Raw genomic sequence first — 288,358 nt, forward strand, 5'->3', positions numbered from 1 at the left:
AAATCTTGTGGCTTTCAAACATCTGACATTTATTCTATGTGGCTCTTTCATTAAGCAAGTCTGGCCTCCCCTGGACTACAGAGCGACAGGCAAAGCCTCCTGCGCAAAGAGAAGGACAGCTGTGCTGGCCAACCAGCTGAGCAGCTGGCGATGGTACTGAGCTGGGCTGGACTGAAGGGGTTGCCAACCATGCCGTGCCGCAGGAGGGGATGTTTCTGCTGGTGGGTGGCTGCCTGCCCACACGGGCAACGAAGAATTAACATTCTGGAGCGATGCAGCAGGGCAAGTGACCATACGAGAGTTCTGCATCTGGGTTTGTGCAGGGGCTGTCGTTCTGCCCACACACCTTGGAGGTGGGTCCCCCCCATCTTGTTGACTGCTTTGGGGCTGGTCGTGATTGGCTGAGGGCAGTGCAGACCAATGTCACTCTAAGCCAGGCAGCCAAACTGGCTTGGGAGCCACAAGTGGCTTTCACATATATTGTGTGGCTCTTGAAGCCCCTACTGCCCCTCGGCCGCTTGGAGAAGGCATTTCTCTCTCTAAATCCACTTCTCCAAGCCAAGCCAGCTGGCAGCTTGGAGAATGCATTTAAAGTTAAAGTTGCTTTCTTTATACCTCTCCCATTTATTTGATTTCCTCCCTCCCTGCCCCTCTGCCTTCCTGTTTTGCGGCTCTCAACATACGATGTCCATGCCTTGCAGCTCTTAGACATCTGACATTCATGTCTTGTGGCTTTCAGACATCTGAGGTTCATGTCTTGTGGCTCTCAGACATCTGGCATTTATTCTATGTGGCTCTTACTTTAAGCAAGTTTGGCCACTCCTGCTCTAAGCTGTGGAATCTTGTGAGCAAAAATTCCACTTCGCGAGCTACTGGCATTAAAGTTGTGAGCTACTGTATCAATTAGTTTTGCTAAGGTCATTTTTTCCTGAGCCGAGACAAAAAGGTGTGAGTGGGCGGCTAAAAAAATTGTGAGCTAGCTCACGCTAACTCAGCTTAGAGGGAACTCTGGTGCAGACCCAAGGGGCACTCTGCTTCTTGTGGAAAAGAGCGATGTGTGAGAGGCACTTCCGTTCATCTCTTGTGCTGTGCGTCTGTGGGCTACACCAGGGTTCTCAAGTCATAACTACATGCCAGCGTCAGGGCAATTAATTGTGGCCACTTTAACTGAATTTATTTCTACCTCATTTTCCCCTATAACAAGGACCCAAACTGGAGAGCCAGTTTGGTGTAGAGGTTAAACCCTGCATAAATGTATCAACTGGCCTTCAGACAGGGCAAATCTAAACCTAAATCTGAGATTTTGCAACCATCATCTTTAGATGGTCTTCAAATTCAATGTAAGAGGTTTTGCTTCTTTGGCAGCATTAGGCTGGTGGGAAGAACGTAATAAAGCAGCCGGCAGAGATTTCTATTTTTCTGCACACCTGGGGACTCCATCTATGGATCTTATGTCACTTTACTCCACCCTGTAAAAAGCTGGATTTTGTGTAAGGTAGAAGAAGAAGAAGAAGAAGAAGAAGAAGAAGAAGAAGAGAAGAAGAAGAAGAAGAAGAAGAAGAAGAAGAAGAAGAAGAAGAAGAAGAAGAAGAAGAAGAAGAAGAAGAAGAAGAAGAAGAGAAGAAGAAGAAGAAGAAGCAAGAAGAAGAAGAAGAAGAGAAGAAGAAGAAGAAGAAGAAGAAGAAGAAGAAGAAGAAGAAGAAGAAGAAGAAGAAGAAGAAGAAGAAGAAGAAGAAGAAGAAGAAGAAGAAGAAGAAGAAGAAGAAGAAGAAGAAGAAGAAGAAGAAGAAGAAGAAGAAGAAGAAGAAGAAGAAGAAGAAGAAGAAGAAGAAGAAGAAGAAGAAGAAGAGAAGAAGAAGAAGAAATTGGATTTATATCCTGCCCTCCACTCCGAAGAGTCTCAGAGCGGCTCACAATCTCCTTTACCTTCCTCCCCCACAAGAGACACCCTGTGAGGTAGATGAAGATATTGGATTTATATCCCGCCCTCCACTCCGAAGAGTCTCAGAGCGGCTCACAATCTCCTTTACCTTCCTCCCCCACAACAGACACCCTGTGAGGTGGGTGGGGCTGGAGAGGGCTCTCACAGCAGCTGCCCTTTCAAGGACAACCTCTGCCAGAGCTATGGCTGACCCAAGGCCATTCCAGCAGGTGCAAGTGGAGGAGTGGGGAATCAAACCTGGTTCTCCCAGATAAGAGTCCGCACACTTAACCACTACACCAAACTAGCTCTACACCAAACTAACAATCACGAATATTTTATTCGTTGATTGTTAGTTACAGCAGGCAGTTATAGAGAAGTTTGAAGTGCTACGAAGATAACATGGGTTCGAATCCACTGCTGCAACACATTAGGTAGTTTTTGGCAAGCTATTATCATCTTTGGCCCCTATATGCCATCTGGGAATAATGCTGGCATACCTTAACAGGACTATTGTAAGGATTATTATAATATATTGGAAGGGCGGGGCATAGAAATTATTCTGTGATTGTGTCAATTAGGGCAAACATGCATTTTTCTGCATTGCAAGGGCTCAAATGTTGGAATTAAAACTTGAGCACAGATTGGCAGAAAGCTGCATTCTGTTCCAAACAAGGCAATGTTTTAACTGGTGTGGAATTGCAATGCACCCTCTCACCATTTTTGAACTCCTTCTGGCATGCTGTCGCTAGACAGAATGCCTGTCCATCTCAAGCCCACACCAGTCGCAATCCACAAAGCCAGAAATGTTCAGTGAACTGCTTCCAATTCTGCCCTCCAGATAGAGAGTGAACTCATTCCAGGACAGCTGTGGAAGATCGCTGCAACCCAGAGAGAGCCAGTTTGGTGTAGTGGCTAAGAGGGGCAGTATCTGGGAAACCGGGTTTGAGTCCGCCCTCCTCTACATGTACCTGCTGATGTGACAGTGAGTCAGTCACAAGTTCTCACAGAGCTGTTCTGCTCAAGAACCGTTTCCGTCAGAGCTCTCTCAGCTCCACCTACCTTGCATGGTGTCTCTTGTGGGAAGGAAAGGAGATGGTAAGCCCCTTGGAAACTCCTTTGGGTAGTAAAGGGCAGGGTATAAATCCAATATTTTCTTCAAATAAATAACTGCCATATCTCTCTCTCTCTCTCTCGGCTTGACTTCGCGAACGAAGATTTAAGAAGGGTGCAGTAGTCCACTGCCATATATCGCCCCCCTAAAGAATTAGATTTTAGAGAGAGCCAGTTTGGTGTAGTGGTTGAGTGTGCGAACTCTTATCTGGGAGAACCAGGTTTGATTCCCCACTCCTCCACTTGCACCTGCTGGAATGGCCTTGGGTTAGCCACAGCTCTCGCAAGAGTTGTCCTTGAAAGGGCAGCTGCTGTGAGAGCCCTCTCAGCCCCACCCACCTCACAGGGTGTCTGTTGTGGGGGAGGAAGATAAAGGAGATTGTGAGCAGTTCTGAGACTCTGAGATTTGGAGTGGAGGGTGGGATATAAATCCAATATCGTAAGATTTCATGGTACTTCATTGGCCCCATTCTTATTCAACTGTGGAGGAGTGGGGAATCAAACCCGGTTCTCCCAGATAAGAGTCCACGCAGTTAACGCAAACTGGGTTTTGTGGTCTCAGCACCTGCCTGCCACTGCTGGTCTTCCTGCAGACTTTCTCAGTTTGGCGCAGCATCTGCTTTGTTGCAGTGGCAAGACTTGAGTCCCTTAAGCCAACTTCTGGGTGGCTTCTGCTGTCTTCAGTCCAGACTGTTTTGGGTAGCTGAAACTGCACGTCCCTCAAAGAATGACGGTTGTCTGTTGATCATTGCGGTTCTCTCCATTAGCCAGAGTTGCCAGCTCTCCTGCTGGCAACTTGGGCTGGGTGTGTGTGTGTGTGTGTGTGTGTGCAGAAAAGTTGCTTGATGTCACACCGCTCCAGGATTCAGCTGAAACTAGAATAAAATTGAGAGCGGCCATAGAGCTTGGGTTGCACAGAGCGTCCGCTCCAAATTGCTAGAAAGTCCCTGCACACAACCGTAGAGTTTCCAGCAAATTCCTAGAGCATCCCGTACAATGTGCCCAGCGTGATGCGTCACTTCTGGGTGATGTCATTGTGCCGTGCAGTGATGGGCGGGGATCACCCTGGAGGCCTCCTTCCCCCACCCCTGGCAGGAACTTGGGAGCCCTAGTCCCTGCTCGTGTTGGTGATGTTCCAGTTGTGCTTGTTTAGTCATTTGTCGGGGTCGACCCCTGTGCAAAGGAATAAACAAGCCCAACTGGAACATTTAAGATCACAGTATCAGTGCCGGATTAAACCCTGTGGAAGCTCCTAGGCAGTTCAAATCTTGGGGGGCCCTTTGCAAATGATCTCCAAAGAGTGGGAGTGCCAGCTCCACCACTCATGGCACCCCGCTGCAGCCTGCAGGCCCCTTCTCAAAAGCCCCTTTGACAAAGCTGTGGAGGAGAGGCAGAGAGAGGCAAACTTCGTGGGGACGCCAGTAGCAGGCAAGTCAGGCAAAGGGCAGCTCAGTTGCTGGCTGAGCGTGCAGGCTGGGAGGGCTGCAAGCACCAGTCGTTTCCGACTCTGGGGTGACGCTGCTTTCACAATGTTTTCACGGCAGACTTTTTACAGGGCAGTTTGCCATTGCCTTCACCTGTCATCTACACTTTCCCCCCAGCAAGCTGGGGACTCATTTGACCGAACTCGGAAGGCTGAGTCAACCTCGAGCCAGCTACCTGAAAACCCAGCTTCCGCTGGGGATTGAACTCAAGTCGTGAGCAGAGCTTAGGACTGCAGTACTGCAGCTTTACCACTCTGCGCCATGGGGCTCTTAAGGAGGAGAAGCAGCAGCTAAAAGCAGGCCTCCTTCACAAAGCAGTTAATGGAAGAGGCTTCTTTGTTTAGTCACGATGGGCAACCCCTCTCCCTTGACTCTCCTCGGGCAGGCCGTCCTGGCTCTTGCTTCTCCCTTGAGCTGCCTTGGGTGAACTGTGCCGGGCACCACCTCCAATATGACCATTGAAGAAAATTACTGCGGCTGTGGCGAGGCATACGGTACCTTGAAGAGGGAGTAGGTTATGGATAAGGAACAACAGGATTTAAGGGAGGAGAACGAACAACCAGGCAGGGCCGGGGCGTGGGAGTAGGTGACCTAGGCAATTGCCTAGGGTGCCAGCTCCCAAGAGGGGCGCAGGGCTGGCGCCCCCTCCCTGCTCGAGCCTCCGACTGGGCGCTGAGGGGTCGGAGGAACTCCCCCGCCCCTCAGCGCCCAAGAACAACTGAGGTCATCACGCCACGCACGCGCTGTGTGTGTGTGTGAATATTTACCCCCGTGGGAGGGGGGTGGGCACGTGTCAGGGTTCTGCCTCAGGCAGCAGAACCCCATGTGCTGGCCCTGCGACCAGGGGTTGGCAGCCAGGAAGCGAGAGAGAGAGAGAGATGACCAGAGAGAACTGAAAAGAGCAAACACGGAACTCTGAGGAAGAAGCAGTGGTTGACAGTCCGGAGACTAAGAGCCAGGAAAGCTCAAAGGACAAAGACACTAAAGTCTTCCAGGATGGTGTGTCTGGGCACACTATGGGGGTCAAGACCTAAACTTCTTCACACTAGTGTATCTGAGCCAATATTCAACACATTCTGCAATACATGACCCCTTGTGTCAGTCGCTGGACTTAGCAGGGCTTCAGGCCTTTTGCTTCACCTTTCTTTGGCTTTCAGAGGGCAACTTGGGATCATGTGTCCATAACGGTCAATCGCGCCACAGCATCAACGGCTGCTTGTTGAAGCAGACAACATGATTAAAAGACCCACTGTTTGTCAGCTGTCATTAGTGGAATACTGAAATGGCAAGAAGCCTAATGCTTGACCAGCAAAACCCCCTTTTGATTGGCCATCCGCATCCCATCTGTATGGATGGGTGATGATCAAGAGGAGGAGAATGGCAAGTTTGCAGAACCAAAGAGCTTAGAGGAAATTGGAAAGCACTTTTGGTAAGCTTGTACAAGATCCCATCCTCAGCTCTCTTGAAGAGGAGTAAACTGTCAGCTACGGAACGATATGAGACCGATCTCGCGCTAACTTCGCTCCGTGGTCGGTTTCCCTTTTTCTACAGAGCAAGCTTAACGATTTCGCAAAAGCTGCTCTGCGCTGCCATTTTTCATCACGGCAACCTCCAATTTAATGCACAGCAAGGTTAGTGTGAAATTGGCCCAAGAGTCAGATGCTGACGGTGTCTAACGAGGAGCATTTTCCATTTTAAAAAATGTGTTTGGCCAGTAGATGGCACTGCAGGATTACTTTTTAACATTTTTAAAATCCGAGCGTGGTGACTTATAATTCAGACCTGCACAATTTGGGTTAGGTTGAAAAATCTGCTTTAAAATCTTACTCCAAAAATGCAGTATTTTCAGCATTTGTTTGTGGGGAAGATCCTTTGCTCAAAATCTACATCTGGGTGCCTTACAGTTCCCAACTCCCAGATCTTTATTAGTTCATGCCTTATTAATGAATTCAGCCAATGAACCCTGAGGAATATTTAGAAGTTCTGAATCCCCCAAAAAGGTTTGGACAACCATAAATCATGAACCTCCACATTCAGGGGACTCTTTCCCTTTCAGGGGACATACGGTGCACACTGTATGCTGAAATTAAGATTAGGACCAGGAAACGCCGTATGTCTTGTCGAAAGGGAGAGTCCCCTGAAAGCATGACATGTGGCAGTCTAAACCTTATTTTGGGGGTGCAGAGGATAAGCAGTTTTTCCAGTTCCTTATTCAAATCTGCTTTGAAATTCAGGCCTCTTGGTGGCAATCCAAAGAGAAGCTTGTGGTGCCAGAACCAATGTTTGGACCACGCGCCATTGTATGTCTTCTTTAGACCAGGAGAGTCCCCTGAATGCAGTACTGCAGTCCAAACTCTGCTCACGACCCGAGTTCGATCCCAGCAGAAACTGGGTTCAGGTAGCCGGCTCATGGTTGACTCAGCCTTTCATCCTTCCGAGGTCGGTAAAATGAGTCCCCAGCTTGCTGGGGGGAAAGTGTAGATGACTGGGGAAGGAAATGGCAAACCACCCCGTAAAAACATCGTGAGGTGATGTCACCCCAGAGTCGGAAACAACTGGTGCTTGCACAGGGGACTACCTTTACCTTTATGATTGATGGCGGTCCAACCCTTATATTAGGGTTCAGAGCTTTTAAACTCTCCTCAGTGTTTTTGGGTTGAATTCATGAATAAGTCACAGATCAGGAACTGGGAACCAACTGTGGCCTCCTCCATTTTCGCCACTTAAAACAACAACACTATGCAATCTAATTTTGAACATCAATCCCACATTCTCCTTCATACCTGCTTCTTCTGTCTCTCCTAAGGCTGATGGTTCTTGTGCCACACCTCCTTGCTCCAGTGCCTGCCTGACCGCTGGCCTGGTTTTGTTGTTTCCTCCTGTCAACCCTGTGGTGCAGCGTGTTAAAGCTGCAGCACTGCAGTCCTAAGCTCTGCTCATGACCTGAGTTCGATCCCCTGCAGAAGCTGGGTTTTCAGGTTGCTGGCTCAAGGTTGACTCAGCCTTCCATCCTTCTGAGGTCGGTAAAATGAGTCCCCAGCTTGCTGGGGGGAAAGTGGAGATGACTGGGGAAGGCAATGGCAAACCACCCCGTAAAAAGTATCCCATGAAAATGTTGTGAAAGCAACATCACCCCAGAGTTGGGAACGACTGGTACTTGCACAGGGGACCTTTCCTGTCAGCACACACCAGAGGATTCTGGCATTTTTTGGAAGGGTACCCCTGGGGGTAGCGTTGCCAAGTCCAATCCAAGAAATATCTGGGGACTTTGGGGGTGGAGCCAGGAGACACTGGGGGTGGAGCCAGGAGCAAGGTTGCGACAAGCATAACTGAACTCCAAAGGGAGTGCTGGCCATCACATTTCAAGGGACCACACACCTTTTAAATACCTTCCCTCCATAGGAAATCATGAAGGATAGGGGCACCTTCTTTTGGGGCTCATAGAATTGGATCCCCTGGTCCAATCCTTTTGAAACTTGGAGGGTGTTTTGGGGAGAGGCACTGGATGCTGTGCTGAAAATGTGGTAAGATGTGGTGCCTCTACCTCAGGGGTGGCCAATGGTAGTGCTCCAGATTTTTTTTTGCCTACAACTCCCATCAGCCCCAGCCAGCATGGCCAATGGCTGGGGCTGATGGGAGTTGTAGGCAAAAAGCATCTGGAGAGCTACCATTGGCCACCCCTGCTCTACCTCAAAAAACAGTCCCACAGAGCCCCAGATGGCTACAGATCAATTCTCCATTATACCCTATGGGAATTGGTCTCCACAGGGAATAATTGAGCACCCAGCATACGTTTCCCTCCCTCCCCTCCCCTGCTTTCTGATGACCCTGACGCGGGGGGGGGGGGGGGCTCAAAACCGGGGGATCCCCTGCGCCCACCTGGGGATTGGCAACCCTATCTGGGAGGGGGTGTCATACACATGTAGCTGGATCTGGTTGTCAGAGCATGTCTGGTGGGCACTGTGTCAACTCCACAAGTTGGGATTTCAGGGTGAAGAAGATATTGGATTTCTATCCCGCCCTCCACTCCGAAGAGTCTCAGAGTGGCTCACAATCTCCTTTCCCTTCCTCCTCTGCAACAGACACCCTGTGAGGTAGATGAAGATATTGGATTTATATCCCGCCCTCCACTCCGAAGTCTCAGAGCGGCTCACAATCTCCTTTCCCTTCCTCCCCCACAACAGACACCCTGTGAGGTAGATGAAGATATTGGATTTCTATCCCGCCCTCCACTCGGAAGAGTCTCAGAGTGGCTCACAATCTCCTTTCCCTTCCTCCTCTGCAACAGACACCCTGTGAGGTAGATGAAGATATTGGATTTATATCCTGCCCTCCACTCCGAAGTCTCAGAGCGGCTCACAATCTCCTTTATCTTCCTCCCCCACAACAGACACCCTGTGAGGTAGATGAAGATATTGGATTTATATCCCGCCCTCCACTCCGAAGAGTATCAGAGTGGCTCACAATCTCCTTTCCCTTCCTCCCCCACAACAGACACCCAGTGAGGTAAATGAAGATATTGGATTTATATCCCGCCCTCCACTCCGAAGAGTCTCAGAGCGGCTCACAATCTCCTTTCCCTTCTTCCCCCACAACAGACACCCTGTGAGGTAGATGAAGATATTGGATTTATATCCCGCCCTCCACTCTGAAAGGTCTCAGAGCAGCTCACAATCTCCTTTCCCTTCCTCCCTCACAACAGACACCCTGTGAGGTAAATGAAGATATTGGATTTGTATCCCGCCCTCCACTCCGAAGAGTCTCAGAGCGGCTCACAATCTCCTTTCCCTTCCTCCCCCACAACAGACACCCAGTGAGGTAAATGAAGATATTGGATTTGTATCCCGCCCTCCACTCCGAAGAGTCTCAGAGCGGCTCACAATCTCCTTTCCCTTCCTCCCCCACAACAGGCACCCTGTGAGGTAGATGGAGATATTGGATTTATATCCTGCCCTCCACTCCGAAGAGTCTCAGAGCGGCTCACAATCTCCTTTACCTTTCTCCCCCGCAAAAGACACCCTGTGAGGTAAATGAAGATATTGGATTTATATCCCGCCCTCCACTCCGAAGAGTCCCAGAGGGGCTCACAATCTCCTTTCCCTTCCTCCCCCACAGCAGACACCCTGTGAGGTAGATGAAGATATTGGATTTGTATCCCGCCCTCCACTCCGAAGAGTCTCAGAGCGGCTCACAATCTCCTTTCCCTTCCTCCCCCACAACAGACACCCTGTGAGGTAGATGGAGATATTGGATTTATATCCTGCCCTCCACTCCAAAAAGTCTCAGAGTGGTCACAATCTCCTTTCCCTTCCTCCCCCACAACAGACACCCTGTGAGGTGGGTGGGGCTGGAGAAGGCTCTCCCAGCAACTGCCCTTTTAAGGACAACCTCTGCCAGAGCTACGGCTGACCCAAGGCCATTCCAGCAGGTGCAAGTGGAGGAGTGGGGAATCGAACCCCATTCTCCCAGATAAGAGTCCGCACACTTCACCACTACACCAAACTGGCTCTCCCCAGGGTGGTGGAACCTGGGAATGGGATTTACCCTGGTGGGCTACGTTGCCACGGAGCCCACCCTCTGAAGCTGTTCTTCTCTCCAGGGAAACGGATCTCTGTACTCGACAGGTCTCCAGGTCCCACCTGGAGGTTGGCAACCATAGGGGGCCCCTAACGCAGACAGAGTTTCCAATTCCCGAGAATTTCCCAGCCCATCTGGGCAACCCTATGAGAACGCAAACAAAGAGAAAACTCTCTTAGCCTCTCTCGACACCCACAGCTATAACTGATTGAAAAATAAATACATCCCCCCAAAAGCCTCTCTAGGCTTAAGGAAGACGAGCACGACTGGGCGGCTGTAAAGTCCATAGGCCGCAAAGGGGTTACCTAGGCAACCCGAGGAACCCGGAAATCAGGCTGCGGCGCGTTCAGGGATGGGAGAGAGTCCCCGTATGGAGGGGGGTGGGGAATTCACCCAGCCGGGAAGATTGTGGATTGGTCGGCTGTCAGTTTCCCCTTTCATCGCTCATTGGCTGTTCTTCGCGATGGGAAGTGAGGGGCGGAGCGCAGCTTAGGCGGGAAGGGAAGTTCGAAGCTGAGGAGAGCCGGGTCGGTTTTCGCCTGGCTTCTGGCGGTAAGCGGGAGGGGAGGGATTGACTGCCGGTGTGGAAAATGCCTTCTCGCCTCATAGTTTCGGATACGAATCAATATCAGGGCTTTTTTTTTTTAAGCAGGTGCTCCTTTGCATATTAGGCCACCCCCCCCCCGATGCAGCCAATCCTCGAAGAGCTTACAGGGCCTATTGTAAACTCCAGGAGGATTGGCTGCATCGGAGGGGTGTGGCCTAATATGCAAAGGAGCTCCTGCTGCAAAAAAAGCCCTTGGAACCATTCCCCCCAGTCGATCCAGGTGGACAGCTGTGTTGGTGTGAAGCCGCAGAACAGATTCTGAGTCCGAGGGCTCCTTGAGGACCAACACAAGTTTATTCCTCTTCATCATGTGACATGCGAATTTGCTGTTCAGCTAGGGTTGCCAATCCCCAGGTGGGGGCAGGGGATCCCCCAGTTTGGAGGGCCCCCCCCCGCTTCAGGGTCGTCAGAAAGCGGGGGAAGGGGAGGGAAATATCTGCTGGGAACTCTGTTATTCCCTAGGGAGATTTATTCCCATAGAAAATAACGGAGAATTGATCTGGGGCTCTGGGGGGGGCTGTTTTTCGGGGTAGAGGCACCAAATGGTTAGTATAGCATCTAGTGCCTCTCCCCAAGATACCCCCCAAGTTTCAAAAGGATTGGACCAGGGGGTCCAATTCTATGACCCCAAAAGAAGGTGCCCCTATCCTTCATTATTTCCTATGGAAGGAAGGCATTTAAAAGGTGTGCTGTCCCTTTAAATGTGATGGCCAGAACTCCCTTTGGAGTTCAATTATGCTTGTCACGGCCTTGATCTTGGCTCCACCCCTAATGTCTCCTGGCTCCACCCCCAAAGTCCCCAGATATTTCTTGAATTGGACTTGGCAACCCTGTTCAGCCTCTGTTAATAAGTGTGACCTGTTACCTTCCGTTTCTGTGTCTCTGAGGAAGCGTGTGTGCACACGGGAGCTCATACCTTGAATTAAACTGTGTTGGTCTTAAAGGTACCCCTGGACTTAAATTTTGCCCCCCCCCCCGTAGGTTAAGGGAAGGAACATCTTCTCTTCTGCATTCTTCTCCTTAAGTGGAATTAAAACAGAAGAATCCTCTGTTGAGTTCTGCTGCGAGCATCCACCTGTCGCAAAACACTGACTGGAGAAGGTGTACACCAGGGGGGCCCAAACTTGCTTAACGTAAGAGCCGCATGGAATAAACATCAGATGTTTGAGAGCCGCAAGGAAGAAGGGAAGAAAATAGATGAGGAAGAGGTAGGAAGAAAGCAACTTTAACTTTAAATTAATTTTCCAAGCTGCCAGTTGGTTTGGCTTGAAGTGATTTAAAGAGAGAAATGCCTTCTCCAAGCTGGTCAACGGGGCGGTGGGGGCTTTGAAAGCCGCACAATATGTGTGAAAGAGCCACATGTGGCTCCCGAGCCGCAATTTGGCCACCCCTGGTGTACACTGTTCTGTTGCATCTGCTTGTTTCTGCACAGAGCACACCCAGAACCAATTTCCCAGCCACTGTCATGGAATAAGATAGGCAAAAACACCTCCCAACACAGGCTAATTACAGGAGAGGTGAAAAAGTCCTACCTTTTCCTTGTTCGTGTCTTTTTCATTACGTTACTGATGGAATACCTTCACTGACAACAGCATGCAAGATTTTGCGTTCCTCAGAAATCTTCCTTAGGCCTTGATGGCTCAAAATAAAAAAGAGGGGGTCATCATGACCTTAAAGACCCTCATACCAGCATTTGGTGGAACTTCTGACAGGCAGAGAAGATTGGATTTCATAACATGTAGAAGAAGGAAGCCATTGCCTCTTTGCTTAGCCTCTACTTATCAGGTTAGGAATGCCTGCTTAACGTCTTCACATCAGAACAGAGCGAAAAGAAAAGATAGCTTATTTGGGGTCTTGTATCTGAACCCTGATGTCTGTTACCTGTGCCATCTTGGTATCTACCCACAAGACACTGAGGAGTGATTTGGAATACAGTTTCTTACTTGCAGCTAGGTTGTTTCCATTTGTTTCTGTCTTATACTGGGTATGGTTCTTCTGTGGTTTCTGGTGTACAATGTGCATAGTTTAAAATAGTCTTCCTTTTTAAATTGCAGTTGGCAATCTGAATTCCAGAACGGGAGCGTGGTTATGGCTTCAACGGTATCTTCTGAATACACTATCGGGGGAGTGAAAATTCTCTTCCCTTGCAAGGCCTATCCTTCACAGCTGGCTATGATGAATGCAGTAAGTTGTGCTGAGAAACTAGATTTTGATTTTAAGTGATAGTCTCCGCTGTAATGTTTTTTGGGGAGCCAGTGTTTATTGCACAACCAATAATGGAGTACTGTAATGGAGTGTACCCATGCCCAGGTTCTTTTTTACTGATAAAAAATAAGCGTGTTTTTCTCCAAAGAAGTTTTGATGGAAGTGTGAGGATTTTTTGGCCATTTTGGAATAGAGAACAGCAGCAACGATAAATAAAAATAAAGTCTCCTTTGTGCATTCTATTCATTATAATTGTTTTCCCCTCTAGATTGTCAAGGGGCTGAACTCCAGGCAGCACTGCTTATTGGAGAGCCCTACAGGAAGTGGGAAAAGCTTGGCATTGCTTTGCTCAGCATTGTCGTGGCAACAGTCTTTGTACGGTAAGCCATTCTGTAGCATCATTTCCTGTTACAGTATCTGGTGACAGGTACCTGTGCCTTGAATTGGGAATTTCTGAATCTGGGATCTCACAGTGACTACTGTGGACTTTGTGCATTCAGGTCTCTGAATCCTCTTGAAATGCTGAAAGGGATGTGCAATGTTAGCCCAGGAATCCTTTGAGCTGGCCAGGACTGGTATAAGCAGGCCTCAGATTCAGAAGGAGCTCACAGGAGCACAGCTCCTGAACCTTTCTGAGAGTTCCCCCTCTTCCTCCCCACCTTGTCCATTGAATAGTAGGTGTAGCTGCATAACAATCCCTGGATTAGGAGAGCGTGCAGCCAGCCAGCCACCAGGGGCTTTGCCACGCCCCCAGACCCCAGCATTAACCCCTGGAGAAGCCCACACCACCCTTTCTCCACTTCTTATGGGATTTTGGGTGGCAGGCGGCGTGCTGGCCTTTTGACTGTGGGGGGGGGGGTGTGGTGGTGGCCCAGGAGAGCCCCAGCAGCATCCAGGGCTCTCCTTTCTTGCATTGGGTTGCTTTGGGCTGGTGCTAATGAGTTATGCTAATGAGCTCCACCACCTCTTTTTCTACAAAACGACCCCTGGGTATAAGCAATAAGAGCCTGGCTTTTTGCCCCTGCTAAGGCATTCGAGTGGAGTCATCTTTGGCTCCGGCTTTTCCAGCTCTTGCTAACGACCTCAGGAATCCTGTGATGGAAAACGCACATTCAGTCCAGGTCTAGATCTGAAAAATGTGCTCACAAATATGATTTTTATTTACGCATTTTATTTATTTCTAGCCTCAGTTCAGGGTTTTCAGAGCTGCTTGAAACCCCCCCCCCCCATTAAAACAATATCAGATGCAATTACAGTTGCTGCTGTCAAAATATAAATGGCAAATCTGCTTCCAAAGTAATAGAAGCAGTTTTTAAAAGTGAATAACAAAACAGAGGCTGCAAAATAATAATTTTGAACTTTCAACCATGTTAGGAAATGAATAGCAACAAGATGACCTGCTTAAACTATTGCATAGTTACATGCACAGCTGCCACAATTCAAAATGGTGTTAAATGGGTGACCAAACACAACAAATAAAATAAAATAAATAAACTTGAGCCTATATCGTAGAAGGAACACCGTCGCCGCTGAAAAACTGAATAATATAACATCTAGATCTTAGCACCAAATTAAATGCTGACTGTTAATTACGGAATGCATAATTTTATAGAATGTTTGATTTATAATACTGTTTTAACTATTGTAATGTTTTTATGCTGTGAGTCGCACTAAGGCTGCTTTGGATGGGAGGGTGGGATACAAATCAAATAAAAATAAAATAAACAAAAAAACCCCGGAAAATTTAAAACGGGAGCTAAAAGTTCCAGCTGAACACCTGTAGAGAGGATGTTTTACAACCAAGGCCTTACCTTTCATAGCTGTGGCTCTTAGATAGGCACAACCAGAACATGGATTCCAAAGATGGTACCGGGGATGACGCTTCGTGTTCTCTTAGTCTGTACTCTGATGCCTTTTGGTCAGTGGCATTCTGGGCAGGCAACAGTGAAGGCAGCAGTATGGTAGGCTATTTGAATGGTTGAACAAATACGAAGATAGCTGGACTTCTCTCCCTTTAATATTTGAGCAGCAGAGGCGTTTCAGTTGGTGTGGCTTTTTTCTCCTGTGTGTGACAAACCACAACTGTCAAAACTTTTTAATTAAAATAACAGGAATCCTTTCGTCTCTTGCATCTGGTCAGCCTGTTGGAAGGAAATGCTGTAGTTCTGCAGTACATTGAATTGGACTGTGTCGGAGTCCTTGAGGGGTTGTTGTCTGTAAATTATTCAAGTTGCTGTTGACTAGACAGAAAAGAATGCTGAGCTGAGTGAAAGAGACCCTACCTGCTACTGGGTCAAGTAAGATCACAGTGTTCACAGTGAAGCCACAGGCTGGTTCATGCATGTCCACTTTTCACTGGTCATCACCAGTGTTCTCTCTAAGCTGAGTCAGTGTGAGCTAACTCACAATTTTTTAGCTTCCAGCTCACGCATTTTTGTCTCAGCTCAGGAAAAACGGCCCTAGAGCAAACTAATTTCTGCAGCAGCTCACAACTTTAATGCCAGTAGCTCACAAAGTGGAATTTTTGCTCACAAGACTCCACAGCTTAGAGGGAGCATTGGTTGTCACTTGATATCTCGTGTGTGCTCACCACTTGATGACTCACAATTGTGAATGGACCATCATAAATCTTAACAGTGCTGACCAAACTTCTTGGTACCAGTGCGCAAAGTCAAGAGCCTGGGAGTGCTACTGGAATCCTCTTTATCAATGGAGGCCCAAGTAGCTGCCACTGCTAGATCCGCCTTCTTTCATCTTAGGAGAGCGAGGCAGTTGGCCCCCTTCCTGGAACGCACCGACCTAGCAACTGTGATCCACGCAACGGTCACTTCGAGATTAGACTACTGCAATGCCCTCTACATGGGGCTGCCCTTATACCGAACACGGAGGCTTCAGGTAGTCCAGAACGCGGCGGCCAGGCTGCTGGAGGGACTACCACGGTGGGAAACTGCACGGCCTGGGCTGCGGGATCTACATTGGCTGCCGGTTGTCTACCGTGTTCGCTATAAGGTGCTGGTTATCACCTTTAAAGCCCTATATGGCCGAGGACCTGCCTACCTAAAGGACCGCCTCTCCCCATATGTGCCCCAGAGAGCACTGAGATCCAGCTCACAGAACTTACTGACAATCCCTGGGCCAAGAGAAGCCAGGCTGAGGGCCACTAGGGAGCAGGCCTTCTCGGTGATAGCCGCTCGCTGGTGGAACGACCTTCCGGAGATGGTGCGAGCCCTGCGGGACTTGAACCAGTTCCGCAGGGCTTGCAAAACATGTCTCTTTCAGCTGGCCTTTGAGATGGAACCCGACTAATTTGATGAATGGACAACTAGTCATCTTGTGGATATCACGACTACAGCATTTAGCACCTATTTTATTATATATTTAACTTTTAAATAATTTTTACTGTAACTGATATTTAAAATTGTTTATGTTGTTTTATGATTCATGGGATTCCCATGCCTGTCAGCCGCCCTGAGCCCGCCTCGGCGGGGAGGGCGCGATATAAAAATAAAATATTATTATTATTATTATTATTATTATTATTATTATTATTATTATTATTATTATTATTATTATTATTATTATTTATCGCATCCTTTTCAGAGAAGTCATGCAGTGGAGGGGTAAAAAGTTACAGAACCACAGAGTTGGAAGGGGCTGTACAAGCCATCTAGTCCAACTCCCTGCTCGATGTAGGATCGGCCTAGAGCGTCCCTGACATCTGTTTGTTCAGCCGCTGCTTAAGGATTGCCAGTGAGGGAGAGGTCACCGCCTCCCTAGGTAGCGGATTCCACTGCTGAACAACTCTTACTGTTAAAAAGTTATTTTCTAGTATCCAGCCAGTACTTTCCCACCCTTAATTTAGACACATTATTATTTCCCACCCTTAATTTAGACACTATTCCTGCTGCCAACAGGAATAGCTCTCTGCCCTCCATTGACAGCACTTCAAATATTTCAAGAGAGGAATCATGTCCTCCCTCAACCTCCTCTTCTCCAGACGGAACATTCCCAAATTCCTCATCCTTTCCTCTTAGGGCTTGGTTGCACCAATTCCTTGAAGGGGATTGGGTGCTTTGTTAGGAAAAAGTGCAGAAGGCTGCAGCCCTGGTCGCTCATAATCTCATCATTCCTAGGATTTGGTTTGGCTCAGTTTTCCAGCCTCTGGCTCACACATTTTTCTCTTGGCTCGTGAAAAATGGTCCCAGAGCAAGCTAATTTATGCAGTAGCTCACAACTTTAATGCCAGTAGCTCATGAAATAGAATTTTTGCTCACAAGGCTCAACGGCTTAGAGGGAGTATTGCTCATAGGCTGTATCCATGCCCTCCCTCCAACTCCAAGAGACAGAATGGAGGTGGATAGCCCCTGCAGAGATATGAACTATATGTGTGTTGAGTTGTGGTGGTGCTATATACCCTACATTGATGACCGAGCTCATTGTGGAGAAGGAGAGCAGGAAGCCAGTGGCATGCAAAACTTCCCACCTCTATATCTGAGGTGTTCAGTGGGCAATGGAGGGGTTCAGGCAATCTTTCAGGCCACAGGCCTATCACTTGTGGGTTATTTTGTAATGAAATGAGCTGCGTTTTCAACATTTAACTTGATTTATTACAGTGCTGACAAAATGATGTTTGTAGCCCTTAAATTGCCAAAAAAGCTCTACTCTGCCCTGCAGTTCCTTTTTTTTAAAAAAAAAAAATGCAAACCATCTTCTGTTTGCTCTTCAGAAAAGCCATCGAGTGAATGGTCATGCTTAAAGGAATGCAAGAAGTCAGAGCCCTTGATGCGATGTGGCTGTAATTGCCATGCAGAACCCACAGCCCAGGACCAGAGTAGTGCAGGGTTGAACCAAGGCAGTTGCTCTTACTTCACTGACAACGAAACCAAGAGCCCTCTGAGCAGCGGAACCACGATGAGAAATGGAGGTAGTTTTACTTGAAAACTTCTTTTTGTATTTTCTTTCCCTCTTCTTTTTTTGCTGAGCAGCCCGTGTAAATGTCGTCTTCTTATTTGTTTGCCTGTGGTTGTCCTGCCCAGTTGCTTTAAAGATAGATAGATGGATGGATGCTGGTCCAGCCCAGGGAACCGAGGGAAGAGACAAAATCACCTTCTTATATTCAGCTTCTAATGGCACACAAAAGGCTTTAAAAAGTTCAAAATAAGATGTTTTATTTAACTTAGAGGTGAAAAGGTCAGATGGAATCAGGAGTAGGATTTATGAGGTGAAGCAATGTAAAACGGAGGTAACTTTGTGATCATACTAACTTCAGATAATTTGTTACTAACAAGTAAGTGTTTCTGCTAATCAAAAAGATCCTTTAAAACTTTGAGGAGAGTGACTTTCTCTTCAGTTTCTGCTTATACACTCAAGCACAGGATTCTGAGTTTCACTGAAGGCAGGAACATATAGCAAGTTCCCCAAATCCCACTATATATACAGATGAGGGAATCACTTCTCTTTTAAGAGCCATCTGCCTTTTCACTGGGCAGGGATTACTTCTTTTAACTTCTCTAGAAGCAATATTTCTTTTTGGCTTGAATAGGGATCCTCTCTGATCCTCTCACTTCTTTTGCTTCCTTCCCAGTCCACAGTCTCTTCTTCAACTGTCAGTTCCTAGCTGTAATTTTTTAACTGAATCTTGCCACAGAATTCTGTTTGAACAGCCTGTCACTCCAAGATTCTCATACTCTGTTAGGCATTGAGGCAGGCTTGTAAATACTACTTGCATGAGTGCATGTGGCAAATAAGATAGGCACCTAGCTTTAGTTGGTTTTTTTAAATTCAGGGGCATTTTGATCAGTGCATGTATAAAGTCAGTGTTAGCTAACATCCCTAGCCTGGAAGAGATAGGGCTATCCTGCCCATTTCCTTCCATTGGAGGAAGCAAATATGCAGAAACATCCCTTTGAGCTTCAGGTTCAGTCCAAAGCAACAACAGTTTAAAAAAATTATCTGAGGTAGCCAGCCTTTTTAAGGAAAGCTCTTGGTGACCTGCCTGTCAGAATAGACAGTCTTGTATAAATGGACCAATGGCGTGGTTTGTGGAGAAAATTAATGAACATTTTTTTCTCCTTTTTATTTTTCCAATAAAGAAATTAGAAACTTGGGGAAAGATTGGGGGGAAAGTTACATTAAATATTTATTTTTTTAATGAGCAAAATGTTTTTAAGATTTCCCCCCACTCAGGATGTATAGTATGAAGATTTTAATGTAAGACAAGCTACAGCATTAGGGAATGAAAAAAAATTAGTGTATAATATAGACCTGCACAAGATTTTCGAGGATCTATCGACTGCTTAAATGTGACTAAGTACAATTAATTCTCTGTACTATGTATATGAAACCCAGTCTCCAATGTGCTACTAGGTCTGTTGTGACTACATGAGACTGTTTCTGTCCAAATAACAAACTTTATTTTGACTGTTGTATATTTTGAATTTTCTATTTTTAACTATTCAATGGGGTTTACTCCTGGGAAAGTGTTCTCAGGATGGTACTGCAAGATATATATGTTAGTGCAGCTGTAGTTTGTAACTCTCTAGCATTAGCTGCATTTATGATTTATAGAAAACTAAAGCCCTTGAATTAAAAACTAAAGCATGAGCTAAGTCATAAGTGATAGATTTTAGGGTGCTAAAGTGGTAGGATAACCCTGGGGTTCGTAAGAAATATAAATACATATGTTTTAATTTCCCCCAGAAATTCCAAATTACACTTCCATTTGTAAATCACACTCCTCTCATGGGTTCAGAATTTCCAGAAATGTTAACATCTATAGCCTTCTGATAAAGCAACTTCATATATTTGGTTTTGCATTACAGAGGATGTTCTGGTTATCATAATTAGTAAGTTTCCAGCAAAACTTGCTTTCTCCTTCTCCATCTGCTTTCTCTATTTCTGTTATAGAAAACAGCTCAAAAATCACAATTTCTTCAAAACTGTCTGCAAAAAAACAAGCATCTTTTCATGAAAGCGAAGATGATTTTAAAGCAGATAGGAAAAGAATTCGTTCACTAGAAACGGAGGAGCAGGTAAGTACAGTTCTAAAAGTCACGCATGCCAGTTGTCCTAGTTGTCCACTGGCATTTCAGCTGAAAATGCACACCAACTTTTGCCATTTCTTCAAAAGAAGCCTACTGCTGCATTACATGCCCCAGAGACTGACCATTGGCACATATCAGTCAAACTTTCTATTAAGGCTTATTATGGCTTCCTTTTGATCAATTGCCTTTTAATCGTCTGTGACTACGTTTATATATATTGTCGGAATCCCAAAACCAATTGCCTTTTTGAAATAGTGACAAAAGTGTGAAATAAAAGAATAAACAAGATTTTCCAGTTATGGTCAGGCAAAGACCACCTTTAATTTTTTTTTTCATATCATGTAATAACATCTCAGAGCGCTCTTCATTGTAACCCTCTCCCCACTGAGTTCAGAAGTGTTGCAGATACAACTTTCTAAATAATTGCTCTAGGGGAGGAAGTTTGTTAACCACTTGATATAGGACAAGATGGTTTTTTGAAAAGCATTGAAGGTTTTGTCTCCTTTAGAAAATCTGAGATTTCAAATAGGCAACGGCAGTTGATTGATTTTGATGTTTATCTTTATAAATCACACTTGAATAGTAGATTTAATGCTATGGAAGATTTTTTTTTATAAGTTGGTTGCGTGGATAAAAGGTCCTGTAGTTTACCCTTTCAGGACCCTAAGCTTATTAATTGTCTCTCAATTTGAAGGAAAGGAAAGGTCCCCTGTGCAAGCACCAGTAGTTTCCGACTCTGGGGTGACGTTGCTTTCACAATGTTTTCATGGCAGACTTTTTACAGGGTGGTTTGCTATTGCCATTCCCCAGTCTTCTACACTTTCCCCCCAGCAAGCTGAAGACTCATTTTACCGACCTTGGAAGGAAGGAAGGCTGAGTCAACCTCGAGCTGGCTACCTGAAAACCCAGCTTCCACGGGGGATCGAACTCAGGTCGTGAGCAGAGTTTAGGATTGCAGTTCTGCAGCTTTAACACTCTGCGCCATGGGGCTCTCTCTCAATGAACATCAGTAATAATTGACAAGCTTCCCTGAAAAGCAGCTTGCCCACCACTACCAATCTTCCCTGTACTGGGCAACCATAAAGTGCCTTGAGTGCATTCTTAGTTCAGCAGGCCAGGCTAACGCTCTCTGTGTGTGCCCTAGAAAATGCCCCTGAATCTCCAGAACTTCATCAGCAGAGGAATCAGCACAGAATGCCCCCTGAAAGTAAGACAGTTAAAAAACATGATGTCCTAAAGTAGTCGGGTTCTACTTCTGAGTTTTCCCATCTACCAGGCTTGCAAGCGTGTGGTTTTTCCTACAGGCTAAGAAACGAAATCGACTAGCTAAAGGAGCACAGTTAGTTGATGCTTTAGAAGTTTATCAGCAGCAGAGAAATGGGGAATTGACTGTGTGCTCAAAGAAACCAGTTCCTTCCTCTCTCAAAATGGTAAGTACGCAACTCTGTGTTCAAAAGGGACCTTGTATTGTTGTACAAAAGCCCAGCACAAAAGCATGAACTGACTTCTGTATATCCATTGTTCATTATAATCTATGACAGGGGTGGCCAAACTGTGGCTCAGGAGCCATATGTAGCTCTTTCACACATACTGTGTGGCTCCCAGAGTTCGAGGAGGAACTTAATGCAAGCTTACTCTCAAATAAGCATGCTTACCATCTGGACCTCAGCCTGTGAGTGCTGACACATAGGTAGGTGACTAGTTCCACCATGTGTGAAGCGGGGAAGGAGGGGGGAAATAGACAGGCTTGCAAGCTCTTCTCCTCCACCACAGAGGTCACCCAGAGACCCAGAGTGGGGAAAAAGTGCAAGAGCCAAGGGAGTTTCATAGCTTTTGTAGGAGCTGTATTGACTAATCTTGGTGTCAAGAGAGATGTATAATGATGCAAACAGTGGCCAGTGATTTATATGGTACATATGTTTCTCCTTCTTTCACTGGTGCCATAAAATAATTCCCTAACCTTTCCCTGTGCTGGTCTTACGGGGACTGTTATTCTCAGCTTTTTTTTTTTTTTAAAGTCTCCTAACATGGTTGTGTTGTGAGGTGCATACATATGTATTTTATTTTTCTGCACAAAGAAAGTATTACGAGTTTTTTATAAAGATGTGTATGTAATATTTGTTCACGTCTTGGGGCTCTCAAACAACTTGACTTATTCTGTGTGGCTCTTAAGCAAGTTTGGCCACCCATGATCTATGACATTAGTTAAAGTGCTGTTAACCCACAATAAATCCTGATAAGCTTTATGGGGAAGGCATCTCAAGGTTAAAGGTTTCTGTCTCCCTTTCAACTTAGCTGTGCTTTCTCCATTCTTTATTTCTAAATAACCTCCATGATGAGGATGGACTGTTTCCCCACATTTCCTTTGACTGGTAGAGCTTTTCCATAATGGAACATTTTGGTTCGTTGAGTTCTGCTTGTTTAATCATTGAGAAGAACGAAATGGGTTAAGTTATTGGCCTTCAGCACATATTAAAGAGGCAGTGCTGGTTTCTGACATGACACGCTAGTCACTGTGCAACATGGAAATGTTAGATGCTTAAGGGTAAGTCTCGATTACATTCAAGGGATTTCTGCATATTTTAATCCATTAAACAATTGGGTCTGCAACTACAGTAAGTTCAAGGCTGGTGAGACTATTGCCTGAGAGTTAAAAAGTGGTTTAAATGAATTAAATTAAAACTACCTGCTTGAACGATCTCTTCCAAAGTATAGAAGTGTGCTTATGCTCGCACCTTTGAACACTTGGCCAGCAGCGGTGTTGTTAGGAACTTTTAATGGTTTTCTATACTCTAATAGATTCTGCAGATGTGATAGTAACCAAATTGACATCACAGATCATATTCTTTTGGATTGCCCTGAATTTTCAGGTTTGAGAGCTGCATTGAGTTTTTTTCCTTAGCTTAAGCAGGACTCTCTTTTTTTTAGAAGCGAAGTCTTCTTGGTCACTAAGAGATGAAGATAAACAAGTAACTTTGTGTATGGCTAGTTTTTTTGGTGACTGTAGTAAGATCATGTTGTAGTAAAGATCATGTTGTAGTAAAGATGTAGTAAGATCATGAGGTAGTAAACTTTAGGCTTTGCTTTTAGAGTGTGATGGCTCTCCGTTTAGTTGGGAAAACCGTAATTAAGAAGAGTTAAATGAGAGGAATTTGCCTGGAGGTGCTTGTGACTCCTGAAGCTTCAGACAAACGTGGACCAGATGGAGGAACACACAGAAACAAGCTAGCCTACTACTAGTGATCTGGGTGGGGGGAGCGCTGGTGGCCAACCCACCCTTTGGACTTGCATCACAGCAACAGCCCACTGAATTACAAAGGAAGGTTTCCCAGCCATCTCCTAAGTTGGGTGTCTTTGGCCTAGAATATTGCGGGTACCACCACTGCACCCCTGTATGGCTTTCTTCCTGTAGTTTTTCTCTGTTTCATTATCTCATGGGTTGCAGAGAGCCAGGCCCCGGATCCTGCTGCACTTTTCCATCTCTCTGTGAGGGATAGATTTATTCAGCTTTGTAAAATGGCTCCCTTTGCATCGTAATTGTTGAGGTATAGCTACCACGAGTGAAAAATAACTGCAGGGATAATAATATGTATGTTGGAATGATATTTTTGATACCTTGGACTTAAAGAAAAAAGAAGAAGAAACTAAATGCCTCACCAGACTTGGGGTCTTGCTAGTCAAGCATCTAACAGAAGTCTGCCAAAGACTTCTGCAAAACTCAGGAGTAGGGGATAGACACTCAACAAGTGATTATACATATTCTGTACCTGGTATACACAGTTATGGGAGAGGCTGTGGCTTAGTGGTAGAGCATCTGCTTGGTATGCAGAAGGTTGTAGGTTCAGTTGAAAGGATCTGGCAACAGGTTTTGTGAAAGACCTTGACCTGAGACCCTGGAGAGCCACTGGCACTCTGAGCAGACCATATTGACCTTGATGGACCAGCATTCTGACTCAGTATAAGGCAGCTTTGTGTGTCCATGTACATATTATCTCTGACCATGCTTTTGCATTGAACCATTAGTAGAGCTCTCCTCCATGAATTTGTCTAATCCCTTTTGTTAAGCCGACTGAGCCAGCGGCCACCACTGCATATTCTGGTGACTGGTTCTATGAGTTTATTGTGCACTGTGTGAAAAAGCGGTTTCTGTACCATCTTTTCAATCGTGTTGAATTTACTTAGTCTGCCTCTCTGCCTAGGCTGGTCCTGTTTATATATAGGAAGTCTAATCTAGGGAAGCTCACGCCATAATAAATCTGTTCATCTTTAAGGTGCAAGACTGATTTTTGCCATATTGGGACTATTATTGGCACGAGCGCAATGCACTTGCTTTCTGTGCTGTGGAGTTAATGACCTCAACTGTCACAGTGACTTAATAAGTTGGGAAACGTTTATTGATTTTGTGCTGTTTGCAAGCGTCTAACCGAAAATCAGAGACTGCACGATTAAGTTGTTTCTATAGTTAAAGTCCTTCAGCTACAGCTGAGTTGAGGGTTATGGGAAATCGATAAGGATTCCTTCAGCCAAATTGCTTTGCAAAGTAGTGACTGTTGGTGAACCCTGTCCCTTTGGACATCTCAACAGCCCAGTCTCTCATTCAGGCTTACAAATTCATTTTTAAAAATCTCTTCCCGGTGTCTGCTGGGTTTAGTTTTCTTGTATATCGATGTGAGGGGAAAATAAATTCCTAAAAGATGTTCTTGTCAGGGAGGGAACTCAGAATAGTTGGCTATTCAGAAAAAAAAAAACGAAACTTCAGGCTGGTTCACGTGAGTGTGCTCCATCACCCGTTGAGTGTATACCTATCCCCGCAAGGTGTGTTGTGCCAGCCAGGTCTGGAGCATAGGGGTCTACCAACCTATTGGTGCTAAGTGTGGGCATGGAGAGTAACCCTTGAACATATATGAACATATGAAGCTGCCTTGATCCATCAAAGTCAGTCTTGTCTACTCAGACTGGCAGCGGCTCTCCAGGGTCTCCAGCTGAGGTTTTTCACGCCTACTTACCTGGAGTCTTTTTAGTTGGAGATGCCGGGAATTGAACTTGGGACCTTCTGCTTACCAAACATATGCTCTACCACTGAGCCACCATCCCACACCTAAACCCTTGACAGGAGCTGAATCCTAGGTGTCAAGTGCTGGAGGCAAGGGTGTCATTAGTGTAGGCAAGAATAGGGGGCAGAGGCAAAGGCAAAGTCTAATTAGACTGGGATCAAGTCTGAGCTGCCAAACAGCACGTGAGAAAGGGAGCTAGGAATAGAGGGAATGCTTATTAAATTTGCAGATGATACTAAATTGGGAAGGGTTGCAAACACAGAAGAAGACAGAAACATGATACAGGATGACCTTGACAGGCTGGAAAACTGGGCTAAAACCAATAAACTGAATTTTAACTGGGATAAATGTAAAGTTCTGCATTTAGGTAGGAAAAATCCAATGCATGGTTATAGAATGGGGGAGACTTGTTTTAGCAGTAGTATGTGCGAAAAGGATCTAGGGGTCGTAGTGGATCATACGCTGAACATGAGTCAACAGTGTGATGTGGTGGCTAAAAAGGCAAATGCAATTTTGGGCTGTATTAACAGAAGTATAGTGTCCAGATCACATGATGTGATGGTATCGCTTTACTCTGCTCTGGTAAGACCTCATCTGGAGTATTGTGTTCAGTTTTGGGCAACACATTTTAAGAAGGATATAGACAAGCTGGAACAGGTCCAGAGGAGGGCGACAAAGATGGTGAGGGGTCTGGAGACCAAGTCCTATGAGGAAAGGTTGAAGGAGCTGGGGATGTTTAGCCTGGAGAGGAAGCGGCTGAGAGGTGATATGATCACCATCTTCAAGTACTTGAAGGGCTGTCATATAGAGGATGGTGTGGAATTGTTTTCTGTGGCCCCGGAAGGTAGGACCAGAACTAATGGGTTGAAATTAAAACAAAAGAGTTTCCAGCTCAACATTAGGAAGAACTTCCTGACTGTTATAGCGATTCCTCAGTGGAACAGGCTTCCTCGGGAGGTGGTGGGCTCTCCTTCCTTGGAGGTTTTTAAACAGAGGCTAGAGGGCCATCTGACAGCAATGAAGATCCTGTGAATTTAGGAGGAAGTGTTTGTGAGTTTCCTGCATTGTGCAGGGGGTTGGACTAGATAACCCTAGAGGTCCCTTCCAACTCTATGATTCTATGATTCTATCCTCATCCCAGAGATGAGTTGCATGAGCAAGCTGTGAGCCTGTGCCTTTTAAAAATTATTATTATTTATTACATTTGATGAATCGCCCTATCTCAGCTAGTGCCGGGCTCAGGACGATGTACATCATTAAAAAAAATACATATATACAAAATCAGTTACATTAAAAAATTACAAACCCTCATGGCATCTTTAAAGTGCTTTTATTCAGTCATTACATCACATCAGGAGTGGGGGGATACCCCCCCAAGAGGGAGTGGAGAGGAAAAAGGTGCCAGCACGGCAACCGTCACTATACAGAGACTTGGCGGAACATCTCTCTCTTATAGGCCCTGCAAAACTGTGAAAGATCCCTCGGGACCCTGATGTCTTCTTGCAGAGCGTTCCGCCAAGTCGGGGCTAGGACTGAAAAAAACCCTGGCCCTTGCTGAGGACAGCCGGACTTCTTTCAGGCCACGGATCACCAGCAGATTTCAACCAGTGGAGCATAACGCCCTTCCAGGGACATAGTGGAGGAGGCAGTCCCGTAGATACATTTTTAGGACTTGGTGGAAAGGCCCTGGAAATCCAGTGATCTGGCAGAGCTGATGGTGTGGCCTGCAGAGAGTCCTTGAAGCTGAGTTGCCTTGAAAGGGCAGCTGCTGGGAGAGCTTTCTCCAGCCCCACCCACCCACAGGGTGTCTGTTGTGGGGGAGGAAGGTAAAGGAGATTGTGAGCCGCTCTGAGACTCTTTGGAGTGGAGGGCGGGATAGAAATCCAATATCTTCATTTACCTCACAGGGTGTCTGTTGTGGGGGAGGAAGGGAAAGGAGATTGTGAGCCGCTCTGAGACTCTTCGGAGTGGAAGGCGGGATAGAAATCCAATATCTTCTTCTTCTTCTTGAGTTTGCAGGGCTTGCAGTGGGGTGGGGGTGGGGGGCCCCCAGTACGGCTCCTGCCCATAGTGCCTTAGAACGAGTGACTTCCATGTTCAGACTGGGCACTTTTCAGTGGAGACATTTCACAGATTTGACTCCCATTGTACTTTGAGTGATCGAGGGTCCGTTGCTGCATTTGCAAAGGCAGACGTTTGCCTTTAATGTAAAGAAAAACCACAGAAGGATTTCCCCCTCTTGACAATCTCGTGTTCTGCTCTTGCTGATTTCACTGGAATCTTGCAAGCTTTTAAAACCATTTAACAAAAAAAACTGCGTTAAGTGATTTATTACGCAGAGCTCAGAAGTGTTCGAGTGAAAGCTGTTTCTTTAAGCATGGGATTATTTTAAAATCCCCATTAAATGCAAATGGGTCAGGTTCTCTGCCAAGGTAGCTCCATTGATTTTTTTTTTCCTGCACTGAAAGCATGTCAGCAGAAAAATCTGGCCCTGTAAATCATTGTATAAACTTTTAATAATGTATGACACTCCCATTGAACTCTCACTTGGCGTAAATCTGTTTTGTTTAACACAATGTAGGTGCATTGATTGGAATACGGAGTATTCTGGGAATGCTGGAAATGCAAGGAGGAACGGTTGGCTCCCAAACTGTTTCTGCTCATTTTCCTTGTCTCCGGCTGTCTTTACTTGGGCAAGAAGATAGGAAAGCAGTGTAGGTTGGCAGCTGTGCCTTTTTACTTCTTCGGGGTAGTGCCACAGTCATTTAGAGAAGGCCTCTGGAAGAGTGCTTGCAACTGATGCAGCATCGTTGTTGTTGTTCAGTCACACAGTCTAGTCCGACTCTTTGCGACCCCCTGGACCAAGTCACGCCAGGCCCTCCTGTCTTCCACCATCCTCCGAAGTCTGCTCAAAATCATGTTAGTCACATCAGTAATGCTGTCTAGCCATCTCCTCTTTTGCAGTCCCCTTCTTCTTTTGCCTTCTGTCTTTCCCAGCATCAGGATCTTCTCCAGGGAGTGCTTCCTTCTCATTTGATGGCCAAAGTATTTGATGCTGCTTATACAAGGCTTTGTGTCTTCTGTGATTCTACGCAAGCAGGGCCTTTTCTTGTAGCAGGAACTCCTTTGCATATTAGGCCACAGAACCCTGATGTAGCCAATCCTCCTGGAGCTTACAGTAGGCCTTGTAAGAAGAGCCTTGTAAGCTCTTGGAGGATTGGCTACATCAGGGTGTGTGTCTTAATATGCAAAGGAGTTCTTCTACAAACCCCCCCTGTACACAAGCATAAGAAAATGAGAGAATTGTGGAATGAGAGAATTGTGGGGACACTCTGCTTCCGTTTTATAAAAAGAACAGTTTTCGAGCACCTGGGTGTTGGTGGTGTGTTGCAACTGTACCTGGAAATCACAGTGGAGCTGTGAACGTTGCATGCCATCAGGTCACTTCTGGTGACCCTATGAATCGGTGACCTCCAAAACATCCTAGTATTGACAGACTTTCTTAGGTTGAGGGCCTTGGCTTCCTTGATTGAGACAATCCGTCTCACGTTGGGTCTTGCTCTCTTCCCGCTGCCTTTGACTTTTCCTAGCATTGTCGTCTTTCCAGCGAGTCTCGTTTTCTCATAATGTGACCAAAGTGTGATAGCCTCAGTTTGGTCATTTTAGCTTCTGGAAAGAGATCAGGCTTGATTTGATTTAAAGGTAAAAAGGTAAAGGTCGTCCCCTGTGCGAGTACCAGTCGTTTCTGACTCTGGTCAGTGACGTCGCATCACGACATTTCCACGGCAGACTTTTTTGATGGGGTGGTTTGCCATTGTCTCCCCCAGTCACCTACACTTTCCCCCCAGCAAGCTGGGATTTGATTTAGAACCCATTAATTTGTCTTTTGGCAATCCACGGTACGTAAAACTCTCCTCCAAAACCGCATTTCATATTAATCAATTTTCTTCCTGTCAGCTTTCTTCACTGTCCAACTTTCACATCCCTGCATGGTAACGGGGAATCCTGTGGCACGATTTAACTTGATCTTGGCCGCCAACGACGCATCCTCACACTTGAGAATCTCTTCTGGCTCCTGAGTTCAGTTATGCATTCTGTCATGAAGCTCTCAGAATGATCTTGGGCCAGGACAGTCTGTCAGCCTAACCTACCTTACAGGGTGGTTGTGAGTATAAAATGGAGGAGGATAGAACTGTATACTTCAATGAGATTTTTGAAGAACGAGCAAGATTTTTAAAGTGTGATGGACAGGATACAAGCTTGTTTGTCTTCAGTACTGCATTATAAAAATGCTATATTTGCCCAGCCTTCACTGCAAAATTAAGTTATTTGGCAGCTCAGAAAAAAGGAAGGGAAAATCTGTTATCATTTTAAATTTACGGTATGGGCAGCTCAATATTACATTTTTTCAAATCCTACCTTTCCTCCAAAGAAGAAAAGGCAGCATACATAGTGATCTTCTGTTCCAAGAACCCTATGAAATAGGTCGGGTTGAGCATCTAGCTGAGTGAGATTTGAACTAGGGCCTGCTGTCTTAATCCCACCATTATACAACTCTCACTCAACTAAATGGATGGTTGTAACAAGAGCAAAATCTTCTTTTCCTTTTCAAATAATATGGATTTTGTTTCCTGAAACTCCTAGCAAATAAAACGGATATATTTAGTGCTGCAGAAGAGGACCTGTATTTTGGCTAGTTTAATGGGTTGTCAGTTTTGTTCATATTCAGAAAAGGGGTTGTAGAAAATTTTAGTCTCTCGTGCTCTGTACATTAATTTGGAGGCAGCAGGAGGTGCTGTTGGTTTTCAAATGCAATTTTGTTTTCAAACCACGCACAAACCAAGAGTCTTTGAGGCTTCCCAGAGCTTCCATGGTTAGCAACAATAAACCACAACTTGGTGATATTTATATGTACAGCAGTTTAGCCTGTAAACAAGCTCCTGAATTATAAAGCATACGGAAAAGAAACTCGTCCCCTGAGGCAATTAGTTGGTTCTGCTTTGAACTAGCAGTTTATTAGTACAGTTTCTTTTCATGAACCTGATTGTACCAATTATTAGTTAAATCGCCTTTTGAAATGGCAAACAAACTTCCAGAGAGCTGCATGTGTGGGTGGCTGTTTGCATTTTCCTGATAGAAATCATAGCTTTGAAAAATGAGAGTAAGGAAAAATATCCCTTGGAGCAGGCCTGAAGACAGCATTGTGCACTGAGCTTTTTTTTGTAGAAGAAACTCTTTTGCATATTAGGCCACACGCCCCTGATGTAGCCAATCCTCCAAGAGCTTACAGGGCTCATAGTACAGGGCCTACTGTAAGCGCCAGGAGGATTGGTTACATCAGGGGTGTGTGGCCTAATATGCAAAGGAGTTCCCGCTATTAAAAAAAGCCCTGATTGTGCACAAATAATGGAGAAGGAGACAGAGTGTGACACGGGCAGGAGCTCACTTACCAAGCAAGAAGCAACCATTTGTTTATGGGTGAACTTTTAGAAACTTTGTAGAGTGGATGTCGTGATGCAGCAGAAGAGAGCTCACTCAATGCACAGCAGCCAAGAAGGTCAGAGCGCCTGCTCCGGCTGCAACGCCACTGAGGATGTTCTCCGCAGCCGAGAACGAAACGTCTGGAAGAAAAACTTTCTCCAATAGAACACGGCACTTGAGCCCGAAAGATTCTACAAACCCTATTGATGTTACTAGCCGTGAAAACCTGAAATCTTTGACAGAGAGGAAAGTGTTCATTTCTTTCCATTATCGTCCATTTTTTTTACACTTCTTGTCCCACTCTTCTTAGCATCCACAACGATGATAATAATTGCAGAGCTGGTTGTGTTAGGGGCAGCTCTGTACAAATTTTCTCACTGCGCTCAAAGTTCTTATTGGCAGTCTTCCTTTCGAGAGTGGGGCGAATAAGCTTAGCAAATACAGGAGATGATTTTAGAGTTAATCATACTTTTGTTTTTTTGTGGTTAAGTAACTGGCACCTTTTCTTCAGGGCTCTCCCAAGTCCCGATCCTTGTGAGCCAGCCTGCCCCACTCAGCCAGAGAAACAGAGAGTGGAGCTTCAGGAGCTGTCTAGTGGGGGTCTGCAAGATGGAGGGAGGAATAGGTAGACCTTGGCACAACCTCACATGAGCGCTGGCGCTTAGAAGGGGGGTGGGGGGAAGCACTGAAGGCAACTATTCTTGTTTATTGCTTGTAGATCACCCCTCTGTTATTTAGTATTAAATGTATTTATTTATTTATTCAAATATATATTCCGCTAGTGGGCTCAGGGCAGATAACAACATTATATATATATATATAATCAGTATAAATAGCAATTGACGTCAATAAAACAATATAAATTCCTTTAAAACACAGGTTTTCCAGCAGGACTCAGTTGATCTCCATTGCATAAACTGGGCTGCATACAATAATAGGTGCCACTTCAGTAGTATCAACAATATCAGCAGGATGTGCTCACTTCGGCAGCACATATACTAAAATTGGAACAGTACAGAGATTAGCAATATCAGCAGTATCAGCATTTTTGGGGGCTAAGACCTTCCTGAACACCGAGTTGCCTTAGCCAAAGACCTGGTGGAACAGCTCTGTTTTACAGGCCCTGCAGGATGGCAATAAATCCTGCAGGGCCCTGATCTCTGCTGGGAACATGTTCCACCAGGTTGGGACCAAAGCCAAAATAGCCCTGGCCCTGGCTGAGGCTAGGAGGACATCCTTTGAACTGGGGACTATTGTTCCAGAGTGCAAGGCCCTCTGGGGCACATTCGGGGAGAGGTGGTCAAGTATGTCGATCCCAGCCACCATGGAATTCAAGGGGTCATTTACACTATTCCTGGCAAATCTCTCATCCAGGCACTTAATAGACCCAACTTTCAACAAGGTTGCTTTGTCAGGTGTCTTCTAGCTATCCCCAGAAGTGGAATTCTAGCAGGAGCTTCTTTGCATATTAGGCCACACCCCCCTGATGTAGCCAATCTGTCAAGCATGCATATTTCGGTGTGCCATGATGGTTCCTTAGACAAAGAGCAGGTCACCAGTCTCCACCAACCCCCCTCTCCTTTCAACCTTTGGGCAAGTAATAAATCCATCCAGTCCAAGGATGTTTATGCTGCAGCCTAGCTAGTAAAGCTGTGATGTGCCTCTCTCCCAGATTCACACAGACAGTCCTTATCTGGTCTCAGGCCTCCAAGCAACCAGCTGTCATCTGCTTCCTTCTCTCTACATCTTGCTTCCTTCTGCATAACAGCTCGCTTTGCAAGGCTTGCTCAATTGTACAGGAGCTACAGAGCAAAGCCTCTGTTTTCTCCATTGGCTGAGGGAGGAAGAGGGGGGGGAGTCAGAGCTTGTTTTTCCAGGCTCTCTCCATCGCACAGCAGAGCTACTGAGCCAAGCCTCTCTTCCTTCTATTGGCTGAGGCCCCCCCCCCCAGTCCCCTGCGGAAGGAAGGAAAGAGTCAGAACTTCCTTTGCCCAGTTCCCTGGATCCCATGAGAGAAATACAAATAATGCACCTTTAAGACCAATGAGTGCTAACGTTTTAAGCATGTTATAAGTTTTTAAAATATATATATTTGTGTTTACGTCCTTTATAAAGTTTATATCTCTGCTACCTAATCTGAAATAGGTACACACATGGCCTGGCCTGACATGGCCCGGCCTGACAAGTTATCATTTATGTCAGATCATTATGTCAGATGAGTTCAACGCCCCTGGGCTGGAGGCTACTCCACTTGATGAGCAGCTTGGTGTAGGGGATCTTTAAATGTTCTCATTTCAAGAATACCAAGTTTTTGCTCAGATAGAAAATTCTGAATGTTTCAGATGAAGCCGCAGAGACATAAAATACGCGTAGCCTTGAAAAACGATTTAATCCTTTCCTTTGTCCAACAAAAACTCTACAACTAAATGGCTCGAGCAGTATAACAATCTGAAATTTCATTTATAATCACTATTTAGTTCCCAAAAGAGAAAAGGGATAACTTTGTTTTGCAGCATCCAAGGTTATATTAAGATTTTTGTCTGAGAACCGGAAGGGGACCGCCCTGCTTGGATTAAAATTACTGACATTCACCAGCCACGGTAACATAAAATGGCATCTTAAATTAGAATATAGGGAGCATTCCTGTCAAATATGAGAGACTGAATCTGATTTATCAAAGGAGCAAGTGCAAATTCTATCAGAGTAAGGAAGATGCAAAAAGCAGCCTCTCGTAACCACTGTTGAATGGGCATTCATTCTAGCAACAAGAGCAAAAGCTCTGAATAGCTCAGATGAGGTCAGATGATATGTAAGAGGGAAGAGAGTCAGGGGGGAAGTATTAAAAAAAAAACTGTGAAGAACAGATTGGTCATGCACGAAGAAGAGAACTGTTGTAATCAATCAGCCTAATGAATTAAACAAATAAGCTATTGTAATCAATCTGCCTGAAACGGCTTAATGAAAACATCTTGTTTCTCCAGTTGTCCGCGTAACAGCTTCCAGCAAAAATGTAATTTTTTGAAAATCAATTTGGAAGTAAACAGCCTCAAGCAAGCCCATATTTATTCATGGTATACCTGCACAAATCATCATCATCATCACTGACTTGGTTGCCGTTATTATTTTATCACTCTGATGTTTGGTGCTGGAAGAGGGGGTGTTGAACATTGTCCTGAGTATTCTCACCCCATACACTGTTGTGGTGAACCTGAAGAGTGTGGCAGCGTTGTTTTCCCTTGCTAATGGGGTTGCAGGTCCGTGGCAAAGGATAGATTTGAATCAGGGTCTTCCCTGCTCCCATTCTTAGTCACTGTGCTATACTCATTCTCAATGTCAAGGGACACATGAGAAGTATTTATGGTGAAGGTGGAATGTTTGGTTTGCAGATTGTATCCAAGGTTGCGTGTGTACTGGTAATAGGTCAGAAAAAGCAGAGAGCATGGCACTTCTGATATTCTCTGTGTTTGTTTATTGGATTTTGTGAGCCAGTGTGGTATAATGGTTGATAGTGTTGACCTAGTATCCAGAAGACCCGGGTCTAGGGAGTGGAATTCTAGCAGGAGCTCCTTTGCATATTAGGCCACACACCCCTGATGTTGCCAATGCTCCAAGAGTTTACAAGGCTCTTTTTTGTAAGGTCTTGGAGGATTGGCTACGTCAGGTGAGTGTGGTCTAATATGCAAAGGAGCTCCTGCTAGAATTCCACCCCTGCCTGGGTCTGAATCCCCACTCGTGCCATGGAAGCTTGGTTGGTGACCCTGGGTCAGGTATCCTCTCTCAGCCTAACCTACCTCACAAGGTTGTTGTGAAGATAAAATGGAGGAGAGGTCGATGTAGAGATCTCCACCATTGGGGAGAATAGTGGGGCACAAATGAAATAAATAAATACATTTCTACCCCAGCTTTTGATCCAGGAAGAGGCCCAAATCAAGTAAAATACAGTTAAATAAGGGTTGCTTCTGTTTGTGGTGCCATACACCTTTGCTTTGGAGGCCCCCTCCCCCAGTCACAGATCATTTTAGATGGTCACAGATGTGCCCATCCTCTTAAATACTACCCCACTTCCTTCAGTGCTTAACCTTGGCTGGTGCGTCCTTGTGAATTGCTGCTGTGTTCACTATCTGAGAACCAAGCCAGGCATCTTTTGTGCTCAGGGCTTTTTTTTTTTGTAGCAGGAACTTCTTTGCATATTAGGCCACACCCCTCTTATGTAGCCAATCCTCCAAGAGCTTACAGGGCTTTTATTGCAGGGCTTACTTTAAGCTCTTGAAGGATTGGCTACATCAGGGGTGTATGGTCTAATATGCAAAGGAATTCCTGCTACAAAACAAGGCCTGTTTGTGCTTTAAAAGTAATTTTCTAGCCCTCATAACTAGGGGGAAAGGCTCAAAAGTGAAAAATGCCTGTGAAATCTCAAAAGCCAGATCTGTGGCTGAACAATATTTAATATTGTTGAGCCTGGGGCTGGAGTGGCCTCCATAAACCCTTGCCCCTCCTTGTGAGAGCAAACCCAGAATAGAGGATGAAAAATTAAATAATTACGCAACAGTTTCCTTGAACCTGTTTGTGGCCAGTTGTAAGGGGCATGATTAACTGCTCATTTCCGTTGTCTGTGTGAGCCCAGTTGTGGGGGGGGCGGGGTCTGCCTGCTCCATTAAAGGCGCTTGTTCTAATGTGCACACTTCACAAAGGTCAGGGCCAACATTCCTCTTTGTGGACACTGTACTTTAAGCAACCTGCAAGCAAAATATGCAACATAACAAGCTAGCCTTGTTACCTTTTCCAGACTTGAAAGATCACAAGACTCGGGTTTCAAAATCCGTTTAAAGTGATTGCGGACTAATGAAAAAGTTAATTATAACCTCGTTCTTACTCATCTCCTTCGATATAAAGGGCTTAATTATTTCAGGATGCTACTACAGGAGACATGAGAGCAAATAGATTGCACTTAATTAGGCCGATGATGTTTTGAAGATGAAGCCCCGCAATGAGCCGTCTAAAGTCGATAGCTTATGCAGGCCTGAAGATGGGGTGGTACAAGCTGTTTCTGGGCCTCTTGAACCCATAGACCAGCTTCTGAAATCAAAATAGTCTAGGGGGTTTTATGGACAGCCTAAGCCCTGTCACTTATATACTTGGCCCCCTTGCTTTTCAATATTGTGTTTGTTTGTGTACTTTGTTTACAGCCGGCCTTTCTTGATGAGACTTGAGGCAGATGACAGAATTAGAAAACAGTGCAATAAAAGGGTGGCATAACCTATGCAGCAAGCAGTGCAATGAAACTGGATTGCAGAATCGGAGAACAGTGGAATAAGAACAACATAATCTGCCCAATAAACAATACAGTGGGAGAAAAACCCTACATTTTTGAATGTTTAAACTACAGTCCTATTGCTTTTATAAGAAGAGCCCTTTTTGGGCAGTTCTGTTTCAGTCTCCATTTCAAACTTGATCTAAACTAGAAGAGGAATTAGAATTTGACAGTGTCAGTAGCATCCTTGAATCTCCTGGTCTGCCTGTGTTTAACCCTTTCCCTGCACCGCTTTCCCAATGCGGCGTTCTGTGGGACCTGTTTCTTTCCATTGCTAGGCAAGTGGTAGCTTCATAGGGAAAATCCCCTCTCCCCAGTCCTGTTGCTAATGGATGCTCCTCCCCCACAGTTTAAATCGTTAGAAAATATTTTTAAAATGAATGGTCGATTGGCAGGTTTCCTGCCAAAGAATCTTAGCCTGCCCAAGAAATTTAGAGGTTCGCTAAGGTTTTCCTTCTTCCCCATTATGGGGGTGAGTCTCTTAGCACAGGAGGGGAGAATGGCACTGGGGAAACCTTGCCTGTGAAGCAGTGTGTGTGTAAGAGGTAAGAAAGGGGCAAGGAAACAAAATAGGTGTTGCTTAACACAAGAGCCACATAGAATAAATGTCAGAGGATGGAGAGCCACAAGGAAGGAAGGAAGGAAGGAAGGAAGGAAAATAGATTGAGGGAGAGTAGAAAGAAAGGAACTTTAAATGTGTTCTCCAAACTGCCAGCTGGCTTGGCTTGGCAAAGTGATTTAAAGAGAGAAATGCCCTCTCCAAGCCAACCAATGGGGCAGTGGGGGCTTCAAGAGCCACAGAATGTGTGTGAAAGAGCCACATGTGGCTCCTGAGCCATAGCTTTGCCACCCCTGGAGTAGGTGTTTTCATATGAGCTTCTATCCTAAATGTATATTTTAAAAATTATATTAAAAAATTAAGCATGAAATAAGTCCAGTACAGGTGTATGAATTGTACTTTTGGCTGCAAGCCAGTATTGATTTTTTGGAAGACCTGAGTCAGTCCTTAGCTGCAGTATTTTGGGAGGAATCTCTCTCTCTCTCTCTCTCTGGCTTCTATGCTTTCTGCTTTGGTAAATAAACATCTGCAAAGGATGTTTATTGTCGATACTGGGCAAGGATCACACACACATATATATATAAAAATCCCTTTAAAAACTTTAGAGAGAGATATTGCGAACATTTCCTCTGGGCACTGATGCTAACCTCATTTTGTCCTTGAAATGAGCAGCTTCTGGGAAGAGAAATCTCAAGCACCCCTCGCAGCTTGAAAGAAGAGAGGAAGGCGAGCAGCTTGAGCGAATGCTTCCCTCTTGTTATATTTTGATTGCGCAGAGTAGCCGAGCCTTTTACCTGCGCAGTGTTTGTTGACAATGTGTCCCTTAATGGATTTTTTTTGTTTTCCTTATGCTAGCATTGTACTACAGAAACTGGAACCTTTTGAACGGACATGCAAACACACACACGGACATTATGTTTGTGCATATTGGTTTTAGAGATTGTATTTAGCTGAAGTCCACAATGAATGTATTTCCATCAGAACAACTGAAGATTGTTTACCGTAGACACTAAGCATTGCTTGGGTATGAAGGGGACAGAGGAAGGGATAGAGCAGGGAACCTGGAGATCTACATTTTTTTTAAAGGAATTGCATTTACATTTAACAGTAAAAGAACTGAACATTTTGCTTGAACCTGACCTTTTATCTTAAAAGGATGGCTGTTTTAAAGGGGGACCTATTGTGTGCAAGTAGTGATTGGCATTTCTGGGGAAGGCAAGACTTCAGCACAAGTTCAATAAAAATAGCACAGCCACACATACTTTGGCTGACTTTCAGAAAAGTTCAGAAGCTCCTAGCCTTCAGTGTGTTTTTTTTTCTACCAGCTCCAGTTGTCAATACGTACCTGTGTTTGTTGCTCATGGTACAACCATGGCCTGCAAAGGAAAACAGAAAGCTAGCTGTGATTCTTTCTAGTCAAAGGCAAGTAGTGCAGGGCTTTTTTTTGTAGCAGGAACTCCTTGCATATTAGGCCACAGACCCCTGATGTAGCCAATCCTCCAAGTTTACTGTAGGCTCTGTACAAAGAGCCCTGTAAGCGCCAGGAAGATTGGCTACATCGGGCGTGTGTGGCCTAATATGCAAACGAGTTCCTGCTACAAAAAAAAAAGCCCTGGATTTTGTACTATGTTTATGCGGACTTTCAGAATTTGTAGACCTTCATCGAAAGACCAACCATATAAGCCAGTTCTTGCGTACATTGACTGCTTTGTTGCCTTAGAGTTGCATTGCTTTCTAGCAGCTTTGAGTCTCTGATTCAGGGAGAAAGGCAGGGTATAAATCTGCAAATCGTCTTCTTCTAAATCATTTAAAATTCCCGAAGTGGCTTTTCAGAGTCGCATCCCTGCCTGCTCGAGCCTATCAGGAAGGCTCTACGGAGCGTTTTATTATTTCACAAAATGCACGAAACAGAAATGTTTGGGGGGGCACTTCTATAAAGGGGTCCGTCTGAGAGGCTGCTTCTATTGTATTGCGTTGCAGTGCTCATTACATGGTTCTTTACATTTTACTACAGTTCAACCAGTGTTTTTTACTAGTGCCCTTTTTCACTACAGTATGCAAAACCGTAGAGAGCTTTTTTGCCTTAGGCAGTTCTTGTGTGCATTGACTGCTTCGTTGCCTTAGAGTTGCATTGCTTTCTAGCTCTTCATTCCTAGCCCTGTATCCCGTCCTCCCCAAATGGGCTCAAGGTGACTAACAACAGTTAAAACAGCATAATTTTTTTTTAAAAAAAAAAGCCAGATATACAATAAAATCAAAATTCTGATCAAAATTTTATATTGTAATCCACCTTGAGTCACAGTGGGAAAGGTGAGCTATAAATAAAGGTGATGATGCTAATGAATTGCAGCCAAACTCTTTTTTTTTTATCATGTCCTGCATTTTTTTTTGCTACTTGCTTCTGTAATGTAATGAGCAGCCCCATGATGCAGAGTGACAAAGCTGCAGTACTGCAGTCTTAAACTCTGCTCACAACCTGAGTTCGATCCTGGCGGAAGATGGGTTCAGGTAGCCGGCTCCAGGTTAACTCAGCCTTCCATCCTTCCAAGGTTGGTAAAAAAAGTACCCAGCTTGCTGGGGGGGAGTGTAGATGACTGGGGAAGGCAGTGGCAGACCACCTTGTAAAAAGTCTGCTGTGAAAACATCGTGATGCGACATCACCCCAGAGACAGAAACAATTGGTGCTTGCACAGGGTGCTTGCACCTTTACCTTTCCCCCTGTAATTTCAGAATACTCTCAACCTCTTAATCATTTCTTGTTTTAACAATACAGAATGAAACTGATCTTTTGTTTTTTCACCTGTTACTCGAAGAAGAACCTTACTTAGGGGTGCACAAATCAATTCATTTGTACATGTTTATTAATTCAAGAGAGTGAAACTGCTGCATTAACAGTAAGAAAGCACTTCTGATCAGTCATTCAGTGGAGTACATAAGTCTATTCTCTGTTACTCTTCCCTGTTTGCTTTCTCCTCTTTCATTCTTTGCTCTCTATTCATCCCCTTTCTGTTTAGTATTTCTCACTGAGATTGGCAGCAATAGCAAACAGTTGCAAATTCCGCACTTGGGGAGTTTCAAGCAGAGGAGGCCATGTTGGGTGGTTGTTAAAATTAGGGCCAATTCTGTCATGCACCTCTGAATCCAGAGAGAAGAGGGGCAGCTCTGAACAAAATGTATTATCCTGTCCCCTTTGTTGATAAGCCTATGTGGACCACAGATGCTCCCACAAAGAGGGTGGGGATGTGCTGCAAACTCTAGACCAGGGGTGTCAAACATGTGGCCATGGGCCAAATCAGGCCCCCGGAGGGCTCCTATCAGCCCCTGAGCAACTGGCTCTTGGCTGCTTCCTTCTCCCTGTCTCTTGCTTCCTTCTGCATCTCAACTTGCTTTTCAAGGGTTGCTGAGTCGCACAGGAGTTACAGAACAAAACGTCTATTTTCTCCATTGGTTGAGGCTCCTCTCCCTCCTGGTCCCCTGGGGAGGGAGGGAAAGAGCCAGAGCTTCCTTTGCCCAGTTTCCTGGATCCCATGGGAAAAATGCAAAGAAAGCACGTTTAAGACCAACAAGTGCTAATGTGTTAAGCATGCTGTATTTTAAGGTGTTTTTAAAAAAAATCTTTAGTCGTGTCCTTTAAAAAGTTTATATCTCTGCTACCTAATATTAAATAGGTGCACACATGGCCTGATACGGCCTGGCCCAGCTCGACAAGGTCTCATTTATGTCAGATCCGGCCCTCATAACAAATGAGTTCGGCACCCCTGCTCTAGACATTTGGAATGCTCCAGAGGATTGTAAATCTGGGAACAGACCAGCATTGATCCTCAGGCCTCGTGGCATGCAGGTGTATCCTAACTATTCTGTATTGGCCTTTGTTCTTCGATGGGCAGTCCTCTTTGTACTTGATTCGTTATGACCGTGCTGTCAATGATAATATCATGCTCCATCTTTTCAGTTGTAGGGCTGATGGCAACATTTTCCTCCCCTGTTACACTCACAACAGCCTTGAGAGGCAGGCCACTTTCTTTTCCCCCTTACATAAGACCTTTTTTGTAGCAGGAACTTCTTTGCATATTAGGCCACACACCCCTGATGTAGCCATCTTCCAATAGCCTACAGCGCTCTTAGTACAGGGCCTACTGTAAGCTTTAGGAGGATGGGCTACATCAGGGGTGTGTGGCCTAATATGCAAAGGACTTCCTGCTACAAAAAGTCCTGCCTTACACATAGGGGTGATTGTGACCTGGAGAGGTGACGCTGGTGTGGGAAGCAGTAGGGTCATCCTTCTCATGAAGCCCCACCAGGTCCCAAGCAAAGACCTTAAATTAATTAAGTTACAGCTTAAAAAAAAACATTTGCATGTCCAGGCAAGGAGAGATTTGTGCATTTTCTGCCTGAAGCATTGCAGCCGTCTTCAGGTGGGCCTGCATGATCATTTCACTTACACAACCCTGCTTGGTATTTGAAGAATCTGAAGGTCTTCACTTGTTTTGTGTCTGTTGGTTGGTCTTAACAAAGAGTGTGGAGAAACACCATTTTAGGCCTCTGTTTGGGAGTGGTTGGAGGAGTCTCTCAAACTGGAAGCAGGCTTTGGCCTAGTCTCTTCCTCCTTCCCCCTCCCCTCCTGTCTGGAATCAGTTATTTGGGGGGGGGGAGCCTCCCAGAGAGACGGGAAGTCCTTGAGGCCTGTCTCCCAGAATGCTGCAGGAAGGTAGACCAGTTCCTGGGCAGGAACTGCGTTTGATATAGATTTTGGGCGGGAAACCCTCGGTTAAAAAGTGGGCAGGCAGTCAGTTGAGTTCAGTCTTGGAGTTAAAGCTGGCAGTCAGGCAGTATGGAAACAGTCTGAAGAAGGTATGGTCAGGCTTGCAACAGTCTAAGTAAGGTGTCTGCCCTGTTTGTCATATAGTTAGGGCAAGTATTATACTAGGGAGAGAAGAAGCGTTTTCCCTGCTATGATTTGTTTCTTCTGTTCACTTTTTAAAAAATGCCTGTAAATAGTTGTAAACTTTAAATAAATGTTCTGTTTGTTTAAAGTGGAGTCCCTCTGTGCCACATAGTTCCCCCAGCCACTTGGAATGCTAGGGGTGGGTTGGGAAATCCCTAGGGAGGAGAGAAGTGGCACAGTGGCTGGTTGCCAACTCTCCAGGGTAGCCCCAAAAATCCATGGGAAGGCCCGAGAAGGGTTCTTAGCACATTCAGAGGGAGGTTAGGAGGCTGCCACCCCTAACCAGAGCCCAGAGAGGGACAGTGGTGGCAGCAAATACCCTAAGGCAACAAAATGGAACAGCCCTTTCAGGCTAGCATACCGGGAAGGGCTAGGCAGGGCCAGCTAGCAGACACGGGACTGGTCCGCATGGCTCTTGTTTTTGGATTTTGCTTTGGACCAGTGTGGCTTCCAGTGGTCTCTTCCAGTTGTCACTGAAGAAATGTAGGATCAGTCTACACAGAACTAGCTGCTGTACTGACCCAGCAGTAGATGAATAGATCCTGAATCTATGTCAAAAGGGATATTTAAGAGGCGGCATTGGTTTTCCCCGTGACTGCTGGATCCGAGCCATTTAGAGCTTTAAAAGGTTAAACCAACTTGTAGAAACTAATCCCGCTTTTTTTTTGTTGTTTGCCTTGGCTGGCTGTAATTTTATCAATTTTGTTTTGTTTTACCTTTTTTTTTTTTTAAATGTTGAGGTTGGAACTCTAGATGCTTCCTGCTAGAGAACTGTTTTGAAGATGTGTTTTTTATTGCCCTGTTCTAAATTTTTTAAGGTGTCCCTGGAATCTTTAGATAGGAGTTTTGAATAACTATCTGGTTCTCCAGGAGGTCTTTTCACCACCGGCACAGCATGTTCTCTGCAGTTGACTCTGTCTCAAATCGAAGCATCTGTGTTCTGCACTAATGGCAGCTCCTGAGCTGTCGTCCAAGGACAGTTTCGCACAGAGCATGTTTTGGCCATCAAATTGAGGAGCTCCCAGACTCACAAGCTACTTGCCTGCTCCAGAGCAAAGAAAAAAAAAAGAAACTCAGGATCGAAAGACGGCTCATTTGTGATCCAAAAGCTTTCCCATCCTGAAGTATGGCAGTCAGCCAGACTGTGAATATGAGCAAAGCCCACTTTGACTCTTTCCGTGATACATTTTATTAGAACTGCAGCAGCATCAGACTTCCCAATCCCTCAGTCCTTCCTAGTGCCAACATACCCCTTTTGGAAGAAGAAGACTGCAGCTTTATACCCTGCCCTTCTCTCTGAATCAGAGACACAGAGCGGCTTACAATCACTTGTATCTTCTCTCCCCACAACAGACACCCTGTGAGGTGGGTGGGGCTGAGAGAGCTCTCACAGCAGCTGCCCCTTTCAAGGACAACTCCTATGAGAGCTATGGCTGACCCAAGGCCATTCCAGCAGGTGCAAGTGGAGGAGTGGGGAATCAAACCCGGTTCTGCCAGATAAGAGTCCGCACACTTAACCACTACACCCTACTGGCTCTTTGGAACCAGTACAGAGATTAAAAGCTAGTCTTCAAAATTGGAATTCTTGATGTATAATTTAGTTGTGTGTGGATAAGTATAGAGCAAGGCTGGGGAAAGGGGAGTTTGCTGTTTCCCTGATCAAATATTTGCAACCCCCCCCCCTTTTTAGGCTGCAATAGGGAAAAAGACAGGCACATTATGGATTATTATGTGTCTCTGTTTTCCCCCCTGCTGAAACTTAAACAACTGGGGAGGGGAGGGGGGCTGACGTAGCAAATGGGATTTTGAAGAGGGGGAGTTAAAAGCCATGCTTCCTCAGTGCTTTTTAAGGCCAAGTGACATGTTAGGCGTTCCAGTCCAAGAATTCCAGTGTTGCATGTTTCAACTTGAGCACATCTAATTGGACAGAATGTGACTCCCCCTCTGTTTATTCTCACCTCAGCCTGTTTCCTTTCTGATCTCCCATGTCTCAAAACTTTAGATTGTAAGCTCTTTGGGGCAGTGCCATGCTGTGTTGCACTGTGCAAAAGGCTCTCTTTTGCTGCTCTATAAACGAGGTATGTGCTCTCTCCTGAAACTTATTAGGTTTCTGTTCCCAGGGTTGAGCAGGCTATTAGAACCTTTCCAGTTTCCAGTCTCAGTACACAATGGGCCAGTTTGTAGCCATTTGTTCTTGTAACGACAGAGACTCCATAGACTTTTCCTCTCCTCTTTTCCTTAGAAATAATTTCCTGGACAGCACTTTTCTTCAAAGCAGTGTGATGGAGCCCCATCTCAAAAAGGGGTGTTGAACTCATTTGTGATGAGGGCCAGATTTGACATAAATGAGACCTTATCAGGTCGGGCCACGTTGAGCTGGGTCATGTGTGTTCTATTAAAGATTAGGTAGCAGAAACATAAACTTTATAAAGGACACAAAAACAATTAAACGGTTTTTTTTAAAAAAAATCTTAAAATAAAACATACTTCAACATTAGCACTTGTTGGTCTTAAAGGTGCTTTCTTTTTATTTCTCCCATAGGATTCAGCGTGGGCAATGGAAACGCTGGCTCTTTCCTGGCTCTTTCCTTCCTTCCCCAGGGGACTAGGAGGGGGAGGAGCCTCAGCTAATAGAAGGAAGAGAGAGGCTTGGCTCAGTAGCTCTGCTGTGCGATTGAGAGAGCCTAACAAAGCAAGCTCTGCCTCTCTCCCTCCCTCAAGGGAGGAGCCTCAGCCAATGGAGAAAATACAGGTTTTGCTCTGTAGCTCCTGTGCTATTGAGCAAGCCTGGCAAAGCAAGCTGTTATGCAGACGGAAACAAAAGAGAGGGAGAAGGAAGCAGATGACAGCCAGTTGCTTGGGGGCCTGATAGGAGCCCTCCAAGGGCCTGATTCGTCCCCTGAGCAGCATGTTTGACACCCCTGATTTATAGAATAAAGGCATTATCTGGGGGGTGGGGGGCATGCTATGTTCCTTTGGAAAAGATTTCTTTTGAGGTTTTAGAAGAAGCCCAGTATGGATAGCCTTCCTGGTCTCCCAGGTGAAATTTGTTGTGAAGTGAGGGAACTTCCAAACAGAGTTCTTGGCTTTGGTAGCCTCCGCTGATATTCTCCAGGAGTTCAGCTTCAGTAGAAACGCAGCCCCTCTGATGGGTAGCTGTGTGTTTTTGTGTTCTTCCGCAGATGCTACAGCTTACATTAAAACACTTGGGTTGTTCTCAGCATCCTCCTTCATCAGGGTTAGGGGAACAAGACCTCATTCGGAATTCCAGTACTGGTTTATAAAACGGAGGGAAGCGCTACCATTGAAGAAGAAGAAGAAGATATTGGATTTATATCCCGCCCTCCACTCCGAAGAGTCTCAGAGCGGCTCACAATCTCCTTTGCCTTCCTCCCCCACAACAGACACCCTGTGAGGTGGGTGGGGCTGGAGAGGGCTCTCACAGCAGCTGCCCTTTCAAGGACAACCTCTGCCAGGGCTATGGCTGACCCAAGGCCATTCCAGCAGCTGCAAGTGGAGGAGTGGGGAATCAAACCCGGTTCTCCCAGATAAGAGTCCGCACACTTAACCACTACACCAAACTGGCTCTCCAAACTGGCTCTGAGGTAGTCTCTTGATTAATTCTGCACCAAACTGGCTCTGAGGTAGTCTCTTGATTAATTCTGCTAAAGCACATACTTTTTCTTTTCTTTTTTTAAAAAGAAGTGGGGTAGCTGTGTTAAGGAATCCCCCACTTACACTAGGTAAAGAAAGTAAACAGTAAATGGAGAGTAGTGTAACAAACACTTGGAGTATCAAGGAACAGCTGTGAAAAGGATCTGTCTTAATGTGCGAGCCCACTGCAGTTTAACATATTGCTTACAACCTTCACAATAGGGTTTGAGTGACTTCAGTTACACATTCCAGGAGACTGGCGGTCTGTTACAATCAGAGTGTGGGCTCTCGGACAGGCTAACTTACCACCGATGGGATGAAGAAAGTTGCGGATTTGTATTACACCCTCTCACCTGACACCGTATCCGATCCCTTCCCTCGGCTGATTGACGTCCTGAATGAGCTCTTTGAAGCAAGCTCTAGCTTAATTAAAACGTTTGCTTGGTTAGCGGTGATCTGTGAAAGCCGGTGATAAATATTGAATCGGGTTCACCTGCTGGTGACTGTAAGTGGATAAACAGCTGCTTTGTGCAGTTTAATCAAGAAGCTGAAGACTACCGCCTTTTTTAAAGAAAGAAGGTTTGGTGAGGGGGGAGGAGATGCGGTGGAGGAAAGAAGAGTTGAAAAGTTTCAACAATGCCACTTCAGTTATCTTGGCAGGGTGCACTTGTGTGAGATTTCGCACAGTAGGCATTTGCCACCAAGCCGGCTTTGTTTCCAGTGATATGTAGATGGGGGATATCATGGGAGCTCTTATCGCGTCTTATGTCAAGGATCATAACCCTGCTGTTTGTTTAGCCTTATTTTGGATTCAATTTTGCTTTCCATTTCTGATGTTTCATTTCTGCGCCTTTATAATCGTTGACCTCCTAAACCAGCTTATCTCGGGCAACCCTGTGCTTTGGAACAGAGGCGGCTACAGTACTGCATCGACCATGAAATCTATCCACACTCAAATGTTTTCCTTCTGATCGCCCGTCAGCTGCTTGGGAGACTGCCGTTGCTGGCGGCGGGGAAGATCTCCATTTGGCAGCTCTAGTGTTGCACCACTATGGTTACATGAATGTTTCTCAAGATGGAATAAGATTGGGCAAAAATCCTGGCAATTTTATTTCCTCTCTGGGGGCATGGCCTTTAATTCTGTTCTTTGTTTTTCTTCTTCCTGCTAATGTCTTCTAATTTTTAGGGAACCTTTCAACGACTCATTCTATTAACTATCCTGGGAAGCAAAAGAGAGCAAGGCGTATAAGATGAGGAGACTCCTGCAGAATTCTTTGTATCTTTTTGGGAAACTTTGGACCACACTCTTACCCATCCTCAGACCTGGCCCGTCTCCACATCACTAATTGGCCAAAAGGGCAGCTTTGGTTCTCAGTTGTTGAACTTCCATATGGGAGTTGGGCCCCATAACTTTGTGACCCCACTAACTTCTGGTTCTGATGGTAGGAGTCATATGCTACAAAAACGGGGGTCACAAGCAGTGTTCCCTCTAAGCTGAGTGAGCATGAGCGAGCTCACAGATTTTTAGCCTCCAGCTCACGCATTTTTTGTCTCAGCTCAGGAAAAATGGCCCCAGAGCACAATAATTTATGCAGTAGCTCACAACTTTAATATCAGTAGCTCACAAAGTAGAATTTTTCCTCACAAGACTGCAGCTTAGAAGGAACATTGGTTACGAGAGAATGATAAGGAGAATTTTAGCCTGTTTTAAAATATCAAGGGTCTCTACATTCAGTATACTAACCAGACTGCAAATAAGTCGTAATTTGGTCAGCTATATTTCCATCCCATTTTTAAATGACAGTTCCACAGTGTGTGTGGGGGGGGCTTCTTCATGAATGTCACTCTTGCGGTTGGCATTGAGGATTAAACTTTGGCAGATCTATTTATTATTTTGTTTACTTGAATGCTGCCAAATTCAAGGCAGATAACAATAAATACAGCAAACTGCTCCTCGCACCCAAGACACTAAAACAACAAAGAGGATTGGATAAAATGTTATGGGATCAGATAACAAATCATAATAATCTTATACAAGAAACAGCTAGTTTTGGCCCCTCCCTCGTTTCCTGTAACAAGCAGCACTGACAGTAAATGGAAGGCTGGTTTCCTTTGGCCATGACACTAGCGAAGGGGCCCACCATCAAGCCTACAGAGGGGCATGTCCCCCTGGGGGATGTGAGGCGGAGCTCTGCCTGCATGTCAGCAGTGATCTCTGGCCAGTGAGAGGCCAAGATCAGAGCATCTGTGTCTGGGGAAAAAAGTTGAAAGAAGTCGTTTCCGACTCTGGGGTGACGTCACATCATAATGTTTTCACAGCAGACTTTTTACGGCGGGGTGGTTTGCCATTGCCTTCCCCAGTCATCTACACTCCCCCCCCCCCCAGCAAGCTGGGGACACATTTTACCAACCTTGGAAGGATGGAAGGCTGAGTCAACCTCGGCTACCTGAACCCAGCTTCCGCCGGGATCGAACTCAGGTCGTGAGCAGAGAGCTTGGACTGCGGTACTGCAGCTTTACCGCTCTGCGCCACGGGGCTTCTCTGTGTCTGGAAGGGTCTACTAAATCAGTCTACAGATAGACCCAAATAGTTGGGCAAAAATATGACTGGTGGCTCCCATGGTGGGAAAGATGTGGTAATAAACTTAACACTTTTCATGCCTTGTAATGGTATTCCAGAATGTGTTGCCTGTGGGGGGGGGGTGGTGACCTTACCCTGCTAACAGCAGGGCCAACCCTTGGGCTCCTGTCAGCCTTTTGGTGGTCCGCTAATAGCTTCTGCTGAGTTGGCAACAGCGTGGTCCCACGGGGGAAGAGGGGAGAACCTTACGGACAGATTGTTCTGAAACCACTCTTCTTGTTGGCCCCATACACTAACATCTTTCTTTTATTACAACACTAAAGTGGATGCATAAGCCAAGCACTTTGTAGGTGGCTTTTTTTTATTACCCAGACCAAAGTTAGAGCATGCCCTGAAACAATTCTGCATTAAATTTCCTAGGCAGCTTCATAAAGTTGTACTGGTTAACATGCTTGGGAAATGCTGGCTGTAAGCGTGTTTGTGTGTGTTTTGAAATTCTTGAAATAATATTTTATTTTTTTCCTTAGAAGTGAGTTGGTTCCTAAAGCTTCTTTAGTACTTGAATACTCAGTTTTTTTGGGAGATCTAGAAAAATAGTGTGTGGGGGTGGGTGAGAATTTTAAGTCAAAAGTAGAATTAAAGTTGCAACTTTTTGCTGTTTTGTCTTCACATACTGGGAAGCCAAGCATAACGCAAAAACTGCTCATAATTATCAGGTGTACTTAATTAAGCTGACTTGGACAAATTCACACAAAATTGATTTCAGTAGAGCTAAGAGACTGAGCTGATCAGAGACAGCAGTTATTATTTGCGTTAGCCTGAATTCATGAGGAATTGTGCATAGCCCTTTCCCTCCTCAACTATTCTGAATTATGTGAAATTATTCCACTCCCTAAATATGAGATTCTAAACCACATTGATTTTAACAATCTTGAATGTATCCAGGCACAGTCATTTGCACTTCGCTGTGAATCTTGTCTCTCCATCTCTCCCTCCCCACAATTATCTAATCCCAACCCTATCCCAGAAACCTGAAATGACTTCCCAGATAGGAGCAGTAGATAGGCTAAAATTGCCATGCACCGTCTTTCATTTAGCCGTTATACAGAAAGTTTGCAGCCGTTCACAGTGCAGCCGAATGGGCATTCCTTTCTGCAACACGTGCAGATCCCAGGATGGAGACCGGCTGCAATCGAGAGGCCTCGATTTTTAGCCTTGTTTTGCAATAGCCTTTAATTCTCCTCATTTACAGGATCTTCCTGCCCTACAAAAGACATTTTCTTCTTTCTGGTCTGAGGATTCAAATTCAACATTCCTACCCTCCAAAACTACTTTTTTTTTTTTTTGAGATTATGAGATTGTTAGAGCTGGGGAAAACTAAAATAATTGGGGGGGGGGGGTTGTTTTGCTTTTTTTTTTACTCTAGTTTACCCCGCACCACTTCTTAGAAGGGTAGAAAATACTTTTCTTCCTTTCTGTTTTCTTTACAGGAAGTCTCATCTCGGTTGTGTTTGTCTGTTTTATCCTGGCAAAGTGTGGATAGTCCATCAGTTCATTGCATCAGTAGGGCCGAAGGAAAATGTCAAGAGGTTTAATGCTGCCAAGTGCAATTGTGTATCTTGTAATATTGTTTTGCTTTAATTATTAAATACAGAGTTGGAAATTGCTAATGCCTAAAGCCCCAGTAATTCACAGGGCAATGAGGGAAGTGATAGTGAATCATAAGAAGTAAGTAAAAGACTCTTGTGGGTACATAGCCACATGGGAGTATACCCACAAGTCCTCCTTCTGGCCTTATTTTCTTCCAGTGAGCCTTCGTTGTAGGTATGCAATTCTACTGCTACTGCTGTTGGCTGTCTGTGAATCATTAACTCACTCCTGATTATAGAGAAACAGAAGACTTCAACTCTACGAACACTTAATGTTTTCAAGTGTCACAGCGAAGTATGTTACCAGTTTTAATTTAGGAAAGCAAAAGCATGTCTCAGACGTGTTTTTTAATCTACATAGCAGTTTCTGTTTTAAGAATTAGGACATTAACAAAACCTCCCAACAATATGAATTATTTTTCAGCAAGCTCATACTAATTGACTTCATTAGCTACTGCTCTTCACTGGCTAGAAAAACCCCGTTTTTCTAAATCTGTTGCTTAAGCTGGACACGGCAGTGCTCAAACAAAGGTGTTAGTCTGGCTTGCCAGAAAACGTGGGCAAACTCTGATTATAACCTTTCCACACATTATGGACACAAATCCCAAAGTACAAACTTTCCATTAAAAATTATGAATGGGAGGCAGCTCTGTGCTTCAGTTAATTTTTTTAATGTAATATGCTCTTTATTTTAGTGTACCTTAAAACGCATATAACTTTTGTCCTCAAAGGCTGTGTTTGTAAAAGACTGATTTCTGCAAGAAAAAAAAAGTTTAAAGGGAGAAATTCCTGCCTAATAACTTAAATAAAACAGACCTCAATTGCTAAAGTTATAATTGTAACTGTTTTTCATATATTTCTCTCTCTCCTACCCCAAGTTAGGCCCACACCTTCTTAAAGGTTTTAGTTTTTTGCTGGTGGCGTCTGTGGCTTTGAGAAATGTTATGACTACTGCAGAGCGGTTCTATACTATTTTACTGGTTACTATAAAATCAGCCCCAGTTTACTACTTTCCTTATGTTGGTTTTTTAGTAAAAGGTAACATTTTTAAAGCTGCAGTAGAGGGTGAAGTACTTATTAAAGGTAGTATTATACCAATTTCAAACCTTTTAAGAAAAACGTTTTAAGGCCACCTGTAAAATACTGTATTTTTAAAAAAAATGCTCAGCTTTTGCTCTCTCTATTTTATATTTTATATACCTTCCAGAAAGACAAGTTAATGCCAAATGGGTTTTAAAAAAGAATACTAAAATCTGGCTGTGGAGGACATTCATGTTCTTCATAGTGTAATAATTAAATTTTCTAAGGATTTTTACTGGATGATAGTTTCATGACCCGTAGTTTTGGTGTGGTTTATTTGTCTGATACAGGCGCAAACAACTTGAAGGCCCCAAGACAAATCTGGCTTGCCAAGGTGCATGTTGGTGCCAGCTCAGAGACAAGACCTGGGGCCATTCAGTTGCACTCCCGGAAACAAGAAAGGCATGCAGTGGAAGTGGTGCTAGATCTTTCTGATAGACCACTTTGAGGGAGGTCTACTCCACATCCACAAGTGATGCTACCGCCATATGCCACCCCACATGTGACGCTATTACAAAACTAGTTGGTCCATTTGATAATTGCCCTCCCGATACAACTGCCAGAATATTTTTATCAGTTGATATTCCCAAATCTAAGAAGAGTTTTTACTTTGGCAAGAATGAACACTCTTCCTTTGGCGGTTTTGGAGGGCAGATATAATAGCGTATCATACTCTAATGAACATGCAGATGCTTATATGATACAATCGAAACTATCAAGTGTATGATTATGGAGTGCCCTATATTCAATGAGTTGAGGGCTAATTTAGTCACCCCTTTACTTAAAAATACAGAATTGCTAAATGTGCGAGCCGAGGTGTCATGGCTACTATCAGATACAAATGATTATGTTGCCCTCTCATTGGCAAAATTCATAGATGCAATAATAAGATATAAGAGAAATAATACTGAGTAAGGTCTTTTAAAATAATTTTTTGTTCTCACTTTTGCTTAAGGTGGTGACTGTATGAGCAGTACTAGATAGTTCGATAGAACCAGTTGATGAGTAGCGCACGCTAATATTAGTTTTCTTTAGGCAAGATGCTATCACTGGTATGCTAAACTAATGATTTTGCATAATCTCTTGGAGAAAGACACCTGAATTAACATGGCATAAAACATACCACTTGTAAATTGGGAGTGCTGCTCAGTTTTTATCCGTTTGTTGCATTTTTATCCTGCCCTACATCCAAAGATAAAGTATATGCTGTTCTCCGTGTCTCCATTTTACCCTCACAATACCCCTAGAAGGTAGGTTAGGCTGAGAGATTATAGCTGGCCCTAGATCACTTATTGAGTTCCATAGCTGTGTCTTCCACATTACAGGTCCTCCCAGGTCAAGTCCCTTATTTTGATAAATGTTATCTTCACTGATTTTCTTTCCCACCCCCCTTTTTTCCTTTTCCAAAAGGCAAAATGGAGCATGGGCACAAATACCACGATATTATCCAAATTCCAGTTTTTTGCTGCGACTATAAACTGAGGCTGTTGTTGCTGCGTATGTAATGTACACCGCGCATCAGCTGTTTCCTGCTTTACCGCTGACAAAAGCTCCATTCATAACTCTTCCTTTTATCCTTTTGGTGAATAAGTAATTATTCAATATAGAAGGCAGGATATTTGCAACTGGCTATTTAATGTGGCAGCACACCGTAATGAAATCTGCTGTTACTGGCAACCTGAGAGAGGAATGTAACAATTCTAGTGCGGCTGGTAACTTTATCTCCTTTGACGGCCTGTTTATTTGGCACGTCATTGAACCTTTTATCCCAGTGAGTGACAGCTCTTGAAGGGTCGCATTTACTTCCATTCTATCATGTATTGTAATATTTAATGGTGGACAAGCTTGAGTGGGACCGAGGGTAACTTGAATCCGCTTTTCCACGGAGTGGAGGCCAAGAGACAGTTGATCCCTGGTATTGTGGCATAACACGCACAGTGACTTAGCGTTTGCTTATGCAGGATAATCTTACTGATTACAATTAAGAGGAGGGCTACACAAATATTCTTGAAGCTAACAAGAATACTGGCTTTGGATCCCTGTGTCGTCGTGCCATTATTTTAATGTAAAAAAAATTTGAGTGCTATTTTTTGCTGCAGTGCAGATTGGGAGCTGTTTTCACAGCTTTCCGATCCCCCTTTCCCTCTTAAATATCTGCTTTCTCCTAATTAAAATCTTATAGCAGGCTTCTACGTAAGTGTGCAAGTGTTGAGAGTTCCTTAGTGACAAAGTAATTAGAGCGGAACAAAGGAAGCCAAGTTATCCTGTTACTGCACAGCGAATTTTATCCAGGATTCGTTTTGTGTTAGTCAAATGTTGCAGAGCTGTTGGGAGGAAGACTGGGAAGGAGGAAGAGCAGAAAACAAGGGGGGATAGTCACCCCTCATAATTTTGTTAGACTTCAGGGTGCATTCTTTTGCTGATGTTGTGCAACAAACTAACACAGCTACCCTTCTAGAATCAGTACCACCTTATGGCATATATTTTTATAAAAACCAATCAAGTGTCCTTTAGTTTGTAGCATAAAGGAACCAGATCTCAAATGTCCATGTGCTTGTCTTTTAATGTATGATACATAAAATGCTTAACTGAACCCTTGGGATGGATTACAAGGAAACATTTTAGCAGGTGCTTCACTGTCATCAGGTGAGGAAAGTATTGTCAGCATCGCCTGTGTTCATCTTTGGTCAGATGAACTGCTTTCAGTTCAGAGCGCTGAGAGGTATCGGGCCTCTAACAAGAAGGAAAAGCTATAGCTCAGTCTTTTAAGGAGCCGAATAGGATATTACCCTTCCCTCTTTTTAGCCCTGGAATTGAAAAAAGGCAGGCACCCTCTCAAGTCTGGGATGGGAACAGGTTTGACTGACAACTATGTGGGGATGGAAGGGTTAAATGCCTTCTCCTCCTGCACTGGAGCCTGAATCAGGACCCCGTTGCATCTGCTGTTTGCCTTTTGAAATCGCTGGGAAGATCCATTCACAAATCTCCTAATTTCAGGTCTAGCTTGATGCGCAGTTCTTGGGTATTTCGGATGTAGTGCTGGCAAGCATTTTTCAGTGGAGGACTTGAATGTATTTGCTCACAACTTTTTTTACCTGATTTCCCTGCTGTAATATGTCTTGCTAACTGTTTTGTTTTGTTTATAAAAGAGTGAAGATTTAATATGGCATTGTGGTAGCACTTTAAATAAAAAATAAAGTGTTGGAACTTTTCTGGGTTCTGGCTGCTCTACAGAAGGTAGTTGATTTGTGTGCCGAACGTGATGGAAGTTATAAAAATTCCTTTGTTATATTCTGACTAGCATGTTTTCTCTGAGTTTTTGAAGGCTTTTATATCTGCCTTACCAACTCTCCCGTATCATAACTCATATCCTTTAATTTTAAAAATATTGATAAATGCTGTTTCACAGACAATTTTGACTGAGATCGTCTAAAGCTTATTTCTGAAGTGATACCCTTTTTGACGGCTGTGTAGTACTGAGTTTAAGTAGGGAAAGGAGACTCTGTCCTTTTAATCCTTTATTCTCTGAAAACATCAGTGATTTTTTCCCCTCTTTTGAAATTGAATGCTTGAATGAGATCTCCATTTTTTTAAAAAATTAAAGATTTGTGTTTGCGGGGGGGGGGGGGGGGACTTGTCTCAAGGAAAAAATAAATGGCTTTTTGTTTGTTTCTGTATCATTTGCTTTCTTTATGAATTCTCCCTACTTCAGTTACAGCCGTTCAGCTCCTGCACTCAGTGTTCATGTTCTACGGAGGAAAATGCCAAAGCTGGAGTTGAGGCAAAGAAAACAGAAAATGCTGGAAAGCCGTTTATCCCCAAGATATTTTTTGGAACACGAACACATAAGCAGATTGCTCAGATCACTAGAGAACTGAGGAGGACGGCATATTCCAGCACCCGTATGACAATTCTGTCCAGCAGAGACCATTCCTGTGTTCACCCAAAAGTATCTGGTTGTAGCAACAAGAATGAAAAATGCGTAGAGTTGCTAGAAGCAAAAGATGTGAGTAGTTTGCTTTTAAAAAACCAGCTACTTCATTGTCTTCTTGTTTCACAGAATGGATTAATGTTTTTATGTGATGTTTTGAAAAATGGGGCTGAACAAAACAAGAGACTTGTGCATGTCTGGAATGTTAGAAATACCTATACAAATATAGTTAGAATTTCCCGTAACACCCCTCCCCTGTCCCAAACAAAAAGGTTACTCTGTACATTAGGAATGGCATTCAGGTGATTGGCAAACGCTTTAAGTGACGTATCAGCATCTAAAAGGGCTTGCGTTTCTGAAGAAACCCATGAGCACAGGTGAGAGGTTCTGTGTGAACATCTATGAAGTTGCTTCATACCATTGGTCCTTCTAGCCAGTGTTGCCGCCTCCTGATTATCAGGAGCTCTTTAAGGCCACAAATAGAAAACAGGTCACTTTCCCCAACCCCCAGCTAAAGGTAAAGGTGCAAGCACCAGTCGTTTCCGACTCTGGGATGACGTCGCATCACAACGTTTTCACGGCAGACTTTTTACGGGGTGGTTTGCCATTGCCTTCCCCAGTCATCTACACTTTCCCCCCAACAAGCTGGGTACTCATTTTACTGACCTCGGAAGGATGAAAGGTTGAGTCAACCTGGAGCCAGCTACCTGAACCCAGCTTCTGCTGGGATCGAACTCAGGTCGTGAGCAGAGAGCTCAGACTGCAGTATTGCAGCTTTACCACTCTGCGCCATGGGGCTCTTACAGCCCCCAGCTACCTGAGTTCATTTTACTGGGGGTTGCATCTGGGACTGTAAGCCCTGCCTGCTATATGAAGCTGCTTTATGCAGAGTCAGACCACTGGTTTATGTAGTTCACGTTAGTCTGGCTTGCCAAGCAGTGGCTCTGCCAGCTCTCAGACAGAGAAAGGTCTTTTCCAACAACACCTGAGATTCTTTTAACGAGAGATGCCAGGGTTTGAACTGGGGACATATAGTGTGCAGAACAGATGCTCTTCCACCATGTGGAATGTGTCTACGTGCTGCTCTCTTGGACATCTTAACTTTCATTGTCCTGTGTAGCTGCTCCAAGCACAGGATGCCCGGACAGATTTTTACCACCGCTGCGATTCTTACCTAGTGTCAAATATGGCAAGGCAAACTACACTGGACAGAATGAAGCTGGAAGCCCAAGAATACTTGTAGACCTGGTGATTAGAGCCAAAAAAGTGCCAACTTGAACCATGAGGAAAGGTGTTTTAATAAACAAATAAATCTACCCAAACGTAAGAAATCTAGTTTAAATGGGCTGTAAACTGTGTGGTTACTCTTGGAAAGCAGGCGTGGAACTCTTAAGTTCCAGATCCTTAAACCTGGCCAAGTTTTCAAGGAAATATTTGACTCTGAAGAAAATATGGATATTACTAAGCAGATTCTACACAGATAGGAAATAACATATTAACATTTATGTAGCACTTTAAAGTGCTTTATTTGCAATATCTCCATTATCTTTACAACCACCTTGTCAGGTAAATCAGCATAATTATTCTCATTTTGCATATTTAGGAGGGGAGTGGCCAAGGCTGAGAGAACACTGGTTTGCTTGAGGCTGTTCAGTGAGTTCATGGCAGAGTTGAGTCTTGAACTTGACTCTCAGATCCAGCTGTTCTTCTTAGAGGTGGCCACATGCTCTCCCATTAATAGGAGAGGAGTGTTTTCCTTTGTTACATAAAGCACATGCTTTCAATTGTCCACCCTCCAGTTAACATCTGCCTCTCAAGTCCTGCCATTTGTGCCCTTGCATTCAGAGGTCAGGTAGGTAGCAACTAGAGACAGGGCATTTTCTGTGGTGGCACCTTGCTTTTTGAACAGCCTCCCTCTTGAGGCTTGCCTAACACATTTTACTTCCTGTTGGGTGCTAGGCCAAAACATATCTTTTTACACAGGCTTTAAAAAAAGGGTTTAGTGTCTATCAGTTTTACGATCTACTTCTGGTTTAATATCTGTTTTATGCTATTTTTATGTCTCATGGCTTTTTTAACAGCTTGTGGTCTTTATTATTGATAATTAATTACATTCTTGTAAACTGCCTCAAGCAGGATGGTGAAGAGATGACCTGGGAATCTTTTAAAACCTCCAGCCTTTTTGAACTCTTACACAGTATGATGGGGGCAACCACAAAATGGCTGCCTTTGGAGGCGGAGCTATTACTTTCAGTCACACAGTGAAGATCCTTGTGCAGTGTTGCCAGCTGTTTGCAAAGCAATTAAAAAAATACACTTGCACAGGCAATGAAATCTACAGTGGCCAATCAGAAGCCTTGTCAGGCAAACACCCCATCTGCCCCTTTCAAAAAAATGGTTGGGCACCAGAAGAAAAGAAGAGATTGGATTTATACCCTGGCCTTCACTCAAAGTCTCTAAGTGGCTTACAAGGTCACATCAGCAGCTGCATGTGGAGGAGTGGGGAATCAAACCTGGTTCTCCCAGATAAGAGTCCACGCACTTAACCATGCCAAACTGCCTTTCCAAACCACTACACCAAACTGGCCATGGATTTGGCTGAGAATGGTCTAGAGTTGCCCAATGACCTTCATGGCTGAGCATGGATCCAGACTCGGGTCTCCTTGGTTCAACTCTCATAGTGTATTCTCTGCAGTGTACCACATGAAAATGAAGTCCAAAGCCAGGTAGCAGCTAGTGATGTTTTCTGAGGAGTGCGCAGTTATTTTTGTGCTTAGTGGTTGCAAGCTGTGCCCCCCTCCCCCTTCGTTGCTTGCAAGTGACTTTGGTCCTTGTCAAATGTAAGCAAAGCATTCAGTCTTCACGCTCCCCTCAGAGCCCTGCGGGTGAGCTGCCGTGGTAATGAGGGCCAATTAACTCTGTCACTTTAGGTGTCTTTGTTTTACCCCCAAGACCATATTGCAGAAGTCAGTTGATAAACAGATAAATGACAACTTGCGAGCTAAGAGGCACCAAGTGTGATAACACTTCAACTGCCAACCTCCCCTTAGGGTAGTGTTACAAGCTTAACAGGGATGAACTTTCCCTGTCTGGTTATCATCCTCTGTGTATCCCTGAAACAGCTTCTAAAGGGTAGGATTTCATGGAACTCGCTCTGTTCTTTCTGCCTTTAGTTTGCGTTCAGGTCATCGTGGGAAATACAAAAGTCGTTTTATCATTAAAGTAGGGGGGACCTGCAGCTAAAATCTGATAAATAACAAAAAGGAGATTATTCCGTGAATGAGCAGCAACTTGTGAGCAACGGGAAATTATCCCGAGGGCTGATTTTCTCCACAGTTCATCCTGTTTTCCAGCGGTGAGAAGTCTTTCGAATTCCTAGGCACTGGCATTGTGTGTTGAGGAGCCGGCTCTACTCAGACACGCAACTGCATTTTGATTTACATGAGAGCAGCCTGGGAACACACAGACATTGTCTAAAAGGAAGGTCTCCCACGTATCACTGCTCGGGCACCGCATCGTGTTTGCAAAACAGAGCAAAAGGGCATGATTTCTAGCGGAGAAGTGAGAGGAGGACACTGATTCCTTTCCTTGCCCGCTAACCCCCAGCCACTTAAAAAAAAAAATTAAAAAAATTCATCCCAGTTTTCCACAATATAGTTTGTAATGCGGTTAGCGTGAAGGCATAAAATTAGTTTAATTTAATTTAATTTTTAGATTTATACCCTGCCCTATCCCACAATGGGGCTCAGGGCGGCTCACAACCATAAAACAACAGAGTTAAAACAATGCCATAAAAACAGGCATTACTGAACAGGAGCAGCTCAGTATAACAACCTTACAAACATAGGCAGTAACTGGCGTGCGGCTGATGGCTAGTAGCATAGCATAACACCATAATGGTGAAATGTTGGGGGAAGTGATGACTTTCAGAGGACGCCCGCTGGTTTAATGAAAAGCCTGGTGGAAGAGCTCCATCTTACAGGCCCCACAAAACCTTGATAAGTTCTGCAAGGCCCAGATCTCCAGCGGATAGATCCACCAGATAGGGGCCTGGACCAAAAAGTCCCTGGCCCTTGTTGAAGCCAGCTGGGCATCCTTAGGACCAGGGACTATGAGAAGATGTTGAGCAGCAGACCTCAGAGCCCGGGGGGGGGGGTCATATGGGGAGTTGAGAACTGCAAGGTCTAATGGGGGTAAGCAATAGAACACACGTGACTCAAATCTCCCTCTCCATAATAATACAATAAACTCAATCGCTCAAGCAGACCTGTGTCCTCCCCCCCCCTCCAATCACTTCCTCTTTTTCAGCTTTTAACCAATTCTCAGTTTCTCTTGGCATTCTGTGCCTTCTAGAGTACGCTGAGTTGTCATCAGGATTGGGGGTGGGAGGAGGTTATCATTTTTTTTTTGTAATATGAAAAGTTTTTTTTTAATAATCCCAGTACTCTTGGGAAGTCCACTTAACCTACAGAAATACCTACATTGGATGTGGTTAACTCACAAAGCTGCTTCATATTGAGTCAAACCTGGGGGCAGCCAAACATATCACGTGGGTCTTGAAGCCCCGTCAGCCGGCTAGTCTCTTTAAATCCCTTCACCAAGCCGAACCAACTGGCAGCCTGGAGAATGCATTTAAAGTTAAAGTTGCTTTCTTTCCACATTTCCCTCCTTCCCTTCCTTTTTTCCTTTCTCCCTCCCTCTCTCCAACATCTGATGTTCATGTCTTGGGGCTCTCAAACATCTGACATTTATTCTGTGTGGCTCTTATGTTTGGCCACTCCTGGTCAGGCGGTTGGTATGTCTGGTCAGTATTTGTCCACTCTGGCTGTCAGTGGCTCTCCAGGATCTCTCCAGCGGCTACCATCTGATTCTTTGAAATGGAGATGCCAAGGATTGAACCAGGGACCTTGTGCAGATGCTGTGCCGTTGAGCCTCCACAGCCCCTCTCCTGAGAAACAATCTCAGCATTTCCACCCCCCCACCCCCCCAAAAAAGGGCTGGGTGTGTCATGGAAATCACCACCTTACTATGTATGTGTTTATGTTGCATGCATTGGTAATAGGCTACGTGCTGCCCTGCTGCCTCAGGATACATGGAATATTTACAGCTTGGTAATTGTGTGAACACCTTGACCTGAGTGGCCCGAGCTAGATCAGTCTTGTCAGGTCTTGGAAGCTAAGCAGGGTTGGTCTTGGTTAGTATTTGGATGGGAGGCCACCAAGTCATTCCAAGGACACTATGCAGAGGCAGGCAATGGGAAACAACCTCTGTTCATCTCTTGCCTTGAAAACCTTTCCGAGTTGCCATGAGCTGGCTGTGACTTGGTGGTACTTTAATAGAATCATAGAGTGGGAAGGAGCCTCCAGGGTAATCTAGTCCAGCCTGTTGCACAATGTGGAAAATTCACAAATACCCCCCCCCCCCCCCCACACACACACCCAGTGACTGCACCATGCCCAGAAGATAACAAAAAACTGTCCAGGATCCCTGGCCAAACTGACCTGGAGAAAAATTGCTTCCTGACCCCAAAGTGGTGATGAGCATTTCCCTGGGCATGTAAGGAAGGGGCCACAAGAAGTAAACACTGATGTGACCCTTCCTGCACTCTCTCCCATGATCTGCCTAAGTTCACAGAATCAGCATTGCTGTCAGATGGCCATCTAGCCTCTGTTTGAAAACCTCCAAAGAAAGAGAGCACACCACCAATTGTGTGTACCAGCTGGGTACCAATACTTTGGGTGCATTGTAACCCTTCTAAATGCTTATAACAGAATACTTGTACAAAAATTAGAAAATAGATGCAAATTTGGTTAATTGGAATGATGATTTTAGTAGAGTTTGGGGATTGATGGGGGGAGGAGTTAACTTCAGAAACACAGCCCTTGTTATTGGAATGAGCCATGGTCTTGTTTTCTCCTCTAATTCTAGACAGAATTGAGTCCATTGGCTTAAAAAATGTTCATCATTTAACTGCATGCTGAATTTCCGTTGTCTTTTTTCAACTGGATTGATTCTCCCTGAAGCGTACTTTTGAAGAACATACTGTACTATGTGTTCATATCTTGAATTTGTCTCTTATGTATTTCCAGGGCAAATCTTGTTCTTTCTACCATGGAGTCCATAAGCTTACTGAACAGCACCGTATGAAATCTCAGGCTTGGGACATTGAAGATTTAGTGAGCATGGGGAAGAGGCTGCGTTCCTGTGCCTATTTCGCAGCTCGGGAGCTCATGGCGGAAGCTGAGATCGTGTTTTGCCCTTACAACTATCTTCTAGATTCACAAATAAGGGAGAGCGTAAGTGTGCTTCCAAATGTCCTTTCGTCCTTTAAAATGAAAGCAAGATGAAAAATTGGCTAGTGAAGACTGCATCCACAGAAAGCCCCACGTTCCGGTTTCTAGGCAACCAGTTTACACTTTAGGGGAAGAGATTAGTGCCAGATTTTTTCGGATTATTTTCCTAGTGAATGCTCAGATAATTTATTTCAATGGCTGGTTGTTGAATATGGGATTTATAGACGGTGGAGGACGTTTGTTTTCTCAGCGATCAGTGTGATCCCCCCCCCCCCGTGAAAGTGGGGGATATTCTTTTGTTGCTCCTTTGCCTGTTTGTCCCTCCATGGGGCTGATGGGTTCCATACCTGCTTACCTTCAGCATCAATTGTTCCCAGACCAAGCACTGAGTGGTGGGCTCCTGACCTCTCGGTAAAATGAAAAACGTCAGCTTCTCCACCTGTAGGTGGTTTAAAAAGAAACTTGCCATGGAATCTGGGCTAGAGATGGAAAGCTGCTGTTTGAAAAGGAAATCGGGGAGGGAAGGCACTGGTCCTGAAACACGTGATTAGGTTCCAATTCTCTAGATCAGGGGTGTCAAAAGTGTGACCCATGGGCTGCACCCACCTCACCCAGGGCTTTAAGGCCTGCTGCTCTTTTCTCCCCCCTTCCCCCTCCTGTTCTCACCCTTTGAAGCTTGGAGGCTGCCGAAGTTCCCAGCTCCTTCTGTCTTGTTTTTGCTGCCTTCAGCAAGAAGCTCTTCTGGGCTTGCAAAGCTGCAAAGAAAATGCTACTCCTCTGGGAGTAGTCTATTTGGGCCCAAAGACCTTAATGGAAAATTCATTCTGCATTTTCCTTGCAACTTTGTGCTGCAATGTATTTCAATGGAATGGAGCTCTTTTCGCTTTCCAGCATTTGCATGGTAAGTTGAAGCTGTTGCTTGTCTTGTTGCAAGTAAAGGCTTGATGCTTTGAGCCAGTTTGTCTCTGTTGAATGGACCTGAGAACCGGTGCCTAGTGAGTACTCTAACTGTCCCCAGCCAACTATCCCCCACAGCCAAAACGGGATATTACCCTGGAGAGCCATTGCCAATCTGAGTAGACCTGGGGGGTGGGGAGAGGTTTGCAATGTCCAGTCATTTCATGTTTTCCTAGGCCCAGAGCATTTTATATTTTTAGTTTCTGCTGGGATCCTTGTGCTTTTTCTTGATGTTTTATTTTAAAAATTGCATTGCCAAATCGCACCATCCCCCCACCTTTCCATTTCAAACAAGATGTCACAAGAGTTTTCAGCATGTTTGTATTTTAAGTAAAAAAAAAATCTTTAATTGTGTTTGTCTGTGTGCTTTATAAAGTTTATATCTCCGCTACCTGTCATTACATTATATGACATGCATAGCTCTGCCCTACAAAGTCCCATTTATGTCAGATCTACTAGCCCACGTAACAGATGAGTTTGACACCCCTGCTCTAGATTAAGGATGTCGAACTCATTAGTTATGGGGGCCAGATCTAACATAAATGAGACCTTGTTTGGCCGAGTCATGTGTGTACCTGTTTAAGAGTAAGTATCAGAGATATAAACTTTATAAAGGACACAGACAAACACAATTAAATATTTTTTTTAAAAAAAAAAACCCTTAAAACATGCTTAAAACGTTAGCACTCATTGGTCTCAAATGTGCTTTCTTTATATTTCTGCCATGGGATCCAGGGAACTGAGCAAAGGAAGCTTTGGCTCTTTCCTTCCTTCCCCAGGGAAGGGGGGAGCCTCAGCCAATAGAAGGGAGAGAGGCTTGGCTCAGTAGCCCTGCTGTGCGATTGAGAGAGCATGGAAAAACAAGCTCTGCCTTCCCCTCTTCCTCCTCAAGGGAGGAGCCTCAGCCCAATGGAGAAAATAGAGGTTTGGTTCTGTGCCTCCTGTGTGATTGAGCAAGCCTTGCCAAGCAAGCTGTTATGCAGAAGGAAGCAAGAGAGAGGGAGAAGGAAGCAGATGACAGCCAATTGCTCAGGGGCCTGATTTGGCCCCCAGGCCACATGTTTGACACCCTGCTCTAGATGGTTGCTAGTGTTGTGCCTAATGACCTGCCCTAATTCTGCTTTGCTGTTTCTGTGTCCGCAATAAGTTTTAGCACTACCACAAATGAGCAGTGGTTTCCCCTACAAGAATGAGGCAACAGAGGCATAGAAATACGCTAAATAAAGAAAGCAATGCAGATTATAACACAATGTTTTGAGGTGTGTGTGTGTGTTTTAATTGGTGGGGGCGTTGATCTTTTGTAGATGGAGATTGACTTAAAAGGCCAGGTGGTCATTTTAGATGAAGCTCATAATATTGAGGACTGTGCCCGGGAATCAGCCAGTGTCAGTGTGACAGAAGCTCAGCTTCGATTGGCTCGAGAAGAGATGGACGCCCTGGTGAACAGCAACATCCGGAGGAAGGACCACGAGCCCCTGCGGGCCGTGTGCTGCAGTCTGACCAAGTAAGAGGAAGCTCACCGTGCCGAGGTAGCTGTGGCATTTTATAAGGATGAGCTGCCCTTGCAGCCCTGGATAGGCCATTGTTCCCTCTAAGCTGAGTTAGTGCGAGTCAGCTCACAGATTTTTAGCCTCCACCTCACGCATTTTTGTCTCAGCTCAGGGAGGAGGGCGCCAGACAACACTAATTTATGCAGTAGCTCACAACTTTAATGCCAGCAGCTCACGACTTTAATACCAGTAGCTCACAAAGTTGAATTTTTGCTCACAAGATTTTGCAGCTTGCAGGGAACGTTGGCACCAGTGTTTTAAAGCAGCCAGATGAGTAAGCTCAAGGGCTCTTCATCGGATAAGTGTTAGAAAAATGAGGGTCAATCCAAAGGGAGCTGCGCCACTTCAGACAGGAGGTGATGCATGAAAGATGTAAAATTTCCCCCATTTAAATTAAAGCAGCCTTCCTGTGCCTTCGAAGCATATCAGTTTAGTATGTGCAGGGAGCATTTTTTCCGAGGGTTAAAGGGGGAGCATTTAAGAATCCTGTCTCTCATGTGCAGCCTGAAGTTGTATAGCAGATAATGGATTTATACCCTGCCCTTCACTCTGAATCTCAGTCTCAGAGCGGCTTACAATCTTCTTCACCTTCCTCCCGCACAACAGACACCCTGTGAGGTAGGTAGGGCTGAGAGCTCTCACAGAAGCTGCCCTTTCAAGGACAGCTCTGCGAGAGCTATAGCTGACCCAAGCCATATCAGCAGCTGCAAGTGGAGGACTGGGGAATCAAACCCGATGCTCCCAGATAGTCCACATCCTTAACCACTACATCAAACTGGCTCTTCTCTAGAGGGGAAAATATTTCTTAGGGCATTCCTATATTTCCCTGGGCATTCACATCTCCTCCTAGCACTGATTCTCAGAAGTTTGCTGCCTTTGAATGTGGAGGTTCCCTTTGTTCACCGTGGCTAGTAGCCATCCGTGGACCCATCCTCTAATCCCCTTTAATACCTATGCTGCACTCGTGGCCAACACTACCACCACTGGCAGTGAATCCCACAATTTTAATTACTTGTTGAGTAAAGAAGTAATTCCTTTTGTCTGCAATTTTCGGGTAGGATTAAGATCAGAACAATCAACTTTTCATTTTACTACCAGAGAGGGTTGCCAGTCCTTCTGGTAGGACCTGGAGAGCTCCTGGAATTATAGTTGATCTCCAGACAAAAAAAGTTCCATTCCCCTGGAGAAAACAGCTACTTTGGAGGCTGTTCTCTATGCTATTATATCCCACCAACGTCTCTCCCCTCTGCAAATTCCACCCTCTCCAAGTTTCAACCCCCCCTCTCCCCTTAATCTCTAGGAATTTCTCAACCTGGAGTTAGCAACTGTAGTGGGACTATAATGTCCAATTGATGCTTAAAGATGAGAAATAATTTGTGGAGGTATCAGAGTTCCAATGCTTTTTTATTTTAAGCCTTGGAAGGATTTTCCTGTTTGCTGACTCCTTTTCAGATTTCATATGCATTTTCTCTGCAGTTCTCATTGCAAGTCTGACAAAGGAGAGACATCCAACAGGCTTCTCTGAGTAAAAGCATGTAAAAGAGGCAGCTCCGTGGCTCTTTCAGATGTTTTTTTTTTAAAACCTTTTATAACAGATGAAAGGAACAGGGCAGAAGACTTGAATGCCTCTAGCCTTTTAACCTTATCAGGAAAACTCAGGTTGATTTCCTTGTCAAGTCTGCCAACATTAGTGAAAGCGCCAGGCGGAAAGCAGGAGATGAAATGTTAGACGACCGACAATTAAGGATCGGTTGATAAATAAAGTGGAGGGTCCATCAGTAATGCAAACAATGTTGAAATAATCCTGTGCTAGTTATTCTAACGCTTCCCCAAGTTTTTGCGCCTTCTTACTTGAGGAGTCTTCCCTAAGTTGAGTGTTATGTGTCCCACCTTGCAACAACTCTCAAAACCTTTGACAAGCTGCAGCATTTTGAGAATGTTGAGATCTAGAGAGGCAACTTAGAGGCGTCCGGTAGTGTTGTCAGCTTCCCCCCCCCCTTGGAAAAACAAACCTCTCTGTTCAATAACACTGTTTTCTTTCAAAAGCGGCCTTTCAAAAATGGCTTCCTATCTATGTTATGAGGCACCTGCTATTTGAGAGTGCCCCACCTCACCCTGGCTTGAACCTAGTTGTTCAGATCTTTGAATCCTGCCCCTTTTATGTCATTTTCATTGTCTGTCTTTCTGAAGCATTGCCTGTTTGTGCTAGCAGTCGATTGCATTGGGAATGGATGTAAGTATAAGGCGTGTGTTTCTGTTTTTGCTGTTAAGTCACAGCCAATTCATGGTGACCCGATAGGGTTTCCCAAGCAGGAGATGTGCAGAGATGGGTTGCCATTGCCTGAATCTGTGTAGTGACCATAGACATCCTTGATGGTCTCCCATCCAAATACCAACCAGGGCTAACCCTGTCTAGCTTCCAAGATCTTACGAGATTGGTGTAGTGTGGGCCAGGGGTGGCCAAACTTGCTCAACTAAGAGCCACATAGAATAAACGTCAGATGTTTGAGAGCCACAAGACGAGGGAGGGAGGGAGGGGATTATATGAGGGGGGGAAAGAGGAGGTAGAAAGAAAGCAACTTTAAATGCATTCTCCAAGCTGCCGGCTGCCTTGGCTTGGAGAAGTGATTTAAAGAGAGAAATGACTTATCCTGGCCAGCTGATGGTTGGGGGTGGGGGGGCGCTTTGAGAGCCACACCATATGTGTGAAAGAGCCACATGTGGCTCCCGAGCCACAGTTGGCCACTCCTGGTGTGGGCTATTTGGTCAGTGCAAGACACATTTTGTAGACAATAAAAAGAGTAGTTTGTTTTGCAGTCTTTTGTCCTCTGTTTCTCATGTGTGTGTGTTTTATTATTATTATTTACAGTTGGTTAAGGGAAACTTCTGGTCAGCTTGTAGAGAGAGGTTATGAAACTTCTAGTAAAGTCTGGAGTGGACAGCAGATGGTGGCGTTTTTGCATGATATGGGTATAACCAACGCTACGTTTCCCATATTACAGGTAGGAATTTGTGATTCTTAACAGAAAATACTGTCTAGGTGCTGGTTGACTGTGGTGTCCCAAACTTTTAAAAATCATATTTTATGACAATAGAAAGTTCGCGCTTTTTTCTCTATACAAACAATACCTAATAGCTTCCTAAAAGATAATTCATCAAAAACTATTCCAGTTTATTACTGATCTACAAAAACGGCTTCATGACGGTTGTTTTTGAGAATGCTACTCTTGAGTAACCATAATGTGGAGTTTTGCAAATTTTATATTTAAAATCTTAACTTGCCAATAAGGACAGATTCTGGATTTCTAGTTTTTCAAAAGGAAGCGTTTTGTTAATAGAAATCCACAGTTCAGCTACACTCATAATTCCCAGGTTGTAGGGGAATGCACCAAAAATACCCTGCATGAAAAAAAACAGGTACATATGATTGGCAAAGGCAGATTAGAATATAAAAATACCTCTTGCCAGCATGGTTATACAGTAGGGAAGTTCTATACCATTTATCTTCGCTGTTGCAGCAATGCCCACAGGTGTACGGATATGCCAGATTTCTGGGCTTTAGTCACATTCAGGGTTGCCACTTTCTGGAGAGTCAGGAAAATGGAAATTGGTCTGAAGTCAGGGAAAGTCATGGAAATTGTGATTAAAATATATTCAAGCAGTGGATTTTTGACCTGTTGCTGCAAAGGCATGATCTGTTCTTGTGACAACTGGAATAGAGAAGTAGCGGAATACAAGTTAAACTTAATGATTCCCTCTCCCAGCTCCACCTTTTTTCTCAACTTCACCCCCAGCAACCAGCTTAATGAGTTTGTTGAGCTCTGTCCCTGCATGATTTCCCAGGTCTGCCTGTAGCATTTGCAAAGCAAGGCTAGTTTAAACATTTAGCAATATACAAACTTTAAACATCTAACTGTTTTTATCCCTACCTGCTAGTACCGCATTTAACTTACATATAAAGATAAGCATGTTTTTGGGTCATGCTTGTGTATGGAATGGATGTTTTGTCTCCTGCTAAACCCAGCAGAGTTGCAAATGAGTTTTACTGCTGTTGGATTTCACGGACAACTAGCACTTTCTACTCCGCAGCATGCAAAATAAATTTTGCAAATGTGATTGCTTGTTTCTGCTGGAGTTTACAGAGTACCAGCTCTCTCGCCCTCTTTCCTGACTTCTCCCACGCATAAAGGTTGCAAATGAGAGTTGTCTGCTTCTCTAGATCGCAGAAACTCCACCTCCTTTCTTGCGGCTGATCTGCTCATTATACTTTCTGGAACCAGAAAATGAAAGTGAAACTTTCCCAGCTTTGGAAAGTTAGCATTCAGAGTTTATTTGAATTGAAGTTTGTATCTTGGTGTAATCATTGGTGCAATTGCAAAACAGATGTCACTGGAGTTAATGTCGAAAGAAGCTGCTATTAAATCTCTTACTTTGACAAATGTTTTTGCAGTTGAGACTTGTGTAGTTGTAGAGTGGAACATTTAATTAAGCCTTGCATTAATGCAACATGACCTATTCATATTTTAACGTGTGGTTATATTTGGTTCAGGGAAATTGACAAATGTTGGTAAGGGAAAGTCAGGGAAATTAAAAATAAAATTTTAGTGGCAACCCTGAAATTGAAATATGCATAGAATGTAACCCTTTACTCACTGTGTTTTGTTCTAACATTGCAAAGTGAAAATAGATTATTCATGCTTAAGTGTATGATGTAGTCGCTCTATGAACAGCAGTATCTTTTTATCCAGAATTCTATTATCCGATCTAAAACAATTACTTGGTTACTCTTTAATATTTTACAATTAGTCATAGCATTTATACTTCAGAGCAACTCTAGTGTTGCTACTAAAGCCCTATATGGCCGAGGACCTGCCTACCTTAGGGATCGCCTCTCCCCATATGTTCCCCAGAGAGCACTGAGATCTAGTTCTCAAAACCTTTTAAAAATCCCTGGGCCAAGAGAGGCTAGACTGAAAACAACGAGGGAGCAAGCCTTTTCAGCAATGGCCCCCCCGATGGTGGAATCAACTCCCAGAGGTGGTGCAAGCCCTGCGGGACTTGAATCAGTTCCGCAGGGCTTGCAAAACCATCCTCTTTCAGCTTGCTTTTAAGATAGAACCCGGCTAAATTGACTTGTAGCCACCTAGCCATCTTATACATGACTGTGAAACTGTAGCACCTTAACTATTAACTTTTAACTTATAACAGCTGTTTCATCTATTTTAATTTAATCTATAACGGTAACTTAATTGTATTTTAATCTGCCTTTGTCTTGATTGTATTTTATCGAAATCATGGTTGTCCCATGTCTGTGAGCCGCCCTGAGCCTGCCTTTGGCGGGGGAGGGCGGGATATAAAAATAAATTTGCTTACTTACTTACTTACTAATTGTTCTGAACACTGCACTTGGGCCTGGACTGAATTTTTTTGATGGACAGTGACATATAGCACTCCTGCATTGTTGAGTGCACAAACTGACCTGCATTTTTTTTTGGGGGGGGGGGTGTCTTGTACAGAAACATCTTGCAGCTATCCTCGAAAAGGAAGAAAAAATAACACTGTTTTCTGGGAAAGAAGAGGTGGTTTGCGTTCCAGTTATAAGTCCTTCAACTCAGATTGTGCTAAAAGGACTGTTCACGATCCTGTCTTACCTTTTTAAACAAAACCACAGGTCAGTGGAATTGCCTTTGTCTCCAGCGCTAATCTCCAAAACCTGAATTAAAACGTAACACTGCAGGGGCATCTCGTGCTCCTCAGCAGAAAATCGTTTTTGTGTTTGCTCGTTTGTTTAGGTATGCGGATGATTATAGAGTCGCCTTGCAGCAGACCTATGTTTGGCGACCTGAAGGTACAGCTGACCCTGAAGATACCAATGGCTTTTTCGCAAGAGGCAAAAGAAAAGCCCAACACAAAACAGCAGTACAGACGCTCAGCTTCTGGTGCTTGAATCCTGCTGTGGTAAGATTGCTGGGGCTATAAAACAGTCCTTCTGTTTGTTTGACTGCATGTTGGGTAGAGAGGTTAATTGACCAGTCAAATCATGTCAAATATTTTTCAAGCATTATCTCTGTTAGGATAAGAAAAAGTCATCTTATTGATCAAGGAGCTTGATAACTTATGCTAATTACAAAAGCAACTATTGTGGTCTACCCTCCAACTGTCCTACTTACTCGAGGCAATCCGGATATTCAGGTCCTCAACTCTGGTGAATCAGTGTCCCGATTTTTTGCCTTTTGAGGATGCCTTTTACTATCAAGAATTGCTCAAGTTTTCATCTTTGAAGGTTCAGTTATCTCTCTAGACTCTGAAAGTTAAGTCTCTGAGTGGGGAACTGATGAATTTTGTCTATAACACGTGGCCTTGTCAATGTATGTGCATGAACGCGAAGGCACCATGTAGTCTTGATAAGCGAGGAAAGCAGGATATAAATAATAATAACAATTAGGGTTTGTAGAATCTTTCGGGCTCAAGTGCCGTGTTCTACTGGAGAAAGTTTTCCTTCCAGACGTTTCGTTCTCAGCTGTGGAGGACATCCTCATTCAACAGCCAGTTTCCTTATCACTATCCTTCCAGGAAGCCCCACCAAACAATGGGCATATCCACAAACCAATTGCCCTTTCATCACACCCTCTCCAGCCTAGAAATAGCAGCTCTCCAGCAGCCCTGGCCCCACTCAATGCACAGCAGCGAAGAAGGTCAGAGCGCCTGCTCCGGCTGCAACGCCACTGAGGATGTTCTCCGCAGCTGAGAATGAAACGTCTGGAAGGAAAACTTTCTCCAGTAGAACATGGCACTTGAGCCCGCAAGATTCTACAAACCCTAATGATGTTACCAGCCGTGAAAACCTGAAATCTTTAATAATAACAATAATAATATCTAGCTTGATTCAAGCCCAGTAGCACCTTGGGGGAAAGTGCTGTGGATTCACAGCTGTCTTATTGTGACCCCATAAGGTTTTCAAGGCAAGAGACATTCAGAGGTAGTTCGCCATTGCATCATAAACCTGGACTTTCTTGGAGACTCCCTTTCAAATATTAGCCAGGGTCAACTCTGCTTGAAGAGCCCTGTGGTGCAGAGTGTTAAAGCTGCAGTACTGCAGTCCTAAGCTCTGGTCACGGCCTGAGTTTGATCCCAGCGGAAGCTGGTTCAGGTAGCCGGCTCAAGGTTGACTCAGCCTTCCATCCTTCTGAGGTCGGTCAAATGAGTCCCCAGTTTGCTGGGGGTGGGAAGTGTAGATGACTGGGGAAGGCAATGGCAAACCACCCCATAAAAAGTCTGCCGTGAAAACGTGAAAGCAACTTCACCCCAGAGTCGGATACGACTGGTGCTTGCACAGGGGACCTTTCCTTTCCAACTCTGCTTAGCTTCCAAGATCTAATGAGATCGGGCTAGCCTGGGCTATCCCAATCAGGGAGGTACGACTGACTAGTTACTTGATTAACATACCAACTCAATGTGACATGAAACTCTTCTTTGTTTTTGATGTGGTTGTTTTTAAACCTCAGAGTTGTTATTGAGACTGGAGGCTTTGCCTTATATTGTATTCGTGACCTAAATGACATCTTCCCTCCCCCATCTGGTATTTGCCACATGGCATAAACCCGTCTGGGCATCAGGGAGGTAGTGTTTGGAAGAGTTTCTTGCAGATTTAACCCAATCTATACAAGTGAGCAGAAATTTAGTGAGTGAAGCTTTTCCCCACATGGAGATGAAGTGAAGGAAAAAGCTTCCTCTATTACATTTCTATTTGCCATGCAGTTGTTAAAGGCATGGGTGTCTGTTAATGGCAAACAGGAAGGATGGCTGTGAAATACTCTGAAGAAAATAACTGGTTCTTCCTCCACTATGTAGGCAAACATTTGAGACTTATTAGAATGCTAGAAATAAGGGCCACTGTGGGGGAAAATACAACAGGCTCTAGAACGAGGTTCTGGGTGAGTGCCCCCCCCGCCGTTGCTGTCCTGGGGCTGGAGGGTGGGATTGCTCTTTGAGTGACATACAGCTCAGCCAAAGGGAGGTCGGTGAGTTGTCCCCAGTATGGCTAGGCTTTTATATATATACACCAGTTTCTGGATTTGTTTTTCTGAGGGAATCGTAATTTTTCGGATTTGTTCATTAGTTGTGTATTAACTGAAACATTCATATCCTGCCACCCATCTTAGTTCGAGGTGACTGACAATAATAGTTAAAACATACCCTCTAAAATTAAATATAAAATAATAAGCCCCAATTGCTTCACCCCCAAAAAGATGCCCACCATTCAAACCCCCTCAAAAGCCGTAGCAAACAGCCAAGCCTTGCAGTTCATACTGAAGATGTCCAAGGACAGGGCGGGGGAGGGCTCATCTCTTCAGGAAACCCATTCCACAGAACCGGAGCCAATTTTAAAAAGGCCCACGCTTTGGTCAGTGGCAGATGGGTTACCCTAAGCGGTGAGATAGCCAACTGATCTTTTTACACATAATAACTTCAGATCAATACATCTACCTACTTGACTGTAGCTGGCAGTTACTTCCTGTGCCCTCTCAGTGATCTGGATGGTCCTTCTCTTGTTCACTCCAAGGTGATCTTGTTCTTTAGACCAACCTTGTGCAGCAGGTTACCACAAGAAGTCCAGAGTTTTGTATACGATGGCCAAGCTGTTGGAAAGTGTTCTGATTTTAATGTGTTTTTGGTAGGGGTCGTTTTGTAGAAAAATAGGTGGTGGAGCTCATTGGCATAACTCACTAGTATGTGCCCCCCCCAGCCAACAGCAATCTGATGCTTGGGCTGACCTTGCTCACCTGGGGCTCTCCTTGGCCGCTGCCCCCCCAGTCAAAAGGCCAGCAATCCTCCTGCTTCCCAAAATCACATAAGAAGAGGAGAAAGGGTGTTGTGGGCTTCTCCAGGGGTTAATGAGGGCTGCTGACGATGTGGCAAAGCTCCTGGTGGCTGGCTGCTCTCCTAATCCAGGGATTGTTATGCAGCTGCACCTATTATTCAATGGACAAGGTAGGTGGGGAGGAGGAGACGGAACCCTTAGAAAGGTTCAGGAGCTGCACTCCTGTGAGCTCCTGCTGAATTTAAGGCCTGGTTTTTGGTATGATGTCAGCCCCCTCAAAACCTTGAAGAATGGCAGGACATGTATATTTTAATACTTCTTTTTCTTCGCAGGCATTCTCAGATGTGAGTGACAATGTCAGATCAATTGTTTTAACCTCTGGAACGCTTTCTCCAATGGACTCGTTTTCTTCCGAGCTTGGTGTGAAATTTTCCATTCAGCTTGAAGCGAACCACGTTATTCGGGACTCTCAGGTGTGGTTGTTGCATCCAGAGATGGATCTAACGTGTGTTAAATATGCTGTAGCGCAGGGATTCATCTGTAATGTAGCCTCTAAACAGAGTGCGACCAGGTCTGCATGTGCAATAGAATGAGATAGTAGGGTGAGCTGTACCACATCAGGGGAGAGCAGCTACTTTGGGATGCTCCCCCACATAAAACACTCCTTGCAAATAAAGGAGCACCACTTCGAGCGGAGATATGTGAACTGTGATGTTGGGTCTCAAATGGCCATTGGTTTTGGTATTGTCAGGAAATGCTGGAAGCAGTTAGGGGTTCCTTGGGAATCAGGATTGCTAGGAGAAGAGCCAAGCAGGACCGCTGTCTTGATCAGGAGAGAACAGGTCCTTGCAGTTCCGAAGGAAGCTTTGTATTTCCAGGTGCAATTTAAATTCAGTTTTGCACAAAGGAACCTTGGCATGGTAACATTCAGCTACGCACACATACAATAACCTTGTTTGCGCTTACGCTCAGGCTGTAAATGGAGGGGAAACACAGCGGATGTACTTTAATAGGGGTCTAGGGGGATCAGCGCTCCTGCCATTCGATGATCTAGTTATGTCATTCCTGAACGTTTTCTATTGTGACTCATGGCTTCTGTACATAAGAAGCGTCATCAGAAGGAAATAAGGTTGTGTAACAGCGTTTTAGCTGGCCCAGAGAAATTCTGTTTAAAGTTAGGCCCCGGTTAGATCAGAACAAATGGTCATCTTGCCCTGATTTATGTGGGCAGACACCCATGTTGCAAAATGTTTGAAAACCCTTGGATTCTCAGAGAAGCTGGTAAAAATGCTCAGAGCAGCTCTTTTACCACTGTGTGCAAAAAAAACCCAGGAAGAGATGTAATTTTTTATTTCAAAGAAAGTGCATGTTAAGAAACCATTGTCTGATGCAGTTCACTTTTGGGGGATATATATTTATAATACCGGACCAATAGTCAAAATGGATCTGTGCTTCAGCACTGCTGTCAAATAAGGGGAGGGGGAAAGATTGGCCAGGCTGCCCTCCTTCAAGCACCTGTATGTCAGAAGGGTGTCTGAGCAATGAGTCTTGACAGCCTACTCGCCGGAAAGGAATTGTTCCTTGCCCTAGGTAAGCCACTGTGTGCCTGACTGGCTGCTGCGCATCATAAATACCTTGACTTATTCCACCACCGGGTTTTTAAAAACAAACATTCCCAATAATGCAGCTTTCCCTGACAGTTTTCCTGAAAATCTTCTAACCCACGTTTCTCTAGCTCTCTGCATTCCTGTCATTTCCACATTGGATTTTTTTTAATAGTCCTGTATGTTACGCTACCCCCTACAGGTGTGGGTTGGTACTGTTGGAGCAGGCCCCAAAGGCCGGTCGCTGTGCGCTACTTTCCAGCAGGCGGAAACCTTTGAGTTCCAGGACGAAGTGGGGGCTCTCCTGCTCTCTGTCTGCGAAACGATCGGGCAAGGGGTGCTGTGCTTTCTGCCATCGTACAAGGTAAAGAAACACCAGCGGAGGCTCTGCAGACTTTTTCCCTTCAAGATGTTTAGGAGTGTGATTGACAGCGGTTGATTGATTGTCAGCCTTGCCCTTCTGCCCCTCAAGGGCATTCTGACTGGCTTGTCAGAGACGATCTCTGTCGCCTTTATCTCTTCATAGTCAAATAAGGTGTCCCTTATTGACTTGCAGGCTCATTTTCATGTCACAGTGAGCTGTTCTGGGTGTTTTCTTTTCTCCCCTTGCAACCCTTGGAGACCAGTTGGAAGAGCATTCTAAAAAAAACATACCGATCGCTTTAAAATGACAAAAAAAAGGAAGTTTGGGGCTAGTATTGAAAGTGCTGGTTCCACAGGTACATTTGTGGGAAAGCTTGCTTGCTTATTTCTTTAATTCATTTGTACCCCACCTTTCTCCGCAATGGGGACTTGATGTGGCTTACCTCATTCTCTCCTGCATTATATCCTCACAACAACCCTGTCAGGTAGGTTGGACCGAGGGTGCGATCGCACAAGGAATCTGGTGCAGCAGTATCCCAGCTTTGAAAGAGCCAATGTTCTTTGGGCATTCACATCTCCCACCCTGCTGCCTGGTGAGGCACTGGCCGCACACCTGCATGAGGAGCATGCAGACTGCTCACGTGCATGTGGGGCAAGTGCATCATGGGCCTGGCCATTCAGACAGCCGGGAAATGCGACCTCCGTATGCTTTAGAGCAGGGATGTTGAACTCATTTGTTTATGAGGGCCAGATCTGACATAAAGGAGACCTTGTCGGGCCAGGCCATGTGTGTACCTATTTAAGATTAGGCCGCAGAGATATAAACGTTATAATAATAATAATAATAATAATAATAATAATAATAATAAATTTTATTTATATCCCGCCCTCCCCGCCTAGGCAGGCTCAGGGCGGCTAACAGCAGTTCAATAAAATTATACAATACAAGATGATTAAAACAACATTTAAATTATACATTAATTTAAAACAACAACCTAAAACCAGTTCCAAATGTCTGGGTCATTCCATAGTTTAAACGGCGGTGATCTTCCTGATGTTATTCTGTACACTTATGTTCTGGCAGGGATCACTAGGTAAATCGTTGGTGAATTAAACAGCCATCCTCTCGACGTCTACAAAAGCCTGCTTGAAAAGGATGGTCTTACAGGCCCTGCGGAATTGGTCCAAATTCCGCAGGGCCCGTACCTCCTCCGGGAGTTGATTCCAAAGGCACGGGGCTATAACAGAGAAGGCCCTTGCCCGTGTATAAAGGACACAAACGCAATTAAAGATTTCTTTTTTAAAAAACCTTACAACATGCTTATAACATGAGCACTCATTGGCATTAAAGGTGCTTTCTTGGTATTTATTCTAGGGAACTGGGCAAAGGAAGCTGCAGCTCTTTCCTTCCTCCCCCAGAAACCAGGAGGGGGAGGAGCCTCAGCCAATAGAAGGAGGAGAGGCTTGAATGAATGAACTTTTTATTACGGTCATAGACCAATATAAAAATTATAACACATCATGTAAAACCCCTCCTAAAATACATAAGAGAGGCTTGGCTCAGTAGCTCTGCTGTGCAATTGAGAGAGCCTTGCAAAGCAAGCTCTGCTTCCCCCCTTTCCTCCCCAAGGGAGGAGCCTCAGCCAATGGAGAAAACAGAAGTTTTGCTCTGTAGCTCCTGTGCAATTGAGCAAGCTTTTCAAAGCAAGCCGTGATGTAGCAGGAAGCAAGAGAGAGGAAGCAGATGACAGCCAGTTGCTTGGGGGCATGATTTGCCCCCCGGGCCACTTGTTTGACACCCCTGCTTTAGAGATTTAATCTGGTCGCAGCCTGTCCTAATATTAGGTGAGGATGGGCAGGACTTGGCTGGCAGATGTGTGCGTGTGATCGTGCACATTAAATCCAGATGGGAGATGTGGCTAGGTCAAGCCAAATCTCTTGTGTGAGCGCAGCCTGAGAGTGTGAATGGCCCAAGGTCACCCAGCAGGCTTCCACGGTACGAGTGGAACCCGGGTCTCCCAGATACTGGTCTGACACTCCCAATCACCAGTATACAATTTTATACTCAGTGGCACCCTTGTACATGTATTGTGGCTTCCTGTTATCTGGCAGCACCTCTTGGGCAGAGGCCTATCTCAGTCATCAAAACGAGAAATCATGAAGTCGTTATTGTCTTTTTTCTGAAAAGTCTATAAGGGGTTTCCAATCTGTAATAAACTAGCTAACTCTCTGTTCTCTAACCAACGCACTAAGTTTAGGCATTGCTGCAAGGTCCAACATCTTCTTCAACCATTCTTTTATTGTATTGTTGGGAACTTTCATTTCTGTGTGTATAATATTCTCGCTGCCGTTGTCATATAAAGCTCCATGGCTTCTTTCCAAGTCCTACCAAGAGGGCCTGTGGTTTCAACTGTATATTAGTCTTTAAAATCTTTTGTATTAATGTTTGTATTTGTGTCCAAAAATGTTTTGGCTTTCTTACAAGTCCACCACGTGATAAAATGTGTCTTTGTGATGATTACATTTCCAACATAAACTAGAAGTACCTTGTACATACTAGGCAATTTCTCTGGAGACATATGCCAACAATACATAATCTTTTAGAAGTTCTCTTTGAGGTGAGAGCTTAAAGTAAATTTCAACCCCCCTGTCCATATACATTCCCATTGTTCAATATATATGTCCTGTCCAAAATTTTTAGCCCATTTTACCATACGTTCTGTAACTTGTTCAAATTTCAATAAAAGTTTATACACTTCAGCAATAACATTCATCATTTGTACATAATTCTATTTCAGACTGACTTTGACTGCTTTTTATCAGCTTTGCATAAACCAGGGGCAAGTATGGCTTTCAATTATTAAGTCTTCCCTAGGTTTAAATTTGTATTCAGCTTGTCACAATTCTGGCACATCACGATATGTTCATCATTTATGTGAAGCCATTATATATTTTCTAAAATGTGCTTCTTGTAGTGACAGCCACAAGGGTATTTTTGGACAGAACCTACATTTATACTTATTCCATACTCTCAAAAATGGCATGTCTATTTATTGAATTATACATTAACTTTAGCTTTGTCATACATCAAATATCCATGCCATCCAAATCTCAGATCGTGTCCTTCTAATGCTAATAATTATATATATATATATATATACATACACATACACAATCCAAGCCACCTCTTCCTTTTGCATCTTGTAATATATCTTATATTTAACTCTTGTTTTTTCCCCTTGCCATACAAATTTAGCTGTCTTTCTGCCATAGTTTAAATGATAAATCTCTTGTCAAAATCGGGATTGTCTAAAACAGGAATAACATTCCAGGTAAACATTCATCTTAAGTACAGATATTCTACCCAAAAGTGACAGTTGTACATTTTCCCATCTCAACACATCTTTTAAAATTTCATTCCAAGTTCTGACATAATTATTTTAACATAACCATCAGATCTTCTTTGTGGTTTTCTGTGCATTCACACCCATGGGATAGCGCGCCCGCACTGACCCTGATCGGTACTTAACAAGCCAAAGGATTTTCGCGCCCGGACTCCAGTGTGCGCGCAGAAGCCTCACCACGCATGCTCACCAGAGCGGGCACGGGCATCCTCCAGTTCTCTTTTGTCTGCCGCGCTGATCAGTCGATCTCCTCGCTCCGACCGGTACTTTTCGCTCCACCTTCTCCCCCTCTTCAAATATTCTCTTCTTATTTACATCTCAAAACAAAGGAAACCTTAAACAAACATAGAGTGGGAGGGGAAAGTGCAAGACTTTACTTTCCTCAGTCTCGGACCCCCCCCCCCTTTCGCTGCCTTTCCTTGAATGGAATGGCACTGGAGGGTGTTTTTGGGAGAGCAAATTCCTCTCCCGTCGGTCGCCTCTTCTGCTCTTCCTTTCTCAGGACGCCTTCAACGCAGATCTACTCCTGCATTGTGCTGAGTTGTTCCCACAGATGAAGGGAAACTTGAGCTACACGTCTGCCCGCAAAGCCCAAGTCGTCTCTCACACCGACTGGAAAGAGTGAAACGTCCTCGACCCGGATGATGCATGGCCCAACTTGCTGTGTTGGTGCCCGAGCCCTCTGAGAGCGGGGAAACTCTCATGCTCTTATCCCATTCCGACGCCAACTGCTCTCTCAAAGGAACAAACTCGGCATAAAAGTCGGAGTCCTCGCTACCTGTCAGAATTTGCGCTGCAGGGAGGATAAGGGATTACGGAGGAGGGCAAGCATGGCAAACATGACTACAGTTGTCATATGTCAGTCGCCTCCACGAGAGGATCTGTGTCAGAGTCGGAGGTCCTCCCCACCGACTGAGCTCCCCGACACTCAACTCGCTTCCGCCTTGGTAGTTCAGCTCTTGCAGCTTGTAGTGCAAATGCACTTGCAGCCTCCAAGCACCAGCAGTTCCCGCTCGGCTGCGGTCCTGTGGGCACCGGTGCCGGAACGTCCCTCCATACGGTTGTTCGACCTTGATAGTGGAGGCTCTTCATTCGCCGCCGCCCCCATCATCTGACCTCAACAGCGGATACTGATCGGCGGCGAGCACAGTGACACTTCCTACGTCTGTTGCCGCCACTGCCCTCACCCTTTATGTGGGTTAAGCGATGGGGGCAATATCTGTATGGGGCGCACCCCGTCCCAGGCACCTTTCTGTGTTTTCGGCTTCGAGAGCCTTTTGATTGAGTCCAGCATTTGAAGCCTCCCAGAAGCAGTAGGTGCTTTACCACCTGTTGTACTGGCTATTGGCAACAGTAACCAGACTGACCTGATACCGGATCAACACTGGAAAGTGTGCTCTCACTAATAATTCGAGTGAACTGACAAGGCTCTGTCATCAACACCAAATGTCGGTGGTGTTCCCCTTACGTTGACCTCTCTGTTGTAGAGCAAGCTTCAGCTGTTCTGCACTGGTTTGATTTGTCCGAACGTCACTGACTGTCCCTGCTTTCACCATTGAAAGGCATGGCACAGAGTGGTAAGCTGCAGTACTGCAGTCATCTCTGCTCACTACCTGAGTTTGATTCCAGCAGAAGCTCAGTTCAGGTGAAAACGTCGTGGTGCAATGTCACCCCAGAGTCGGAGGCGACTGCTGCTTGCACAGGGGACTATAACTTTACCTTTAATTTAACCTGTAAAGGATTCTTTATCCATGCTGATCCCTTCTCTAAGTCCCTCCCCCTGGCTGCATCTTACATGCAGGAACCTGGTGCTGAGCTTACGCTCAGTCACCAAAATCTAATCCAGGAGTCATTATTTTAGGGTCCGCAGTCTGCTGACCCCCCTTCCCCAACGAGGGAGGGAGAAACCAACACTCTGGGCAGACATTCTATGTGGCTGGTGCCCAGGCATTAAGACCTTCAACTATTCTATTGACATGAGCTAGTACCAGTATGTGTAGAGGGGAACAGCTTTCAGAAGCTTAGTTCCCCCCCTTCCCCCTCAACATTAGCCATTAGACCGCCAAATGCATCCAAAGGAAGCACATCTTTGCTCCGACTACAGCTCAGTCTATACAAACAGTGGGTCAACCTTGCAACCAAGATTGTTACCTCAGCTGTCACCTTCAGATGCCATATATGATTCTACTGCATCGCCCTTCAGCCGGGCACTAGGGCATATGCTGAGGTCCTCTTACTTACAGTATTAGCCCTGTACATGCAAGTACAGCTATCATTTTATGAGAGATGCTCAGGAGCATCATGATGCTGCAAGCTCTGGCCTCACCTCCAGATTCGACAACATCTAGAACAAATGCAGCCCCACTGTTAACCCTCTGAACTCTCATGAGGGCATAGTTCTACCTCAGCATCCACCATACCCTTTTACAACTAAGTTCCACTAACCTATTTGCCTGTACCCATTCTGACCAACTCAGGGGCTCATTATCTCTGTCAGGTGGGCTCTTCTTATCACAGCTGAGACACCTGTGGTACAATCCTTGTCAGCTACCTGCTGGGTGTAAGTGTATACCATCACTATTCTCAATCATTCCCCTGGAGGACACACAGCTACTCCTCACTAACTGAATCAGGGAGCAAGTTTCTTCCACCCTTCTGTGGTTCTGTTCTTCTGTTCCAAAGAAAGAAAGAAAGAAAGACGGGACCACTGTCCCTCATATACCTCACAACCCCGGCATGTCTGTCCTAAACAATATCCTCCTGCTGATTCAATAAGAGGATAGGACATTTCCAAATCTACATATGCCCTGATGCCAGGAATATCTAGATCTGCACTTGGGACACCATTTGGCATCCTGAAGGCTACACAGTCTCCACCAGAACCATGATGCTTTTTGCGGTCTACCAATACTTCTGGGGTATAACTATGTGCCTGCAACTAGCTATCCGGCTGTTTGCAAAATCCAAACAGACCCTCACATACTAAATTCAGTCCAATTTTGGATGCAGGGTGAATCTAACACCCCCCCCCCCAATTAATTAAAAGGAGGAAAAATCCCACCAAGGTCTAGTCTATAGGAGACCATGGAACCTAACTTTCAAGATTTCTCCCCTTCCTACAAAGGGCATTGGATGCTGCCCCCTTTTTGTACGTATGTTCCAAGCACGAAGACAAGGCACAGCTTTCTACACTCAATGCCTCTTCTGCCTCACGGCCTGACCACCTCAGTCGAGATGTCTACCGACCTTCCCATGCACTTCTTGTTTATCTGATGCCTCAGAACTCTTGGATCTTTCAAAGACCCCTCATGGTTCCGCCTCTCTCTATCAACCAGTGGCTCAGCCATGGGACTGGTGGACAATGAGGCTCTCTAGGCTTTTGGGAACACCTTTCCAACTCCATACTCTTACAATTATAATCTTTGCCAGTACCTTCCCTAGGGCCTGGAATGCGCACACGAATGGTCTTGTGTCAGGAACCCAAGACCTCACAACTAGGCCAACCACCTTATTACTTTCCCAGAACTGCTGATTGGGGAACATTCTCTATGCTTCTTTGAACTACTACTTGCAACAAAGGCTGTTTCCATGCTTACACAACTGCCACAGCCCTCATATACGTTACGGTCAAGGTGGACTGTTGCCGAACTCTCTATGCCCTTGCACTGGGAGTATGGGCAGATGGCATGGACCTCCATTTCTCTCCTGTAGGTTTCCCACTAACTTGGAGACTTGAATGGGCAGACAGATCCTTTGATCCGCAGGGCAGCAGCCCCTCATGAGTGAGGGATCACCTGAACATCTCTCTGACGGGCATTATGCCTTTGAAGTCCCCTCCAACTATTCCATTACCACTGTTCAAGATCAGAAATGTCAATATTCTGCCCCAAAACACTCTTGCCCTTGGGGGATGGCCTCCTGTTCCCAGGACTAGACTAGTCTCTCTACATGTTTCCATGTCTCCCTCAAATCACCAAGGAAGTCCATAAATTATTGAGGGACGGCCCTCAATGCTCTCTGCAGCGCCGTCATGGTCTAATAGTCGTTGCTTTCTCTTCTGCTTTGTCACTCTCCTGGGACATTTTTCTACCCTTCTCCTGTCTTGGATCTTCGCCTGATGCAGACATTGTGCCACAATGTGCTCCTTTTCTCACAGATGGGTTGGAAGGTCTTACTGTGCTCTACTCTTCCAGGAGGCACCCTGTGGTTGAGTAGTAGAAGTTCTCCCCTCTTTAATGGCACAATTATGAATAGTCCTGACTGCCCCCCCCCCCGGCAGCTTCCTTCATGGGGGGTGGGGACCTCCTGCCATCTATAACCTTACACTATAGTTAGTAGACTTTAGTCCTCAGCTCCTCTTCTATTAAGGTCAGCCGCCTGGCTGCCGCAGAACAGATGGGTACCTGCTATGCATTCTCATGCTATGTGGTTCCTAAAAGGCCTCCTCTGCATTTATCCCCCGGTTGAACCATCCACTCCACCATGGGGTCTGCCTTTCTCCTGTCTAACCTGATGGAGAAACCTCGTCCCTGGCCACCTGGCCTCTTTGTTCCTTTTTTAGTTAAGCAGTGTTATTGAGGGCCATCAACTCCGTCAGACTGATAGTTGGACTCAAACCTCTATGTCATGATGCCCTTCCACTCTTCATGACGCTGGTAAATTCCCTCTCTACAAAGGTGTCCTTCCTTTGAAATTAGGGTCTGAGTTCCCGCTTAACTCTGACACCTCTTTCCAACCTCCTTCTCCTTTGTCAGCACTTGGAGAGAGGTGCCATTTCTCAAAGGTCTCAAGGGTTTCCCCCCTTTGCTTTTCCCTTCAGAAGTTTAAAACCTATAGAAGTGATGCTAACTCATTCCTTCTCCCTACTTCTCCGAAGCTACACCACGATATCTCTTCTCAGAGATTCCCTTTAGTCCCAATGGAAGCTATTTAGTTGCACTGCAATTCAAGAGATTTGCAGAACTATGATCTAGGCGTTTTAGCATTCTGCTGTGCCTTCAATGTGTGTCTGCACCAGTGTTTTGGAGTGGGCAATGTAATCCTGCTGTCTGCTGTGTCTGAATGACCTCCAGCACCCTCCTCCAGACATAGGCCTAGCTTGCTAATCTCCCATGGGTGTGATGCACAGAGACCATGAAGAAGATGGACAGGTTGCTTACCTGGTCTTCTGTGCATTCACAGCACCCACCCTCCTTCCGCACTGCTGTTGGTCCTCTGGCTTTTTTTACAGCGGTCAGAAGGAAATGGAGGGATGTCCATGCCCGCTCTGGTGAGCATGCATGGTGGGGCTCCTGCGCACGCACACTGGAGTCTGGGCGCGAAAATCCTTTGGCTTGTTAAGTACCGATCGTGGTCAGCGCAGGCGCGCTATCCCATGGGTGTGACTGCACAGAAGACCACTCGAAGATCATCAGTTACAGGTAAGCATCCTGTTTCTCATATTAGTCAAAGCAATACCCAAATATTTTACCACCTTTTCTGTTTTAAAACCTGTTTTGTTTATCAGTTTTGATTGATCTTGTATTTTTATATTTTTTGTTATCTCGGTCTTCTGCTTATTAACTCTAAAGCCCACAACTGCTCCAGATTCTTTCAATTTTGTCATTAAGGTTTTGATTCGCTCTAGAGGATTTTCTGAGTCCAACATAAAGTCAGTCGTCTGCAGAAGCTCTCTTTTTGTGGCTTCCACCATTTCTCTTATTTTAATAGGTCCATTCATAATCTATCATTGTTGTTTTGTGATCTTGGGTAAATTTTGTTTTTTAATATAATCTATTTTTTTCCAATGAAGTATCATGACTCTTACATAAATATGATGATACTGGGAGAAAAAACTTTTTGTATGATAACAGAATCTGTATGATAACATAGATAACAGAATCTGTTATCTATGTCTCGTATATTCAGTATCATTTTCTTTTTTCTCTCTTTTAGCATTTTATATGCCAACTATTGCAAATTCAAAATTTCTTTGGTTCATATAATTCAGTTTTGTTTCGATTTCTCTTACCATTAGCATAGATAATTGTTGTTGTAGCATCTTAATTTGTTGAGAAACAATTCTATTCGCTGGTGGTTACCTTAACTCTTCCTCTTTTTATCTTATCCAAAATCTTTTGTACCTTCTCTTATTTCTTTCTCTTAAGTTGTGTGTTATATTGTATCAAATAACCTCTGATAAAAATCTTTACTTGCATTCCAGACCTGTACCCTTATTCATATTAATTTCAAATAATTCTTTCAGGTTTTTTTACAGTCTTTAACAATTGATTCATTCTGTAACAAAACCTCATCCATTCTCCGTCTATTAAGTTCCCCTTTGTAGACCACAGTCATGGGGTTATGATCTGAAAATGCCTTTGGTAGAATCTTTACTTAGTACCTAAATCTGTTGATGTCAAAATTATATCTATCCTTTAAAAGGATCTGTGTCTTTCTGAGAAATGTGTATATTCTCTGGAATTACCATTTTTCTGTCTACATAAATCAACCAACTCCAAATTGTCCATCAAATCAAAACATATTGTTGGTAGTTTCTCAGCAGTTCTGTCCTCAGCAGTTCTGTCCATGTGTGTGGAGATCGCACCATTCCAGTCTCTTACTAAACAACGTTCATATGGTAGGTTTGTTAAAGTCTTCATCACATTTTTAAAAAAGAATGTTTTATTTTCATTTGGGGCATATAATCTTACCACCATAGTCCTAACCCCTTGGAAGTTTATTTCAATGCCCACAAACATACTGTGGTCATCACTCAATAGCAATTCTGGTTTTAGATGAGATTTTATATATAATACAACTCCATTTTTCTTCTTAATATCTGCTGATATAAATTCTTCACCCAAGGTTTTATAAGTCCAATATTTCACATCTCTTTCCCTTATATGAGTCTCTTGTGAACAAATAACATATTGTTCTAATTTTTTAAAATAATGAAACCCCCCCTTCTCTTTGGGGGGCCATTTAATCCATTAACATTCCATAAAAAAACCCATTTGTAATCCATATTGTAATTATAAAACTTAAAACAATTTTTAAAAATGTAACTGGTACCCATGACATCTAACAGGGAATCTTCCTTGTTCACATCTTGGTCCCATTCTCCTACTGGAGTATCCATCTACATCTCCTCAAAATCTAATATGAATCTTTGTTGCTTAAAGGTAAAGATCACCCCCTCCAAAGTATCCCATCAATAGACAATCTTTTTCTGTCTTAGTTTTTCAGCCAAAAAGACATTGTCCTTACGTAGAAGCCTTTAACCTCGTTTTGGTTCAACATCTTGGGCTATGTGACTGCAACAGTTAGGGATGGTAGCATGTTTTCATGCTGTTCACCAGCTGCTGTACAAAAGTTGCACTATAGGTAGCTTCTATTTCAGAACTTTTTAAAAACTGATTTTAGAAGTAAAAGAAATAATCTTATAGAAGGGAAAGGGGAAGAAAGCCTGTATTCTTCAGGTGTTCCTGTATAATGCTGTACATGTCTTGCTTGTTCCAAGAGGCTACAAATTCCTTTTTTATCTGCTGTCTTCAGAAAACAAGTCGAAAGAGTTCTTGCAGTTACTGAAACTAACCATTAGGTGACCACATTAGACTGCAAATGCGGAACTGTTAGAAAAAGCCTGTGGGGGATGTACATCGTCCCTCATTAAAAATTGCCAAACACACACACAAGAATAATACCTTTCTTTGTGCTTAGGTTCTTTTTATGCCTCTGAAATAGAGACTTCTGCTCAATTTTGAATGTTTGCATTTGCACCAGCTGCTTTCAACCTGTAATAGTAATAATATTACATCTTGAATTAAAATACTTAATATTTGCATAGTGCTTTAGCGTGTTCAGCGTTCTGTTCTAATTGAGTGGTGAGAGTGATTGGTTTTTTCCCCTGATAGTTTCAGACAGTTAGCTATGTCAGTCTGCAGTAGAACAGTTAGATTTGAGTCCCTGAGCACCTTAGAGCCAGTTTGGTGTAGTGGTTAAGTGTGTGGACTTTTATATGGGAGAACCGGGTTTGATTCCCCACTCTCCCCCTTGCACCTGCTGGAATGGCCTTGGATCAGCCATAGCTATCACAGAGGTTGTCCTTGAAAGTGCAGCTGTTGTAAAAAGCTCTTTCAGCCCCACCCACCTCACAGGGTGTCTGTTGTGGGGAGAGAAGTTATAGGAGATTGTAAGCTGCTCTGAGTCTCTGTTTCAGTAAGAAAGGCGGGGTATAAATCTACAATTCTTCTTCTTAGAGTAGGGGTTTCGAACTCACTTGTTATGAGGGCAGGATCTGACATAAATGAGACCTTGTTGGGCCGGGCCATGTTGAGTTGGGCTGAGCCATGTCAGGGCGGGCCGTGTGTGTACCTACTTAAGATTAGGTAGCAGAGATGTAAACTTTATAAAGTATAGAAACAAACACAATTAAATATATATATATTTTTAAAATTAAAACATGTTTAAAACATTAGCACTTGTTGGACTTAAAGGTGCTTTCTTTGTATTACTCCCATGGGATCCAGGGAACTGGGCAAAGGAAGCTGTGGCTCTTTCCTTCCTTCCCCAGGGGACTGGGTGAAGGGGAAGAGCCTCAGCCAATAGAAGGAAGAGAGGCTTGGCTCAGTAGCTCTGCTGTATGATTGAGAGAGCTCTGCCTCCCCCCCTTCCTCCCCAAGGGAGGAGCCTCAGCCAATGGAGAAAATGGAGGTTTTGCTGTGTAGCTCCTGTGCAATTGAGCAAGTCTTGCAAAGCAAACTGTTATGCAGAAGGAAGCAAGATATAGGGAGAAGGAAGCAGATGACAGCCAGTTGCCTGGGGGCCTGATAGGAGCCCTCCGGGGGCCTGATTTGGCCCCTGGATTGCATGTTTGACACCCCTGCCTTAGAGTCCAACAAGATCTTTGAGGTGTGAGCTTTCACGAGAGTCAAAGCTCCCTTTATCAGATATGAGTAGGTATGAAGATCTCTGAGGCTTTTTTATCCCAGGGATGTTGTGCAGAATGTTTGGTAAACAATGCAAAGGTACAATACAGCAATACATTGTACCTTTGCATCCCTTACAAGCTTTCTGTACCACACCCTGCTCACCTTCTGACTGGGATAAAAAGATTCAGATCTCCATTCCTACTCGAGTCTGACGAAAGGAGCTCTTGGCTCTTGAAAGCTTAAACCCTGAAAGCCTTGTTGGTCTCCAAGGCACCACTGGACTTGAATGTGGTTCTTTCTTTCCTGAGGGTCTGTTCCCACAAGGCACTGTTGCATACTTCGTTGTGCTTGTAGACTATTGACTTGTCTCTTTCCTGTTCTACATTTATTCTTATGATCTATCAGTGGCTACTAGCCATAGCGTATTGTTGGCATTCTCTGTCCAGGGCAGTGATGCTCTGTATTATTGGTGCTTGGCGGGGGGGCACAGTGAGAGAGCTTCTAGTGTTCTGGCCGCACTGGTGGACCTCCTGATGGCACTTGGTTTTTTTTGGCCACTGTGTGTCCACAGAGTGTTGGACTGGACGGGCCATTGGCCTGATCCAACATGGCTTCTCTTATGTTATAATGAAGAACCTGTATTTTAGGCAGCTCTTCATGTAGGAGAATGTCAAAGAATTCCAAGGGAAGTTTGCATGTGAAAAATTTCCTGCTTTCTCTCCCCACCCCCAGTTTCTTTTTGCATAAGTGTAATCAATTGTACTTGGTCCCTACCAGTGTTCTAATATTCTGCTGAAGAGCTCTGTGTGTTTTAACGTGTTGAAATGATTCTCATAAAAGCTATGCTTTGTATTAAATTTCTTACTCCCATAGAAACTTGCCCAGCAGTTAAGTTTGTCAGAAGTGGGTCAGCTTTGTGTTTCAGAAATGGGTGGGATAAGGTAAGATACAAGGCCTTTCCAGTGGTAGCACCTTGTCTTTGGAATTCTGTCACCATAGGTGTTCATCTGGCATCAGTGCTGTCTAGGTTTAGGTGCCAAATGAAGAAATGCCCTTAACCCTAGAATCATACAGTTGGAAGGGACCTCCAGGATCACTTAACTTGACTCATTAGGGAAAGCTGGGTAAATGTGATCTATTCTGCTTGTTTGTAAACAGGGTAATATTGATCTATATGTTTGTTTGCTTAAGTCTTTTCTTTAAATATTGCTATATATATGCTTTGGAGCCTTTTGACTAGAAGGGAACAGAAATGCAACATGCCGCCTTCAGCAATGTACTGTTAATATTTAATAATAATTTGTTATTGGAACCTGCCTTGTTAATAGCAGTGCTGAGAGACAAGAGTATAAATAACTTAAATATTGGGCATTTGTTGTGGGTTGAGATTGGTTTTAAAAGAAGCTCTTATTCATAGTGTTTATGCCATTGCTTGCTTTTACTAACCTTCTGATAGCTGAGGTATGCTTTTTTCCAGAATTGGAGGCGTCCTTCACTCATGCAGTCAAAAAGGTTTAATTAGAATGAGTAAATACTGGGCTCTTTTTCTAGCAGGAGCTCCTCTGCTTATTAGGCCACGCCCCCCTGATGTAGCCAATCCTCTTGAGGCTTACAGTCGGCCCTGTACTAAGAGCCCTCTAAGCTCTTGAAGGATTGGCTACATCAGGGGGCCGTGGACTAATATGCAGAGGAGCTCCTGCTAGAAAAAATGTTTTCAACCTGTACAAGTGGAGGGTGCCTCCATTTAAAATTCTAAAAATATCCTCTTTTAAGTGTTTCCGCATGAATCGCTGATAAGGGTATGGTTTGTGGAGAGGAGTACAGAATGCATTTATTGGTCAGTAGCTTCTTTAAAATAGCAGTCCTGCTGCATTTCTGCATTGAGGCTGATTGAATGATCCAGTTGCAGCCTAATAGTGTGGCAACTAACCTGCCCCCCAGTGGAGATCAGGGCTTGAATTCAGCAGGAGCTCACAGGAGTGCAGCTCCTGAACCTCCGGCCAGGGTCTGCATGCAGTGGGGAGTTCTCTCCCGGCTGCACACAGATCCCGCGGCGTATGTAAATGAGATATGCTACTGGGCTCCTGCACCTTTTTTTCCTACAAAATGACCCCTGGTGGAGATTAATTGGAAGGAGGCCAGGCCAGAACAGTTAATCATGCAGAGACACGGTGGGTAGCCTCTTCACTTGGAGAGTGCTTACAGAACCCTTTTAATTATTTAATTGGAGTCAAGTTGCACCTTTAAGACCAACAAAGCTTATTCAGAACATAAGATTTTGTGTGCTAAAAGCACACATCTTCAGACGAGGGGATCAGGTACAGTGGGCTGAAATACCTGCAGTTGGTGGGTTAAGAGGGCAAAATGATCCAGAGCTGGGATCACATGGCGGAACAGTGTGACAATTTAGTAGGCCATTTGGTCTGGATAGCTGTAAAAGGCAATAAAAGTTGCCTGCCAATTGGTGTTTCTGCAAGTCTAGGTAAATTACAAAAAGACATGTATTTCCTTGTTCTTGTCCACCTAATTTACTTCTCAACATCAATCATTAATTGGTTTGATTTATTGTGGCATGACTGATTTAGCATTTTAAAAAATTGCATTTGTTGTTCTTTGTCGTTTCTACGTAGTCTGACATAGCCTATCCATGGTTCTGTGCAAAACCACCGGCTGAGACGCTGCAGAGGTCCAGCTGGGGAACTGGTGTTCTCACTCTCTCCTTGAAAGGAAGAGGGGTTTTTTTTCCCATTCTTGTTCTTCAAGCCAACTGCACGTTCCCTGAGGGATGGGGCAAGGTCCTTCCTGTTTATTCCTTCAGTGCCACAGTGGGTAAGCTATAAAAGCCTGCGAAGCATGAGAGATGCCAACAGCAGGAAAGGAGGTGGGCTCTGTGTCTGTGGAGACGACCGCTCAGAAAACATTCTGTTCAGAACATCCAGTCGCCCCTGTTATGGAGGTGATTTTATGGAAAGCGCACAAACCTTTGTGCGTGATTACTGTGTCATCAGATGCTGGCAAGCAACAACATGAGTTGTAGCTAAGCACTCTGTTTCTCCTCCTGCATAACCCCACGGTCGCCTTGTGATTTCTACTTGGAGAGATCTCAGTAGCTGCTAATTTCTCCGCACAAGAAACGAATGCTTATATTGCTGGGCAGGCTTTTTTCCCCCTCTGCTTTGAAGGCAGCTACATTTTGTTTTCCCCCAGGTGGTTTTTAAAAATTATTTTAAATCAATTTAGGCAGGTATAGAGGAAAGGCTGCGAGTCACTTGAACTGCAAGAAGATCAAATCAGTCAGTCTTAAGGGAAATCAACCCTGACTGTTCCCTGGAAGGTCAGATGCTGAAGCTCAAATACTTTGGCCACCCAATGAGAAGGGAGCATTCAGTGGAGAAGACTCTGATGCTGAGAAAGACAGAAGGCAAAAGAAGAAGGGGATGGCAAAAGAGGAGATGGCTGGACAGCGTTACTGATGTGACTAACACGAATTTGAGCAGACTTCGGAGGATGGTGGAAGACAGGGGAGCCTGGCGTGACTTGGTCCATGGGGTCACAAAGAGTCGGACTCGACTGTGCGGCTGAACAACAACAACAAAGGGGAAAGTGGCAGAATAGAAACCTGCTTTAATCCGCATGAGAGAATCTCACCGGGCATCGCAGCAATGACCTGGTACTGCCCTCTGAGAGGGGAGAAAGGCAATGGAAGCACTCAAGTGCAACTTTTGGCTGTTCCTGTCATGGCGCACAGGTGAATCAGCTGCTCTTTGCGGACCGTGGTATCAAAGGCTGTGGAGAGGTCGAAAAAAATCTACTAAGACGCCTGGCAATTATAATCATGTTGAACTCTCTGATTTTAAAGCCATTCCCCCGAAAGGGTAGAGGGTAACTGAACTTCTGACAAGCATCTTTGCAGGTTTCCTGTGGTACCTAATTCTTCTGTCCCTTAGAAGAAACAGAGTTAAATTTGATATCTAAGATTACTCTCCTGTGTGCTGAAATGCATTTGTTTGAGGCATCCCCCCCCCCCCCGCAAAACCCGCCACTCCAAGACAATATATTAAAACGCTTTTCTAGGTCGCTGTTGCAATATGACTTGCCGCATCTAGTTTTGCGCTTGCATAGCTGTGAACGAGTTCAGTAAAATGTCTGTCCAGTTGTAAGAACTGCTGAAGTCGAGAAACTTTGAAAGCTGGGACAGAGCTGGTATCTCTTTCCCCCTTTCTCTTACAGTCTGGTGGAAGCGCCAGTGATGATTTAACACACATGTGCCAGGCTAGGAGTTTTTGTTGGTGGTGATGATGATTTATACCTTTTCTGGACTACTTTGGCAAGGGCACCGTTGCATGGATTGGATTGTCAGGATGGATGGGCAGGGAGGATAGAGTAAGAAAGAGATTCTGGGGATTGGACCACGAACCGTATGGCTTGAAGCTGGGGTCGGTCAGGGGTCAGGTAGAGAATGGAGCAGATTGGATCTCTCTTGATCCAGAGGGCAGGACTAGAATTAATGGGTGGTAATGCCAAGGCAAGGAGCCCTGTGGCGCAGAGTAGTAAAGGTGCAGTACTGCAGTCCGATCCCTCTGCTCATAACCTGAGTTCGATCCCAGCAGAAGCTGGGTTCAGGTAGCTGGCTCAAGGTTGACTCAGCCTTCCGTCCTTCCGAGGTTGGTAAAAGGAGTACTCAGCTTGCTGGGGGGGAAGCGTAGATGACTGGGGAAGGCAATGGCAAACCACCCCGTAAAAAGTCTGCTGTGAAAACATTGTGATGCGACGTCACCCCAGAGTCAGAAATGACTGGTGCTTTCACAGGGGACTACCTTTACCTTTAATGCCAAGGCAGTAGATTTCAGGTAAATATTAAAAGGACCTTCCAAATGGGGTTGTTCTGCCATGGGATTGACAGCCTCAAGGGGGTGGGGGGTGGATTCTCCACTGAAGGCCTTTAAGCAGAGTCTGGAGATGCTATAGTGATATATTTCTGTGTTTGGCCAAGGGGGTTGGACTAGATAACCCTGCGTGGACTCTTATCTGGGAGAACCGAGTTTGATTCCCCACTCCTCTGCTTGCATCTGCTGGAATGGCCTTGGGTCAGCCAGAGCTCTGGCAGAGGTTGTCCTTGAAAGGGCAGCTGCTGTGAGAGTCCTCTTAGCCCCACCCACCTCACAGGGTGTTTGTTGTGGGGGAGGAAGATAAAGGAGATTGTGAGCCGCTCTGAGACTCTGAGTGGAGGGCGGAATATAAATCCAATGTCATCTTCTTCTAACACTTTAAGTGAGCTACTTGGAGCCATGTGCTTACTCCAAGGGCACAGAGGGAATTTGGGGTGTGCAGGGCAACAGCCCTTGAATTTGCAGAAGGCTCTGGATTAGGCAAACCTAATAGATGGATCTCCCGCCCTTCTCTGGGTCCTGTCTCTTTTTTGGTTCTCTACAGGCTCAAACTCAGCTTCAGCAACTGGATTGGGAGGACACACGCTCCAGATTTGGGGTGGGAGGAGAGAGACTGTAATGGCATATGCTGAATCATTCTAACTTAACGGTTAATTTTTACCACATGAGTATAAAGTAGTTTGGCTGTGCGATGGAGCCATTGGAGATGTTCTGTCTGCAGCATCTCTGGGGTTTCGTTCAGTGATTTATGATACTGCAGAACGACAACAAAAAAAAGCAGCAGGCGGGTAAGATTAAGTGAGCTCGTCTCCTTTCTCTAGGGGCAGAGGCTAAGCAAGCAGACGATGAAGCCACCATGGCTACGAAAGGAACTCACTAACCTTTTTGTTGAAAAGGAGGGTATTGAAATATCGAGGCCTGGCAAGTTGTACACAAGTGCTAGCTTAAGTAACCACCTTCCTATTAGATAGCTTTGAGGTTCTTTCCCCTTTTCTAATATCGATTGCCGCATTCGCTTAAGTCTAGAATTCAGCTGGAGAACTTCCAAAGACCCTGCAGTCTCTGTCTAGCGCCCCCCCCCCAGCACAACCACATCCCATTCTCAATTGCTGTTGTCATAAATAATACGTATAAAATGGCACGTTTGCGTTGGGGGGTGGGTGGGAACGTATAGGATTTTTTTTTTCATTCCCTTTTTGCCATAAAGTCTGTCAGGAACGAATGCTTTGCCCGTTTGAAATATATAATTCTTCCCCTTCCCTGACAGCAGCTTTTTAAATAGCACTTAGATCAAAAGCTCTGATCTTTTAAAAAACGAAATAACTTCAGCTTCATATGTGCGTAGGTGGAGTTTGAATCGTACTCTTTAAAAATTTTGTAGCGAGAGACAGACTCTCAAGGCCCGAACGTGCGGCAGCGGGAGGAAAAAAACCCGATGTTAGTCGTAAAAGCACTTCTAGTAAAAATCGGTAGCAAGCCCTGCAAGCACACCCTATAAAGGGGAATATCAGAAAGTGAAAAGATTACTCAGAAATCTAAGGTGCTTTTAAACGAGATTAAGATAAGGGTCATTAGGGTGCCTGTCGCCGACCCGTCTGCATTTAAATGCATCCTGCCTGGTGTCTGTATCTTGGAATGATTCGTTCAATATGTGTCATATCAAAGTCCAAGTAACCAGCGAGGAGAAAAATGCTAATGCTTGTAGATTTCAAGGATGATCCATCATGCTGATAACTTGAACTTCCCCGGCTTGGCTGCGCACAATATGGTGTAGTCTTTGAATATTTCCTTTTTCTCTCTCTTTCTAGTCCTGTTCGTGATTTAAGCCGCTCTTGATTAACTTTACTCTCGCTGCATGTCGATCTGGGCAGGATCCAAAATAGCTCTTGCACTAGCGAGAAAGTGTTTCTGAACACGCACGGGAGTGGGCCGTTTGCCAGCTTTCCCTTTCGGCCGCATCCTTGCTATTCACACTGAATACTGCTCAGCAGACCCCCCCCCCCCACGCTCCAGATCTCCAGCAACAGCTTGGGGAGCTGTGGTGGTGACACAAGGAGTTGCCGTGGAGAGGGGTGTGTCTGTAAAAGCCCCCCTATGATTGTGCGGTGCTCCAGTTCTGCTCGGTGAAGTACTGTTTTGTGGACCCTAATCAGACGAAAAAGTGGCATTAAAGTATTTTAATAATAAGAACAACAACAATAACAACAACTTAGAAGGTGTCTTTTTCAATCATCAGTAGGCGTTTTTTTGCTGCAGACATTGAGTACACGAGAGGTGAACTAGCCATGGTTGGCGACCATGCATAACCTATCTGCAGAATGAACACTGTGGAGTGTGAATTTTTCCTTGTCTTATCCACTCTGTCAGCTTATGTGCAAGTATCACAGCAGATGCCCACGTCTGGATTTCTGTATGCCTGCTCTTTCTGGAGCAGAAACAAAAGAGTCACATGTAGATTGAAATAATCTGAATAGGTGCTTTTTAAAGATTAGCCCTTGTATTAGAACTCAGACATGTATGAAGTGAAACATGAATGTTCTATTCTTTGGGTTTCCCCTTGGTAAGCACAGAACTTGCAGCTTTCATTCTTGCTCTTGTCATTTGTGAATGGGCACACACAGTTAAATGCCATATATTCTTGCGGTAAAGATGTGTCGTCTATATCTTTCACCATTTAAATGCAGGTCATGTCTCATAACCAAATCAAAATGTCTTGTGTTAAGTAGCTTTCATTAAATAACAAACCTTCCTTTCATTTCTACATATTTATTTCCCTTTTCATTTCTACATATTTATTTCCCTTTTCTTAAAAAGCTGCAACATCTATTGGCTGAAACAGTAATTGTAGAAATAGTTTTTGCATATAGCCATTAAGTGCTTTCTCAGTAGCTTTTTAAAACTCAAGTTGACTGATGTTAACTATGTCCTCAGTGATGTAATCCAAACTTTCTGTATGTTAGGAGTAGCAGAAAATTCAGAAAATAGAAAAGTCCATTATGATAAAATAGAATTCCTTTTTGCTGGAGGAAAATGGCAGAAAGTGTTGAATTTTAAACAAGAACTCTAGGACAAAAATTATCTCTGGAATACCCAGTTTTTTGTGGAAGCTGGTCTCAGATCTGCCGCTTCAAACAGCTGAGGAAGGTTAATAAACTGTCGTGTTCTAATCTCACAAAGTTAAATGTGGCTTTTGTAATAAATGCAATAAGAGATGAGCCAAATAAAAACCGGGAATAGTTGATGATTGGGGCAGTACAGTTGTGTTTTCTCCCTCTGCATATCGAGATAAACATCCAGATGTTCATGCACAGAAATCTTTAGCAAGAGCGATGAATTGTGCGGGGTCTTGGCTGCATGTCAAAATATTTCTGTGTAATGAAATTCTCTAAAGTTTGTCTGGGCAGGGGCCGAATTTTTGCCTACTGTTGCCCTTCTGCAGATTGTCTCTAGGTGGTGCCAGAGATCACTGTTGGAGACTCCAGCTTCTCTGGTTGCCATATTTGGCAATTTGTAGCGCTGCCCTAATTAAAATTACACCCTTCTGGGCCCGCTGATCAGTTATACCACATGGCTGATTACAAAAAAACCCGAAATAACTTTGTTGGATAATTGGTAGCAAATTGTTGAGTTTATTGTTTAGTAAGGATCCTATCTTACAGCTAGCTGTTACAATTATGTGACTGGTATCTCAAGATTTTGGTAGGGTTGGGTTTTTTGCAGGGGGTGGGGTGGGATTGCCATACTCAGGGAAATGTTGTCTCTAAACAAGGGTGACCAAAGAGCCTTGGGTCTTGACTTAACATCTTTGGGCCCAATCCATATTGCTCTACCTTTTAAATCAAACTTGGGAGTTTTGGCCTCGGATTTATTTGCTCCCTTTTTTGGTTGGGAGGAGGACCAGTTAATTTGTAGGAAAGGAGAGAGTAAAACCATGAATACATTGGATTTATAGACAGGCCCTTGCCATGGGCTTGGGGTGAAAAAGAAGAAGCTAGTAGACATATATTCCATCTGCCAAAGTAAGCTAGCAAAAGGTTACACTGGAATAAATTTTGTTAGTTTGCTGTTGAGACTCCCGCTTAATAAGTTGATTATTTAATCTTCCCTATTGTCGATCACCAAAAGCTATTTAAATAAACCCCCCTCATTATCTCTCAAAGACGAACAAGGCTGAGTTTGAGCAAGTCTTCTAGAAAAAAGGCATTCCCCTGAGAATGCATCTCTCTGCAGTCTGGCAGACCTGCCTCGGTTTACAGATGGCATATTTAAGAGTGTCCTTCATAATGGAAACGCTGCAGGAGAGGTGGTTTCACGAATGAGTGGTTCATGCTGTCGGTGTAACTGACCTTTGGATCAGAAGATGGGTGTTTCCAGGTTTTTTTGCACTAGCATTTTCTCCAGGGATGAGTTAAATTAGTCAGTCAAACTCCCCTCCCCATTATCTTCACAACTAGCCAATAAGTTTTCCACTAGAAAAATGAAAATTTACTTCTAATGACGTTAGCTTTCTTATGACCTTATTTCTGTTTAGATGTTTGCTGCACGTACGTCTATGTATCCACTGTAACTTTCATGAGCAAAATTCATCTTGTTTCTCCTGTCCATTTAAAAAAAAAACTTTTAACATTTCTCGAAAGGCCTTGGGAACTTTAAATTCAAAATTTAGCTTGACTTCTGGGTCAAACGGCAGGTACTTTTAGCTTGTGATAATGCTGAGCTTCTCTCCTCTGCTTAATGCCCTGGATACATGTGGAAAAGTAAATGTGCTCCGACTGATCCATCTCTACTGGATGAACCGGGGATAAAATTTCACTTGTACGAATCTGACTCTTGTCAAATGGAGGCCAGATCTTTTACTAGCTTTTATACGAGTACAGTAGAATCATCTCTGAGGTACTCCGAGTGTGGGAAGGTGAATCAGTGGACAAACTGGAAGGACAGTAAATCTGAACTTTAATTTGTTTTATTTTTTTTTAAGAAAGTCTTGTATTTGTTCTAAAATGTCCTCCCAAGTTTAATGGTCAGGTTTACTGAGAATCCTTCCTTATGCACGCAGGGTTTCCTAAATACCCGAGTAAAGAACTCATATTGTTTTATTTCATGATATGAAAAGTGGGGGGGGGGAGAGTTTTATGAATTAACGTCTATAAATTGACAAAGTAGTCTGTTTAGCCAGGCTTGTTTAAAAGCATTAGGATTTGAAGCACTGGCTGTTAAAGTAAGTCAATGGCAACATCATGAAGTTTAAACAAATGCCAAAAAAACATTTTCCAGAGTCCTGGGATTGTAACAATACCATTAATGAGGGCAAAGAGGTTTTAATGCAATTTGCACATTCTAAAGTTTCAAAAAGAGGGTTTGAGTTAGTGCATTATTAATGTGCAGAACATCTGGAACTGTGTAAAAGCCTCAGACATTGAGCAAGTGCAGAGTTTCCCCACTAGGTCTGATGCTGACTGATTTCCTCCCTGGTGAGATGGCTTGTTTTTCAGAAGTTTGAGACAGTAAAATGACAATATCCAGATAAGAAAGAAACGTTCTGTGGTGTGCGTGTGTGTGTGTTGGAGCGCTGAAGTTAAACTCTCAAATTAGAATCCTTCACATGTAAACCCAGAGTACTTCTATTATATCGCGAGGGGAACGGAGGATTATTTTTAGCACCGAGTGTCCAGAGATGTAGGTCACATGCTAAAACGACAGCCCTAAACGGCGGTTCTCACTGATCTAGAGCGAGAGCCAAAGCGCATTTGTGTGGATTTTATGGGATGTGGCTGATACTGTCCCTTCTCAAGGTACTTAGCTGACCACAGAGTCTATGGCCGGAGTCAAATGCAGAGGCCATTGCATTCCAGCCTGATACAGGAGTATCCCACGCTGTTGCCTTGGTGTGTCTCGTTACCAATTTGTTGAATTTAGTTAGGCATTTTTTTATATCCAGGGGTCATTTCGTAGAAAAAGAGGTGCTGGAGCCCATTAGCACAACTCGTTTGCATATGCCACACACCCCCTGACATCACTGGAAGGTCAGGGATCTGTCTATCTACGGGACCACCTTTCCCCATATATCCCCCAGAGAGCACTGAGATCAGGGACAAAAAATCTGTTGTCCGCCCCTGGGCCAAAAGAAGCCAGGTTGCGTGTAACGAGATCTAGGGCTTTTTCGGTGGCAGCACCAGAACTTTGGAACACTCTTCCAGAAGCCATAAGGGCCCTGCGGGATTTGTCTGCGTTCCACAGGGCCTGTAAGACCGAATTGTTTAAGCAGGCTTTTGCTGTTTGATTGAAAAAGGGCTGCCACCGGACACCTTATAGAATGCTGGTGATCACAGTCGAGAATTCAATACCGCTTACATTGTACCGAAGCAGCGCCATAGAATGGTTTTAAAACTGAAATAAGTAAATTATGGTTTTATATGTTTTATTGGACTGATTGTATTGTATAATGTTGTGAGCCGCCCTGAGTCCGCTAGCGGAGAGGGCGAGATATAAATTGAATGTAATAAATAAATAAATACTAAATTATATCAGCTCAACATCTACCTTAAAATGCTTCTTGAACGATCGTTGTCATGATAAAACCTTATTCCCATCATACTTTTTAAATTACTTTCTCCTATGTGGCCATAGCGGCATGAGGAAGATTTCCATCTCTCTGCTTTAAATCGTTCGGTTATTTTCCCATTTTTTTGTGGTTTCGGGTGGGGAGGGGGATATTAGAAACTTTGCCAAATCTTAGTTCAGCAAAATTCTCGCGGAGGATTTGAACAATGGAGCCCAGAAGCAAGTATTTGTTCGGGGAGGGGGGGGGGTGGAGAAAAAGAAAGCACGATAAAATTTAGAGGTGCCAGAGCTCCGCTCCTGTGAGCTCCTGCCCAAAATGAGGCCTGTCTATATCTTTCCTTTAGAAAACTCAAGAAGGCTTCCTTGGATCTCCTTTTCAGGCCCTGATCTGCTCATAAGGTGACTCAGTACTGTAGGATTCAGTACTCACATTGTTGTATGTGTGATCCCCTCTCCATTCCTTTTACATACTAAAAGAAAGCAGTTAGATATTGTATTTTCTATAAAAACAGCTGCTTCGTTAGTTTATTAGTAATTAGGATTTGAGTCAGAAATGACAAATGCTCAAGATGTACTTGACTCCTGCAGGCCCTTGCAATGAACTTCTCCCTCTTGGTTGCGTTCTGGAGAAGAGGCAGTGCTCATTTCATAAAACAGTATTTCCCTCAAATTTCCAATTGTAGGTTAAGGTACCTACAGGCAATCATAGTGGTATATCCAGTTTTTACTGGGAATCATAGGGCTCTGTTATCTGCCCCCTCTTCTCTCCCCCTGTATGAACTAAAAGTTCAGATTTCAGTGAAACTGGGATGGTATCAGAAGGTAATGAATGACCTTTTTGTTGTTGTTGTTGGTTTGGTACTAAATGTGGTGGGTAAATCAGGAGACAGAAGCCTCGTTTCATTCCCCTGTTGTAGCTTTGTCATTCCAGTCTTGGACTTGGACAATCTGATCTAGATCAGGGGTGGCCAGACTGTGGCTCGGGAGCCACATGTGGCTCTTTCACACACATTGTGTGGCTCTTGAAGCCCCCACTGCTCCATCGGCCGGCTTGGAGAAGGCATTTCTTTCTTTAAATCACTCCTCCATGCCAAGCCAGACAGCTGCTCGGAGAATGCATTTAAAGTTAAAGTTGCTTTCTTTCCACTTCTCTCTCCTTCCTCCCTCCCTCGCTCCCTCTCCCTCCTTCCTTCCTTCCCTCCTGCCTGGCTGCCTGATCGCTCTCAAACATCTGACAATCATGTCTTGCGGCTCTCAGACATCTGTTGTTCATGTCTTGCGGCTCTCCAACATCTGACATTTATTCTACGTGGCTCTTGCGTTAAGCAAGTTTGATCACCCCTGATCTGGAGTTTTCTGCCTGTTGGAACTCTGAATGGGTGGGCAGGGGCTGCCATTTTGCAATGTACATCATGACCAGTGCCAAAACAGACAGAGACTGATGGTTCTACAGTCATTGCCTCATTCCGGATCTTAGGGAAGAGGCAGGAGAAGGTGCTACTGCTGCAGCTGAAACATGTGCATGCGTGTGCGCACACACGCACCCACCCACACACACACACACATTGTCTTTTAAAAACAGGAGCTGCTCTTGAGCTCCAGCAGAAACTATGTTTTCTTGCTCATGGAAGCCTGCACTAACCAGGAACTGTTGCTTTTGAAATATAGCCACAATGACTCGAGTAAGATGGGATTGATGTGGAGGAGCAACAGTTTTCTGCTCTCTGAGTGTGTGAGATGAAGCAAGGCCAAGAGGAGTGATTACCTCTGCTGTTCCCCCCCTCCCTGCCCCCGCAAGACATCCCCAAAGCTTCTCCTCTGTCTGCTCTGAGCACTGATGGATGGCAGGACTCTCCCTGCTCTCTTATTTTCAGCCAGCTTGGGAGGATTCCTCTCCACATATTGGAGGGGAGGTTTAAACTGAGCCCTCAAGCAAAAGCTTCAGTGATGCTTTCCATGTCTGTTTTACTGGCCCAGCAAATAGAAGAAGAAGAAGACCGTAGATTTATACCCCGCTCTTCTCTCTGAATCAGAGTATCAGAGTGGCTTGCAATCGCCTTAACTTCTTCCCCCACAACAGACACCCTGTGAGGTGGGTGGTGCTGAGAGAGCTCTTGAAGCAGCTGCCCTTTCAAGGGCAACTCCTGTGATAGCTCTGGCTGAACCAAGGCCATTCCAGCAGCCGCAAGTGGAGGAGTGGGGAATCAAACTCGGTTCTCCCAGATAAGAGTCCGCACACTTTACTACTACACCAAATTGGCTCTGTCATCTGAAACGGAAAGGCCGCTAGAAATGAAGACAAGGGGTTGGGGTGCAGGTTCTAAAGATGCTCGAAGGGGGAAAGAAGGAAACACTGCAAGCCTAGGGTGATAGCTTTTCATTCACTTGTGGCAGCATCTAGGCTGCATGAAGCCACAAGTGTTCCCTCTAAGCTGAGTTAGTGTCACACATTTTTGTCTTAGCTCAGGAAGAAAACATAGTTTCTGCTGGAGCTCAAGAGCAGCTCCTGTTTTTAAAAGATAATTTGTGTGTGCGCGCGTGCGCACGCGTTTCAGCTGCAGCGGTGGCACCTTTTTGCTCTGGCCCCAGAGCAAACTAATTTATGCAAGTAGCTCACAAAGTAGAATTTTTGCTCACAAGACTCCACAGTTTAGAGGGAGCATTGGAAGCCACCTGCTTCAGTGCTTGCACAGTCCCTGCGACCCTCCCATCAGCCTCAGTTGTCAGAAGGAATGGAAAGTTTCCACCTCTTCTAAGATCAATTTTCATCCCGCCGAGAATGGCTTTTATCAACAGCGTCTCCTTCCCAGCAGCGAGGCTGTGAGACCAGACCTGAACGGATGGCTGAAATGCTATTAAGTATGGAGCCATGAGAAATAATAGCTCTTAAATTTTTAAAGTTGATACTTTATTGTGTACAGCGTAGTTGGGTATTTATTCACTTGCCTTTGAATCATTTTTTAATCTGTCAAGTTCGGTTTCTTTGCTTGGTTGGCTGCTTGCTAATGGTTAATGCAGACAGGTATGGACCGTCCGGATTTCGTACTTTCAGTAACAATGCAGAAGTGTGATTGTAAATCTTGGGTGGATTATTAACTTCCAAGCTGATCCTTTTTCCATCACAAAAAGGGGATTGGGGCGGGATGGGAAAGCATGATGTACAGCTGGATGCCAGACAGTTGAGTGCGGACTCTGGCTCTTTTGGAATCCAAGATGGCCATGGATGCTTCTGTGCTAAAAAGGTAAAGGTAGTCCCCTGTGCAAGCACCAGTTGTTTCCGACCCTGGAGTGACATCGCTTTCACAACGTTTTCATGGCAGATTTTTTTACGGGGTGGTTTGCCATTGCCTTCCCTAGCCATCTACACTTTGGCCCCAGCAAGCTAGGTACTCATTTTACCGACCTCGGAAGGATGGAAGGCTGAGTCAACCTCAAGCTGGCTACCTGAAAACCCAGCTTCCGCCGGGGATTGAGCTCAGGTCGTGAGCAGAGCTTAGGACTGTAGTACAGCAGCTTTAACACTCTGCGCCACGGGGCTTCTGTGCTAGCCTAGGAGAAAAAGCCACAGTGCAAGAAAGTGCCCAGGAGGGGTAATAGAAGCAGCCTGTATTGCAGGGGTGTCAAACTCATTTGTTATGAGGGCCGGACCTGACATAAATGAGACCTTGTCAGGCCAGGCCATGTTGGGCCGGGCCATGTGTTTAAGATTAGGTAGCAGAGATATAAACTTTATAGACGACACAGACAAGCGCAATTAAAGATTTTTTTTTAAAAAAAACTTAAAACATTCTCAAAACATTAGCACTCGGTTTTAAAGGTGCTTTCTTTATATTTCTACTGTGGGATCCATGAAACTGGATAAAGGAAGCTCTGTCTCTTTCCCCCCCTCCCAGGAGAACAAGAGAGAGGGAGCCTCAGCCAATAGAAGGAAGAGAGGCTTGGCTCAGTAGCTCTGCTTCCCCCTTCCCTTCCTTCCCAAGGGAAGAGCCTCAACCAATAGAGGTTTTGCTCTGTAGCTCCTGGCAAAGCAAGCTGAGATGCCAAAGGAAGCAAGAGAATGGGAGAAGAAAGCAGATGACAGCCAGTTGCTTGGGGGCTTGATAGGAACCCTTCAGGGGCCTGATTCGGCCCCTAGGCCACATGTTTGACAGACACCCCTGCTGTATTGTGACTTGGATTTCAGGTAGCTCCAGTCCTGTCTGGTATGTGAGTGTTCATCTTAAAAGCAAAAGAATTCCTAGCCCTCATGGTTGCTATTTGATTGAAAAGGCACAAGGTGGCACCTGACGGGTTCTCACAAGCCAGTTCCTGAACAGTTGTTAGAGGAGAGGACTCAAGTGCCCAGCGGCTAGAAGAAAACCCTGGTATTAAGCTACACTGTTTGACGAATACTTCTGTCTAAATGAGCATTGGGTATTGTACCTCTTAACCTTGTCTCCGCTTTTTAAAAAAAATTGTGGTTCATGATAAGCAAGTCTTGTTTTCCATTTTGTTAGTGGAGATTTTGTAAAAGCAAAATCCTTTCTTAAAGGGGAGGGAGCATAACGAGCAAAGTTCTCCTCCCCTCTGTCTTGTGATTGATGGCCCGCTTGAGCTGGAAGACTGGTGGACATTTCAGAAGCATTAAAAAACCAACACTCTAGAATTTACTGAGATTGGATCCTACAGCCCCAGTCTGTTATTGATGGTACTTAGCTCTGAATGCAAGGAGCATTCTCCTGGTTGAAGAGACCTCTTGCATTGAAGGAAACTGCTGCTGCTGCTACTGAAATGGAGACATGGTATCCAATCATCAGTCCCTATCGTATGCCAGTAATATTCCGAGTCCGGTACAAGGTGTTGGTCATCACCTTTAAAGCCCTATATGGCCTAGGACCTGCCTACCTTAGGGACTGTCTCTCCCCACACGTTCCCCAGAGAGTACTACGCTCAGGCTCACAAAACCTGTTGGTAGTCCCCGGGCCAAAGGAGGCCCGTCTAAAATCCACCAGGGACCGGGCCTTCTCAACAACGGCACCTTACTGGTGGAACCAGCTGCCGGAAGAGGTACGGGCCCTGCGGGATCTAGGGCAATTCCGCAGGGCCTGTAAGACAGTCCTCTTCCGGCAGGCCTATGACATTAACTGACAATGAAAACATCCTGGATGGAACAAAATGTATTTATAGGCCGCCGGTTTTAATTATCCTATTTTATCCTGCTTTTTATTAACCTATAGTTTAATTGTATTTTAAATGTTTCAATCTGAAGTTGTTTAATTTATCATGTTGTAAGCCGCCCTGAGACACTTAGGTGAGAAGGGCGGGGTATAAATCTTAATATAAATAAATAAATAAATAAATAAATCGAGGATTACATCTTTTAGTGTTACTATCTGTGTGCATTTACCTGCCAGAAAGAATCATAGAGTTGGAAGCGACCTCCAGGGTCATCTAGTCCAACCCCCTGCACAATGCAGGAAGCCCACAAATATCTCCCCCTAAATTCACAGGATCATCATTGCTGTCAGATGGCCATCTAGCCTCTGTTTAAAAACCTCCAAGGAAGGAGAGCCCACCACCTCCCGAGGAAGCCTGTTCCACTGAGGAATCTCTCTGTCAGGAAGTTCTTCCTAATGTTGAGCCAGAAACTCTTGATTTAATTGCAACCCATTGGTTCCGGTCCTACCTTCTGGGGCCACAGAAAACAATTCCACACCATCCTCTAGATGACAGCCCTTCAAGTACTTGAAGATGGTGATCATATCACCTCTCAGCCGCCTCTTCTCCAGGCTAAACATGCCCAGCTCCTTCAACCTTTCTTCATAGGACTTGATCTCCAGACCAGGTAGCATCTGGAGCAGAGAGTCTTGTGGTCTGTGAAAGCTTCTTGATCTGCCCAGATCTTTCTGTGTGACCAAGATAGCCAGTTTGGTGTAGTGGTTAAGTGCATGGACTCTTATTTGGGAGAACTGGGTTTGATTCCCCACTCCTCCACTTGGAATGGCCTTGGGTCAGTCACAGCTCTCGTAGGAGTTGTCCTTGAAAGGGAAGCTGCTGCAAGAGCTCTCTCAGCTCCACCTACCTCACAGGGTGTCTGTTGTGGGGAGGGGGGAGGTAAAGGAAATTATAGGCCGCTCTGGTACTCTGAGATTCAGAGTATAGGGCGGGATATAAACCCGATATCATCATCATGTAGCCCTTTTTATCATAGTGAAACATGGAATGACCAAAAGTACCCCCCGGTTTTGTCTGTGTTGTAGTTGCATGGGTGCTTTGTTATGTAACTGATCGCAACAAGCCCAGACAAACAATATGCGAACATACTTACTGCTAATAAGGAGCAATCCAAAAGTGCAAGTCAAAGGGTTGGATCCCAAATGTTTGTATGCACAAGAGCCACATGATACATGCTTTTAAAAAAATTCTGGACTTCTTCCTTTCATAATTATATCTGTTTCTTATCTTTATTTATTTAAACATTATCAAGGCGCAACATACGGTAGTTGGTCCCCCAAGGTGGGTAACTCCAATAAAAATAACGTAAGGAAAACAATAATACCATTCCACAATATTTTTATAAATGAACAAAGTCAATTGAAGAAGATATTGGATTTGTACCCCGCCCTATACTCCGAATCTCAGAGTCTCAAAGCAGTCACAATCTCCTTTACCTTCCCCCCCCCCCACAACAGACACCCTGTGAGGTGGGTGAGGCTAAGAAAGCTTTTTACAGCAGCTGCCCTTTCAAGGACAACTCCTGCGATAGCTATGGCTAACCCAAGGCCATTACAGCAGCTGCAAGTGGAGGAGTGGGGAATCAAACCCGGTTCTCCCAGATAAGAGTCCATGCACTTAACCACTACACCAAACTGGCTCTCCATTGACATATCCATTGCCCAAAAGATCAATACCTAACCGGATCCAAAGCTCCCCCTCCCTGCACAGTATCATTTTATGCCCTCTCTAGAAATCCAGTAAACTATCAGGGTGTTGCTGTCGAGAAAGCCAGCAAGGCAGAGGCCTTTTTTACTTTCCTCTAAGATTGTTCCAAAGAAGGACGGCCGTCACTGAAACAGCTGGCCACACCCTAATCATAGGGGGTGGGACAGAAATGGAAAGTCAACACTAATGGCACAGGCAAAGCTGCCTTGTAAATGAGTAGAAGGAGGGATGGTTGTTCATGTATGTTGGTTCCACATTCTGAAGGGCTTTACCTTGAGCTGTGCCTGGAAGCCGGTAGAAGAGATCTCAAAGCAGGAGTGACATGCTTTTAGCAGCCTTCCCTCTGCTAGCAAGCAGGCTGCCTCGTTTCCCGCAAGCGGAATTTTCCATTCCAAGTCATCTTCAAGGGTAGCCTCGCATTGAGCTTCAAGGTTATTGTAGTGGCTAGGATAGCTGTCTGAGGCTGAGCTTCTCAGCTCTATGCAGCTGAAAGCATTTTTTTGCTGTCATGTTGACCCACTGCTCCACCTGGCAAGCAGAATCAAGCAGAACTCCTAAACTCTTCCCAGAGTCCTTCGAAGGAAGTTGGACAGTGCAGAGCGGTAGCCTTCCCAGTCAACATAACCTTCATCTTATCACTGCATCCCTGCCCTCTGGGATAACTCATCCTACAACAGAACTGCAAGAAAAGCAACCTGGAGAATCTATTCACCTTTAAATCAACCAGCATAGTGCATTATAAGGACTGAGATTTTGGCAAGGGTGATCTTTATAAAGCTTAATTAACTAATTGAGGGCAGTGTTCCCTCTAAGCTGAGTTAGTGTGAGCTAGTTCACAGATTTTTAGCCTCCAGCTCACACATTCTTGTCTTAGCTCAGGAGAAATGGCCCAAGAGCAAACTAATTTATGCAACAGCTCATAACTTGAATGCCAGTAGCTCACAAAGTAGAATTTTTCCTCACAAGACTCTGCAGCTTAGAGGGAACGTTGGTTGAGGGTCATACTTCTGAAGGACTGGCTTCTTCTGTATGCCTTTACCTTTCTCATGAGGTTGTCTTCAGAGGCTTTGCTGCGTGTGCCCCTGTGATCGGGAGTGAGGTGGCAGAGCACCAGGGACAAGGCCTTGTAAGTTGTGGCACCAGGATTATAGAGATTCTACCCACAGGTGCCCACCTGGCACCAGTTTTTCTATCTTTTAGATGCCGGCTGAAGACAATTTTAAAAAATTCCCTAGTCTTTTAAAAAAGTTGGCTTTTTACCTTTGCATAGTTGTGTGTTCTGCCTGAGTTTTTTATTATCCACTGGTATCTTCTAGAAGTCTCTACATTTAACTGGATGTTGCTGTGGATCTTTTAAGTGTTACTGCTTTTGCGGTACTACATTTTAAGGTCTTCTCTGTGTCAAGTGCTTGCTTGAATCCTCCTCTTGCTGTTGTATCCAGTTATTGCTGCTGGTGCTGCAGCTGTGTATATTTTTCAAATGGTCTTAACGTCGTGTAGCAGTGGTCCTCAACCTTTTTGACACCAGGGACTGGTTTTGTGGAAGACAATTTTTCCATGGACCGGTGGGGGTGCTGAAGGTTTCGCTGCCCCTAAGCCCACACCCCATCCCTGTCCTCCCATGGGGATCTTTAAATGAGTAGGCCAAGGTCTTTGCCTCATTCCGCTGCTCTGTTGCTAACAGGCCACGGACCAGTACTGGTCCATGGCCTGAAGGTTGGGGACCCCTGTCGTATAGGTTTAATTTTTCAAGCCTTCACATGCAGAGTTATGAGGAGAGGCAGGGGAGACAGTTGTGCAGAGAGCAAGTTCGGTGTAGTGGTTAAGTGTGCGGACTCTTATCTGGGAGAACCGGGTTTGATTCCCCACTCCTCCTCTTGCACCTGCTAGCATGGCCTTGGGTCAGCCATAGCTCTGGCAGAGGTTGTCCTTGAAAGGGCAGCTGCTGTGAGAGCCCTCTCCAGCCCCACCCACCTCACAGGGTGTCTGTTGTGGGGGAGGTGTCAGAACTTGGATGAACTTCAGACGAGTCCAATACTTGTTACAAGTTAGGATCTTTATTGAAGAACTACAGAGCAACGAAATAACAGTAATGCCAATCCCTGGCAGTTGGTTACATTTTATGCCATCAGCAAAGCACAATAAAACAATCATTCACACGGTCTCAGACAAGTGTCTCTTCTTCCCAGCCTTCGTTATCAGAAGGGAGGATGCTCCCCTGTTGTGAAGGCCAAACGGCCTGTCTTCAAAGGGCACCTGTGGATGTTAAGCAGAGACTATCTGCCGCCTGCCCTACTGCCCTAAATATTTGGCATAGCACAGGGGCCAGGGTTAATTGCTGTGGTCAGGCACTCTATGTTATTACTAAGTTACAGTATGGAGTCAGTTTGGTCAAGGCAAGTAAAGCAAAAGTTACAAGTTCTGACAGGAGGAAGGTAAAGGAGATTGTGAGCCGCTCTGAGACTCTTCGGAGTGGAGGGCAGGATATAAATCCAATATCTTCTTCTTCTTGTGCAAACCAGGGCTTGCTTGTCATCACTCTGCGTTCTCATGAGAACTAAGACTACTGCAAGTATGTCGGTACTCTACACACGCTTCACATCTCTGATTAGAAAAAAAGCGAAAATTAGTCCTGTGCATTATTTTAATACAAGGTGGTGATAATGTGAATTTTATTAGCTAAGAATATGCTTCCCTGTAGTTGTGTTTTTTTTAAGTACTTTTAGGCAATTTTTTTTTTAAAAATCTTCAGTTATTTCCCCCCAATTCTATGGGTGGTGTGCAGCTTTATGAAGCAAATCAAAAACAATAAAACCAGCTTGTAAATGTATGGAATTCTTACCCTCCGTGTGTGACTTTTCTGGCTGACATGCATGCACAACCTCCCCTACCTGTGGTGGGTAAGAATTTGCTCCAGATAAGGAAGTGTGGCTGGCGTTTTGTTTGCTTTGTTCTTTTAGTCAGCCAGTCAGAAACGCATGTATTTGCAGACAGAAACTCCAGCAAAAATGATGTGGTCTAGTCGGGGGGGGGGGTTGAGCAGGAAGGCACAGGAACGCAGTTCCTTCTGGCTTGGCGTCAAGGGGTGTGGCCTAATATGGAAATGAATTCCTCCTGGGCTTTCTTACAAAAAATGAAACAATGGTGATATCAGGGGGTGTGGCTTAATATGCAAATGAGTTCCTGCTGGTCTTTTTCTACCAAAAAAGCCCTGGGTCTAGTAACGTTTGCGGATTCATTTTCAAAGCAAATTTATTAGGTTTCATCGTTGCTTATGCTAACTTGCAAGCTGTTCTGAGCGCTTGCCGCAACAAATAGAAAAAGTTATTAAAAATATTGGTTTCCCTTGTCGTTTTTTAAAGCATAGCATCCGAATAGAAAAGTTGCGAAAGCCAGCCTTTCCCATGGAGCGTTTTTGAGAGCAGACTGGTGAGCATGGCGCTTCCAGTGATTATTCTGATCTAATGCCTGTGGAGATCAGACTCTTTAAATATGGGCCAGCTGCTAGGATTCCTGGGGACAGAGACAGGCACGCTCCCACCACTTGATGAGTGCCAGCGCAGTGTCAGCAGTCTGAGGGACTAGACTCCCTATTCCCCTAGTCAAAGCTAGGTAGACTGGTGGGTTACAACTGGGACCGGCAGGGGCTTTCAGACTCTAAAGTGCCCTGTGGCACTTGCTTTTTACTTGGGGGGGAGGATATTTTCCAGTAACAGCTTCACATCACGTAAAGTGGAATCCATAGCGACAGTTGGTGGCAGATTATTGGACGTTATGTCTAAAAAAATTATATGCCGTCCTGGCAGATGGAACTTTTTCCCACCGAATTTCACACCCTGGATAGCAATGTCTTTTAATATTTAATCACGCTCTTAGTTTAAATATCTCAAACACTCAGCAGCAGGAAAATAAACAAAGAATTCATTATTATTCTGCACTCGCTCTCTCTCTCTCTCGTTGAAATCTCATCAGTTGGATTTGATAGTTTACTTTAAAACATAGACTGATTTCCACTCTAATTTAACACTTTTTGCTGGTAGATTCTGCCTCCCCTCTCTCCCCTGAAAGGGTATTTCAGCAGTAATTGCATAGAAGGGAGATTTGTTGCAATTGGTGACACTGTTTATACTTTTTTTCCAAGTGCTTTGTGGTGATTACAAAATGGAAATAAAGTAGGAGGAAAAGCTGCGATTGCAAAGAATAAGCAATTCATTGCTAGAAACGTTCCTATATGCAAGACAGTGGCTTTTTATACAGCTTGCTGAGGTTGCTTTGACCTCGCCATTGTTCCATAGCATGGCAGCCTCCACAGTTCCCCACTCCCTTTGGCGTTTCTTAAAGGTTCACTGATTGATGTGATTGAGATGTATAAGAGTCCAGGGCCTCAGTAGGCTGATCACAGTCTTGAGATATTTATGTCCAAAGTCCTATCTTTGAGGTTTATTATTAATGCATTAATGAACAAAGGTGAGATGTCAGCCAAAGAAGCTAAAACTCGCTACATGAAACAATTTATTTTAGCGCTGATAGCATTGTGTACTCCTCTCCATGTGGATGCAGACTTCAGCCAACGGAGCTGAAGTCTCTGACCAGGTTAGAGCCGTACCACGTTCAGAGGCACACTTTGCCAGGTGTGGACATGTATTGTCAACTATGGCTGACACACAATCCGAAAACAGCACCTGTATTTCCTGGTGAAATGTTATATTAGAATTTGGCAAGCACAACATTTTTTTCCTAGCTGTTAAATAATCTGCCCTTTTGAGAACTGATTTAATTAAATGGAAGTAAATACACATTTATGGAGACCTGCACAATGATGCATTTTTGAGGATGTTGAAGGGACTACTTGGATTCAGTGAGCAAAAGTTTTTGATCATTGTTTAAAAGAAATACCATCTTTAATGCTTTCTTTTTCTATTAATAGTAGCACTACAAAGCCAAAAAGCCTTTAATCTGTTCATTTTATGGCTCTCATCTGTTCATCGCTGTTTATTAACATGACCTGTTGTTGATTAATGAGCTGAAATCAATTAATCTTCCAGCTGAAGCTTGCAACTTTAATATGTATAATTTTACAGTTATCATGTATGAATGAGAAATGTTGCTTAGAAGTGGGTTAGTGTACATCCAAAACCACCCTAAATTGATGTTGCCATTCTGCAGAAGCGCATATAACACCTCTCGGAGACAGATGCCTTCACAGTGCACATAACTGATGTAATTGGTTTCAAGTGTTAAGCTCAGAACTCAGTAATTGTTTTAGAAGAGGAAGTTTTGTGCTGTCAATGTAAAGTCATTTTTCAGGGAGAGCCAGTTTGGTGTAGTGGTTAAGTGCATGGACTCTTATCTGGGAGAACCGGGTTTGATTCCTCACTCCTCCACTTGCAGCTGCTGCAATGGCCTTAGGTTATCCATAGCTCTCGTAGGAGTTGTCCTTGAAAGGGCAGCTGATGTGAAAAGCTCTCTCAGCCCCACCTACCTCACAGAGTGTCTGTTGTGGGGGAAGGAGATAAAGGAGATTGTAAACTGCTCTGAGTCTCAGATTTAGAGAGAAAGGCAGGGTATAAATCTGCAGTTCTTCTTCTCTTCTTATTCATGTCATGGTTCAGATAGTACAGAGAAGTCAGCATTGTTGTCATTGGTTTAGGAGCATCTGATAGGGTGCAGATTCCAGCCACTTCCTCTGTTTTAGACATGAATGTGGATTGGTTGCCCATGGGGGTTGCGTGTGCATCCCATGTGGAACTAACAGACATCTGAGGTGGGGCAAGCATAGTCTTCAGTTCCTTTCATGTGTTGTAACCTCATCTGAAAACCGTGGTTTATACATGGTGGAGATGGAGATCAACAGCCTGTTGTGAAGGAATGTATGTCTTTGTTAAGCTTTGGCTGATTTCAGAGTGTTTTTCTACTCTACTCCCCTGAAGGAAAATGTTTGCTTTCATTCAGAATGGATATTAACATTGCTAAACAAAGCTAGTTTATGCATATACAAGTAGAGATGTCATCAGATTTCACCTGAAATGAAGATCTGAGGTGAAATTGAGAAGTTCTTGTTCAAGAAATGCTTTGGGGGTTCCACACTTCCCCGTTATAATGTCTTACAAAATTTTGTGGTGAAATGAGAGGATTTTGCTAAGCCAAAAATGTACTTTGGTAGGACTAATGAAATTGGGAAGAGAATGATCCCATAGATACAAACTACTAAAAGGGAGGAGAAACTGTGTTCCTAAGGCTATGCATTGAAGTAAGCGCCATGATTGTGGCAGGAAAGCTTACTCCTATGTAAGCAAATTTAGGTTTAAGATACAGAAGTTGTTATCTTAATTGTCATGAAATTCACAAAGGAAACCTTTCAGCTGAATAGGTTGAATGATAAATAACTTCTAAATATTTTAGTGGAGCACAATGACGCCAAACATGGTTATACACCAAGCAAGTGTATTGTTTCAAGAATACCAAAGAGTTTGCATAAACTGCTGCCTCATCGGCAGGCTCGACATATTAGGAGTGTTATTCTGGGTTCTTTGGCGTGCAAAACATTTCATTTTTCATTACTGTTGTTGCTGTTCACTTTTTCCATTATTTAAGGGGGTTATTGAAAAATTGATGGTATGTTGGTACCAGAGAGACATCCTGCAGACTTCAGTGTTGATTTATGGCACATGGAACATAGTTCTGTGCTTCAGTTTCCTGCTGGCAAGTGGCACTTTGTCATTGTCCCTAAAGAAAAATCATACCAGTGAATTCCCCTGTGATCCCCCCCAAGCTGAGTGATGCATACTCTATCTTCAGAATTGGCTATGAATTATTCAACTTTTATTGTACTAGCGTGTGCACAGAGTAATCATAATCTTGTTCATAATAACAGAGTTTATCACCCTATCCTGGGTTTGGTTTAATTATGTAGTTGTGGTCTGTGGCATTCTCCCTTCCTCCCGAGTTCTTTTTGTATCACGCTTGTGAGAGCTATTCCATATTTTGCCCTTCGTTTTCTTACATGAGCAGACTTGTCTCACAAAGGTTTTGATCACAATGGACATCTGGTAGGCCCTTTTCACATTGTTGTTCTAAACCAGATGTTATTTATTGTTGTCCTGATTTTGAGTAAAGTGAAACAGGGATGGGGTTTTCATGCAGTGAATTTCTTTCTGTTAATGAGCCTTCTCTGAGGAACTATGATCATTTCAAACAGTGGTGCTTCCCCCCACCCTTTTTCGCCATGTAATCTTCCTTGGACTTTTAAAAACATTCTAAGGTGAGTGCTATAGCACTAAAGTGGCACCATTGAGGTGCATTGACTCATTGTAGGACTTTTAAAAAACATTCTAATGTGGGTGCTATAGCGGCACCATTGAGATGCGCTGAGGGTATTGTAGGAAGTGCTGTGGACATTTTAAACAGCACACCACAGTGATTCAGAAGCGCAACGAAGGCACTGAAAGTAGAAAAAAGCAGTTTCTCTCAAAAGCAGCTCAACCATGCTTTACTAACCTAATGCAAGTGGACCTGTATGAACAGGTAAAAAAATTCCACTGGCAGCCATTTACTAAAACAGAATACAGAGGTAGCTTGAAAAGGGCCATGATGTTTTTATAACTTTTAATTTTTAATAACTTTTGTATATCGATTTGCCTTCTGAGTGTTCCAGCCCTCCCCCAGCTATGTTGGGGGATGTTAGGCATGATCTTGGGTGGTCAGTGCATGTGGGGTGACTTCTAAGGTCAGCATGCCTCTCCAGTACCCCTCAGAAACGTCCCAGAATCATCTGCAGTGCACAGAGAATATCAGTGCTCAAGTTGGTGTGGAGGCTCATCCTTAAAGGAGGAAGATTTGAAAACTAGGGATGGGCATGGACAAATTGTTGATTCGTGCTAAAAATTACCAGTTTCTGGTTTGTTCCAAACTGGTCCGTCTGACCCACTGCACCCGAACATGAAAATGAACTGGCCTTTTTTCTTGGCATGTTGTTTGGTTCATTTTTTCAGATAGCCTAGCATGATTCCCCAACCTTTGGGATTCTGGTCAGTTTCCAGTGAAACTGACAAGAAATGACAGCTCCAATCTCCCCAACCCTCTGGGTTTCTGATTAGTTTCACTCCCCTCCAAGTTTCCTGGGGGTGAAATGGACCAGAAGCTACTGGGTGGCTTCCCTTTCTTTCCCCAGCTTAGACATACTCCTAGGACAGCAGTTTACTGGGACCACCTGCTTTGGGGGGCTGTAGGTTGCCCCCCCAAAATCCAATTTGCGCCAAACTTGGAGAGCAGGTGGAGGAGCCGCTAAAGAGTTTGCTGAAAGTTTGGTGTCTCTAGCCCACTCGGGAGCCATTCTATGATTTCCTGAGCTGAACAAATCAATGAACCATGAATGGTTCAGGAAACTGGAAAAAAACCCATGAAACTATATGAACCACCGAATCGAGCAACCCAGTGATTCAAAACAAAGCAACGCTGAAACAAAATGAACCACCATTTTTGCGTTCTGTGCCCGTCGCTATTGAAGACTGTTGAAACTATTTTAACACACTGAGTGTCTCTTTTTTAAACAAGAGAATTTTTTGAATAAATCTGTTTAATTTGTTGGTTTGCTTAGCTGAATTGAAAATATAACAGTGCTGGGCTGGATACAGAGGCTCAGTGGAAGAGCCTTTGATTTTCCCTGACATCTCCAGCTCAAAGGACCAGGCAGCAGGTGATGCGAGAGGGATCTACCCGAGACACTGGAAAGCTGTTGCCGGTCAGAATAGACAATGCTGCCCTTGATAGACCAAAGGCCTGATTCAATACAAGGCAGCTTCACGGGTTCCTATGCTGTTCCAGCGGAAGCCCACTTGCTCTGGCGAGCAGAACTGAAAATTTGGATCTAGTTATCTGTCTATAAAGCAGCCCCGTGGCGCAGAGTGGCCACGACCTGAGTTTGATCCCGGCTGGGTTCAGTAGCCAGCTCAAGGTTGACTCAGCCTTCTATCCTTGCAATATCAGTAAAATGAGTACCCGGCTTGCTGGGGGGGAAGTGTAGATGACTGGGGAAGGCAATGGCAAACCACCCCATAAAAAGTCTGCCGTGAAAACGTTGTGAAAGCAACATCACCCCAGAGTCGGAAACGACTGGTGCTTGCACAGGGGACTACCTTTAGCTTTTTATTTGTCTATAAAGCTGCATTGAACTGAATGTGTAACTGTATATAATTTCTAGATATTTTGAAACAACAAGGGGGGATTTCCCCCCTTTTTTCCCCAGGAAAAAAATAAGGTTTTTTGGAGCGGGTTTTTTTTTTTTAAATATATACAATACTACTTTCCTATCAAACCACATCTCCTTTGACTGATTTAACAACATGAAAGACATTATTTATAACTTAGCATATAAAATTGCACAAGTATAAGTATGTGGAATTGAGGTTTACAAGATAATGCATGGGATGAAGAAGATAGAGAAAGAAGAACTTTTCTCCCTTTCTCACAATACAAGAACTCGTGGGCATTCGATGAAATTGCTGAGCAGACAGGTTAAAACGGATAAAAGGAAGTACTTCTTCACCCAAAGGGTGATTAACATGTGGAATTCACTGCCACAGGAGGTGGTGGCGGCCACAAGCATAGCCACCTTCAAGAGGGGTTTAGATAAAAATATGGAGCACAGGTCCATCAGTGGCTATTAGCCACAGTGTATGTGTGTATATAAAATTTTTTGCCACTGTGTGACACAGAGTGTTGGACTTGATGGGCCGTTGGCCTGATCCAACATGGCTTTTCTTATGTTCTTATGTTCTTATGGACTAGATGGAATTTAGAAGTTATAAATATCTTCATTTGCTATAAAAAAACCCCTGCAAGCATACCCAGTGCTAGATAAAGAGCTGCAAACCTGCTGTGTCCTCTGCTGCCGTGGCACATCTATTAATAATTTTGCCATCTGGAAGGTAGGAAAAAATAAAAGTTAGAAAGCAAATTCTGTAGTAAACAAAAGAAAACACGCTTGAATATTAAGCTAAACTTTGTAACGGTGAAAACACTGACCTCTTTAATAATGTGTTTTCATTCAACAGTGTGTGTGGCATGCTAATAGTTGCTCAAATTATTTACTTTTCAACAAAAAAATCTGAAAAACGTTTTATGAGTCTGCAATAGTGCCTTAGTTTTGGATTTTTATTTCTGATTCTCTGTGCTGTTATGCTGTTAAAGGTCTGGGAATTTGTGTGTGAGTCTACAATATTTATTTTATTTATTCAGAGCATTTCTATACCACCTTTCAACCCAATTCAATATATAAAATATCTAAATCAAACAAATACATAAACACACACACATATGCACAACCAGGGAGAAAGGGCTAATAAGAGTTAGTGTGGGAATGCCAAACAAAGCAAGAAATCTTTAGTTGTTGACAGAAGATGATGTTTTCTATGAGAGATCCCCCCCCCCCCAGTGCTCCCCCAAATTTCCTAATTTTTTCGTTGGAATGGCTGAGAAAAAATTTTTCATGTACATTTGGAGTGAGTGAAATGCTTTGTAAGACCAGGCTTTTCTCACTGAAAAAGAGAAAATATTTTGTAGTAGGGTTCCCTCCTCCCCCAATTCAACCTCAACATTTTTCATTAAAAATTGAAAAAGATCTCAGACTTTTTCACGCTTGGCTTCAGAAGCATTTTACTAATTCTAAAAGAGAAAACAGTTCATAGGAATTTATTTTGAGTGTTCCCCCCAATTTTCCCATTTTTCCATTGGGGAGAAAGGTCTTGGGGGGGATTTTCCCCCCTCCTCCAATTTTGCAGTTTTATTTGCAGGTCCTCACATCTCTACTCCTAACCTATATATACTTTACCTATTCTGGCTTAGAACACTTCAGTTATTAAGGGTCATATTTTGGAGAATCAACAGCAAAAATAGATGCAGGCTTATTTATCCAAGCGGACATTTTTTTTTGTATTTGAAAAAAGTGATTAGAATAACCCCTCTGACTCTTAAGTCACAAGTATGTCATTGCAGTGCCATTTAATAATTATTTTTAGTGAAGTGGCACAGATTCTTGTAACATCTCACAGAAATAGCGCCATAGTGCTTACTCTGGGAGCAGAGGGATATTTCCCTTCCTGTCTCTTATGACCCTGAGCTTCAGCCGTCTCTGGGTCATCCAGAGCCTTCCTGTCAGGTCACTGGATTGCCCGCGTCTCTCCTTTTTCCCTCTTCCCGAAGTTTTGTGCTGACTGTGTGTAGAACTTCTGTTTGACCCTTCAAACATGTTTCCAGCCCACTGGAGAGACACTATGATTTTGAAGCAGTGTTTATTCAAAAAGAAAATCCTGGTAGCAGACACATGATGAGCTCTGGATGGGGGGGCGGGCGGGGGAGGCTTTTAGATCAATGTTAGTCCCTTGAGTGCCTCTGACTTTTTGCACTAAGGATGGTGCCAATACCGTGATTGTTTATTAAGGAGAAAACTTAACGGCTGTTCTACAGCCTCCTGGCTTCCCTTTTCCAAGTATTATCGGAATTGTTTCACAATCATAATATAATAATTTTTGGTGGTGTCTGAAAACAGTTTAATTGCTGTTGCCTGTGTGTCTGCCTCAGCAGTCTTTTTTTGTCAGCTTTATTTTTTTTACAATTGGTGTTGCTGGGATTTTGAGCACAGATTAATATAGATTGTAAATTCTTGGAGGAGGGACCCGTCCCTTGCCCCCGTCCTGTTTGCTTCCAGGACTAATCCACAACCTCTTTGCATGCTAAAAATTCAAGAGTGCCTGCCCCCACTTTATATATGTCCCTTTTGTGTATTTTTGCTGAAAGTGCTCTTACACAGAGGCATAAGCTACTAAGTGCGACATTCCAGAGAACTTGGAAGAGCGCCTTCTGCTCTCCTATGGCTATCCAATGCATAGTTGTAAAGAGGAGGGAGTAAGCCACAGATATTAACAATATCCAGGGGTGGAATTCTAGCAGGAGCTCCTTTGCATATTAGGCCACACACCCCTGATGTAGCCAATCCTCCAAGAGCTTACAAAAAAGCCTTGTAAGCTCTTGGAACAGAGCCCTGTGGTGCAGAGTGGTAAAGCTGCAGTACTGCAGTCTGAGCTCTCTGCTCGCGACCTGAGTAAGATCCCTGGCGGAAGCCGGGTTTAGGTAGCCAGCTCAAGGTTGACTCAGCCTTCCATCCTTCCAAGGTCAGTAAAATGAGTGCCCAGCTTGCTGGGGGGAAAGCATAGATGACTGGGGAAGGCAATGGCAAACCACCTCATAAAAAAATCTGCCATGAAAATGTCGTGATGCAGCATTACCCCAGAGTCGGAAACGACTGGTTTGCACAGGGGACTACCTTTACTTTTTTAAGCTCTTGGAGGATTGGCTACATCAGGGGTGTGTGTCCTAATATGCAAAGGAGCTCCTGCTAGAATCCCACCCCTGAAAATATCCAAAAAGAATAGTCATGTAATACCTTTTTATTAGGACTAGTCAAAACATTACAAAATAGTGAATGTCGTTTTTAAGTCACCCCAGAACTCTATATCAGCCTGGTTAAATGGTAGTGGAAAGTGCTATCAAGTTGTAGCTAACTTTATGGCAACCCCATAGGGTTTTCAAGGCAAGAGACATTCTGAGGTTATTACAAAAAGGTTGGCGGGGAAGTGAGACAGAAGATGTCAAAGCAAATATTTCAGGGCAAATTAGAAGAGCCAGAAACCACCAATTAAGTCTACTAATTGGTAGTCTTAACATGGAGAATGGGAGATGTTGCAGACTAAGGTTCCCTGGTACTGGGTGCGAATCAAATTTCAAAGCGTCTGAAGCTCATAGGATGACGTAACAAAAACTGAGCATGAAAAAAATAACGCCAGTCCATTTCTAATTGTTTAACCTGCGATTGCATGTTACGATGTCTAGCAAGTATTTTTAAATGGGGAGGAGAAGAGTACCCACAACATTTTATTTATTTTTTAAAAACATATAATCCACCTTTCCCAAGCTCAAGGTAGTTTATAACCATTAAAATTCCGTCATTGCAAATGCATGAAAGTAAAACCCTTACCCCTTTAAATGACGGCTGTCTTAGAATGCATATAAAGCCAACTCAGTAAGTGACTCTAAGCAGCAGCTGAATCAACAGTCAACACTGAATAAAACTATATTGCGGAGTCTTCTTAAAGGCCAGCATCAAAGGGACTTTATGCATGTCTGGTTCTGTAGAAATGGAACTATATATGCCTACAGCATACGAAAGCTTACGTTCTGAATAAAACTTGTTGGTCTTTAAGGTGAAGCTTGTCTACTGCTTTGTGCTAAAGAAAGTCCAGGACCTTATTGAGAACATGTGAGCCAGACCTGCAGAACAACAACCAGGAGAGATTAAGTTGGTGCATGGGTTCATATTGGGAGGTTTGGCCCTTCAGTGTGAGCCTCAGATTGTCAGGGGTTTAGGCCCAGCTGTTTGTTTGCTGGTATTACTCTATAAGGCCCCATGTTTTATACAGAGCTGTATAAAGAGTAATAGGATCCAGCCATAAATGCTACTGAGATCCATTGTTTTCAGTGGGAGAGGGTAAAACATGTTCGTTTTGCTCAGGAGGGCAGTGGAAGGTAGTTGTGTAGAATTTTCTGAGTTCGATCCCAGTGCAAGCTGGGTTCAGGTAGCTTGCTCAAGGTTGACTCAGCCTCCCATCCTTCCGAGGTCGGTAAAATGAGTACCCAGCTTGCTGGGGGGAATGTGTAGATGACTGGGGAAGGTAATGGCAAACCACCCTGTAAAAAGTCTGCCATGAAAACATTGTGAAAGCAATGTCATCCCAGAGTCAGAAACGACTGGTGCTTTCACAGGGGACTACCTTTACCTTTCTTTCTTTCTTTTTCTTTTTTTTTAGGAAAAGCTCAGGACAGCTTTTTCAGTGTTGAACTTTCAAAAAAATTTTTAAAAAAATTATCCCCATCATTAAAAGAAGAGGATAAGTGGGAAAGTTTGGAGTGCTGCTGCATCAAAGACTGTGTTCCGGTCAGTCTGACTATGCAAGACACATCCATAGATTTGAAATGGATGGGGAAGAGTTCATAAGAGAGAAGCTTCTCTCTAAAGCAGGGGTCCCCAACCCCCGGGCCGTGGACCACTACCGATCCATGGCCTGTTGGCAACTGGGCCACAGCCTCCTCCCCTGGCTCCGCCCCCGTACAGCCTCGCTGTCCCTCACGCAGCGCCTCCAGCACCCTCCGATCTTCTTCGTGGTCTCTGTGCTTCACACTCATGGGGATAGAGCGCCTGCGCCGATCCCCAATCGGTCTCTGAAAAGCCTGGGATTTTTCCGCGCTTGGCGGCAATGGGCATGCGCAGGCGTCCCAATACGCATGCTCACCAGCGCCAGCGCGGGGATCCCGCCAGTTCCTTTCTGACCGTTGCGCTGAGAGGTTTGCCTTTCGTGTCCCCTGTCGGTGAGATTTTGGTCTTTTTGCCTTTATCGTTGTAAATAGCCCGTTTGTTGCTTTTTCTTAGCATAGATAGTTAGATTAAAAAAAGAGTTTGTGTGTGTGTCTGTCGGACTGCCCTCCGGGGCCTTTCCCCCCGTTTGTTTTTCCCAAAAGTTTTTTCCCCTCAGAGGAGTCTGAGCAGGTTTTTTGGTGACTGGCGTCTATGGAAAGTCGCTGGGGGTTTTTCAAACGCTGCCGCTCCTGTGGGAAGAAGATTGCCCCCCCAGACGGCCACTCTCTGTGTCTTCTCTGGTTGGGTGAAGCGCACCGTGTGGAGTCCTGCCCACATTGCCTCCGCTTCTCCAAGCAAACGAGGAAGAACCGGGCGGTGCGACTTTCGGCTGCTCTAACCGAATCGGCACTCCACCCTCAGAAATCGGCATAGGGCCCGTCGGCATTGACCATGGCAGACACTTCGGCCCCGACGGTCACATCAGCCGATGCGACCCCGATCGTGACCGAAATGCCGATCGAGCGAGGCTCCTCCACAAAACGATCCAATGACGGATCAGTGGAAACGCCCGCCAAGAAGCATCGGGATGACTCGGGGACCCGAGCATCCGCCCCGAAGAAGGCCAAGGCCAAGGAGAAGCGGAAGATGTCCCGCACTCCATTGCCTTCACGCAACGTTTTGGCACCGACTGCTCCGCCGAGGAAGATCCTGGTGTCCCCGTGCCACAGCCCATCGGCATCGAAAGGCAGTACTCAACAGCCCCGTCTCTCGATGTCTGAGCAGGAGATCGACGTCACCTAGCGATCCTCGTCATCCGGGTTGCGGCGTCGTAGTGGGAGCGGTTCGATCTCAGAAGTGAAGGCTTCGGCGCCAATGGACCCGTCTACCCCGATGGAACCCAGAGGCAGAAGGGAGCTAGAGCCCTCCATGGCACCACGCCATTTCCCACCACTACTCCGGTGTCATCCAAAAGGCTGGACCACATGTACAGGGTCCAGGAGACGGGGACTGAGTTCTTTTTCACCCATCCGAAACCGAATTCAGTGGTCGTCTCTTCTTCCTCCAAGGCACGAAAGGTCCACTCATCCCCACCTGACAAGAAGGGAAAAAAGCTGGACAATATGGGAAGAAAGGTATACTCTGCAGGGGCCCTAAGAGTAAATGTATCTAACTATGCGGCTTGCATGGCTAGATACCAGTACTCCATATGGGAACAACTCACCCCTCTCCTTTCTTCCCTGAGCGAGGACAAAAAGGCTGCTGCTAGGAAGCTGCAGAAAGAAGGCTTTGCTGTGGCCACGCAACAATTGGCTGCAGCAAAGCACATGGTGGACGTGTTGGCAAAGGCCATCACGTCCGCTGTGTGCATTCATCGGCACTCCTGGCTACGATCAACAGCCCTGCAGCAGGACACTAGGGCTTTTGTTGAGGACTTGCCCTTTGAGGGGGATGGCCTTTTTAGCACTACCACAGAAAGTGCACTGCAGGAAATAGATAAGAGCCTGAAGACCTCCAGGAACCTGGGTGTGCAGGCCACCTCCAGGGCTCCCAACCATGGGCCAAGAAGCCTTACCAAAAGTTCTCGCCCAAACAGCAATGGCGACCTCGCTCCACCCAGCCTGACAGACCATCGTACTCAGGCAACAACAGGAACCGCTATGGTTCTCAGGCCACTGGCAAATCCAAGCGTGCTCGCCCTCAAAAGCAGGGCCTTTGACTTTCCCGTGGCACGCGTCATCGCCCCTACTGGTTCAACCTCTATCCGCCTCCGCCCTTTCCTACCTGCCTGGGAGTTGATCTCTACAGACAGGTGGGCTTTGTCCATCATACAAGAGGGCTACAAAATAGAGTTTGCTCAGATTCCGAACCAATCCGTGGTGATCACCACTCCCCCTTCCCCACCTCTGCTGGCGGAGGTGAACAACCTCCTACAGAAACAAGCCATAGAGAGAGTTCCGACGGAGGCCAGGATGGGAGGCTTTTACTCTCGTTCCTTCCTGGTCCCCAAGAGGGACGGGGGCTTAAGACCTATTATGGACCTTCGGAATCTGAACAAATTTATTCTGTACCAGAAGTTCAGAATGTCCACGCTGCAAACAATCCTGCCCCTCATCAGTCAAGGCGACCCTAGACCTCAAGGATGCCTACTTCCACGTCAGCATCCATCCGGCGTTCAGGCGTTTCCTCAGGTTTGCAGTGGGTTCCCAGCACTTCCAGTTCAAAGCCCTTCCATTCGGCCTGTCCACTGCACCTTGGGTGTTTACAAAGATGATGGGCATTGTGGCTGCCCATCTCCGTCTCCAGGGAGTTGTTGTTTTTCCATACATCGACAACTGGCTCCTTGTGGCGAAGTCGAGGGAAAGTTTGTCAGCACACATTGCCATCACTCTACGTCTTCTCGACACCTTGGGGTTGCAGGTCAATTTGGAGAAATCTCACCTTACTCCGTCAAGGACAGTGCAGTTCATAGGGGCTTTGCTGGATACGAACCAGCATCGTGCATACCTGCCTTTGCAGAGGGCAAAGGACATTGTCGGTCTGGTACGACTGCTTCAGAGGCGAAAGTGGGGCACAGCACAGCAGCTTCAGCAGATGCTGAGGCTGATGACGGTGATGACAAGCATGCTACTTTTCGCGAAACTGAGAATGAGAGGCCTATAGTTGTGGTTTCTTCGCCAGTTTCACCCACTCAGAGACTCACCTCAAAAGAGGTTCATCATCCCATCCGGGACTCTTCAGACGCTACAGTGGTGGGAGTCAGAGAACATCATCTGCCAGGGAGCTCCCTTCCATCTTCCGACTCCTACTGTGACTATCACCACAGATGCTTCCTTGTAGGGTTGGGGGGTCTACATGGAAGGCCTGTGTGTGGGGGGCCAGTGGCCGCCAAAACTGACTCAGTTCCATATAAACTACCTAGAACTGCTGGGGGTTCACTTTGCCCTACGCTCTTTCCGCCCCTTAGTGGCGGGGAAGACTGTAGCGCTACTTACGGACAATACCACTGCCCTGTGCTACATCAACAGGCAGGGAGGGACAGTGTCTCGTTGGCTCTGCGCATTGGCGATGGATCTCTGGTTGGAGTGTCTCCAATACGACATCTTCGTGAAGGCGGCACACCTTCCGGGGGTCCTCAACATTCAGGCAGACTCCCTCAGCAGGGGTGGGGCTTCCCCGCAAGAGTGGGAACGAGTGGCGTTTTCTGAAGCCTGTATTCCAGCTTTGGGGGTACCCGCAGCTGGATGTCTTCACCACGGCTGAGAACAAAAAGTGCCCCATGTTCTGTTCCAGAGGGGGAGCGGATCCAGCCTCTCAGGGAGACGGGCTCCTGCTTCCTTGGAAGGGCCAGTTCCTTTACATGTTCCTGCCTCTGCCGTTGTTGACGAAGGTGGTCAACAAAATAGCAAGGGAGAGACCATGCTGCATCCTGGTGGCCTCGCCAGAACTGGTTCTCGATCCTGCTCCAACTGTCGAGGGGGGTCTTCTACCAGTTCCCAGCAGAACCAGGCCTTCTGTCAGCTCAGGGCGGGCATGTATTCCATCACAACGTGCCCCATCTGAAGCTGACAGCGTGGTTCATCGATCAGTAGGGTTCTCTGACAGGGTCCAGCAAGTCCTTATGAACAGCAGAAAACTGTCCACCCACGCTTCCTATGACAGGAAGTGGCGGAGATTCACTAAGTTTTTAGTTGACCCTTCAGTCTCACCTAGCAAGGAGGATTGTCGGCAATTTTTGATTTTTTGTTATCCCTAGTGGATGCGGGCCTGGTTTTCTCCTCCATCAAAGTATATTTGGCGCCAATATCTGCCTTCCATGATCCGGTGGAGGGGTACTCCGTTTTCGCACACCCTCAGTCCAAAAATTTTTTGAAGGGGTTGTTTAGGCTGCACCCACCATCAAGATCGCCCCCACAGTTGTGGGACTTAACTTGAGTGCTGGACAAACTAACTCGTCGCCCCTTTGAGCCGATGGACATGTGCTCTTTGCAGCTCTTGTCATGGAAGTCTGCATTTTTGGTTGCCATCACATCAGCACATCATGTTGGGGAGCTCACGGCGATGCGTTGTGATTATCCTTATCTTGTTTTTCGAGAGGCTGGTGTTTTCCTGGCTCCGGACATTAGTTTTCTTCCAAAGGTAGTCTCTGTCAGAACTTAAGAACTCCAGGCAGATCCCATACTTAGTTTCCAAGCTAGGATTTTATTAGAGAGAACTAAGAACTGTCAGATACAAGGTACAAGATAACAGTGATGGCGAGAGCCAGCACTGGCCCAGTTTTATATAGTAAAACAAACAACCCACAAAGCTTTAATTCACACCGTTACAGGCACATCTGTCTTCCCACCAGTGCTATCAGCAAAGACATTGCCTCCTTATTCTGAAGGCCACACGATTCGGCTTCAAAGGGTGTCAGTGTGAGAAAGTACAGAGATACAACATTATTCAGTCCACAGCCCCCAAATACTTTGGATACCATCGGGGCAGGGTTAACTACTACTCAGGCACTTCAGGTTAAGAAAGGTTACAATATGGGGTCGGTCTGGTTCAACGCTCAGGTCCACCCTATGCATACTTGCCAACCATCAATTATACTGGTTCTACATTAAGCTAGCAATAATAAAGTTACAAGTTCTGACATACTGCCCCCCCTAAGCGCCCTCCCCCGGGGGGTGGCGGCTTGGGCTTGTGCGGGTACAGCAGGTGAAACTTTTTTAACAGTTGCGGCGCAGCTACGTTCTGAGATTCGACCCATTCATCACAGCTCGGGGGGAAGTGCTTCCACCTGACTAAGTAATACAGTTTCCCCCGTTTGACTTTGGAGTCCAGGATTTCGTGGACTTCATGGTGACTCTGACCCCTCACTGTCGTCGGAGGGGGCGGCGGAGCCCTGGGATGGAAGGACGTGGCACCAGGGTCTTTCCGGAGTAAGCTGCAATGAAAAACAGGATGGATTTTGCTTAGAGACTTGGGCAGCTCGAGTTCTGCAGTCACTTTATTGATTACTCGTTTGATCTTAAAAGGCCCAAGAAACTTCAACGCAAGTTTGCGGCAGGGCTGAGGAAGGGGGAGGTTTTTTGTGGACAAAAAGACAGTGTCTCCCACTCTCAATTCCCATTCCGGAGAGTGTTTTTTATCAAATTGTTTTTTGTAAGCCTTTTTCGCTTCCTCCAGGTTCTCCTGAATTCCCTTCCAGCTCTCCCGAAGGCCCTCCCACCATTGTTGGCACGATGTGGGTTCTGAGGAGGTGGCAGGGAGGGGAAGTGTTGGGAAAGGCTTGCCCTCATAGCCATTTATGATTTGAAAAGGAGAGGTTTTAGTAGAGCTGTGAAGGCTGTTGTTGTAGCCGTATTCAGCGAATGGGAGTAGGTCCACCCAGTTGGACTGTTGGAAGTTAATGAAACAGCGGAGGTACTGTTCTAGAAGGCTATTAACCCTCTCCGTCTGTCCGTCCGACTGGGGGTGGTAGGGTGAGCTGAGGCCCTGCTCAATACCCGCAAGCTTGCAAAACTCCCGCCAGAAGTTGGCAACGAACTGCGTCCCGCGGTCGCTAATGACCTTGTCTGGGAACGAGTGTAGGCGTACAATGTGTGTAAAGAAAAGTTGGGCAAGTTTTTTAGCCGTGGGGAGCTGCTTGCAGGGGATGAAGTGGGCTTGTTTGGAGAATGTATCGACCACTACCAAAACAACAGTTTTGCCCTGCGACGGCGGGAGCTCCACAATGAAATCCATAGACACTACCGACCAAGGCCGGTTGGCTGTTGGGAGGGGCACTAGGTGGCCGGGAGGCTTACCCCCTCTTCGTTTAGCCATGAGACAGGTGGGACATGAGAGGACGAATTCGGAGACATCTCTTTTGAGCCTAGGCCACCAGAACTGTCGGGTAATGAGGTTGAGGGTTTTGACATAGCCGAAATGGCCCGCCAGGCGGCTGGAATGACAATGCTCTAAAATCTGCTTGCGGAGGGAGGAAGGCACATAGATCTTTTCGTTGTGCAACAGGAGGCCGTCCTCGCTTTTACGGAGGTTCGGTGGTTGGTCTGCCTCCCGAGCAGTCTCTGCAACTAACTGAGACAAGAGGTCCGGCTCCGGGGGGCCGATCCTCTTCCCGGAGCGGGTGGTGACCCCCCCCGCGATGGCCGAAGGGGGGATAAGGGAGTCCACCACCTCCTCGCGGAGGCTCTCGTGCTGTGGCAGTCGGGAGAGGGCGTCCGCCAAGAAATTCTTGGTACCTGGGATGTGTTTCAGTACAAAGTCGAATTTGGCGAAAAACCCAGCCCACCTGATTTGCTTTGCAGTCATTTTGCGGCGTCCGGTCAAAGCCTCGAGATTTTTGTGGTCAGTCCAGATTTCAAACGGGACTCTGGCCCCCTCAAGCCAGGAGCGCCAGGTTTTCAAGGCAAACATGACTGCAAAAGCCTCCTTGTCCCACACTGACCAATTTTTCTGCTCGTTCGAGAACTTTCGTGAAATGTAGGCGCAGGGGCGCAGAACCCCGTTGTCCCCCCTTTGCATTAATATGGCTCCGACGGCGGCGTCGGAAGCATCACATTGAACCACGAAAGGTTTTAACTCGTCAGGGTGGGCTAACACGGGCTCCGAGGTGAAGAGGCGTTTCAATTCTGTAAAGGCTTTTTGACACTCGGGCGTCCACGTTAGGCGCGCGCCCGGCTTTTTTGCCTCTGCCCCCTTCCCCTTTGTTTTAAGGAGCTCCGTAAGGGGTAACATGATGGTGGCGAACCCCTTTATGAAGTCGCGGTAAAAATTTGCGAACCCGAGAAAACTTTGGAGCTGTTTGCGGGTTCGTGGGGGCTCCCAGTCTAGCACCGCTTGAACCTTTGCTGGGTCCATTGACAACCCTTCCCCCGATACACGGAAGCCTAGATAGTCAAGTTCAGTCTTGTGAAATTCACATTTTGATAGTTTGGCATACAACTTGTGCTTGCACAGGGTGCTCAACACTTTTCTGACTAGGGGTACATGTGACTTGAGATCTGGCGAATAGATAATGATGTCATCAAGGTACACCACCACCCCCTTAAACAGGAACTCTCGCAGAACCTCGTTGATAAAGTTCATGAATACCCCAGGGGCCCCCTGTAGCCCGAAAGGCATAACCAAGTACTCAAATTGTCCTAGCGGGGTATTGAACGCAGTCTTCCACTCGTCCCCCTCCCTGATGCGGACTCGGAAGTACGCGTCTCGGAGGTCGAGTTTTGTGAATATTTTCCCTGTGGCCACAGTATTCAATAGGTCCTTAATCAATGGGATCGGGTAGGCATTAGACATCGAAATCCCGTTTATCGAGCGAAAATCTGTGCAAAGTCTAAGCGACCCATCCTTTTTCTTTCTGAAGAGGACGGGGGCGGCATGGGGGGCTGTTGCCGGTCTTATGAACCCACGCTTCAGGTTTTTGTCCAAAAATTTGCGGAGTTCCGCTTTCTCCGCCCAACCCATGGAGTACAGTTTCGCTTTTGGCAGTTGCTGCCCCGGGATCAGTTCGATTGCACAGTCCGTGGGGCGGTGAGGTGGTAACTCATCCGCCTCCTTCTCACTAAAGGCCAGTTTTAAGTCCCGGTATTCCTTGGGGATCGAGGCGACCTCCTCGAGGGTGAGGCAGGCTCGCGCATTCCGGGGAGGCGGATGCGGCCCCCATTCGGGGCGCCAATGGTGGTGTTCGCACCTCCAGTCCGGGAATCGGACGATCTGCTCCTCCCACCTTATGTCTGGCTGGTGGCGGGCGAGCCAACCCGAGCCCATCACCACATCAAACGAGCAAGAGGGGGCAATTACAAAAGTTTCGATCCCCCAATGCTCTTCGGTCCCAACGGGGACCGCCTGCGTTTCTAGCTTACATGGCTCTCCCCTCATGGGCCCCCCGTCCATCTGCTGGAAAAGCATGGGTAGTGGGAGGGGGGACGTGGCTAATCCTAGCGCCTCTACTAGGCGGGGGGTGATTAAGTCCCGGTTGCACCCCGAGTCGATTAGTGCTCGGGCATGCATGAACCGTTTTAGGTTCGGGTTGAGAAGGGTTACGGCCATAAACAATAAACCCCCAGTGGCTCTCACCGTGAGGAGTGCCGGCTGTTGTTGGACCTGCTTCGCGGCACCCATTAAAGCAGGTCGTTGTCGTTTCCCGCCGACTCGGTGTCGTCCGACTCCCCGGTCGATTCTTCCACGGTTTCTGGTTCGGCGGTAAAATCCTCGTCAGTCGCCAGGGTGGTGGCGACGGAGCCCCGTCCGGGCTCTTTCGGCCGATTACTCTTTTTCTTCTTGGGCCCCGATGCGGTTGGCCTGGCTGTTGGCGGGGTGGACCCCGCTTTGGCTGGGCAGTTGGAGGCGAGGTGGTCCGGGTCGCCGCACCTGTAACACTTTCGGGCAGTGGTAGGGGTCGAGGTTGTCGGGGCCCGTCGCCCCTCCGCCTTGGTGGGTGTGGATTTCAACCCCTTCTTCGCCAGTTGCTGTCGGCGAAGCCCCACGTGCTGGATGTTGGTCTCGACCTCTCCGGCTAGCTGGATCCACCCGACCAAGGTGTCGGGTCGCCCGTGGCTGTAGCAGCGGTCGAGGACGTTCGGGTTCAGCCCGTTACAAAAAGCAGTATACTTCATAATCTCGTTCCACCCTCTCACTGCCGCGCAGTAGCCCAGGAATTCCGTGGCATACTCGCGAATGGATCGGTTGCCTTGTTCGATGCGCTGGAGGGCTGCGATGGCTTTCTCCTCGCGGAGCGGGTCGCCGTACTGGCGGAGCATTGCGTGCAGGAACCCCGCTACGGTTGCTAGCTCGGGCTTCCTCGCGGTGAACAGCCCGACGTACCATTTGCGGGCTGGACCTCTCAGTCGGGACGCAATGTGGTACACCCGGCTGGCTTCGGTCGGGTAGTCCGCACCCCAGTGGGTAAAGAACGTGTCGCACTGTATGGTGAAGTACTCCACGTCTTCTGGGCTCCCGTCGAATGTAATTTTCAGCTCTCTCCCCCCCCCTGCGGCCGGGGGTGCCGCGGGTTGGGGCACCGGGGCCGGCAGGGCCGGTAGGGCTGGTGCAGCTGGGGCCGGCGGCGCCGGCGGTGCGGGCACGGGGACCGCCGGGGGCGCCGGAACTGGCGGCGCCGGGGGCGCTGGGACCGGCGGCGCGGGGGCCCCCGGGGCCGGAGGCGCCACTGGTTGTGGGGCCGGCGGGGCTGGAGCGGGCACCACCGGCGGCGCGGGGGCCAGCGGGGCCGGTGGAGCCACGGGCGGTTGCCCCAGCGGCAGCCCTCCCACGGGGATCCCCAGGACCGCCGTTTGCAAGGTGCGGAGCTGGTCGTAGATCGCGCCAAGGTTCTGTTGCATCTCCTCGGCCATCATAACTCGGGAGGCGTGTACGTCGTTGTGAATTTCCCGTACATAGTCGAACAGGTCGTTGCGGAGGCTCCGGACCGGGTCGTCCCCGCCTCGCGGTTCTGGACCTTCACCCTGGTCGTCGTCTCCTTCTCCGCTTGCCCCGTCGCCCAGCATACTTCTGTACCGCTGCTCCGCCGCGTCGATCGCCGCTGTGGACTTCCGCGGGCTCCAGGATCGGGGTGCGGCGAACGCGTCCACCGAGAAAGGTGCGGGCACCTTAATCTTGCGCCTCACCCCCGTCACCTTCGGGTCGAGCAGCGGGTCCTCCGTTGGAGTGGTGGGCTCTCCGTTGTCTGGAACCTTTGCAGCCATCGGGCCGGGTTTCCAGTTCAGATAAGCTCCAAAACAATGGGATCACTGTTATAATGTCAGAACTTAAGAACTCCAGGCAGATCCCATACTTAGTTTCCAAGCTAGGATTTTATTAGAGAGAACTAAGAACTGTCAGATACAAGGTACAAGATAACAGTGATGGCGAGAGCCAGCACTGGCCCAGTTTTATATAGTAAAACAAACAACCCACAAAGCTTTAATTCACACCGTTACAGGCACATCTGTCTTCCCACCAGTGCTATCAGCAAAGACATTGCCTCCTTATTCTGAAGGCCACACGATTCGGCTTCAAAGGGTGTCAGTGTGAGAAAGTACAGAGATACAACATTATTCAGTCCACAGCCCCCAAATACTTTGGATACCATCGGGGCAGGGTTAACTACTACTCAGGCACTTCAGGTTAAGAAAGGTTACAATATGGGGTCGGTCTGGTTCAACGCTCAGGTCCACCCTATGCATACTTGCCAACCATCAATTATACTGGTTCTACATTAAGCTAGCAATAATAAAGTTACAAGTTCTGACAGTCTCTCAGTTCCACTTCAATTTAGAAGTTTGGTTGCCCACTTTTTACCCTAGCCCTTCCTCGGATGAGGAATGTAGGTTGCATGCTCTGGACGTTAAGCGTGCTTTGCTGTTTTATTTGAACCGTTCAAAGGTTTTTCGTAAGGACAAGCAGCTTTTTGTTTCGTATGCTGCTCCCAAGATAGGTTCCAAGATTTCGTCTCAGAGGCTCTCAAAATGGCTCACTGAGACGATTAAACTCTGTTATTTGTTGGTGAAGAAGCCGTTACCTGGACCTGTTCGTGGACACTCCACAAGAGCAATGGCCATGTCGGTGGCATTCCTGAGAGGCGTCTCCCTTTCTGATGCCTGCAAGGCTGCCACCTGGTCTTCTCTGCATGCCTTCATGAGGCACTATGCGCTGGATGTGCATGCTCAGCAGAGGACTCGGTTGGGAACGGCGGTGTTGCAAGCTGTTTCTTCCGGTTGACCGTCTTCCCGCCTCCAGGTATGTCTTGCTTGCTAGTCTCCCATGAGTGTGAAGCACAGAGACCACGAAGAAGATAGACAGGTTGCTTACCTGTAACTGTAGATCTTCGAGTGGTCATCTGTGCATTCACACTACTCGCCCTCCTTCCCCACTGCTGACGGTCTCCCTCCAGTAGGGGCTTCCAGCAGTCAGGAAGGAACTGGCGGGATCCCCGCGCTGGCGCCGGTGAGCATGCGTATTGGGACGCCTGCGCATGCCCATTGGCGCCGAGCGCGGAAAAATCCCGGGCTTTTCAGATATGGATTTGGGGATCGGCTCAGGCGCTCTATCCCCATGAGTATGAATGCACAGATGACCACTCGAAGATCTACAGTTACAGGTAAGCAACCTGGCTTTTTTACAATTTTAAGGCCAGGGAAGGGGCAAAGTGCTCCCTTCCCCGACTCTTTAAAGACTGACAAACCCCGCCCCCCCCCCCAATCAGCAGCGAAAATCTTCATAGCAGCAGCGGGCAACCCGCTGAAGAAGCACCACCGCCCTTGTCTCCTCCCCCCCCACACCCAGGAAGGAAGTTTGGTGTAGTGGTTAAGTGCTCGGACTCTTATTTGGGAGAACCGGGTTTGATTCCCCACTCCTCCACTTCCACCTGCTGTAATGGCCTTGGGTCAGCCATAGCTCTGGCAGAAGTTGTCATAAGAACATAAGAAAAGCCATGTTGGATCAGGCCAATGGCCCATCCAGTCCAACACTCTGTGTCACACAGTGGCCAAATATATATACACACACACACACACTGGCTCCATATTTTTATTTAACCCCCTCTTGAAACTGGCTATATTTGTAGCCACCACCATCTCCTGTGGCAGTGAATTCCACATGTTAATCACCCTTTGGGTGAAGAAGTACTTCCTTCTATCCGTTTTAACCTGACTGCTCAGCAATTTCATTGAATGCCCACGAGTTCTTGTATTGTGAGAAAGGGAGAAAAGTACTTCTTTCTCTACGTTCTCCATCCCATGCATTATCTTGTAAACCTCTATCATGTCACCCCGCAGTCGACGTTTCTCCGAGCTAAAGAGCCCCAAACGTTTTAACCTTTCTTCATAGGGAAAGTGTTCCAACCCTTTAATCATTCTAGTTGCCCTTTTCTGCACTTTTTCCAATGCTATAATATCCTTTTTGAGATGCGGTGACCAGAATTGTACACAGTATTACAAATGAGACTGCACCATCGATTTAGGACTGCACCATCGATTTATACAGGTCCATGAAAGGGCAGCTACTGTGAGAGTCCTCTCAGCCCCACCCACCTCACAGGGTGTCTGTTGTGGGGGAAGAAGATATAGGAGATTGTAAGCCGCTCTGAGTCTCTGATTCAGAGAGAAGGGTGGGGTATAAATCTGCAATTCTTCTTCCCTGGCCTTAAAATTGTAAAAGCACAGGGTGCTGGAGGCACTACGGGAGGGGCAGCGAGGCTGCACGGGGGCGGGAGGCGAGGCTGCAGGAAGGGCGACGAGGCGGGGAGCAAGGCTGTGCGTGGTGGGGGGTGGGGCGGCAAGGTTGCGTGGCCGTGGGGGGGGGGGCCAAATTCGGTGCCCTCACCTTGCCGATCCCCGGTGCTGCAAAGGTTGGGGACCACTGCTCTAAAGTACGCAGGGCCCTGGTTGTTTATAGTTTTAAAGTGAACATCCTTTAAATTATTAACATTTTTTCTATATTGTTTCTGAATGTTCAAAATTCTTTCCCTGTACATCTTGTTGCAGTCTCTATAACAGCCTTGTAAAGTAATCATAGTACCCAGGTTCCCTAGTTAACCAGAATTTGAAACTAGAATCAGGAAAGACCGATTAGCTGGCGTTAGGGTGGGTGTTGACATATCTACTGACTACGTTTATAGAGGGGGAGGGGTAAGTCTCACCAAATACTTAATCAAAGTTAAGACCTCTCATCTCTTAACCAGAGTTAAGAGATTCCGGTTGTCAATGCAGCAGTCCACAGAAACTATTCAGGCTGCTACCAGTCTCCTTACGGTGGTGGTGGGGGAATATGTACACCCAGGGCTTTTTTTTAGCAGGAACTCCTTTGCATATTAGGTATAGCGAATCCTTCTGGAGCTTACAGTAGGCCCTGTAAGCTCTTGGAGGATTGGCTACATCAGGGGTGTGTGGCCTAAAATACAAAAGAGTTCCTGCTACAAAAAAAAACAACCCGGAAAGCCAGTTTGGTGTAGTGATTAAGTGCATGAAATCTTATCTGGGAGAACCAGGTTTGATTCCCCACTCCTCCACTTGCAGTTGCTGGAATGGCCTTGGGTTAGCCATAGCTATTGCAGGAGTTGTCCTTGAAAGGGCAGCTTCTGGGAGAGCTCTCTCAGCCCCACCCAGCTCACAGGGTGTTTGTTGTGGGGGAAGGAGATAAAAGGAGATTGTAAGCCGCTTTGAGACTCTGATTCAGAGAGAAGGGTGGGGTATAAATCTGCAGTCATCTTTTTCTTTCTTCCTGCTACAAAAAAAGCCCTGTGTTACACCTACATTTGTGAGGGCAGCACATGTGTGGGTAGTGTTATATGCCATTGAGTGGGGGATTCAAACTTTACAAATGCATCTTTTGAAAACCCCATTAGTGGGTTTCAGATGGCAGATGTAACAGTATTTTTCCTCCATCATCTTTGGTGGGGGAAACCTCTTCCTAGCATTGCTGGAACCCATGGAGAATCCATTTCCAAAGAGGTTAATAAAACATATAAAGACTGCCTCACATTGTGAAAACTGTAATTCCCCTGAGTGGAAAAGTGACTGGCTGTGAGCACTAATAGCTTCTTTTGGTGGTTTCTAACCCTAAACTCTCCTGTCTTTTGAACCCAAAGTGCTATTGTTTCTCCCGGATAACCGGTCTTCTTGAGGTAGCAGTTCCTGTGAGGCATGAGAATGATATATTTTATTTAGCTGTATTTATTAGGGGCATTTTAATACCACTTTCCATGGTAGTATATGGTCTCCCCCCCCCCCCCCCAGCATAGTTTTGGATCCTCTATATACGAGAAAATGGGACTTTGCATATCTTAACGTACCCGAAATAAAATGGAAGTGAGTGGCCCTGAAATTGGAGACTGTGTTCTGGACAAAAGGTAAGTGCTTTAAAGTCCCAGTGGGAGAGATTTAAGAATGTGTGTAAACCCCCTCACTGCAGATACTGGGGCTTAGAAGCGCTTAGCTGTGGCTGATTCACATAGTATTTGTCCTCTGGTAGTTGTTTTGCTTGACTTTTTGCTGGGAGACAGTTGGTGTCGTCATGGTGAAATGGAAGCATTCAGTGTTCCTTATTTTGAACTTGTCTTTGTGTGGAGAATTTAACTGTGAAATCTTGACTAACTGAATCATATTCGTGCTCCATATATTGGGGTGAAAATTGCTTCCTGAGGGCTTCTATTGGGAAAATAGTAGATGCCAAACTCGGGATTAGCAGCTGGAGCCTGAAGGGCTAAATCCAGCCTTTGAGGGGCACAAGAAGGAAGCAGAGGAAGTGGTTGCGAGGGTGGCACAACTTCCTGGCGGGCTACTTTTGAGGACAGTAAGCATCTTGAGGGCAAGCTTCTTTTCTGCTTATATAACTCTCTGAAATACCATGCATACTGATGATGACATTGACTGAATAAAGAAAAACAGACCTTCCCTCACACCTAAAAAATAGTGTCACCATATGCACTTTAAAGGGTGTGTTTACCAAACACAAATTCATGCCCATCATCTGTCACTTTAAAAGAAGTCTTCAAGGTGGTTTAAATATTTTTTTAAAAAAAAGAAAAGCCATTACCTCATGGTACTATCACGGATACAAATTCTTGCAGCTGTAAAAATGGTAACAGCTAGTAACTACTGGAAGTGTTACTGTTGCTTGAGTGATATCATTGATGGGGAGAGGCTAATGTCCCCCGGAGGAGTCCCAAAGATGGGGTGCCACCACAGAGAAAGTCTTGTCGCTATTACATCTTTTCCCAAATCAGCATTAAAATTCCCACAGAAGAAAGTGATGTGCGAAGTGGTGGCGTGACATTGCTGTTCTCCACCAGCCGCTGTCAGACATTTGATAGCTCGCTATTGAAATTTTGATTGGCTGATTTTATAACAGTGTTAAGGCAAACGGTGAGGGAGGAGATATAGTGCCACAGTGAGGGGCAGGGCTCCTTCTGACTCATCTCCCTCCCCTTCCCCACCTAGACAGAATATGAGACATTATGACAAGGCATCTTAATGGCCAACCAAGGTGGCCCAGAAAGAACCTTTCAACAGAAAAAGAGATAGTGAGACCCACTAGGACAGTGAACTCTCTTCAGGTAGTGACCTGGAAGACAGGAAAGGGTGAATTTTTGTCAGACAAGGAAGAAGAAAAAACTCAATAGGGTAGTGCCCTTTGCTCATCTTCAGTTATGCTGGTGGTCAGTGTGACAGAAGTGAAATGGTTGCATAACCTTTTGTTTGTTTGTTTTTCTTTTTTTTGCACTATGTTCTGCATGTGGTATAAGGCAGGTAATGTTTAGGATTTAGTAATGTTTCTGTTTTGAAAATTCAAATTTAAACATCTGCGCTTCTTGTGTTTCTCTGTATAGATGTTGGATAAACTGAAAGATCGCTGGTTGCACACTGGCTTGTGGGAGAAGGTGGAGCTGATTAAGACCATCATCGTGGAGCCCAAAGGAGGTGACAAAGCTGATTTTGATGACCTTCTGCAAATATACTATGATGCTATAAAATGTAAAGAAGGGAAAGGTGAGTGACCAATGTAAAACTATAGAAGCTTGCAAACCTTGTTACTAAGGCTGGAAATAGATATTACGTTATGCATACAAATCGCTGCCCAAAACTGGCCAGTATCAGCTGCCTTCCTACATGCACATTCTCCGTACTAGAATCTAATACAGGCTTCTTTATATTCTGCTGCTGAACTATCTTGTGTTTCTTTGGCTCCGCTCTGCATTATTGGCTGCTGCTGGGGAGCGAGTGGGGAAATACACAATGTCATCATCATCAGCCAGTTGTACTGGATAGTACAGAGAGAAACGGGGAAACTAGATGCATGGCCATCGTTCCTGATGGCAGCCCTCATGTTCTTCATAAGATATCATTCTCCCCCGTTGTGTAGTGGCAAGACCAGCCACAAGGTGGTCCACTATTAACGCAGTTGTCAAAAATCTTTTCAAAAAATGTGCAAAGTCTTCAAAACGTTTCAAACTGGTGCTCTTTGCATTAGGGGATGATGAGCAGTTTGAAGAGAAGTTAATCACTCTGTTGATTAGTGTGGCTCATGTAAAGTAAGACAACTGAAAGGCCAGATGTGGCATTTAAGGATTTCTCATCTTCTCTCTTGTGCTGTGCGGTGTGGCATTCTGATATGCCTCACGTACATGTTTCCAGTGACCCCTTCCCCTCCGGGCCCTTAGGAAAGCAGACTGCTAGTCGTATGAAAGTTTAATACGGTCAAAGACCAATCAATTAAATACAAATAACTTAATAAGATACAGTCAGGCAATAGTAAAATGGGAATAAAACATACACAGTATAAAATATAATTAGGCAATACTATAATGAGAATAAAACATAGACAGTATAAAATATAATTTCCTCCCCAAAACACTGATTAAATTCCAGAACCAAGGCGTTCAATTGGGTATTCCCCTTAAGAATTGCTTCCGGAGACTTATGGCTCGCGAAGCAAACTTTGCCACACATAAAGTGGTTCCTTTGTTCCTATCAGCCAATAATCTGTCTAGCTGAAATCTAATATTTCTTCCAGGGACACTGGCACAGATCGGGAGTATATACTCGGCCCTAATATGCTGATATAATTTACATTGGAATAGTACATGCTCCCTATCTTCCGGTTTATTGTCCCCGCAAATACACAGTCTCTCCTCGTATAATTGTCCTGTGTATCTGCCTTCAATAATAGCTGACGGTAACATATCAAATCTGAGAAGAGTAAATGCTCTCCTATACTCTGCTTTGTCAAGATTTTGCAAGTATGGCATCAGTGTTATTTTATGCTAGTCTTCAGCATGGGAGTAGCATGCATTGTGCATGGAAAGGAAAGGATTGCACCTATTGTGATGCAGGAGCTAAGTGCATTAGTTGCCTAAAGCAGACCGAAAAGGCTCTGGGAATACAGTGAGGTCAGCTCAGAGTGGAAAAAAGAAAAATGTAATCGGCTCTTTAATGCCTCTTCTGAATGGCTGCTTGTGTTGAAGGTGGTGCCCTTCTTCTCGCTGTCTGCCGAGGCAAGGTCAGTGAAGGCCTGGATTTCTCTGATGACAACGCTCGCGCTGTTATAACTATAGGGATTCCGTTCCCAAACGTGAAAGACCTTCAGGTAGGATGTTAACGTTGTTTAAAAATGGTTATTTGTGCCATGGAAAATGTTCTCTGTGTGTGTGTGTGTTTTACACATGTCCTTTATACACACAATTGTATACTTTCTCAGAGGTTCTGCCTCACAATTCTAAATGATGGTGCTGTGTGCAAAAAAAAAATTAAATGGAAGACATAACGTTTTTGTTCTAGACAGTAGATCAATGGTTTTTAGTCCACTATCACCCGGCATCAGGGTCTTGTCCAGTGAGTTCTCCCTTCTCATTTGGTGGCCAAAGTATTTGAGCTTCAGCTTCAGCATCTGATCTTCCAGGGAACAATCAGGGTTGATTTCCCTTAGGAATGACTGTTTTGATCTTCTTGAGAGTCCCTTGAACTGCAAGAAGATCAAATCAGTCAGTGCTAAGGGAAATCAACCCTGATTGTTCCCTGGCAGGTCAGATGCTGAAGCTCAAATGAGAAGGGAGCACTCACTGGACAAAACCCTGATGCTGGGAAAGACAGAAGGCAAAAGAAGAAGGGGACGGCAAAAGATGCGATGGCTGGACAGAATTACTGATATAATTAACATGAATTTGAGCGGACTTTGGAGGATGATGGAAAACAGGAGGGGCTAGCATGACTTGGTCCATGGGGTCGCAGAGTCGGATTTGACTGTGCGATTGAACAACAACAGCAACAGTCATCCAACAAGAATGCAATATCATTATCAAATGCTTGTCTCTCTCCCCAAGCCACAATTTTTTTTGTTTTCTCAAAAGGACATAAAAACAGCACCCAGTCAAAGCATCTTTATTATATATGTGAATTTGTGATATCTGCATATGATGATCTGATCTCAGGCATATAGTTTTCATTTGAGCCTAGAGTATTCTTTTGGAGGAAGCTGGCTCTCCCTTGCCTTTGTTGCTATCACAGTGCCCCTCTTTTGTTTTCTTTTGTTGCACATACGTAGTCCGATAGTTAGAGGAGAGGGCATTTCTTTTGCCCAGAGCCACTCTTGAAAGTTTTTGGGAGCGAATTCTGAGTCCCTGAATCAATGCCATAGATTGTCCTGAGTCCATTTATTATTGTCAAGCATAGGAGTTTCAAAAGATCCAAACAGTGTTTAGAAACAAAGTATTGGTTTATTGATAATCCACGTTACTTATCCAAGTACCATATTGAGAGTGATACATTGTATTGTATAGCATCTGGTTTTAAGCAGTACATCAAAAGAATACTAAAGATTGCTAGGAATTCTAACATAGGCGGGTGAAGTGCTACATTCACAGGTTCAGTTATCTTTTGTGGTTAATAACATCCTGGGTCCCAGGCTGAGGCCTGGGAATCTGTCCCGAGAGGCGTTATCTTCAAAGCTGGCATTCCTGTATTTGTTACAAGAGGTATAAACTAGAGAATGGGTTACATGGCTTTGACATGCACCAGCAAAGAGCAAGGATAAACAATACAGGTCTATACTAACAGGAATATATATGCTTGACAATTATTTGCTTAGGAAAGCCATGTCCCAAATAAAGGCCCTGCACGCAGTGTTCCCTGTAAGCTGAGTTAGTGTGAGCTAGCTCACAGATTTTTTTGTCTCCAGCTCACACATTTTTGTCTAAGTTCAGGAAAAATGACCCCACAACACACTAATTTATCCAGTAACTCACAACTTTAATGCAAGTAACTCACAACTTTAATGCAAGTACCGTATTTTTCGCTCCATAAGACGCACTTCCCTCCCCCAAAAAAGTAGGGGGGAAAGTGTGTGCATTTTATGGAGCGAGCGGCAGCAACAGGAGGAGGAGGAGGAAGCTGCAGCCTGCAAATGCCTGTTGCTTGGCTCCGGCTGCGCGGCTCTGATGCCCCCGGCAGAGGCGGCCCAAAGGCTGCAATGCCGCCCGCAGCAGCATCCCCGACGGCTGTGCCGCAAAGCTGCGAGTGAGCACAGCGAGAGAGGGGTTCTGCCTCCTGGAGAACCTGCCCCCGCCTGGGCTTCTTGGAGCCGGGAGGTGTGGGCACCGGGTCGCGCCCCCCCCCCCCCAAGGAAGGAGGCCGTGCGGAAGATGACTACTCTGCTGTGGAAGATCGGACTGATCCGCCTGCACAACCGCAACCCGGAGGACCCGAAGCATCACCACCACCCCCGCGGCAGCTTACCGCAGGGCTCATCGCTGTGGGGCAAAAGCAACCAGAAGAACAAGCCGCCACCACCTCCTCCCCTGCAAGGCACGCTGACTAGCGGCTTCTGCAGCCCCAGCAAGGAGACTTGCAGCAGCAGCTGTGGCAGCAGCCCTGCCGTGCGCAACAAGCCCTGCTGGGTGCTGGAGCCACCGCCGCCTCCCCCTGCAGCCGCTGCCAGGGCCAAGGGCTCTCACTGGGAGCAGCCGTCGGGGCTGCTGCCGCGGCTGCTGCTGGTGCTCTCCTTGCCTAGTTTTTAGAGGAGGAAAACAGGAAAAACTAGGTGCGTCATGGAGTGAAAAATACGGTAACTCACAACTTTAATGCCAGAAGCACACAAAGTAGAATTTTTGCTCACAAGACTCTGCAGCTTAGAGGGAACATTGCAAGTAGCTCACAAAAAATATCCCAATACAGCAAGTAGTTCTTAAGATGCCCAGAGTATTTTAGGGATTTCTTGGTCACCAACTACTTCAAACTGTGCCTGGAAACAAACTTGGAGCAAGCGAGGGTTTTTCAGGTAGTAGGAAAAGGCCTTACTGTTTCAGAGCGGTTTCAGTGGATTTGAGTCTCGGTCTCCTGTGCTTATGCTAGTAATGAGTCATTGCTCTGCTACATTTTCATTTATGTTTTTTAGTTTTTTATAATAATCTGGATTTTTTTGATCCCCCCCTCCCATCAGGATCCTGAAGTCGTTAGCTGCTTTCATTGGAAAATTCGAATCTAAATTAAGAAACAGGATTAATAAGCTTAATTGAGAATCTAAATAAGCAGTGGAGGAAAAACACTTTTATGAGTATTTATAATCTGAGCAAAGTAGGAAGGAAGAAGTAGATTGGTGGGATGTATTTATTAGAACCGTTTGTTTATTGCACCGATCTCCGTTCAGCCAAGAAATGTTTTTTTCTGAGGCTTCTTGGCTTGGTATTGCTATCCTGTTTTCCATTCAACTTGTAAGGCAATGCTACTAAAGCAACATTTCCCCCCCTTTTAACAGCTGGTTGTTTCGCAGAATAGTGTTTAGCTTCTGTTTTTATGTGTATCAAGGAGAACAATTTTAAACTATCTTGGAAGAGAGCAATGGTAATAAAGTAAAGGGGAAGTGTTGTGCATAATAACATATTACACGGAAGTTCATAACATTGAGCCCAGTGGGGTTTTTATATTTAATTGTTCTGATCCCAAGAGGAAAGGTGGCCTTTAAATGTTTTAATAAACACTATAGAGGCAACAGGTGACCAAGTCTGAATCCAGAACTGGAGTGGACTGTGATTCAGACAGAACTAGAGGGGATGTTCTGCAGGTCAGGGTCTGTGTGCCTGTTGAGTTAGAGCAAGGGTGTCGAACTAATTTGTTATGAGGGCTGGATCTGACATAGATGAGACCTTTTTGGGCTGGGCCATGTGTGTACCTATTTAAGATTAAGATAGCAGTGATATAAAAACAATTAAAGATTTAAAGACAAACACAATTAAAGATTTTTTTTTTAAACTTAAAACATCAGCACTCATTGGTCTTAAAGGTGCTTTCTTTGTCTTTCTCCCATGGGATCCAGGGAACGGGGCAAAGGAAGTTCTGACTTTTCTGCCTTCCCCAGGGGACCAGGAGGGGGTGGAGTCTCAGCTAATGGAGAAAATAGAGATTTTGCTCTGAGGCTCCTGTACAATTGAGCAAGCCTTGCAAAGCAAGCTGTTACACAGAAGGAAGCAGATGACAGCCAGTTGCTCAGGGGCCTGAGAGGAGCCCTTCAGGAGCCTGATTCAGGCCCTGGGCCAGATGTTTGACATCCCTGAGGTTAGAGTATTTATTTGAATTGCAGCCTGAAATGCATGTAGCTGGAAGGAAACCAGGCAAAAGCATAAGGGCTGACCACTCTAGTACAGTGTTCCCACCACAAAGGCTGATATTACGTGTCCCCATTGTCTGAATAGAGTTCTGAAGTTGAATACCCATCACTGAACATAGCCTGCTTGTCTTGGTCCCATCATCAAGCCACAAGGTTTCTGGATGTAGCCCTGAAAGCCATGATGAGTACTTGCAAAAGCTGAGGACCCGCTTGCCTACCTGGAAAATTTCCAAAGAGCTCTATGTAATGTCACCATTCTGGATGAACTTCACTGGTGTCTTATGGGGCACTAGTCTCAGAAAGCCATTACCAAGATGCTTGTAGACGTGGAAGAACAGTGAGCAGAAAGAACTGCTGCGTAAGCATTGCTTAATTTTGGCTAAAGTTTGCACATGCTACTTAAAATGGGTTCAGCAATAAATACAAAATGTGCTCCAAATTACAGTTAAAAATAGTCACTTTGATCAGTCTTAAGGCACTTTGCAACATCTGCAGAAAGCAGTCTTGTGACCCAGGTCGGATTGTCCCGATTCAGAACTTGACACTAAGCACTGAGAGGATGTCTAGGCAATACCGGCAGCACATCGGCTAACTCAAGTCACTAGGAAGATTTGACTCTAGGAACAGCCTTGCTATTTTCAGCCACTGGAAGTGCTTGAGGAACACCGTGTTTATATTGTTCCATGACCCTGGCCAGCTTGGATCTTGGTGACAGGGGCTGTTTCAAGAGTCATCTGAAAGTCATCAAAACGCCGTGCCGACATAACAGTCCATAGGAGCAGCAACATTTGTTGACTGGGGCCAAAAGAATCTCAAATTTCTACCCCTTTGCTGCTGCTGTGATTCAGTCTTTCCCGAGATTGAGGGCAAATCATTGGAAAATTAAAGTGCTTGCAAAGAAGAGGGGCTAAACATTCCTGGGAAAACTCTGGCATAGAAGAAGAAGATATTGGATTTATATCTCGCCCTCCACTCCGAAGAGTCTCAGAGCGGCTCACAATCTCCTTTCCCTTCCTCCCCTGCAACAGACACCCTGTGAGGTAGATGAAGATATTGGATTTATATCCCACCCTCCACTCCGAAGAGTCTCAGAGCGGCTCACAATCTCCTTTACCTTCCTCCCCCACAACAGACACCCTGTGAGGTGGGTGGGGCTGGAAAGGGCTCTCCCAGCAGCTGCCCTTTCAAGGACAACCTCTGCCAGAGCTATGGCTGACCCAAGGCCATCTCAGCAGGTGCAAGTGGAGGAGTGGGGAATCAAACCCGGTTCGCCCAGATAAGAATCCGCACACTTAACCACTACACCAAACTGGCTCTCCATAGAACAGCCAGGGGCTATTTGGCTTCACCACACATCTTCCAACGCGCTGCGTGCTGCAGCATGTTAGAGGTTCCCCCCCCCTGCTTTGTTTCTGAGAGAGGTTTTGTTCTGAGTGTTGAGCAGAGCAAGCTCTTCGCCAGGAACAGGAAGTCAAGGTGTTACAACTCCTTTCCAGGCACTAACCATGGAACGGCCACATTTGCACACTTAAGTGGCCTGGATGTTGTTGTGCGCTTGAAATGGTTAAGTACAGAATTATTTTTAGTAGGGAGTGAATTACGGTATATAGTGCCCTCTGGACTAAAAACTGGCTCTTCCATACTCACAGTCCATCGGTTTTCTGAATGCATAATGCTTCAGCTGAACGTATACGAAACCACTTCTGAAAGAACAGAAGAGGGCAACCAAGATGATCAAGGGATTGGAGCACCTGTCCTATGAGGAAAGTCTGAATGGTTTGAGACAACTAAGGTGGGAGATGTGTTGCGCCCCGGCTGCCCCTCGAGAGGACTCCTCGCGGCCAGCACCCCCGGTGGCTCCCAGTAGCCAGCTGTGTAGGTCTCAGAATTGGGAAGGGGCTGGTGGTGCTTTGGGCTCCTCGTCCGCTCTCTCTGGATAGGCAGCCCTCTCCTCACAACCACACGCTTTCTCCCCGACCTTTCAGCTCGGCTGCCTTTTATTTCCCCCTTCAGCTCCACCCCCACCCTCCCTTCCCTCCCTGAGCTGGCCCCGCCCCTCCTTATAAGTCCCGACGGCGATCCGCAGCGTCCTGGGGTGTATCCGTTTCCTTGCTTCTGGGCTGGCTCTCTGGAGGGCTGTGTTGTGAGGTGCAGCGGTGCGAGCTGGCACGGCTCGCGAGAGCTCTTCTCGGCTTGCTGCAACCTGGGTCCTGGTTCCCCATGGCCTTGGGCGGCCACGGGACCTGGCGCGACCGCCGCCTGGCCCCACAGGCTTCTCCAGCAGCGTTGGGGTGAGCGGGGAGTCCTGGGCAGTCCCGACATCTGTCGGGGGGGGGGGCTTTGCTTGCAGTGCTTGGTTGGGTGGGCAGCTGCGGGGGAGACGACCACCTCCCATGGCCAAGTCCCACGTCGGTTGAGGCGGGACAAGATGATAAAAATTTATAGAATTATACACGGGCCGGAGAGAGTTGACAGACAGAACTCCCCCCCCCCCCCGCTTTCCCAAAATACTAGAACTCGAGGGCATTCAGTGAAGGTGATGGACAGTTGATTCAGGACAGACAAACAGATAATTTTTTAATGTAACGAATGATTAAAATGTAGAGTTTGCTGCCAGAGGATGTGGTGATGGCCACAGGCATAGTCAACTTTAAAAGGTATCTGGATAGATTCATGGAGGACAGGTCTATTAGCGGCTACTAGCCTTGGTGACTAAAGAGAACCTCCACATTCAGAGGCAGTCAACCTCTGGATACTAGTGTCAAGAGGCAACATCGGGGAAGGCCTTGGAATTGGTTGGCCGCTGTGTGAGACAGGATGCTGGACAAGATGGACCCTCACTGGTCTGATCCAGCAGAGCTCTTCTTAAGTTCTTACGAAGCCCTTCCTTTTGGAGAGCCAGTTTGGTGTAGTGGTTAAGTGGGCAGACTCTTATCTGGGAGAACCGGGTTTGATTCCCCACTCCTCCACTTGCACCTGCTGGAATGGCCTTGGGTCAGCCATTGCTCTGGCAGAGGTTGTCCTTGAAAGGGCAGCTGCTGGGAGAGCCCTCTCTAGCCCCACCTCACAGGGTGTTTGTTGTGGGGGAGGAAGGGAAAGGAGATTGTGAGCCGCTCTGAGACTCTTCGGAGTAAAGGGCGGGATATAAATCCAATATCTTCTTCTTCTTCTTCCTTTTGGGTTGTCCCACAAACCTGCTATGCAGGTTTGGGATTGTGCCACCCTCACCCTTCTAGTGGTCTTTTGTGTCCCACTTGACATTCACACGTTTGTATGGGGACATTCAAGCATAGGATTGAATTGCACAAAGCTGAGGTGGACTGACCCTGTTGTGGGGCCACCTTTTCCAAACACTGTGAATTAGATAGTTTGGTAAAAATGAAATGATTTTAAAATAGTCAAGTCAAGTTAACCTTTATTGGCATAAAATATATAGATATATATAACGGAGCAAATTGGTTAAAAAAAGGTAAAATGGAACGATTGCGTACATATGCATCGGAGTAAGCATAAACATAAACTGTTTCTATGAGATCCTCTGATGTGCCTTTAAAACAGAGTAAAGAAACTTAGCCACCTTCTCAGTGACACTAGATGAAGAATCGTTCAAAAGTTTCCCTGCCACCTGTTACTAGACATTGCAAAAGGGCAGTTAGAATTAAATGCCTTGCTTTGTTTTTGAGAAATAGTCATTGAATCTTCTGTCAAGATCAGGCTGGATTTATTGTAACCATATCCAAATGTAGATCTGGAAGATATGATACCTGTTGAACTTGGAAATTCAGGTTCAGCATGCAGAAATTCTGCTATGCTGATGTTATAGATACAGGGAGTCTGACCAGGCAATGGCAGAAGGCCAGACTCTCTGTAGCTATAAAATGTCTCACCAATTCAAAGATCTCTTATTCCCTTGCCTGCCAATTTCAGAGACTAATGTTACACACATACACACCCCATTACCTTCAAATGAGATTCTCACTAGTCTAGATTTAAGCTTCATGCTGAGATGTTTTCTGTTCAACTCTGGGGATCGTGATAGTCCAGCTGTAGCCGCCACCACATCCTGCCCCCCCCCCCAACAGTTATTTGCTTCATCTGGAATTTGGGACCAGAAGATAGCAGGAACATGCTGTGGACTCATTTTCTCTGTAGTCATAAAGAAAAGCAGAAAAGGAGGTCATATTTTATAACTCTAATAGTTACAATGTCTTGCCAGAGAATGTACGTTAGGGTTTAAAATATATTTTAGAATATTTTGTTCAGCTACTCTTACTTTAGATTTTTAAAGTTATAACAAGGATGACACCTTTTGCATTATTAATTAATTAACTGATTTTTGTTAATTTCTATTCCACCCTATCCCACAAGCGGGCTCAGGGTGGAGTACAAGTTTAAACAGTTAACAATAAAGGACAATAAGCAATTAAGCAACAGATCTAAGCAATTAAAACAATACAAACAATTAAACCATTAAAATGACTCAATTTCAAGGCGGAAAACAAATTAATCAAACCACAAGGCAGTCAGAAGCTGGAACCAGTGATACGTCAATAGGCCTGACAGAGGATGGAATACTGTGGCAAGGGAGGCCAGACTCAGTTAGTGTGATGTATTAACATGCAGCAATTCATCCAGTTACTATTTTGTGGTCTGGAACAAAGTTTGAGTGGCCCACTCCTTCAAATACATGCACATGCAGACAAAAGAGAGCCAGTTTGGTGTAGTGGTTAAGTGTGTGGACTCTTACCTGGGAGAACCAGGTTTGATTCCCCACTCCTCCAGTTGCAGCTGCTGGAATGGTCTTGGGTCAGCCATAGTTCTCGCAGGAGTTGTCCTTGAAAGGGCAGCTTCTGTCAGCTCTCTCAGCCCTGCCAACCTCATAGGGTGTCTGTTGTGGGGGGGGGGGGGGAGGTAAAGGAGATTCTGACTGCTCTGAGACTGAGATTCAGTGTATAGGGTGGGAAATGAACCTAATATCATCTTCTTCTACCCAGAATTCTAAAATATGTAAATGGAATGTTTCCCTGCCACCTATTACAGCTGGTGGGACTTATTGCAGTCTCCATTGCTGTAGTCCAATTTGCTGCTCAATGGATAAGGCCTCCAATGCTGCTTCAATGAGTTTCCAGCCAGTGAAGGATTTGCATGACTAAGTGCTGAGAAATTCTCCTTTGGAGGACTGACCATCACCATGTACCTGAAGAGGTCAGCTGTGATCACCCTAAGAAAGGCAGCTCTGCCTGAGCCACCTGAAGCCTTCTCTTTACACCTTCGTCCCCAGGCTATAAGGCACAGCAGCACAGGTGGTCACAGAAAACACAGTCATCGTGTACTGCATAAATAAGGAGAGTAACACTGCATTTGTCTCCATGAACTGTGTAGCTAGTCTCCTTTGGGAGAGACGCATCAACTTTTCACCATTTGCCATCCATGTGATTAACACCCTGGTAGATCCCCACAGTGTGCAGTGGCACTGTCACTGATCCATCAACCTACAGTCAATATTTCTTCACTGGAATACACCAGAGGTCAATTTGTTTGCCATGCTAAACAACATCACGTGTCAGGCTTTTTGGCTCAGGAAAAGAATCAGACTTGGCTCCATGGGAGGCATCTTTCTCCTTCAGTGGGAAGTGAATCATTTCTGTGCCTTCCCTCCTATTCCCTTCATGCCTAAAACCTTAAGGAAGACAAGCAGGGAACACAGGAAATGCATTCGAATTGCACCATGTTGGCCAACATAAACTTTGCTGTATCTATCCATAATTAGATTTCACTACTTCGCCAGAGTCCCAGACTTCTTTTCTCAACATCAGGACAAGATCTTGCACCCAGACACCCTGATTCTAGTAATTTGGAGGATTCTTCTGGAGCACTTTCAAATTCCCTAATGGCGGTATTCCTGAATGGTGAAAAACGCCCATCAAAGTGCTCACAAGTTAAGTGGAGATGCCTTTGCCATTTCCACTGATGTACAGGCCTTGTTGGGACACATTTTCCTATCTTGTACCTGGAAGTTTCCTGGGTGACTTCGGGCTATTCACTGTCTTTCAGAGAGCCAGTTTGGTGCAGTGGTTAAGTGTGCGGACTCTTATCTGGGAGAACCGGGTTTGATTCCCCACTCCTCCGCTTGCAGCTGCTGGAATAGCCTCGGGTCAGCCATAGCTCTCGCAGAGCTGTCCTTGAAAGGGCAGCTTCTGGGAGAGCTCTCTCAGCCCCACCTACTTCACAGGGTGTCTGTTGTGGGGGAAGAAGGAGACTGAAAGCCACTTTGAGACTCTGATTCAGAGAGAAGGGCGGGGCATAAATCTATGGGCATCTTCTACTTCTTCTTGTTCTTCTCCTCTCAGCCAACCTCACAGGGTTGATGTTTTAATAAAATGGAAGGCAGAACAACGTTGTAAGCTGCTTCTGGTCCCCACTGTGAAGAAAAGCAGGGAATAAGTAAACACACATGCTGCTTCAGCAGTGGTAGCTTTTTAGGGCCAAATAAACATGCTTTCAGCTGTCAGACAATGGAACTTCAAATCAACCAGACTTCGATTTGATACAAAGTATAGGTTTTATTAGAACCCATAGCATCTGAACATAGAGAGATTGGAACTGATACATTGTTGCACATGAGCACATATCTTAAAGAATTCTACATCAAAGCTTGCTATGCAAAAACCCACACATCTAAACATTGCTAGGTCGGGGTGCTAAGTTTCACACGGGTACTTCCTCTTTATCTCTTTGTTTTGCTACTTCACAGGGATGGCCGAATTGCCAGCCCTGAGGCCGTTATCTTCAAAGGACAGTATCTTTTGTTAGTCTGCAGAGAAAGGAATGTTCACAGCGACTATTAGTAACATTCTGAGACCTCTACTTTGATATGCAGCAAGCTTTCTCATGGTTAGTATCAATGCTAAGAAAATGGAGTCAGTGATGCTAAGCATTTACTGTAGTTACATTCCAGTTTCTGACATCAGCTCTAGTCATGGGACTGCAGTGTCGCATGTAGTTGTCTGCTGGGGATGCTGCCCGTAACCAAGTCTGAGAATTGATGTATCAGTCCATAATCAAAGAAAAAGAGGAAGCTTTGCACTAGCTTTGGTACTGCAGAAAAAATAATTCCATGCTCTTCAGAAGTTTGCTGCTAAAATGAACAAAGCGAGGGAATGGTTAGAATCCAACGAAAAGCTCTCGTGCTCCCAGTGGCAGAATTTGGCTCTGAGAGAAGCAGGGAAATGCATTTCCGAGCCAGAAATGACTAGTTTGGCTATGACCAGATTTCCTGTGCCTGCCTCTGGGACTTCGGTCTTGAGATAGGAAAATGTGGTTTCGGAGCCAAGTGTGGCTTTATTGAGTTTGACTTGTAATTTACCGCTCCTGCCTCGGAGACCTGAAAAGAAGGAAAACTCAACTGTGAAACATTCTATTGCGAAGCTTTGAAGGGCAGATCTGCAGCTCTCATTCCCAAAGGGAATTTCTTCACTTCCCCCTTTCCTAGATGACTCTAATAGATCAAAATTTAGTGTGCTACATTGGGTGGAAATGTAGCGTAGGGGCAGCTTCCCGCGGAGATAAGTAATCTGTTATTATTTATACACAGATAAAACTTGAGTGATCTGAGGCTACCAGTTCATTGACAGATATACAGCTGACAAGGGGTTCCTCCCCCCCCCCCCTTTTTATTTTTGATATCTTTAAAATATATCTGAACTCTTGCATTTAAAATGTTAACCGTGAAGACAAACACCAGGTCTCTAGCAAACATGCCTTGTGAACCATGATGGAGTGTATCAATTCGGTTACACATTTCACTGCTCCAGATTGGCTTTAATGATGTGAAATGCACTCAGGTTCATGACCCCAGCCTCTTCACCGCCCTGATGAGGAATCAATCGAATCAGGCAGCTAATGTTGTTTTGCTGACAAACAACAACTTTCGGCGGCACATCAGGGATATTTGTGTGACTCTTTGGGCATGCCCCATTATAGCTAGTGTAAAAGCACCAGAGAACTGCCAAAATAATTTCATACTGATAAGGCACAGTCCTGAGAGCCAGTTGGGTGTAGTGGTTAAGTGTGCGGACTCTTATCTGGGAGAACCGGGTTTGATTCCCCACTCCTCCATTTGCACCTGCTGGAATGGCCTTGGGTCAGCCATAGCTCTGGCAGAGGCTGTCCTTGAAAGGCAAGCTGCTGTAAGAGTCCTCTCAGCCCCACCTACCTCACAGGGTGTTTGTTGTGCAGGAGGAAGATAAAGGAGATTGTGAGCCGCTCTGAGATTCAGAGTGGAGGGCAGGATATAAATCCAATATCATCTTCTTCTAATGAGACTTTGAAAATACCTCAGAGAAAACTATGTGGTTAGGTGGATGCGTGCAATTGTTTGTGGGTGCATTACCACTGAAAGATGTGTGTGTCTGTGTGTGTGTGTGTGCTTTCTCAGTGGGATAGCTTCCTTTTTCTTGGGGCTTGTTCACACATGGCAGAAGCAATTCATAGATGGTACAATTTGCGTGGATGAATGAGCCTTGGTAGATTAATTGCCATGGAGTTTTCATCAGTATCAACTCAAGCCTGATATCTTTCCATAGTCTGCCCACACATTCACCTGACAACCAGCAACTGTTGAATAACAAGGCAGTGTATAAGCATGAATAAACTAAACCTTGTCAGTTGCTCCATGTAGAGATGCCCATTTTTGTTTCACATTACAGAGCAATTGATGGCTTTTGGGTTGACTTTGGAAGACTTCTGTGAGTCGTATGACATGAAATAACTCCATCTGCACCTGCTGGAATGGCCTTGGGTCAGCCATAGCTCTAGCAGAGGCTGTCCTTGAAAGGGCAGCTGCTGTAAGAGTCCTCTCAGCCCCACCTACCTCACAGGAAGGAAGGAAGTACTTCTTCACCCAAAGGGTGATTAACATGTGGAATTCACTGCCACAGGAGGTGGTGGCGGCCACAAGCATAGCCACCTTCAAGAGGGGTTTAGATAAAAATATGGAGCAGAGGTCCATCAGTGGCTATTAGCCACAGTGTATGTGTGTGTGTGTAATTTTTTTTGGCCACTGTGTGACACAGAGTGTTGGACTGGATGGGCCATTGGCCTGATCTAACATGGCTTCTCTTATGTTCTTATGTTAACTGACACTATCCTTTGCAGTACTTTGGCATGAGTGAGATGGGATCCATTAAGTGGTAGAGCATCTGCTTGGGATGCAAAAGGTCTCAGGTTCAATCACCAGTATCTCCAGTTGAAAGATCTAGCAGTAGGTGATGTGAAAGACTTTGGAGAGCCACTGTCAGTCTGAGTAGACATTACTGACTTTGATGGACCAAGGGTCTGATTCATATATGGCAGTTTCATGTATAAAGTGTAGCAGGCAGAATGGAAGAAGGGAGCAAGACTGCTGTTAGCTTCTTGTGTCCTCTCCTATGACGGACGCCCATAACTTTGTATGCAGGCTCAGTCTTACAATGAGGAACAAGAGGAGGGGAAGAAAAACTTACCCCAAATAAGTTGATTTAAGAAACCAAAAGGTTAATTACCACAAATTTAAGGGCCAAATAATATCAATTAAAACATACAATGTAAATATTATCATATATACCAAAATACATGTATTGATTATTATTTAGCCCTTATATTTTTGCTAATTAAACTTTTGGTTCCTTAAATCAGTCTTGCATTGACCAGGAACTTCTGTTAAAAGCTGCTTGCTTTGCTTTGGATGTCCAGATCTCCCTTGCCTAGGATGTCATATACTTCTGCTATAACAACAATAATAGGGGAGGGGACCAGGGTATTAATTTCTCTGTTATGTTTATGTTAGGTGGCAGGGTGTAAAGACCAATAGTGAGTGAGTAAGAAACCCCTTATGACATTTTTTTTTCAATGAAAGCCTTCCAGACAATTGTAGCAACCTATATTTAATAGATTATTCATTTTAAGAACAATTGCAACTGCAAATCCTATGTAAAGAGACAGGAGACTAGAGTTGTGTATGTGTGCCAAGGAGTGACACGCTTTAAGCCACTGTCCAAAGATTTGTGGGGTTTCTTATCAGTATGAAGCAGGAGTACATTAAAGCTAATGTATACGTTGTTCCAGTAGCATGGAAATTATTCCCACATGGAGGCATACTGAATGACATGATTCACTTCCCCCTTCCCCAGCAGCTATCTTGTGCCGAAGGACTTGTGAGAATTTCACAGCCTGTATGATTTTTCCATATAATTTCTCATGCTCCTAGAATATAATGATAGATACATGATTGCCGTTTACGAAGAAAGATTGTTGGATCATATATCTCAATATTATCTACTCTTACTTGTTACCCAAAATGATCCTGTCTTGATACGGGGGAAATTAGCGATGAGATTGGGGAGAACAAATGGGGACAAAAGATGGCACACCTATGACTACCAAGATCCAGTTCAGTAAGAAGACTCTAGATTTAAAAGGATTTCAAGAATTTTACTAGAAAATATGTTTGCTCACAATCACACTCAAATCAGTCACAGTATACACGCAGTCAAGGACTAAGAAATTAAGAAGTGAAAAGTAAAGATATTGAGGAACAGTTATGGGGTAATATTACCTGTCTGAATATGCAGACGCCCATGTTGATGAAGTCAGAGAGAGAGAATGAGAAGGACGTTCATTACCAGCGTGTCACATTCAAAAGATCCAATTCCTAGTGTAATGGGGGTGTAACCTGACTAGGCATCCTCAGATTGCACACATGAGGTGTGGCTAGATCTTCTTCGTGGCTCCTGTGCAGCCCCACACATGGGTTATCTGTCTGGATCAAACCCGACCTCAGAAAATTCAAAGCAATCTTAAGCGTTAATTTTGGTGCGCACTCCCTCTCGTTCTGGGGAGGAGGCATCCACCGCGCATGCCTAGAATGGGAGAGAGGCGCTCCACCCACCCAGTTTCTTCTTTACCGCCATCCAGGATACACCTACCTCACTGCGTCTCCGTCTTTTCTCTGCAATCTTCACCACGCTACAACTTCGATGTCAACGGTGCCGACTCCACCCGAGCATACTGATACGAGGCCTGAAGAGATTGTCCATATTCTTTCAAGGTCACCTTCGATCCACGAATCCTTACCGGAAAAGTTCCTTGACACCGAGTCGCCTGAATCACCACGTCTTCGGAGTCAACAATCTAACCTTCTCAAACCACATTCTTTTTGAGAAGTCTCTTTACCTCGTAAGCAGCAGACTGCCTCCCCAGTGTCTCCGCTTCGAAGGGAACCATCGACTCCGAGGAAGCCATCCATTTGAGTTCTACCGGCACGATCCCCACGTCACCGTCGGGAACGCTACTACTACTTCACCCCATCGCGTTCCAGATCACCATCCCCCTGTCGGTACCGACGGTACTATAGGTCACCATCTTCGGAGTCACATCGGTATCGGTACCATGAGGAACCACTTCACCCTCGGTACCATGAGGAATCATTCCACCCTCGGTACCGTGAGATGGATTATCAGTACAGGGAACATCAACTTCATGAAGACTCCTACCATCCTCGGTACCGTGAGGTGGTCTCCTGTACTAGATCCTTCGGAAGCCCTCACCGTCCAAGACATTATGCGTTAGTATCTAAGCCATTATCACCAGCCAGGTCCACTTCAGTCTGTTCAATAGCTTCAAAACAACAACCTGAACAACCTTCCTTGACAACTAAGTCAGTGATACCTACCAAGCCTACTTATTCGGCTCCCACCGATGTTGCCATTGATGCTCCTGAAGAATCTGAAGCCGAGCACTCAGACTCTTCCCAATCAATGACTTCTGCACCTCATTCTCCAGCCTCGGATATTACCAAACCAGCCAACCTTTCACCATCGGAGGGATCCAAGGCTTACCTGTACTTACTTTCTAACATGGCTGCCGCCCTAAATATCAAACTCACCACTGACCTACCCAGAGTGTCAGACGTGGTTCATGACTTGGTGCATGCAGACTTGCCAGCGGGCTCTTTTCTCCCTATGCTCTTGGTGTCAGAACTTGAAGAACTTCAGACGATTCCCAAACTCGTTACAAAGTATAGGATCTTTATTGAGAACTATAGTGCTGAAGGTACGAGATAACAGTAATGCCAGCACTGGCATTTGGTTACATTTTATGCAGTCAGAAGAGATACCATAAAGTCATCTTTCACACGGATTGCAGACAAGTGTCTCCTTCCCAGGCTCTGTTATCAGAAGGGAGGATGCTCTCCTGCTGTGAAGGCCAAGCGGCCTAGCTTCAAAAGGCCACCTGCAGATGTGGACCCGAGGCTATCGGTTACCCTTCAGTGATCACAGAATATTGCCAGGCCCTGGGATTTTGTGTTAGTTGTTTATACAGCATAGCATGGGTTAGTATCAGGTTACAGCATGGAGTTGGTCTGGCTAACAGCACATAGGAAAGTTACAAGTTCTGACACTCGGTTCATCTAGAAACTTTAAAAGAGGCATGGGACAAACCAGCATCAGTCCCACCTACATCAGTCCCACCTCAGCCGCCCTGAGCCACTTCGGTGGGAAGGGCGGGATATAAATCAAAATATAAATACATAAATAAATACATCCAAGAGGATTGAGTCTCTCTATAAAATTCATGCACCAGATTCAAAATTTCTGTTCTACCATCCGGTGCCCAACTCTATGATTGTTCACTTATCATCAAAGTCTAAGCAGACGCACCACCCAGTTCCACCTGAAAAAGAAGGAAAAAAATGGATACTTTAGGGAGAAAGATCTACTCTCTTTCCACTGCTACTTCAAAAATTCACAACTATCTGGCGTATTTTTCGGCATACACATTTAATTTGACCTCCCAACTTAATACTTTAGTTCTCCCTAGGAGGCGGAGGACATCTTGGGTGTTTTCCCACCGTCCAATCAGGGAGGCAGGATTCAAAAAACTTCTTCCTCTTCCTGTTGGCTGTGGGAACCACCCCTCAGTTCTTTTCCTGCCTCGACAGGGAGAGCATGTGCTAGGATAGGTTCCTATCCTTTCCTGCTTACCTTTTTACCTTTTCTCTCTCTAGCCTAGTAGATTTCTTCCTCACCTTGTCCTTTGCCTTACCTGATTGTTTTCTTAACCAACTTGCTGCCTCTGATCCCTCCTCTAAGCCTCCCTCCCTCTTCCACCTTCTTCCCCTCAACGAAGAGGAGCGGCGCGCCGGCGGCCCGAGCTGTGTACTTTCAAGCCGCGGCGCGAAGAGAGAGAGGTCAGCTGATGGCGCGCAGAGCGAGGGACGCCTTCTTGATAGACGACTCGGCCCCCAGCGCTCTGCGCGGGGCCGAAAGGCCGCCTTCCGGAGCCGGCATGACCGCGGGGCTTGCCACGGCTGCCGGCAACGTGCCCTGTAGGGGCAGAAGAGGAGCGGAGAACGAGCGCAGGCGGCGCTGGTCGTCGTCGGCAGCGGAGGAGGCCTCCTCCTCAGAATGCCGATCTGGCCCCGATGGCCATTCCGAGAAGCGCAGGAAGGCGCATAAGGACAGCGACCAGCAGCTGGGCAGTCTGCAGAGACGGGGACCGGTGGATGCCACCCTCCAGGCGGGAGACTTCGATCTCCACGAGGCCCAGGCACACCAGGAAGCTGCACAGACCAGCCAGCCCCGGGCGGGCTTGGGTAACGTACCCACTATGGGACCCTCTTTATTTGCTGATTTTTTAGAGTGGATAAGACAGACAGTGGGTGCTGCAGTGGAAGCAGCCACCCATAGGAGACGAAGGCCCTCTAGCCCACGTCCCCCCTCCAGATCTCCATCGCCTAAGAGGCCCAGGGTCCAAGACCACTACCCTAGGGCCACCAGGGGTTATTTAGTCAATGATCCTCTGGAAGGTGAGAGATCCCAGTATGGGGATCAGTCGGAGGAGTCAGAAGAGGGAGAACGGGAGGAGGGCGAATTTCTTTCTGATGAGGAGATAGAAGGTGCGTCTGTGCCAGAACCCTCCTCACGTTTCTTCAGGGCGGAAGAATTCCAGCCTCTTCTGGCCAAGGTGTTAGCTGCCCTGGACCTCCAGGCGGCCCCTGAGGAACAGGAGGCTCCCAGTTCTCTGACCAACCCCAAGAACAAGTCCGAGGGGAACTCAGAGTTTTTTCCAAAGTATCGTTCTCCTGACAGGGCCTTCCCCTTCCCAGTATTTTTCGAGCGCCAACTGAAAGCAGAGTGGGCCAAGCCAAGTGCCAGCAGGCAGGTTCCCAACTCTGTCAGGAAGTTGTATGAGCTGCCCACCTTTGCCAATGATATGCTACAGGTACCCCTGGTAGATGCGCCGGTGGCAGCTTTACAGTCCCATGGGTTGCTAGCAGAGGACGGCCAGGGGTCCGTTCGGGACAGCTGGGACAGAAAAATTGACCTGGCCGTGAAGAAGACACACGAGGCTACGGCCTTTGCCATTAAGGCTGCTGCTGCTAACTCCATAGTATCTAGAGCAGCCATAGTGTGGATAAGGCGTCTTTCACAGCTTCTACCAGACGCAGATAAAAAGATCCTTGAGGGCACCAGCAGACTCCTGCGGGCAGCTGAATTCTCAGCAGATGCTTCCCTGGACGCCCTTACCTTCTCTGCCAGAGCTATGGCGTCCAACGCCGTGACAAGAAGGGGCCTGTGGCTTAGGGCCTGGCCGGCCGACATACACTCAAAATCAATCGTGTCAGCCTACCCTTTCCAAGGAGAGAAGCTATTCGGAGACGCCCTGGAAAAGATCCTCGTGGAGACACGGGACAAAAAGAAAGCTATGCCCAAGTTCCTCAGACGTCCAGACAGACGAGGTTTTGGACCTAGTTCCTTTCGGACCTCCTCCAGCGCCCCAAAGCCCAAGCAAGAGTTTAGAAAAGCAGCCTGGGGTCAACCCAAGCAGAATTTCCGTAAGGGCTTCTCCAACCCCAGATTCCACAGAAACCAGCCCGAGAGATCAGACAAGTTTGAGAGGGGCTCCAAGCCCAATAAAGCATGACTGGGAGCGCATCCCAGTAGGGGGCCGCCTGCTACACTTCCATCAGGCCTGGGCGGAGTCGCAGGCGGACTCTTGGACTCTAGAAATTGTATCTCGGGGCTACCCGATAGAGTTCAGGCGCACCCCCCCAGATCGCTTCATCATCTCCCCCCTTCGCTCGAACCCAGAGCGGAGGGAGGTCACCTTCAAAGCTATACGCCACCTTCTGGATATTGCTGCAATAGAACAAGTTCCTACGAAGCAGAAATATCTAGGTGTTTATTCTATCTTTTTCACAGTTCCCAAAAAGAACGGGGACTGGAGGGCAATCCTGGACTTAAAATTTCTGAACAGGAATATCAAGCTACGCCGCTTCAGGATGGAATCCATCAAGTCAATAACAGAGGCCCTGAGTCACGGGGACTACATGGCTTCGCTGGACCTGACAGAGGCCTACCTTCATATTCCGATTCTACCTGCCCATCGCAAATTCCTACGTTTCTGCGTGAACGGACGTCACTACCAGTTCAGAGCCCTGCCCTTCGGCCTGGCAACGGCCCCACGGGTGTTCACCAAGGTGTTGGTGAACCTGATCGCCCTCCTCAGGCAGAGAGGCATACACGTTCACCCGTACCTCGACGACCTGTTACTAAGATCCTCGTCGAGGAGGAATGCAGAGCAGGACGTCCGGAGTACCATCAACTGCCTTCAGCAACACGGTTTCCTAATCAATCTGGACAAGAGCCACTTGCGGCCAACCCAGAGACTGGAGCACCTGGGCATGATAATCGACACGAACCTGAGATCCATCTTCCTCCCAGAAGCCAAGATCTTGAAGACCGTGACGCTCGTGCGACAGGTGATTCAAGAGCCGGCATCGATGCTCCAGATGCTGGCAAAACTCATGGGCCTTCTAATTTCAAACCTAGAGGCCTTGCAATGGGGACGCCATCACACCAGGCAACTGCAGATGTTTCTACGTCCCTACCAGCTTCAAATCATGGAGAGAAGCTCCATATCACTGACGTTGCCCATGGGGGTAAAGGAGAGCCTGATGTGGTGGACCAAGGCCAGCAACCTGCGTCAGGGGAGAATCTTCTTCGCAGAGGGAGAGTTGCAACTGTTTTCGGACGCCAGCCTATCGGGTTGGGGGGCAACCCTAAACGAGACACCCACACAGGGTCGGTGGACGCCCAAGGAATCGAACCTGCCAATCAACCTCTTGGAGCTTCGGGCAATCCGGCTAGCCTTGCTTCACTTCCAGGACCAAGTATCTGGACAGCATGTCCTGATACGAACAGACAACATAGCAGCGAAAGCCTACATAAACAATCAAGGGGGATCCAGGTCCAGCTCCCTCTACAGGGAGGCCGAGAAGCTGTTCAAATGGGCGGAGTGCCACCTGAAGTCGATAAGAGCGGAACACATCAAAGGGACGTGCAACGTCAAGGCAGACTGGCTCAGCCGGGAAAACATCCAGGCGGGAGAGTGGTCTCTCAACAAGTCTCTGTTCCTGAAGATAGCGGAGCATTTTGGATCTCCAGCACTGGACCTATTCGCATCTCATCAAAACCACCAACTTCCCCGATTCTTCACAAGGTACTTCCACAGTCAGGCGGAGGCCACAGACGCGCTAACATCCCCGTGGCCTCAAGATCTGCTGTATGCCTTCCCTCCAATTCCAGTCATTCCGAGGTTACTCAGAAAGATCAGGACACTGGGGGCCGAGGTCATCTTGGTTGCACCCTGGTGGCCTCGGCGTCCATGGTTTTCTTCAATCCAACAGATGTCCATGGAGGAACCACTCCATTTACCGACCTGGCCAGACATGCTGCTGCAGGGGCCTGTGTGGCACCCTCATCCAGAATGGCTGAGATTGACCGCGTGGAGGTTGAGAGGAGATCGCTATTAGATCTAGGGTATACTAGTGAGGTGACTAGCACCATACTAGCTTCTAGAAAAGAATCCACCACGCGGATCTATAACATGTCTTGGAAGGCCTTCCACAGGTGGTGCCGGAGGAAGAAGGTGGACCCCTTACGTCCTTCTGTCCCTAAGGTCCTCCAATTCCTTCAGGACGGTCTGCAGTCAGGCCTGAGGCCAGCCACCCTCAGGCGACAGATCGCAGCTCTGTCCTCAGTGCTGCAACAGGTGGAGGGCACGAGCCTGCCGTCCCACCCTCACATCCGACAGTTCCTTAGAGGGGCCTCCTTGAGCTCGCCGCCTCAATCTCACCGTTTTCCGACCTGGAGACTGAACCCGGTACTGTCAGCCCTAACAGGTCCGCCCTTCGAGCCACTCATGTCTGTGCCCCTTAGGATGATGCGCATGAAGACGATCTTCCTGGTGGCAATAACGTCAGCCAGAAGGGTTTCCGAAATCGGAGCCCTGTCGGCAAAAAAGGAGCTATGCGTATTCCACAAGGACAAAGTGGTCCTCTACCCGGACCCTACCTTCCAACCTAAGGTCTCATCTAAATTCCACCAAATTCAAGAAATCAACTTACCTTCCTTCTGCCCGGATCCCAAGCAGCCGAAGGAACGCACGTGGCACACGCTGGACGTACGCAGGGCAATCAAGATCTACCTGATCAGAACAGAACCTCTACGTAAGACGGACTCCTTGTTCATCAACGTGACGGCACCCAGATTGGGCCTGAAGATGTCCAAGTCTGCCATTAGTTACGCCATCAAACAGTGTATAACAGAGGCGTACAAGACATTACGTCTCGAGATTCCACCAGGAATCACGGCACACTCGACCAGAAGCGCAGCCACCAACGCAGCCTTCAACAGGAACGCCTCAGTTGAGGAGGTGTGTAAGGCGGCTACGTGGTCCTCTATCTCCACTTTCGTGCGACACTACAAACTGAATACCTACGCATCGGCGGACGCGGCCTTTGGTAGACGAATCCTGCAACATGTCCTACCTGAGTAGGGCGACCCCACCCTAATTGACCTACTGCTCTAGGAGCACCCAAGATGTCCTCCGCCTCCTAGGGAGAACGACCCTTGGCACTTACCGTGAGGGGTCCTTCTCCTAGGAGGTCAGGAGGACATCTTGCCCTCCCGTCTATCGCCCTACCTCGGGCAACCTATACTCTATGTCTTCTGTCTTCGTCAACCTAAGCCTCTCACTCCACTGTCTGTTGCCCATTTGGCCTGTTTCTTGTTTCTCATTTCTCTGTCTGCTTAGGACCTGCCTCTTCTAGCCAGTCTATTAGACCTGAGGCTGAGGCCGTCGGCAGACGGTTAGTTATGTATGTTAGAAGTTTCTTGTTTTTCTAGATCAATTATATACATACTGCTGCTCGGAGTCACCCGAACTGAGGGGTGGTTCCCACAGCCAACAGGAAGAGGAAGAAGTTTTTTGAATCCTGCCTCCCTGATTGGACGGTGGGAAAACACCCAAGATGTCCTCCTGACCTCCTAGGAGAAGGACCCCTCACGGTAAGTGCCAAGGGTCGTTCCGTCCTTACCACACTCGGCACAGAAATAGGCGTCGCACATCCTTCAAGAGCTCTCTCGCATCAGTAAGCAGCAAATTAATTCAGTGCATCATGCAGTGGCGTGTTCATCTAGAACCATGGCCACGTCCATCGCCCTACGCCGCCATGCCTGGCTCCGTTCTTCTACTTTACAGCCTGACATCGTTCAAAATCGAAGACCTACCTTTTGATGGTCAAGGACTCTTCAACGCCACGACAGACGACATTTTAACCACAGTTGATGACAGCAGGAAAAGGGCTAAAAGGTTGGGAGTTAACCAGCAGCAGTCTCAGCCAAATCGACAGAGTTTGGAAACCCTCTTATTATAAGCGGCCCCGCTCTCCTAAACAGTCCGATTTCTGGAAACGCAGGGCACCTCCAGCCAAACAGCCATTCCATCAAAAGCCCGTCCACAAACCGCAAAGAAATCGGCCCCAGCGTAGAAACAGTCTCTTTGACTCTATCAAACCGGATCTCTGCCCACCACAACATTTTACAGACATCACCAGACATCTTACTCATATCACCAGACTAAACCCCTTTTTCCCCATGTGGGAATCGATAACATCAAATTCCTGGGTCCTGGTGATCATCCACAGGGACTACATCATAGAGTTCGATTCGCCCTCGAAGCTCCACAGATTCATAACTACCCCTCCCTCCCTTCCTCTCCAAAAAGAAATCACCACCTTGCTGGACAAGGCAGCTATAGAACCAGTTCCATTGCAGTTCCATCACACAGGGTTCTACTCCTGGTACTTTCTGGTCCTAAAGAGGGACGGGGGTCAACGTCCTATACTAGACCTGCGCAAACTCAATCAGCACATTTGTTACAAGAAATTCTACATGATTACCCTGCAATCCATTCTACCACTAATTCCAGAGCAGGCCTGGATGGCGTCAATAGATCTTCAAGACGCTTACTTCCACCTCACCATCAATCATCATCAAAGAAGATTTCTCAGGTTTGCCGTCGGCGATCAACATTATCAGTTTCATTCCCTTCCATTCAGTCTTTCGGCAGCGCCGAGGGTCTTCACAAAATGTATGGCGGTGGTGGCAGCCTCACTCCGACAACAGAAGATCTCCGTCTACCCATACATAGATGATTGGCTTGTTGTGGCTCAGTCCAAGGAGCAACTCCAAACGGACGTCTCTACCATCCTGGCTCTCCTAGCCTCGTTAAGACTTCAGATCAATCTAGCAAAATCCAACCTGACCCCTACGTAAAACATTCAGTTCATAGGAGCACGCCTTTCGACTCTAACACACAGAGCTTACCCTCCGATGGACAGAGTGCACCATATTCAATCCTTTGCTAGTACCATCATTATGCACCGTACTCAACCAGCCTTCATCTTCCAACGTATGCTGGGTCTCATGGCAGCAACCACTTCCGTTCTGTGCTTTGCAAGGCTCCACATGCGTCCTCTTCAACTGTGGTTTGTCCAGACATTTCACCCACAGCGACAACACCAAATAACCCTACTTACTGTTCCATCGTACATCCTACCATCTCTACAATGGTGGACACTGGAACGCCATCTCTTGACTGGAATGCCATTTATACGGCCGACCCCTTCTGCCATTGTCACGACTGACGCTTCGAAGTGGGGATGGGGAGCCCACTTGGGAACGTTGACAGTTCAGGGTCAATGGACAGATTACAAAAGATCCTTCCACATCAACTGCCTAGAACTCTTGGCAGAGCTCTGAGATCTTTTCTACCATCTCTTCACAGCGAGCACATTCAGATCACTTCAGACAATATTGCCACTGTCTTCTACATCAATCTCCAAGGGGGCACTGCTTCTGTCTGCCTCTGCAAGCAAGTAATGTCCCTATGGCATTGGAGCATTGCGCACGATATATTTCTGACAGCTGTGCACCTACCTGGAGTTCAGAATGTGAAGGCAGATGCACTAAGCCGACACCTAGTCAACGATCCTCAACGATCCTCAATGGACCCTCAATCGCCAATACCTTCAGTCAGTCTTCAAAAATTTCGGAGTCCCAGAGATAGATGTCTTTGCCTCACCGCACAACACCCAGTGTCTGCACTTCTACACTCGAGGTCCGAGAAATGCATTCCTCCACTGGTGGTCGGGACCTCTGCATTACTTATTTCCACCGATTCCTCTCAACACAAGGTCACTCCAGAAAATCAAGCTAGATCAGACCAATTGTATCTTGAACACTCCATGGTGATCTCGTCAGCCCTGGTTCACCATTCTTCTTCTCCTGTTGGACAACACATTCATCCAGTTTCCCAGAGTACGCAATTTACTCTACCAACAAGAAGGCAAGGTCCTACACCACGACCCTGGTCTTCTAAAACTGACTGCCTGGAAGATCAGTTTTTGAATTTTCCTCAGGAGGTTCTCCATGTCATGCTTAATGCCAGAAAACCCTCCACTAGGAGATCGTACTCTCTGAAATGGAAATGTTTTTCGACCTATGCTTCCAATCATAATTTCCATCCTGAACTTTCCACTATAGCTCAGATTTTAACATATAAGTTGTCTCTTTCTAAGGCGGGACTAACTTATTCTTCTTTAAAAGTGCATCTAGCAGCCATCTCAGCCTTTCATCCTTGCATTGAAGGATGCACTGTTTTCTCCCACTCTGCAACTAAAGCCTTTATGAAGGGAATCCTGCGCATCCAACCTCCAATTCATCAGCTACCGCCCACTTGGAGTTTATCTCATCCTGAGCCAACTCTTAAAACCACCTTTCGAGCCTATGGCGTCTATTCCTCTGAACCTTCTGTCATGGAAGACGGCATTGCTGGTGGCACTTACATCGGGTAGAAGGGTCAGTGACATTTGTGCTTTCAGGGCAGATCCTCCATATACTATCTTCCATCATGATCGAGTAATATTACACCCTGACCCATCCTTTCTACCTAAAGTCGTTTCACCGTTTCATTTAGGAAAACCTACTCTGCCTTCATGTTTCCAACTTCCTAGTGATGAAGGTCAACGGGCCCTTCACAGTTTGGATGTGCGTAGGGCTCTTGCCTTTTACATTGAAAGGACACGTTCTTTCCGCACTGACACTAGACTTTTCGTAGCCTATGGAACCTACAACCAGGGTCGCAAAATCTCAACCCAAAGATTTTCCAAATGGGTAGTTGCGGCTATTTCCTTACGCTACAGACTGGCTAAGCAACCTGTACCAGAACGTTTATGAGCTCATTCCACTCGAGCCGTGTCCACATCATCAGCCTTCTGCAAGGGCGTCCCGATGGAAGACCTCTGCGCTGCTGCGGTTTGGTCTTCTTCATCTATGTTTGCCATGCACTACACCTTAGACGTCCGTGCTCGGCATGACGCGTCCTTCGTACAGGCTGTATTACGTTCCATTTTTGACTGACGTCCCCAGTCTTCTATTCTGTAAGTACATTCCTTATTTTCTCATATGCCTACTTAACCTCTGTCTTCTTATTACAGATCCAGCTCCTGCCTCCGGGCAAAATAGCTTGCCAGTCACCCATGTGTGGGACTGCACAAAGACTACGAAGAAGATGGACAGGTTTCTTACCTGTAACTGATGATCTTCAAGTAGTCATCTGTGCAGTCACACACGCCCGCCCAGGCTTCCCCGCTGCCGGATTGTTTTAATTTCTCTACTTATTAGATTTCTCTATACAGTGGCTAGAAGAAACTGGGTGGGTGGAGCGCCTCTCTCCCGTTCTAGGCATGCGCGGTGGATGCCTCCTCTCCAGAACGAGAGGGAGTGTGCGCCAAAATTAACGCTTAAGATTGCTTTGAATTCTCCGAGGTCGGGTTTGATCCAGACTGATAACCCATGTGTGTGACTGCACAGATGACCACTCGAAGATCATCAGTTACAGGTAAGAAACCTGTCCATTCCAGCTTTTATACTATTTTGAGGGGTGGTTTCCCGTCTGGACTATGTTGGGTTTTTAGTGACTGTTAATGGCCCTTCTGGGGCAAACGGAATAGGTTCCCAGGTTTAGACAGAGGGTGGGGATGGGAGCTAATGGGTGTCAGGAAGGCTTGTGATGGTTTTAATGTTTGAGATTAATTTTATCTCGGTATTCTGGGGGATGTGGCAGGAAAGGAGGGGGTTTGTGCACCGGGTGTACACATTAACATAGGTATTACACAAAAGGGATTGGGTGAGGTGTTGGAGACATGAGAGGATTCGCCAGTTATTGCCAGCCGCCGTTGAGTATTCAGATACTATACCTGATGGAATCCATCGTTACTGTTGTTCCATTGTAGGATGGGGGGAAGCAACTGGAGATTGACCTCAAGGATACCTTTTTCAGCTTAAGACAGAAACCATTGTGTGCGCCCAGACAGTGTTCTCCCTTGGCCTCTTTTTAGGATATCTAGTTCAGGTCAGGAAGTAGGAACCCCATTACTTGTTGGGGTGCTCCCAGGAGTTAAGGCAGCACCTCTTGGCTACAGACTGGCAGCAGCTCACCAGGGATCCAAGCAGAGACGAGAGGAGCAGAGCATCTGCTTGGCATGCGGAAGGTCCCTGATTCAGTTCCCAGCATCTCCATTTCAGAGGATTAGTTGACGTGCAATCCTGGAAAGCCACTGCAGGCCAGAATGCACAGTACTGACCATGGTAGACCAAGGGTCTGACTTGGTATAAGGCAATTCCATGTGTTAATGTATTTTCCAGCACTTGGCACCCAAGATCCTTTTAACTGAAGATTCCCGGTCTTTGTTTTATATTATTTATTTCAGGTAATTATATCCCACCTTTCATGAGGTGACTTCCAATATCACAAAAGGCAGAGAATAAAATATTGTATAGTACAGCAGGCAGCCACTACCCCATTATAAAAGAATCAGCCAGCAACCATTAAAACAGTAGTTAAAAAAACCCAACCCAGCCAAATAGCTGTCCCAAGACCCCTCATATCATTCACACAACTGATCGACAGTCCCTCTACAACACTACTTCCATGGACAGATGAAACTGCCTTATACTGAATCAGACCCTTGGTCCGTCAAAGTCAGTATTGTCTACTCAGACTGGCAGCAGCTCTCCAGGGTTTCAGGCAGAGGTCTTTTACATCACCTACTACCTTTTAAATGGAGGTATTGGGGACTGAACTTGGAACCTTCGCATGCCAAGCAGATGCTGTACCACTTATTAAGGATTGCATAGAAAATCTCCTGCATCGTTCTGTCTTCTGACTGCAGTGCAGAAATCATTAAAAGAAGGTGCTAGTTAAGAGTTCTGTCATTTTAGAGTCCTGTGCAGAATGCCTTTGCCTAACTATGGAAAGTCCAGATCATCACAAAGGGCTTGGGGATAGCGTTATCGCCTCACTTGGCCCCACATTTAATCTCAATATGCTGGCACCAGTGAAGAAAACCTTTTCCCTAAACGTGCCTTTTGGTGAAGCCCTTGGATAAGTAATAGGGCAGAGGCAAACTTTTCCCTTCCTGCCGCAAGTAGTTTACTTTTCTGATCCATAAAGGGGAAAAAAATCCAAAGTGATTTTCTTGTGTTTAGCTTGTCCTTAGCAAGTAGTGCTGACCTTTAAGTTTTTACCTGACTGTCAAAGTATGTTGAAGGCTTTAAAAATGAAGCTATCACCTTGGGGATTTGTAAGGATGACTGACACTTACCACTTCACTTTAGACACAGCGGCACTGAGCGCATGCAGCAGCCGTCGTACCTCAAGGGAAGCGGTTTGATTTTTTTTCTTCACTTCTGCTTCACTGGAAATGGATTGGATTTTCTCTTCAGAGGAGAGTTTTGGTTGCATTAGATTTTAATCAAGTCACTTGTTCGCAGTCCCTCAAAGCCTGTGCCGTTGCGATGAGTAGATGGGCCCGGGGTGAACGTGCTACTTGATTTGTCAGCCCCACAGAACTTCCAGAGATACCCATGTGTTTCTCCTTTGACAGCGCTAGAAAGTGTTTTCCTACTTGCAGCATTATATAAACCTGCCCTGTTTCCTTTGTCACGGGAGTTAAGGGTGAAAAGGGGAAAGAAATGGGGTCTATTATAGATCCCAAAGGTGAAAGAGCTGGTAGGGGCTGGGGTGTTGGGCCAGGGAGACCTGGGATTGGATCCAAAATAAGTTTTCTAATAATGGACTACCTTCTGAAACCTGTCTTTGAGACAGAAGTGAAACCACCACAAAAGCGTGCCTCCCAGTCCCAACTTTGAAAGGCTGTCCAGAAGGTATCGAAAGCTGCCAAGAGGTCCGGGAGAATTAACAGGGTCACACTCCATTTCTTGGTGCAGATAATCCACCAGGGCAACCGAGTCCATTTCAGGCCCATAACCAGACCTGATATCAGATTTGGAATGGGTCTGAACAATCAGTTTCATTCATAGCTCCCTGAAGTTGCCCAGCCACCACTCATTTAATCACCTTGCTCAAGAATGGTACCTTTGAGAGTCCCCTGTGCAAGAGCCAGTCATTTCCGGCTCTGAGTGACGTTGCTTTCACAATATTTCCACTGCAGACTTTTTTTACAGGTTAGTTTGCCATTGCCTTCCCCAGTCATCTACACTTCCCCCCCCAGCAAGCTGGGTACTCATTTTACCGACTTTGGAAGGATGGAAAACTGAGTCAACCTTGAGCCGGCTACCTGGACCCAGCTTCCTCCAGGATCGAACTCAGGTTGTGAGCAGAGTTTGGACTGCAATACTGCAACTTTACCACTCTGCCCCACGGGGCTCTTCTACCTTTGAGATTAGATGGTAGTTATTCACCTCTTCTGGGTCCAGAGTAGGTTTCTTTAGGTATGTCTAAACCACTGCCCATTTCAAGGAAGGAGTGGTCATGCCCTCTCTCAGGGAGGCATCTCCTGGACCCAGTCTGCCAGCTATCCCCCCTCCCTTTATAGACTTAAGCAGCTGGAAGGGGCAAAGGTTGTAGTAATTAAGAGATCAGGAATGGGCAGTTGAAGTATTCTTACCTCCACATGTAACCTTGGTCAAGGCTGATTGGGTTCCTGCTGGCCAGAGTTTATAACCAGCTTCAAAATTTAGGGTTGCCAGCTCTGGGTTGGGAAATACCTGGAGTCAGGATTTTTTTTTTTTGTAGCAGAAACTCCTTTGCATATTAGGCCACACACCCCTGATGTAGCCAATCCTCCAAGAGCTTACAGGGCTCTTCTTACAGGGTTGTATGGAGGACTGGCTACATCAGGGGTGTGTGGCTTAATACGCAAAGGCGTTCCTGCTACCCAAAAAAAGGAAAAAAGCCCTGCCTGGAATGTTTGGGAGTGGAGACTAAGGAGGACAGGGTTGGAGGAGGGGAGGGACTTCCATGTGTTTACGATGCCATATAGTCCATCTTCCAAAGAAGCCGTGTTTTCTGGAGGAACTGATCTCCATTGCCTGGATTTCTGCCTGGAGATCAGTTGTCTCCAGGAGACAACTGGAGATCTGTCATTTCAAAAGCCCTCTAGCCACCAGTCGGAGGTTGGCAACCCTGTAACCTGTCTTAAACAACAACAACAACAAGACCATAGATTTATACCCCACCCTTCTCTATGAATCAGAGTCTCAGAGCGGCTTACCATCTCCTTTATCTCCTTCCCCCACAACAGACACCCTGTGGGGTGGGTGGGGCTGAGAGAGCTTTTACAGCAGCTGCCCTTTCAAGGTCAACTCTTGAGAGAGCTATGGCTGACCCAAGGCCATTCCAGCAGGTGCAAGTGGAGGAGGGGGGAATCAAACCCGGTTCTCCCAGATAAGAGTCCGCACACTTAACCACTACTACTGCAAACTGTCTCTCAAACAAGGACAATGTACAGTAAAGGGGGCATGTGTAAAACAGCTCTTGGAACCTCCAGCGAACTTTCGTTTGTGCAACTCGAGCCTCTTTTGTGCCTGTTACCACAGCTTGCCCTTGGAAATGCTCGAAGACCGCAGCTTCCCCTTAATATCTTGGCCCCAAAAGACTAATACAGATTTGTGTGTTCAGATCTAGCTTTTAGTGACTCCGCGGAGGAGCAAGAGAATCTTTGAAGTATGCTCTTGTGGCCGCCCAAGTCTTTATGCATGCACTATTTAGCCTTAATTCTCACAGATGTTTACTCTTCCTTTGGAAGCATGGGAGGGTGTTAAAAGCTGCAGTGTTTAATGCTGCTCCCACTTAAAAAGATTTCACTTATATTATAAGAGAGAGAGAGAGAGAGAGAGACGGGGTTTTGATGTCTTGCTTTCTCACACCAGCTGACTTTTACAGCTGCTTGGCAGTCGCCAAGAGGAAAGCCGGATGGTGAGCCATGCTGTGAATGAGTGGGATCGCGTTGCTATTTCAGGTGGAAGCGCAACTCTCAGTTTGACTCGTGAAATTTGTAAAAATAGAAAGAAATGCTGTTGTCGTAGATGAGTTGGTTTGCCCTTTTTTGTGCTGTTGTCAGACGCTAAATGTGAGAACATGGAAATGTTAACTCTTGATGATGGTGGGTGGAGCCTTCCCCTCACTGACCCCACTCCCGTGAGCAAATCTTGAAGCTTTCCACCAGCCTAAGGAGCTTTCCTTCAGAGAAAGTCCAGAAAAGAGCAACAAGAATGATTAAAGGGCTGGAACACTTTCCCTATGAAGAAAGGTTGAAACGCTTGGGACTCTTTAGCTTGGAGAAACGTCGACTGCAGGGTGACATGATAGAGGTTTATAAGATAATGCATGGGATGGAGAAAGTAGAGAAAGAGGTACTTTTCTCCCTTTCTCACAATACAAGAACTCGTGGGCATTCAATGAAATTGCTGAGCAGACAGGTTAATACGGATAAAAGGAAGTAATTCTTCACCCAAAGGGTGATTAACATGTGGAATTCACTGCCCCAGGAGGTGGTGGCGGCCACAAGCATGGCCACCTTCAAGAGGGGTTTAGATAAAAATATGGAGCAGAGGTCCATCAGTGGCTATTAGCCACAGTGTGTGTGTATATATAAAATTTTTTGCCACTGTGTGACACAGTGTTGGACTGGATGGGCCATTGGCCTGATCCAACATGGCTTCTTTTATGTTCTTATGTTCTTAGTTTATGTGGGGTTTTTCCCAAGGGCTGGAGGAAGGCAGCTTGCAGGATGGTTAGATTCACCCCCAGCAGGCTGCAGATTTTCCTGTTTAGTAGAGGTCAGATTGTAGCCCACAGTGTATAGGAGCTGTTTTTGAATTCACTTATGTTCAGGGAATCATTTTATATATTGACCTGCCTTCTGAAAGATCTCTCAGCACCTACCAAAGAACCTCTGCAGTGTTGTAGTAGATTCTTGAACACCTTATATTGTATTATATACATGCAGAGCTTTTTTTGAGCAGGAATACACAGGAATACAGTTCCAACTGGCTTGGGGTCAGGGGGCGTGGCCTGATAGCAAATGAGTTCCTGCTGGGCTTGCTCTACAGAAAAACCCCTGGGTACATGCATGTGATGAAAATACAAGGTCTCGGAGTCAGTCTTGCTGCAGCCAGGTGCTTTATATAAGTGAGCGAGAACCATTTCACGTAGTCCCATAGTGAACTCACAGTGAACCCAGAGTGGTGACTGGCCTTCCGGCTCAGGACCAGTGGAGCAGCGGGCATGGGGTGAGAGTCTGTTGCAGCAAAGGTGGAGTGGACATCTCAAAGCATCTCCCCTGCCTTCCCAGCTCTTTAGAGGGTTCCTCGGGCGCCTCTATGGACAGGAGCCTTTTCCTCAACTCCCACCTCTTGTGCTTGGCACCTGTGGTTTAAATCTCCCTCCCCGTGGCCTCCAGTGTGTTTCAGCTGCCCCTGCTTTGCCCAGCTGTTTTTGGCTGCCCACACTTTAAGGGGCCCACACCTTGGGCATCCTCTGACCCGTCACAATTTATTAATACATTTTGTTTGATTTTTAGTCTCAGTTTGACACTGCTTAGAGCTGAATTGGCTGATGAACAGTATCATTAAGGTAAAGAACACCAGAAGAAGAATTGCAGATTTATACCTCATCCTTCTCTCTGAATCAGAGACTCAGAGTGGCTTACAATCTCCTTTAGCTTCTCCCCCCACAACAGACACCCTGTGAGGTGGGTGGGGCTGAGAGGGCTGTCACAGCAGCTGCCCTTTTAAGGACAACCTCTGCCAGAGCTATGGCTAACCCAAGGCCATTCCAGCGGGTGCAGGTGGAGGAGTGGGGAATCAAACCCGATTCTCCCAGATAAGAGTCCGCACACTTAACCACTATACCAAACTGGCTCTCACTCACCAGCTAATGTGCACCTTGAGGCCTAAGTTAAGAGAAAGAGAGAGAGAGAGACTTGTCTTTGTATCTCTCCAGTAGGAAGCAGCCATGGAGCTGTGATGGGGAGAGGGAGGCAAGAGCCGCTGAAGGAAAAGCTAGGCCATGGCGCAGCTGCATCAGCAGCCATGGAAAAGGAAGCAGAGAAGAATGTTGCTTGCGGGATGGCTTGGAGCCCTGTAAGGGCCAACTCTGACTCACGGGCTGTATGCTTGACTCTCCTGATAAACCTCTTTGTGTCGCCACTGGGGAGAAAGGCAGGATATAAATAAGATAATAAATAAAAATAAAATAAAGTAGGGGCACTGGCGAGGTCTTTTAAACCCTTCCATTGCCCTGCATGAGCTGAAAATGTATCCAAGAAAATTCTCAACGTGCCAAGGGAAGGGAGGATTCATAGCAGTTAGTGAATTATCTTTCAGGGTAACTTTTCCCACCAGGACTGAGCTTTACATAGAGGAGTCTTTCATAAGCTTTCATGGAACCAGTTGGAAGAACATTACTGCTTGGTGATGAGTTAAGAATCACATAGCTACACCAACCTTGGCCCTAACGCCAGTTATAAGTTGTGCACGTACACCCTCGTGTTTTCCAGAGGACATCTGTCGCATTTTAGATCAATGTTTTGGTCCCATTGTTTTGTACTGATCAGTTTTGTTCCTCGTATCGCTGTTCTAAAATACCAGTTTATTTAATTTTCAAATACTTGAATTAAAGCCTAGTTTATATTCTCCTCCACCACTAGCAATATGTAGCACTGTGTTAGATTAAACCAAAATAGTGAATATTTGCCAGATTAGATAAGATCTTTTCTGTATTTTGAATAGACATCATCCAAAGCCTAGAGCAGCAGTTTGTCAGTAAAATATATATTGTGATAAGTTTCCCTGATAGTTATGTTTATAATACGAGGATACTGAATGGAAAATGTTTCTTGGGTATGCTCTTCTTGTTCCAACATAGTTTTCCTTTAATCTGTTTTTTGGGTCAAAAGGTTTCTGCTTTGACTGAAGATAAAACCATTCTGCATGAGTGTCTGGTAGACAGTGTGTTTATTTTTACTGGAGTGAAGTTTTCTTAATGGCCCGAATTTGTCCGTTTTAACAGGTTTAGCCATTGTATTTATTTAATGGGCTGAACTCTCGCTCTTAAAAGGCTTTATCGCTCCGGAATAAAACAGTGCCATGCCGATCTTACATTTTGTTTATGTGAGGGTATCGTAATCTTTTTGGGAACTTTGAGCATCGTGTGCCTTTAGCATTGTTTTAGCATCCTTTACACAGGAGCTGCATGTAGGAGTCCAGTGTTACCCAAACTTTTAATACCAAATCTTTAATGTGGTGTTAAAATTGGATGCCTGCATCGTTCTCCCGCTCAAAAATAAAACCAGCTCCTGGGTGAAGTAATAAGCATCATTCTTACATCTGCATGATCGACCATTTAATATTGATTCCTTGCAGCCCTTTGATTTGCACGGTCAGTGCAGGCTCAGAGTGGTTGCTTTAGGAGCAATGCTACCGTCCTCCTCACTTCATCACCACAGGAAATGGTGGCAGCTACATGCATAGATGGCTTCAAGAGCAGATTAGATAAACATATGGAGCAGTGGCCAATCAGTGGCTATTAGCAACGGGGTATAGATGGAACTCTCTGTCTGGGGTAGTGATGCTCTGTATTCTTGGTGCTTGGGGGAGGGACAACAGTGGGAGGGATTCTAGTGTCCTGGCCCCACTGGTGGACTTCCTGATGGCACCTGGGTTTTTTGGCCACTGTGGGACAGAGCGTTTGACTGGATGGGCCATTGGCCTGATCCAACATGGCTTCTCTTACGTTCTTATCCTTTCTTGCTGCTCGTATATTGATGCAGCTCAAAAATTGCATCAGGCTTCCCATCTAACTTAGTGTCTTTAATTCTCCAAGGGTCGGGTGCATTGTGCTGTTTGGATGTAGCCCTGCATTGCTGGAGTTTGATTGGGGGTGGGGTGGGCCGAGTCAACAAGAGGAACTTGTTAGTGCCTTCTTTTGGCAGCTTTGTAGAAGGGTAGGCCATGATATCTTTAGATTTTCTTCTTTCTCATTTCCAAGCTTTTAAGCGGGGCACCGTTCGTATGTTCAGCTCTGTGAAGCGAGTCAGGCCACCCAGTGAGCTTGCTGGCTGCGCACAGATTCTGAATGTTTGTTGCGCCCTTCCGATTTTGTTGCCATTCATAATTTCACATGCACTTTTTAGTATGCAGAAAGTGTGCTTGCAAATTCTTATCTTCTTGGGGGAAGGTTAAGCTGTAAGGCGGCAGCTTAGCCAAGGCCACCCAAGCAGAGCAGGACTGAGGGGGTCTTGTGTTTGGACTCGAGACAGTGCATGTTGGCTCTTTCAGAGAAACAGAATTTGAAGTATGTTCTACAAGGAAATGTGCTAGAGCGTGGCTGATGCGGGGTGGTGGTGGGGGAGAAGGAGAGTATATTTCGAGACTGGCAGAAGTGGGATTGTAAATGGACTAAAAATAAAATATGCCCAAATACAGTTTTAGCTGCATTCCAAGAAATGTTGATTTATTTGGGCAATTTTAGCCCACCTTTCTCCTCTAAAGGGCATGTTACAATGTTAGGTACAAGAAACAAGGATAAAAGCGACTCGCAACAATAACATTTAGACGTGACAAATGCCCATAAAACGGCATGATCCAGATGTGGATCCCTTCATAGAACAACCACCATTCGCCTCCGTCACAGTGGCTATTTCCTCAGTTACGAGGGCCCGTCTGAACCATTCTGCCTTTCATGGAACTATGGCAAAGAGAGCCTCCCTGGCTTCCTGTTGAGAGGAGCCTGTAGTGGGAAAAGCTCCAAAATGGGTCACAATCCTGACCAGCATGATGAACAGTATGCAGGGGCATGGCTTCTGGGTGCTTGCAGTATACTGGCAGGGAGAGACAGATATCTAACCCCACTGTCTCCTTGGAAATCAGACACTAATTTCATAAAAGTGGACTAGAAGAGAGTGGCAACTGCACGGGCCTTCTTAGAGTGGCACCTTTTGAAGACATTGTATGTATGCCAGTGGAGCACACTTCACTTCTCCTGGGGCATTATAGTATGTATTTGGCCTTTAGACAGAGTATGGGCAGATGTATTCTTATAGTTGTCCGCAAGGTCATTCTCCTGGTCCAGGATTCGAATCTTGAGCATCAACAGCCCTTCTCTTTGCGTTCTGTGGACCCTCATAAACCTGTTCATGTCATTTTGGACGTGTTCCTGGTATAATTTTCCACCGCAACGTGACAGAGCCTGGAGCATTCCCTTCCAACCCCTCTTCTGTTCCCAGAAGAATTCCTACCTCGCTGGCTCCCTTTCATTGCTGAACATCTTCTGCAAAAAGCATAATTTACTTTCTGCTTCATGGGGGGGGGGGAGCATAGCAAAGTGGGATTCGACTGTCCTGTAAATCATTCAGTGATATTTTTATTAAGTAGCAGAAAGTAAAAAGTTTATTTGTAGCTGTTTTTTTCTTCTTGTTGGTGCTGTCCTCGAAATTCAGCTTGAGTGAAGGGGATAGGTGGAATAGTGGGGGGTGGGAGCATCTTTGGTTAGTGTTCAGTTGCAGGGGAGATCTGTCTCATTAAGCATTGAAGGAAACGGCAGTTAGCAGGTATAATGCTGTTAGACTCCGGCTAATGCGAACGTGGCTGTGACCTCCCAGATAGATCAAAGCCTAATCTCTCTGACAGCTACAAGATGACATGGCTTGCCACAGGCCTTCGGCTGCTCCTTGCGGAAGCTCTTTTGTCTGCAGAGCACGCCTGATAGCTAGAAGTATATTTTTAAAGATGAACAGGTAGAAGTAAAGGGCTGTCTTTTGACATTTTAACTAATCCCTTCTAGCCTGTGGTTTACTGCACATTTAGGATATTTGCTAGCAGGAGACGCTGGCTTTTCCACATATGTACCATGTCATGTCGAATCAGGCGTCACTTTGATGCCTGATAATGCAAACTTATACAGTGAAATGGATTCTGATTGCATTAAAGTGACGTGTGCTGACCTTTTACCTGTTATGTGATTTACAAGGAATGCTTAACCCTTAACAAGCAAACACAGGGGCTTTGCTGTTTTTTTAAAGAGCGGGAGAAAGTGGTGTTTCCTAGCACAGTTGTTAAGCACTAATGGGTTCTTCTTATCTTACAGTTTGTGTAGGCTAGGCATCAGCAAATAGTAAGAACATAAGAACATAAGAGAAGCCATGTTGGATCAGGCCAACGGCCCATCAAGTCCAACACTCTGTGTCACACAGTGGCAAAAAAAATTTATATACACACATACACTGTGGCTAATAGCCACTGATGGACCTGTGCTCCATATTTTTATCTAAACCCCTCTTGAAGGTGGCTATACTTGTGGCCGCCACCACCTCCTGTGGCAGTGAATTCCACGTGTTAATCACCCTTTGGGTGAAGAAGTACTTCCTTTTATCCGTTTTAACCTGTCTGCTCAGCAATTTCATCGAATGCCCACGAGTTCTTGTATTGTGAGAAAGGGAGAAAAGTACTTCTTTCTCTACTTTCTCCATCCCATGCATTATCTTGTAAACCTCTATCATGTCACCCCGCAGTCGACGTTTCTCCAAGCTAAAGAGTCCCAAGCGTTTCAACCTTTCTTCATAGGGAAAGTGCTCCAGCCCTTTAATCATTCTAGTTGCCCTTCTCTGGACTTTCTCCAATGCTATAATATCCTTTTTGAGGTGCGGCGACCAGAACTGCACACATAGTCTTTGTGAACACTCTGTAACTATTGTGCATAAAGTGCATAATAAACTGTTGTGCATCAATAAAGCGAGCCATTGGGGTTTCGGGTGCCATTAAGAGCTTCGGACAGATCAACACCCACTGGACAGCTCTTCTGTACAAGACCAACTGATATTTCAGTTTGGTTTGCAAAGGAAAACTTCCCAGGGGAGTTGTGACAGCATGGTGAAGAGTGATATGGATAGATTATGTGTCTCACACTCCAAAATGTCTTGTAACTGCCCTGAAAGTTGGTAATGTATTTCTTTTAAAAGATACAAATTACAAAAAGGTATGTGTTTGAAAATAACAATGGGAAGCGTAAATTGACATTTTTGTATATGGACACACAATCTATCCAGAGCAGGGGTCCCCAACATTTTTGAGTTTATGGGTAACTTTGGAGTTCTAACACACTGTGGTGGGTACAAAATGGCTGCTGCAGGAGGTAGAGCTAGCCACAAAATGGCTGCCCCAGCTTACCGTCAGTCACACATTGAAGATCCATGGGTTGTGGTGGCAGCTGATTCCTGATCAATTTTAAAAAAAATATCTGCACAGCCAGTCAAAGCTCCAGTGACCAACCAAAAGCCTTGCTAAGCTAACTCCCCATCTGACTCCTCCCACTTTCGGGAAACAGTTTGCAGGCACCAGCAAAGGTGTTTTGGGGCACTAGGGCACCTGGTTGGGTCCCCTGATCCAGTGGGTTGCTTTCAGTTTGCTCCCTAATAATTTGGAAATTCTAGAATTTAAGCCATGATCTTGAATACTCTGCTTAGAAGTCTGTTTCACTGAAACAAACAGGGTTTGCTCCTAAGCAAATATGTTAAGACGAATGGCTTAACGTTGGATCTGAATAACTGACAACCCCACATACTTCAGCTTTGGATATGAAAATGTAGGCGAAGGGTGCAACTCCTACTGAAGTTACTTGCGGGGCCTAGTCTGGAATAAGTGGTTTATGGATTGTATCTCAGATACATTTAGTTAGAGAACCTATCCACTTCTGTGCAACAGCTGCCCTCTCAGGGTCTAGGCCTCTAATCCTCCCTTGCCTGCCAGTTCCTTTCTGCCATGCAGAGCCTCTTTCCTGCGTTCCAGGTCTGCCTCCATCCTGCTGTCCTTTTTGCTCTTCCTGTCTCTGCCGTTCTTTATTTCCTCAGCTCGATTCCTGTGCCTCAGTTCCTTTGGCTACTCTGCCACTTTATTTATTTATTTAGAATTTATATCCCGCCCTTCCCACGAATGGCTCAGGGCGGCTTCCAACAATAGATCCCACATAACAATAAGCGATATTTAAACATGTGAGGGAATAAACAATTAAAACAGATAAAACTCTAAAAATTAATAAATATTCAAGTATATATAAAGGAAATCTGGCAAGTTGCGTTAGGTTCTCAAGCTAGGTATGGGCTAGCCGGAAGAGGGTCGTCTTACAGGCCCTGCGGAACTGAACTAGGTCCCGCAGGGCCCTCACCTCCTCCGGCAGCTGATTCCACCATGTAGGGGCCATAACAGAGAAAGCCCTTTCTACCAGTGTCCCTAACACTCCTCCTGCCTGCCTGTAGCGTCCTATGGGGCCCAGAGGGCCCAGCCTTCTTGTGGATTTGACGGGCCCCCTCCCCAAGCCTTGGCTCCCCCTTCCCCCCCGATTGTCTCAGCACATGAAGCAGGTAGCAGCACCAGCAATCTCTCCCTTGAAGCACTCTGAGCAGAGTTGGGTGGGCAGATTCCGAAAGCTGGGTGGGTAGGTGGGCAGCCAGCCCCACCCCCTGCTCCCAGCAGCCCTTAGTCTGGCCATGAAGAGCTGGGGGCACCATGTGCTGCCTTTTTCCCACTGCCATGAGCCTGAACGGTCAGTTCTTGGGTGGGAGGGAGGAGAGGCCCCCAGGCTGCACAGGCTACAAGGGCAGCTAGAGTCCTTTCGGGGTGGGGAGAGAGGGAAGAGGGCAGCCAGGACATGTCTCCCCCAGCCAGTGTGTACAAGCCGCGCACATTCCCTGCTGCTCCCGTTTGGGGAAGGGCACAGGAAAGCAGGGAAATGGGGAAGGGAGCGCAGAGATACAAGTCAGCCTTTTGAACTTCGGAATTGGAAGTTGATCACTGCAGGCTAAGCTCCAGGAAAGGTAGAAGGGGAATTGGAGCTTACATGCCATTTAAATCACACTGGAGGGGGGAGAGAGAGGGCCCCCTCCCTCTCCTGCTTCTTGCTCTCACTCCCATGGCCCCCCTCCTACTCCCTATGGCCCCCTCCACCTGTGACTCTTAGCTATGGGATTGCCCTTAACTACTATGGATTTCCTTCTAAACCCTTCCTTCCTATTTCCCCTGCCCTTTTAACCAAACCTAATTCTCCTTCTCCCTTTCCTTTCGTCCACTGTCTGCTTGACACCCCTTCTTCGGCTTCCTGGTCTCCTGCTCCTTAACATCCGTTGGGGCCTTGTCCTCTGTGCAGACTTTTAATCCATACCGAACTGACAACTTTCCCTTCCCTCATAGCCTCTGGACTGCAAAGCAAACTGCCCTTGAGCCAGTGAAGCACCTCAGCCAATCAGAGTGCAATATAATATAGATCTTTATTCCTGTGTCATGTTTTACTTGTTTGGAGTGTTTCTTTGCTATGTTGCAGTACTGATAAGCCACAAAAAAACATCAGATTTGTAAATGGATCTCTCACAAGGTTCTCAGGATCTTCTCTAGATCACCCATGCTCAGCAAATCCAAATCTTGCTGGGGAAACCTTCGGGCCAGATCAGTACACTTTGACTGACAGAAATAAATATTAAATCCGCAAAATCAAACTGAATTTATTGTCTGGCTGTAACGTTTGAATCCGTAAATCTGACAGACTGTTTTTAAAGGGCATAAGTACAGAAAATAATAGTAAAATAAAAAATTTTTTTTGCCCAAATTCAAGTTGAAAGTTACCTGTCAGAAGTGGTTAGAAGTCTGCTGTTTTCTCTCCTGAAGCGTGTCCTTTCAGTTGTCAGTTTTCAAAGGTTAATATAAAACAAAAGAGCAGTGAAATTAGCTTTCCTTGTGTAGCTTTGTGCCTTTTTATAAAAAAACATCAGGTTTGGGAAAGGGAACAGCAGCAGGTCTGGACTAATTCCCTAAATACTCTCTTGCTCCTCCCCACCCTGCTTGGAGCACTGGTCCCAGCATCTTTCCTGACTATGGAATGGGGAAGCACAGAGGGCTTGTCTTGCAGGTACTACACACAGTTCCTGTTCCTTAATAGTTCCCTGTTTACTGCCCAGCAGGCCTCAGATTCCGCAGGAGCTCACAAGAGCCCAGCTCCTGAACCTTCTCCCTCTTCTCCCCCACCTACCTATCTTGTCCACTGAGTAGCAGGTGCAGCTGCATAACAATCCCTGGATTAGGAGACTGGGCAGCCAGCCATCCACCAGGGGCTTTGCCACACCCCCAGCAGCCCTTTTGACTGTGGGGGTGGTGGCCCAGGAGAGCCTGGGGCTCTCCTTTCTTGCATCAGGTTGCCTTTGGCGAGGCATATGCTAACGAGTTATGCTAATGAGCTCTGCCACCTATTTTTCTACAAAATGACCCCTGCTGCCCAGTGAGCGCATAAGGATGAGCTGTGGTTCTGCCCCTCTGCACAGTAAGGGAATGGAGGTGCGGGGGACCAGCTATGAGCTGAGTGCCGGTGGTCTGTCCTTGCCTCCCAGGGAAGGGTAAATTGAGGCTGAGTACTCACTGGGTATAACCACTTGTGCTTCCAGGGCCATGAGATGTCTGCACTTTGCAGATCAAGTTTGCATAGAGCTCACATATAGAATAAAAATGCCAAGGACACTTAGGCCTGAATCATAGTCACCTGCCAGGCTGTGTGCATGTGTGTGTGTGTGAATTAATGGTTATATAGTTTGGACAAAACCATGCTAGAATGAACATGTGTAGGCCAGGCGTGTATGTCTCAAACAGTGACATGGACCATAGTGGATCTTGACTGAAGCATCTGGCTCTGCCCTTGTACATCATCTGGCTCTGTTACTGAATCCGCTTCAGGGTTTTAGTACTGACATTCAAAGCCTTTTGTGGCCTGGGACCGACATGCCTGTGGGACCGCTCTCCCCATATGAGCCCCGAAGGCTGCTGCGATCCGCCAACCAACATCTTCTGGTTATCCCTGGCCCAAAGGACATCCGTCTTGCCTCGGCCAGGGCCCTTTCAGCCCTGGCCCCATCCTGCTGGAATCAGCTCCCAGTGGAGATAGAATCGTAGAATCATAGAGTTGGAAGGGACCTCCAGGGTCATCTAGTCCTACCCCCCTGCACAATGCAGGAAACTCACAAACACCTCCCCCTAAATTCACAGGATCTTCATTGCTGTCAGATGGCCAACTAGCCTCTGTTGAAAAACCTCCAAGGAAGGAGAGCCCACCACCTCCCCAGGAAGCCTGTTCCACTGAGATAGGGGCCCTACTGGATTTGTTACCTTTCCGTAGGGCCTATAAGACGGAGCTGTTCAGCCTGGCGTTTGGTTGAGGCAGGCGGACGCCCTTTGCTTTATTGCCTATACCATCGGCTATCCTCCCCCACAGTGTTCTGTTATTGAATGATTGCATCTGGGCCACTGATTTTACTCCAACCTGCACTATGAGCCCGCCCTCCTTTGTTATACCGTACTGTGCTGTGTTGCTTTTCTGATTGTATTTTTTGTTGTTGTTTTATTGTATTGTACTTGCTTGGTTTTATTTGAATGTAATCCGCCCTGAGCCCACCCGGGGAGAGGGCGGAATATAAATTAACCAAAATAAAATAAATAAATTACAGCCCAGGTACAATATCTTGGGGGAACAGGAGTCAGAATGCTGATCCTCTGCTCACACAAACAGCGGAAGAGTCCATGTTCCAGCCCTCACATTTGCAAACACAAACCCTTGGAAGGTAATAAAGAATTACTTAAGGGGGGAGGGAACAACTCATAGCTGAACGTTGGTGTTCTACCCCCAACTTCCAAGGAAAAGGAGCCTACAGTGAGGGGCAAGAATTTTTGCATCTTATTAGCAAGAGTGTTTTATCATTTTAGGATGTAATAGACCTGAGGAGGCCTGGTGTTCCAATATCAGCAATGTATACAGTTTGATAACTGGTCCATTATAGTAGTGTCTGCTTTGTAGTTGTATGATCCATGTCTGACACCTCTCCCACACCTCTCCGTATGTGTAGTCGGGGGGTGGGGGGGATGACTGGTGCTTAATGTTTCAGTGTTCAAATAGGCTTCATAAGGTTGGTTGAAATGCAGTCTCATCAGCTGGAGAATTTATCTACCTGCTGTGAGGAGTGAAGTAGGAACCCGAGTGAATTTCTCACCTGCAAGCTCTAATACAGAGGCAAGGTGCTGCTGACCAAAATAGTTATCCGTCTTTGGCTGGGAGGAGGCCTCTAAAACATTTTAAGCAAACTGGTGGTTCCTTTGTACTGAGTGTTAAGACACTGCTCAGTGAACCTCAACCCCCCCCAGGCAGAGAGGAAGAGAAAAACAGCATGAAATGTGTGAGCAAGTGGAAAAGGAAAAAAGGAAGGATACAGGAAAGATTTTACCAACATGCTGAATACCAACAGACTGAGATCCATAAGTAGCAGTTGTGAATGCTACTTCTTAAAATAGAGTGTAAGTATTTTCCTTGTCGCAAGTGCACAAGCTTTTCATATCCTCAGAGTGGTTTACGGCAGCTCACATGGATGAACTGAGATAAGTACCACTTTCAGAAATGTCGGATTCTTACCTTGATCTGTTGAATGGCTGGGTTTTTGGCCAATTTACACTAGTTTGTTTGAAAAAGTATTTCAGTTGCATTTATTGGCATGGCTCTCGTATCCAGCGGCTTCTCTTATGATCTCTACTTGATAAAGCAATTGGTGCTTTTATCACACCTTTCTGCCCTACAAAAGGCAGCTCTCACCAAATAAAGTAAAACAAGCATGGTCCCATTGCCTTCTAAAACATGTGGCGTTCCGGATTCGCTTCAAGGTGCTGGTCATAACCTTTAAAGCCCTATATGGCCTGGGACCTGCCTACCTTCGGGACAACCTCTCCCCATATGTGCCCCAGATAGCACTTCATTCGGGGTCTCAAAACCTCCTTAAGATCCCTGGACCGAGAGAGGCTCAACTGTCCATCGCCAGAGCCAGAGCGTTCTCAGCAATAGCCCCTGCCACAGGGCCTGTAAGACCAAATTAGCTATTACTCCACAGCACCGATAAACTCTCTGAATTAATATAACTGAAATAAGAACATCAGAGAAATTAGAAATGCACAGCTTGCTTTTAGGATTCTAAATTGTAGGAATTATTTGATTGTGTATTTTGTTTTAATGCTTATATGGTTTTAAATTGTGTGGTTAGCCGCCCTGAGCCCGTCAGGGGAGGGTGGGATATAAATTCAATAAAATAAAAATAAATGTTAGTCCAGCGCGCGTATCTGTTGAAGTGAACTCTGACTCAGAAAAGCTGCTGGTGGAATAAATATTGTTCGTCTTTTAGACGTTGCTTCCTTTTAAATTTTTGCTCCTGCAGGCTAGTACAGCTTCCTGCCTGGAATTATAGGTGCGGCCTGGTTCGTCGTATTGGGAGGGAACGTGTACAAGCAATTCAGAATGTCCTAATTTTTCCAGGTTGAGTTGAAAAGAAAATACAATGATCAGCACTCCAAAGCGAGGGGCCTTTTGCCAGGTAGCCAGTGGTATGAAATACAGGCCTACCGAGCTCTCAACCAAGCCCTTGGACGGTGAGTGCATTTTTGTCTTCCTGATTTATAAACTCTGTTCTAAATCTTTACTTGCCCTCCCTCTAAAGCTGGGTCAAAAGCCGTGGTCAGATTGAATTTCTTTATTTATATAATAATGTGTTGTCTGTCCTCATAATGAATATTTCTTGATACGTATCTTAGTGCCAATCCTGTAGTCATTCATCCATCGGGGAAAAGAAGGCTTTGGTCAGTTGACTGGTCAAATAAGTGGGTAAGTATTTCTGTTAGGAAAGCCGAAAAGATACTTCGGCCATCAACGGGTCTGATGCTTTAACAAGCAGATACATGTATACTCCTTCTAAGCTGTGGAGACTTAATGAGCAAAAATTCTACTTCGTGAGCTATTGGAGTTAAAGTTGTGAACTATTGCATAAATTAGTTTGCTTTGGGGACATTTTTCCTGAACTAAGACAAAAATATGTGAGCCGGTGGCTAAAAAACTATGAGCTAGCTCACACTGACTCAGCTTAGAGGGAACACTAGTTAATATATGTTGAGGGCTTCTAGTGTCCAGGCCCCACTGGTGGACCTCCTGATGGCACCTGGGGTTTTTTTTGCCACTGAGTGACACAGAGTGTTGAACTGGATGGACCATTGGCCTGTCCCAACATGGCTTCTCTTATGTTCCTATGTTCTTAATTTGGGAGAAAATAGTAATACCTAAAGGCAGCTTTGATAATAGTCAAGGGAATAATTATGTTTAGAAGAAACTACTGTATTAGAAGACTGGAGTAGATTTGTATTGTCATGGTAATAATTGAATATATTGTTAATGTTATGTATGGGTTGCTTTGAGACTGAAGGAGTAGATGGGACCGCTATTAAAAATAAAAGGCAGTAGTTAAAGACAGTTATGCTAAGTAGGCAACAGACCAAACTCTTCCTTTGGGGAGGTCCATACAGTTATAACAGGAAGCCACTGGGCAAAGGTTTGCTACACTGTCACCCTCTCCTTGGTAACAGTTAACAGCACAGTTTTAGTTAACCTTCACAGTGACATTCTCATCTCCATGGCATAATTGATAGTATAGGACCCTGGTCAAGCATAGAGTGGTCAATGAAAAGGTATTTGACTGGACTGTCGACCCTGCATCAGGTGTACTGAATTGGAGGGGGAAGCCTAATCCCTACACAAGATTCTTAATCTGTTTTGACATGCCTAATAAAATGGTCCCTTGAAAAAGAAAGAATTGTTAATATTTACATAGCACAGTACATGGTACTTTATAGAGTAGCATAAGCTGAAAGGACTTTACAATCTATATTTCCCTGTGTGGTTGGTTGGCATTCCACAAAAGAATTACTAGTACTACTACTACCACCACCACCACCACCTTGGCTAATGGACAAAGCTGTCTTCCCTGGTCACTCTGCTCTCTTTCAGAGAGCTACCATAGGCCCAAGAGGGGGCGGGTCACGAGGGAGTTTAGCCTGTTTAATCTCAACTACTACTATTACTGCTACTACTATTACCATCAGGGCTTTTTTCCCCTTGCTCATTTGCATATTAGGCCACACCCCTGATGTCACCATTGTTCCACACAGGACATTTAAAAGAGAAAGCCCAGCAGGAACTCATTTGCGTATTAGGCCACACCTTGACACCAAGCCTAATATGCGGATGGAAATGATTTTGGCCTCCTGGAACTAATAATGTAATTCATTTGGAAAACCTTCTGTGAAGGAATGGCCACCCTCCAGAGAGCACCTTCGTCCCAGATTGCTCCAAGCGGTTCTGTGAGCAACGTGGCCAAAAAGTCAGTTTTTCGTACCGCTGCCTTAGCTGGGGGCAGATACAGATAATCAGGCAGTATTCAAAGTAGTAACATAAGAACATAAGAACATAAGAGAAGCCATGTTAGATCAGGCCAATGGCCCATCCAGTCCAACATTCTGTGTCACACAGCGGCCAAATATATATATATATACACACACACATACACACTGTGGCTAATACCCACTGATGGACCTCTGCTCCATATTTTTATCTAACCCCCTCTTGAAGGTGGCCATGCTTGTGGCCGCCACCACCTCCTGTGGCAGTGAATTCCACATGTTAATCACCCTTTGGGTGAAGAAGTACTTCCTTTTATCCGTTTTAACCTGTCTGCTCAGCAATTTCATCGAATGCCCACGAGTTCTCGTATTGTGAGAAAGGGAGAAAAGTACTTCTTTCTCTACTTTCTCCATCCCATGCATTATCTTGTAAACCTCTATTATGTCACCCCTCAGTCGACGTTTCTCCAAGCTAAAGAGCCCTAAGCGTTTCAACCTTTCTTCATAAGGAAGGTGTTCCAGCCCTTTAATCATTCTAGTTGCCCTTTTCTGAACTTTCTCCAATGCTATAATATCCTTTTTGAGGTGCGGCGACCAGAACTGCACACAGTACTCCAAATGAGACCGCACCATCCATTTATACAGGGGCATTATGATACTGGCTGATTTGTTTTCAATTCCCTTCCTAATAATTCCCAGCATGGCGTTGGCCTTTTTTATTGCAAACGCACACTGTGAATTATCTACCACGACCCCAAGATCTCTCTCTTGGTCAGTCTCTGCCAGTTCACACCCCATCAACTTGTCTTTAAGGATTCTGATTCTCGCTACTATTATTACCACCAGGGCTTTTTTTAAAACAAAAAAAGCCCAGCGGGAATGTATTTGCACATTAGGCCACATCCCTGATATCACCATTGTTTCATACGGGACTGTTTTGTAGATAAAGCCCAGCAGGAACTCATTTGCATATTAGGCCATACCCCCTGACACCAAGCCAGCAGCTTCTTAAGATCTGAGCCATAGAATACGCAGTACTGAGTTTTGTTCTAAATCCTTTTATTACGTTGTCGTGTCTTGGTGTTTTTAAAACTAGTCTTGCACATCTAGGAAACAAGCAGCAAAGAGGAAGACAGGCCGTTGCTCTTTAGTGCTTCTATTAAACTTCTAAAGAAGGAGCTTCATTTCACACTCCTGTTTTTATTAGCGAAGATAATATATTAATACTTAAAACTATTGCTACTATTTATCATTGTTACCTTTATAAAGGAGCAGCAGAAAAGTTTCTGAGATAGTGTCCCCTCACTGCAAGGCCCTATGAGCTGGGAGAAGTGAGAGCCAGTTTGATGTAGTGATTAAGTGTGCGGACTCTTATGTGGGAGAACTGGGTTTGATTCCCCACTCCTCCACTTGCAGCTGCTGGGATGGCCTTGGGTCAGCCGTAGCCCTCGCACAGTTGTCCTTGAATGGGCAGCTTTTGGGAGAGCTCTCTCAGCCCCACCTACCTCACAGGGTGTCTGTTGTGGGGGAGGAAGGTAGAGGAGATTGTGAGCTGCTCTGAGACTTTGAGATTCAGAGTGGAGGGCGGGATACAAATCCAGTGTTGTTGTTGATGATGATGTTGTTATCGTCGTCTTCTTCATGAACATATATGAAGCTGCCTTCTACTGAATCAGACCCTGGGTCCATCAAAGTCAGTACTGTCTACTCAGACCGGCAGCGGCTCTCCAGGGTCTCAAGCTGGGGTTTTTCACAACTATTTGCCTGAACCCTTTTTAGTTGGAGATGCTGAGGATTGAACCTTGGACCTTCTGAGCCACCATCTCTCCTCCTCCTCCTGAAAACCCACATGGACAGACTGGAGATCCAGCAGTGCAGCACTGGGTAGACACTTCTGCACTGCTTGGAGAGGGGAACCCCTTCCCCAGTCTGTTCACACCACCGGTGCCATGAGCTCAGGCCCCAGGGTAAAAATACAAAGTGCTTGGATATTGTGAGTTCTCCCCTGCCCCCAAGCCAACAGGACTTGTGTGTTTCTGCTGCTGCTTCCCATCTTCTTACGGCTGTTTCCCATCTTCCAGCCACTCACAATGGTCCAGGGCTAAAAGCCAGACACCAGAGTGCTTTATCGCTCCCTGGACCAGGTTCCATTAATAGGTTCCCACTGTAATGCTAACTAAAATGAATTATAAGAAAACTCTGTTAGTTGGGATTGCAGGGAAGCTAAAGGATCAGACCCAGACTGAAATTTCCACTCGTGGAAGACACTTCAGGAAGCAGAAGAAAATTTCCCTGCCTCACCTCTCCTCCTGCAGCCTTGTTGGTTTCCCTGGAATGCTGCTCATGGGAAGACAAGGCACCCTCAGAAATGGCCTTAGGGGCTAATGGGGGATCTGAAGAAGAAGACTGTAGATTGATACCCCACCCTTCTCTCTGAATCAGAGTCTCAGAGTGGCTTACAATCTCCTTCTTTCCCCACAACAGACGCCCTGTGAGGTGGGTGGGGCTGAGAGGACTCTCACAGCAGCTGCCCTTTCAAGGACACCTGCGAGACTATGACTGACCCAAGGCCATTCCAGCAGCTGCAAGTGGGGGAGTGGAGAATCAAACCCGGTTCTCCCAGATAAGAGTTTGCGCGCTTAACCACTACACCAAACTGGCAGCTCAGAGCAGCTCACAATCTCCTTTACCTTCCTCCTCCACAACAGACACCCTGTGGGGTGGGTGGGGCTGAGAGGGCTCTCCCAGAAGCTGTCCTTTCAAGGACAGCTCTGCGAGACTATGGCTGAAAGTAGCAGAGTGGGGAATCAAACCCATTTCTCCCAGATAAGAGTGCGCACTTAACTGCTGCACCAAACTGGCTCTCCTGCAAGAGGAAGGGGAAATTGGTCTAAATTGCATTTCCCCATCCATCAGCAGAAACACTTGTCTGGATCCAGCCCATATGTTTGTCAGACCCATGACCTAGAGCACTGTGGATCTCCGGTGGTAGGTAGCTCCCAGAAAATGGCTTCCCTGGAAGAAATCAGTCATCACAATCTAGCAGGGGTGTAGCCTGGCTGTTAAAATCAGGTCTGGTCCAGGGCTGCAAGCACAGTGTGACTGCTTATGTGAAGCATGGAAAATGTCACAGGGGGTTTTTTTGCATCCAAAGTATAAACTGACCAAAGTCTCCTATGAAGATGGAAGTGAGAGAGTTTTAATCCCAGGTGTGGCATTTTAGTGTTGCTGTTGCAGTATATGGAGTAACACAAGTCCATGAAATGCGATCACCTTTGGGTTAGGGGAGGAATAGGCCAGATGTTGCGCATGGCCAGGTGACAACTCTGCCATGAAATCTGGCAGCATCGCTTTACTTGAAAGGTGTGGGATATGTCTCCAGTGGCCCAGATGCATTCATTTTAACGACACGCTTGCTAGAGCAGTGGAAAAACGAAAGGCAGAAAGAAAATGGTTTGCTTTCCTTTCTTTTGCTAGCGTTCCCTGCATTCCCACACACCCAAGATGAAAGGCTCAAAATAAAGCTGCTGGCATTTTTTTGTTTGTTTGTTTTGGAGGCAAATGGTTTAAAATCTTAGTTTCCAATCTGAGTACAGTCCTGTAGTACTGTGGCCCCCAACCGTGTTGGCACTAGGGACCAGTTTGTGAAAGACAATTTTTCCACAGACCAGTGGGGGTTGGGGTGCTGCCCCCACTGGGGTCTTTAAATGAGGAGTAGGTGAAGGTCTCTGCCTCACTCCGCAGCCCGGTTGCTAACAGACCATGGCCTGGTACCAGTCCACGGCTTGAAGGTTGGGGACCCCTGCTCTAGAAAACGTTTCTGCTCAAGCCCCATTGCGGAAGCCTATGAGAGAGCTTTGCCCCCAGAAAACCCTGGTGGCTTCCGCTTAGTGGCACAGTTATAACACCTTTAAAAAAAAAAAAAGCATTATTTTGGTGCTGATAGATTATTCCTGGCATGCAGTGAGCAGATAGGTGAAGACACATTTGTTATCAGTTTTTAAGGTAAGGAAACGAGCATCTAGCACACATTAGGGCTCAAAACAGACATGAACTAGATGGTAAGGGAATGGATTTCCCCATTCACTGTGGGGAGAGAAGGGATTTAATCCTCAATTGCACAGCAGAGCTACTGAGCCAAGCCTCTCTTCTTTCTATTGGCTGAGGCTCCTCCCCCTCGCCCCCTGGGGAAGGAAAGAAGGAGCCAGAAATTCTTTTGCCCAGTTCCCCAGATCCCATGGAAGAAATGCAAGGAAAGCACCTTTAAGACCAATGAGTGTTAAGGTTTTAAGCATGTTTTATTTTAAAGGGTTTTTTTAAAATATATTTAATTGTGTTTATCTGTGTCCTTTATAACGTTTATATCTCTGATACTTAATCTTAAACAGGTACACACATGACCCGACCCAACACGGCCTGGCCCGACAAGGTCTCTTTTATGTCAAATCCAGCCCTCATAACAAATGGGTTTGACGCCCCTGATTTATGCATTCGTGGTCTGTTATTAGTCTACTATAATTTCATCCCACACATTTCTCCAAGTAGCTCTGGGTGGCATGTGTGGTTATCTTCTCCATTTTATCCTCATGACAGTCCTACAAGGTAGGTTAGGCTGAGAGTTACTCACCCAGTGGAGATCGAAACCCAGAGCTCCCCAGTATGAGGCTCTAACACCAGGGTCCCCAACCTTTTTTTGAGCCTGCAGTCACCTTTGGGATTCTGACACAGCGTGATGGGCGCTGCTGCAAAATGGCTTCCTGAGGAAGCGGAGCCAGAATTCTGCAGCTTCCCGTCAGTCACACAATGAAGATCTTTGTGCTGTGGTGGCAGCTTCTTCCAAAGTAACATTTTTAAAAATCTGAACAGCCAATCAGATCTCCAGTGGTCAATCAAAAGCCTTGCTGGCAGAAGCTGTACCTGGTTCCTGGTGGGCACCAGGAAAAGCGTTAGCAGGCACCATGGTGCCTTTCTTCACAGTTTATTCACAGCCTAAGCCAGCATTTAAAACAGTAAAATCATACAAAATTAAAACTGAATGACCATAAAACCGTACATAAAAAGGCATAAAATGCTGTTGTAAGACCACAAATATAACAGAACATGGCAGTTACAGCAATCAGATTGGCAAAAGGTATTTAGCCATTTCCTGACTGAATTATTAGAGATTTCCTTATTCTTGTGGCAAGCCAGCCAATTTCTGCTAATTTGTATTTAACCTCAGGGTTCTTATCGTCAAGAAGGTTCTTAAGGAGTTACAGTTTTTTGACTGCTGGTAAAAGGCATGGCCGTGGAAAATGGAAGTACTTTGTGGTGATGACTATAAGCCTCACAGTCAAATATGACATGGACTAAAGATTCGATACCACCATTGCAGCAGGGACATAACCGTTCTTGGAGCAGCACTTTTTTGAATCTCCCCTCCACCACCGCTGAAGGGAGAACGTCCCACCTCATGAGAGTGAACGTTCTCCTATATTCATTATTTGTTAAGCGGTATAAGGAGGGCATCGGGGTCACCCTGTTGATTGGTTCTGTCAGATCCCGCCATTTGCTTGTGGGGTTACGGTCATTTTGTCTGACAACATCCAATATTATTCTCTGTTTCACTATTTCTCTAGCATTATCATAAGAGAACTGAGATATTGTTTTGAAAGGCCATGGGCACTACGTGGGGGAGCCCTGCTAAAAAAAACAACTAAAAAACTCTAGCAAAGTGAGTTATTTCCCTTTTGAGATTAATAAAATGAAGAGGAAGCTCTGTTTCACTGAGTAAAATGATACAGGGAGAAGAGTTAAACTACCCAGCACTGTGGCTAAGTCTGAATCAAAGCCTAAATATTAAAAATGCCAGGAAAACCTGTCCATGCATCTACCAGCGTAATGTCTGTTTTGGACCCATGTTTTTGCATTTGACCTTGCATTAACCTCACAACAATTATGTTGGGAAGCAAATTGTAGGTTTTAACTTCACATTTTTGGGGGCGGGGGGTGTCTGTTTTGAGTTCACTCTTTTTTTCCCTTTCTCTCCTTCATCCCTTTCAAAACACTTTTAAGGCAGCGAAGAAGATGATCACATGTGTGTTTTTTTCCTTATTTCTTCTGTTTTAGGTGCATTCGGCACAGGTGTGACTGGGGTGCGCTGATTTTAGTCGACGACCGCTTCAGGCGGAACCCCAAAAAATACATAGCTGGTAAGATAAAATTGGCAATATTGCAATCCTGCTAAGGAACAGATGCCCCATGGTTTATTCCCAGCCCGCAAAAATCTTTGCCCTGCCTCTTGCTTCTTCAGCATTCACAAACGTCCCACATCCCAGCTGTTTAGTTGAGCACAGGGGTGGCCTGATGCCCTATGGCACCCTAGGCAGACTCACTGCCTGGCACCCCCCACAGCGCCCCCATGTGTGGCTCCAAGCCCTCCTGCGCCTCTCCTCCTTCCCCATCCCATGTCAGTTTCAATGCCGGAACCGGCTGTAGCGCTGCGTTCTGACTATCTAAAGCTCCCCCCTGACACACACCAATCGATCGATGGGTAAAACCATGCCACGGGGCCAAGCTCACAGTTTGTCAGGACCAGCGTCCTGAAAGGGCGGCCCTGCTGCCGCTGACTCCTCTCCCATCCAGGAAGTGGGAAGGGGAGGAGTCAGCGACAGCGAGGCCACCCTTTCAGGATGCTGGTCCTTACAAACTAAGCGCAGCCCCGCAGCGTAGTTTTACCCGTCCATGTAGCTATCGGCAGGGGGGAGACTTTAGCTAGTCAGAACGCAGCACTAGAGCCGGTTCCGGCATTGAAACTGACATGGGGTGTGGAAGGGAGGGAGGAGGAGGAGGCGCAGGGGGGCAAACTAGGTGGAGGAGGGAGGCTGAATTTGTCGCCCCCGCCCTGCCAGTGCCCTAGGCAACCGCCTAGTTTGCCTAGTGGGGGAGCTGGCCCTGGTTGAGCATTGTGTAAAATAATAATAATAAAAAAATTATTTTTACTTTCTTTATTTGGACCGGTTCATTCTCCCCAGTGGGAACCCAAAGTAGCTTGCCTCATTCTCCATCCAGATAGATCCAGGTGGGCAGCCGTGTTGGTCTGAAGCAATAGAACGAAGTAGGAGTCCAGTAGCACCTTTAAGACCAGCAGAGTTTTATTCAGAATGAAAGCTTTTGTGTGCATGCACCCTTCAGACAATGGAATGGGGCACAGTGAGCACCCAGACTTGCAAGCAAGAGAGCAATTAACAGACTGCCTTACGACAGACTGCAATTTATTGCCTTATGACACTCTCACGATCATTCTCCCATTCTGACATGTTACTGTTTTGTTGGTTTCCCATGCAGATGCTATCCAGACCAGGTGTTTTTTCAATTTGTTAATTTCACTATTTTGCCAGTGAATTCTAACTTTGTACCACTTTGCGTTCTTAACCCCTGCCCACCAGCTATATGTAGCTCTGCTCGCTGTACCCCATTCCATTGTCTGATGAAGTGTGCTCACAGCACCCAAAAGCTTATATTCTGAATAAAACTTTGTTGGTCTTAAAGGTGCTACTGGACTCCTGCTTCATTCATTCTCCTTCATTCTCCTCTGCTCCATTTTATTTTCACTACAGCCCTGCATGGTAGGTTAAAGACTGAAAGAGCATGTGGCCCAGCAGGCTTCCACGGCATATTTATAAGTCTCTGTTCCTGCCCAGGGCGGTATTAAAACCACAAATATCAAGCAGTAAGAAGCTGTACGACAGAATAGTCAATCATATATTTATTTGCAGTTATCGAATTAAACAATGGTGGCAAAAGATCAAGATGGAAATGGCGGTGGATGCCAGTTCTAGTCAAATGCACCAAGTCCCTGTTATTTCCTGTGAAGGTGCCTGTCTCGTATATGTGTTGTCTCTTAAGGGGTGTCATTTGGGAACTCTTCTCGCATAACACAGATATCACTTTTGTGTAGGTACAGATATTTTCCTCAAGCAGAAGTGATGAGCGCACAGCGGTTTGTTTTGATGTGGGAAATTGTGATCTGTGACACGGCCCTTGGATTCAGTATAAATTGGATTCGGTATAAATAAACTCTGGCTGGAACGATGTATTATATCGGTTGCGTGACTCCTACTGGAAACAGCACCCCTGTGTTCCTCTTCTCCCTTCAAAAATGTCCAACACTACAAAATCCTTGAGATAACATCACGTCGCACAGTCTCCCAGCTCCATTTCCCACTCTAAAGGAAATTCAGAGCATTATGACTGCGTCACCCATTCTGGTTTATGGAAGGAGATACGGGGCTAATGGTTTCAACAATGGCCACGCATCCTCCATAATGTCCAGGATATTTATTGGTTTGTTTATACGGTGCTTTACAGTCCTGGCCTTTGAAAGCTTCTTTCTTTTACCAGGCCATAGAAAATCTCCACCATGTTTGCAAACGCTGAGCATGTTCTGTTGGCCGTCTGCTCCACATGGCAAGGCGCTAATCAGCACTTTACCGTACGCGCTCTCTGATTACAAGAGTAAATTGTGTAGGGTGAAATGTTACTAGCAAATAGGAATGCCATTAAATGTTTGTTTTTGTTGCTACAGATATAAATTCATGCAGTTTTAAAGTGCAGTGGTGGGTAAATCAAATATATATATCTCATGAAGTCCTTATGATAGCTGATGCTGACATTGTATAAAAATGAGGCATTGCCCCAGACAAGACCATTGCTAAGTATGAATTAGTAATCCCTGAGGAGCTTTGAAGATGCTCATTAGACAGGGACTGCTTCTGTAATGTCCATAACAACTTGGTCTTATTAATTACTAAAAAGATTTCAAATGGGTACCAGGGTGATTTGCAGGTCTTGTTTTCCCCTAGCATAGGCTTGGAGCTTAACCAGTATATAGAACCAGGGCTGTGTTGAATTTTGGTGGTCTTTAAGGTGCTACTCAACTAGAATTAGAGTGTATAAAAATGCATTTAAAGTACTTTCTCATTGACTGCTGCATCTTCCTTCTACATTCAAACATATGAGTGATCGCATAGTGAATAGATGTCACAGTACTATAGTTCAGGGGTGTCAAACATGTGGCCCAAGGACCAGATCAGGCCCCCAGAAGACTACTATCAGGCCCACAAGCAACTCACTGTCATCTGCTTCCTTCTCTCTCGCTTCTTTCTGCATCACCACTTGCTTTGCCAGGCTTGCACAATCACAGGATCTATAAAGCAAAGCCTCTGTTTTCTCCATTGCCTGACCAGCACGCAAAGCAATTTATGTACAAAAACTTGCAGTGCCCAGCCATTTCATGTTTTCCGCTAGGTCTTGGGCTTAAAGCATTGATCATGAGATTTCTGTAATGAATGTCAATAAATCAAAAGTTGGTTTGGAACTTACAGATATACACCTGACCAACACCTGAATAGCATATTCAAGATTGCAACAGCACAGACATTGTCTCCTGATTCTGATGCAATGATTCAGAGTAAGAGGTGTCAGCTATCAGAAACTGTTAGACAAAACATTGCAAAAGTGCTAATCTTTTAATCTGTTTAAAGTTGTATTTTTTAAAAAATCTTTAACTGTGTTTGTGTCCTTTATAAAGTTTATATCTCTGCTACCCGGCCTTACATTTTATGACACCCATGGCCCGGCCCAACAAGGCTTCATAACAAATGAGTTTGACCTCTGAATGTAGTTGATAGGGTTTTCCTATATAATAATTAGGGCATGAAACATTTTTATTCCCATTGATTTCAATTTGCTTTGCGCTTTTATCATTGTATTCACATTTTCTTCTATTTTTGTTATTTCACAAATTCATTTGACTTCTGTATTTGTTATCTGTGGAAACACATTTTCAGCTACAATTGGACAAATTTCACAAGATCTTGAGTAGGGATGGGCACGAACTGGGAAAATGGAGGTTTGTGGGGTCTCACGAACCATCACGGACCTTTACCAAACTGGTTCATTTTATGAGGTTCGTGATGCAGTAAAACAGCCTCCTTGTAGGCTTGAGGCACCAAACTTGCAGTGAGCGTCCAGCTGCCTCTCCTCTACTTGTCCTACTAGTTTGGTGAGGATTGGCTATGGGGGAGGCAGTAGCAGCCCCTGCCCCCCAAAGCAGGTGCCTCCAGGAAAGTGCTGTCTGGGGAAATAACAGCTGCAGATACAGGAGTGTGTTGAAAGGGTTCCCCGCAAGCTAGAGTCATCAAACTAAAGAGGGCCTTCCTGGGATGCCCCTATACCTGCCCTCCAAGGGTTGGCTGTGGGGGGGGGGGTCAGTAGCAGCCCCCCCCCCAAGCAGGTGCCTCCAGGAAAGTGTTCTCTGGGGAAATCACAGCTGCAGGTTCTGGAGGAGGTTTTTTTTTTTTTAAGGTAAAGGTAGTCCCCTGTGCAAGCACCAGTCATTTCCGACTCTGAGATAACGTTGCATCACAATGTTTTCAAGGCAGACTTTTTTACAGGCTGGTTTGCCCTTGCCTTCCCCAGTCATCTACACTTTCCCCCCAGCAAGCTGGGTACTCATTTTACCGCCCTCAGAAGGATGGAAGGCTGAGTCAGCCTGGAGCCGGCTACCTGAACCCAGCTTCTGCTGGGATCGAACGCTGGTCGTGAGCAGAGTTTAGGACTGCAGTACTGCAGCTTTACCACTCTGCGCCACGAGGCTGTTTCACTGGAGGAATTAAAGATGTTTTTAAAATAGGGTTTACACGGCTTGGCTTGATTTAGTCGCCATCCCACTGCACGCCCTTGAGGTAGTGCCAGTAGCATCTGCATAAATGCATTAGCAAATATTTTTGCGGAGGGTATTGAAAAATTGCCAGATGGGGACAGGGTTTTTGGGTACCACAGAAATCATTCATTTATTTACTTAATTTATAACCCTCATTTCTTGCTGAGTCTCAAGGCAGATTACAGCTAAAAAGAATCCAGTTAAGTCAGGTATAATATGTGCAATTACACTGTATTGATAGTAAGCAAAATTAGAGAACTTTGTTCTAAAAATCACAATATAATACAGACAATAAAGTCAGAGTCACACGATTGGTGCAACATGCAGTGTAACTTTTATATTGCGCTCAATAAATAACGCAATTACACTGGATTACAGAATTGGAAAGCCGTGCACGTTTGCAATAAAATGTTTGTGGAAAATTGTAAACAGCTTCAGCTCAGCTCTGATACGGAGGTGGCTAATAGGAAATACTCTTCTCAGCATGCATTTAATAATCATAGCTGACTTATTAGTCTGCATATTAGCCAGATGTTAGAAGGAGGTGGCGCTTTAATATTGTGGAAGTAAAAGGAGCGGTAGCAGGCTTCGTGTTTTCGATTCATGTTTTTTGAGTGATCTCAGGGAGAGGCGGCAGAACAAATACTGCCCCTGTCTTGTCAGTAGGTGGTGCTCGGGTTCTACCGCATGAGCTGCATTGGCCGGATCCCAAGGAAAGTAGGGAGATAATAAGACAAGAAAATAAAATAAGACTCACAATTAGTCTTGCACAGTAATTTTAAAATTGGTAAATGGCAACAATTCTTGCAAGCCGTTTTGTGCTCACACAGTATTGATTCTTAGTAAAAAAAAAAACACCCCCCCCCCCACCACCACCACCACCTTTTTTTACTGCAGCAAGACTATTGGAGACTGCAATAAATGTGTATGGATTAATTATATCAGAAATTCTGAAAAGTATTAAGTAAGCTGTTGTATTAATTATATCAGAAATCCTGAAAATTATTAAGTAAGCTGTTATCGGTACATATGAGTTTATGCAATTTTATCTTAATTGTCCATTTTTTACAAAAAAAAAAAGACACGGAAGAAAAATGTGTTTTACTTAAAAAAGGTAAATCCATCAGCATTTTAAAGGCTGATTTAGTAAGTGTACCACCCCTGCAGGTTCATGGTGAACTTACTACATTCCTTGAAACATTCACAAAATACACAAGGATGCAATAGATACAGTGAAATTCTGGTGCCTGAGTCCAGGTTGGCAACTAAATATCATCAGAGACGTCTTCCGAAGTGAGCAAGGGCTGCAGAAAACCCGCCAATATTGTTCAGGTCTCTTGTGAATCTAAAGCCAAAGAGCTCTGAAGCATCTTCCTTTCCATTTATACCAGGACCAAGGCCTTTGGTGGGCCCCTGAGGCACTTACTCCCATTTGTGGACCAGAACAAAGAGCTGAATGCATACTGCCAGAGCCCTGGGAGAGTTAACTGTTCATACCTCTGAAAGGGGGCTAAGGAGCAGGGAGCTTGGAATGAGAGGCTGTGGTGTTTAAAGGAAGGGAGGGGTTTTGCACTGCTTCTCCCCAGACAAGAGGCTGTCATGCAAAGAGCTGTGTGCCAGTGTCTTGGCTCAGTGGGAGAAAAATGCAAAAAAGTGGAAGGAATCCTGCTGTGCTGGGAGCCAAATGGGAAATCCCTGGGGCTGAATTGAGCTTGCAGGTTGTCAATTGCGTGTTCCAGTTCCTAAGAGACACTGGGTTGAATCTAGGCTAAATTCTCTGCTAACGGAAGGCGGTGATGGTGATTCCCACAGTTTGCCTCTCATGCTGTTCATGGGTCCCCCCCGCTGTGGCCCAGGAGCAGCATTTTGGGGGGGATCATTGGGGTGCAGAAGTAGCTGGAATGTCCTGTTCCGCTGACATGAAGTACCTTGCATGAGTGGAATATTTAGTCTGGCTCCAATTCCAAAAGTTGTAGCTTGTAGACTCACTGAATCTCATTGACTGCAATCTGGAGGACGTCTTCCCAAGGATAGATCCAGGTGGGTAGCCGTGCTGGTCCGAAGCAGCAGAGCGAAGTTTTATTGAAGGTATAAAAGCTTCCTTGCGCATCCATACTTCTTCAGATGTGCACAAAAACGTATACCTTAAATAAGACTTTGACTCAAGCTTTGTTCTGCCTTCCCAAGGAGAAGCTCCAATGAATAGCATGGGATTTACTCCCAAGTACTCCTGCATAAGAACTCTGCTATAGGCTCGCAGGGGTGGTTGTAGGAATTCAAATCTGACGACCTGAATTTGTGAGCCTAATCGATGAAACAAAATCAGCTTTATCCGTCCCAATTAACATAAGTCATCTTACGTGTTTAATAGTAACAATGCAGACAAATTCTTCCACTGATTTCCAACTGCATCTTTTCAAAGGTCTATCGAAATGGATCCGTCAGCAAATCCAGCATCACGAATGCTTTGAGCATGCGCTCGGTTCTTTGGATACGTTTACTAAAAAAAACCAGAAGGTCATCGATTCTTCACTTCAGGGCAATGCTGAACCTCTGTTCACGCCTTCACGTTTGATGACCCCGTCAACAAATTCCTTTTTGGAGGCCACCCAGCATCCTTCACGGGATGTTTCTGTTGAAAGAGGAGCGCAGAACTTGGTCCCAGAAACGCTTTCTGCTGTGGACGTCGACATGACTGGTCCAGCAACGTCCAGCCAGTCACACGGCATCTTTGCAAAGGAAAAAAGTATGCCTTTCTGTTGGGTTTCTGATGCAATTTCACTTCCTGTTGTCATGAGTTATTTAAGTGTTTGTATATGCATGCTGATGTTTAGCCAGTGAGCAGGTAGGGCCAATGAAAATGTGTGCACCTACTTCCCGCTAAGGCTAGGTGTCGATATGCATAGTGACCATTGAGGGAGAGCCCTAATAGGCTAATCCATATATCTGGGTGGTGGTCTGAGGGAAACCATTTGGTCAGTTTTGAAAATTTCCATTGTCTTCATTTTTTTATAAGCAAGATCCAAAGAACTGGGCCAGAGTGGGGGCCAGCACACCTTAGACCTCCTCCTGCCAAATGAACCTACCTGTCTACTCTGGGTATCTTCAGAGGCCCTGCGTTGGATGCCACCTGCCACCTAATGCTAGACAGGTGGCAGCCCTAAACAAGGCCTTCTCAGTCATGGCTCCAGAACTTTGGAACTCACCCCCAGCAAGATTTTTCTGTCTCCTTGTGTGTTGTCTTCTGCCAGCAGGCGAAGACTCATATGTTTTCTTTGGCATTCCCTCCGTAGCTCATATTAGCACACCTCCCTTTTTGTGTGTTAATATATTTCTCTGTGGGTGATATCAGACAGGCTTTTAAAGCCGCCTGGGGGTTGGGAGGCAGGCGGACCAAAAAAATGCGTCCACACATGCGCATTTGCCTGCCGTCCCCGTCCTGCCCCGGTCCCGTCCCAGGCTTGCCAGGAGCCGGCTCAAAAAGGCACCACTTTCAAAGTGGTACCTTTTTGCTGGAAAGCTGGGAGGCGCCCAGAGAGTCCCTGAAGAGCCGTGGACGGGATGCGAGAGTGTTCCAGGCACTCCCTGGGTACCCACCGCCCGCAGCTTTTCTGCACGCCCTCCGGAAGCTCCGGGGCCCTCCATTTCCGGCTGGCTCTCTTTGGGACGGCTTGCAGCCGACCCGAACCAGCCGTCTGGTATCACCCTGTGTTTCTCTGCTTTGCTTATTGATTTAAAGATTTTATATCAATGGTATTATCTGTTAATTAATATTATCTGTTCCTCTTTCTTTTTCCCTCCCTGTACAGGCGATTGGCTATCTTATCAGACAGTAAACCAAGAAAACCTTACAGACTCCAAATCCAGCGGTTCCACCATTGAGAACAAAAGAGGGAAAGTAAGCAGTCGTCTCACCTCTGGTAACATAAAGCACTATTTTAGTAAAATGTTGACGTCAACACCTCGGCCTGCAGAGAGAAAGAAAAACACTTCCAAAGCAGCGTGGCAACCAGAGCAGCCAGTTGGCAAGCCCTGCCAGCTCGCCACAAGCGGACGCCAGCAGAAGCTGTTTTCAGCTGGAGAAGGCAGACCAAATGAGCTTGCAGCACATGGAGAAACTATTAGCGAGGCAAGAGAGGCTTCTGGCTCAGTCTTTCCAGAATATACTGCTGAACAGCAGCTCTGCATCTATGAAGACAGTGGGGGTGCAGCTGTTTCTCCATTGAGAGGGAACACCAAACTGTCAATGTCGGACATAAATGTCGATGAAGATGCTGATGATAGTATCTATTTCACACCTGAACTTTATGATGAGTCAGAAGAGAAAAGTGAATTGCTAACACACGCTTCCAGTGAGATGGGGACTGTGTTGGAACTTGCTGTGTCTGTTGCAACTGAAGATCCTCTGGAAATTAGTGCCCCAAGCGCAGTAGATACTTCAGTCGGGATGCAAACCGATGCAGCAGCAGAGTCAGGGAACCATGAAATCTTGCAAAGCTGTAAGAGTTATAACAACGGTGCCGTCGGAGCAGCTGTATGTAGTATTAGCATAGGTGAAGCTGGGCAGAAAGAAGAGACTCCAAGAAGGAGAAATAAACTTTCCAGATCAAGGAACAAAGGTGTGTCTCTCTTTCAGTCAAGTGGTCATTAGAACCTCATTTCTATCAGTTCAGCTAGGTTTTCCAGACAGAAGCATGAAATGGGTTATTCTTTTAGTTTTACATCAGGACAAACGCCATCAATACATTTTTTTTTTTTCAGTCAAGCAAAGCAAGTTACAAATCATCCGATGCTGAAACATCACAGCTGATCTGTGTCTCCTCCTCCTCTCTTCCCTGTAGCGTTTAATAAAGGAAAAAGAGTGGCAGTACATTGGCATCACATTGTGAGGTTCCCTTCCCTGCAAACAGCAGCAAATTAAGTGGAGCAGGAACAGGGGAAGTTGCTATAGAGAGGCATCATGCCTTGCAAGTTGCGTTACGAATGACAAGGAAGGGGAGGGGAGGGGTCCGTTGCCTTCACAGCAGCCGTGCATCAACTGTAATGTGTCCTAAAAAATGTATTCATTATAGCAGTGGTCCCCGAACCTTTTTGGCACTGGGGACCGTCACCAGGGCTGGCCCACCCACCGTGGCCCCAGGGCCCTGCCCCCCTCACAGCACATGCTGCCCCCCTGCGGCACCACACTGCCCCCATGCCATGCAGCCGCCCCGCCCCCCTCACAGCACACGCAGCCTCGCCCCCTTGTGGCGCCTCCTCTACCCTCCATTTTTACAATTTTAAGGCTGGGAAAGGGGTGGTGAAGCGCCACCTTCCCTGGCTCTTTAAAGGCTGCCCCCCCCCGACGCAGCAGGGGCAGGCAGCCTGCTGAAGAAGTGGTGCTGCCCTTGCCTCCTTTCCATTTCCTTCCTGGCGTGGAAAGGAAGTGGAGAGGAGATAAGGGAGGTGCTGCTTCTTCAGAGGGTCGCCCGCTGCTACAGCAGCGGTTTTCCCGGGGGGCGGGATCAGCCTTTAAAGAGCCAGGGAAGGTGGCGCTTCTCTACCCCTTCCCCAGCCTTAAAACTGTAAAAACGGAGAATAGAGGAGGTGCTGCGAGAGGGGGCAAGGCTGCGTGGCGCCATGGGGGGGCAGGGCGGCCAGGCTGCATGGTCTGGTTGCCAACAGGTCGCGGACTGATATTAGTCTGTGGTCCAGAGGTTGGGGACCCCTGCATTATAGCCTGGATGCTACGAATGACCAGCAGAAGGCACCAAGAGCCCCGAAGCTTCCCCTCCTTCCTCTGAGAGCCATCTCCCATCCTGGGCAAGTTTATTCCCAGGATCAAGGGACTTGAATATACTAATAGGGGAAGGGAATGGGGTCACCCTTTTCACCTCCACTCACAGAAGAGAGAGAGGAGAGATCTCACCCACTTCCCTCTCTCCACTTAAGCCATCTGACCTGTGTAGCTGTTAGTACATGCGAGTACCATGGAATAAACTTGCCCAGGATCAAAAATGGGTTTTGGGGAGGAGAGGTCGCTGGGGAAGACCCCACAGTTTTGTGCCCATGGATCACAGGATGCAGTCCATTGATTTCTGCAGTTCCCATGCAGTACAAGCAGTATGGACTCAGGGTCTTTTCAGGACGTAGGGTCTAAGGAAAGCTCTCTTGCTTATAACAAATGGACTAAGCTGTCTTGTGTGGGGTAGCCAGGTCTCATAGCCTGTTCCGTTCCCAGAAAGAACGGGGGCTATAAACCAGGAAAGGTGTGATAATTAAAAAAAAAAAAATTCAGTACAGCCCAGTTTGTTATTTCATTTTTGACACACTCCAGACTAATGTTATGGTAAAAAGTAACACTTGAATAGGCCATGGGTGGTTTGGAGAGAGATAAGACTCCATGGGTTGGATCCAGTGGAAGAAATTCCCATCAGAGGAACGGGCCTTTCTTGCCTCCCCCGTCATGCTACAGCCCAAGGTGCTCCCCAAGATTCTGCGTCTTGGAGATGAGAACCCCCCACAGGAGTAGAATGAGAGATGAATCTATCATGGAATCAGCAGAAATCTCCCTCCTATTAAATCTACTGCTGGATCCGACCTTTTTTTATTTTGTAATCACCAGCTTTTCCCCCTCGCTTCCCAAAATCTTGTCTGGAAGAATATGGTGGCCACAGAATCCCTGTAGGAGACCTGGTTTTACAAGGACAGCATATGTGTGTCGATGGTATGTATGGTAACCTCAAAGTTTCCATGTGGTCTGCTGCTGTTGCTTTTTTGCTCTAGGATGTGCAAAGAACGTCCCCTTTCTGTGCCATCTGCCAGACAGACCAGTATGTAGGGAAATCAGCCGAACGAGAGGAGTGTCACCTCTAGAGCTTGCAGATCTCACACATCACTTGGCAACCAGGGGTGCCTTCTGGAAGTATGCATTTTTGGTTAGGGGAATGTGCGATGGGAAACAGTTGTCAGTCGTTTTACAAGAAGTTGTGTTTCTCCACACAAAAAAAGAGAGCGAACGTCAGTCTTGCATCTTTCAGCAACTCTGTGTATGCCTATGGGAGGCATAGCCCCATCAGAGCTGCTGAGCATGGAAATACGGGTAGTTAAGGACACGTGACTGTTCACGCCTCTTTGCTAGCCATGGGAAAGCCCAGTGACGCGACTACTTCCCGTGCACAGTGTGAAGCAGCTCTCGAAACTGCTCTGCTAGGACAATCTCTCAACAGTCCAGTTTTATTTGGGTTTGTTAACTTGTCAAGAAATGTCTGCTAATAAATAGAGCAGATTATAAAAAACACTATTTGTAAGGTACAGTGCTCTTAGACGTCCCTTTATTTCCGCTGGAAATATGTACATACGAATTGCTTAGTGAATTGGCACCGATGATATTTCTTCTTCCTGCTACCATGGATCGCTTGGGTTCTTTGATGTCAGGCTGCAAAATAATGGCTCCTTTTATATCTGCGGTTCTCTTCCAAATCTTGATCAAATAAGATCGCGCATACATGGTGGACACGCTGTATCTTGCTTAGTATTGTGCAGTGGAATGTGAATTGATTGCTGTATTGTTACAAACCAGAAGCGGCCCATTACAAGTAATAATTGGAATAATGGGAGGGAGCTGGGCTAAAACTACAGCTTCTTGAGTCATGCAAACCCTAAAATAATCAAATCCTAAATTTATTGAAGGGCTGAAGGTACAGAGAACTTACAAACGAAGACTCAGGAAAGCTAGTTACAGAGATTGCCGTGCCAGTGAGAGAAAGGTAAAACCGACAAGAATTGATAGTTGATTAATTTAGTGACATTTTAAGATATCAAATCTGGAACACCGCTAAGTTGTATAATTCATATCAAGTCAATTAAGAGTGATTCTGTTTATTTTGGTTCATGACTTCAGTTCAGCGCAAGTTTACAGTCCCTTCCAATGTTGCCTTAATGTGGGGAGCAGTTCTGCTCCTCCCTGCGCCACCTGAGGTCACGTATGGGGCAGCCTGCAGTCCTTCTTCTTCCCATGCTAAATTCGCTCCCCTTTCCATGTGGGGTGACTGAGGTGTTTGCAGGGGCTGTGGCAGAGAGTCCTCCCACATGACTTCGAACGTCCAGTGTGAGGGGTCTTTGGCTGCAGTGGCTCCCATTCCGCTTCAGAAGTGGGAGCAAAGTGCACAACACGCGGTGGAATGTCACAGAGTTTTGCAGTAATTCCCAGCTTGTAGGAGCCGTGTGCAAGTTTAAAGTTCTTTCTTCTCCCCCAGGCACTCCTCTGCATATTAGGCCACGTCCCGTCCCCCCCCCCCCCGATGTAGCCAATCCTCCAAGGGCTTAGAGGGCTCTTAGTACAGAGCCTACTGTAAGCTCCAGGAGGATTGGCTACATCAGGGGGCGTGGCCCAATATGCAGAGGAGCTCCTGCTAGAAAAAGAACCCTGGTTTGCTCCACTGGCATGCGGAGGAGCCACAACCTGTGGCCGGGCACTTCTGATATTTCATGTCTAATCCCCCTAGAAAAAGAGCTATAATCTTGGTGGTTGTCACCAAATTCTAAACGTAGTCCCAGTTTTTGTGTTGTTTGTTGACAGTGCCGTAAACCTTTTTGTGATCAGGGTTAGCATTTGCTGCCTTTTCAAAATGGGTTTGGGGAATTTTAATTCATTTGAATATGTAACTTTTGTAAAATGTTCAGATATATTTTTTATCTCCTTGTATTTGTTTGAAATGAGCGCGGCACCTCCCAGGCTCCCGCAACAAACCTCCTATTCAGTAAATGAAGGAAACAACCCGCAAGCTTAAGATGTCACCAATGCTAAATTGCTAGCAAGAGGGAAAGGAGGTGACCATTTTCTTTGGCTTGCACCTCTCTAGTGAGTGAAGTTCCACAGCTTTTAATAGCTTAATTTTTTTTTATTTGTTCTGCTTATCAAACATCACTGAATCCCTGAGCTGCTGGGATTGTAAAGAACCTTCTGTATAATGCATGTGGGTTGAGCCAATTATTTTATTTTAAATACAATGCATGTTGTTATTGCTGATAAATGATGTAAATTTCTAAGCAATAAAATATTGATCCAAATGCATCTATGCTTTCAGTACAATGACTAATTTATTTCTGTTGGAACCCAGGCTTTTCATTAGCGTGATAAGTGATGAAAGAGCATTATGTTTTCTCTCGAAGTAATTATCACTGTGCGTATTCAGACACTTAAAAAAATGTCTTAGTTTATATCCCTGTTATTATTTTGTGCTGAGGAGGGAAACACCAAGAGGCCCAATTTGCAAGACGAGGCCTCTACCGCATTCTATACAGAGCTAAAATGCTATCTAAGATGCCTGCTAAGTTTTTATTTTGTCTTGTTTGTGTTCTTTAGCTGTTTAATAACCAATCTCCCTTTTGCGTATTACATTATTCTTACTGCTCTTCTTGACCACCGCCCCAGTTAAAGTTTGGGCAGGCTTGGTGTTATTGTTGACCTTTTTCCTTCAAACCTATCCAGTAGACTATCAGGGATTCTTTGAAAGGTTTCAAAAATAGTTTGCCGTTTGTTTGTTGAAAGGTTAGTAGCCCGCCGCTCCTATCAATGGCTAACAGCTAGACATTTTTAAAACTACAAGATCTTAAGATATAAGACACTAATAAAAACAGCTAACATCAACATGTCCAAAAAGCAATGTTCCCCCCTCCCCCCCCCAAAAAATAAAATAAAATAATAACCTTAGTTCCCCCAAATGCTTTTTCAGATGAGCTGCTGAACTGAAAGGAGTAGGGATTAGGAAATTCTCAAGGAGTCCCTTCCAGAGTTCTGGGGCAACAGCTCAAAAGGTGGGAGGTCTTCCTTCAAGATGTATGCAGAGATGCTGTTTGAAGAATACAGACCGCAAACCTTTTCAGGCTTGTGGGTCTAGCTGTATATGTTGGGTGGTTCTTGCTGTTTTTTAAATTCTGGCCTGTGTTTTGAATCCACCCATCCATTTCCCACCATTGCCAATCAGCTTGCTTCTGGAAATTTACACTTGGGTACAAAAATGATTGTCTTCCGGGTGTCTCTACCCCTGTTGTATTTTTGTGTACTTTATTCGCAGCCAGGCAGATGAGACAACAGGATATGGTAGCAAAGAAAGACAAATTTATGCTGCGCCAAAAGCTTGGCCAGAACAAATAGATTTTTACAAGCTTCTAAAGGGCTAGAAGGGACAGTTATTAATTGTGCTTTGTTTGGGAAGGGTGTTCCTGAATCCTGTTGCTACCACTGAAAAGACCCTGTCATGTTGCTGCCCATCACACTCCAAAGCAGATCCCCACTAGAGTACCTTGATGACTCTCACTCCTTAGCTGTAAACTGTTTTAGAATGAAACATTTATTAAGGATGATTATTAAGAGTTCTCCATATGTATAAACAGTGGAAGCCTATTGTAAGATCTCAAGACAGTTATGTGTTGTAAACTTATGGTATCCAGATCCAGGTTCTAGAACAGTGGTGGCAAACCTATGGCACGGGTGCCAGAGGCGGCACTCGGAGCCCTCTCTGTGGGCACCCGCACTCCCTTCCCCCCCCCCCCGAGGCTCTGGAGTCATATCTCATTGAAGCTCCTCCTCTCCCCAAACTCAGGCTCCTTTCCCCAAATCTCCAGGTATTTCCCAACCCAAACCTGGCAAGCCTAACTGGGCCTCCTTCAGAGAGACAACCTTTTTGAGCTCGTGGGCACCTTTGGAATTCTGACGTGGGGGTGCGGGTGCAACCACATTTCAGCCCCCAAGCACAACACACAGAGGAAAATTCCTTGCAGGTGTTCCTGCAGTTTTAGGAAGGGGGTTAGATGGGACCCACTAGGGCAGGGGTGGCCAAACTTGCTTAACATAAGAGCCACATAGAATAAATGTCAGATGTGAGAGCTACCAGACATGAACGTCAGATATCTGAGAGAAGGAAGGAAGGAAGGAAAATAGGTGGGGAGGGGGAGAGAGGTGGAAAGAAAGCAACTTGAACTTCAAATGCATTCTCCAAGTCACTGGCTGGCCTGGCTTGAAGAAGTGGTTTAAAGAGACAAATGCCTTCTCTGGTGGCTTCAAGACCCACACAATGTGTGTGAAAGAGCCACATGTGGCTCCCGAGCCACAGTTTGGCCACCCCTGCACTAGAGAGATGTATATAAGGCAGCTTCACGTTTTCATGTGGCCAAGACCTGGCTGCGTTTCATATTTCAAAACTTGTGGCACAGTCCAAGCCGAAAGAAGAGAGCATGAGTGTGTGGGGGGGAGAGGAGCGATCAGGACCTGGAATCAAGCACTTTTTTTGAAGGGATGTGGGTTTATTTCAGGAAATGTTGGATCCCACTAATCTGGCAGAAACAGCGGCCAGGATCGCTTCTGGTTTAGGAGTGGAAAGGGAGGAACTGCAGGCTTCCTTGCTTTCAGATACGATGCTTCTGATAGCAATATCTGAGCAGAGCTTTTTCAGGCTACAGGAACCATAAGGCAAATTGTTGATAAGCTGTTTTTGAACTGCTTTACTACTGTTCTGGTTTGCCAGAGCACTCCTGACAAGTGTTTGTTCCGCCGCTGCTTAACAACTGCCAGTGAGGGGGTCAATTGCACTGAGGAACAACTCTTACTGTTAAAAAATTTTTCCTATGCCAGTCCTCTCCTCTGCTGCCAGCAGGAAAGGCTCCCTGCCCTCCTCTAAGTGGCAGCCCTTCTAATACTTCAAAAGAGCAATCATGTCTCCCCTCTCAACCTCCTCTTCTCCAGACTGAATATCTCCAAGTCCTTTAGCCTTTCCTCATTGGGCTAGCTCTCCATGGTTTCTCGGAAGTAATCTACAGTGAGCACTGTGGCACCTGCTCTCTACACATGCACAGGATTGGCATTTTAGTTTAAAGAAAGAAGATTATACTGGATTTATATCCCGCCCTTCACTCTGAATCTCAGGGTCTCAGAGCAGCTCACAATCTCCTTTATCTTCCTCCCTCACAACAGACACCCTGTGAGGTAGGTGGGGCTGAGAGAAGCTTTCCCAGAAGCTGACCTTTCAAGGACAGCTCTGTGATAGCTATGGCTGACCCAAAGCCATTCCAGCAGCTGAAAGTGGAGGAGTGGGGAAATCAAACCCAGTTCTCCCAGATAAGAGTCCACACACTTAACCTCTACATCAAACTGGCCCCCCTTTCTCCCATCAGACTTTCTAGTTAATCATAGAATCATAGAGTTGGAAGGGACCTCCAGGGTCATCTAATCCAACCCCCTGCACAATGCAGGAAACTCACACCTCCTAAATTCACAGAATCTTCATTGATGTCAGATGGCCATCTAGCCTCTGTTTAAAACCTCCAAGGAAGGAGAGCCCACCTGTTCCACTGAGGAATCGCTGTAACGGTCAGGAAGTTCTTCCTAATGTTGAGCTGGAAACTCTTTTGATTTAATTTCAACCCATTGGTTCTGGTCCTACCTTCTGGGGCCACAGAAAACAATTCCACCCCATCCTCTATATGACAGCCCTTCAGGTACTTGAAGATGGTGATCATATCACCTCTCAGCCGCCTCTTCTCCAGGCTAAACATCCCCAGCTCCTTCAACCTTTCCTCATAGGACTTGGTCTCCAGACCCCTCACCATCTTCGTCGCCCTCCTCTGGACCCGTTCCAGCTTGTCTATATCCTTCTTAAAATGTGGTGCCCAAAACTGAACACAATACTCCATGTGAGGTCTTACCAGAGCAGAGTAAAGTGATACCATCACATCACGTGATCCTGACACTGTACTTCTGTTGATACAGCCCAAAATTGCATTTGCCTTTTTAGCCACCGCATCACACTGTTGACTCATGTTCAGTGTATGATCCACTAAGATTCCTAGATCCTTTTTGCACATACTACTGCTAAGACAAGTCTCCCCCATCCTATAACCATGCATTGGATTTTTCCTACCTAAATGCAGAACTTTATATTTATCCCTGTTAAAATTAATTTTATTGATTTTAGCCCAGTTTTCCAGCCTGTCAAGGTCATCCTGTATCCTGTTTCTGTGTTTGCAACCCCACCCAATTTAGTATCATCTGCAAATTTAATAAGCATTCCCTCTATTTCTTCATTCAAATGATTGAAAATCATTAATACAATTCAGACTATCCCTGAAGTTTCCAAGGGTAGCCGTGCTGGTCCAGAGTAGAACAACTAGATTCGAGCCCAGGAGCACCTTAGAGACCAACAAGATTTGGGGGAGGGGGCACAAGCTTTCCAGCATTAGAGCTCCCTCGATTAGATAAAAGGAGCTTTGACTCTCAAAAATCTTGTTCTCTAAGGTGCTGCTGGACTCAGATTTAGCCATATAAATCAGTGGACTCCTTTCATCAACTTAATTTATTAACTAACATAATGTATCCCTTGCCTTCCTCCCCCAAAAAGACACTGAAGTGGTTTGACACACTCTCTCCTTCTCTTTTATCTTCACGATGAACTTATGAGGCGGGTTAACTCAGAGTATATTACTGGTCCAAGGTTTCCCAGCAAGCTGCCAGGGCAGAGTGGGCATATGAATCAGGACCTCCCAGATCTGATTTGGACACCCTAACCACCAGCTCCTACTGAACACACTATAGTTTAATGTATTCTTTTTTCCTAATGGCAAACTAGAACGATGTTTATAATGTATGTTACATGTTCAAAAGTAAATTAGATGGACAGGAACACCTCTGGGAAAGGCATGTTCTCAGTTTAACCCAGACTTGCAAGCAACAGAGCAATTTATTGCCTTATGACATTCTCACCATCATTCTCCCATTCTGACATGTTACTATTTTGTTGGTTTCCTAAGCAAATGCTATCCAGACCAAATGTTCTTTCAGTATGTTAATTTCACTATGAGTTGTTTTTTTCTAAACTAAAACCTCAGTATTCAGGTTAAATTGCCGTGTTGGCACTTTGCGATAAATAAGTGGGTTTGGGGTTGCGGTTTGGGCATTCAGTCTCTAAAAGGTTCTCCATCACTGTTCTAGAAAATTGGATGGATGGATGTGCCAAAGATTAAGGTGTTTGAAAAGTTTTAGTTATTTAACAAAGTGCTTACCACTGTAGTATTTCTCTCCCTGGTTATTGCATTGACAGGTTGTTTGAAGGGAGTAGTATTCTTACAAGAATGATGTTTTGTTTCTTAACATCAGCCAAAGTATTAATTCCTAAAGATTGGCTGAAGGAAGAGTTCTTTTTTGGAGATATGGCTCTTGAAATTGCTAAATGATTAAATTAATATATTAAACTCATGTTCTGCAGAATTCAGTGCATGTTTGTGAATACTGAATGATTTGGGTGAAATCAGTTCTCTTTCGCAATAAGGTATAGGGTATTCATCTAGCTTCCAGTTCAGACCTTTATTAGAATGATTTAAAAAGATGTGTGCATTCTTTTTTCCTAACTGTAGACTGTGACAATATTGATATCTGTATCTATACTAGAATACCATGACTTTAAAGTAAAATTAGAATGAATAAAAGACATATGGTAGTGCATTTGACAGCCTTATCAATTTCAGCCTGCACACGGAAGGACGTGCTTTAAATCTCTCCTGTTAGAGTTCTGCATATGGAACTCCAAATGATTTCATTTTGCTTAAATGATGCCCAGCATTTTTCTTCAGAATAGTTGTCAGCATGTACTGGAAGACAACCTCCAATCGGGGCCGAAACAACCGTCCTTGGCAACTTTATGGCAGTGGGGAAGTCAACTTTACGTTCTGCATCCAAAGCTGGAAACGAGCTTTTCATCTGCAGGGCAAACAGCAGTAAGCCTTTTGGATATGCGCACATTCCCAGTCTCTTCCTTCCCTATTGTGTTCTGCACATTCCTTTGTGAATGGTATCTCCATCCTGATCCCTGTGCTTCAAATCTTAATGCTCAAAGGCTTTCTTCATTGGCTGCTTCCATGCTCTGGACCTCTCCTTCTCCAAAACTCTTTGTCAACCTCTAATTTTCTCTTGTCACAGCACACAAGATCACACCCTCGCTCTGTTTACAAACGCTGACACAGGTAAACAACCTTCCTTCACCCATAACCATGTCTTTAAAATCCCACCCCATCTTTTAACCACTATTTAAACACAAGGGGGTTTTAAATCATGAGTGATCTCAATGTGGCTGGGGGTTGCTAGCAGGTCTTGAATTCAGCAAGAGCTCACAGGAGCACAGCTCCTGAACCTTTCTGAGGGTTCCCCCTCCTCCTTCCCATCTACCTCCCTTGTCCATTGAATAGTAGGTGCAGCTGTATAACCATCCCTGGATGAGCTCCACTACCTATTTTTCTACAAAATGACCACTGGTTACTAGAAATAAAGAGAGTCTTGCATATGGTTTGGCTTAGTTCGGTGGGAATTGGTCTGAGCCCTGGTTCTAAAGGAACATTATGTGGTAGTTAATTGCCTTTTCACAGGGCCATAATTTTCCTCCCCACCTACCTACCTACCTTGTCCATTGAATAGTAGGTGCAGCTGCATAACCATCCCTGGATGAGCTCCACCACCTTTTTTTCTACAAAATGACCACTGATTACTAGAAATAAAGAGAGTCTTGCATACGACTTAGTTTGGTGGGAATTGGTCTTAGCCCTGGTTCTAAAGGAACATTATGTGGTAGTTAATTGCCTTTTCACAGGGCCATAATTTGGTAAATGAGCATTGTGAAATTCTAGGAAATAAAATGAAGTTGAAGACAGTTTTGCGTTATCAACTGAGGAGCAAGAAATAGGCCGTGCCTTTTACTGTATTATAAAGGGTGATCTGAACAAAATATAATAGCAAAAAAAGAGAGAGAGAGCATGTTCTCAAGATATTTTTTAAAGCTGCACAGATGAAATTTGACCTCCTGTTGTAAAGCTACATTTAGACAGACGTCTGCAATAATATATAATAAAACCCGCTAACTTTTGGCATGAAGAATACCTTTAATTATAAGGTGTAGTATGTTTATGAGGAGAAAAGATACAGGAAAAGAATTTTAGACATTGCTGACATGCTGTGTTGACCTCAGAATGAAACTTCCAAGGGTGGGAAAAGGACCCGTTTCCTAAATGTGACACTCTGCTTTTCTCTTAGTTGAACAAAGAGTCAAAAGGTGAGAGCATAGCTGGCCTGGCAATAAGGCTGAGAAAGAGTCCTCTTAGAAAGCTGCCTAACCTTAGAGCATTAGGCCAAACAACATGTTGCAACATGTGCGAGACTGCTATGAGGACTTGCTGCCATACTGAAGCAGTGAGTTCCCAGTAGGAACTCCATTTGAAAGTGACACGGAGGCCCAATTCAGGTTGGAACCATGGGATGAGAATGGGCTTCTGCCTTCCCCTGGTAGAAGAAGATGATGATATTGGATTTATATCTTGTGCTCCACTCCAAATCTCACAATCTCCTTTATCTTCCTCCCCCACAACAAACACCCAGTGAAGTAGGTGGGGCTGAGAGAGCTCTCCCAGCAGCTGCCCTTTCAAGGATAACTCTGCGAGAGCTATAGCTGACCTAAGGCCATTCCCACAGCTGCAAGTGGAGAAGTGGGGAATCAAACCCGGTTCTCTCAGATAAGAGTCTGCACACTTAACCACTATACCAAACTTGCTCTCTGTACCATTTTACTGAGCTGTGGTGGTGTTTGCCCCATCAGGGAGATGCACATGATCCAAATCTGGGCCCTGAGGTTCTTTTAAATGGCATTCCTGCTGAAAACTTGCAGTTGCAACATGACTACAGGTCTCCATGGTGGATTGGTGTATATTATAAGTAATTTGGACCTTAGACTGTTCCGGTATAGATGAAGCAATGGGCTGCGTTTCAGTAGTTAAGTATGTGCCACATATATGTGTCTGACACTTTATTATTTATAGCCTGCTTTTCTCTTTAAAATAAATATTCAAGGTAGCTCACAACATTAAAAGCCCAAACAAAATCAATTTTTTAAAACAACAAATTGCAGCCACAAGACACCTAAAAGGAACCAGGGACCACATTTCAGTCAAAAAGAACTAGAATAAAAATAGTTTCCAGCTGGTGTTAGAAAGAAGGAAGTGGCATAACACTGGGGAAGAACATAACGAGGGGAGTGCCCCCAAGAAAGTCCTCCTACAGTGCAATCCTAAAGAGAGTTACTCCAGTCTAAGCCCATTCGTTTCAATGGGCTTAGACTGGAGTAACTCTCCTTAGGATTGCACTGTTAGTTTTCCAGTTGTGGGTTCCCCAGAGAATCAGCTGGCACGTATGGGTAGAGGTGATCCATCAGGTACCTGCCTGGGACCCATGAGCATATTGGTTGTTCCCAATATAAAGCAAAATGGCACATTCTGACAGAGGGTAGATGCAGCCTCTGTGGGTTCTGGCTCCTCCAGTCAAGAGCTCTGCTTGAAATAGGGGCTGAACAGGATGTATACCGTACCCAACCTTTAATGGCATAACAGCTGCAGATGAGACTACACAGAATATAAAAAATTTAAACATTGGAGATAAAAAAGAAACCGAGCTTACAGATGCATTCATATGTGGTCAGATTTAAATTTAAGAATGTCAGGCAAAATTTTTGCCACTAACCTCCCACTCAGTGTCATTCAGTAAATAATGACAGGGTGGCAGGATAAACCTGGGAAGAAGGAAAGCTTGCAAAATAGATCTTTATGGAGATTTTGAACAATCAAGCAATATATGCTGCACTGAGTCAGGAATATTCACTCCACAGGAACAGAGTCTATCACATAAAGGGACTCGATGATATCTCCCCTGTAAAATGTTGGGATGGATGTATAATTTCTGTTCTTTGGGGGCATAAGTTTAAGCGTTGTCTCTAATTTTAGTTCAGAAAAGTGTGCCTGAACTCTCAGAAACGGAGGGATGCTCTGCTTAGCAGTAAGATCTCAGTTCCCCAAAAGCTATATGTCCTTGATGACACAGGCGTTCTCTTGCCTCAAGATCTGTTCCTGATTATCTAATAACATTTATCCTGTGTATAAACTAGTTGCATTTGTTTTTATAGCAATTTTTTGAAAAAAAAAATGTATTTAAGGATTTGTTACCAAGGCTGACTAGAGGTCAGCTGTTGAGGCAGTTGCTTTTTTATATATATTTAACAGGATATTGTTTTGTTCCTCGCGTTGCCACATTTGGCAAACTTTTAGCTTAATGCGCCTTTCGGGAATACCAGTCTGACCTCAATCTGAGTAAAGCCTTAATAGTCGGTGTGAGGGATGCTTGCAGGAGGTGGTGGTGGGCATTTCCACCCCACCCCCCGCAGACTGTATATTTGTTATCGCATGTTAATCAGATTCATCATTCTGTTTAATAAAGATTTCATCTGCCACGCGAATACATAATCGGCTGTGTCTGAGCGACCGCCTTTTGTCTCGAGCAGATTACAAAAACTGTATTAAGCGTCATCGGGCGAGGGAAAAAAATGACAACTTTATTAATTTGTCTTTTATGTATTTTTCCAGCAGATTGGGCCTCATTATTATGCAAACGCATTACGCAGAGCAGAAAACACAGAAGTGTCTCATTAACTTCTTTCCCCCTCGGTTTGTAACAGATTTTGTATTGAGACGTGTGTGGGGAAATAATTGCTAATTATGTGGGTTCAATTTGTACAGTTGACTGTTGTTTCTTGTTGGTTTTTATCATATGCTTGGAGAATGTAGTGGAGCACTCTCCGGAAGGGCTGTGACAAGGCAGAAGCTAGAAATTATATTTGCATGGTTTGCGTTCGCTTTTTCGAGCTTGCAGTTGCACGAAGCATAATTAGGACAGATCAGGATTATTTTACAATGGATGGGCCCATGCGTAGCTTCCCCTTTTAAAAGAAGATGGAAATCACTTGTCAAGATAATTAATGGAAATACCCGACACATAAACTCACACTGTGGTAACGTGTTGCCATAAAAGTGTAAGACGCTCAAATCTCAAACCCAGTCGAACGAGGGAGGGTTTCTCTCCTTGATAATTGTGGCATTCATTGTATTAAATGCAGTTTCGGTGTTGTCTATCCCATTTACCCTATAAAGTTTGTGTTGTTATTCTAACCATCTGTCTTTTGTTCCTCCCCCAAACCTGCACGGTTAGTGTAATTACCTGCGAAATATGTCAGTGCTGAGAAAATTAAATGTGCGGATTTGGCAATAATCTACAATTTGACAACTTTGCCCCTGAGTGTGTAATTGGTTTAAGCCGGGTTGTACTTCATACTTATCCTGCAGCAAGTCTTTCTGTAATCTGTCTGCCAGCATAGTTGATAAGACTTGGCCACAACTGAAGTTTTTGCAGCCCCAGAAATGAAATCCTGATCCGTTAAGGTTTTGTGTGGATTTAGGTTGATAATCTGGTTTAGGAAATTGGGTGAGTAGACAAATCTAGGAGACAAACCGCTTCAGAACGACGTGCCGAAAATTCATTGGATTGGCTTAGCTTTTCTAAATAAACTGTTGTTGACAACATAACCTATATTTATTTCACTCTTGTTGCATAGTCAAGAGGTACCAATTAGACCTGTTGTCAATCCGTTTTTCCCCTTTTTCTGGCTTCGTTCCCTTTCTCTCCCTTATGTATGCATATACATATATTCAAAACAAACAGAAATATTAGAGATGTATTAGGATTGTATTTATACATGGACGCAGAGGAGGGTGACATATGGAGATACTGTTTTGAGCAGCAACACTATCTGCCCCAATGGCTTGTTTCAGTCTTAAGCTTTTGGGAGTCTCTGTTGGGAGGGAGTTCCATAGATGATTAATGTTGAGAATGGCTTTTGGCCATTGTAGAGAAGCACCTCCAGTCCAGTGCATGGACAGATCTACAGTGGGTTGGGGGGCTTCGTTGTTTTGCTAGAAGGTGAACTTCTCCTCAAGTGTTATATATGCATGAGTGCTTCTTTAGACCATCTGACCCTGCTCATAAGTTCATAACTGAAAGGAGCCAGAAGCGATTTCCCTAGGATGTATCAGCTTCTTTCCTGCCCATCCCTTCAGAGAGATCAGCATGTGGGTGTGTATAAAGTGCTGCCAGGTCACAACCGACTTATGGCAACTTCAGCAAGAACCTTTCAAGACAGGTGAGAAGCAGGGGTGACTGGCTGTTGCCTTCCACTTCAGACGCTTCCTTGGCGGTCTCGCTTCCAAGTACCGACCCTGCTCAGCTCCTGAGACAGGGCTGGCTCACCCACTAGGCAAACTTGGAGGTTGTCTAGGGCGCCGGCAGGGTGGGTGCGCCAAATTTGGCCTCCCCCCTCCCCCCTACGCAAATACCTAGTTTGCCTGCTCCCCAGCCTCCTCCCTCCTCCCCCCCACGTCTATTAAAGGCCCGGAACCAACGACGGAGCACCGCTCTCTGGGCTGTCAGCTGATCGATGGGTAAAACCACGCAGCGCCCTAGACAGGCCAGCAGCAGAGGACCACGAAGCCTGGAAGGGTGGCTGTGGCGCTGCCTCCTCCCCACTTCCTTCCTATCCAGGAAGTGGGGAGGAGGCAGTGCCGCAGCTGTCCTTTCTCACTGCTGCTGGCCTGCCCGGACATTGACAGCATGCCAATCAGCTGATCTTTTTTTGTTGTTCAGTCGCACAGTCGAATCCGACTCTTTGTGACCCTATGGACAAAGTTACACCAGGCCCTCCTGTCTCCTACCATCCTCCGAAATCTGCTCAAATTCATGTTTGTTACATCAGTAGCGCTGTCCAGCCAACTCATTTTTTTGCTGTCCCCTTCTTTTTTTGCCTTCTGTCTTTCCCAGCATCAGGGTCTTCTCCAGTGAGTGCTCCCTTCTCATTTGGTGGCCAAAATATTTGAGCTTCAGCTTCAGCATCTGACCTTCCAGGGAACAGTCAGGGCTGATTTCCCTTAGGATTGACTGATTTGATCTTCTTGCAGTCCAAGGGACTCTCAAGAGTCTTCTCCAGCACCACAGCTCAAAAGCGTCTATTCTTCTGCGCTCGGCCTTCCTTATGGTCCAGCTCTCATAGCCATACATTACTACTGGGAATACCATCGCTTTGACTATACGGACTTCTGTTGGCAGGGTAATTACTCTACTTTTTATTATACTGCCCAGGTTCGCCATAGCTGTCCTCCCAAGGAGCAAACGTCTTTTAATTTAATGGCTACATTCACCATCTGCAGTGATCTTGGATCCCAGAAATGCAAAGTCTGTCACTACTTCCATGTCTTCCCCTTCTATTTGCCAAGGTGTGATGGGGCCGGATTCCATGATAGCCTGGAGGCACAGCAGCATGGGGGTGGGGAGCGCAGCGGGCTTAGTCTGCCTAGGGCACTATGCGCCCAAGGGCCGGCCCTGTCCTGAGATCTGACAAGATTGGGCTATACTGTGTCATTAATCTTGAAGTAACTTTGCAAACCTAGGACGCTGGATTTCTCTTACATGATGCTGTGTCAAGTTCTGTGCCAAGTTCATAAGACATCTCATTAGCTGCAGGACCAGCCGTTGAAGAATGGGCCACATGGCATCTCCGTCTCTCCAGAAATGATCTGCGAAGGCAGAGAGAGCTGTCTCCGCAGTATCGGAAAATGGTTCACAGTGCATCCATCTAGCCTGCCCCCAGGTTACAGGAGTTGACCTCACAGTGAAGCTGTGGAGAACCAGATAGAGCTCTTCAGATAGAGTTCACCTTTTATAACCTGAAGCAGAGGCGTGTGCCTCCCTTGTAAGGATGTGAGTGCCTCATATTTCTGTCCCCTTGCCACTCACCTGATTCATCTGAGTTTGTAGAAAAGTCTTAAGTCTTTGCTGTCCTTTGGTAGTTTTCATTTCAACAGTTGAAATAGCGTGGGATTTGATTTTGTTTTTTTCTTTCATTAAATGAATGAAAATAAGAGAACACAACTTATTAAGAGTCCATTTTGGAGAGAGGGGCTCGCTGTGTGGCCCTCACACCTACAATGCTCCATGTACTTTTCCCCTAAAGCTTTGATCTTCTTCGTGGTCTCTGTGCTTCACACTCATGGGGATAGAGTGCCTGCGCCAATCCCCAAATCGGTACCTAAAAAGCCCGGGATTTTTTCACACTCGGCACCAACGGGCATGCACAGGCATCCCAGTGCGCATGCTTGCCGGCACCAGCGCGAGGATCCCGCCAGTTCCTTTCTGACCTGCTGTGCTGAGAGGATCTCTCGTGTCCTCGGTCAGTAAGTAACCTTAGGATTGCCTTTCTTGTTGTATATAGCCCGTTTGTTATTTTCTTAGTGTAGTTATAAACCAGAGGTGGCCAAACAGTGGCTTGGGAGCCACATGTGGCTCTTTCACACATATTGTGTGGCTCTCAAAGCCCCCACTGCCCCATGGCTGGCTTGGAGAAGGCATTTGTCTCTTTAAATCACTTCTCCATGTCAAGCGAGTCCAGTGGCTTGGAAAATGCTTTTAAAGTTAAAGTTGCTTTCTTCCCACCTCTCCCCAATCTATTTTCCTTCCTTCCTCCCTCCCTCCCTCCCTCGTGGCTCTCAAACATCTGACATTTATTCCATGTGGCTCTTACGTTAAGCAAGTTTGGCCACCCCTGGTATAAACAGTGCTTGAGAAAGAATTGCAAACTGTTGCACCCTAGCATGTTAGTTTTGCCATCTGAGTGGTAGGAAAAATGAAAGGTGAAGGTAGAAAACAAATTCTATAGTAATCAAAAGGAAGGGTGTTATTTAGACAGAGCCTCTCTCTCATGGAGACACAATAGGCAGGATTGCCGGCATGTTTGGATATGAAGTTAAATTTTATGACATTGAAAATCCTGAACTCTTTAATAATGCCTTATCCTAAAACACATCACAGAACATTAATTTCTGTCAAAGTTATTTACATTTAAGCAGAATAATTATCTCAAATGTATATGCCTACAATATATAATAAGGTGTTATTTTATTTTCAGCACTCACCCATCGAGGAGCTCTTCAGATTTCTTCATGCTGTACATTTAAAATATTTTGCAAGACAAGATGTTTTTGCACTCAGATAAATATTTCATAGGCGGGGTGTTTTTTTCTTCAGTGCTCACCAAAATTGTTCAACTGGAAAACTGAAGATGTCCTGAGAACTTTCCACCCGATACATTTTTCCAGTTTCCAATTTGTTACGGTCAATTGACCAGCAATAACAATATACAAAATCTCATAGACACAGACCACAATTTCTGACCACATAAAAGCATTCTCACATTCAAATTCCACCAATGTTAAACCTTAAAAAAATGGCATTATTAATGATCTCTACTGTGTTAAAAACTTCCGTTTATCTATGGCTAAAAAGCAATATTTTGCTATTGCCTGAGTTACAGACTTCTTAGTATTTTCCAATAAGTATTTCAGTAGCACAAATTCTGCACATTTCAGATAGTTATCCAGAGTAATTTAGAGAGTAATGGAAATACTAGCTGATGCCTTTCTCTGGAATAGAGCTCACAATGTAAAAGAACATGAGTGACAGTTTCAACTTCCTTTTCTGAGCATATACATCATCTTTGGTGGATAGGCCAGCAAAGAAACCTTCCTTAAGAAGGGAGGGCATCAAAACATGCCCTGGAAAAGGCCCATCTATACTTTTCATACGTGATGTTAGATAAATATTGGGCTGCAGCAAATCCATTTTGAATGTGAACACCCTTGCCTTAAGAAAAATGTTACTCATTCTAAAAGACAAAATATTTCATTGGAGCTTTTCCCACCCAATACCTCTCCCCCAAGTTTTTTAAATTGTCCATTGGAAAATAGTCCTAGGGGAGAAAAATGGAGGCCTTTGCAGTGGTCTCTAGTTGGAACTTGATCTGCATTTATTAGATTTATCTAATAAAAAGAAACAGGTGTTATGCAAGAGATATTAGAAGGTCCTTATCACCTACTGGGTTGCTAAGATTTCATTCTCTATCAAGGCCAGCTGTTTAACCCTTTATATTTATCACAGAGATCATGGTTGTTCCATGTCTGTGAGCCGCCCTGAGCCTGCCTTTGGTGGGGGTAGGCGGGATACAAAAATAAATTTATTATTATTATTAGAGAGTCGTCCCCAGTACTGCATACACTTTTTTGTGGTCACAACTGACCAGGCCTGGATTTTACTGAGGAGTGGAAAGACCTCATCACAGTCCACCAGCATTCTGGCACCTCGAAGGGTTCCCGCAGTTTTCCATCCATAGTATATTCTATACCATGGATTACCATTGTTCTGTAAAGTAATAGAATGCACATAGCCGAATACTTGTTCTAATCACTGTCTTCACTGCATCTGTGACACCAAGGCTAGTTTTGTAGTATTTTCCCTACTTCCAACTCAGAGCAAGTGGTCATGGTTGAATCCTACAGACATTCTACTGATAGAGGAGAGGAGAGGGGCAGTGGCGGACTGGCCGGGCTGTCAGCTTCCACGATGGCAAGTGGGCCCCTGATGAAGTGGGCCCCTTTAAATATTAGACAATATGTTAAAAATGTTAATGTCCTTTTAGTAGCTTGAAAATGTAATAGAAGTCCCAATATTATTACTGTAATGCAACTAAAATCTACATTGTATTTAGGGTTGCCAGCCTCCAGGTGGGGATAAAAGGAAGTACTTCTTCACCCAAAGGGTGATTGACATGCGCAATTCACTGCCACAGGAGGTGGTGGCGGCTACAAGCGTAGCGACAGTGGATTTGATAATAAGCCGATTGACTTGTTGCTTATATATATATATATATATATATATATATATATATATATATATATATATATATATATATATATATATATTCCACTGTGTGACAAAGTGTTGGACTGGATGGGCCATTGGCCTGATCCAACATGGCTTCTCTGATGTTCTTATGTTCTTATCTCCCGCATTTCCAACTGATCTCCAGCTGGCAGAGATCAGCTCCCCTGGAGAAAATGCTATCTGTGTTTACATTTAATATCTACTGCATACTGCCAGTAAAATGTACAATATATGTACACTAATTATTAAAAATATACATACATTTATTTTGCAAATGTTTTAATTGTACCTTTTTTGAAAATTTTATTTATTTCTTATAAAAATTAAATGATGGCTTTATAGTTGTGGGTGGGCCCCCTTTGTCTCCTCCTGACAACCAATATTTTTAGACCCAGTCCACCACTGAGGAGGGGCAATCTCATCCAGTTCTCCTCCTCACTGCAACACTGTGACCCACATAGTTTTTTGAATATGAACATCTCTCAATCCACATTAATGGCTTTTGGGAAGAGAGTGTCGCAGGGAGCTGCTTTAGGAAGAGAGGGAAAGATCCACTTCTACCATGAACCAGCCAACAGCAAATATGCTCTGTTGAGTACAACAGGAAATGTATAAGCTTAGACTCTATCCCTCCCACTGGAATCTATGGGACTTTAAAATGCCTATGTTTGATTGGATCATGCTCCTATTTGTTTATGTCTATGTGTATATAAAGAGCCCCGTGGCACAGAGTGGTAAAGCTGCAGTACTGCAGCCCTCTGCTCATGACCTGAGTTCAATCCCAGTGGAAGCTGGTTCAGGTAGCCGGCTCCAGGTCGACTCAGCCTTCCTTCCTTCCTTCCTTCCTTCCTTCCTTCCTTCCTTCCTTCCTTCCTTCCTTCCTTCCTTCCTTCCTTCCTTCCTTCCTTCCTTCCTTCCTAGGTCGGTCAAATGAGTACCCAGCTTGCTGAGGGGAAAGTGTAAAAGACTGGGGAAGGAAATGGCAAACCACCCCATAAAAAGTCTGCTGTGAAAACGTGAAAGCAACGTCACCCCAGAGTCGAAAACGACTGGTGCTTGCACAGGGGACTACCTTTACCTTTTTTTAATGTGTATATAAACTACCTGTTGCATAACTTGATGGTACTGAGATACATGCTTTTAGAGCTTTCATTCCACATCCCTTAAATTTCTGAATTCCATCTTTCCTTTACAAGTACACAGGTGTATATCAAAAAGAAAATTAATTAAGGGTTCCGATTTGTTTATTTCTTATGTTTTGTTTATGTGTTTATTTCTTAAGTTTGTATTAGATTAACCCTCGGGTAACAGTAACGGGACCTCCTTAATGCACTCGTCTTCATATTTATGAGCTCTCAAGTCTTACTCATTCTTTTGTTTAGCCACAAGCTCTAATGCCGTATCCTCCATTCCCTGCTAACAATGCATGTTAAAAGTGCCATCTTTCACTACCATTTAACTTTTATTAATGTTGTTTTTATTGTCAAAATTTCTAGCAGTGGCCGGCTGTTGACATCCCAACTCCTTGTTTCTCATTAAGCCTTTTTGGTTTACAGGATGCGGGGGGAGGGTGTGTGTCTTTTTTTAACACATTGCATGATTATTTGTTTGGCAAGAAACTCAAATTGGTTGTCCCTCCCTGCAATTAAAGTAATCTTTCAGTGCTGATTTGAGTTGGTCCAATTAGAGCAAACCCAGATAGGGCCGTTGTTTGGGTTTGGGGGTTTGGGGTTTTTTTTAGCAAGTTCTGCTTTCAGAGAATTCAGTGCCAGATGCCAAGATTAAGAATGCAACATTCTAATTGCCCTGCATTCTAATGAGCGGCCATTGTTACCAGCCAGTGTTTTATACTGATTATGACGGAGTCAGAGCACAGCTGCCACCGACCCCCTCAGTGGTGGGACTAACAAACCCTTCTTTGTTGGTCCGTATGGGAAATATTGTAGCTGTTGTGGGTGTCATTTCAAAACAGAATGTCATATTCACATTTCTGGGGGGTGGGGGAAACAATGCAGTAACAATGCAGTGTCATCCATGGCTATGAGCGGCTTCAAGCCCATTGTTTTGTAAGGAAGCCCGATTCGCATTTTTCACTTTCCTGCATCTTCGTTTTAAGATTGGGGTCAGGCCAAGCGTTTCCAGGACTCAATCAGTAATCACAGTAGTTCACGCACCTGCTTGGCTAAGGGCAACTGAGGTTGCTGCTGCTTTTGCCCTGGGCCTTCCTCCTCAGCCCCATCCCCTTGTATAGGGACATGGCTAATTGAGGGATCCGTGCCCTGCCACGCAGGGCTTTTCTTGTGGAAGGAACTCCTTTGCATGTTAGGCCACACACACCTGATGTAGTCAATCCTCCAAGACCTTACAGGGCTTACTGTAAGGTCTTGGAGGATTGGCTACATAAGAGGGGTGTGGCCTAATATGCAAAGGAGCTCCTGCTACAAAAAAAGCCCTGCTGCCGCTGCATCCCCTCCTCCTCAGAACCAGCAGTTATTACTTCCAGCCAGAACTGGCCCTCGGAACACCATCGAGGGCGCTCAAGTCCATTTGTGGGACACCTCCATTGTGACGCTCAAACATCTGACATTTATTCTCTGCGGCTCTTATGTTAAGCAAGTTTGGCCACCCCTGGTATAAAAAGTGCTTGAGAAAGAATTGCAAACTGTTGCACTCAGAATTGCAAACTGTACCACTCAGTTTTGCCATCTGAGTGGTAGGAAAAATGAAAGTTGAAGGTAGAAAACAAATTCTATAGTAATCAAAAGGAAGGATGTTATTTAGACAGAGCCAGTTTGGTGTAGCGGTGAAGTGCACGGACTCTTATCTGGGAGAACCGGGTTTGATTCCCCACTCCTCCACTTGCACCTGCTAGCATGGCCTTGGGTCAGCCATAGCTCTGGCAGAGGTTGTCCTTGAAAGGGCAGCTGCTGTGAGAGCCCTCTCCAGCCCCACCCACCTCACAAGGTGTCTGTTGTGGGGGAGGAAGGGAAAGGAGATTGTGAGCCGCTCTGAGACTCTTCAGTGTAGAGGGCGGGATATAAATCCAATATCATCATCATCTTCTCATGGAGACACAATAGGCAGGACTGCCAGCATGTTTGGATATGAAGTTAAATTTTATGACATTGAAAATCCTGAACTCTTTAATAATGCCTAATCATAAAACACATCACATTAATTTCTGCCAAAGTTGGGAGGGACGGTGGCTCAGTGGTAGAGCATCTGCTTGGGAAGCAGAAGGTCCCAGGTTCAATCCCCAGCATCTCTGACTAAAAAGGGTCCAGGCAAGTAGGGGTGAAAAACCTCAGCTTGAGACCCTGGAGAGCCGCTGCCAGTCTGAGAAGACAATACTGACTTTGATGGACCAAAGGTCTGATTCAGTATAAGGCAGCTTCATATGTTCATATGTTCAAAGTTATTTACTTTTAAGCAAAATAATTCTCACAAATGTATATGCCTACAATATATAATAAGGTGTTGTTTCAGCACTCATCCATTGAGGAACTCTTGTTTTGAACAAACGGGCCAACGCGTGCAGTCGACGGGGCCGGCGTATTGCTGATCTAGCTTCCCAAAAGTGCTTGGTGGGGGTGGGGTAGGAGGAGAGAACGTTTGCCAAACACAGCTGATATTAAATTTCTTTTGTCAGTCAGATGTGCTTTTTGCAGCAGAAATTCTATCTTTATGCAACTCGGACCAAGAACATTTGGAAATCATCAGACAAATGGCAATAAACGATTCTAGTCCCCCCCCCCGCCTCTTTTATCAGCCTAAAGCGAGGGTATGCAAACAGATACCCCTCCCCCCCTCTCTTTAACCTTACAGTGTGATCCAGACATTGTTAGGCACTTCTGTGGTCATTGTGGTGTAGGGGATCAGGTGTGAGACTTGGACCAGGTAGGTTTGGTTGAAACCTCTCCAACCTTGGGCCAGTCAGTCTCAGTATAACCTATTTTGCAGGGTGGTTGTCTGGATAAAATGGGGTAATCCGAGTTTCTCAAAGGACAGGCAGGATATAAAAGCCAATAAGAACTTTTAATGACTGTTGATTTCTGTGGGCAGCCTTTGTATCTTCTTAGCTCTCTTTCCAACTGGAATCAGTTGAAAATCAAGCATGTTTAACTTGGGTCGGGTCATGCCCTTTGGCTTTGTTAAAACCTTTTTACTGACTAGAGCGTAAGAGGGGTTTTTTTTCCCCCTCCCCATCAAGAGTGTAACATGTTTGCTTCTCTGAAAATTATATTTGGTGTTTTGCTCACTCTTGTGAAGGAAAAAAAATATGAACAGTGTGGTCACAAAAATGGCCGACAGCTGTTTCTGCTCTCCCAGTCGCTGTTCTTGCAGTCAGCGCTGTTACAGAAGTTGCCACTGACTTTCTCTGGGGTTTACACAACCCATTTTTCCTTTTGAGTACTTGGTGGGGGACTGTTGTGATTGCTCTCAGATTATTTTCTTTTGAAATACAGGTTGAATTGGCCCTACCAACGCCATAAATTGCCACAACATCCCCTTCGGAAGATTGTATTGCAGGCCAGGGGTGGCCAACGGTAGCTCTCCAGATGTTTTTTTGCTTACAACTCCCATCAGCCCCAGCCATTGGCCATGCTGGCTGGGGCTGATGGGAGTTGTAGGCAAAAAACATCTGGAGAGCTACCGTTGGCCACCCCTGCTGTATGCTGTTGAAAGGGGATGGTTCCTGCTCTCTTCTCAAACCATTTCCTTGTGGCCTTGTGAAGGACAAATGTTTACCCTTGAGAAGCTGCACCTTTCCTCTAAATTCCCCTGCACTGAGAATAAAGAAGATAGCTATATTTTGGTTGTCCTCAATGATGCTTGTCATAAATGCTGATGTCTGGTTGATGACTGGCCTGTCCTCCTCCACACCTACAACAGCTGCTTTTCCCAGCTTGTCCAATTGGGTAGCACAACTCTGCCATACGGGGCCATCTAGTTTCCTTATGTAAAGCTGCTTTTGTTGGCCATCAGCTGGAAAGGAAAGGTCCCCTGTGCAAGCACCAGTCGCTTCTGACTCTGGGGTGACGTTGCTTTCACAATGTTTTCACGGCAGACTTTTTACGGGGTGGTTTGTGATTGCCTTCCCCAGTCATCTACACTTTCCCCCCAGCAAGCTGGGGACTCATTTTACCGACCTTGGAAGAATGGAAGGCGGAGTCAACCTTGAGCCAGCTACCAGAAAACCCAGCTTCCGCTGGGATCGAACTCAGGTTGTGAGCAGAGCCTGTGGACACCGCTGGAATCCTGACACAGTGTGGGCGCAGCAACAAATGGTTGCTGCAGGAAGTGCCGCTAGCTACACAGTGGTGCTGTGGCTTACCTTCAGTCAAACAGTGGTAGACATTCTAAACCACTGCCTACCAGCTATATGTAGCTCTGTTCACTGTATCTGATTCCTCGCCTGATGAAGTGTGCATCTTCTTCGTGGTCTCTGTGCCTCACACTCATGGGATAGTGCGCCTGCGCCGATCCCCGAATCGGTATCTGAAAAAGCCCGGGATTTTTCCGCGCTCGGCGCCAATGAGCATGCACAGGCGACCCACTGCGCATGCCCACCAGCGCCCCCGCGGCAATCCCGCCAGTTCCTTTCTGACCGCTGCGCTGAGAGGTTTACCTTTCCGTTTCCCCGGTCGGTGAGAAGTTTTTTGGCTTCGCCTTTTCTTCTCGTTTTAGCCCGTTTACTGTTGTGGTTTAGTAGTTAGTTGTAGTTCATAGTTGTTAGTTAGTTAGTAAAAAAAAAAAAAAAAAAAAGCGTTTTGTGTTCGTCCGGCTGACGGCCCTTTGGGGCGCTTCGCCCGCGCTTTTCCCCCGCTCCTCTTTTTCTCTCTCAGATTGTTCTGGGGAGTTATTTTGCGGCTCCTTTCTATGGAAAGTCGCTGGGGGTTTTTCAAGCGCTGCCGTGCGTGTGGGAAGAAGATCGCCCCTCCAGACGGTCATTCCCTGTGTCTACTGTGCCTGGGAGAGGCCCACCGAGTAGACGCGTGTCCGCATTGTCTCCGCTTTTCGAAGCAGACGAGGAAGAACCGGGCGGCTCGATTATCTGCGGCACTGATCGAATCGGCGCTTAGACCCCATCGACCGATGGAGGTATCGGCACCGAAGTCGTCCGAAACCCCGGCCCTGGAGCTCGCATCGGCCGATGCGGCTCCGATACTGACTTTGGATTTGCCGGAAGAGCGTGGCTCCACGAAACGTTCCCTTGAGGGCGCGGTGGATACGCCCGCTAAAAAGCGCCAGGAGGACTCGGGGACCCGACCTCCGAAAAAGGCGAAGTCGAAGGAGAAGCGAAAGCGACCCCGCACTCCTTCCCCATCGGGCGGTGCGTCGACATCGACGTCGACAAAACCTCCGAAAAAACCTCGGACGCCTCCGCGCCGTAGCCCAGCTGACCAGCAGCGCCTGTCGGCGTCGGAACAAGAGCCGGAAATCGACTTGACCCAACGGTCTTCGTCTTCGGGCTCCCGTCGTCGCTCCGAAAGCGAATCGACCTCGGAGGTTGACGCGTCGGCACCGGTGATCGACCCACCATTCAAGCCCCGAGTCAGGCGAGACACATTCTACCCTCCTCAACGCTTCCCGATACCACCGTGGGAGCAACGCAGGTGGCAGCCTCCCTACTCCCGGTACGAGACCTGTCGTTGGTACCCGGACGACTACCACGATTGGGAGCAGGCATCCCAATTTTCATCGGTGTCGAGGGTATCCCATCGGTCTCGGAAGGCCTCTGCGTCGGCGTCGGTTCCCCCGGATCGACAGCTGGTTCCGGTAGATGCGGATCGAAGACCACCGATCCTTCCACCGCGAGAATCGACCCCGATGCTCTCGGAGCACTCCACACACAAGGACTCCTCGTCGTCGGAGTCGGAGAGTGAAGTCCAGGGATTGGAGCCTTCACCGGGTTCCCAGACGGCCGAGGATCTCCCGATCTCGCCGTCGGAGGATCTGAAGTCCTATGGGGACCTTGTGAAACGGATTGCTGCCACCCTCAAGCTGCCTGTGACGCAACCAGAGCCAGTAGTGGACGACAATGTGTTCGATATAATGCAAAGGAACACATCCACTGCGGTTGCCCTGCCAGTGACCAAGGTGATCCTCCAAGTGGTCAAGGAGCCTTGGGCACGACCCTCCTCGACGCCAGTCTCATCGAAACGGCTGGACCATATGTATAGGGTCCAAGAGACCGGGGCTGAATTCTTGTTCACCCATCCGCGCCCGAACTCGGTGGTAGTCTCCTCCTCTTCGAAGGCAAGGAAGGTCCACTCCTCCCCACCGGACAAAGAAGGGAGGAAGATTGATGGAATGGGCCGCAAGGTCTACTCCGCGGGGGCACTCGGCATAAAGGTGTCTAACTATGCCGCCTGCATGGCTAGATATCAGTATGCCGTGTGGGAACAACTTTCCCCCTTCCTCTCCTCGTTAACTGAGGACAAGAGGGCTGCTGCAACCAGGCTACAAAAAGAAGGTCTCGCTGTGGCCAGACAACAACTGGCCGCAGCAAAACATATGGTGGAAGCCTCAGCCAAACAGATTACGTCTGCAGTCTGTATCCGACGGCACTCCTGGCTCAGGTCTACCACGCTCCACCAGGACACTAAGACCTTCATCGAAGATCTGCCATTTGAGGGTGACGGGCTCTTCAGCACCACAACTGACTCGGCGCTGCAAGAGTTCGACAAGAGTGTCAAGACCTCTAAGAACTTGGGTGTCCAATCTGCTCCTAAGGCTTCCAAATCCAAGCAATGGTCCAAACCCTGGACCAAGAAGCCTTATCAGAAGTTCTCTCCTGAGCAATGGCGTCCTCGCCCTGCCCAGTCCGAGCGATCACCCTACTCGGGTAACGGCAGGAACCGTTACGGGTCACAACCGCCCAGCAAGTCGAAGGGGGTTCGCTCCCAGAAGCAGGGGGTTTGACTTCTTCCAAGCACACGTCATCGTCCCCATTGGGAATTCATCCATCCGCCTACGCCCTTTCCTGCCTGCCTGGGAGTTGATCTCCACAGACAGGTGGGCTCTGTCCATCATAGAAGAGGGCTACAAAATAGAGTTTGTTCAGACCCCAAACCAGTCCGTGGTAGTCACCACTCCCCCTTCCCCACCTCTGCTGGCGGAGGTGAACAACCTCCTACAGAAACAAGCCATAGAGGTAGTTCCACCGGAGGCCAGGACGGGAGGCTTCTACTCCCGTTACTTTCTGGTCCCCAAAAGGGACGGGGGCCTAAGGCCTATCATGGACCTTCGGAGTCTGAACAAATTTATTCTGTACCAGAAGTTCAGAATGGCTACGCTGCAAACAATCCTGCCCCTCATCAATCAGGGAGACTGGATGGCGACCCTGGACCTCAAGGATGCTTATTTTCATGTCAGCATCCATCCCGCGTTCAGGCGTTTCCTACGGTTTGCAGTGGGTGCTCGTCACTTCCAATTCAGGGCCCTGCCGTTTGGACTGTCTACTGCTCCTCGGGTGTTCACGAAGCTGATGAGTGTGGTGGCTGCCCATCTTCGTCTGCAGGGAGTCGTTGTCTTCCCATACATCGACGACTGGCTTCTTGTGGCGAAGTCGAGGGAGAGTCTAACAACCCACATCGCTATCACTCTGCGTCTTCTTGGCACCCTGGGGCTGCAAGTCAACCTGGAGAAGTCCCATCTCACTCCTTCAAAGACAGTTCAATTCATAGGGGCTCTGTTGGACACTCAACAACATCGAGCATTCCTCCCTTCGCAGAGAGCGAAGGACATCATCAATCTGGTACAGCTACTTCAAAGGCGGCAGTGGGGCACAGCTCAGCAGCTCCAGCGGATGCTGGGGTTGATGGCCGCGACGACAAGTGTGCTACGTTTCGCAAGACTGCACATGAGAGGCCTACAGATATGGTTCTTGCGCCATTTTCGGCCTCTCAGAGACTCACCTCGAAAGAGGTTCACCATTCCACCCGGGACTCTCCGCTCCCTGCAATGGTGGGGAACAGAGAGCAACATCCGTCAAGGGGCCCCTTTTCATCTGCCGACCCCTACAGTAACCATCGCTACCGATGCCTCCATGTGGGGGTGGGGAGCCCACCTGGAAGAGCTATGTGTGGGGGGCAAGTGGCCACCGAAACTGAGCCGGTGCCATATAAACTATCTAGAACTGCTGGCAGTTCACTTTGCCCTTCGATCGTTCCGTCCACTGCTGGTGGGACAGACTGTGGCATTGCTTATGGACAACACCACTGCCCTGTGTTATATAAACAGACAGGGGGGGACAGTGTCTCGCAGGCTATGCTCGCTGGCGATGGATCTCTGGGAGGAGTGTCTCCAGTGGGACATTTTTGTAAAAGCTACACATCTGCCGGGGGTCCTCAACATACAGGCGGACTCTCTCAGCAGGGGTGGAGCCTCCCCACACGAATGGGAACTGCAATGGAGGTTCCTAGAGCCGGTGTTCCAACTTTGGGGTTACCCACAGCTGGATGCTTTCGCCACAGCGCAGAACAAGAAGTGCCCATTGTTCTGTGCCAGGAGAGGTGCGGATCCGGCTTCCTTGGGAGACGGACTTCTACTTCGGTGGGAGGGCTGGTTCCTGTACATGTTCCCGCCCTTACCTTTGCTAACGAGGGTGGTCCACAAATTAGTGCAGGAGAAGCCACGTTGCATTCTGGTGACCCCGTGGTGGCCCCGTCAGAGCTGGTTCTCGATTCTGCTCCAGCAGTCGAGGGGGACCTTTTACCAGTTCCCGGCAGAACCGGACCTGTTGTCGGCCCAGGGAGGGCACGTGTTCCATCACAACGTGCCGCACCTGAAGCTGACAGCGTGGTTCATCGACCACTAGACTTTTCCACCAGGGTTCAGCAAGTGCTCCAGAGTAGCAGGAAACCTTCCACCCGTGCCTCTTACGAGAGGAAGTGGAAAAAGTTCAGTGACTTTGTGGCTGACTCTCCAATGTCACCTGACACTGTTGGGCTGCCCACAGTTTTTGAGTTTCTTTTGTCCTTGGTGGATGAGGGGCTGGTATTCTCATCCATTAAGGTCTATTTAGCAGCTATTTCTGCTTTTCATGGTTCAGTTGAGGGTTACTCTGTCTTTGCTCACCCGCAGTCCAAGAGATTTATGAAGGGGTTGTTCCGCCTTCATCCCCCGTCTAGATCCCCTCCACAGCTGTGGGACTTGACTTTGGTTCTGGACAAGTTGACTCGTCGTCCCTTTGAGCCTATGGCGACATGTTCCCTGCAACTTTTGTCTTGGAAGACTGCATTTTTAGTTGCCATCACTTCGGCACGTCGTGCGGGGGAGCTCACGGCGATGCGGTGTGACTACCCATACCTTGCCTTTAGGGAGGCTGGGGTCTCTTTGGCTCCAGACATTACCTTTCTCCCGAAAGTGGTTTCCCAGTTTCACCTTAACTTAGAAGTTTGGTTGCCCACCTTTTACCCTAGTCCTTCCTCGGATGAGGAACGCAGACTGCACGCGTTAGATGTTAAGCGTGCCCTCCTGTTTTATTTGAATCGTTCACGGGGTTTTCGTAAGGACAATCAACTTTTTGTTTCCTACTCTGCCCCGAAGTTAGGGTCCAAAATTTCTTCTCAGAGACTGTCCAAATGGCTTACTGAGACGATCAAACTTTGTTATTTGTTGGCTAAGAAACCTTTACCTGGACCTGTTCGTGGACACTCCACAAGGGCGATGGCCACGTCGGTGGCATTCCTGAAGGGTGTGTCCCTTTCCGATGTCTGCAAGGCGGCTACCTGGTCTTTTCCGCATGCCTTCATGAAGCATTACGCGCTGGACGTGCATGCTCAGCAGAGGACTCGGTTGGGAGCTGCGGTGTTGCAAGCTGTTTCTTCAGGCTGACCGTCTTCCCGCCTCCAGGTATGCTTTGCTTGCTAATCTCCCATGAGTGTGAGGCACAGAGACCACGAAGAAGATAGACAGGTTGCTTACCTGTAACTGTAGATCTTCGAGTGGTCATCTGTGCATTCACACTACCCGCCCTCTTTCCCCGCTGCTGACGGTCTCTCTTCAGTAAGGGGCTTTCAGCGGTCAGGGAGGAACTGGCGGGATTGCCGCGCGGGCGCTGGTGGGCATGCGCAGTGGGTCGCCTGCGCATGCTCATTGGCGCCGAGCGCGGAAAAATCCCGGGCTTTTTCAGATACCGATTCGGGGATCGGCGCAGGCGCACTATCCCATGAGTGTGAATGCACAGATGACCACTCGAAGTTCTACAGTTACAGGTAAGCAACCTGTCTTTAGAGCACACGAAAGCTTACATTCTGAACAAAACTTTGTTGGTCTTAAAGGTGCAACTTGACTCCTACCTGTATGGATGGAGATGCAGGAAAGCATGTCCTGCTCTCATGGTTGCAAGACAGGGGGAGAGAGAGAGAGAAAAGGAAGATTCCCTGAGGGTGGCAATCTACATGTCAAAGGGACAGCCCTGGAGCAGTGAAAAAGGGAGGATGCACAGGTCCTCCTGACCTATCTATCTCTCTGTAGTCCCCCTCTGATGTCTGAGGCTAATATATAGTATGAATTCCTTTGCATCCTCTAATCCTGGCTTTTTTATCATGGATATTGATATTCTCGCATAGAATGCTGGACATAAATCCTGCTTGTCCTACCAGGACTCTTAAAAGCACATGAGAAGGCGTGTTGGATCAGATAAAAATCTGTGTTTCACGTTGGCCAACATAGGGTGTTTTTTACACTGGCAGTTTGCAACTCTCTATCTTTGCACTGTAAACTCACCTTTTACATTACATAACGTTCTCATAATTGTTTCGCATCGTTGCTTCCCGAGGCATTTACATTTGTTTCAGTGAGATGGGTTTCGGCCCCGCCACAAAAGCGTTTTTCTCGAGACTAGTTTTGGTCTGGTCTTTTCTCTACGGGCGCTTCAAACTTGTATTGTAAAAGTTTTCCTGCATTTTAAAAGACTCCTCCAAAAGCCACCACAAGGTGCAGTAATTTGCATGAGAACTGACAGCACTTGAAATTTTTACGTATCATTGCTTGCCTCATCTAGTGATTTAAATTTGTATTGTTTTTGCAGTGTTGACATGATCTCCAAGCAATCCTATTCCAGCAGCCCTCTGATCAGAGATACCCCCCCCCCCCAATTGAAACGCTTGAATGTAAAAGGAAAATAATTAAAGCGGAACAGTGGCAGGCGAGATTTGAAGACTCTAAAACTCTGGATCAGACTGAATGTAAAAACACCCATAGTGTCTCTGCGAAGGCCAAAGACATTCAGTGAAGCCCCTCAAAGCTTTTCTCCCATAGCAGGTGGCATTGAGGCTTCATTTATTTGTTGTGGTTCGTAGCTATTGACATCCCACATGGATTTGTGCAGTGCCCTTTTAAAGACATTGCAGCCAGTGTATAACCTCTCTACAACTGGCGACAATGGATTTGATAATAAGCCGATTGACTTGTTGCTTCTACAATCTGCTTTCTTTTCTATCCTGGATCTAAAGCCCATCAATTTAACTGGATGAGGCCAAGTTTTTGTATTATGAAAGCTTGAGAATCTCTCAATTTTTCTAGTCTTTTTTTTCCCAAGCAATTTCTCTCATCTCTTCTTCTGTATCATGCATAATATTGGAAAACTCTGTTTGCTCTGCAGCCAAGCTAGGTATACCCCAAAGACATGGGAAGATACCACATTATTTTTTTAATTTAGACTTCCCATTCCATCGTCGGATTTTTACTTCAGCGCGTTTAAATGCCTCCCCATCAACAGTTCTCTATGGTAGGTTTAGACAGATACCTCTCCAAAATAGATTATGTCCATGTGAATTAGGAGTCCTTTTTACATCCCATATTATTTTAGAATGTCCTCTCTTGGCCTCACAACGTAGACCATTTTTAGCTGAATATCTCCAACACAATGTATTTACTAAAAGGATAACTCTATCCTACCTTTTAGAAGATGTTAATCCCCACATTATCACATGTGTTGCGAACTTCTTAATAGAAGCCTATAAAATTAAATCTAGGCATACTACTGTATTTTAATTGCTGGGTGTCTACTCTTAATTAGTATCATTGGCTGCTATTTTAATTGGTTGTTTATATATTGTTCTTACTGTATTTCAGGCCTTTGTACCTACTTTTGATTGTGAATCATTATTGCTTTTATGCCAATAAAAGTCTGAACTTGAACTTGGAAAACTCTGTTATGTCAAATCAGATGAGATATTGCAATGTTCTGCTATCAGTAGCTCCTTTAAATTGTACTGAGCTTGCTGTGTTGCCGTTATGTGTCCCCCTCTGGAACAAAAAACACTTAAAGGGCATTCAAAGCAAGGGGGAGGAGTTATACACCTGTGCTGTGGTCCCAATTTACACATAAAGCTGCCTTGTACTGAATCAGACCTTTGGTCAATATTATCTACTCAGACTGGCAGCAGTTGCCCATGGTCTCAAGACAGGTGTCTTTCACATCATCTATTAACTGGAGCCCCATGGCACAGAATGGTAAAGCTGCAGTAGAGGTAGAGGAGATTGTAAAGGTAGAGGAGATTGTAAGTCCTAAGCTCTACTCACGACCTGAGTTCGATTCCGGCGGAAGCTGGGTTCAAGTAGCCGGCTCAAGGTTGACTCAGCCTGCCATCCTTCCGTGGTCGGTAAAATGAGTCCCCAGCTTGCTGGGGGGGAAGTGTAGATGACTGGGGAAGGCAATGGCAAACCACCCTGTAAAAAGTCTGCCATGAAAACGTCATGATCCGATGTCACCCCAGAGTCAGAAACGACTGGGGCTTGCACAGGGGACTACCTTTACCTTTTTTATTAACTGGAGAAGGTGAGGATTGAACCTGTGGCCTTCTGGATGCCAAGCAAATGTACCACTAAACCTCCCAGAAAATGTACACAGGAAGCTGCCATATAATGAATCAGACCATCAGTGTCAGTATTGCCTACTTAGACTGGCAGCAGCTCTCCAGGATGTCAGGCAGAAGTCCTTCACGTCACTTCCTACCTTGTCCTCGACTGGAGAAGTCAAGGATTAAACCTGGGACCATCTGTATGCCAAGCAGAGGCTCTGCCACTGAGCCTTGGCCCCTCCTTAATCGTGGGTCCACTCTAGGCTTTTTCTGCGAAAAAAGTGCAGCAGGAACTCATTTTCATATTAAGCCATGCCCACTGACACAAGCCAGCCGGACCTGCATTTCTGTGTGTTCCTGCTCAAAAAAGTCCTGGCTCTATTTAGTGGCTTTTCGGCAATTGTACAACAAGCTGGAAATCTTGTTACAGCTCTTTCAGTATGTCATCTGGTTTGGCTTGGCTCTCTTTTTTTACTGAAAAGCGCTGAACACTCTAGCTTTCCCTTGGAAGAAGGCGCTTCAGTCCCTTGACCCTTTTCTTTGCCCTTTCCAGTTCTACAAGATCCTTTTCCAAGCGGGGTGATTGGACCTCTATGCTGAAATGTCGCTGTGTCCTTGAGCGAGAAGGGCTACGTACCTCGTCGTGGCTTTTTTCTTTTCTTTTCTTTTTTAGTTTGAACTTTATTAGTGGTTTTTCTCTATTTTATAACTACCGGGGCAACATTTTAAGAAAGAACAGGCCGGGGAAGGGCGAGATTGTAAATCTTGATTAGTGATTAATGGGGAAGGCAAAGGAGGCACGCAGACTCTGGGGAGGGGGGAAGGAAATGGTGGAGAATGTTTAAGAAGACTGTGTGGGTATTAATGTCTAAATGTTTCTGAGATCCTGTATCTATGCTTTGTGAATTTAATACACATTGGTGGACCATGGAGATGCTATGCGGGAAGGGGAATAGGCAGCGTCGGAATTATATCATCAACCAAGTCCTGGTTTATGGTTACAAATGTTTACGTTACGCAGTGGAAAGTGCAGAGAGCCAGTTTGGTGTAGTGGTTAAGCATGTGGACTCTTATCTGGGAGAACTGGGTTTGGTTCCCCACTCCTCCACTTGCAGCTGCTGGAAGGGCCTTGGGTCAGCCATAGCTATTGCAGGGGGTGTTTCCCCCCCCCCTCCTCCACTTGCAGCTGCTGGAATGGCCTTGGGTGAGCCATAGCTATTGCAGGGGTTGTCCTTGAAAGGGCAGCTTCTGGGAGAGCCCTCTCAGCCCCACTCACTTCACAGGGTGTCTGTTGTGGGGGGAGAAGGTAGAGGAGATTGTAAGCCGCTCTGAGTCTCTGATTCAGAGAGAAGGGCGGAGTATAAATCTTCAGTCTTCTCTTCAGTCACAGCAGACTTAAAGTGATCCCATGGGATTTTCAAGGCAAGAGATGTTCGGAGGTTGTTTGCCATTGCCTGCCTCTACATAGCAACCCTGGACTTCCTTTGTAGCCTCCCATCTTGAGGAGCCCTCTGTGCAAACGCCCCCCCCCCCCGACCTTCCCGCGGCACGAGAAGGCCAAGCGGGGCCAGATCACTCGGCCCTTCCCTTCCCCAGCGTCCTCAGAGGATGCTGGGGAAGGGAAATGCCGCTCTTTCAGCTCTTAGGGATCAGGAGAGCTCCTCCAATCCCGCAGAGCTGAGAAAAATATGAGTGGAAGGCTCAGGGACAGCATCAGCAGGGAGGGGGCGTCCGTCCCCCGCCCCTGCCGGGAGTTGGCACTCTAGTTTGCCGGTACCTAGTTTGCCGACTCCCATGCACCGACCCTGTTTGCTCGTAATGATGCCAGAGCTAAAATTCACATGAAAATATATGCGGAAGATTTATATCACAACATGGCCACTTGCTACTTAAGGGTACGTAACCCCAATGCTGATGCCTTACTTGGATTTATTTGAACAATCGGGTTCCGACGAAAGGCCTTGGCTCCAGATCACAGTTAGGACATGCAGACTTAAATGCAGTGAATTATGCTAGTTCATAAAACACACGCACAACTGTGTGTCAAGTAGAATCTAGATTGCAAAGGAGGTCTCTCGGGGTTTGAACTTGGAGCTTATTAAGGGTTTTTAAAAAAATCTCCAGGGGTAGCCAGCCTGGCAAAGTTTATTCGTGTTCCACTGTGTATCATTACGACTTACAGGAACTGCTTGTAGGAGTTCCAGAACCCCGTGTTTCTAGCCTAATTTTTCTTTGTACGATGTAAGGAGGATGAAAATGTGTGTGATGATATTAATTTTCTGCTAACTAATGTGGCACAACATCAGAGGACAAGAGTTAATCTATCAACCTCTGCCACGGCCCCTTTTCTTGTTGTTTTAATGTGTTCTGAGGATGAAATGTGTTTTTCAGATATGTTTTATATTTGCAGCAGGTAATGGAAAGGACGATATATTATGTGCTTGTGCCCTAGAAGGGGGGGAAATGGAAGGAAATAATTGAACATCATAAATCTTACTCCAATGCTTCAATCCTTGCTTGCCTTCTGTTTGGTATCCCTCATGCTAGCTCTTAAACCTCAGCGGCATGGCTGTCGTACTGATACACAGGGGACCACCAGTGGTAGCTTGCAATATATTTCCTGGGGACCCAAGAGCAGCATGGGGCATAACCCGAAACTTGTGCTCCCACCAGGATCCTCCCCCCCTTTCCGCACTGTGACTAGCTACCCCCCTACATCATATTCAGAATGCCTTTTGACACTCTCTCTTGTTGCAATAGTGACTTGCCTGGAAGGAAAGGAAGAGCTACTGTTTGAGGAACACAAATCTCAAGCTGCGCTGGATGCATTGAAAAAATCGCATGGTTCCTGGGGTCGTGGCCAAACAATTTTTCCAATGCAAGATGAACTGTATTCCCTTTTGTTGTTGTTCTTTTAACTGAGAGCTAGTTTGATGTAGTGGTTAAGTGTGCAGACTCTTATATCTGGGAGAACCAGGTTTGATTCCCCACTCCTCCACTGGCAGCTGCTGGAATGGCCTTGGGTCAACCATAGCTCTCACAGGAGTTGTCCTTGAAAGGCAGTTGCTGTGAGAGCACTCTCAACCACACCCACCTCACAGGGTGTCTGTTGTGGAGAGGGAGAAGATATAGGAGATTGTAAGCTGTTCTGAGTCTCTGATTCAGAGAGAAGGATGAGGTACAAATCTGCAGTCGTCTTCTTAATAGTTAAAGGCCAAAATGGACTGTAAAGTACTGGGTTCGATGCATTAGGATGCTCATGAGAGAGTGATTTCAGCGCTTTGTTTCGTGATTATAGCATAGCAAGGTAGAAACTGAACTGGCTGGCACGGCCACGGGCCCTGCTTATATGCATGCAAATATTTTTGTTGCTCAATCGCACAGTTGAGTCCGACTCTTTGCGACACCATGGACAAAGTCACAGCAGGCCCCCCTGTCTTCTACCATCCTCTAAAGTCTGCTCAAATTCGTGTTTGATCAGAAACACTGTCCAGCCATCTCATCTTTTGCTGTCGCCTTCTTTTGCCTTCTGTCTTTCTCAACATCAGGATCTTCTCCAGTGAGTGCTCCCTTCTCATTTGGTGGCCAAAGTATTTGAGCTTCAGCTTCAGCATTTGACCTTCCAGGGAACAGTCTGGGTTGATTTCCCTTAGGACTGACTGATTGGATCTTCTTGCAACCCAAGGGACTCTCAAGATTCTTCTCCAGCACCACAGCTCAAAAGCATCTATTCTTTTGCATTCGCCCTTCCTTATGGTCCAGCTCACACAGCCATATATTACTACTGGGAATACCATCGGTCTGACTATATGGAATAGGAAAGGAAAGGTCCCCTGTGCAAGCACCAGTCGTTTCTGACTCTGAGGTGATGTTGCTTTCACAACGTTTTCACGGCAGTCTTTTTTATGGGGTGGTTTGCCATTGCCTTCCCCAGTCATCTACGCTTCCCCCCCAGCAAGCTGGGTACTCATTTTACCGACCTCGGAAGGATGTAAGGCTGAGTCAACCTCAAGCCGGCTACCTGAAAACCCAACTTCCACTGGGGATCGAACTCAGGTCGTGAGCAGAGCTTAGGACTGCTGTACTGCAGCTTTAACACTCTGCGCCACTCAGCACACATAACTATAGGTACATGGCTGGCCTAAAGACCCCTGATTGGCCTCCTTCCAGAATCCAGGTAGCTATTGTTAAGGAGCCTCAAGCTCAGCCAAGTCCCTGATTGACCCTAAAGGCAAGTTCCATGGACCTTACAGCAAACATATTGCTGCTGTCAAGAATGTTCTAAAAGTTCTCCCTTTTCAATGTGTTATCATTTGATGCCAATTATCCCTGCTCTGGTGTCATTTCCATGCCCTTCTCTATACATCCGATACTGCAGAGTGGCTGGGGAAGCACAAAATATGCATAAAACATACTTAATGTTTTCCGTGGGGATCAGGGACTGGGCACACAGCTGCCGTTTTGGGCAGTTGTTTATTCTACCATCCAGTTTGCCGTTAGGATCCCTGGTTTTTCCTAACGTTTTGGAACTTGTCATATATGTCCAGATCTTCATTTGGGGATCACTTTTTAAATCCAGTCCTTCTTTTCCATATATTCTGGCTCAGGCATGCAAAATAGTAATATTTTTAAAATAAATGTTATTTTATTAAATCTAATCCAATACAAAGAGAGCATAGGGGAAATAAATAATAAAAATATAAATCTGACATACAAAAATCCAATCTAGACCCTTGAATGCATATAACAAACAATTTACAAAACCAGTACATAATATGCTAGGTATTAAGAACTGAGAAATATTTTTATTTTATTCGATTTATATCCCACCCTCCCCATGACAGCAGGGTCGTTAATTAGCCTAGAATTAGACAAACCTCCTGGTTGTCCCCGGGCCAAAGGAAGCCCGTTTGAAAGCTACAAGGGACAGGGCCTTCTCCGTAATGGCCCCATCTTGGTGGAACCAGCTGCCGGAAGAGGTAAGGGCCCTGCGGGACCTTACCCAATTCCGCAGGGCCTGTAAGACAGCCCTCTTCCGGCTGGCCCACAGCTAACCGGCATCGAACATCGAACACCGAAATACTGAATTTGAAATCGAACTTGAATCGAGTGTAGCTTTAAGACCGCTGTATGATTTTAATGTTTATGTATATAATAATTGTTTAGATTTTAAACTATAAATTATGAAATGTTAATTTAATGCTTGATTTTATATTTTATGTTAGTTTTACATGTTGTAAGCCGCCCTGAGCCACCTAGTGGGAAGGGCGGGATATAAATCTCAGATAAATTTTTTTTAAAAAATAGAATTAATTCTTTTAGGCAAAAAAGAAATCTTCCCAAAGAATTCCAAAACCAGGGCCCAAAGCAAATAACAATCTGTAACCAAATCAGTATTATTATCAAAGGGTTTCCATTCTCTTTCCCATTACATACTGGTCCCATAAGTTATCATACCACATTTCACTTGTGGGGGTATGTGGGGGTTTTCAATTTTTAGCAATCGTCATGCAAGCTATTGCCAACATTGTTGAGATTAAATAAAATCTTTTTGGCCCTGACCTGGATAGCCCAAGCCTGATCTCATCAGATCTCAGAAGCTAAACAGGGTTAACTCCTTGGAATACCTCCTTGGAATACCAGCAGTCGAGATATTCAGCCACCACCCTGAATATCCTTCAGGCACGCGGTAGGGGTCAGTTATCAGAGGTCGCCATGACTTCCAGGTGCACTCCCCCCAAAAAACAAAGAAAATAATTTAGAGCATGTGCAAAACGCACTTCCGTCTTTACTGAGTGACTACATCTGGAAATAGGGGGAACGCATTCAGATCAGAATTCAAGGTTTCCAGAAATGAAGAACCATTGATAGCTTTATATGAATATATGAGCATGCATCTATTTCAAATAATGCAGAACATCCGCAGATGAAAAAAAATCTGGCTTGCATTTATTGTAGGTACTTATGTTCCACTAGGTCTCCGAAGGAACTGATTGGTTCGACATTTTGGTATAGAAACTTTCCATCATATGAATCCGGGATGTAATTTCTTGCCTAGTAAGTTTTAAAACTCCCTCCCCTCGGCTATATGGATTTATTACATTGTTTATGCGTTTCCTTATCGGATAGTAATCTTAAAAAGATTTCCCTGCCTTGCTAACAGGGAACTTTCTTTGAATGGACGCAAGAGTAAATATAATTGAAAAGGCAGTTGCACAATCCAAGCATCTGGAGCTCCTCTCAGCTAACAGTTTTCTTCAGAGACTTATGTAATGTGAACATATGAAGCTGCCTTCTACTGAATCAGACCCTCTTTGGTCCATCAAAGTCAGTCTTGTCTACTCAGACTGGCAGCGGCTCTCCAGGGTCTCAAGCTGAGGTTTTCCAAACCTATTCGCCTGGACCCTTGTTAGTTGGAGATGCCAGGGATTGAACCTGGGACCTTCTGCTCACCAAGCAGATGCTCTACCACTGAGCCACCGTCCCTCCCCTATGTGCTGCTTTGTGGCACAGCTCAGATCCGGCCCTTTCTCCCTGCCCCTCCTGTTCATCCGGCTATTTGATTCTCTTGCAGCCACATCACCTGAAGCGATTTAACCGTGTTAAAACGGGGCAGCGCGTCGTGTTAAAAGGCTTTTAGAAAAATATTTAAATGGACTGCCTTTTTAAAGAACAAAATGGAAAATAACAACCCACCATGGGCTGGATTAAAAAAAATGCTAATCCCATAAATATTCATGGGGCCCAGGCTAGCACTCTAGGTTCAGGGAGTCGTCCCCTCAGCCCCAGGTGTTTATTTAGCGGGAAGCGATGAGAGGCGATTTCATCTCCAAGCTTGTCGGATGGGTCTGGTGTCTTTTCCGTGCTGAAGAGGAGGCTTTGTGGTGTCCTAAGCGGTTGGCCTGTCAGTGCTTTTAAAGCGTTCCTTGAGTAGGGTTGCCAATCCCCAGGTGGGGGCAGGAGATCCCCCGCTTTGGAGGCCCTCCCCCCGCTTCAGGGTCGTCAGAAAGCGGGGGGGAAGGGGAGGGAAATGTCTGCTCTATTATTCCCTATGTAGATTTAGTCCCATAGAAAATCATGGAGAATTGATCCGCGGGTATCTGGGCTCTGGGGGGGCTGTTTTTTGAGGTAGAGGCACCAAATTTTCAGTACAGCATCTAGTGCCTCTCCCCAAAATATCCCCCAAGTTTCAAAACGATTGGACCAGGGGGTCCAATTTTATGAGCCCCCAAAAAGGTGCCCCTATTCTTCATTATTTCCTATGGAAGGAAGGCATTGAAAAGGTGTGCCATCCCTTTAAATGTGATGTCCAGAACTCCCTTTGGAGTTCAATTATGCTTGTCACAGCCTCGATCTTGGCTCCACCCCTAATGTCTCCTGGCTCCACCCCCAAAGTCTCCTGGCTCCACCCCCAAAGTCCCCAGATATTTCTTAAATTGGACTTGGCAACCCTATCCTTGAGACAGGGGCTGGAGATTTCTCAGGGATAAGGTGAATGCAAAAGTTTTACTGTGCATACTCTGTCTTTTAAATCTGGTCACCACTGAGGTGCATGCCAATGGAAAATTTGTTCTAATCTGGGCTTTGAGGGCGGGGATTTTTACCGTGATTGCTTATCAGATGGGTCTGTTTCCCCAGCCTTGCAAAGGACAGAAGGGCTCTGCCCCCCGCAAAGGACAGAGGGAAAGAGAAAGGTGATTGGCTGGAAACGCTCTGTGCAAAGATCCAGTTGGAAGGGAGAAACTTTCACTGCTTGAGAAATCAGAATCAAAGAAAAACACAAATGCGTGCTGTAGACTAGTAGCACCCCAAGGAGAAAACCAACACAGCTTGTTCTGAGAAGACGGTTTCATAATATCTAAGAATCTCAGGCTTGTGTTGCCATTTCATAAAATCATGGTGTTGCACCAAACCAGCAATTTCCAGGTATGCCTTCTGTTCAGGAATTTCCTTATGCGCACCCTTAGTCGCTATACCAAAAAGAGTCACTATACTAAAAAGGCTGGAAACAACATTCCACGTGCAATCTTAGTTTGAAGAGGAGATGAATTTTTTAGCCAGTACTTTGGACTGTTATTTTTTTTTAAAGATACAGATGAATAACTGGTCGATTTGACATATATATGCTGTCAAGCAATGTGTGGGCAAATAAGCTTCGGCTCACCCAAGTACCAGCCTTCAGACTCCGTGGGAAAGTTTGTTTCAAGGCATCTTTGAACCTGGGAGGTTTAATTGTGCTCCATTTGCAAGGGGAGGGCTGAGCCTGGCAGACACTCTTGTGTTCATGCCCATTCTGGCAAATCTGAATTTAATTGTTTTTTACCTACAGCAGGGCTTTTTTGTACCAGGAACTCCTCTGCATATTAGGCCATACACCCCCCCACCATGCTGCCAATACTCCAAGAGCTTATAGTAGGCCCTGTACTAAGAGCCTTGTAAGCTCTTGGAGGATTGGCTACATCAGGGGTGTGTGGCCTAATATGCAAAGCAGTTCCTGCTACAGAAAAAACCCTGACCTACAGAGCTAAATATCTATTAATAATATTACTTATGAAGCGTAGAAAGTTCAACAATTTCACCCAATGATTTAACCCATCTATAATTAGTGTTCCCCGTAAAGAAGTATTTTATGATGTATTTTGATATCCTCAGTTTGAAATCAAAATTTAAATTGCCATATCCAAATTATTTTAAACACTGTATTGGAGCTCATTTTCACTATTAGTAACTTTTGCTGTGAGTATATTTTCTTGCCAGTAATACATGGTTGTGGTGAGGCTTTGCAGTAAGAACTTCCTTGTTCCATATATATAGTGACACCACACCATTTCAGCATATTTGCAGTTTGGCTATATAATGCCAAGAGTAAATCAGAAACCATAACATTATTATTTAAATTGCAGAGTGTTATGTATGAGAATCTATGTTGTTACCAATGGTGTTCCTGCCTGGCTCATTGGAGCCTGAAGGACTGAGCTCCGGGATTTAGGAATAATGGGCAGTAGGATCCAAACTGCCCTGCTCCAATCACAGTCCCCCTGCTGGTTTGAATGACACAATAACGTGTTAGCGCGGGAACCCAGTGTTGTATGTAGTTGGCCCAGCGGGCCCTGTTTGCCAGTTCCGTTAGTGCAGCCACCCACCATGTACATAAAGAGCTTGTTATCGCTACTACCTCGCCTCTTCGATGCCTAAGAACCCACTATATTATACAGAGGAAAGGAATGGAAAGGTCCCCTGTGCAAGCACCAGTCGTTTCTGACTGGGGTGACGTTGCTTTCACGACGTTTTCACGGCAGACTTTTTACGGGGTGGTTTGCCATTGCCTTCCCCAGTCCTCTACACTTTCCCCCCAGCAAGCTGGGTACTCTTTTTACTGACCTCGGAAGGATGGAAGGCTGAGTCAACCTCGAGCCGGCTATTTGAAAACCCAGCTTCTGCCGGGGATCGAACTCAGGTCGTGAGCAGAGCTTAGGACTGCAGTACTGCAGCTTTAACACTCTGCGCCACGGGGCTCTTTAGTAAACAGAATGATAAATGATGTAAGTGGCTTTGCACAAAAGGGGGGTATAAATGAAGAAACAGACTTTGAAATCTATATGTACATGTGTATGTGCCCATGTGCTCGTTATACAAAGTAAATCACAATAGCTGGGCCCAACTGCAAACAGATGGCGCGCGCCCTTGTTCCAAATGGCTGTATGTTATCTAGCAAAAATTCAACCTTGTCCCCATAAAACCCAGTAAAAACATCAGTGGTGGGTTTTTTTTTTTAAACAGAAGAAAAAGACCTTGATGGTTCTTACTGTTGAGTGAAATTTCTGTAGATGACAACTATATGGAATTTATTAAACCGTTGACTGAAGGAGCCTTGCGGTGAGTTCGATAGCTTTGCTGTGCACTCACCCAAGTTGATGTGCTGCGTAAAAACCATTTTCTTCCTAACCTCCTGCAGAAATGTCTGTCTAACAAGGACCCAGCGCATGCATCTGACAAAGCGGGGTCTGGTCTGCAAACGCTTACGCTAGAATGAAAAACTTGTTAAGGTATCATAAAACTCCTGTTAATTCTTGAAGCAAAAGTGCCCCTCTTGAAAATGGTGGAAACCGCCCCCCCCCCCAGCTGTGTGTGAACAGAAAGCAGAGGTTTGGTACAGGCCAAAGATGGCTTGGTGACTTATTCCATTTGCAAAATGGACTGATAGATACGAAGTGCCTGGGGCAAGTCAGTCCCTCTTGTGCAAAGGCAACCTTAAGTGCAAGCACATTTTTAAAAACCTGGATCGCATGTGTTTTACGAGCTAATCCTGCACGTTCAGAATAATTGCACCACACAGGTCTGCTGGGACCACCAGAGTTCAGGACCCCCTGAGAAACTTTGCTAGCCTTGTCAAGCAACGTTCTTATATCCCCTTAGATCAGGGGTCTCAAACTCTGGCATAAATGAGACCTTGCCATGCAAGGCCATGTGTGTCGTAAAATGTAATGCCAAGTAGTGGATGTGTAAACTTTATGAAGGACACGGACAAACACAAATAAATAGAAACTTTGAAAGACTAGCACTCTTGCAATATTTTGTTTATTTAAGTTTCCAATAACGGACACCTCTTGCTCTGAATTATTGCATCAAAATTTGGAGACAATGTCTGTGCTGTAGCAATCTTGAGTAGGCTGTTCAGATGCGTATCTGTAAGTTGCAAATCCACTTTTGATTTATTGACATTCATTACAAAAATCTCATGATCAGTGCTCTGAGTCTAAGACCCTGGGGAAAACATGAAATGGCTGGGCATTACAAGCTTTTGTACATAAGTTGCTTTGTGTGCTGGTTAGTCAATGGAGAAAATAGAGGCTTTGGCCTGTAGCTCCTGTGAGACTGAGTAAGCCTGGCAAAGCAAGCTGTGATGCAGAAAGAAGCAAGAGAGAGGGAGAAGGAAGAAGATGACAATGAGTTGCTCACAAGCCTGATAGGAGCCTTCTGGGGGCCTGAGCCAACCCTCAGGCCACACAGTTGACACCTTGCCTTAGATTGTCCGATCTGGTTGCAGCATGAGCATTACCCCACATTTTCAAAAGCACAAAAGTAACCAGTCCTTTCACATAGAAAGCAGCACATCAGGATAGGGTTGCCAAACCCCAGGTGGGGGCAGGGGATCCCCGATTTGGAGGCCCTCCCCCCACTTCAGGATCATCAGAAAGCGGGGGGGGGGGGGGTGGGAGAGAAATGTCTGCTGGGCACTCCATTATTTCCTATGAAGACTGATTTCCATAGGGAGAATTGGAAAATTGATCTGTGGTTATCTGGGGCTCTGGGGGCTGTTTTTTGAGATAGAGGCACCACATTTTCAATAAAACATTCTGTGCCCCTCCCAAAATACCCCCCAAGTTTCAAAAAGATTAGACCCTATCCTTCATCATTTTCTGTGGAGGGAAGGCATTTAAAAGGTGTGCAGTCCCTTTAAAAGTCCCTTTGGAGTTCAGTTATGCTTGTCACAACCTTGCTCTTGATTCCACCCCCAAAGTCTCCTGGCTCCCCCCACAAAGTCTTCTGGCTCCACCCCCAAAGTCCCCAGATATTTCGTGAATTGGACCTGGCAACCCTACATCAGGATGCGGAAAGAGCACTATATCAGCAGTGCACGTGAGCAGAACTTATTGTACATTCCTCCCAGTCAGGGCTTGTTCCAGGTTTTAGGGGGTCTCATTTGGCCCCCTCAAGACCCCCTTTCCACCCCTTGCTAGCTTCCCCCTGCTTGCAAGCCCTCCCACCGCTCACCTGCACCACCTGCACACCCCTTTCTTGGCAGCAGTGGCTGGTACACGCAGCTGAGAGTGCAGTTGCCATGGCCTCTGTCAGCAGGGCCTCTGTGCACCTTGCACATGTCCTTCCCTAATGATGCCGGGCAGCTGGGAGCACACGTGGTGGAGAACTTTGAGCAAACAGACGGCGAAGGACATGCAGACGGTTGGTAGGAGGTATGCAGGGAGGGGGGGTGTCAGCAGCTGTGGGCCCCACCAAAAGCCCGGGGTCCCTCTTCAGGGTATGCCGTTGCTGGCCCTGCCGCCAGTAAAGCGCTGTTACCCTTCTTCGTTTGCTTTCTGTTCTCAGGGTTTTTAAAACTGTTATTATTAATCGTTAGTAAGACTTACAAGATGACAGTTGTAGACAGGTTTTTATTGTTTATGTCCATATTTTTGCACAACGATTGCAGAAAGGTATCTGATACGTAGGCAACCTTTGCGTCGTCGCCGTGCCGTGTTTATGGCACGTATCTGGTAATGGCAGCCCTCTCTCCCCCCCCCCCCTCGCCCTTCATCTCTGCCCATTTCACTTGCAACCTGTCAGGGGATAAAACCCATGCCTTGGCAAATGCATTTAACCTCAACTTTTAAGCACTCTCTTCACAACATTTTAACACTGATTGTACCTTGGGGGGTTAGCTCAGCAGACTTCATGTGGATTAGTAATAGCACATGCAAAGTGAACTGACAGTAAAACTTTCACTTGCGTTCGCCTGGGCCGGTGTAAACGCGATCTTGATGAAGTGCGACGAAATCCCCAGCTAAAAACCTCGGCTCCTTTGGCGTGTTTGGAAAGGGCTATTATGTAATGGTATTGCGTACGCTGCGAAGAACTGCAATCTTTCCCCTCTCACCAAGGGATTGTATATGCCGCTATATATATGCTTTGTTGTAATTCAAGATAGGCAGTCTATTAAAAACAGTATAGAGCGTTATCACTGAAACCAACCGGAAAGTGCTGGCTTTGGGGTTTCGCCACCCCTGTTAACTGGAGGAATCGCACGGTCTTCAGAATCTAAATGTAATTCTTCTCATTCTCGTACTTTGACCTGCAGTTGGGAATTTCTGCTCCCAAATCCCTCTGGTATTTTTATTAATCTCACCCTATAAATCCTAGTGTCGGACAGAATCATAAGGTGGTTTTTTTCCCCCCTTATCAAGAACTGATGGGTGAACACCTCGATGTTCAAACCTGAAACCACTCACAGATCTGCTGGAAAATGATTTGACATTTGTGAGCGCTTGCCAGGACAAAATGTGTGCATTTGCACAAACCCACACGCATCGGTACTAGGGTTCCCAGCTCTGGACTGGGAAATTCCTGACGTCTCGGGGACAGAGCCTAAGGAGTTTGGGTATGAGAGGGAGTTCGGGAGTGCTGTGATGCCACTCTATGACTTCTGTAGAGATATGATGTTGCTTCTAGGACTTTCTCCTAGACTCTATGGAACTGCTCTGCAAAACTTCCATTCCTGCAGAGGAACTGAGCTCTGTAATCTAAAGATCAGTTGTAATTTCAGGAGAACTCAAGACCTCACCTGGAGGTCGGTAACACAGACATGTGCTCGTCCTCTTGCATGTGAATTCCTACCTTTTCGCTATTATACAATTTTCACAAGCAAGTTAAACTTCAAAATTCTTTGACAAACACCTTCAAGAAAAACAGGCAGTGTTTGTCAAAGAATGTTGAAGTTTAACACTCTTGTGAAAATTGTATAATGGCATTTAAAGCTTGCAGAAGCTTAGAGTGAAATAGGGCATCACGTACAACCCTGTTGTGTTGGGATTTGCGTTGCTGCATTGGATACCTCATTGCTACTTTTGAAAAGATTTAGAGCATTGGACTTCTTGTAAGAGACAACTTCTACGCCACAGCCTGGACCCCCAATTTAAAAAATGTTGGCATTGATTGCAACGTGTAAGACTTTGGGTACAGGTGTGGTCAGCGTTCTCACTGTTGGTGTATGATTAATTTCAATACGAGTTTGCCTTTTCTCACTATTTTCATAATTTTTTGATAAATATGTTATATTAATTGAGGCGCGTTTTTCACAGAGGCTTGTGTGCCTTTTTTTTCCTGTTCCATTTCCCCATGATACTCTGTTTGGTTGCCTTAAGCTCCCACTGGGGGCAGGGGATCCCCCAATCCAGAGGGCCCCAACCTGCCAGCGGGGAGCAGGCTGCCAAGGGGGATTCCCACCCCCGAAGAGCCCTGTCACTGCACGCCGTCCCTGACTTGATGATGTCACCCAGAAGTGACATTGTCATGCCGGGGATGCTCTAGGACTCGTGGTAAAACTCTGTGGTACCATAGAGTTTTACTGCAAATCCTAGAGCATCCCCAGTGTGGCAGGTGACGTCATCACACCGTGCACGCTCTGCGCAACAGAGAGAAAAATCCCCCGCTGCCACAGCAGAGGGACTTGGCAACCCTAGCTTCAGTGTCTTCAGATGAGCCAGTCGGAGGGCATGGCTGTGACAAGAGAGTTCCTCCTAGGCCAGGTGTCACGGCTGCTGGTGCCCCAGAAGGGGGAATTTTGACTCCTTGCCTGATCCCTGGGCAAGGGGTCCACATCCGGTACAGCCCATCCTGCCCACTCTTTCCTCCATGTGGGCGGCAACTGAATATGAGTGGTTGGAGAACCATCACGAGTGGCAGGAAGCCTTTTTCAGGGGGCAGCAATGAATGGAGGCACTGGCAGCACTTATTATGGCAGCTGGCAAGCACCTGGAGGGGCTTCCTACCATCACGAGGGACATGGGTGAGGGACAGGGCTGTTGGGTGATCTCTCAGATGCTCTCTGGGGCCCCCACAGCCCCTGCTCTTCTCCTGCTTGTCCTTCAGTGGGTGTTGCCACAGGAAGCCCTTAACAGCATGAGAGTCCTGCTGGATGGCACAACCTCTAGTGAGTGAAGGACACTCAAACACTCACAGTCTTGTCCGTCATAGCCCTCGGGGCCCTGTGTGCCCTATGGGGTGGGTGGTTGATTCCCCCTTCCCCACTGACAGGTGACTGGGGCTTCTGACTGGAGCTGGTCTCTTTAAGGGGCACGTGTGCTGCAGGGGAGGAGCAAGGTTCCGTGGGCCACCCCTCTCCACCCCTTGCCAGTGATGGACACTTAATTCTACCCTCTCAACTCATGGTTCCCAGTTGTCCTGCCTGCTATGTCTATCCTGCCACCTCTGCCTAGCAACAACACCAGGATGGAACAGTATGGTGGAAATGCCACAGATGCTACCACGGCAGCATCCATCCACACTGTTATTCATCACTTGCACTGATTCACCTGGGGTCTGCAGCGGTTTTCAGTGTAATCCTAAACAGGATAAATGCTGCTGAGAATGGTGTAAGGGTTAGGGTTGCTCTCTTTGTTATTCTTCCAAATGAGCAGAATACTTAAGAGTTTGCCCTTCTGCAGGATGTCACTCTGCCACTAGGTGAACTAGGCATTTGCCTAGGGCGCCATTCCAGGGGGTTCTGAATTGGGTACTCCCCCCCCCCCGCCCCGGAGTTCTAGGCAAGGACCTCAGTAGAGTACAATGCCATGGAGGCCACCCTCCAGAACATTTTCTCCAGAGGAACTGCTCTGTGTAGTCTGGAGATGAGCTTTAATTCCAGGGTATCTCCAAGTCTCAACTGCAGGCTGGTAACCCTAGGTGGCAAGTAGGATTGCCAAGTCCAATTTAAGAAGTATCTGGGACTTTGGTGCTGGAGCTGGGAGACATTGGGGGCGGAGCCAGGAGCAAGAATGCAACAAGCATAATTGAACTCCAAAGGGAGTTCTGGCCATATCATTTAAAGCAGGGGTGTCAAACATACACCCCGAGGGTCGAATCAGGCCCCCAGAGGGCTCCTATCAGGCCCCTGTGCAACTGGCTGTTATCTGCTTGCTTCTCCCTCTCTCTTGCTTCCTTCTGCATCTCCACTTGCTTTGCGAGGCTTGCTTAATTGCACAGGAGCTACAGAGCAAAAACTCTTTCTTTTCTCCATTGGCTGAGGCTCCTCCCTCGGGGAGGAAGGCAGAGCTTGCCGAGTTGCAAGTAGTTGTCTGCTTTCGGGGCAGCAGGAACAACTCTGGCCCTCCATTTCGAGCTCTCCTTTTTTGGAGGATTCAGAAGTGCCAGGGCTTTATCTGCACCGAGGCTTCTGGAATGACATAGCGCTGATTTCAGATTGCCGTGGCGGTAGCTGAGGCCGTTTGCTGGAAAGAGCCCCACTCCCCCCAGCTGCTTTATAAAGTTCCTTTTACCACTTTGACCTTGCCAGTAACATTCCCACTGGATGCAACGGCCATTGTCTGAAGCTTTCCTCTTCCACTGCAAAATGTGTGCTTCTAGGGCTTGTATACACCCTCTGCTGGGTCCACAAAGCTTCCAGGCCGCTTTACAGACTCCGCAGAAGTACTTTGCATAACTCTTCCCAATAGTTTACTGGCATGTGCTTCCGTTCCATATGGTTGCAGGGATTTGGCCCGGGGAGTCCAGTATTGATATAAAGGATTTTCTGGCTAGTTTATTTCTCACATATCCCCTTTAATATCCATCATGGATGTAAAAGATTTATATGGAAGGAAGAAAATAAATCCATCAGAACGGTATAATAAAATAATAACTGTGCTATGGATTGTAAAATTTTGTTAGCATACCAAAGTTGTCTGCTCGCCTGTTGTATTTATTTATTTTATTTTTTTACTCTACCACGTATTCCTGTTAACTGCGTTTTATACACGGTGCTCCGATGTGGGCTGAATATTAATTTGTCTCCTGTGCTTTGAGGAAGAATGTATTTTAATATACAGACTAAATTGCACTCTGAAAAAAATATTCAGGTCTGGGGCGAACCACGTTTGGGCAGACTGAATATTTTCTGAAGTTAATCATTTCAGCTCCCCACCATGTTTGGGACCAAGCAAATAAATGATCTGAAAAAAGGTGGATGCTTCGGTCAGTTTGAGAGTACGGGTCTGCGTGCATGGGCATGTCTGGAGGCAAAACAGGTCAAAGGTGGGCCCACACTTCCGTCAGATACTCAAGCCCAAGGGTGGGTGAGAACCTTGGGCCGGCAGCCAGGTAGGCAGATGTAAGACAGAAGTCAGGCCAAAGAGAGGGGACTTGGTAGCCACCATCTGTTAATCTGAGAGGTTTGTGTGAGACAGTGCACCCAATTGGCCTGTGTGGGTCACCTGGCTCTGCCACTCCCCCAGGCTTGCCAATCCCCAGGTCCCAGTGGGGGATCCCCCTTTTGAAGGCTCCTTCCCGCCCCCCTTCATTTGCATATTAGGTCATACCCCCTGGAATCGCCATTGTTTCACACAGCTGTTTTTAAAGAAAAAGCCCAGCAGGAACTCATTTTGCATATTAGGCCACACCCCCTGGAACCACCATTGTTTCACACAGCTTTTTTTAAAGAAAAAGCCCAGCAGGAACTCATTTTGCATATTAGGCCACATCCCCTGGAACCACCATTGTTTCACACAGCTTTTTTTTTTTAGAAAAAGCCCAGCAGGAGCTCATTTGCATATTAGGCCACACTTCTTGACCTCAAGACAGCCGGAATTGCATTCCTGTGTGTTCCTGTTCAAAAAAGCCCTGATTGAGACAGTATGACTATTCCTAGGTCATACTATGAGAGTCATGGCTGAGAGGCAGGCTTGCCAACCTCTAGATGGGGCCTAGAGATCTCCCTGAATTACAGCTGATTTCTAGACTACAGAGATCCATTCCTTTGGATGAAATGGCCCTTCTGGGGGGTGGTTTCTATGGCATTAAGCCCCTCCCCAAGCTTTGCCCTTTTTAGGCTCCATCCCCAAACATCCAGGAATTTCCCAACCCAGAGCTGGCAACCCTATCAGGAGAGTTGAACCTAGTTTGACATTCAAACCATTACACTTCCTGGGATTGTAAAAGCCCCGTTGGCATTTAGATTGCTTCTCTGAAATGGTGCATGCCCCAAAAGGGAATGAAACCTGCAAGAAGACAATGAAAGAACCCACCCCCCCGCCCGAGATTCACATTAGACAAAAAGGCATGGATATAACATGAAAAAATAAGCAATGATGGGAATTTATCAATAAATGAAAAATAAGATAGCATTTTCAATGCACTCCTAAACAGAGTTACACCTCAGTCTATGAAGTCCATGAATACTTTTTTTAACATAAGAACATAAGAGAAGCCATGTTGGATCAGGCCAATGGCCCATCCAGTCCAACACTGTGTCACACAGTGGCCAATATATGTGTGTGTATATATACATACATACATATTTATGCACACACACACACCGTGGCTAATAGCCACTGATGGACCTCTGCTCCATATTTTTATCCAATCCCCTCTTAAAGCTGGCTATGCTTGTAGCTGCCGCCACCTTCTGTGGCAGTGAATTTCACATGTTAATCACCCTTTGGGTGAAGAAGTACTTCCTTTTATCTGTTTTAACCCGACTGCTCAGCAATTTCATCGAATGCCCACGAGTTCTTGTATTGTGAGAAAGGGAGAAAAATACTTCTTTCTCTGCTTTCTCCATCCCATGAATAATCTTGTAAGCCTCTATCATGTCACCCCGCAGTCGATGTTTCTCCAAGCTAAAGAGCCCCAAGCGTTTTAACGTTAAATTGAAGATGTTTAGGAAAGGAATCCAGTCTCAAAAGAAATTGGTTCCAAGGTATCTGCTAAACATACTCTGTGCATGTTGAAGCTATCTGGGAATCCTACATAGTTTTAGCAATCACAGTAGTCAAAACCAACCTCCTAAATACTGAAACAGGGTCTTCCTTCAGAGGAAGCCTTTGTGCATTTGACAGCAGAGCCTCTGATTCACCAGAATTTCTGCCCTCCTAACTGTGTCAGTCTTCAAGGTGCCATAAAGGCTCTTTGTTGTGTTAGCTGTGACACACACGGACGTCCTGTAAGAAAAAGGACACATTCTTCTTTTTCTGGCCCTCTGTGGGTTTTCTTTTCCCCACCCTTTGCGCTTGCTTTCATATGTTGTTCAGAGTTAATCTCCCCATTGTTTCCTTTGCCTTTCGGTGCAGTTTGTTTGGTGTGACTACTGTATATTTTCATCGATGCAGCACTCCGTGTCTTGCTGGGGAAGGATCATGACTAAATTCTTTTAATCCAGTGGAATACAACCGCATTGGCTCTAAACTACTCTTGATCTCCTCTTTTTTTGAAAACGGCCTCCCTCTTCTTCTTTTTTGAAAAATCTTCCCGTATCCTTAAGTGCTGTGAAAATAAGGAGAGAACTGGCAATCATTGGTAACAGGATCTGGTGGCATTAGAGCTTGCATCTCATTCATCTTGAGAGGATTAAACCAGGTATGAGCTCACAAGCCCGAAAACAGTGCATCACAATGACTTTTTTTTTTAAAGGCCAAACATGATTATTGATAGAATTCACAATAGGAGATTTAAATGTTTCTGTGCTAACAGCAGGGAATGAAGAGGCCCATACCACCCTGGGAGAGACCGGTTGCCTTGTCAAAGAGCATCGCAGTTCAAATGAAGAGCAAAGCTGGAGATCAAATACCTCTCCAGGTACGGCTTAGCGCAGGTGTTTACTTTCATCAGCCTCTTTGATTCGGGTCATAATGAATGGCGCGTTTGATATTCCCCCCCCCCCTTTTAAAAAAAGGCCTTTGAGTGTATAGAGAAGTCTTCCTGCTACTAAAAAGCTGGGTTAATGCTTAAGCAAACGGAAAGTGACATCTGTCTTTCACGGGGCGTGAGTCACCACTAAGCTGCTCTTAAGCCTGTAAAAGAAAGCAGGATATACCAAAAAGGGAGGACGTGTTCAGGCATTGAAGGGTTGAACTTGGAAGTGGTGAGCTAATTACTTTGCAAAATTAGTGTTCGGGGAACTCAGGAGGAAGAAGGGGGAGGCATGGCGCATTAGCTGAAGGTGACAGCAGCACTGTGCACTGCCATGTGTCTTTTGAAGCCTGTGCCATGGGCCTGTGGCTGCCCGTATCAAAGACCAAGTTCCCAGTTGTCACTTGGTATTTATACACAGGGCCAGCCCTAGACTATCTTGCACCCTAGGCAAGGCTAACTTCTGGTCTCCCCCATCCCTCTGCACTGATAGCCAGTCTTCAAAAACAGATGAATTGTAGTGGGAAATGAAAAGCACAATTGCTCCCTGACCTGTATAACTCAGGCAAGCAATGTTCCCTCTAAGCTGAGTTAGCGTGAACTAGCGCACAGATTCTTAGCCTTCAGCTCACACATTTTTGTCACAGCTCAGGAAAAATACCCCAGAGCACAGTAATTTATGCAGCAGCTCACAACTTTAATGCCAGGAGCTCACAACTTTAATACCAGGAGCTCACAAAGTATAATTTTTGCTCACAAGACTCTGCAGCTTAGAGGGAACATTGCAGGCAAGCCTAATCTTGTCAGATCTCAGAAACTGAACAGGGCCAACCCTGAGAAGTATTTGGATGGGAGACCTCCTTCGCTAAGTCACTTGGGGAGTGTCCAATTTGGTGCCCCCCAGGAAGGCCAGCGCCCTAGGCAATCGCCTAGTTTGCCTAGTGATCGGGCTGGCCCTGTTTATTCAGCATTCCCAGTTTATGCAAGTACAGAATGCTGGGCCCAGCCCTGAGGACTGTACCATCTAAATTTTGGTATAGGGAGAGGGGTAAGAGAAGGAAGCGAGGTTAAAAAGAAATAAAAGCCAAGGCTTTTTTTTGTAGCAGGAAGTCTTTTGCATATTAGGCCACGCTCCTTGATGTAGCCAATCCTCCTGGAGCTTATAGTAGGCCCTGCACTAAGAGCCTTGTAAGCTCGTGGAGGATTGGCTACATCGGGGGAGGTGTGGCTTAATATGCAAAGGCATTCCTGCTACAAAAAAAAGCCCTGAAAAAGCTATCAAATGAAGCAAGATGTGTTTTGATTTTGCTTCATTTGGGGATACGGAGAGCCAACGTGGTGCGGCGGTTAAAATGTCGGATCTGAGAGGCCCAGGTTCTAATCCCTGCTTTGCCATGGAAGTGGATTCAGTGACCTGGGGCCAGTCACACACTCTTAGTTTAACCTACCTCACAGGTCTGTTGTGTGGAAAGGATGGAGGTCTGTTGTGAGGATAGGACATAAGTCCCTTTGGGGAGAAGGGGGGGATCAATAAATACATGCGAAGAGATGAAGACCAAGGCTTCACAGAAGTGAAGCTGGAAGAAAGATCTGCCTTTGTAAAAGCGAAGACACATTTATATAGTTAGGGATCCCTTTTGGCATTTGTTCCAGCAGTGGCCTTTCAAATCTTTCTTGTTTGCCTTAACACCAATTCTGTCGAGGTTGGCCTCAGGAGTCCTGTTTTATGGTGGGGAACCGGCAGAAAGACAGCAGCTTCCATGTACTAGTTTTGCAGCAGATCTGTCAACGTTGACCCTAAGCAAGGGCTGAATCTCATTTTCACTTTCACACGTGGCGGCCCTGGGGAGACTCTTGCTTTTATCACCTCCCAACCTCACCAACGTGTGCCAAAGTCATAGCTCACTGCAGGCAGAAGGCCCCAGATTCAGTCCCCCAGACCTCCAGTTAAAGGATCTCAAGTAGCCAGAATCAAGCAAGGACTTTCTCTTCCTAGGGTTGCCAGTACCCAGGTGGAGGCCCTCCCCCTACTTCAGGGTGTTCAGAAAGCAGGGGGAGGGGAGGGAATGTCTCCTGGACGCACCATTATTCCCTATGGAGACTTATTCCCATAGGAAATAATTGGAGAATTGATCTGTGGGTATCTGGGGCTCTGGGGGGGGGGGCTGTATTTTGAGGTATATGCACCACATTTTCCGTAAAGCATCCAGTGCCCCTCTAGGGTTGCCAAGTCCAATTCAAGAAATATCTGGGGACTTTGGGGGTGGAGCCAGGAGACTTTGGGGGTGGAGCCAGGAGACATTGGGGTGGAGCCAAGATCAAGGCTGTGACGAGCATAATTGAACTCCAAAGGGAGTTCTGGCCCTCACATTTAAAGGGACAGCACACCTTTTCAATTCCTTCCTTCCATAGGAAATAATGAAGGATAGGGGCACCTTCTTTTGGGGCTCATAGAATTGGACCCCCTGGTCCAATCTTTTTGAAACTTGGGGGGTATTTGGGGCAGAGACACTAGATGCTATACTGAAAATTTGGGGCCTCTACCACAAAAAACAGCCACCCTAGAGCCCCAGATACCCGCAGATCAATTCTCCATGATTTTCTGTGGGAATAAATCTCGATAGGGAATAATGGAGTTCCCAGCAGTCATTTCCCTCCCTTCCCCCTGCTTTCTGACGACCCTGAAGCGGGGGGAGGGCCTCCAAACCGGGGGATCCCCTGCCCCCACCTGGGGATTGGCAACCCTATGCCCCTCCCTAAAATACCCCAAAGTTTCAAAAGGATTGGACCAAGGGGTCCAATTTTATGAGCCCCAAAAGAAGGTGCCTCTATCTATTATTTCCTATGAAAGGAAGGCATTAAAAAGGTGTGCAATCCCTTTAAATGTGATGGCCAGAACTCCCTTTGGAGTTCAGTTATGCTTGTCACAACCTTTCTCCTGGCTCCACCCCCAGTGCCTCCTGGCTCCACCTTCCAAAGTCCCCAGATATTTCTTGAATTGGACTTGGCAACCCTATCTCGTCCTAAGGCCTTGGGTAATGATAGCCATGCAGAATAAGAAGTTCTGGACTAGGTGATCTCACGTTTTGTGTCAGGATGATGCAACTTCGTACGTTTCAGCCAGGGCTGGATCTAGGGAGGAGCAGAGGGGGGTGTTTGCCCCAGGCGCCGACAGAGGGGGGGGGCGCCAAATTGGGTATGGAGCCCATTGTGTTCTATGGGACCATAAAATAGACTGGCCCATAAGGGGGCGCCATTTTTTTATTTTGCCCCCCCTCAAAAATCATGTCGATCTGGTCCTGGTTCCAGCCATGGTTTGCATCCAGCATTGCAAGGTCTTGCTTTCATTAAGCCACGACAAAGTGATAGTCTGCTTGGAGACAGAGGCGCACCATGGCCAGTGGCCAGGCCTCATTGTGGGCAGGAGCTCACGGGAAAGGAGCTTCAGAACCTCTAAATTTTATTGTGCTCTTTCTTTCTTACCGCCCTCCCCGCCAGATACTTGCTTCTGGGCCCCATGGTTCAAACCCCCTGTGAGAATTTTGCTGAACTCTGAGATTTGCCAAATTTTCTATTATTTTCCCCAAAAAAGGGGGAGAGGGAAATAACCAAAACATATCAAGCAGACAGATGGAGAGCCAGTTTGGTGTAGCGGTTAAGCGTGCGGACTCTTATCTGGGAGAACCGTGTTTGATTCCCCACTCCTCCACTTGCAGCTGCTGGAATGGCCTTGGGTCAGCCATAGCTCTCGCAGGAGTTGTCCTTGAAAGGGCAGCTGCTGTAAAAGCTCTCTCAGACCCACCTACCTCACAGGAGCTGTCTGTTGTGTGTGGGGGAACGTAAAGGAGATTGTGACCACTCTGAGATTCAGTGTATAGGGCGGGATATAAATCCAATTTCTTCTTCTTCTTCATGGCCACATAGGAGAAAGTAATTTTAAAAGTATGATGGGAGTAAGGTTTTATGATGACCATTCTAATTCAAGAAGCATTTTAAGGTAGATGCTGAGCTGATATGATTTAGGACACCTTCTGGTGATGTCAGGGGTGCGTGGCATATGCAAATGAGTTGTGCTAATGAGCTCCGGCACCTCTTTTTCTGCAAAATGACCCCTGCCTGTGGCAGGATTTGGTAGATAGAACCATCTGGGCTGGCTGTCTCATGGGGCTTAGCATAGATGCTCCTAACCTGATTGTGTACAAGAAAACACACATGAAACTATCTTATACTGAATCAGAGCATCTGTCCATCAAAGCCAGTATTGTCTACTCAGGCTGGTAACAGAAGCTCTCCAAAGTCTCAGGCAGAGGTCTCTCACATCATCTACTGCCTAATCCTTTCAACTGGAAATGCCGGGGATCGAACCTGGGATCTTCTGCTTGCCAAGCAGATGCTCTTCCACGGAGCCACAGCCCTTCCCCAGGTCAAGGGAGAGTTTTGTCCCGGAGACTCTCATGCTCCCATAAGGTGACTTTGCATTGCCCCACCAGCCCTCTGGAACATTCGGTTCCTCTTAGTCTGGCTTGTGGAAAAGCAGGTCTCATCTCCACATACTGTCCTCACAGTCAAAAGGGGTCCCTCCCTATCCCTAACTTGCCTTAGAGCCAGGGCTTTTTTTGTAGCAGGAGCTCCTTTACGTATTAGGCCACACACCCCTGATGTAGCCAATCCTCCAAGAGCTCACAGGACTCTTCTTACGGGGCCTACTGTAAGCTCTTGGAGGATTGGCTACATCAGGTGGGTGTGGCCTAATCTGCAAAGGAGCGCCTGCTGAGAGCTTTGTTGCTCTCTGCTCTGGAGCGCTGGCAGGAAGGAGTTTTGGGGTGTGATCCATCTACTGCACACACGGAAGGTGAAGCACATGAGATATCTTAGGCAGGGCCAAATGTTATTGCTCATACATAATATTAGTTCCTTATTCAGCCTCTTGACTCCCTTTCTTTATCACACTGTTGCATTACAGGCCAAGGCATTCACAACCAGCTATGATTGCTACCAGACTTGGAGTTTATACTATCAAAGGTCTGACTTTGGCAGAGTAAGGCAACCCCCCCCCCCAAAAAAAATATTTGGATGTGTTTCAGGAAGAGAATCCAAAAAGCTTCTCATGTAAGGCAGTGCCAGCCCTTCAAAGCAACAAGGCTCTCTGTTTGGCTGTTTTCTATGTGATTTAGCTATATTCTACTGCCCCCCCCCCCTTCAAAAACTGACACTATCACTCTTCTGTCCAAGATATCTGTCCTCCCTTTTGAAGCAGATCTGCTGAGCAGTCCGGTTAGAACTGATAAAAGGAAGTACCGGTACTTCTTCACCCAAAGGGTGATTAATATGTGGAATTCGCTGCCACAGGAGGTGGTGGTGGCTACAAGCATAGCCAGCTTCAAGAGGGGATTGGCTAAACATCTGGCGCAGAGGTCCATCAGTGGCTACTAGCCACAGCATCTTGTTGGAACTCTCTGTCTAGGGCAGTGATGCTCTGCATTCTTGGTGCTTGGTTGGGGGGGCACAGTGGGAGGACTTCTAGCCCCACTGGTGAACCCCCTGATGGCGCTTAGTTTTTTTGGCCACTGTGTGACACAGTGTTGGACTGGATGGGCCACTGGCCTGATCCAACATGGCTTCTCTTATGTTCTTATGTCTGAAAAGTTTAAGAAACACAAGCCTATGCTTTTTTTAAAATCCCAACCTGCCTGTAAAGTGGCTTATGCTAAGATTTAATGACTTTCCAGTCCCTCTCAATGCGTTGCGTGGCTAAGCGAGAATTTGAACCCAATGCCCGAGCCCAACGTTCTTTTTGCACCACTGCATGGCCTCTTACACACATGCCTTTGCTTCCTATGAGACAGCTGCGTTTGGAGAACATGCAGGGGTTTTTTTTCCTGGTTTCTTGAAGAGCTTACAAATACTTTGCGGAAAGTGGAAGAGAACGCACATCCTGCCAAAAGAAACCGTGAAGGAATCCGAGACAGGCCTTTATTGATCACTCAGTGGCGTTTGATGAGATTCATGCATGTTCCTCAAAGAAGCAGGACTCCAGAGTGTGGGAAAGCTGCAAAATCAATACAAACAGCTGTAAAAAAGAAGCGTCAGGGGAAGACAAGGAAGCAGCCGAGAAGAGTCTCTTACTCCACTTATTCCTTAGATCAGCCCAGGGTTTTGTTCTGCTTTGTTTTTTGCAGCATTGGTGAGCAGGAGCTGAATGCTGTACCCAGGGCCGACCTGAGGGCTTAGTCCCAGGCAAGCTTCCTGCCCGCTGTCCCCCTTCCCTCCCTCCCTGGAGCTGCAATGCAGCGCTGCGCTCCGTCCCCCCCATCAGAGCATGCCGCGCCGAGGCTGGGCCCTACCGTCTTAGATGCGGCCGGTGCGCCATCTAATGCTTTGAAGGCTTCTCCCCCTCCTTCCTGGAACCAGACGTGAGGGGGAGCGAAGTCTTCTCCTGTGCATACTTCAAAGCATTAGATGGCATGCCGGCCGCATCAAAGCTGGTAGGGCTCAGCCCCAGTGTGGCACGGTACTCAGAGGGTGGGGGGGGATGGAGCGTGGCACTGCATTACAGAGCCGGGGAGGGAGGGAAGGTGGGTAGCAACGGGGGGAGGTGCGGTGGAGGGGGAGGCAGGTAGGCAGATTAGGCGGTTGTTGTGGGCACCCAGTTTGGCACCTCCCTCCCCCTGGCATCCTAGGCAACCACCGGCCTTGACTGTTCCTCTCTCGTGCATGTTGGCTCATGAGAACATGGAACCCAGCTTGCCATGTTTCATGGGCAAAGAAGTACAAGGCATGAGGGTTCCAGTGAGTTTCCATCGGGGGTGGAATTCTAGCAGGAGCTCCTTTGCATATTAGGCCACACATCCCTGGCGTAGCCAATCCTCCCGGAGCTTACAGTAGGCCCTGTAAGAAGAGCCTTGTAAGCTCTTGGAGGATTGGCTACATCAGGGGTGTGTGTCCTAATATGCAAAGGAGCTCCTGCAAGAATTCCACCCCTGCTTTCCATCAAAGATTTATGATGATGCTAATGGCAAGGGAGACTGTAACCAAATGCCATATGAAATTCTGTTGATCAACATGCAAAGATCTTTGACAGAAGAAATCCAGGCCGTGTCAATCACATCGTACATATTTCTTCCTTTTTCTTCCTTTGTTAATACGATTAAACTTGTGATCCTAAGTCAGGGGGGGTTGGGAGGGGGCAGAGTAGAAATTGCCTTTGTTGTATTTATTTGGTTTCGTTTATCTCCTGCCCTTCGCGCAAACGAGCTCAGGGTGGGTGACAGCGTTAGTTTAAACAATAAATCCAACGTGAAAAACGATGACGCTTTTACGCCCAACAGCATGGGGGTTCAGCCGTTTGTCCAGGGTGTCCTGATAATGTTCGGCTAAAGAATGAGATGGGGAATGCTCTGCTCTCGGCAGTAGTCACAGGACCGCATCGAAAATGATAAGAGCTGGTAACAGATGGTAACAGAAGGGACCAGATGATACTGGATGTCTTCTGCGGCCTCACCCAAAAGCCTGGCAGAATAGCTGAGGGTTGCCAATCCCCAGGTGGGGGCAGGGGATCCCCCGGTTTGGAGCCCCCCCCCCGCTTCAGGGTCATCAGAAAGCGGGGAGGGAGGGAAATGTCTGCTGGGAACTCGTGATTCCCTATGGAGGCTTATTCCCATAGAAAATAATGGAGAATTGATCTGCTGGTATCTGGGGCCCGGTTTTTTGAGGTAGAGGCACCAGATTTCCAGTATAGCATCCAGTGGCTCTCCCCAATATACTCCCTAAGTTTCAAAAAGATTGGACCAGGGGGTCCAATTCTATGAGCCCCCAAAGAAGGTGCCCCTATCCTTCATTATTTCCTATGGAAGGAAGGTATTTAAAAGGTGTGCGGTCCCTTGAAATGTGACGGCCAGGACTCCCTTTGGAGTTCCACTATGCTTGTCACACCCTTGCTCCTGGCTCCGCCCCCAATGTCTCCTGGCTCCACCCCCAAAGTCCCCAGATATTTCATGAATTGGACTTGGCAACCCTAAAATAGCTCCATCTCGCAGGTCCTGCAGAACTGTAAGCAGGGCCGGCGCATCGGAGTAGGCCAAGTAGGCAATTGCCTAGAGCGCCACCTGGTCCAGGGGCGCCATGAGGCACCTCTTCTCCTCACCCACCGTGCCTGCTAACTTCCTGACCTCACCGAGACTTGGAAAGCCTCAGCGAGGTCAGGAAGACAGCAGGTGCGCTCAGAGCCAGGCTCTAAGAGCGCTCGCTGCCACACACCCCCGGCAAAGTTGGGGGGCATGGCTTCGGCCAAGTTGGGGGGGGGCATGGCAGTGGGTGTGCTCAGAGACTGGCTCTGAGCACGCCAGCTGTCTTTTTGAGTTTGCTGAGGCTTTCTGAGCCTTGGCGAAGTTGGGGGGCGTGGCAGCCCAGCTCTGAGCGCGCCCATTGTCTTCCCAACCTGCCGCGTGCCCGGCCCTCTCCGGCTTCATATTAGCAGTTCACAGCCAAAATAAAATAGAACTGACGTGCTACAAAAATCCTTCAGACATGAAGGTCGAGTGGGTGGAAAGGACAGGAAATGCAACTTACACTTGTGCTGCGCTTCCTGTTCTCTTCTCTTCTTGACCTTGCCCCAAATACCTGGGGAAGCTTTTGAAGACTGAAAGCAGACAAGATGGAGAAGGAAGCTGGGCCAGGGTACGTCGTGTCCCCAGTGCCTCTGTGCCCTTTAATCACGTCTGGAACAGCTCTGAGGTACCCAGCTTTTCAAATATGAGAGGCGAGAGCAAAATGCAGTTAATTCAGTCACAGATTAGTAGGCTTGGGCTAGAGAAATGACTCATTTTGGATGCCAGCACAGGTTTCCCAATTACTGCCCTGTTTTGCTTTAGAAGATATTGGATTTATACCCGGCCCTACCCTCTGATTCTCAGAGACAGGCCTGTTATCCACCTGAAATGACTGCTCTGTTGATCTGTTCATATAATATAGTGCAGGGGTGGCCAATGGTAGCTCTCCAGATGTTTTTTGCCTACAACTCCCATCAGCCCCAGCCAGCATGGCCAATGGTAGCTCTCCAGATGTTTTTTGCCTACAACTCCCATCAGCCCCAGCCAGCATGGCCAATGGTAGCTCTCCAGATGTTTTTTGCCTACAACTCCCATCAGCCCCAGCCAGCATGGCCAATGGTAGCTCTCCAGATGTTTTTTGCCTACAACTCCCATCAGCCCCAGCCAGCATGGCCAGTGGCTGGGGCTGATGGGAGTTGTAGGCAAAAAAACATCTGGAGAGCTACCGTTGGCCACCCCTAATATAGTGGGTTCAATGCAAGGAGGAGACGAGGTTGCAGTGCTCATAGCTCTCTTTATTTAGCACCGCATGTTAATGGCTGATCAAGACTGGAGAACTGGGCCAACGGGGCCAACTATATACATGCCAGGGTTCCTGCACAAGCACGCCATTGGATCATTCAAACCAGCAGGGGGGCCGTGATTGGAGCAGGGCAGCAGGGATTTGCATCCTACTGCCCGTCGTTCCTGAGTGCCCAAGCTCAGTCCTACAGGCTGCAATGAGCCAGGCAGGAACACCATTCAATATATACATTTCAGTTGACTTTCCCAACAGTTCGGAAACGATAGACCCTTGGGAAGGTAAAAGAGGGAAGCTGTTGCAAGTTAACTGAAACTGATTAGGGTTTGTAGAATCTTTCGGGCTCAAGTGCCGTGTTCTACTGGAGAAAGTTTTTCTTCCAGACGTTTCGTTCTCAGCTGCGGGGAACATCCTCAGTGGCGTTGCAGCTGGAGCAGGCGCTCTGACCTTCTTGGCTGCTGTGTATTGAGTGAGGCCAGGGCTGCTGGAGAGCTGCTATTTCTAGGCTGGAGGGGGTGTGGTGAGAGGGCAATTGGTTTGTGAATGTACCCATTGTTTGGTGGGGCTTCCTGGAACTGAAAACTGGTTTGATACCGATTAGTGTTTGCTAATTCTGCCAGTGAAATGTTTTTACCCGGCTTTACCATCATACCGCCGCCTGAATCTTTTCAGTGGAAACTCTGATATTTAATGAGGACTTATTAAATGTCAACTGTAAAATATTTACATTATATCCCTTTGATTTCACGGTTTCCCCCTCTGTCATCCTGAATGCGAACTTGCTGGACCAACTGGCAACAGCTTAAGCTGTTGACAGTTGTTGGCTTGCTAGAGGGTCTTCTCCACCCCTGGATCTCAGTCCTACCATCTTTAGAGTCTTGACAATCTTTTTTTGTTTGTCTTAAAGAGTGAGGGTAAAATAAGAGAGCTTTAAGGGATGCTGAAAGACGCATGAGGGGACTGGAAAGACTTCATATAGCAGCTTCGGTGAATATTTGTTTTGATCTTTGCAAGTCATTTCAAGATAATACCTCTTTTGACTTGGAAAAGAGAGACCATCAAAAAGACAATGTGCCTGAAGAGAAGTAAAGGGTTTATCCAGACAAAGTGAATGTGTTCTTACAGCCTCATTTGAGCGTTTGTGTGATAATACCACACCAGTCCCTGTTCAGAGATCTGTGATGAATGGAGGGAGGGTAGCTGTTCTTTGGAAGAATAAAATAGGAAGCTCTGGAGAGGAGGGAGGGCAGCGCTCAAAAAGTTCATGAAATGGCAAGAGTATTTCTGCTGGGAAAGGTGATTTAGCTGCCTTTGAGCCTGTCATTCTAAGCAGTCTCCATCTTACTTCACTCAAGCTACAGGTTGGGGGAGGGGGCAGGTCTGGTTGGCCAGTGCTGGATGTGGACACCGAACTAGATTGTACCTGGAAGTGTTATTCTGATGCTCTAGGAATTTCCCAGATCTATGGTTAAAACCATAGAGACCAGGGAGATGCTAGGCTCTAGCAGCTAGAGTATTGTGACACTACAGCGGGGTGCAGCCAGAAGTAACATTGTGACGCTGCATGCCGTCCCTCGCCCTGTTTTGTAACTTCTGTTTTTTTATGCGATTTTAACTGTTGTTTTAATGTTGTAAGCCACCCTGAGCCCGTTTGCAGGATAGGGCGGGATATACATCTAAAAATTAAATTTAAATTAAATTAAATGAGTTCCTGCTGGACGTTTTTTTTCTTTGTAGAAACGGCTGGCTGACAACCCCAGAAGCATCTCAAGAGTGGAGTGTGGATAGGGAGTGTCACGGACGCGGCATCATCATTTCTTGGTGGTCAGCAAGCAATGACGTCACCACCACCCTGCACACGGTTCTCAGAATTCCCCCAACCTCTATGGTTAAGAACCTCTCATCTCCCACTTTACATATTAATGGGGAGGTATGGGAATAAATAGGAGCCCCGTGACACAGAGTGGTAAGCTGCAGTACTGCAGTCCAAACTTTCTGCTCACAACCTGAGTTCGATCCCCGCGGAAGCTGGTTCAGGTAGCCAGCTCAAGATTGACTCAGCCTTTTCCATCCTTCTGAAGTCAGTCAAATGAGTGCCCAGCTTGCTGGGGGAGGAAATGTAGAAGACTGGGGAAGGCAATGGCAAACCACCCCGTAAAAAGTCTGCCATGAAAACGTTGTGATGCAACGTCACCCCAGAGTCAGAAATGACTGGTGCTTGCACAGGGGACTACCTTGACCTTTATGGGAATAGATACATGTGGATGCCCACTATTGCATCTAGTTACACGCGTACACAAAGCTTGGACGTCCACTAATAATGGGCCCAAAATGTTCCTGTAGCCTGTCTAGGGTTGAATGACCTGTACATTCAATACATTAGGAGATAGAAAGGGGAAACCAGTTCAGTTGTAGACCTGGAGTACCAATAAAGAGTGCAGAGAAATTGCTTTTGCTTCCAGCTTCCAGCTCACAGTGGAGTTTTTTAAGTCAGCACAATGAAGGGCAGGGTTTTCTGACAGACACAATGGCAGAATTTTTTTTAAAACGGTAGGTGGCAGCAAAGCACTAGACTTCCAATTTCCTCCTGGGCCCCCTCCTTTTGAAAATATGGCCTGTAGAAGCATTAACTTTTTAATCTTGAGAGCTCTCTCTTTCTGTCCAGTATTTGTGAAGCGTTTAGCTGAAGATCGTATTGGTTTTAAAGCACAGCACCTCATTAGAATTGGAGCAGCACATTTGGTTCTCTTTGTCTTCCAAGCTTTTTCTGGAAGGTTCAGCAAATTAAGTTATCAAGTCCTTATCGCTATAAATGATTTCATTTATGCACACTGTTCTGATTTCTATCCTAACTTCCGCTTCTTCCCTTGGCTTTCCAACTACTTTTTTTTTTTTTTAAATGCTAGACATGAAGTAATCAAGGCCTCATTGCAGTTTGTATACCTGTATAAGAGCAGGTTTGATTCCCTGCTTGATCTTGGGGTGAACCTCAAACCTTCTTCACAGGGTTATTTTTAGGCTTGGTCACTTGTTGAAGATCTTCTGGGGGATGTAAACAAGAGAGATAGACAGGGCTTTTCTTCTTCTTCTTCTTTTTTAGCAGGAATGCAGTTCCAGCTGGCTTGGCCAGGGCTCTGGCTCAAAAAAAGGTCTCCAGCAGAGGAAAGGCACTAGGTAGCCACACACTCCCAACAGGGCTGGCTCATGGGAGTTGGCAGGGGGCAGGCAGCGGCCTGGGGCACTACCCCACCTGGGGGCACCCTTACCCACTCAGAGTGCTCCTCCAAGCCTGCCTTGGAGGCAGAATCAGGAGCACAGTGCACTAAGCTGAAGACTGCACTGTTTTAGCGGCACCAGTCGCTTTCGGGTTGTTGTTGTTCAGTCGCACAGTCAAGTCCGACTCTTTGCGACCCCATGGACCAAGTCACGCCAGGCCCTCCTGTCTTCCACCATCCTTCGAAGTCTGCTCAAATTTTGTGTTTGTTACATCAGTAACGCTGCCCAGCCATCTCATCTTTCGCCGTCCCCTTCTTCTTTTGCCTTCTATCTTTCCCAGCATCAGGGTCTTCTCCAGGGAGTGCTCCCTTCTCATTGGGTGGCCAAAGTAATTGAGCTTCAGCTTCAGCATCTGACCTTCCAGGGAACAGTCAGGGTTGATTTCATTTCCCTTAGGACTGACTGATTGGATCTTCTTGCAATCCAAGGGACTCTCAAGAGTCTTCTCCAGCACCGCAGCTCGAAAGCATCTATTCTTTTGCGCTCAGCCTTCCTTATGGTCCAACTCTCTCAGCCATACGTTACTAGCGCCTTTGCCTTTATAGAAACAAAACCTCCAACAGGATCGTGCAAGCTGTCGTAGAAATGTCGATCAAACATTTGGCATTTAAAGTGTCTTGCTTTCTTCCTCTGTTCCTTTTCAACCTCCTTTGGAGCCTCGCTACCGTGGGGGTTGCATCTTGGAATTCGAACACAATGTGTTTTTGCCATTGCATTTGAGTGGACCGACAGAGAACCCAGGTGTTTTTACAGCCCTCGTTAAAAACGCTGCATCTTTCCCTTTGAACGTGTTCTTAAAGAATGAGCAAGGTTTGTGTTCGATGGTGATGGATAAACCTTTTGTGGCTTCTTTTGTGTCTCCCCAAAGGCTGTTCCCTTCATTCATCCATGGGATGCTTTTCTGGCTCTGGACCTACATGTTTTCTTTTTTGTTATGCATCCAGCCTGGTGCCCATTTTTTGCAGATGTGCAAAGGAAATTCAGTTGCCAGGAAGATGAATTCCATCAAATGAAACGTTGACGCTGTATCCTGGCTAATGCAACTTTTGCATTTTGCGAAAAGACCCTGGGAGAAACAATGCCCATGAGCCAATTCAGACATTACGCTGTCCATGAGCTCAACCAGTGGACCTCGATGCCATTTTAGAGAAGAATTTGGCCTCGCAAAAATACTGCAAGGGCCAGGCATGCGGGGGGGGGGAGAGATTTTGATGAGAATAAAAGGGGATTCTGTTTGTTCATTTTCTACCACAAGCTGGCCTCCAGCTGAGACGATTTTGAAACGGGGATCTGACAGTATGAAAGCTGCCTTATTCTGAATCCGATCAGGACAGGGCCCTTGTAGCGTTTTAAAATTGTCTGATTATTTATTTAGTCTTCATTTTATTCAAAATACGTTAACTATTTTTAAAATATTTATTTTAAAATATTTAGTAGTGGCCTTTCTTCCTTCTAGAGCTCCAGGCAGCTTATGATATTAATGAGCATAAAATAGATTACACTTTAAAAAAAAAATGACTGAATTGTCCACAGGTTGGATCCGTGGATGCCGTACCCTCTAGTTTAGCCCTAAGAACTAACCCTACCAATGGACCTCCTGATGGCACCTGGGTTTTTTGACCACTCTGTGACACAGAGTGTTGGACCGGATCGGCAATTGGCCTGATCCAACATGGCTTCTTTTATGTTCTTAGTCTAGGACTGTGATGCTCTGTATTCTTGGTGCTTGGAGGACTTCCAGAGTTCTGGCCCCAGTGGCGGACCTCCTGATGGCCCCTTGGTTTTGGCCACTGTGTGACACAAAGTGTTGGACTGAATGGGCCATTGGCCTGATTCAGCATGGCTTCTCTGATGTTTTTAAGTCTAGGACTGTGATGCTCTGTATTTTTGGTGTTTGGAGGGCTGGTGGACCTCCTGATGGCCCCTTGGTTTTGGCCACTGTGTGACACAGAGTGTTGGACTGGATGAGCCATTGGTCTGATTCAACATGGCTTCTCTTATGTTCTTAAGAAGAATCCTCCAAGGAGATAACCTTCTTCAGCAACAGACAATGATGCAAATGTATTTATATCTCTTGCTACCTCCTGCATCAAAGCACAGGCATTAAAACAAGGAAACAAATGGAGATTCTGGGCTCCGGTTAAGCCTGGATTGATCTGCCCCAAACAATGTTTGACATCTTGTCCAGAGGGTAAATATGTGGAATTGGAAGATGCGAAGTCTCTCCTCTGCCGCGTACGCAGAATATTCTGTTGACAGATTCCGGAGAGGTTAGCCATGTTCGCTTGCTGTAGCCAGAATAGCGAATGAAACAAAAGAGTTTTAAAAGTCTCAAAGCACCTTTCAAAGACAAATAAAATTTTTTTGCAGCATAAGCTTTTGTGGGCCTGGGACCACTTCTGGCAGTGTTTTGATGGTGGTGGGCAAGCAAAATAAAAGTTGTGCAATGCTTTGTGAAGAGGAATGCTTTATAAATAGGCACAGCAATAAGAATACTCATTATTTCTTAACTGGCAAAGAGCCTAGGCAGTGTCCAAGCCAAAGTGAAATACTCCAGTTAATTCTGTTGCACTAGGGGGATGAGAGAATACAAGGGGATTCTGTTTGTTCATTTTCTACCACGAGCTGTGCTGCTGGCCCCTAACTGAGGCCATTTCAAGACAGGGATCTCATGCTACGAAAGCTGCCTTATACCATATCTGACCATGGCCCCATCTCAGTTCTGGTATTGTCCATTCTGATGGATGGAAGTTCTTCCTGAAGTCTCAAGCAGAGCTTGTGGAAAATTCCATCCAATGGGAGATGCCTGTCGAACATGGAACCCTCGGCATGCAAAGCAGATGTGCTATCAGTGAGCCGTGGGCTCTCCTGTGATCTTATCAACAGCCTTGTTAACTAAATGGTGCTACCGGTTTGGTGTAGTGATGAAGTGCGCGGACTCTTCTCTGGGAGAACTGGGTTTGATTCCCCACTCCTCCACTTGCAGCTGCTGGAATGGCCTTGGGTCAGTCATAGTTCTCACAGGAGTTGTCCTTGAAAGGGCAGCTGCTGTGAGAGCCCTCTCAGCCCCACCCACCTCACAGGGTGTCTGTTGTGGGGGAAGAAGGTAGAGGAGATTGTAAGCCGCTCTGAGTCTCTGATTCAGAGAGAAGGGCGGGGTATAAATCTGCAGTCTTCTTCTTCTTCCCTGTCTACCACATATCGGGACCAAGGGACAAGGACCAGTGATGTTGTTTGCCTGGGGAATTTTCTTGAAGGCATCTCATAGGCAGCAGTTTGGACCAAAATATTGGACCGCCTAAGGCCAATCCAGCAAGGTGGTGATGATGATGATGATATTGGATTTATACCCTGCCCTTCACTCTGAATCTCAGACTCAGAGCAGCCTACAATCTCCTTTACCTTCCTCCCCTACAACAGACACCTTTTGAGGTAGGTGGGGCTGAGAGAGCTCTCATAGCAGCTGCCCTTTCAAGGACAGCTCTGCGAGAGCTATGGCTGACCCTAGGCCATTCCAGCAGCTGCAAGTGGAGGAGTGGGGAATCAAACCCAGTTCTCCCAGATAAGAGAGCTATGGCTGACCCAAGGCCATTCCAGCAGCTGCAAGTGGAGGAGAGGGGGAATCAAACCCGGTTCTCCCAGATAAGAGAGCTATGGCTGACCCAAGGCCATTCCAGCAGGTGCAAGTGGAGGAGTGGGGAATCAAACCCGGTTCTCCCAGATAAGAGAGCTATGGCTGACCCAAGGCCATTCCAGCAGGTGCAAGTGGAGGAGTGGGGAATCAAACCTGGTTCTCCCAGATTAGAGAGCTATGGCTGACCCTAGGCCATTCCAGCAGCTGCAAGTGGAGGAGTGGGGAATCAAACCCGGTTTGATTCCATGCACTTAACCACTACACCAAACTGGTGAGGCATGTCTTTTATTACTCAGTGAATTTGCCACATTGTAATGGTTTTCCCTCTCCAACCTGCTTAGGTCTTAAACTTCCACCCAGCTTGCGTTCATTGAGGTTCAGAACCAACTGAAACGGTTTCCTCCGAATGAGCCCAGCCGATCTGTGTCCTTCACAGGACCCTCACGCTGCTTCTTCGTGTTGTTTTTCCACCCATTGTCATCCCCATTTGCTGAGCGACAAAAGAGTCTCCGGCTCAATAAATACCTCAAACATGAAAAGGACCTCTTTCATTTCACGTTATGACATAAGAGTTCCGTTTGGTATTGACTTTAGTCTTTAAATGCAGTGAAGTCACCATGCGTGAGAGAGCTTTCACCGGCTTGATCTCCTGGGCGCCGCCCATTGGCCAGCACAAAAGTTGTAATGTTTTGGGAGCTGCTTTTGTGCAGTCACCTGCTGTGCTCAACTTTTCACAAGTTTTAGGAAGAGCCAATGGCTAATAATAGAGACTTCGTACGCGCCCAGCCAGACAATAGACGTACACAGAATGTTTCCAAATAGCTAATGTCGGGAGAAAAAAAGGATCCTTTGTCAGTTTCTTTCTATTGAGTTGCAGCAAAGGGAAGAATGGAAGATAAACATTAATAGAAGGCTGTTTTGGCAGGTGTGCTTACATTACTGTTGAAAGCAGCGGACCTCTTACCAGCCCACAGCTTTGGCACCAAAAAAAGCTTTATCGACTAGATTTCTGGTGAAGCCTTTTTTTCAGGGTGGGGACCAGAGACACAAGAGCTTTCTGCTGCTCTGTGTCTTGCATTCATCACCTGTTTGCATTTAGGACTTCCATAAATGCGCTCCCTTTGTGTGGAGTGCCGGGCTCGCTCTTGTAGACAGCCAACAGGTTGCACGCTGAACTTTGGAGCTGGGTGGCTTTGGAGCCCAGCTCAGGCCAGAAATCCATAGGTGCACTATCTAAGCACAGTTTTCATGCATTCTTTGCATCCGGTCCTATGCTTCCAGTCCACATGGATACTCATAGGAGATGCAGAGAATCGTGGTTTGGAAAAGAGTTGCGCGGTCTCTTCAGAGGACAGACTTGGGCATAGCCACGCCCTGCTTGTGTATCGCCATTGGCTGTTACAAAAAAAGAACGTGGACAACAAAGTTCCCAATGAACACCTTAAAAGTTCCCCAGAAAGGCCAACCTCAGGAAGTTACAGCATTTGATATTATTCTTGCTCTTATCTTTTTAGCTGCAAGGGCAAACAAAGAGACTCTGTAGGGCCCATGAGCATCATTGCCAGGTAACAGAAATATATTCTTTTCAGTTTCTGAACATGCTTTGGAGGAGGTTAGTATCCAGACAGAAATTTAATTCTGGGGGTGTCGTAGAGTGGACAAGATAGAATAAAATGGGGGAAGGTTCTCTATCATAGGCGAACCACAAATACAAAAACATTGCTCTGTTGGGATGTGGGAATATCGACCGGTTAACAGACTTGTTTGCATAGTCTGAAAGCGGAGAGCTGTGAAGGATGTTGTGATGTTAAATCTGGGGAATCTTAATGTATGGGTGGGTGCAGGGGTGGTGGACAGGAATCTCTATCAGCAGACCTGATGCTAAAGGTTCTGGCGCCTCCCTCCCTGGCCTCTTCTCAGATAAGAGTCCGCACAAGTGGCGTCATTGGGCTGCGCGCACTTCGCAGGAGTGCTCAGGCTGGCCCTCTCCTGCTTCAAAGGGGAGGGTCAGCCTGAGTGCAGCAGGAAGTGTCATCGACCACGTGCGCTTCAGGTGCAGGGAGGCAGGCACGGGGAGGCGGAAGGCAGCGGGCATGGGGAGATGGAGGGCAGCGGGGGGAGACAGAGGGCAGCGGGGGAGACAGAGGGCAGAGGGGGGAGACGGAGGGCAGCGGGGGGAGACGGAGGGCAGCGGGGGGAGACGGAGAGCAGCTGGGGAAACGGAGGGCAGCGGGGGAGACGGAGGGCAGCGGGGGGAGACGGAGGGCAGCGGGGGAGATGGAGGGCAGTGGGGGAGACGGAGGGCAGTGGGGGAGACGGAGGGCAGCGGGGGGAGACGGAGGGCAGCGGGGGAGACGGAGGGCAGCGGGGGAGACGGAGGGCAGCGGGGGGAGACGGAGGGCAGCGGGGGGAGATGGAGGGCAGCGGGGGGAGACGGAGGGCAGCGGGGGAGACGGAGGGCAGCGGGGGGAGACGGAGGGCAGCGGGGGAGACGGAGGGCAGCGGGGGGAGACGAAGGGCAGCGGGGGGAGACGGAGAGCAGCGGGGGAGACGGAGGGCAGCGGGGGAGACGGAGGGCAGCGGGGGGAGACGGAGGGCAGCGGGGGGCGATGGAGGGCAGCGGGGGGCGATGGAGGGCAGCGGGGGAGATGGAGGGCAGCGGGGGGAGACGGAGAGCAGCGGGGGGAGACGGAGGGCAGCAGGGGGAGACGGAGGGCAGCAGGGGGAGACGGAGGGCAGCGGGTGCAGGGAGAGGGGGCACCTCATGGCGCCCTTAGACCAAGTGGCATCCAAGGCAGCCACCTACTTGGCCTACTCCCACACGCCGACCCTGTCTATCAGAGAATTCTCAGCAGACTACAATTCCCAGGATTCTCCAAGGAAGCCATAGCGGTTGATGTGATACAGGGTACACTGATAGTCCTGTACTCCCCAGGGCTGAGAGGAGACTGGACTACGGGACAGAATCCTGGAAGGGCCCATGGAACTGGACAGGATATGTTGCTTGTTTTCATACAAAGTTTTGGGTGGGTTGGGGTGGGGTGGTGGGCAACTTAAAGCAGCATCTCCTTCCTGGCCACCCCTGCTCCATTGCTTCTCTGTTGTTGTCCACTCTGATGGACAGAGGTTCTTCCTGCGGTCTCAAGCAGAGCTCTTGGGAATGTCTTTCCAACAAGATAAGCCTTCTGTTGAACACAGAACCTTCTGCGTGCAAAGCAGATGTCATGACTGCCGCTGGTTGCCATTGCCATAAGATGTTCCACATAAATCACTGGCCACTGTTTACATCAGTATGCGTCTCTCTTTGCTTTGACACAACATTTTGTAAATACAGCTCCTACAGGAGCTTGGAAACCACAGTGTTGCCTGTGCGGACAGTTGTTTCCTGTTATTCCTTCCCAGCCTCTAAATAGAAAGATGCCCATGGAAGCGCCAGAGACACAAAACCTTGCCAACAGTCCATTGTAATGCACAGGGCCTTTTTTTTGTAGCAGGAACTCCTTTGCATATTAGGCCACACCAACCTGTTGTTGCAAGAGCTACAGAGGGGAACTTCCTTTACTGTTAAAATGTGATAAATCCAAGTGGGCAGCCGTGTTGGTCTGAAGCAGCAGAACAAAGCAGGAGTCCAGTAGCACCTTTAAGACCAAGAAAGTTTTATTCAGAACGTAAGCTTTCGTGTGCTCCAAGCACACTTCATCAGACGAAGGATCAGGTACAGTGGCAGAGCTACATATAGCTGGTAGGCAGTGGTTTAGAATGCAAAACGATCAATACATTTGTCTCAGATCAATAAATTTGTTGAGTCCCGGTTGCTGCTCCCAAACCCTGATAGACTGCCTGGGGGGGGGGGGGGGCTGGCTCCTCTGGAGCTCTTATATGACCTTCAAAAGGGTGTTGCTGGCAGTTCTGTGAAAGTGATTTTTAGTGGCCTAGAGTTCAAAAACAGAAGAGGAGTGGAATAATGGCCCTCTCTGTGAAGCTCACTTCATAAGAACATAAGAGAAGCCATGTTACATCAGGCCAATGGCCCATCCAGTCCAACATTCTGTGTCACACAGTGGCCAAATATATATATATATATGCACACACACACACACTGTGGCTAATAGCCAACAATGGACCTCTGCTCCATATTTTTATCTAATCCCCTCTTGAAGGTGGCTATGCTTGTGGCCGCCACCACCTCCTGTGGCAGCGAATTCCACATGTTAATCACCCTTTGGGTGAAGAAGTACTTCCTTTTATCCGTTTTAACCTGTCTGCTCAGCAATTTCATCGAATGCCCACGAGTTCTTCACCCTACCAAAAGGCTTTGGGACAATATACAAAAGGACAAATGCTTCAATAATACAAGGAAAACACCCTCTGCTGAAAACACTGTTGCTGTTTTGGATGGCTTCTTCTTTGTGTGGGTGTGTGTCTTTAGACCTGTAAACTGTTCTGTTGCTCCACAGTTTCTTCTTTGTTTAAACGGGTCAGCCTACGAAAATCCCAGGAAATCAGAGCTTTTCTCATCACCTGGTTGGAACAAGCCAAACCCTCAAAAGAGGCATGATCGGGACAATATTTGCTTCACGTCCCATCGCTTTCATGAGGTTTATGCAGGCGTTTAAAAGGACAGAGGGATCCAGGTGGGCAGCCGTGTCAGTCTGAAGCGATAGAACAAAGTTGGAGTCCAGCAGCACCTTTAAGACCGACAAAGTTTCATTCGCAATGTGAGCTTTCGTGTGCTAAATGCACACTTCATCAGACAACGAAAAGGGGTGCAGTGAGCAGTAGCACTTAGTTCCACTTAGCTCAGTGCTGTGACTTCTGCCTGACAGTGGCTCTCCAAGGCCTCAAGGGGAGAACAGACGTTCCCGACACCAACTACTTGAGATATTTTAATTGGAATTTTATGAGATTGAACCAGGGACCTTCTGCATGTAAATGGCCCTACCGCTGAGCCATCATTCCTCCCTAAAAAAATCCCTTAGTCAAGCCTAACAATGTCTGACTCAGGACAGATTCTAGCAGGCGTCGTTTTGTAGAAAAATAGGTGTTGGAGCTCATTAGCATAACTCATTAGCATATGCCGCCACCACCCCACCAGCCAAAAGCAACCCGATGCAAGAATGGAGAGCCCCGGGCGAGCGAGGCCTGCTTGGGCTGGCTAGAGATCCAACCAGCCCAAGCAGGCCTCGCTCGCCTGGGGCTCTCCTTGCCTACCGCACCCCACCCCCCAGTCAAAAGGCCAGCAAGCCACCCACTGCCCAGAATCACACAAGAAGTGGAGAAAGGGTGGTGCGGGCTTCTCCAGGGGTTAATTGTTAGGGAAATTCTGTTTGAAATTCTATTTCTTTATCTCAAACAGCGGGATGGATCACTGGATCAAATAATCATTGAGAGGCATTTAACATGAAAAAGCAAAAACATATTTATTTCTACAGGGAAAGGGCACTGGGAGATAAAACAACAAACTCTAAGAACTCAAAGAGGGTCCCCCCCCCCCCCCAGTAGGGCTCTTCCTTTGTTGTTGAGGTCACTATTGTCTGCTCTGACTGGTAGCTGCTCTCTCGGGTCTCAGGTCGAGATCTTCACCTACTGCCTGATCCTTTTTCGAGCGATGCCGAGGATTGAACCTGGGACCTTTTGCACGCAAAGCAAGTGCTCTGTCACTTGGCTACAGCTTCTTTGCATCACAGGGATGCTAAGAGGATAAAAGAAAGGGCCAAGACCATGTGCATCACCCCGCCTGCTTTGGAGGAAGGGCAGGATTTTAAAAAAGCCATGAGCCAGTAAAAAGGTTTTAGGCTTTTGCTGCAACGACACCTGGTCAAATATTATGACCTATTAAGCCTGAAATTAATCATAAGGGCCTCTTCACACATTCTATTTTTAGGTCCATAGCGACAATTTGCTTTAAATAAATAGTGCCTAAAAATACAAAGTGTGGACAGCCAGATCGTCTGGGCACACTTGCCAGAGAGTCGGGATCGTGTTGTTGGCAAGCTAGGTTTTGTTGTTCGGAAAAGGATATTGGTGTTCATTGATAGATCCAGGTGGGCAGCCGTGTTGGTCTGAAGCAGTAGAACAAAGCAGGAGTCAAGCTGCACCTTTAAGACCAACAGAGTTTTTTTCAGAACGTAAGCTTTCCTTCAATCTTCATTGACGTGTTTGCTGTTTCCTGCGTGTAACAAGCTGCTGGTTAAACTCTTCCATTTGTATACTGCACAAATAAGCCTCCTCAACTGTTTCGCGAATCCAAATCTTCTAGAAAAGCCTGTGTTTGCCCGGCTGCCGATGAATCGCATTTGCCACGGGTAAACGGGTTTGTGTGTCTGCTCTTTATTAAGTGCTTCCATCTCTCACAGCTAAGACACAGGGTTGAACTCTGAGACATCGTCCTCTTAATATTCCTAATTAAAATATCTGAGCTTGACTTTTCAATCCTCGTAAACCCTTGACTAATTTATATCATTTCGGGGGGAGGTGTGTGTGTGAAAAAATAATATTTCTTATCTGGCTTGGGGGGGGACCTTTAAAAAAAGGTTCATTTGGGCGTCTCTCCTTCTCGTTCCCAGGCGAACGCTGACAATCTCCCTGTGCAGGAAGGCTCCATAAACCTTTATAATTTAATGAACGTCTCACAATCGACTCCGGATTTTTTGTCAAATGGATGCAAGGTTCGCGAGATGAAAATCTTGTCTCGTGATTTAAGATTACTGAAATCAGATTGAGGCTGTCCAGACTCTCGGCTGGTCGCATTTTTGTTAGCTTAACTGTAAATCATCTTTCACTTAGAAGATTTATAGCCAGACGCAAGGAGCTCCATTTTGGCGTTTGCCCTCCTCGCTGGCTGCAAAGCAAGGGGGATGAGCTGCATTTTCAGTGGTTTCGAAAAGATTAGACAAAAACAGTTGGGTGATGCTCACAGCAGGACCTCTGAGACAAAGGCCTTATCTTAACCAGCAGTAAAGATGCAAAAGACTATGCAGTTAAACATATACAGGCTTTCTGGCCTGCTTACTATGCATTTTTTTAAAGCTATGAAAGGCAATGGAATTATTCCTACCAGCCCAGAGGGCAAGCTGATATCAAGACGGCTTGTTGCATGATATCTGTAATATACTGGGTTTGATGCATTTGCGTTCTCACAGAACTTGCTTTATTAAGAACTACATACTAAGACAACATGGTGGGATTGAGACCCCATGTGTCATGGGTACTGGGGACCCTGCAGAAGAAGCTGAGCCTGCAGAAGAAACTGTGCCCCTGCCACCGGCACCAGTGCCCCTGCCTCCTGCTGGAGAAGATCCAAGCCCCCCTGCCTCGCCCTCTCGGGTGGCTCATGTGCGTGACCACCTTCGTCAGGACCTCAGGGATCGGAGGAGGGCGGCACGCTCACGAGCAAGACACTCCCTGAGCCCTGAGGTTTGAAAGGATTCTGGCCCTTCTAGGAGTGAGGATGCTTGAGTCTCAGCAGGATCCTGGCCGCTCTCTGAGCCAGCAATTAGCCCAAATGGGCAACAGACAGCAGAGGGCTATATAGCTGTGGGCTTTGGGAGGAGGCTTTGTGGAAGCAAGTAGTCACTTACCTGACGTTCTAGCATGCACTCCGGCTTTTGACTTTGGCTTCTGGACCCCCTGACTTCGGCTTCTGAACCTCTGACCTGCGATACCTGGACTGTGATTCGGTTTTGGCACCTTGAACCCTCTTTGCTCACCAGCTACAGACCTTGGACTGCCCCTGGACTTTGCCTGACCCGGCCCCAGCTCGTGACACCCCACTTATGTATGCGTGCCATCCAACACTCCCCCGCCCCGAGTCCCATGCCACATCACAGCGATGACTGCTCATTGGTTGCTGTTCAGAGTTCAAATCAACCAAAGTCATAGGCAATCCTGCCGTTTCCCAGATGCCCATAAAAGCTACTGCGAAGCAGTACATTCAACGCAGTCACTTCAAGGTAGCCGTTTAAGTACGTAACAGTGTTGGTAAGCGATTTGATGGGGGCATGGAACTCTGGGTGCCATTCAGAATTTCCTACTTTGCAGACATACTTTGCAGACTTCTGTTGATATTTTGCATAGAAGATGTTCACAATAGTACAGATTACTGAAATAATCCTTTGGCAGAACCGTATGTCATGAGGGAAAGACGGGTTGTCCAATCCCATCTTTCCCTTGTAACACTAATAATAATAATAATAATAATAATAATAATAATAATAATAATAATAATAATAATAATAATAATAATAATAATAATAATATTTAATTTATATCTCACCCTCCCCGCCAAAGCAGACTCAGGGCGGCTTACAACATAATATAAAATAAAAAGATTACATAATAAAATAACAATCTACAACATTGTACAATTTCCTTAAAATTCCCTTAAAACCATCTAATTAAAACCAATAATTTCCTGCGATCGTACTCGGTGCTACATTCTAAAAAATTCCGATCGTACTCATTTACAGATTTTCGTAACGATGGTACAGCAGAATCCACATCAAGAAAAGGCCTGCTGAAAGAGGGTAGTCTTGCAGGCCCTGCGGAACTGAGCAAGACTCCGCAGGGCCCACACCTCCTCTGGTAATTGATTCCACCAGTGGGGAGCCATGATTGAGAAGGCCCTTTCTCTTGTCGTTTTCAGTTTGGCCTCCTTCGGCCCGGGGATTATCAGTAGATTTTGTGAACCTGATCTCAGCACTCTCTGGGGTACATATGGGGAGAGACGGTCCCTAAGGTAGACAGGTCCTCAGTCATATAGGGCTTTAAAGGTAATGACCACCACCTTGTAACGGATCCGGTACACAATTGGCAGCCAGTGCAGCTCCCGTAGGCTTGGCTGTATGTGCGCCCACTTAGGGAGCCCTAATAACAGCCTGGCTGCTGCGTTCTGCACCAGCTGTAGTTCCCGGGTTCAGCTCAAGGGCCGCCCCATGTAGAGGGCATTACAGTAGTCCAACCTTGAGGTGACCATTGCATGGATCACTGTTGCCAACTGCCTTGTCCACCTAAGATGAAAGAAAGCGGATTTGGCAGTGGCTGCTATCTGGGCCTCCATTGACAAAGAAGGCTCCAGTAGCACCCCCAAGCTCTTGACCTTGTGTGCCATTACTAATGGTGCCCCATCAAAAACTGATAGGGGGATTTCTCCTCTCAGACCGCCATGACTCAGGCAAAGGACCTCTGTCTTCAGCCTACTCAGCCTGAGCGATCCTGCCACAGCCTGTAATGCCAGGTCCAGATTTTCTGGAACACAGCCAGGCCGGCCGTCCATTAGTAGATAGAGCTGGGTGTCATCGGAATATTGATGACAACCCAGCCCATACCTCCAGGCAATCTGGGCAAGGGGAAGCATGTAGATGTTAAACAACATCGGGGAGAGGACTGCTCTCTGTGCCACTCCACAATTAAATGGATGCCTCTGGGACAGTTTTCCCCCAATCACCACCCTTTGTCCTTGACCGTCGAGGAAAGCCATTGCAAAGGCAACCCTTGAATCCCTGCGTCGGCGAGGCGGCGGGTCAGTAACCAATGGTCGACCGTATCAAACGCTGCCAATAGGTCTAACAACATCAGCACCGCTACGCCGCCTCGATCCAGATGTCGCTGGAGGTCATCCACCAGGGTGACCAGCACTGTCTCCGTCCCATGGCCCGGACAAAAACCAGACTAGCACGGATGCGTCATCCAGAAAACTCTGCAGCTGTAACGCTACTGCCCTCTCGATAATTTTGCCCAAAAAGGGCAAATTTGAGACCGGCCGATAATGAGCCAATTCAGCTGGATCCAATGTCACTTTTTTCAATAGAGGGCAGACCACAGCCTCTCAAAGAGGCTATTTATAATTTATTTATGATGTCACATATGAGACACCTAAGCTCCCTCTGGCAAGCTTTAGTTAGCCAGGAGGGGCATGGGTCCAGATCACAGATTGTTGGGTGTACAGTGGAGAGGATTCTGTCAACTTCCTCCAGGCTAAGCATGTCAAAGCAGTCCAGAAATGGTTCAGAAGGCAGGCACGGGGCCTCGAGTTCATGTACTGTTTCCAATGTGGCGGGGAGGTCACGGCGGAGCGACAAGATCTTATCTGCAAAGAATTCTGCAAAAGCCTCACAGCCAATCTCCAATTCCCTAGCGTTTGGTCTGCCTTGTGGCAGTATTGTAAGATTCCGAATCATCCTAAATAATTGTGCTGGGCGCGAACTTGCAGACTCAATCTTGGTCGCAAAGTAAATCTTCTTTGCGGCTTTGACTGCCATCTCATAGGATCTCATAAACTCTCTATAAGATGTTCTAGTCGCTTCGTCTCGAGCTCGCCACCATTGCCTCTCTAGCCATCTGAGCCCCTGTTTCAGCTGCTGTAATTCTGGGGTATACCACGGTGCCAGCCTAACACGAGGGTGCAAAGGATACCGAGGGGCGATCTCATCAATGGCTCTGGAGAGCCAACCATTCCACGACTCCACCAGGCCATTGAGAGAATCGCCAGGGGACCAGGGATCCCATAGAGCCATTTGGAACCACTCAGGGTCCATCAGGCTCCATGGGCGAGCCAAAATAGGCTCACCGCCTAAACGGGCTTGGGGTGGAACATCCACTCGAGCCTTAAAGGCGAGGTGGTCCGACCATGGCACCGCCTCAGCGGTAATATCGTCCACTAAAATCCCGACCGCAAAGACCAAATCTAACATGTGCCCCGCCTGGTGAGTGGGCATTGTAACAAATTGGGAGAGCCCCAGTGTCGCCATGGATGACACTAGGTCCATCGCCCAACTGGAGGTCGCATCATCAGCATGGACATTGAAGTCACCCAGGATCATAGGCCTTGGGTACTCCAATGCCCAGCCTGCTACGGCCTCCATCAGAGATGGTAAGGTGCTGGCCAGTGAGTTAGGTGGACCGTACACCAGCCATATCGCCAACCTTGGTGTAGTGGTTAAGTGTGCAGACTCTTATCTGGGAAAACCGGGTTTGATTCCCCACTCCTCCACTTGCACCTGCTAGCATGGCCTTGGGTCAGCCATAGCTCTGACAGAGGTTGTCCTTGAAAGGGCAGCTGCTGTGAGAGCCCTCTCCAGCCCCACCCACCTGGAGAGGGCTGGAGAGGGCTCTCACAGCAGCTGCCCTTTCAAGGACAACTCCAGCCAGAGCTATGGCTGACCCAAGGCCTTTCCAGCAGCTGCAAGTGGAGGAGTGGGGAATCAAACCCCGTTCTCCCAGATAAGAGAGCTATGGCTGACCCAAGACCATGCTAGCAGGTGCAAGTGGAGGAGTGGGGAATCAAACCCGGTTCTCCCAGATAAGAGTCTGCACACTTAACCACTACACCAAACTGGCTCTCCTACCTTTCCTCCCACACACACATAGATAACTTGACAGGTACACCTTGTGTTTGCTGGTTTCATACGTACTTCTGCCATTAATTTCCAAACTGTCCATAGCGTTGCTAGACCAGCCTTTGTATTGGGGCCGCATCGCAGGACCCAGCCTTATTTTCATGGCCATTCCAATTTGGTATCATGAACTTCCCTGCTAAGAGGCCGCAGAAATGTTACAGAACGCAGCTGAATTAACAAATCCTTGAAGGAGGGAGGGGGCTGTTTGCGCCGATGACAAGATACAACTTTTCTGAAGTTTTGAAAAATCCCCGCCCTCCTTTTGAGATGGCGCAAAGGCCTTGCGGAAATAAATCGTTCTTCCTTTTGCGTAAGGAGGAGGAAATTATTTATTTATTTATCACTTTTCATTTATATCCCGCCCTCTCCGCAAGCGGACTCAGGGCGGCTTACAACATTATAAAACAATGAATCCAATAAAACATATAAAGCCATAATTTACATATCAACTTTAAAACCATTCTATAGCGCTATTTCAATCCAGTATGGGCGGTATTGGCTTCTTAACTATGATCAGGCCCACCGGTGTCCGGTGGCAGCTCTTTTTCAGTTCGATCACAAAAGCCTGTTTAAACAGTTCGGTCTTACAGGCCCTGCGGAACGCCGACAAATCCCGCAGGGCCCTTATAGCTTCTGGGAGGGTGTTCCAAAGTTCTGGCGCTGCCACCGAAAAAGCCCTGGATCTCGTCACACATAGCCTGGCTTCTCTTGGGCCAGGGGCAGACAGCAGATTTTTTGGCCCTGATCGCAGTGCTCTCTGGGGGATATATGGGAAAAGGCGGTCCCGTAGATAGGCAGGTCCCTGACCATAGAGGGCTTTAAAGGTTAATACCAACACCTTGAAGCGAACTCGGAACACAACAGGCAACCAGTGAAGCTCTCTCAGCATTGGCTGAATGTGCTCCCGTCGCGGCAGCCCCATTAGCAGCCGTGCCGCAGCGTTCTGCAAGCAAACTGGAATTGGATGAGCCTCTGAGATGCGCCATAAAACTAATGCTTCCTATATTAAATTTATAACGTGGGAAAATAAAGCAGACTTGGTCACGTTGCATTAGAATCGCCGGAGCTGCAGAGCAGGAGAGGAGATAAAATAACCAGCCTATATCCTTGATGTTCTCTTCATGTAGTTAAGGGGCATTAGGGATGTTTCTCTGACAAGCTGGTGTCTTCCGCAAGAGGGATTAGGCCTCTTTCCAGCTTACAGAGAGGCTTGCAAGTTTTAGCTGCCAATTTTGATTCCTTTTGGTGTCACGCTTGAGGTGGTGCTACACTATGGAGCAGGGGTGGCCAAACTGCAGCTCGGGAGCCATATGTGGCTCTTTCACATATACTGTGTCGCTCTCCAAGCCAAGCCAGCTGGCAGCTTGGAGAATAAATATAAAGTTGCTTTCTTTCCACTTCTCCCTCTCCCATCTGTTTTCCTTCCTAGAGAGCCAGTTTGGTGTAGTGGTTAAGTGTGCAGACTCTTACCTGGGAGAACTGGGTTTGATTCCCCACTCCTCCGCTTGCAGCTGCCTTGGGTCAGCCATAGCTCTCGTAGGAGTTGTCCTTGAAAGGGCAGCTGCTGTAAGAGCTCTCGCAGCCCCACCTTCCTCACAGGGTGTCTGTAGGGGGGTGGTGGAAGGGAAGGTAAAGGAGATTGTGACCGCTCTGAGACTCTGAGATTCAGAGGATAGGGCTGGATATAAATTGAATGTCTTCTTCCTTCCTTCCTTTCTGCTTGCAAACATCTGAAATTTATTCTATGTGACCCTTACATTCAGCAAGGTTGGCCACTGTAATGTACTCAGAGCCGAGATGTGCTGAAGGCAATGTACTTTATTGGATGGTACATCACAGGAACTAGGGAACATGCGGCCGGGCCCCTCTTTATATACATGTGATTTTGGGTGGTGGGTGGCTTGCTGGCCTTTTGACTGGAGGGGAGCCAGGAGAGCCCCAGGTGAGGGAGGCCTGCTTGGGCTGGCTGGTGCTCTAGCCAGCCCAAGCAAGCCTCGCTTGCCTGGGGCTCTCCTTTCTTGCATTGGGTTGCTTTTGGCAGGGGGGCAGCATGTAGTAATGAGTTATGCTATTGAGTTCCTCCAGCTGTTTTTCTACAAGACCTCTGGATTACCATCAGAAAAGGGATCCATAGATCTCCTCCCTGACACTGGAACTCCTACCTGACACAAGAGGTTGGAGTAGGAAATCAGTGATTGTGAAACCTCTTCTCTCCGGTCTGGGCTGACTCCACTGATACCCCCCGCAAGGCAGGTTTGCATTCAAAATGTGAGCAACGACCGAAGATGGAACCACGGGTGCAAGAAACAATAAGCCAGGACGCAGTGGCTTTAAACTCTCCCCGGTATCAACCCAAGCCCTTCTTTCCTGCTCTCAGAATGTAATTACCTTTTGCAGGATAGCCGCCCAAATATAATTCAGAGTAAATCTCCATAGCTCCCACCTCATTCCCTCCTCCGCAAAATGGCCGAGTAATTTACTTAAGAGCGGCTTTTGTCTTATTTTTTGATCACGCGGAGAAGCTCTTCGCATTAGGGGCTTTGTTCTGATTAAGTGTGCAAAATGACAAACGCAGTCGTCCTTGGGGCTCATCTCCTTCCTCCTTTAGGCAGATAATCACCTTCCAGAGCCTGGATCCCATCGAACCACTCCTCAGCCAGCAGTGCCGGGGCAGAGGAGGGGGGGGGGGGGGTCCAGTTAAGCTGCATTTATCAACCTTAAACACTTGATCGGTATCGTCACATCAGCTGGCAGCGAGGCCTTAAGACGCGAGATGAAAGTTCCAATTAGGATTTAGGGCGGTTTTGCGATCTGAGATTTGAAGTGGGTTTTCTTGGCTAATCCAAACATCTTTTCCACCCCGATATGTCGACAGGGCCTTCTGCACATGGACTTACTGCAGCTTAAGTGGGAATCGGGTGGACGTTGCCAGGGAGGGCTTTTAATGCCTCTGAACGGAGTCAACGCCTGGTCAAGGGCGAGATCCCCGGGAATGGGGTGAGTGCACTGAACTGAACTTGCAGCCTGGCAAATATTAGAAAGCATAGCTAGATGTGAGCCCAGGAATACCTCCCTCTGTCTCTGTTAGCAGATGCTGTAGATGTTTTCGGGGTATAAGCGTTTGAGAGCCAACTCTTCTTTGGTCAGGGACATCATGAGCAATGTTCCCTCTAAGCTGCAGAGTCTTGTGAGCAAAAATTCTACTTTGTGAGCTGCTGACCTTAAAGTGGTGAGGTCCTGCAGAAATCAGTGTGCTCGGGGGTTGTCCTTCCTGAGCTAAGACAAAAATGTGAGAGCTGGAGGCTAAAAATCTGTGAGCTAGCTCGCACTCCCTCAGTTTCGAGGGAACACTGGTCGCGAGACTGATGGACTGCCGCTCTGTGTCGCTGAACATGATGCCTTCCAGTTTGGTGTAGTGGTTAAGTGCGCGGACTCTTATCTGGGAGAACCGGGTTTGATTCCCCACTCCTCCACTTGCACCTGCTGGCATGGCCTTGGGTCAGCCATAGCTCTCATCTGGGTGAACCAGGTTGGATTCCCCACTCCTCCACTTCCAGCTGCTGGAATGTCCTTGGGTCAGCCAGAGCTCTCTTATCTGGGAGAACCGGGTTTGATTCCCCACTCCTCCACTTGCAGCTGCTGGAATGGCCTTGGGTCAGCCATAGCTCTCACAGGAGTTGTGCTCGAAAGGGCAGTTTCTGGGAGAGCTCTCTCAGCCCCACCCACCTCACAGGGTATCTGTTGTGGGAGAAGAAGATAAAGGAGATTGTGAGCCACTCAGGGGCTGCAAGCACACGCATTGAAAAATCCACCTTCAATCCACTTCCGATGCACTTTTCAACTGGGTTTTGCCAGTTCACACAATGAAATCTGGTTGGAAAGTGCACTGGAAGTGAATTGAAAGTGCATTATTCAGTGTGTGTGATTGCAGCCCCTGAGTGGCTCACAATCTATAAGGCCAAACCTACAAGGCCACCGATCTCCCTGCCGCCTGAGATCCCTCAGGAGGGAAAGCGAGAGCAAGGTACTCCCCCTCCATGCTGTCCGTCTCCCTCTGTCTCTGTTCGCAGCAGCTATGAATGCAAACAGTCCTCCCAGAACTTCTCTTGCTCAAGCACCACAGAAATGAACTGCACAAGAGCTTAGCAGGTGGTCAACAAGGATCACCATTCTACCCCAAAGCCTTGGCAGGAGGGAAATAGTTTGGAAAGCAAAAACGAAACAACCTCTGGTTAACATTCGCTTTACTGGATGCTTCTGAACTGCCTGGCTGTGAAATTCTAAGGAGATTTATACCCGTAGGGCTTAGAAGGGTGTAAGTCTGTTTGGAGTTGCGCTGTAAGGCTCGTGGTTTGGTGGTCCTCTGCTCTGAGTCTTGGGGAACTTCCTTTTGGCTTCCATTCCCCCCCCCTTTTTTTTCACCCTTCCTTGAGGCATTCTAAGAACCCTGTGGCGCAGCGTGTTAAAGCTGCAGTACTGCAGTCCTTAGCTCTGCTCACGACCTGAGTTCGATCCTCGGCAGAAGCTGGGTTTTCAGGTAGCTGGCTCGAGGTTGACTCAGCCTTCCATCCTTCCGAGGTCGGTAAAACGAGTACCCAACTTGCTGGGAGGAAAGCGTAGATGACTGGGGAAGGCAATGGCAAACCACCCGTAAAAAGTCTGCCGTGAAAACGTTGTGAAACCAATCTCACCCCAGAGTCGGAAACAACTGGTGCTTGCACAGGGGACCTTTCCTTTTTCCTTTTTATGGCATTCTGGAGAGCTCCGGGACTTTTTTTGTAGCAGGAATTCCTTTGCATATTAGGCCACACACTCCTGATGTAGCCAATCCTCCTGGAGCTTATAGTAGGCCCTGTACTAAAAGCCCTGTAAGCTCTTGGCTACTTTGGGGTGTGTGGCCTAATATGCAAAGGAGTTCTTGCTACAAAAAAAAAGCCCTAGAGAGCTCCATATGGAGACGAGGCCGTGAAGCCACTGGGCAATTGCAAGGTTAAACTGTGAAGGGGAGGAATTGGTAGGAAGACATGGTCAGGCAATCTCTAGTTCAGAATTTTGGCCATCCTTATGTTGACTATCCTTGATCTTTGGCACCTAACAAAGTTCTGTTCTAGCTGCCTGTTCCATGAAATTTAGGTGGGGTTTTGAGGGGGACTGGGGGACATCATGTTTGTTGTTGCTCAGTCGCACAGTTGAGTCCAACCCTTTGCGACCCCATGGACAAAGTCACGCCAGGCCCTGCTGTCTTCCATCATCCTCCGAAATGTGCTCAGATTTGTGTTACTTACATCAGTAATGCTGTCCAGCCATCTCCTCTTTTGCCGTCCCCTTCTTCTTTTGCCTTCTGTCTTTCCCAGCATCAGGGTCTTCTCCAGGGAGTGCTCCCTTCTCATTTGGTGGCCAGAATATTTGAACTTCAGCATCTGGCCTTCCAGGGAACAGTCAGGGTTGATTCCCCTTAGGACTGACTGATTGGATCTCCTTGCAGTCCAATGGACTCTCAAGATTCTTCTCCAGCACCACATCTCAAAAGCATCTATTCTTCTGCACTCGGCCTTCCTTATGGTCCAGCTCTCACAGCCACATCATAGCCATATCACAGCCAAATTTTAAATTTTAAAGAAACGATTTAGGGTTTTGTCAACCAACTCTCATTGACTAATTTGGAGGTAAGTTTAAATATCAGTGAAACATATTTGGGACATTGGACATGATGTCTCACTGATATTTAAACTTACCTCCAAATTAGTCAATGAGAGTTGGTTGACGAAACCCTAAATCATTTCTTTAAAAAAATAAAATTTGAGTTTCAGAACTGAAATGCAGTTGCACTTGAACCCTAAGAATTTAACTTCTCAAGTTAATTGGTGTGAAATTTTGCTTCTGCTTCACTGCAGAGGAACCTTCCAAATGTCTGTATTTTCTCCCCCGCTCCTTATTGTTTGAAGCTTTCTCTCCCCTCTGGGTTTCTCCATCCTGATTTCCAGGGATGGAATTCTAGCAGGAGCTCCTTTGCATATGAGGCCACACACCCTTGATGTAGCCAATCCTCCTGGAGCTTACAAAAAAGAGCCTTGAAATCTGTTGGAGGATTGGCTACATCACGGGTGTGTGGCCTAATATGCAAAGGCGCTCCTGTTAGAATTCCACCCCTGCTGATTTCACTGTGAAGATCAGTGGGAACAGGCAAGGGTTTTTTTGTGCAATACACCCTTTGCTGGATTGAGAATCACAAGCGAAAAAGTGGATTCAGCATGATGCCCGTTCAAATTCCCACCCGAGAGCGGATGCCGCCAGTTGGCACAGTGTTACTGCCAAGAGGGTTTACATTCATATTGAGCAGCAGCCTCAGCAGAGTGTGCAGCTTGGATCCCTGGGATCTGTTGAAAGGACCTCAGGGCTGGGATGCTGCTTAGGACCTTGGAGAGCTGCTGTTGGGATTGACAGAGCCTCCTCTACCACCATCACAGCCTCCATGACAAATCTGGTGAGGCAGTAGACAATCCCGGACTGCATCTCCACGACCAGGCAGCCAACTCAGCAGTGACCTCCAGGATCATCTAGTCCAACCCCCTGCACAATGCAGGAAACTCACAAATACCACCACCACCACCCCTAAATTCACAGGATCTTCATTGCTGTCAGATGGCCCTCTAACCTCTGTTTAAAAACCTCCAAGGAAGGAGAGCCCACCACCTCCTGAGGAAGCCTGTTCCACTGAGGAACCACTCTAACGGTCAGGAGGTTCTTGCTAATGTTGAGCTGGAAACTCTTTTGATTTAATTTCAACCTGTTGGTTCCGGTCCTACCTTCTGGGGCCACAGAAAACAATTCCACACCATCCTCTACAGGACAGCCCTTCAAGTCCTTGAAGATGGTGATCCTGTCACCTCTCAGCCGCCTCCTCTCCAGGCTAAACATGCCCAGCTCCTTCAACCTTTCTTCATAGGACTTGGTCTCCAGACCCCTCACCCATCTTTGTCGCTCTCCTCTGGACCCGTTCCAGCTTGTCTATATCCTTCTTAAAATGTGTACCTGAGTGCCAATGAAACAGTGCCATTAGGGGGGTGCAGCAAATCTAGGGCCAGCCGCCGAGAGGTGCCAACACCTGGGACATCGTTTTTCTTTTAAAAATACTAACAGCCAAGTGAAGAGCAACACTCCCTCTAAGCTGCGGAGTCTTGTGAGTAAAAATTCTACTTTGTGAGCTAGTGGCATTAAAGTTGCGAACTACTGCATCAATTAGGTTGTTCTGGACCCATTTTTTTTCCTGCGCTCAGACAAAAAATGTGTGAGCTGGAAGTGAAACAACCATATGCTGGCTCACACTAACTCAGCTTAGAGCGAACACTGGTGAAGAGTGAAACCAAGCGGAGGTTGAAAGGATAAACCGGGGGAGGGACGGTGGCTCAGTGGCAGAGCATCTGCTTGGGAAGCAGAAGGTCCCAGGTTCGATCCCCGGCATCTCCAACTAAAAGGGTCCAGGCAAATAGGCGTGAAAGACCTCAGCTTGAGACCCTGGAGAGCCGCTGCCAGTCTGAGTAGACAATTCTGACTTTGATGGACCAAAGGTCTGATTCAGTAGAAGGCAGCTTCATGCGTTCATATGTTCAAACCCCTTCTCTACACAACCCCAAGGCAAAATCGAGGCAGCATGGGTATGTGATCTGTAATTTATCTACAGAAAAGATCGTGAACTTCATCCTAGAAGTTGGAGCTACAAGAATTGCCAAATCCCCAACACTCCATACCCCTGAGATTTGTGGGGCCTGCCCTGATGATGTCATGGGGCTCCGTTGGTGGTGTCGCACTTTCACAATACAGCCCACTTTGTTTCAATAAAGGCTTCTTCTGGCCCGTGTAACTGGAGTAAGCGAGTCTTAGATGGATTAATGCCCGAAGGCAGCTGCAAATGTTTCTATGAGATCCACATGTGCGTGTAATTCATTAAGACCAGGGATTTTTGCATAGAAAAAGCCCGGCAGGAACTCATTTGCATATTAGACCACATCTCCTGACACCAAGTCAGCCAGGACTGTGTTCCTGCTCAAAAAAAGCCCTGGTTAAGACCCATGGCGCAGAGTGGTAAAGCTGCAGTACTGCAGTCCAAGCTCTGCTCACGACCTGAGTTCGATCCCGGCGGAAGCTGGGTTTTCAGGTAGCCGGCTCGAGGTTGACTCAGCCTTCCATCCTTCTGAGGTCGGTCAAATGAGTCTCCAGCTTGCTGGGGGGGAAGTGTAGATGACTGGAGAAGGCAATGGCAAACCACCCCATAAAACATCTGCCGTGAAAATGTTGTGAAAGCGACATCACCCCAGAGTCAGAAACGACCGGTGCTTGCACAGGAGACTACCTTTACCTTTTTACTAAGACCTTTTTAGATGCAGCAAAAGCTAGATCCGGACAAAGAACCTGATCTGTGTCATAAATAATTGAGCTTGAGTGGTGTGCGTGTGTGTCAATGCAGAAGTGGAATAATCACTTTTGTTGATTCAGTTTGTGAGCAGGTATGAAAAGGTATGAAATGGACGTGCCTCCTTAAGCTCGGGGAAAGGAATGCATCGGCCGAGAGATTCTTTTCCACAATACTTTGTCTGACCAGCAGGGGTCGTCGAGGCATCAGCTGAGCGGCAACAGACGTCGGGCAGATCTGTTCCATTTGACTCCTGAGATTTTTCCCACGTAGCACATCCATCTGTGAGTAACGTTTTATAGAGTAATTATTCTTACTTGTGCTACGTACTTAAAATAGAGTTATCTGATCTAGGGCTTCGGGAAAAAAATATTTTCGTAATGACTTCAGCGTGCTGCATTTGGAAGGCTTCTTTTGTGAACGGCCCACATGCTTCTTCCACGCCTCAAGACAGCCCCCTTGGGTCAAAAAAGGGACCATGGTAATGAATGAAGGCAAAGCCTGGCAGGCACGTAAGGTCAGAATCTTGTTTTGCAAAGAGGAGATAAAGTCGGCGTTAATGCTGCCTCTCTGGGAAGGCTGCGGAGAGGCTAGAGAGCCATTGTGGCGTAGTGGTTAGGAGCAGCAGTCTCTAATCTGGAGAACCAGGTTTGATTCCCCACTCCACCACATAAAGCCAGCCGGGTGACCTTGGATCAGTCACAGCTCTCTCAGTCCCACCTACCTCACAGGCAGCGTTCCCTCTAAGCTGCAGAGTCTTGTGAGCAAAAATTCTACTTTTGGGAGCTACTTTGGTTTTGAAGTCGTGAGCTGCTGCGTAAATTATTGTGCTCTGGAGCCATTTTTCCTGTGCTAAGACAAAAACGTGTGAGCTGGAGCCTAAGCGTCTGTGAGCTAGCTCATACTAAGTCAGCTTAGAGGGAACAGGGCTCACAGGATGTCTGTTGTGGGGAGAGGAAGGGAAGGCAATTGTAAGCTGCTCCAAGACTCCTGCAGGTAGACCAGTAATGGCTTCTGTTCTTCACATTTGACTTATAGATCCGGGTCAAAATTGGAACCCTGCAGCAGAGGAGGGGGGACACATACTCCTGCCTCAGGGAACATGATTGAAAGGACTCTAGATAGCAGGGCTTGGCTCCAAGGGCGTAGACTTTTCAATTTCCCGGGGGTGGGGTGGGGCTGGGGCCCAGCCAGAGACATTTGATCCAGTGACATCATAGGGAGAAGCCAGTGACATCACAGGGAGGGGCCTCCACTATACTACCTATTAATTTATGGAGAAACTCCCTCCCCATAAATTTAGGGAACACCCCCCCCCTCCCAACAATGCCCATGCACTAGGCCAAGCCCAAGAAAAGGTGGGAGTTGCCCAGTGGAATAATACATTGGGTAAGATGTGTAAATCCCAGTAAATTGGTATACAGATACTAAAGCAGTCAACAAATGTGAGAACTGAGTTGGAGCCCAGTGGCAAAATTAACACCAACAAAGTGGCGTCTATAGCCCCTTCACACCTTTTGATATTTTTTCAGACACTAGCATTTCTGGGGTTACACACACACACACACAAATATTTCTTTGACACGAGGCATGATTTTTTTTTACTAGGGGGTAGGATGGGGTATAAATTGAGATGAGGAGGAAGGAGAAGGAGGATATTATTATTGGATTTATATCCCGCCCTATACTCTGAATCTCAGAGTGGTCACAATCTCCTTTATTCCCACCCACCCACCCCCAGCAGACACCCTATGAGGTAGGTGGGGCTAAGAGAGCT

General features: G+C 46.2%; 1 protein-coding gene across 1 annotated transcript; it reads left to right on the top strand.

The window, feature by feature from the left end:
- The first annotated feature begins 10,555 nt into the window (after positions 1–10,555).
- On the top strand, positions 10,556–197,514 carry BRIP1 (BRCA1 interacting helicase 1). The gene is made up of 20 exons (XM_060259393.1): positions 10,556–10,647; positions 12,757–12,886; positions 13,176–13,287; positions 17,634–17,831; positions 19,814–19,938; positions 21,255–21,380; positions 53,977–54,270; positions 60,285–60,491; positions 62,750–62,949; positions 65,865–65,997; positions 68,512–68,666; positions 68,788–68,953; positions 72,149–72,289; positions 73,623–73,784; positions 134,191–134,350; positions 135,826–135,947; positions 180,030–180,142; positions 188,048–188,130; positions 195,067–195,390; positions 196,454–197,514. The coding sequence occupies exons 2-20, from the start codon at positions 12,791–12,793 to the stop codon at positions 197,293–197,295; spliced, it is 3,759 nt and encodes a 1,252-aa protein (XP_060115376.1). The 5' UTR covers positions 10,556–10,647; positions 12,757–12,790; the 3' UTR covers positions 197,296–197,514.
- Positions 197,515–288,358: the final 90,844 nt, after the last annotated feature.

This window comes from Heteronotia binoei, chromosome 18, assembly GCF_032191835.1.
Source record: "Heteronotia binoei isolate CCM8104 ecotype False Entrance Well chromosome 18, APGP_CSIRO_Hbin_v1, whole genome shotgun sequence".
NCBI lineage: Eukaryota > Metazoa > Chordata > Lepidosauria > Squamata > Gekkonidae > Heteronotia > Heteronotia binoei.

What these genes read in the sequence shown, in the direction of transcription:
- BRIP1 (XM_060259393.1), top strand. Translation starts at nt 12,791, where the DNA reads ATGGCTTCAACGGTATCTTCTGAATACACTATCGGGGGAGTGAAAATT. An exon ending in ATTCACAAATAAGGGAGAGC is followed by an intron (nt 60,492 to 62,749) that starts GTAAGTGTGCTT and finishes GATCTTTTGTAG; the next exon opens with ATGGAGATTGACTTAAAAGG. An exon ending in ACGTTATTCGGGACTCTCAG is followed by an intron (nt 72,290 to 73,622) that starts GTGTGGTTGTTG and finishes TACCCCCTACAG; the next exon opens with GTGTGGGTTGGTACTGTTGG.